The sequence below is a fragment of the Boleophthalmus pectinirostris genome, unplaced genomic scaffold, assembly GCF_026225935.1.
Source record: "Boleophthalmus pectinirostris isolate CB_2022bp ecotype Guang Dong unplaced genomic scaffold, ASM2622593v1 HiC_scaffold_13, whole genome shotgun sequence".
Classification (NCBI taxonomy): domain Eukaryota; kingdom Metazoa; phylum Chordata; class Actinopteri; order Gobiiformes; family Gobiidae; genus Boleophthalmus; species Boleophthalmus pectinirostris.
In genome coordinates, this window is record NW_026571036.1 from 20,378,801 (window position 1) to 20,612,758 (window position 233,958).

The window sequence follows — 233,958 nt, forward strand, 5'->3', positions numbered from 1 at the left end:
GTGACACTTTGAATGTTATAAATGCAAAGAATTTAGATTAAAAGATTTTTAGCATTTCTTTGATGACATGCAGCCTGAACATCTAGCCTCAAACATTTGTTAAGGCTTCTTTTGGGTAACAAGTAGCTAACAGTACAAAATGCATGCTGTTGCAGTTTGTTCTAATAATGTCAAAAGTCAGACTAATATCTGTTCATCCCCGTTGTGATCAAACCCATTTAGAATTCCCCATTTACTCAGCTTTTTACTGGAGCCCATTTAGTCTTTACCTCATAAGTGACACTTCAACAAAGCAGAGTAAAATTAAATTGGACGGATACATTTTTAGTTCAGGGCTGTTGGCGTGTTTCAAATGAGCCTATTTGGGCCAGTGCCTGTGAAAAGCCTTGTTAGCTGTGTTACAATTCCTCATTAATGACACAAGCGCCAGGCAAACTGTAATTAGTTCTCTCGTCCTGGCTCAGCTCAATTGGTTTTTCATGAAGAATGCCAACATGAACAGTGCACGCTTTGAAGGCCAGAATAGCCAACTCCATAGATATTTGATGTAAAACAGATCAGATTGGGGAAGACCACACCACACTGTGAAGCCCGTATGAAAATTTGCACCTACAATGTTCCTTTATTGTAGCTTTATAACTTCTCACTTCTATTCCTGGGATTTTAGATGGTTTACTTTTCCACTTGTTTATTTTTTATAATTTTTAAAATCAAATTTCCCTTTAAGCACCAGTAAAATACCACCCACTCATCTTGTCTTACTTTTTAACAGTGTACTGGCAACATGCAAATATCTATATTTTCTAGGACAGCCAGAGGTTGTTGATTGTAACTAACATTTATACTGAAGTAAATTTGGGGGCAAATTTGTGCCACTCTTCTGAAGACTAGTCCATACATTACAAAGTTGTTTTGTCTGGGCTTCTGTGTTATGTTATTGCTTTGTCTGGAATGTTCCGCAGTATGGCATTATATATATTGGCTTTATTCAATCAAACATGCATTTTTTGCTCAAAATACATTGAAAAACATGCGTTATTAATGGGAGCACAGTCATCTCTCCACAGATCTGACCTGTAACCTGGCTTGATGGTGTCACCTGCTTGCCTCCACAGAAGTAAATAAGTTAAAAGCTACAATTTGCAACATTTATGTTATAATGCTCCTCATCAAAAACACACCTTGACTTTGGTTTTGTTTCATTCGTACATTTTTGAGTAACTCTGCATTATTATTCTGTCTACATCTCCAAAGCTCAGAATGCTCTGTTCCACCTTGTGATGTCATGAAGCAGTAATTTACAAGTTAACAGCTACTTTTTACCTTTTGTTCAATGGGCTATTCCAAGGTTGACATTATCCAGATGATTCTAGTGAAGGTGTGTGGAGTTTAAAAACACAGTGGAGTACTTCCTGTTTTACCACATGACATCACAAGGTGGCACAGAGTGTTTTCTGTGTCAGAGAAGAACTTGAAGGACACAACTCTGGGCATGATTCTGATGAAGAAACAACTTTATAAGATAGACCAGAAATTATTTGCTTATGTTGATTAAAATTTAACTATACCAGGCCTAAAGTTGGATGCACAAGAAAGACTGAATCCCACTAGAACACTGTCTCTCTGTGAAGCGTCCTCTTTTCCTCTTAATAAGAAATAATGTTGGCAATGTGTCAGGCAAAGACACACAATTAGACTTCTCAGCTAGCTCCCCTGCCATATTCCCAAGGGTCTACTTTGAGCAGTCACCTGTGGAAATCCGTTATAAAAATAGGCTTTAAACTAACATAGACTATTTAAGTAACAGGTGAGCAATTACAAATCAGCCCATAGCCCATAGGGAGAACACGGACTTTAATGTAAGCTTAGTATTGAAAGAGCATGACTTTACAAACCCCCTTTTAAATTGCAGTTCACATATACAAATGAGAATGTGAATAGCTGGGGCACTTGAAACCAAATCAATTTAATGAAGCTGCAGATGTTGCATTTGTCCTACAAAATGTACAATTTCCAATTCTACAAAGACACTGCCAGCAGACATCTCTATTATTTATACATTTAATCAGCACCGTATTCAGCTGTCTGTATGCTCTGGGTGTTAACTCAAAAGGCTCATAATAAAGAGATTAACAGAGATTTTGTAAGCTGTAATCACACTTCAGAACAGCCATACAAAAGCAGGACTTGATGTTTATTGACACACTGTCAAGAGTAAACGGGCCCCACGCTGGATTTGTTTCGTAAAAGGCTTGGGTCTATATAAAGTAGTGATTTTCGAGAGCGCTAAAGACTTCATGAAATCCAAGGGCAAAAGTTTTGTCATTCATCTAACAGCTGTTCCTTCACTAGAGCTTGAAGGTGCACTGCGTAACTTTTCTTCACTTGGTTGTCTCCATGGCGATGCGATTATCTTGCCTGTTCAACTACATGACATTAAACATTTCTATCTAGCATTCATTTCATTGCCTTTTTTTTGCTCAAAAATACCTTGAAAATCAAGCATCTGTGAGTGGGGTTGCCTCCACCAGACGCTCCACCAGAAAACATAGCCCCACAAACATGCCATGTCACTAACAGGGCTCATATTACACTATTTTCTGATTTATGTTATAATCTTGTTTCCTCATCAAAACATGCCCGGAGCTGTGTTTTCCCTTACTCAAACATGTTTAATGCACAAACCCAGCATATTTAGACTGAGTTCTTCTTTCAGACAGAAAACACTCTGCTCCATCTCCACTGAACACACCTTCACCTACAATAATTTGGATGATTTCAGCCCTGGAATTGCCCATTTCTACTAAACTAAAGGTAAAAGGTAGCTGTTAACTTGAAAACTACTACTACATGAGATCACAAAGTGGAAGAGCATTTTGAGCCTTGGAGACAAGCTAAAAATGCAGGATTACTCAAATATGTGAATGTACGTTTTTGATCTTATAACAGCATTATAACATGGTTTAGAACTCACAAGAGTCAATTTTGTGTAATATAAGTCCTTTAACAACATAATTAAAGGCATGAATGTATTATAAGTTTTAACAGAATTTGCCAGCACTCATTATATTTACTCATAGTCTCAAGTGAAGTTACCCCAGGCAGAAATAAAGGGAAACCAATGATTACTGTCAACCTTTCAAAACAATAGTCACAGTATTTTAAACTAAAACAGAAAATATTTTTGACTGACAAGATTTTCTTTCTTAAAATGAAAGGCTTCCCAGAAGGCTCAGTTCTCTGTAATGCAACAGTCACTTGATTTGTTTTTTCCACCCTAATCAAACAAAGCAGCTCATAATAAATGCTGACAAATCCCCTATGTGTATATTATTGTTATTAACCACACAAATTTGCAACAGTATTTTCATTCCCTTTTACCTTTTATTCAACGTGGGTAAATTAGTCCCTTTTATTCTAATGAAACTCATAATGCCACCACTGTTTCTTAATTAAACCTGCACACGCGTAATGGACTCTGTGTGACCCCCTCTTCCACTGCAATTAAGCCCAAAGACACTCCAATCTTTAATCACTTTATTTATTAAAAAGCAATGTGCAGTCTTTGTTGACAATTTAAATATAAATTAATAATGTTAAATTAACTGGCTGGATTCTGTGTGTTCTCCGGCCTTCCAACATATAATGACATGTTTCTATAGGGCATCTAATTCTCTGCTCTTTCTCATCTCCTATCAAAAAGCACTGTACACTTAGAAGAAATAAAACATCCCACTTACGTACACAACATCGTACGGTATTAGTCGACTAGAAAAAACAGTAAACACGGCCACATGTGGATTAAAAAACGTCTAAATTCAAAGTTACAGATTTTTACAGTAGCTATTTTCTCCTTTAACTCTTGCAGACATTTCCTGTTACGTATAGTCTAGAAAAGGTCACAGAGTTCACATTGAGGGAGCGTTTAGTAACTAGTTTATAGTCACACGCCGCATGAGATTACATAGGTTTCCAAACATCTCATGCAAACACACAAATGCCGCTTGGGGTCGTTGGTAATAATTTTGTAGTTTCGAACATGTTGCTCCAGCGCTGTGACCTGTTGAACTGTTACAAAATAAAGCCACATACAGTGAGTGGAGGAAGGTGGAAGTCTGTCAAATGCTCTTAGTCTGTCCCAAATAGATTTCCTCTCCACAGTAAAGAAGTTTCATAGTTGGCTGAAAAGGAAAAGGCCTTGAATGTTTGGTCCGATGGTCACAACACAAACTCAAGTCACATTTTACATTGGAAGGTTTTTGCTGAGTAAAAATGGACAGGTTAGAAGCCATTGCATTGGGTTTTTAAACATGGAATGCACAATGAAGGGACTTAATACTGGACAGGGTCATTCTGGTGTTGGCACTTCACAGTTAGAATTAGGTAAAAGTGGAAGATGCTCAGTATCACTTATTTATGGTCTATATGTTTAATATTTAGAGACATTTTTACTAAAATATTTTCTGGAAGATCACAATTATCATATAGCATTCAATAGGGATGTAAGGGAACATGATAAAAGTGCAAAAACAATACATTAATTATAAATACTACTTGTATTAAATACACAAAATTAAAAATAAATAATTGGAAGTAAGCCACATATACCCATATGTGTACTGAATAATTCAAAACAGGATATTTTTAAAATCAGAACAAAAATGGCCAACAGATATGCATGTACCATTACACCCCTAAAGTCAACTTTCTCTAACAACATCAATATTCAGGCCACTTTGTGATTGTCGATTTGGGGAAGCTATTTTCTACATGCACCAGTTTCTTTAGGAGTCTAGTTACTTGCATTATGTTAGTAGTGTATAGAGGCTGAATGTGTTTTTGACTTGTGAACCAAACCACAGCCCTACTGAGACTGTGTGACTTTGCCTATACCTGTACTGGAAAAAAACTATGTGTAGTATAAGACAGGGAAAACCCCAAGGCTTTAGGGACACTGCAGCACATAGCCTATGGTCTGTCCTATCCTGGGACACCTCCTATTCCTCTGTTTTCTTTCCACAAGACAGACAGAAATCCTATTGTAAACATTGTTAAGATTCACATTATTAGTAACAATGGAGTCTGCTTTCTGTACATGCATGAGTTTTCACATTCAGAAGATATTGTCCAGTTTGAGGATGCTTCCAGCAATGAAAAATGGTGACATTCCTTGTTTTGTTCTGATCTGTAGGGCTTTGTCAGCGTAAAGTTTTTTTTTTATTGTGTTAGGTCTGAATTCTTTGGTCATGCTTATCTGCACTCAAGATACCAATACTGTACATTTCACAAGCTTTGTTGAGTGATGGCTTGACTGTAACATTTATAGGGTTAAAATCCACGTGTGTCCTCCCAGCTTTGGTCTCCTTCATAATGCAGAAAACAGGTCTGGCTCCAAGTGCAGTGTCCAGGTCTGGGCCACAGGGGGCAGTGTTTCATCAGGATGCAGCCAGACTCCAGTTTACCACACAGCACGCAGAGCAAAAGGAGGAGCAGAAGAAGTCAGCACTGTGGGGGGTTGTACACTTCAGTTTTTGTTCAGTCTCGTGGTAAAAAAGGAGAAGAAGCGGGATGTTAAGCGGTGTTGAGTGAGCGGTCCAGCGGGAGACAGGGGTTACTTTGACCTGCACACACAAAAAGACAAACAGAGGCAAGCTCAAAATCATGTCAGCGTTACTGAGCTCAAGTTAGTCAACAAACACACTCACTCTCTAATCTCCATTTTACTTTAACTTTGCTTTAACTTTCACTAACTTACTAAACTTACTCTTACTACTAGTGCTTCAAGTAATAATGTGGCCCTGTACTGTTGCTACTGCTGGTACTAGAACTACTACTGCTACTACTACTGCTACTGCTACTACTACTACTACTACTACTAGTACTACTACTACTACTAGTTATCCTACTAATGTTTCAAACTCCACCCACCAGTGAATACTTTTGTTGTGTCCTTGGGCAAGACACTTCAACAATTGGCAACCAATGCCACAGACTGGAAACCTTGTTCCTTCCTGTAAGATGCATTTGTACTGTTTTGTATTAGACTTGCCTCTCTACACTTGTAACTTGGCCTGATGGTATCACTTGTTTGTCTCCATGGAGATCAGTAAGTTTAATGTCATACTGTGGAACATTCCAAGAAATGCAATAACATAGACAAACAGCTATCAGACCCTTCACCAGACAGTATTGTATAGTCCACCTTTAACCAGCTTAGCTTCTACATTGTGAATGATGACAACAGTGAGACATTCTTTCTTTCTTTCTTTCTTTCTTTAAACCTCATAATGCCACAGATTAACAAATATATTACTAATGCATTTTGAACAATGTCATCAATGTCTGATGTAAAAACTACAATGGTTCATTTACATGTAAGTTCGTTCTAACTTCTTTTACTCTGTGTGCGGGAGACGTATTGATCTAGTGTCTTTTGTCTCCCTTACAAGCAATTTCCTTTGCTATTTAATAAAGGGTAGCACTGAAGAAAGCCTACTGCGCTCACGAGAACATGGCTTCTTTGATATACCTTCAAAAGTGAGTTAGGTTCCTCTATAGTCAATACCAAAGCTAATATTGTATCACCAACCTCAAATATAAGCCCTAAGGAAGCCCCATGTGTTTGATTTCATATGCCTTGAAACTGAAATAGATTTGCATTAAAATTATCTTTGTAAATAACGAGACATATCATTTGTTTTACTTTTTATCTCATCCGTAAACACTGTATTTGAACGCCTACTAGCTAAAAATCTACTTTTAGCACTCTTAAGTATGTACAGTATGCCTTAAGGACTGAGTGTGATTGCATTTAGTATAATGAGGCCCACCATATCGTAAAGATTCTAAGCAGGAAAAATATTACGACGGACCAATCAATTTCTCTGTTGACACATTGTAAATGCTAGCTGTTTTATTGGGACCAATGGCCTAGCTTTCACCCAGTGTTTAATTACACAGCGTCAATATGTCTTTTCTCAGTGACTGGGCTTATTGGGGAAAATTTCCTACTCATTTTCACCATTTGAAGCCAATCATTAGTCACAATCAAGAACTAAATTATGAGGCTGTGATGGTTGCTTCACGATGCAGAAAAGATAACAGTTTGTCTCCAGAATCTTAAAGGAAAAAGGGATGCAGGGTGTAGAGTTTATAGTTATTCTGCAAAATATTATCTAAACAAAATACCTGAGCATTTTATGTAGTACTTACTTGAGGTTAGCCATCTATTAATAACATACAAGACCCAATTAGTGCATAGATACAACAATGTAAAAATATAACAATGAGTTGCATGATGGGAGATTTCAACTATCTTTCACTAACCTTATAATGTATATTTGAAATAGTCACAAAATAAGGTAAAGCCACTTCCATTTTCATTTACAAGACAAGTATGTGGACTGAATTCATGTTTTAATAAGTTATACAATATTGCCATATAAATTATGCAGCAGGGCTTTAAAAGTGCACTGTGTAACTTTTCTGGAGAAGGGTCTGCTACCGATTTGTCTCCATGGAGATGTTAATGCTTTGCCTGAAACATCCCACAGTATGGCATTAAAATAATCTCTGTGAAGACTAGTAGGTGATGCCAATAGGCTAAGTTACAGGCCAGATCTGCAGAGAGGTGATCCCACTCACAATAACGTTGCTTGATTTTCCAATGCATTTGAGCAGTAAAATACCTTTAATCTAATACATGAAAGATGAACAACTTTAATGCCATACTGTGGAACAATCCAAGCAAAGTAATATCTCCACAGAGACAAGAAAAGTTACATAATGCACATTTAAACATAAAACTGGCATGGCATTTTTGCAGTGTTTCCAAAATCTACTTCTCACTTACATGATATGGCTTGGCTACTGTTCTCAATTATAAAAACCATTAGGCAAAAACATCGGTGAAAGTTTCCCCAAAATAATGGTGTCACTTCTTTTTTAGCGTTGTTTTTCTTTATTTTTTTATTTTTATAGTAGCTACAACTTTCCTTTAAGGTCACTAATAAGTAGAGTTTTATGTTCTAGAGAAACAAGTGCATATTGTTACAAATCCTGCCTGCGGTAATTGTCGTGAAGTTATTTGGTGCGTAGCGTGTGTGTGTGGGTGGAAGTGAGTTTGCCACGGTAACAGAGGCTTTTCCGCTCTCCTCTGGGATGGTGCAGCTGATGCCTTTTATTGGTCCCTGTGGCCTCAGCCAATAAACACCAGCGCATGGGGGAAACAGCTGGGGAACAATGATAGCATATTGATGGTGTTTGGGGGATTTTTTAGCGTGCGGTTTGCTACATAAACTGTCCATCAGATCACATGTCGGGTCGGGTCGGCCATGTTTGTGTGGGCAGAAAGAGTGCGTCTATTATTTCAGTGAGTCTGTGATTTATGATCTATGTGGTGTTTTTCACAGGGGACGCATAAAACTACACAACACCCCTTTATTGGGCTTTGTTTAGGCCCAAGGTTCATCCATCACCGCGTGTTTCTCTCCTTTAGCTCTTAATATTCTGACCTCAGTTTCTCTTATTTACAAACCTTTTGATACAAAGTCAAAGAAGTTGGTGTGTATTGTAAAATGCAATGGGTTGTCAGTTCAGTATCACTTTACATTTACAGAACACCATAAACGTATCAGGGGTAAAAACTAAACGTCGTGACTGCTACTTACTGTATGTCCTAGCTTTATAATATATCCGTCAAATTAAATTGGTATAGTAGTGCTGTAATGCCAATTCCTATAATTAACTTCAAAACAATTTATGATTTTAAATGTAATATAATTTTTTGTTGAACTGAATCACTTACGGTCACCTTTTGACTTTGATGTTATACTCATCTTTTCAAGTTTGAAGATATTAATAGTCAGGAGAAATATTATTTAAATGTATGTGAAACTTTATAAGCTTCTTAAATGTCTTCTATTATCCTGTAGTATCCACTGATAAAAGTTAAAATAAAGCATTCAGACAGAGAGATTTCTGTAACGTCTTGCCAAATGACACAATAACAGTATGCAATGCAGTTAGCAGGGATTTAACCACTACTGTCGCCTCCCAGAATTAGCATTTGCAGGGCAACTGTCAATCCCTTCACATTTATTCCTTTGGAGGAGAATACAGATTTGGAATAGTGCTTATCCTTTATGTGGCCTTGCATTTCCAATTTATTTCCCTTAGAAGATTTGCTTGCTCCATAGAGTATAATGATAATGCAGTTTCTAAGGGACAAAAATGACAAGCAAAAGAATAAATTATATAAAGTCATAATTATACAGGCAGATGGAGAAGTGTCTTGCCAAATGACACAATAACAGTATGCAGTGAGGGGATTAAACTAATACTGTTGCTGTCCAATAAAAGAAGTATTTACTGCCAATCCCATTTCCTTCATATCCACTACTTGAGAACAGACTGGAACATGTATTCCCCTATTAGTATAAAGTACAAGATTAATGGAGGGACAAGCTCACAACAAAAAATACAAGCAAAAGTAATGTCTTGCAAAGTCATTATTATACTTGTTATTACCATGCTGGTGATGGGGAGTGTCTTGCCAAATGACACAATGCTGTTAGCAGAGACTGAGCACTACTGTCTCCCAAATATACAAGGCAATTGCCAATCCATGCACATTCAGTATTTGCCTAGAGATTTAATAGTCTCCCAAGAGTCTAACAACGCATTTTTAAGGTTCAAGTGCAATAAAAATACAAGCAAAGGAATGTCAGGCGCAATTGTACAGAGAGATGGGTAGAAGTGTCTTGCCAAATGACACAATGCCAGTATTCAATGCAGTTAGCACGGACCGAAGCAATACAGCTGCCTCCCACAGCATCTACAGAACAACTGCCAACCCTGCATATTCAATACTTGTGTACAGATTTGGAATAATCTCCCAAGAGAGTCTAATAATAAGGCGGTTTCATGATGATACAAGGAGATGAACAGAAGTGTCTCGCCAAAATACACAACAGCAATGTACAATGCAGTTGTATGTCCTGTCAATCATCATACCATTGTTGCACTGTCTTCCTATGACCTCTTGTGTAAAGCTGTGATTTTATATTTTATTACTTATCTTTCTATTTTATTTTGACTTGTACATATACGTTTATATAATTATGTCTTATTTGACACCTGTCTCCTACTACATTTTTTCGTACTTACTTAGAATTTATTATTACCATTTATATTTTCGATCTTTGTTTTTATAATAAATTGTGATGTCTGAACTACGGTGTCCAAATAATTTCCCTTGTGGATCAATAAAGTTTGTCTAAGTCTAAGTCTAAAGCTAAATCTAAATCTAAGTTAGCAACGATTAAACATAGACTGTATAAAGAAGTGGACAATGGGAGTGTGACGTCACCCATAGCATTCATTTCCAGTCAAATGAAACTCAGCGAGGTTGGTAGCTGTGGGGCGAATTTGGAGTCAGTTCCATATTAGGAATAGGAATTGACTTACGGACAAAATAGCAAAATAAAAACAACAGGATCACATAGAGCCAGTTAATACAAACATTTTAAGGAGGAGCGAGCTTTACGTTACTACAGAGTGCTCATGCTCACTTCCTATTTGGACCGTGGCAGTTAGCGAGTTAGCTATGTCCATCTATATATACAGTCTATGGGACCACTGCGGCCTCCCTACAGGGCAACTGTCTATCCCTGCACATTCAACACAGATTTAGAATAGCCTACTTCTCCTTTATACTGCTCCTAAGAGTCTGATAATAAGCCAAGAGACCACAACAAAAACCCAAGAATAAAGGCTCATGATCACACAGGGAGATAAAGAGAAGTGTCTTGCCAAATGACACAACGCCATTATGCCAAGCAGTTAGCAGGGACTGAAGCGCTACTGCCTCCCGAAGTATCCACATGGGAACTCCAAATTCTTTCACATTCAGTGCTTGTGTAGAGATTTGGAACAGCCGACCTCTCCTTAATACTGCCTCTAAAATTCTAATAATAAGGCAAGAGACCACACCAAAAATCAAGAATAAAGACTCATGATCTTACAGAGATGGGTAGAAGTGTCTTGCCAAATGACACAACGCCAGTGTGTGATGCAGTTATAAGGGACTAAAGCACTAGTACATGGCAACTCCCAATCTTTTCACATTCCTAATAAGAGTCTAATAATAATGCAATTTTTCAAGCAAACTCATGATCATACAGGGAGATGAATAGAAGTGTCTTGCCAAATGACACAACACAATTAGGCCAAACAGTTAGCAGGGACTGAAGCGCTACTGCTTCCCGAAATATCCACAAGGGAACTCCAAATCCTTTCACATTCAGTACTTGTGTAGAGATTTGGAACAGCCGACCTCTCCTTAATGCTGCCTCTAAAATTCTAATAATAAGGCAAGAGACCACACCAAAAATCAAGAATAAAGGCTCATGATCTTACAGAGAGATGGGGAGAAGTGTCTTGCCAAATGACACAACGCCAGTGTGTGACGCAGTTAACAGGGACTGAAGCACTACTGCCCCCCAAAGTATCCACACGGCAACTCCCAGTCCTTTCACATTCAATACTTGTGTAGAGATTTGGAATACTTCTTCTGCTCCTGACGAGAGCTTGTATTGATCAGCTGTCCCGTTCACATCAGTAGCGCGCTCATTATCTGGCCTGGCTGCACTGCTCCTCTCTGGACAGACAGTGAGATTGATGCGGGGGATGCCTAAGCCCGGACTCAAGGCGCATTTTGTGATTTCCCATTGGCTCGTCCCCACTCTAAGAATAGCCCCCGGTGAAATTGAAATCCATGCCCCCAGTCTCGAAATCACTACATGACGAGCAAGGATCTAGCGTGTGCCACTGTAGGATGCAAACCACAAAATCCATTTCGGTTTCAACAACAACCGTCAAGGATAAAGCACTTTTTCAACTTAACTTGTGAAGGATCCTTCTATAATGCTTGAGAAGTCACCACTGATGAGACCTTGAGCAGATAAGTAATGCGTTCCTAACCAGATGCACACACAACACACAGCAGAGCCCATATTACACTATTTTCTGATCTATGTTATAATGTTGTTCCTTCATCACAAACACACCTCGAGCTGTGTTTTGTTTCATTCACACATATTTAACAAACACATCTGCATACTTGGGCTGAATTCTCAAACGTTGTGATATCTTGTGGTAATACAGGAAGTGCTCCACAGTGTTTTTAATTCCATGCCCCTTTTCCAGAATCATTTGGATGATTTAAGACTTGTAATTGCCAATCTCTACTAAACAAAAGGTGAAGGTAGCTGTTAACAACCACTACATGACATCACAAGGTGGAAGAGAGCATTTTGAGCTTTGGAGATATAAACAGACTATAATAAAGGGTAACTCAAACATGTGTGAATGAAACAAAACACAACTCCAGGTGTGTTTTTGATGAGGTAGCAGCATTATAACATGACTTAAATCTCACAGGAGTCAATTTTGCACAATATAGGGCCTTTAAATGTTCTATGGTTGACAATAACATAAGATTAAGAGGAAGTTTCCCTTTGTTTTAAATGTCAGGAGTGTTGATTTTATTCAGTGCAGCGATAACATAGGAGAAAGTATACTGGTGATGGAAGAAATAACAAGAAGTACTATTCAGAACTTAAAAAATGATATTGTTGTATGATTGTAACACTGTGTAATGTTTAACATATGACAAGCTAAGGGGGCATTTCCACTATTCAATAAGTAATAAACAAAAAAGTAAAAAAGTAACATATGGCAAAATGTACCTAGCTTTGCAGTTTAAGTTTTACAAATATATTTCATTTTTTAAATTATGTAATGTAACCCTTTCATATATTGCATTCTTAATAGTTATTTATCTATGGGTTTGATTCCAGCTGCTCTTGAACTTTGAGTTGCGACACTGTAAATTCCCCATTATGGGACAAATTAAAGTACTTATCTTTTCTTCTGACATATTATAATCATAAAATATTCAATTTATATGAAAATGATGTGGGGAAAATGAGAGATAAATTCAATCCATGCACCAAAAGGTCATATCTACTCTTGACCACCATGTGTAATCAGTACTTGTTATATTGTTATAATTATTAGGTAGCAGTTTTGTCTTGGCTTATAGACGGGGTTATGACAGACAGAATCCCTCCCTAAGCAAGGGTCTGTAGAATCTTTGACCCCCATTATAAGTTTTTCTTTCCCCTAATTGCAAATGTCAAATTCTTCTTAAAGTTCAGCTGATTTAATGTTGCACAGAAATGAACAGACCAGTACACACCAGCACTTGCATCAGTCCTGGCGTCACCTAGCACATAACCTGCCCCTCTCCCTTCTATTTCGGACTCAAATCGGGGCTGTACTCCGAAATAACTGTTACAAGGACATTGCACTGTTGCTCTGTACATGTTTTTGCAGCAATAACAACCGTGATATCTGTCAAAAGCTATTTATACATAGCTCCACATGTTGCTGGACAGTGGTTCTCTGCCAAATAAATAGAATATGATATGACACATACTTGTTGGACTATGGAGGTCTATATTGTGGGTATGATGCAGTTCTAAAGAATCTAATTATCTCCCTTCATTATACTGATAGACTTAACTATATACTGTAATTAATTTTTCTGTATTGTATATTCTATTACAATTTTTAAACTGCAAATGAATGAAGAAGGTATATATATCCATCTATGCATTCATCTTTGGAGAGCATGAATAGTTAAGTGCAAGAGAAATATCACATTATATTGGTTTATAGGGCTTTTATAACACTGTTTTCTGATCTGTTATAATGTTTCCTCATCTAAAACATACCTGGAGTGGTATTTTCCCACATGTTTAAAACACAAGCCCTGCATATTTAGTTCTTCTCTCAAATGGAAAAAAGCCCTGGAATTTACAATCTCATCCCAAGGTGGAATGTGGACAGAATAATAAAGGATTACTCAAACATGTGCGAATGAAACAAAACACAACTCCAAGTATGTTCATGAGATAACAACATTCTAACATGCCTAAAAGCTCACAAGAGTCAATATTGCATAATATATCACCTTTAATTATGTACTGTACACTGATACATCTTATACTGTGTCAAATACTAGTATAAGTACATAAGAAAATAAGATTGCTTTTACAATAGGATATAGTAATGCTCATAATTAAGCGGTTTAATTCATTATATTTTCCAGAGTGCATTTTCTCTCTTCTTTCCTCCACTAACCTTATCTTACCCTCACTTCAAAAGCACATCCATTGATCTGAGCCAGTGTTATATGGCATAATTACACTGATGAATACTTACATGTACATGGGCTGTAGCTGCAGATGGGAAGTCTTCTGGGGCCCCTGGTAACCGTACGAATCGAACCCTCCTATAAAATCAACTGCACAAAAACACAAAGACAAAACAACATTCATTAGACTGTGCTGTGATACAATGGCAATTTCTACAACACTGTTCACATGCACACCAAAAATCTGATTTCTGGAGTTATCAGATAATTGAAATGTCATGTAAATGGTTACATCTGATGTGAGTAATCTGATTTCTTTCTGAATCTTGCAGGTTTTGACAAAGAGAAAATTATGCAAAATAGGGCAAACAAATGTGACAAAGACTAAATGAAAGCGCAAATGTTAACAACTGAAATAGTTATTCTAAAATTATTTCTATTTGTCTTCCAAATACATCAGTTACTCTAAAAATCCCTTGATTAACTGGCACTTATCACCAGATGTTTTGATGATCAGATTTCTCTTGAGCATGTAAACACACACCAAAACTCTGATCTAATTATTGGCTTATGAGATCATTCTAGTCATCTGATTTTACTGACCGTGTAGTAAATGCACCCATTGTTAGTACCCAATCTCTATTTCAATCAGTGAAGACATCTCTGCTGGTCTATTTTTAGCAGGGAGACATTTGCAGTGATATATTTAAGCCCCGAGAATACTGTTAACTGCAAAATTATCTAGGAGGCCCCTACACGTTTGCGCGCCGTGAGCTGCCAGCAGGTGGTTTGCCTTCCAGATTTTCAGACAGCCAACGTAGACTTTTGAAGCTGGGAAACCATTTCTTCCCCCTCACTTTGATGTCCTACCGTCTCATAAAAGGGTACTTCCTAGCCTTGATCAGTGGCATACTTTTCCCTATTTATTCAGCCAGATTTTGTAACATCAAGTACAATGTGGGAGCTGTCATCATCGCCGAGATAAAAAGCCAGTATACATTAAGGCGATGCTGGTAAACAAGAAAGAAATAGGCAAGATTGAGGGGGTATTACCATGGCGATGAGTTGTGGTGAAAATATAATTGGGCTCTTATGGATTCCTTAGATCTTAGGCTGGGGTAAAAGAAGGTGATATGGGCAAAAGTATGCAGGCTAATTAAAATATACACCTTAGTAAGCAAAGACTGTCCACTTGAATTACTACTAGGCAAGCTGGCAGTAAAAAGCACTGTATTGTGGGTAATTTGGAGAATTAATGCTGCCAGGCGGTTTGAATTCCTTTTAGTAAGAAGATATGCACACTACTGCAGTTTAGAAGAGACATATAGATCACAACAACAAATACAAGCAAATTATTATATACACTATACAGAAGACATCCATAAAGCAATAGTAAGAAGCATTTTTAATAACTACACTAAAGTAAGAGTTATGATCAGCCTTAGTAACTACAGAATTAATACCTTAACCTCAACTCCTAGTGTCTTAATGAAGTAGTTATAGTTAGTTTTGTGGAGGCTATATGTAAGGTATAGTTATTACGAAATACTTTAATAAGATATTTCATATTTGGTATTACAAAGGACCTCCTATGCAGTGTGCATTAAATTAATTAAGAGAATATGCAAGTCACTGTCAAAGACTTACTGCAGAGTGACAGCCAAAGCCTGCAGCCATATAAGGACATTCACCCATTGGGATTGTAGATAATGAACATTTGGCAAATACATGTACTATGTGTTCTTTCTTCATTGATGTATGTGAGGGAGCAGGCACGGATTAAATTATAAAGTTGATGATTAAACGCAACTAAACAGCAATCTGTATGTCCTCAATATAAACCCAGAGTTCCATTTAAAAACATAATTGCCTTCCATTGGCAGCAATCTAAAGTTATAAATCTTACAATACAAAAATTGTGAGTTCTTGAGTCTATTTCTCCTGCCAATAAGATGCATGTGATGTTCAAACAGTTGGATAGACTTGAAGTAAACTGACTTAATTTGTTACACAGTCTAATGTGCTCTGGAGTTCAGGCCAAAAAACCTTTCAGTGGAGACACTGCAGTAGTTTTTTAATGGTTAGGTCCACTGCAGATATCAAGTTACTACAATACTGTTTTCAAACTTTATTAAAGGCATTGTTAGAGCACTTTACCATAGTACTATGGTAAAGGTAAACTTAACATTTTAGGGCTTGGCATGGTGGCTGAGTGGAGTTTGACTGTTTCTCCCTGTGTTTGGGTGAGTTTTCTCTGGGCACTCTGGTTTCCCACATCAACCCCAAAACATGCACAATAGGTAAAAATCTTCCAGCTAAGGTAGTCTTGACCAAGCCTAATCAAATGCAGTCAACAAATTTCTCGATATGGGACAATAATGGCTCACCTGAATTTGAATTGAATTTATTTGTTTGGAGGATAAGCCCCTTGAGATGTGTCACCATCTCGTTTTCAAGGGGGTCCTCACCTAACCCTGAAAACCTTATGATTGATATCTGTCGCCCCCTTCTGGCAACAGTGATCTAGAATGTGTAATTTCCATTATGACACAAAAGATAGACAACTATTTTAGATGTTTTTAAAGGGCACATATTATGCTATCATCTGATCTAAATTATAATGTTTGTCATCAAAAACATTCCTTATGTTTTGTTTTGTGTCATTCACACATGTTTAATGCACAAATTCTTCTCTCAAACAGAAATCACTCTGTTCCACCTAGTGATGTTATCTGGTAATACAGGAAGTGCTCCACTGTGTTTTTAAACTCCATACACCTTCACTAGAATCATTTGGACGATTTCAGCCCTGGAATTGCCAAGCTTAGATAAAAGATAAGAAGATAAAAGGAGCTGTTAACTTGAAAGGTACAGCTTCAAGACATCACCAGATAGAACAGAGCATTAACTAATAATACAGGATTACTCAAACGTGTGTGAATGAAACAAAACACAACTCAGGTATGTTTTGAGAAGGGAACAGCATTCTAATGTGACGTAAAGCTCACAAGAGTGAATTTTGCATAATATAGGACCTTTAAAGAATTACTCACTTATACACGAATGAAACCAAACACTACTCAGATTATACTGCTGCTAAAGTGCAAACATCATTAGAAGTTGGTTAAAAGCTCAGAAAAGTCATACGGGCATAATGATGGAGCTTTAAACTTTGTGCAGAGTTCTTCGCTGTCACCTCTCAGTAAAGCTCACATATCTCTCCTCCTTTATCCTCTTAATGTATGCGCCTGAAATCTCCATTACAGAACTCACCGGGACAACACAGCCCATCTCTGTCTCTCTGTTTAACCAGCGCTGTGTTTTAGGATCATTCGCTTCATTACAGTTTTTCCCACCAGACAAAACCCAGCCATTGGCCACGCTTGATATACTTCCTCTCTTTGTGCGAATCCTTTTGTTAAGATTGTAGCCCGGTGTGAACGCTAAGAGTTTTCCTGCTGATTCATGCTGCAGTCAAATAGTCTGAGCGCAGCCCCCTCTCGACCCTTTGAACAAGAGAAAATGGAGCCCCCCAAACCGTGCCTCCACTGAGAACAGATGCATTAAAGAAGAGAAACGTGCTGTTCAGGAATGGTCTGGGAGGAATGTTCTTCTCCAGTGGGAAGAACTAATGACAACTCGGAAAATGACAATGGACCAAAATGCACAATCTGGAGGTTTGGGAGCTTGGCTTTGTGTTTTTGAATTACGCTTGGTTCATTAAAATATTCTCATGCATTTCCAATTTCACTATTCATTAGCATATTTAATGTCTAAAATGTAACAAAAATTACACTTTCCATGTTTATATTCTGCCCAATAGGTTTGTGAGATGAAAAAAGCAATTATCATTCAAATTATACCTTTCCAAACTACTGGGCTAGTATTATTATTATTACAGCATTGCTTTACTCTTTGGTCAGTTCAATCTATAAAAGCATGCATGAAAGCACAATAAAAACACCAGGATCATGTAATGCAGGTTGATACAAACACTTTAAGACAAAAATGACAATGCTCATAGCAGCATTGTTTTATTCCAATAATTTCAAATGTTTTTTTACACAAATTTTAAGTTTCCTATCACAGTTAATATGCTAGTAATGTATGGGGGAAAATCGTTTTAATGAGAGGATAGCTGGCCTTCACTTACTGAGGATTGAGCTGACGATGCACTGAAATCTTCCCATGAATATGAAGCTACATGTACACTGCACAACATGGTACAAGTTCAAAAGTGATGTGGATCCAATACTAGCTTAGCCTAAAGCATAAAAACTAATGATGGTTGAAACTTACATAGTATTTCATGTTTACCCTGGCAAGCCTTAAAACCATCCCAATACCAGTAATGGCATATTTCCTAAACTGTAAAAGTATTCCCAAAAACTAAAAATCTGTTTTGTAAAAAAATCAACAGGAGTGATGGTACAAATACTTTGAAAATGTACAGAACACTGAATACCTGCATTAAAATGTATTTTGTAATATATACTGTTACATAGCCCAATTGAGTACTGTATTATGAATACTTAAAATACGTATACAACAAGTTGCATTTAAATAATAGTGCTGCAACATAGGATTAAAAAATTTTTTTTTTTTGTTTCAGTGCATTTCGTCTCACTCAGTGGAGAAACACACATGCACTCACCTAAAACAAGAGCAGTGTTTTCTCACTGATTCTATGCAGTCTGAAGCCTAAATTACATGATCACATACCATAATGTATTGGTTTGATTTTAATAACTGTATCCTGAATACCACCAAATAAAAAAGTAACTAAAATTTAGTATTCAGATTACGTATTCTCGGTACAGGTATTCAATTATTTCCCAACACTGATCAAGAGTAAAACTAACATTTGTTATCAAAATGAACTGACAACAACAATATCCAAATATGTAATCCCAGATCATATTTAGTGTCTATACCACCACAGATATTTCACACTCCTAATACCGTGCCTTTATATTGTGTTGCATCTACCTCCCGCTCAGCTCTGTGTGTGTTTGTTCCCCGATTATGCACCTGTGTATTTGATAGGGACTTGTCTGCAGCCCTGAGACAGACACAGCAGTGAAAATGATGATTAATCTCCCCCTCTCTGCCACTCCACACCGCTCTCCTGCACAAGCACACACACGCACGGAATAATTATCACCGTAATTAGCTTTCTCAGCAACTCACAATCTTCATGGCTCCTCTGTGGGTTCAAGCTCCTTCACCCATACACACCACACACACGTCCTTGTTCAGTCCACAGGAATGCCTTATGGAAGCTTTTCTACAACCATGGCTTAAAGGTCCTACATTACACAAAATTGACTCTTGTGAGCTTTAAGCCGTGTTAGAATGTAGCTACTTCATTAAAAATCTACCTGAAGTTGTGTTTTGCTTCATTCACATAGTTTGTGTAACCCTTTACTATTAGTCTGTCTACATTTCCAAAGCTCTGTTCCATCTTGTAATATCACGAAGCTGTAGTTTTCAAATTAACAGCTACCTAGTTTAAAAACACAATAGAGCACATGTATTACCACATGACATCACAAGGTGTTTTCTGTTTGAGAGAAAAATGCCTAAATATGCAGGATTTGTGCATTAAACGTGTATGAATGAAACAAGACACAACTCTTGGTTTGTTTTTGATGAGGAAACACATTATAGCATATATGGGCCCTTTAAAATGCAATAGTTCCAATAAAAAAGTGGATTAGATTTGTCGCATAAAGATGAGTCTGTGATAGTGAGGAAGAGTTTTTAATGTTCTCAGCGAGATTACAAGGATTCAAATTGTCTTTACTTTTCATCATATTGTAACACTTGAGTTAATTAGGCAGATAATTGGACGCCACGTTGCAATAGCTGCCAAATTGCAAGCCTGCAGGTATGTTTTATCTTAATGGTCACTCAAAAGAATATGTGTCTGTGTCTATAGTACTAATGGATATGCTCATTAACAACATACACACTTTTAACTGTGTTCTGTAGTAATTAACTTAAGCTTATATTGCCAATCATTTATTAGCTATTATCTTTTTTCCTTTAGGCTCCCTTACTTTAGTGGTATAGTCATAGCAAATGATCTGTTTTGTGAGCAGTGACTTTAATGTATTTTTGCAAAGTCTTAACATTGATTGCTGTCATATTAAAGCAAGTACAAATCATGTATGTATTATAATTATAATGTTACACTGTTTGACCAGTGCTTTTCTGTGGAGTGTTAAGACTTGTGGATCAAAACCACTTCTGTGATATCCTCAAAGTTAGATCAGAAATGAAAGAATAAAGACCATTTGTGCTTGTTCACATTCTAATATATGCAATGAAGAGGGCTTTTCAAAGTTTCATGTTAATTATAGGCATGCATACAGCACTGTGTTTTGTTCCTTAAGAAGAAAATAACTGTGAAATTTTAATTATGCGCGCAAAAAAGTAGGCTCAGATTTCTCAAAATGTACCCACTTAAGTTAAATTATACGGTGCTTAAATGGTGAACTAACTACAAATGCTGTATATTAGACTGCATTTACACTGGAATAATCAGCACATCATAACTGGAACAAAACTGGGAATAAAGCAGACTAGACCTAAACTAGACCAGAATTAAACCAGTACTATACCAGGACTTAACCACGATTACAGCAGGACCCAAACTGGTCCAAAATCAAGTGTTGCCACATCCTTGATTTAAATTTTAAATTGTCTTCCAAGAGCACACTGTATAATTTCACATTTAAAGAGCCCATATTACACTATTTTAAAATTTTGTGTGTTGTTCCATTCACACATTCAGACTCCTGCATATTTGGGCTGAGTTCTTGTCTCAAACTGGAAACACTCTGTTCCACCTTATGATATCATGTGCTAATACAGGAAGTTCCCCACTGTGTTTTTAAATACATACATCCATACATCTTCACTGGAATCACTTGGATGATTTCAGCCCTGAAATTGCCCAGCTCTACTGAACAAAAGGTAAAAGGAAGGTGTTAATTTGAAAAGTACCACTACATGACATCGCAAGGTAGAGCTGTAAACAGACAAATGCAGGAAAACAAAAAAATGTGTGAAAGAAGCAAAACACAACTGAATTTAAGCTTTTGAGGAGATAACAACATTATAACATGGCTTAAGCTTACAAGAGTCTATTTCATGTAATATAAGACCTTTAACATTACAATTTTCAATATTATAGTCTCTGTCCCATTCCCAGACAGAAGAACTTGTTGCCTTGGTGGATCATTCCCTGGGTTCAGAATGCATTTATAAGCTATTAATATTAATGTGTGGGGCAGAGAGCATGCTGATTCCTGTGCTGAATAAGACATGCTTGGGTATTGATCGCTGTGATGGTCTAGTCTGCTTTAATGGAATAACTCAAGTCATGACCCCAGGTGCACATCTCAATCATAGTAACACTGACAGACCCGCTGCAATAAGTACAAGGTTATCACATTGATTTCACTCATTTTTATTGGAGTGTTGTTTAGATATATGTCTTATTCAATATTTACTGTCATATACTAGGTGATTTTATAGTGTATTCCATCAGTCTCTGAACATAGCTTGCGAGAACGCCGCTATTCTTACAGTGCACTGTGTCTGGGTTTGTAACACTTTAAACTAACAGCCAATAAGAAAAAAACGCTAAATTACATTAAAGGGCCCATTACATACATACACTATTTTCTGATCTATGCTATAATGTTGTTTTCTAATAAAAAAGATGCCTGGAGTTGTGTTTTGTTTCATTCACACAAGATAAAAGGCAGCTGCTCACTTGAAAACTACAGTTTCATGAATCACAAGGTGGAGCAGAGCAGTTTGAGCTTTGGAGATCTAAACAAACTAACAATAAAGGATTACTTAAACATGTGTTGCTGAAACAAAACACAACTCCAGGTATCTTTCTGATGAGGTAACAGCATTACAACATGACTTAAAGCTCACAAGAGTCAATTTTGCATAATATAGGAATTAATTAAAATTTACTAAATTTTCAATTCAATTCACTGAACATTTTAATAGTATTGAAAGGTAAAGGAAGTTTTCAGTAATCATGTAACTGAAATTTTTTAATAGTAATAATTTTCCACTCTTACATCTTGGCACTTTAAGTTCCTATTTCTTTTGACAAATATATATTTTTAGTTCAAAGCATACATTTGGTGTTTCGTGCCAGATAATTTTATTTGAACAGACAGAATACACCATAAGCGACACATAAAGACTATGTTCAAATACCCTGACACAAGTTTTCAAAATACTTATTAAATCCGGTAAATTACATACAACTACATAACATAAGAAATTTCAATTTGAACCTGCAGTATCTACCTATGACTCAGCGCGTCCTCTAAAAACATGTCCTCCCCCTTTTGTCGGTAATTTCAAAAGATCCAAGTCGGGGAGCTGGAGCTGGAGCTGTCAGTCACGGCCCTGCCTCAAAAATGGCTTCATTCACAGTCACTCCGTCAACATCAGAGAGACGCTAAAAGGACACGAGGAGACGAGGAGAGGAAAGCAGCAGAAAACTCAGGAACAGATTTGATTTAGTTCACACTTTTCATTTCACACGGCTCACAACTCAACACAACCGCCCACAACCACTTTACAAACTCTTCTCCAAATTGACTGCTGGCTCAACCTAATGTCAACAGCTATAGTTCAGCTGTAGCCGCGGGGAACCAGGCGCACATCCAAACTCAAGCTAATTCTGAGGCGTTCTTCCTGATTGTTTTTCATTACAGCTAAATTTAAAATGAGATTAGGAAGAATATTTGAATATGTATGCAGATTAAGATATTTTCACAGTCATTACAGTACTGTTGACATGAATTGTTCACTTCAGAAATGTACCAATGCTGAACTAAAAAATAACTTGAACTTGAAATAACTTGACCAAGGAATAACTTTTTGAGTGAGAACAAATGCTACAGCAAGGCCAAACAAATAAAAGAAAAAAATATTTACGAGGTCACATACCAAACTTGAGTTACAAACTCTTGATGGACTTTTATGAGCTTTTAACAAAAGATGGAGATGCAATACTAGAGTTGCTTCATCATAAGTTATATTTTGAGTCATTAATAGGCTCTATTCACACTTACGTCACAAACCAGACAGGCGTTTGGAAAGATGCAATTACAAATTCTGGCGGGCTCTAGTCGAGGTAGTAAGTCTGACAAAATCTAGGAAAAATGAGAAAATGTCCCAGTTTTCTTCTTCTGCATGTCATTGTAACTTTCTGTTATGTTCGGTTAATTCAGCAAACACACCTCAGTTTTCATCATTTCCCCACTGACACACAACTCCGAGCGCACTGGGTACATGCAATTAGAAGAGATCAGTGCGCTAAATACAAGATTATTCCAAAACAGCACATACATATACAGTCTTCATTTTACTGCTGATCACATTTACTTCAATGGGTTTTATCATAGTCGGTCGTGAGCCCAGTGCCGGAAGTTGTAATCTCATCTTTCCAAATGACTTCCTGGTTTGTGATGTAACATGAATAGAGCCTATATATGTTTGGGTTTGATCCTGTGTTCTTGCTTTTTAGGCGTCAGTGATCAGAACATTTCAGTTTTCATCTCCCCCATATCCCCGCCCACAGCTTAACTTTTTACTTACTGACTATTTTAAACATTTAGATTCTGGGTCATTCAAATACAGCTAAAAATGCCACACATTTATCAAAAATGAAAGAGTACATGAAAATCTGCTGCTGGCTATGGTAAAATGCCACTATGAATCAGTTCCACAGTTTTTGAACAAGATGTCAATGGACCTTAACCTTGAACAGTAAGATGGATTCCCGTGATATTTGTGAGTTCACAAACTCATGAGAATCCATCTTGGCATCCACTGGTGGAACAGTGCCCGACAGGTGGTTGGTGACCTTTGTGCAGAAGTCAAAGACAAAGTGCCCAAAAGAACCAAAACAAATATGGCGAAATCCACAGACATACTTCAGCCTATTTTAGAGTCAACAGACTATTTTGTTTATATAAATTACGTGCAGAAGATAAGCACTTTGTGCATATGTGGACAGGGAAGGCTTTTCTCTCAGCTGGATATAACAAACGTTTGATTTTGTTAGCTTGTTTCGCTGTTGTGACGCTCCGTGATTTCCGGACGCTTTCGCCTGATTGATAATGTGTAGAACTCAATTCAGTGCTATACATATCAGTGTGGCATGAGCCAGGTTAAATGGACATGTTTCTGTTATAATTTTGAGCATTAACCTAATTAACAATGAACTAAATGTGAAATACATACTCATCTGTTTATATTATTATTAAATATGTAATCTTTAACACCTACACAATTGTATGTGAGTATTCAGTGTGACTGATACTTACAGCTGTCTTCTTCCTCTGAGATGAGCTTGACCACATAGCAGGCGTAGATGAAGCCCACCAACTGAAGAGAGAAAGACAAACACATAAATCAACCAATGCCCAGGAACAATACACAGATAGCAACAGCAGTTTGGCGTTAGATGCATCACATTGGAGAAAGAGCCCTAACCAGCACAGAAAGTAGCAGGGGTGTTACAAGTTATACAAGGCAATGTACCTGATTTTTACTGTCTTTATAACACTACTTTATTTTAAACAGTTTGCCCAAGGCCCAAATTATTCCTCACGTACCTTATGCATAATCTTAATAATTCATCATGACTTAATAAGTGCATTTCACAGAGTTTTTGATAGAGTTTGTAATCTGAGTTTTGCTGTCACATCACGATAATGCTAACAAACTGCAAAAAAACTAACATGCAAACAGTGCACTTCCTGATTCTCAGAGGATAAAACGCTAGATATAGGCAGCGCACGGCGGCCTCATTTCTGACTCAAGAGCTGCTTATATAATATACACTAGTATGTACTGCGGGTGAAACAAATTTTGCTCAACAACTACACACAGAAAAAAAAAAAATGCATACAGCTACTTTTAGCATTCTTGCACACTGCACAAATAACAAATCAATGGGAGCACTGACTTTGTTTGGCATCTTCAATGACATGAGCAAGGTTAGGCTGCATTAACTCTGGTTTAGTGCGTAACCCTGAGGCTCGTAACTCAAATAAAAATATGTCACCCCCATGTCCGCCTTATTGTGCAGTGAATAAAGCAAGATAGCGATGACTGAAAATTGAATTCACAGCAGCAAGTATAGCTTTTATATTACAATGTCACGCCAGATAGTTCAGATTTGTCTTTAACATCAGCATTACTTTTTACAGGGTTTTGTAGTATGTGGATAGCAATTCAACTCACATTATTACAGGTCAAAATATGACCAAAAAACTAAACAAAAAAAAAAAAACAAAAAAAAAAAAAAAACTGTTGCAATAATGTAAGATAAGCTTTTCTGGTGGAGGGTCCATCAAGTGACCAAATGAGGTCAAGTTAGAGGTCAGATCTGTGGAGTTAGGGTTAGGGTTAGGTCAGAATGCCTGTTTTTCTAGGTATTTTTAAGATATAAAACCACCTGTAATTAAATAAATGTAAAGTAGATCTATTTAATGTCAAACTGTGAAACATTATCAGCAGAACAATGACATATCCACAGAAACAACAAGGTGACAGACCCCCTAGCAAAAAAGTTATACAGTTCACAAAATGTATTACACATTTCTTGCAAAATCCAAAGATCTAAAAACTTTGGAAAACTAACTACGCTTGAAGTTTATTTGTTGACAACCACTGACCTAAAAGAACACATGTATTTCTATGGGGTTTTCTAGATAAAACAATACATTGATCTTGTGCAGTGTTCAGACAGTGATGTAGCAGTCAGTGTCAGACGTGAACCTTTTCCTCTTATCCCTGCTCCGATTGGCTGCCCGTTTCCAAGGCGACAAAAGGGGGTAGGAAGACACTGTCAACATAAGGTCAGTGTTTTAGTGACCTTATTATCTGGCAGTAATAGAATGACACAAGATAAATATAAATGTTGAAACAAGAGAGAAAAAGTGTGTGGGGAATGGTTTTAGAGGTGCAATAAGGGATTTATCATTAATCCTCAAACACAGAAATCCTTTTTACTATTTCTCCGTATTTCTTCAGCTTCAGAGATAAGTTTTCATTCACTTAAGTCGCCAAGTTTTGTTTTGCCAACTCTTTTGTTTTCTGTCAAGTTTATGCACAAGAACAAAATTGTAAGCTTATAGTTGACATGTTCCTCTGAGTTTTCACATTAACCAGCAGGTCACGGAAGGATGAGAAATATCCTGACAATTAAGTATATTTAATAATTTTGTTTAAAGATGTAATGCACAATCTTTCTTAAGGAGGATCTGCTACTTACTTGTCCCCATAGAGATCTTATTGCTTTGCTTGGAATGTTCCATGGTATGACATTAAACATATCCATCTAGCATCTGCTCATTACTGGTGTTTCTGCTCAAAAATAGAACGATTCCTTCTGTGAATAGAGGCTCTCCGCAGATCTGAATTGTAATGTAGAGTCGTGCTGTTATCGTGCTGTTATCTCCCTTGTGATAGATAGGTTTAATCTATACTGTGGAACATTCTAGACAAAGCAATAACCTTCCCATGGCGACAAGCAGGTGGCAAACCCTTCTCTAGAAATGTTACACAGTGCACTTTTTATATATTTGGATATGTCTGTATTTATTTGTTCACACTATAAGATATATGAACTGAGAACAATAGCACTGCATTAACAATGTAACTGGAACACCAACTGCCAGAAACAAGGCTACTGCTTACAGATATCCTAATACAATGATTATAAATTAAAAAGAATTATACCTGATACAAGTTATTATCAGGGGAGATGGGTTTATTTTAAAACTTTCACATTATCACATTATTATAATTTGAATCACATTATCAGTCAAAATACAGCCGAAGAACTATTGTCTCTTGTGGATCAATAATGTTTGTCTAAGTCTAATGTTACTCACGAGTTTCAGCTTTCTGTTTATGGACATGTATGTTTCATCAAAAAAGAAAGAAAACTAATTTTAATTGAGAATTGCTATGGCAACAATACAAATTTCCCATGTCTCTGAAACTCATATAGTTGACTGTGTGTTGCAACCTTGCCTACAGCATGTATACTTAAAATTACCACCTGGATGCATGTATACATAAACATCCATTTACCGCGGTACAACAGGAAACTTCCATTAACCCGTATTCAACCTATAATGCCACGTGCCACCATAGACTTATAATGAGCACATATACATGCCGTGGACAGCTGCAAATGTGAACCACCGCATTTACCATTCAGTGGATATCTCAAGGTCCTGACCCCATTTAGTCTAAATAATGTGCAGCTCCCTAAGTCCCTTGTTTCCTTCCCTAGCCCTCATCCCTTCCTTACTCCCTGTCCTGCTTCCTCATTCCATCCTCTCCACTCTTTGCATCCTTATCTTCAATTCGTCTCCCTCCCCAGCCCTGTCACTAAATGAGTCGTAAAAATATAGTGTATTTCTCAGTGGAGCAATGATTTTTTTATTTCAAGTTGAGCCAAATGCTAGACAATGCAGCTGGTGTTGTAGGGATAAACGGCAATGGGGAAATCAATTTGGATAACGCACAAGGCTTTATGTAGCAATAATAGTCTCAACAAACTACAGCTAGTAGCGGATGTAGTGTCGCTTTAGAAAAACACTTTTAAATGAAGATTTGTTGCTTGTATGTCATGATTTGGAGCCTGGTACACCTTCTCCATCAATTTTTGAGATGGCAACAAGATGCATAGTTGTAACAATACTTTTCAAGTCATTCTGAATGGTGTTAGATGAAATTGGAAATGTCAACTGTTGTGACCAAAGACACAGGTTTCAGTTAAATTGAATGAAAAAAGATGGCTGGTGCATGGCATTCATTAGTTTTTGTTAGTCTTAACGGTGCACAATTACTGCTAAGGGGTCCACCACCTCCTGTCTTCATGTTAGTGCTTTGGCTAGAATGTTCCACAATATGGCATTAAACTTGTCTATTCAATTACTGATGTTTTTATTGCTGAAAATGGAATAAACAAGCATTGTGGATGCACGTGTCTAGATATCTGACCTGTAACTACTCCTGATGCTTCACCTGCTTATCCCCATGGAGACAGATATAGACGTACTGAGAGACATGGAGGTAAAAACACTTGCACCTCCATGGAGACAAGCAGGTGGCAGTTACACAGTGTACCTTCAAAGGCAGTTATGTAGCCTGCACTCTTGGTATAAAACTTCACTTGCCAGTGCCTCAACCTGCATACTGAGGGCACATAATCGTTTTTCTCATTATATTATAAAACCTCAGAACCTGGTTATAGAAACTGCCAACCATAGACTACAGTATATTTAAATGGACATAGCTACTAGTCACCACATTCCAAATCAGCTACAACTCACTTTCTAATGAAAACTGTTGCCCATCTGTAACTGCAGCTGTCAGGCTAGTCATTTCAGTCTTAAAATGTTTGCATTATTCCAACATTTTGTCTGTACATCAAGGTATGAACTTTAAAGGGACATTTTGGATTTTTGGACATAGGGCCTCATTTCCTAGTGAGCCAGAGTGTTGGAGACGCGTGAAGACAATTTTTAAAACATTCCACCCAGTCCTTGTATTTGCAGAGGTTGCTGGTGTTAGGCTAGTGCATGTCAATGGCCATAGTTAGCCTGCCACTAAAAACAGTCTTATCCACTCCACAAAGCACCTGAAGCAAAATAATTATAACGCCAAACTGTCGATGTGAATATCTGTGATGATAGAATAACTTAAGAAGTAAAACCAACCTTGCATTTGAAGGATTTATGTCTGAGCAGCAGCAGCAATAGAAAGCTTGGCAGCGGTGGACTGATATATGAGAAAATAGTCCCTCAACATGTGACGATTCATGAGATGCAAGGTTAGGTTTTATTTCAGACATTATTCTATCAACACAGACATTTACACTGACAGTCTGGTGTAATAATAGATTTGCTTCGTGTGCTTTGTGGAGTGGGTAAGACTGTTTTTAGTGGCAGGGTAACTATGGCCATTAACATGCACTAGCCTAGAACCAGCAACCTCTGCAAATACAAGGACTAGATGGAATATTTTATAAAGTGTCTCCACACGTCTCCAACACTCTGCCTCACTAGGAAATGAGGTCCTATGTCCAAAATTCCGAACTGTCCCTTTTATAACAGACAAATCATTTGTGTGGGAGGAAGAGGCGTTTCCTTCAACAGCCTCGCTCTGGATTGGCTCTTTAGTTGCTATGATACTTGAGGTTGGAATTCAAAATATGAAATTCAGCTCCAAAATCCCTCCTATAACTGCTAGCCATCGATGAGCTTCATTTTACTTGAGCCGAATGCTATGGATGACGTCACACTCCCTTAATCCACTTCTTTACACAATCTATGCCACCAACCGAAATGACAGCCTCCTGAATGCATAATAATCATATTGAGAACCAAAACATCAAATGGCATCATAGACAACTTGACTATCATGCACAATAAACATTCACTCTAATGAAATATCTGCGACAACAGCAACAACACAGTCAGGGTTTGTAGTGTTTTCAGAGTTTCCTTTGACTTTCACTAAAGGCGGCAGCAGGCACAGCTCTTTGTCTTGTGCGGGCTCATTGCCTCAGAAAACGACTGAGGATGAGTTTTGTACCAACACAGACACGGAGCACAGAGCCCTGTCTCTCCAGATCAGCTTTTCATCAGAGCGGACAATCAATATCCTGTTCACATTGGGATCAGACGTCAGAGTATGTAAACATAATATCCCGTTTACAATAACTCCGATTGTATCTGTTAATGAGAGAGAACTACACTATGCTCTTTCTATTTATGTTTAGATAACAGATATTTCATTCATAGCTTGTAAAATGAATGCTACTGCTCCAGAAGTTAAACCACAACTAAATAAAACGTTAAAGGGCCCATATATATTTTGTGATGTATGTTTCCTCATCAGAAACATACCTGGAGTTAAGTTTTGTTTCATTCACACATGTTTAATAGACAGAGATCATTAGAATCATTTAAATAATAATAATAATCAGTCCTGGAGTTGCCATTAACTTAAAAACTACTGCTTCATGCCATCACAAGGTGGAAGTGAGCATTTTAAGCTTTAGAGATCTAGACAGACTAATAATAAAGGATTACTCATGTGCAAATGAAACAAAACACAACTCCATGTATGTTTTTGATGAGGTAACAACATCAGAGTCAAGAGTCAATTTTGCGTAATATAGGGCGTTTGAACAAGTGGGTTGAAGTAATGACGATGGGTGTGGTGAAGATCAATGAAACAAAACACAGAGGAGCTCTTCAGGCTTACCGCCTGATGACATCAAGAGGAGGTTTAAAGCTCTCAACAACACTGGAACCTAGTTAAGAGTCTGTTTCGTTTTTAAATTCTCTTCTTGGTGAACCGAGTCCACTTGGTTTTGTAAAACTTGCACAGGAGAAAATTGAATAGCAACATAATCAACACTGTCACTGCTACTACCTCTCGAACTTGCTCAGTGCACTTTTGTTAGCTCAAATTCAAGTTTCTGCCATTCCAACCAAAGAACAAGAAAATGTGGATGTATCACAACATATGTAAAACTTGTTATAGCAACAAAATGAGACATAACAGCTAGCTTTTACATTTTAGTCAGTAAAAAATGGACATTCCAAGACTGAAATCATCCAGATGATTCTAGTGAAGGTGTATGGGGTTTAAAAACACATTGGATCTCTTCCTGTATTGCCATGACATCACAAGATGTTTCCTTTGAGTGGCCTAAATATGCAAGGTTTGTGTGAATGAAATGAAACACAATTCCAGGTATGTTTTTGATGAGGAACCAACATTATAACATTGATCAGAAAATACTACCTCTCAAACTTGCTCAGTGCACTTTTGTTAGTCCAAATTCAAGTTTCTGCCATTCCAACTAGAGAAGAAGAACATGGGGACTTATCACAACATATGTAAAACCTACTATAGCAACAAAATGAGGCTTAGTGAATATGAATTATGTCCAATTAAGTAACGTTCTGCATCTCGGCAGCATAGCGAAGTGTAATAGTGTGTAAAATGTCAAAGGTCATCGAGGAATTAACTTGCACAAATGAGCTGCAGGCACTTGGAACTATTTTTAATGACCCCATGAATAATTGAAGATGACATCGCTGAGGAGACAGTTGCAGAGTTTGTGCACTCTAGAGAAATAATGACCAAGTTCCTATCTGCTCCAGTGTTCTTTGTGCGGTCTGCTATTTGCCTGAATCAGATTACCCTGATCCAATGCCGGTGTGGGGAGGAGAGACAAGGCTTCTCTTTTCATTTTGGCACAGGATTAGAGTTACCTAGTTACAGGCGGAGCAGGCAGGACGCTGTATTTGATGAGCGGGAATGGAAATGGTCTGATGCGAGCGAGATGGAGGTCGAAGCAGCGCCATCCTGTGATCGTCCTGACAACCAATAACTGGTACAACACGGACATTTCACCTGGCTGACACAGAGCGCAATGAGACAAGGAGGGATTCGGATGGGGGTTTTGTGTGCTGGGGCAAGTTTGGATGAGCTCAATATATAAAAGTGAAACTATTAAAGGGTCCGTATTGTGCTGTTTTCTGATCTATGTCATAATGTTGTTTCCTCATCACAAACAGACCTGGAGTTAAATACCATGCATATTGAGTTTTTCTCTCAAACAGAAACCACTCTGTTCCATCTTGTGATGTCATGAGGTAATACCGGAAGTGCTCCACTGTGGTTTTAAATTGCCTTGGAATTGCCCATTTCTACTGAACAAAAGGTAAACGGTAGCTGTTAACTGGAAGACTGTCTCTTCATGACATCACAAGGCTGCATCCACACTAGTATGTATCTGAGTTGTTTTCGTTGTGGATGCAGTGTTCATCCACACTAATCCAATGAAAAATGGCTCCACTGATCTGGTGCAGCCAGCTCCCACAAATTCATCTGAGTACAGATCTGATCTGGTACTGTATGGATGCCTGAAAAGGCTGATACACTCACGTAGGAGTTCTAGTTGCCGTCGTTATTGGACCACGTCATTGTGACTTGGGCCTTCCTTATTCACTGGGTTTGCTGGGTCATGTGACGCTATTGTGGAATACAGTTTAAACAAACCATAGACAAATAGCTGTGTCCTTTTTAAGTCCGACAGAAGCTGACCACGTCAGGGCACAAGGAGCGAGCTGTTTTTTGAGTGCTTAGTTTATGCAAATTAGCCATGTGGTTTTGTTTCTGTAAAACGTAAATAAATATGCGCAAAGCTGTGTGGATAAGGAAGGCTTGTGGACACAGAAATGACGTGTCTGGACGCAAATTGTTTCCGATACGGTGATACGGTGACTTCAGTGTTTCAGTGTAACCATAACCTAATAATAAAGGATTACACAAAAACACAGCTCCAGGTATGTTTTAAGGAGTTTACAACATTATAGCATGGCTTAAAGCTCACAGGAATATATACAGTGTAATATAGGATCTTTAGGTAAGTATCTACGATGCAAGCTTTCAACTACATTTAAAAACTGACAATATTTATATAAGTAAAGTAAAAACATGGTCTGCAGATATTATCTTCTATTGCTACTATTGTTACTAATGCTATTATGAACTACAACAACAACTAATTATTTCTATTACAACTACGCGGCATGGGTGATATGAAAATAATTGCTACATAAATTGCCGTCTTAACAAATATCTTACGTTTTATCATGGTTATTGAGCACAGTAGCTTTGTATTGTTTGCATTAGTTTGCTCATCTTAGTTTCAGGACTTTTGAGAGTTCATACTTTGTTTTGTTTGTATTAAATAACAATGAATCCAGGTCTTTTTTGTGCTTAGGAAATGAATAGTATAAATCATTTAAAACAGAAAACTGTGATCAGCCAATATAATATTTTTGTCATATCACCCAGCCAGACTGCATGTGTCTGATTTGATCTAATTATACAACAGTCCATCAGAAATGTGCTAAAATCTGTCTATAAATGTCATGGTTAAGGTTCAAGTATCTCATTCATCACCTCAAACGTGAATGGACTTTAAACAGAACAACCAAATTTCAGCAATTTCACTTTCTACCCATGTTTTCAAGTTTACAGCAAGTTTCTTTCTTCTTACTTTTAATCACTGTTTAGTAGCTTCAGAAATAGTTCTTAATAAAAACAATATTCTGATTTTAGTAATACTTTATTTTAGGGAGCACATCGACATCTAACAAGTTGCTAATTTGTGCACTTGTAAATGGTTAATTTAATGTTAATTAGTCTTTATTCGGCCTTATCAATGTCTTACTCTGTGTAACCTTATTCTGCTGACATGGAGAGGAAGGGAGAGAGAGAGAGAGAGGGAGAGAAAGAGAGAGGAAGGGAGAGAGAGAGGGGTGGGGGTGGAGAGGGGGGATGTTAGAGAGATGGGGACAAAGGAAAGGAGAGAGAGGAAGAGTGAGAGAGAAAGGGAGAGAGACAGAGGAAGGGAGAAATAAAGAGAGAAAGTGAGAGAGAGGGACAGAGAGAGGAGGGGAGAAATCGAGAGAAAGACAGAGAGGGGGAGAGAGAGAGAGGGAGCGAGAGTGAAAGAGTGAGAGAGGGACAGAGAAAGGAAGGGAGAAATAGAGAGAGAAAAAGAAAGAGCGAGAGAGAGGGACAGAGAGAGGAGGGGAGAAAGAGAGAGAGAGAGAAAAAAAGATGAAAGGAGAGATAGAGAGGGAGTGAGAGTGAAAGAGTGAGAGGGACAGAGGGAGGAAGGGAGAAATAAAGAGAGAGACAGAAAAAAGAATGGGAAGAGAGAAGGAGCGAGGGTGAAAGAGTGAGAGAAAGGGACAGAGAGAGGAAGGAAGAAAAAAGAGAGAAAGTGAAACAGTGAGAGAGAGGGAGCAAGAGTGAAAGAGTGGGAGACAGGGAGAGAGAGAGAGAGAGAGAGAGAGGGATGGAGAGAGGAGGAGAGGAATAAAAAGAGAAAGTGAAAGAAAGAGAGAGGGTCCAAGAGAAGAAGGGAGAAATATAGAGAGAGACAGAGAGAGAGAAAGAAGGGAGAGCGAGGGGGAACGAGAGTAAAAGAGTGACAGAGAGCGACAGAGAGGAGAGGAAAATAGAGAAAGAGAGAGAAAGAAGAAGAGAAAGACAGGGGGGGAGTATAGAGAGAACTGAGACTGAGCCCATTATTTCTGTAAAATAAAAAAGTTATCCCAACTTTGTATATGTCCAAAACAGCTTTCGCGATATTATCCATTTTTAGTTTTATCTCCCACCTGTACTTCAGACAATACTTCAGACGACGTGTCACTTTCCCCGCTCCACATGGTTGCACAGAACAATCCCAAATGCCCGAAAACAATCATTTCCACAATATTCTGCAGGTGCCTGTTGCCATGGTAAACACAGCGACTGTTAGTTCTGCATTGGTGAGTCCGGTGACATTATCCAAAGCTATGAACACTGATATGGGCCAAAAGTAAAATGCATTCTGTTTGCTGCCCGTGTTCTGCCTTTGCACATTAGTTCTCGGTGCTATTTCGCTCCAGTGCACGGACAGAACGTTCCCATCAAATGTTTGCTATGATAATGACACAAAAGTGCTCCACCAAGCAACCTGCTGCAGGATTTCAGCTTCGAGGCAAAACACACTCTACCAACTCAGTTTAAGAGTGACTTTCAAAACAGGCTTACAGCTCCCGTGTCCAGTGTTTTAGCAGGACATGTTTTAGCTTCCATTAAAGTCCTATATTACACAAAAATTGATTCTTGTGAGCTTTTAGCCATGTCATAATATTACCTTTGCATAAACATACCTGGAGTTTTGTTTCATTCACATTGCGATTAACCCTTTATTATCAGTCAGTTTACATCTCTAGCTCAAAATGCTTCACTGACATCACAAGGTGGAGTGTTTTCTGTTTAAGAGAAGAACTCAGCCAAAACATGAAGGGTTTGTGTGTTAAACGTGTGTGAATGAAACAAAACATAACTGCGGGTATGTTTGTGATGAGGAAACAACATAAGCGGTAACATAAGTCAGTCAGTCATAAGACAGTATGACAAAATATGAGAGTCAGGAATTTCTATATTTTTTGTTTAAGCTCACTGGACATAAATAAATTCTTAAGGTAGACCTATAGGTAAATACAAAATAAAACACCATCCAAACTGGAACTGGGCTAAAGAACTAGAACAAGATCAAACCAAGTTTACATCAGGATTAAACCAGGATCACCGGGCCAGACGCAGCCATAGATCTCGCAAACTGAACTGATGAGAAAGAATGATGTTTTTTGTTTATAGTGTACTGTTCTGAAGTACTATACATATAACAACAGATCCTACAAGCACAAAGTTGACAGTTCAAATCCTCTACCCCCCTCCATTCTATATATTCATAAAACTAGATGCTAATCTGAAGCAATACTTAAAAAATTACATACAGGACTACTTTAGAATGATCTTGAGCTTTATCAGAACTAGTATAAGACAACACAACACAAAAAACTATAATTCTGTGTTGAAAATTACAGTCTATTGTCTAAGAGTGTGTTTTTTATTATAAATGTGGTCCTACTACTGAAAAATGAAATGAAAATCTTCGCCCATTTTAAGTGACCTTAAACAAATGCATTAAACACATCCTCACACATAAAAGGCTCATAATGCAAAACTTAAAATGCATAAAGTGGCTCATTAATTTCAGCCATTCAAAAACAATGAACACTCCTCTGCCCAGAAACACCTGAACCACTGCGGCATTTCGGAAATAGCTGGGGGAGAAATTAGCGGAATGTCAAACAGCTGGAGTTCAATAAGGAAAAGCGGTTTGTTCTGCATGGCTTCGGCCCATCTCTCCGGGCAGGACGCTGGGGAGAAGACCTTTACTCAGACCAAGGACACACGCCCGCCCACAACTACGCCTTTATAGGTCACACTCCTACCAACCAACGGAGCTCACCCTCTGCCAGGGAGCAAGGAGAGGCCAAATGAAAGAGAGAGGGGGGGGGAGAAAAGGAGGGAGGGAGAGAGAAGTAGAGTACAGAGAGGGAGGCGGAGGGAGAATGAAATAGAGAGGGAGGAAATGTAGATAGACAAAGGGAGAGAGAGCTAATACAGAGAGAAAGAGAGTGAATGAGAGAGACAAGGACGGAAAGGGAATAAATAGAGAGGGAGAGAGAGAGAAGGCAGGAGAGAGGAAGGGAGAAACAGAGAGCGAGAGAGGGGGGAGAGGGGCTATAGAGAGCGAGAGTTGACACTGAGACCATTATTCCCCTAAAGGTTTCGCAATGATAGTCCTATGTCCACACAGTTAAGAGCACTTTCAGTATGGTGAGGTTACTGAATACATGTAATTATGTCTATGCAGATGAGCTCGTGATGGTATCCTAAACAAACTGTTCTAAATCTCTATGCAAATCAAGTGAGATTAATATATTTAGCCAGAGCTTATATTGATAATCTCTATAAGACTACATCAAATATGAGAGCTAATTCATTTTAGAGTCATTGTATGTCCGAGCCTTATGTCATCTCTGTCTTTTTATATTCATGTAAACTTTCCAGACAGTTGATCACTGTATTGAGTCATCTTCTTCTTCTTTTTGTGTGTGTGTGTGTTTTTAATATATATCTAAGCCTGCCCTAATTTTTCTAATTTCTAAAGGTGCACTATCTAACTTTTGTGTTAGAGAGCTTTCTATATTGTTTCTATGGAGATATGACGTTTAACTTTAATTCTATAACATACAAATTAATAATTACAAGTGGTTTAACTGCTGAAAGAAAATACATTGAAAAATACACAATAGTATTGGGATCAGGGTCAACTCTTCACAGATCTGACCTGTAACCTGGACCATGGTGCGCTATCTGCTTGTCTCCATGTAGATAGATATATGCTTAATGTAACTATGGAATATACGAGGCATAGTAGTAACATCTCCATGAATTCAAGCAAGGCATACCCTCCATCAAAATGTTACATACTGCATACTTTACATACTGCAAAGCTGTAAATTCTAAATTCTAAAAAAAGCAAACCACAGAAAGAATAAGATCATTGCAATTCACAGTCAGTGCATTGATCAAAACACAAGTTAATGTTACACTATTAAAATAATTCCTTCAGTGCTCCTTACATATATACAATAATGTGGACAATATTTGGAATATGTAGTACTAATAATACATAGTCTATATTTCACAATGCTTGGTTCAATACATGACAGATGGGACAGCAATTTTGGGGGGTAAATATTTATCATGAGTACTTCAGGGGAATTTTTTTTATTATTCTTTCTGCAATGATAAGATTTTAGCTGCAGAAGGCTACAGCATTATGAAGTATGATACTACTATACAATCTAATGACTTCAGTATTGCCGTCTGCCATTTATTTATTGCAGCTAGTGTTTTTTTTTTTTACAATAATGTACATTTAAAATTCTTTTTGGGGGATAATTCTGCTTTATGGCTTGGTTTCAGTATTATCATTTATCATTGTTTATTATTGTTATCATGACAGGCCTAGCAATGGTAGAAGGTAACAAAGTACAAAAGTAAAATTACAATACAATAAAACTACAATATAAATAAATAGTACAATAAAACTACAATACAAATTTAAGTATCTAAAGGTATCACATATTACAGTGGATACTTTTTACTTTTGCTTCATTACATTTGAGAGCAGGTATTTGTACTTTCTTCTCCACTACATTTTAGATCTGGATTAAAAAGTAAAAAAATCTTTTGGTTATTGTTTGGTAAATTTGGTTTATTTTGTTTTTAGCACATTTAATTGGACTTAACATTCCAACTTTGAGCAAACCAAATACACAAAAACAACTAGAAAAATGAAGAAATCGACTGAATCACTTACAATCTGCTAAATTATCTTTCAAAATCACTACATTTCCTTTAATTGTTCTAAAAATCTCTGCAAAATACTTTTACTTCTTACTCTTAAGGCACATTTTTAAACAGGCACTTTTACTTAAATAGATTTCGTCATGTGATTCTTTTACTTGAGTAACTTTTTATCTTGATTTTACTTGATTCTTTTACTTAAGTAACAACACTGAGTACTTCATCCACCACTGAAGCCTAGTAACAACTGTGACACAAAAACAAGGCAATGGACATGGTTTAAGCTAATGTTCCCTCTATTTAAAAAGGTTGGTCTGTACATTGTTTTGAGTGTTCTGACAGCAGTTAAGTAATACCATTGATTAGCTCCTTCCTCCATTCTATTTATGCTAATCACTTGTATTATTTTCCAGACGGCACCGCAGGCCACCACCAGCAGGACTCTGTATCTCCCAAACTATATCGGGACCTTTTGAAGACGAGATTTGTTGCATGGCAGGACTATTAAGGGGCAGGCTAGAGGAGAGCGTATATGATTGGAGGAGCTTGTATTTCTCACAGTCTGGCAGCAGGGGAAGATGCTAGCCCACACAGAAGCCCCCTCGCTCTCTCTCCCTTTCTCAGCTCCCAAGAGAAACCGTCTGTTGTGCGGCTGCTCAGATCTTTATAATGTTCTCGAGCATCGTGTCACGGAGACGCTTGTGCTGGCTTTTTATCACAATTTCATGCACTTTTCTCTCACTTCGTCTTCCTGTCTCCTGCCTCCATTTTTATGTTATAATAAATCAATCATCTACTTAGTTTACCCCAATCATATTTCATTCCCGCCTATGGTAGCCCAGAAGGGACGTATTGTTGTTTATATACAGACCCAGCTGAGTTCATGAAAAGAGTAGGTTATTATTTGCCAGGCAAGGCAGAACATAAAAGGGAACTAGGTGTTTTTCTCTTTCAGAATCAATTTACAGAATAGAAATCAATAGCATTTTTTAATATTCAAATCTCTCAAGTCATAATAATTTAATATTTTGTGTCAATGTTAATTCTAAACAGGGCATATCAGTAAAGTATGTAAGTGGTATAGAGAGTAGCATTCACCTTAAAGCAAGAAGGCCCCGTGCTGTGTAGGGCCTTATGTGTGGGCGGGTTTCCTCAGGGTGTTCCAGCTGCTACTGACCGATAAACATGGTCATAGGCTAATCCTGCAGATATGTACCGACAAAGCCTAGCTCAAGATCTGGAGATGGTCCCTATAGGTGATGCAATGTAGTCTCCCACTTGCCTGGCTGACCAAAACCATATACACTGACAATACTTTACAAAGTTGTTTTAGTCTACAGATCCAGTCTACTCAATTTTCAATGGGTATGATGAACAGGAGGATTACCGTATTTTTCGGACTATAAATTGCATTTTTTTTTCATGGTTTGGGTGGTCCTACGACTTATATTCGGGTGCGACTTATATATTAAAATTTTCACACTGACAGCAGCGAGAGGGCACTCTAGGCTCGTGTGTCAGTATCTAGTACTCCTATTACTCCTGTACCACTCTCACTACGGACTCTACAGGGCATGTCTCCTGTAGAAATAGCTGTCTAATAGTAAAATAGCTGTCTAATAGTAAAATATTCAGTCGAACAGTAATCAAGCCGCAGAAAGAAAGTTTGGAGTGAGCGAGAAACTTGTTAGGGACTGGCGGAAAGCGAGGATGGAGAGTACAGCTTCAAGGCAACCAGGAGGGTGCGCCATGTAACTTTCCTGGAAGTCACTGGATGAATCGACAAAGCCTGAACTTCAATGACAACTGAAACCATCCTGTCGGGATTCAGAAAGGCCGGAATAATTCTAACTGGAACTGATGCTGAGTCTGACGACAGCTACACAGAAGAGGAAGCAGTGCCCTGTTTACCTTATGGATCTATGGTTTATCTCTGGAAGTCGCGCAGAAGTGACATCGAGGATGAAGAATTCAATGGATTTAGTGATTATGTTGTTTATGCTATAATTATCTGAATAACTGTTAATATGTTACGTTAACATATTAACGCCTATTCAGCCTGTTGTTCTCTATTCTGTTATTATTCCTATAACTTGCCTTTCAAGATGAAATGTTGGTTCCTGGTCTCTGATTTTACATAATATATTTCACCAAAAAGTGCGACTTATAGTCCGGTGCAACTTAGATTTGTTTTTTCTTCTTCATTGCATATTTTTTGGGTGGTGCGACTTATACTCTGGAGTGACTTATAGTTTGGAAAATATGGTAACCAACCAGAGAAACACATTGACTTTTTGTGTTGGAACAAGCATTGTGGTTTTCAAGTAAGAAGAGAAGAAGCATGAATTTCAGCAGAATCACTAAGCAAAACATTAAACTCTCATGAGGTAAAAGAAGTTATATATAATAAGAAGTGAGCATGGGCGTAAAGTGCTTCCTTCGAGGTCAGATTTCAATTGACCACTTTTGAAAAATCTTCAGCCCTCTCTCTGTAACTTCAGCTGTCAGACTTTTTTCCAGGTTTGTTTTAACCCCGCTCTACATGATCTTGGTGTTGGTGGTTATTAGGGGTGTAAACAATAACCGAAATATCATGATATCGTATTGTCAAAGTTCTCACAATATAATATCGTGGACCATCACAATATATTAAATTACAAGTCTCTTTGCTTCAATAAAGAGTTATGGTGCAGCAATAGCTAAAAAAAAGACAGAGGGAACTACATAGACCATGATCTTTTGCTCCATTTCAGTGTAGACTATAAGAAGAAATAACATTTCTAAGCACTTTTAAGTCTTAGTTATTTAGATTAAGTTTTGTCAAGACATTTTAAGAGGAAAAAGTAGCATATTAACAGTTTTATCTGTTTAGCCTCCACAAAAAAAAAATCACAATAAATATCGTATCATGAGATGTATATCGTGAAAATATCGTACCGAGAGATTTGGATTTTATTACATTCCTAATCGTGAGTCTCACCATCATATCGTGAGGTTTCCCATGATATCGCAATAAATATCGTACCGTGAGGTTCATACTGTGACGATGATACTTGGATATTGTTACACCCCTAGTGGTTATTACTTTGTTCATAAATCCATATATGAACATTAATAACAGGCCCATCAGGTGCCTGCTTTCTCCTTAGCAACAGGTTTGATTGACAGTGATTGCGGCACGTTGCTAGGCGGGAAAAGGCAAGTAACCTCAACTTCCTGAAATTCCAAATATGGGATTAAACTGAGATTAGCACCGATTGGCTTCATTTGGTTGCCATTGGACACCATGATATCATGCTCCCTTATAGATACATACTGTATATAGACGATGGTCACTTCATGTTCTTATTCCAGTCTTTTCTGCATTCAAATTGAGGATATAGGAGGGACTGGCTGGTCAGGCACCACTGCTCCTGACAGATTGCTCCAACCACAGTGAAGGATGGGTCAAATGCAGAAGACTAATTTTACCTACAGGGACAATAACGTATACTTTAACCTTAAGCATATCTCGTGAAGGTCTAACTGGACACCTCTTATTACATTCATCATGGTACATACATTACCTGTATAATGCACTCTCCTATAGCTATGAACACTCACCCTTTTCCCCATTGGATTGCTGATTCACACGTTGACTGTGACCTGACCTTGTGTTCCTGGCTACACATATAAATAGTGCTTTCATTACTGCCTTTTCAGAAAAAAAACATACCACTTGTGTTGAGGTTTTATTCAGTTCTACATTGCTGTAAACAGGGTTTTAACCCTTTGAAAACACTTGGAAAATTCAAATGACAAACCTGCTGCAATCCTGTGAAAATATTACAAGATGTAGCGTGACCCCTACAACGCACCTCCACCAAACCAGACACTGACAGAGCTATTTTGACAAGTCCATCTCATATTTGCGAGAAAAACAAATCTTGGCAGCTGACATGTAAGACAGCTTATATATATACAGCCAAATAGAAAATGGGACTATATTCTGAAAAATCCATTACTGTAGCGCCTAACTAGGTAAACCATAAGTATACAACCGCGACCCTGACCACATTGCCTACTTAGTCACCAGGTCTGCTAGTTTAACGGATGTTATTATTAAAGACCCTGACAGCGTTTCCACCAATTATAGAAGAGCAGCCAGCAGCTAGCAGCCTGAGCGCGCCGGGCCGGGCCATAGTCACATTGTGGAGTGTGTGCTCATGAAGCGTGACACTGTTTCCACACACCAATTACAGTCAGACAGTGCTACAGCTGTGCACTGGCTTGGCACTCAGCCACACTATAAGTACCAGTATCGATTGACGGAGAGACACCCGAAAACAGTAAGGAGGGAGAGAGAGGGGGAGGGAGAGGGGAGACGCAAAATACAAAACCCCAAAAGTTACAGTTACAGCGCGGTGAATATTTCTCACAATGGTGTTTCACAGTTTTAAGCGGCAGCAGTGGTGCTAACTGTGTGTTTTGGGAGCTAAAGTTGCAAAACACTTAAAGTGAGGGAAGTAAATAGTACCCTAGCACAAAATTCTGAATATCTGAATTTTTGGTCAAAATAAAGTGATTAAATGTTTACCATCAGTGGACAGTTACAGCCTTGTATCTTAGTCAGGTATTCTTATTATTTTATTCAATTAGTTAATAATGTTGTTAGTTCATAGGAGTTAAAAAAGATTATAAGTTATAGCTCTGATTTTGAATTGGTATAAAACGTACTTAATACACTTTCGCTGACTTTCTCTGACTTGCCTGGTTACAAAAGGAAATCAACTGTAATGCTTTGTCAAAATGGCACTCAGCTGCACAGTAAGTACCAGTAACCACTGACAGAAAGACACCCGAAAAGAGTAAGGAGAGAGAGTGAAAGTGAGGAGATGCAGAACACAAAACCCCAAAAGTTACAGTTGCCTCATGAAATTTTCAGATTTTTAAGCAGCGGGAGCGATGCTAAATGCATGTTTTGGGAACTAAAGTTAGGTTGCCTAAAAAACACTTAAACTGGTGAAGTAAACAGTAGCCAAAAATTCTGAATATTTTGGTTTTGGCAAGTCTAAACTAATTAAAAGTTATATTTCATCAGTAGTTAGTTTTACTTTTGTTGAGGTATTATTATTACTGTAAATCCATCAGTATTATTTTCCTCTCTACGTGTTTCCATAGATCATTGGAGTTAAATAATATGAGTTAAGTGCCATTATATGTCTGACTTTCATGTCACATGGTATTACAGGAAGTGCTCCACTGTGTTTTTAAACTCCATATAACTTTGCTAGAATCATTTGGATAATTCCAGCTCTAGAACTGCCAAGCTAAGCTGAACTAAAGGTAAAAGGTATCTGAAAACTACCACTACATGACATGACAAGGTAGAATAGAACATTTTAATCTTGGAGATGTAAACAGATTTATAATAAAAGATTACTTAAAAATGTGAGAATGAAACAAAACATAACTCTAGGTATGTTTTTGATGTAGTAAGTTTGGAGGAATTAACAACATTAAAACGTGGCTTAAAGCTCGCGATAATGCATTGTGTGTAATATAAGCCCTTCAGTAATGAACTAAACCTAAAGCATTCTAAACTATTAAACTATCATAAACTATTTGTTCATAATGAATGAAGTCTGTCATGCTTTATTAAGGCTACATAACTGTGTGCTGTCAGATCGTGGGTTAACAGTACTCATTATGCTCAATATGCAGCTCTATCGCATGCCCATGTATTCGGGTTACAATAGGAAAAAGCTAATATAGTGTATAAGTGTATAAAGAACCCCTGCTTATGTCTGGAATGTGCGACAAAAATACATAACATATTCTTACTTCAACAACGCACTAGATGTATTACAAGTAGCAACACATTTCTCGACTTCTCTTGCTTGTCCAACTTAGCGCCTTTAAGCGGTACAAATGACTGGAAAATGCTGTTGCTCACTTGATAGTTGTGCTGGCGTAAGGGTTTGTAGTGGAGTCGAAATTCAAAAGTGTTTGTGTTTAGAAGCAAACAACCATGGGATGAAAGTGACAGGCCTCGCTCATTCAGGCTGTGTATATCCTCCTCTGCTGTCTCTTCTGATCCAGCTAATTATCACAGTTTGACAGTGTCGAGAGGAGGAAGCACGCAGAGCCCAGGTCGCAAGACAAGGCAAGAGAGAAAATCGTTTCAGCAGCAATGAAAGGAGACAGGAGAAGCCAGAAGCAGAGTTTTAAAGCAGGCTTTTACAGACAATTCACCTAATGAGGATGTATAGCTTTAAGTAGCAAGAAAGAACTTGGAGGGCTTATGTCTCCTCTATGAGCCAAAAGGTTTGCTCTCTATTTTCTGTGCTATTAAGGAAGGAAAAACTCAAGTAGACATGCAATTTTAACAAGGACCATTACTATATAATGCACTGACATAATTACACTGGCCATGAAGGTTACCAACAACTAGCTAACCAATCGACTCAGTTTGTTAACCATTAGTAAACCGTATAGCTGCTTTATAACGACAAAAATTCTAGTCCCAATTAATTGGCCAATTTAAATCCCAATTATTTCTTATTATGCTACTTCTAAACTTGCAGAGAAAGTATAAACTAAAAGTACTTTGCAGCAACATCATGATGGGAGAGTTCCACATGTATGTGTATTGGCAAGGCAAGGCAAGGCAAGTTTATTTGTATAGCACAATTCGTACACAAAGTAATTCAAAGTGCTTTACAGAATAAGAAATACATTAAAATCATAATAAAAACAAATCAAAACATAAATAATCATGAAGATTAAAATAAAAAAAGAGAGACATAAATTGTAGAGAAGAGTGCGGAATGAAAACCTTTCAGTTATATGCACAGTTAAACAGAAATGTTTTGAGCCTGGATTTAAACAGCGTCACAGAAGAGGCCTGTCTCACATGTTCAGGAAGACTGTTCCAGGTTTTAGCTGCATGAACCTGAAACGCTGACTCCCCTTGTTTAGTCCTGACTCTGGGCACCAGCAGGAGGCCGGTCCCTGAGGTCCTCAGAGTGCGAGATGGTTCATATGACACTAACATGTCACAGATGTACTTTGGTGCTCGGCCATGGAGAGACTTGTACACAAGCAGAGCTGCTTTAAAGTCTATTCTCTGAGGCACAGGAAGCCAGTGCAGAGACCTGAGCACAGGACTTATGTGCTCGTACTTCCTAGTTCGAGTAAGGACCCGAGCTGCAGCGTTCTGGATGTTCTGCAGCTGTCTCACAGCTCGTTTGGAGAGACCAGTGAGCAGACCATTACAGTAGTCTAACCTACTGGAGACAAACGCATGGATAAGTTTCTCCAAGTCTGCTTTTGGAGGAATGTTCATCAGTTACCATAAACACAATGCACACATTAGCACACAAATAAAATAAAATACTAGATTAAAGTCTAACAAGCCTTATGTTGTGGAAAAAATGATATATCTGTTGAAGAAAAAATAATTAATCCATTTGCGAAGGCTGATGAGTTTTGGAATACAGAACAAGGTTTATTTTTGTTGTTGCAGCAGATATGGCCTTTTGTTGTTACAGCAGATAAGGCCTGCACTGGCCACAAACCAACAGTCTCTCATCACCAGCAGTAGGTCCCTACCACATTAGACCACTCTGAGCATCCCAGCTCTGAGTCTCTTCCCCAGAACATCTCCACCAGAGCATCTCCCCTTCCATCTCCCCATAGCATCTAACCTCTGAGTCTCACCCCCAGAAGATTTGAGCTCTGAGTATTCATACAGAAATGCAGAGTGACCTTTGTTTCACAAGCTTTTGCTAATCAACTACATACATTTGAGGGCAGCTAAGACAACACACAGTTTCCTGAGGGTGAGGACAGTTGTGTCTGCTGAGCCTTTACACATGTTGATGGCTGGTCTGGGTCTCAGATAGAAGTCACATTCATTTACTCAAAGACAAACTGAGAGAAATCTTTCGACAATATAAAATTCCATCACACTTAGATAGAGCAGTGCCTACATTTAGCATCACACACCCGCAGGGAATGATGATGACTTCGGCTGGAAAGTACAAATACTATATTAGTAAAGTGTATGTAGGTCGGAAAAGTTTTCAGGGGCCAATCTTTCCAGATAGTTTAGTTAATAGTGTTTTTGATTACAGCATATTTGTAACTGAACTCAAACTGCAACATTATATGAAGAAACAGGAACATTATTTGCAGAAATGGTTTACATGTTGTGCATTTACTCCTGGGCCCTATATCTGTAAAGCTGCAGATTGAGTGAACACCTTGGCTTGCTTGTCCCTTGTATAATATTACAATCAATTGCAAAGTGAGTAAAAATGAATTCCCTAACACTGTCTGTGTATACGGAGTATATCTGGACAATATGCGCACACATCGAAACTGAAAAACTGAAAAACAGAATGCAGCGAGTACGAACAATATATCTGAACAGAACATATCATATTGCAGTCGATAATTGAGAGAGAAGACGAAGGAGGAGGAGAGCCCGAGAACATTTGCTTCCCCCAAAGTGAAAGGAACAGATGGGCCTACAGACAATCAAGATCAAACCCAGTCACAGCTGTCCTCACTGCTAATATTGACTCCCAAAGATATTTTTAGATGAATAACAACTTTCCTCCCAACAAAAGAGAAAGTGTGTTTATCACTAGAACACAGCAGGGATGTTGTCTTATATTTACAATCTGTATGCTGTATAAACACTTTTACAACTACACAGACGCTGCAGCCATTATTCAAAATGTCACCATAAAAGTTTTAAAAGTTGTGAAATGGCTGAAAACTACACACTGTTATATGAATGAAGTATCGCAGTTGTGTTTCATGGTATTTTTTGCAAAGCTGAATAAATTGTACAACTGTTGGTAATACACTTTACAATAACTAATGAAAATAGTTAGGTTTTTCTTAATTAATTTTAAATAAAGTAATATTTCTTTAATCCATTTAAAGGGCCCATATTACACTATTTTCTGGTCTGTGTTATAATGTTGTTTCCTCATCACAATTGTACCTGCAGTTGTGTTTTGTTTCATTTACACATGTTTAACACACAAACCCTGCATATTTAGGGTTAACAGAAAACACTTGTGTTAATACAGGAGGTGCTCCATTGTGTTTTTAAACTCCACACACCTTCACTTAACTCATTTTGATAATTTCAGCCCTGAAATTGCCTAACTTTACTGAACTTAAGGTAAAGGCTTGAGTAGTTAACTTGAAAAGCAGCACTACATGACATCACAAGGTGGAACAGAGCATTTTGAGCTCTAGAAATGGCGACAGACTAATAATAAATGGTTATTTAATTGTTTGTTTAAAATGAGTAATGGTATAAGGCCATATGAAAATTCTGTTAAAGAGAAATCTGCTACATATGTGCAATGTGAGCAGTGTTGGGGCAAAGTGTATTATGTTGTTGGTCTTTTTTATAGCAGGATTTTTATAAATAAGAACCAAACTAGTCCTAAAAACTGTAAGAATTAAACTTTTTTCCTGCAGCTTTTACTTGGGTCTTCAGGATGTCCTTTCACGGTCACCATCAGGGGTCTACAAAAAGGCATTAGTAGTGATCAATTGCGATCTGCCATTTTTTCGGCAGGTTCCATATAAATAATCACCTGATTAATGCTTCCGAATTTCCCTTAATGTAAGAAATATGGCATAGTAATAATACAAAAAGTGAGCTACTAAAATGGTGCAAAATGTAACTTTTTTAGTGGACGGTCTGCCACCTGCTTTTGCCTTGAATGTTCCACAGCCTGGCATCTATATTCCTGGAGAAAAAGATGATTCCACCAGGCCAAGTTATTAAAGCTTTCGTTTAATGCAATAAAGGTCCAATATTATGCAAAATTAACTCTTATGAGCTTGAAGCCATATTTGAATATTGTTACCTCCTAAAAAACTTACATACATATTGTGATTTGTTGTTTTGTTTCATTCACACATGTTTGAGTAATCCTTTATTTTCCTGTCCATCTCAAAAACTTAAAATGTTCTGTTCAACCTTGTGAAATCAAGAAGTGGTTTTCAAGTGAAGGTGTGTGGAGTTTAAAAACACAGAAAATAACTTAATATAGGCCCTTTAAACACGGCAAGCAAAACATCAACATCTCCATTCATCTCCATTCAGCCAAACAGGTGGCAGACCCCCCACCTAAAAAGTTACATAGTGCTCCTTTAATTAAAGTATTCTACTAAAGACTAATATCTACTTACAGCCAGTAGTATCTGCAGCGAGGAATGGGCCACCTCTATGAACTGGAAATCCAGCAGACAGCCTGATATAGAGATGTAACGGTGATCCTCAGGTGCCCAGGAGGGGGGAGGGGTGATGGGTGTCACCTTGCACCCTGGCCCGTTTTCCATCCACCAAGAGCGGTGCATGGACAGGTTAAAGGTCAACACCAAGTCAGAGTCCTGTGGAGACATGCAGAGAAGGATATTAGCCGCTGAATTAGACTTGTGAACAAAAGGTTGGACAAGAATGAGAGCCAGGCCAACAGTCCAAGCAGCTTTTCACCACGTTTTAATTAAATGTGAACCGCATGTCATAACTGAGTCTGGGCGTTGGGCATGGGTGAGGGGGGCGAGGGGGGTGAGGAGGGTGAAGGCTGGAGGGGGAGGTGGGATAGAGCTAAAAATACTTCACAGATTTATAATTTTAATGATTCTGGATAAGTCTGATTAGATTTTAATCATAGCATGGAAGGGTTTGAAGATTGAAGATGTGGGAATGGAGAAGCTGCAAGGATCTGAAGTGAAGTGATTTGTAATGAATATTGTAAATTTAATGTTACGACTCTATCAGCAAAAGCTCTACAATTCTATGGCTGTGCAAAATGTGTGCTCCTCTTTTTAACAGCACCAACACTAAATAAATGCAAAAATATAGCATAACACAAACCAACATAAAACCTAATACATATATACATAATGCCAATGTGGAAGATTTAAATGTACTGTAGATTAAAAATATTTAAAATAATCCATAATCACTTTTAATTTGAATGTATATATGAAAATAAAATGTTTTCGTTAATGCTGTTTTAGCCTTGTTTTGGTCACAGATCACAAAGTATTCACAAAAATGATCACAAATTGCAAGCTGAGAAATATTTTTGAGTAATGAGTATTGGATGGTTCTGGTTCTGGCTGACCTGTTTAATTTGTTTAATGTTTTCTATTTCAGGGTGCTTATTTTGATATTGCAGCTCTGAGAAATTGTAATGTAAGTGTAGCAGAATCAAACACAAAAATATATACGGAATTGAGTTTCTTTGTGCAGTAGAGCAAGCGCGTGGGGCCATGACCACTGCAGGTGCAATGCAGTTGGATTCTGAAGCAAAGTCCTTCTTCGGAGATGTCCAACCACCCCGCCTCCCCCACCCACCCCCCCCTCTCTCTCTCACTCTCTCTCACTCTCTCTCTTTCTCTCTCTCTCTCTATCTCTCCCTCTCTCTGTGATATTCGCCTTGGTGTAAATAATGCACATATTAACGGCTCCACTTAGCAAGGACGCACATAGATCATCTGAGAGACAGCTGGGCTAATGACACGCACACAAACCGCACTGGCACCAAAGCACGCACACACTCACACAAACACACACACTCACGCACCAACTTACTGGGCTGGAAATGCTTCGAGCCAGAGGAAAAATACACTCTAAAATACTTTGGTAAGAGATAGACTCACTTTGTTGATGCTCGTAGTTGTGAAACATGGAATCAAGATATAATTATTAACCATGAAAATATCTCTGTATATTTAGAACTTATTTGCCGTTGAGTTCGGCAGCCCTGCGCAAATCCATACAACCTGTGGCAACAACCTGAATAAGATGAGTAAGCTTCTGTGTCCATGATCAAAACATTTTTATCAATGTGACTCAGAGGTTGAGGTTGGTGCAGATGGACAGCTACAAAACTAACAAAGAAACAAAAAAAACTATAATCTAAAAAACAGACTAAAATAGGCCCAAAATAAGTATCAATAAACCAGGTCTAACTGACAGGAAATTACCAAAGATGATCGCTGGAAGAAAACCAGGACCAAACCAGCACTGGGAACAAACCAGTACTAAAGCAACCAAAGTCTAAACTAGAGCTAAACCAGGTCTGTCTGAGGATTTAAAGTGCCCACATTACACTATTTTCAGATCTATGCTGTAATGCTCATCACAAAAATACCTGGAGTTGTGTTTTGTTTCATTCACACATGTTTAACTCACAAACTCATATTTAGGAGTTCTTCTCTCAAACAAAAAAACACAGTTCCACCTTGTGATGTCATGTGGTAAAACAGAAAGTGCTCCACAGTGTTTTTAAACTTCATACACCTTCACTAGACTCATTTAGATCATTTCAGCCCAGGAATTGCCAGTCTCTGTTAAACTAAAGGTAAAAGCTTTTAACTTGAAAATTACAGCTTCATGACGTCACAAGGTGGAACAGAGCATTTTGAGCTTTAGGGCCTGTTTACACGAGAACACTTATGGATAAAAACAACAAAACATTTTATCGGAAGTGGCTTTAATTTAGACAGTGATAGCATTTTTGAGGCTTAAAAACGCAAAAATCTCAAACCACCCTCCAGAGTGGAAAAGATGAATACACTCCACCGTAGTGTTTCCATGTACATTGTCCAAGACACAACACTCTGGTCAAATTTGCTCACGTCACGTACACATTTACGTCTCATACATCACCACCTGGCGTCACCACCTAGCCGCCTGGCATGCATACCCAATCGAGTTCCACACACTTTTGCGTCACCGTATGTATGCAGATTTCCTCCGGAAAATGCTTGTCTATACACGGAATAAAAAGTGAAGACGCGACGCCACTTTTATGTCTTCTGTTCAGACCGTCATCATATAAACGCAGCCTTAGAGATATAGATAAGGGTTATTCAAACATGCGTGGATGAAACACAACTCCAGGTATTTTTTGAGGATTATAACATGGTTTGAAGCTCAGAAGAATACATTTTGCGTAATATAGGACCTCTAACTAGAAAAAAAAAGTCATACAATAATGGAAAGCATTTTTAGAAACTAAAATTACAATATTTCCTCAAAAAATTTACTAGTTAAAGTAATTCACATTTTAGCCATATATCAATTATTAGGAGAGTTCAGGTTACTGGACTCAGAGACAGTGAACATCCGGCAGAGAGCAAAAATACAGTATAAAATGATTTACAAAAAGAGTGTTGTAGCAATAAAACCTGTGAGTCTGCCCAGAAAATTGAAAGTTACATTTCTTTATATTTTATTTCAGAAAAGGGTAGACACATCAAACCCACCCCGTTTTCAAAAGCACAGACACTAAATAAAAGCGAAAATGTTAGCCAACTGCCAACACGAGTTTTAGCTCCATATTTTTCTTTTGCTTGGACTAGAAATTATGTGTTAAAACACCAAAGCAACACAGTGACAAAAAATGAGACTATTGTGGCAGCAATAAACCTCAAGTCTCCTGCCAGGTGAAATTGACATTTTTGTCAATAGAGTCTGGTGGCTTTGAAGAGCGCTTCAGGGCTCCAATTCCCAGTTGGAGAAGACTGTTTGATGGCAAAGTAAAGCTGTGAAAATATTCTCAGTATAGCCTTTCTCAAATTGATGTTTTGGAGAAATTGTTTTGCTCCCAGCACTATTCACCTCGATGTATAGCGCCTGTATATGAGCTCCTGTGTGAATGATCGGCTCTGATGAGATTCTGTAGTTACTTTCTGGTATATATGACATGTCAGTGGCTTTCAGTATTACAATACAATCTCTTATAAGTAAAGTGTATTGATCCTCTGACTCCACTTATACTGTAAGATACATGCTAGGATTGTCAAAACATTGATTCCCAGGTATTCAGTCTCAATACTGAAAAAAATAATACATGAACAGAACAACTTTGGGCCTTTCTTGTGAACTTTTATAATCCCATGGTAAAAGAAACATCTGTTATTTTGTGCTGAATATTCCATTCAATTATCAGGTATCTCAATTTAAGTATCAAGCCTTTTCCTTGGTATCAAAATCAGGTTTCAAGAGTATTATATGTTATGTATTATACTAATACTAAACTATTTAAAGGAACAGTCCAGAATTTTGGATATAGGGCCTCATTTCCTAGTGAGCCAGAGTGTTAGAGACGTGTGGAGATGCTTTTTTAAAAAAAATCCATTGAGTCCTTGTATTTGCAGAGGTTTGAAGAACACAACAGGCAGCATATCTTTATACAGAGCTTCACCTGGTATCTCCTTAAAAACATTGTCTAAATTCTTCATATTACCATTCATTTTAGCCACACATCTGCTGCTTAAGCGCTTCTACCGTCTCTCTATTTTGGTGTAATGAGTAAATGTCTAATTAGTAGCTTGGTCTGATTAATACCATCTTCCTTTGCTCCTTTTTATGTGTTAAATCTCTTCAAATTTCCGCCCGTCTGTCAGCTCCCTGCCCCAAAAGAAGACACATTTTATTCTCAAACCTTTTCTTCCTCCCAATCTTTTTTTAGTCGGCCATTATTTCTCTATAGCGTCTCTATCTTTCTAATGGGCACTTAAAGACGCACACATAAATACAAAAGTAATTCTTATTGGAAAAGCCATTTCCTTGACTTTATTAAAAAGGTACTTAGCATAAAGGTCAAGCTGATAGTGTGCACTGCCACTTGTGGATCATTGGAACTAAATAGGTTTCGACTTCATTAAATCTATAAAAGAAAGTGGTAGTGGTGGTAGCAGGCAACACAGGGAATATTTAGAGTATTCACTTGATCTTACACTATTCCTGCCACACTCCAGGGTGGGGAGCACAGTAACTGGGTCAGCATGACATATGATGTGGTTTCAAATATGAAAACTTACATCTCTCCAAGACCAATGCAAAAGTCGCTATTCTTACACATTTAAAAGTAGGACATTAAGATTAGTAAAGTATATTATTGTAGCCTACACATAAGCCTATAATACAAACTGGATCAGTGTTCGACCAACATAAAATAGAGTTACAACTTTTAGTGGATAACTTCATTTTCTGTCTTTGTTTTTGAGATGGAATTCAGTCTGCAAGTACAGTGTTTTTCTACGAATAGACTAACAAGGTGTCAATCAATACCAGTGACAGCAGTGGGCTGATTTGAGATCTTCTTGTTCTACAATACTTCATATCAATTTTATTATTTTTTTTAAGAAGTACACATACTTGTTTTGTCGCTTTTTTGCCCCCTTGTGGAAGGAGTTAGTTTGTTTGTGACTTCAGTTATGTAATTTTAAAGATTGTGTAACTTTTCTGGTGGAGGGTCCATCAAATGATTTTCTCTATGGAGATGTTATTGCTTTGTCATGGTATTAAACCTTTCTATCTTTAAAGCAATCAAATCAGACTGAGTTACAGGTTAGATCTGTGGAGAGGCAAGCTCACACACAGCCAGAATGCCTCTTCTTCTATGTATTTTTGAGCTTTAAAACCACCTGTAATGTGTAATGTATAAGGTAGAGCAGTTTAATGTCATACTGTAGGACATATCCATAAAAACACGAAGATGACGGACCCCCAACCAAAAAGTTACACGGTCCACCTTTAAGTAATAGATCTCAATGGGAGGAAAGAGAAATTGGTTAAGAGCGGTGTACCCAAACTGGACAGCCAAAAAGTGACACAGAAACTGTCAGTGCACTGGCTAACTTGTTCAGTCTGATCAAGGCCCTCCCTAAACTGACCGCACAAACTCCTTGTGTTTAAGAGTCAAATTGTGATGGTCATTAAAATTGGCTCGAGGCTATTGCACAGTGCTGTCAAAGTCTGTCCGAGAAGTGGAAATAAAGTTATACTGCTGAAAATAATCTGGAGTATAAAAATATGATAATAAATCTTTGTGGGAAAAATAAGACTCACGCTGAGAGATAGAGGTGTGAATCAGATTTGAGAAAATAGAAAATGCCAGATGTTGTATTGAAATAACATGTGATGAAGTGTTCTGGACAAACCAAGCCAGCATTAACAGAGTGTTAACTAATACAGCAGATATGTGCAGGATGATTTTGGTACAGTTGCTTCGATTCATTTATTCATTTTTTATTATTATAATTTTTTTTTTTTTAAAGATTTCAATGCACATTTTAAATAATAAAGAATCCCATACATTCATCTTTTGAATGAATGGGAGAACGTCCTCAAAATGTTGAATATTGACTGTTAAAGGTGCACTATGTCTGTTTGGTTGGGGGGAAAAACAGGCTGACTGTGAGCGGGGTTGCCTCTTCACAGACGTGACCTGTAACTTGGTCGGGTTGTTTTGTTATGTATAATTTCAAAACTGAAATAATAAAATAAAAAAGCTGAACCTATGATATACATGCAACGTGTATGTATATCATATCGAGTAAATATGTGTAATTCTGTATTTTGAAACAATCTAGGCAAAGCATTAACATCTCCATGGAGACGAGCAGAAAAGTTACACTGTGCACCTTTAATTATGACAAAAACCTTCAGACCTTTTCATAATAAAATAATTTAAATCAGAAAAAAATATGTAAAAAACACAACCCGTTCTCACAGCAGCACCACTACTTGGATTTCTGTTCTGCTAATGCCGGGAACAATGGGCCAACTTTAACATTTTAAAGTGACTTTGAAATCACCAGCCTCATGTGTCAATGTCTCACTATTGATGTTCTCTTTATGAGCTTTGGCTCCACACCATTGTTGTTCTGTCAGGCCTAAAATTGAACGCTCCCCCATGTAAACTTCAAACAATAGACTAATAATGGCTCTGTGCTTTCAGGGTGGCATTTGAAATTTGGTCATTACTTAGAAACTTGTGGCTTTCATGGGGTACTAGAACTTTATTCAGTAGAAGTAGTAGTCTGTTAAGAGAATTATGGATAAAGAAAACATATGTGAAGTATCTCATATGTTTCGATCTACAACAAAATTACTTGACAAGAAAAGAATTATTGCAATATCCAACCCCCTATTCATTCATTCAAATACAGCATAGTAGCTGCAGTGTGATATACTGTTATATGACCAAGGTTATCTCACATTTTAGTCTTGTTGTGTAAGACTTTTATGCCATTTCATTGCATTTTGTATATTATTCCAGATGCCCTTCTAAAGTCATGATCTCCATTTATCCAAGTTTAGAAATCATATATGAAAACAAAGATGAGAAAACACAACCGGATAGAAATCTCCTTGAATTTAAAAAGCTGTCTCATCTCATACTTTCCCTTGAGACTGTGCAAACATACCTTAATAGGCACTTTATCACTTTGTAATAACTACAACTAAATTGCCTCAGTTATGAATGGACAAGGAAGGACATGGAAATGAGCAAATAAGCTTAGTATCTACTAAATTAACTGATTAGTGTTAGTTGTACTAATTAAGTACTTACTAAGCTTGGATCTTCCTTAAAAACAATTTGCTCATTAAAAATTAAGTCTTCAATGACGCTTTTATTGAAGTTGATTAAAGTGTTACCCTTGGGAGTAGCATGAACCAGTCCAGGGACTATAAGTGGATAACCATGTAGTTAGTCCAGAACTGCTGTGCGTTCTGGACTAACTAGGGACCAAAAAGCATGATCACATTACCCCAATTCTTGTTTCGCTGCACTGGCTTCCTGTTAATTTTAGAATTAATTTTAAGGTTTTATTATTTGTTTTTAAAGTTTTGAACGGACTGGCCCCTTAGTACATCTTGGACCTCATCCAGATTTACACCCCCGCACGCTCTATGCGGTCTGAGGGTCAGTTCCAGCTCGTTGTGCCTAAAACGAGACTTAAAACCAGGGGGACAGGGCCTTCTCTGTGGCCGGCCCCAAGCTCTGGAACGCTCTGCCCATCCACATCTGAACAGCCCCCACAGTGGAGAGTTTTCAGACCTGCTTTTATTCTCTGGCTTTCAAAACCATGTTAGTTGTGTGGTCTTCTGTGTTTTTTATTTATTTATTTACTGTTTTTATCTATTTTATTTTTTTAGTTCTGCTTTTATATATTGATTTTATTATTTTTGGTCATTGATTTTATTATTTTATTTATTGATTCTATTAGTTTCCTCATGGTTGGAACATAATTCTGCAGATTTTTTTTTTGCTATTTAAAGCACTTTGGAAACTGTCTTGTTTATAAAATGTGCTATACAAATAAAGTTAAATTGGAGTTGGATAACCTGGTACAATACATAGTTTCTGTTTTGCTTGTACATTATACACTGCACCTGTATTGACAAAAACATACCATATCCATGCATGGGTTTTACATAAGCAATCTTAACAGTGTCACATTAAACCCGTCATGCCTATTAAAGGTCCTATATTACAAAAAAAATGATTCTTATGAGCTTTAAGCAATGTTAAAATGTTGCTACCTCCTTACACATTACCTTAACATACCTCAAGTTGTATTTAGTTTCATTCATACATGTTTGAGTGATCCTTCTTTATTAGGCTGTCTACATCTCCATAGCTCGAAATCACAAAGCAGTAGTTTTCAAGTTAACAGCTACTTTTTGTTCAGTAGAGATTGGCAATTCCAGCACTCAAATTATTATTATATGCCATGAGGGAGGTTCATGTTAAATTTTGTCTGTATAATGAAATCATTATCCAGGTGTTTTAATTCTCAAGAGATGTGTATATCTTTATTGGGGTCTAACTGTAAATGTATTATTTTTCACTGCTGTGATTGGGTCATTATTCAGCCTCACATTTTACTATGTGTCGTTTTATGTATTTTAGCAGGTTAATGTGTGTGTGTGTGTGTGTGTGTGGGGGGGGGGGGGGGGGTGTTTGGGTGTCTGTGATGTTTGGTTGTGTCGAGTTGGGCAGCTGTGGGGGTTGGGTTAGTGGGTGGGTGGGTGGAAATGTGGGATTGTTTTTAATCTGTGTAAAGCACTTTGTGTTAAATTTTTGTATGAAAAGTGCTTTATAAATAAAGTTTGATTGATTGATTGATTGATTATTCTCGAGGGGGCAGTCCCTTCACTTATATAAGGGGAGTGGAAGGGGCTGTCCTCCTACCCGAGGAAGATCTGAGGGACCGAAACGCCGTACCAATAAAAGAAAAATCAAGAGTGGGACAGTGTGCAGGAGTTTTTCTTTAAAAACAGCACTGAAATTATCCAAATGACTCTAGTGAAGATGTATGGAACACTTCCTGTATGACCACATGACATCGCAAGGTGGAACAGAGCATTTTACTTTTGAGAGAAGAACTCAGCCTGTGCAGGGTTTGTGTGAATGAAACAAAACACTTTTTGATGAGAAAATTACATTATGACATAGATCAGATAATAGCATAATATCGTCCTAGTCTGTACGGTGGTAAACATGTTATTTAACTCCTCACTCACTCTCTCTCTCTCACTCATTCGCTCGCTTTGAATGGCGAAACCACTTCTAACCAGCTGGATCAAGCACCATTGTACACCTCGACATACTTCCTCTCTTTTACTGTAACGCGCACACTCTCTCACACACAAACAAAGTGGCTGATTTGAAGTGCTCTGTGGAGGATCATGCTCTCGTACTCCCAGGTCTGTGTCTCTGGCTGTGGGCTGGTGCCGCTCCACTGAACCACATCTGTTGGCCCGCTGCCTCGAGTGCTGCCTCCACACCGCCATCTTGCCCTCTGCCCCAACCCCGGACAACCCCCCTCCAAGCCCTTCTCCGCAATTTACCAGCGATAGGTTCTGCTTTTGTCTTCCGCTCCCCTGAGAAGGAGCAAAGAGAGGTACGATCAGGACCTCAATATGATGTAGCCTGACAGAATAGAGGGGAAGTAATGGGTTTTTTAAAGCTAACTAGGTTTCAATGGGAAGGTGGGAAGTTGGAGGAGAGTAGATTGAGAATTATGTAGTGAAAAGTTTTAAAATTTCCATATTACACAATTTTCTGATCTATGTTATAATTTGCATATTTAAGCTGAGTTCTTCTCTCAAACAGAAAACACGAAATACAAAAAAAAGTGCTCCACTGTGTATTTGAACTTCATGCAACTTCACTAGAATCATTTGGACAATTTCAGTCCTAGAATTGCCAATCTCTGCTGAACTAAAGGTAAAAAGTCTCTGTTAAAAACTACCGCTTCATGACATCACAAGGTAGAACAGAGCATTTTGAGCTTTGGACATGTAGTCAGACTAATAACACTGGATTACTCAAACATGTGAATGAAACAAAACACAACTCCAAGTATGTTGTTGAGGAGGTAACAACATTTTAACATGGTTTAATGCTCACAAGAGTTAATTCTGTGTAATAAAGTTAAATGTTTTTTTTTTATATAAGTTTCTGTACATCTTTTTGTTTGGTAGATCTATTCTTTGAGGCTACAAATACTTCAGTGTTAGCTTTACAATATTATTATTTTTTTTTTATCACAAGTACAAAATAATAACTGGTTGCATAATTATAACATAACTTTGCATAATAATTGGATTTGCTGCACATATACAATTGTCTAATCCTCTTGGAATTACAGGGTTCTGTGCACATTTTGGGTAGTTATGAGATATTGGGTTTTAAAGTTCTGACCACTCACAGTGCACAATATAAAAGGGACGTGGATTTTTGCTCTTTTAAGTCTAAAATGTATCATACACTAAAAAAAAATCTTGATAAAGCAGATAAACATCATGACCAACACTACAGATAAAGTAGAAGGCATTCAGGAAAAAGAATAGACAAATAATGCAAAACTACAATTTTATAAAATAAAAAAGAAACCCAGTCTTTAAAAAAATGTCATTACAAATTATTGTTTTAGTTTAGCATTTTGTAGTTTCCACTCAACCATTAATGCTTTGGGTGTTTTTAAAATGTGAACTGTGAACTGAATCCTTATTTGAAAATACACAGTAAATGGCGCTATAGTTGCAATCTCAGTACTTTAAAGTTAGATTTTTTTTCTCCCAAAAAAATCTCGAGCTACATCCCATTAGAGTTCTGTAATCAAATTTATTTTACCAGGAAAAGGAGGAAAAATTTCTCTTTTGAAGGAGATTCAACTTCTGGCCTTGGGTGAAATACACACACTGGACACTTTAGCGTGAGAGATGCATACTGAAGGGCAACCAATCACTCCTTCATTCACATCAATTATGTTTGTCCTTGATGAGAAACCGGAATGCCAACCACTGTATTACAACGTCTTAAAATGAGACAGATGTTGCTAAGTAGAGTGGATTTTCTGCTCATAAGATAAACAAGATTATTACAGATATTAATACCTGTAGACTTCTTTCTACTCTTGAAAAGCTTCCAATATGATTTTTTTAGCACTGTATCTTTCTCAGTTTTTGGTTTACCAGGAGTCTGCTATTTCAACTGAGCTTGTCACTTTTTGACATGTTGAAATGGTAAAATGTCCTCAGTAAAAATAAAGCCGTACAGATTGTCAATATCTTTCACCAAAACTAACAGGCAGTTTGCAATGACAGTAGCCTGAAGGGGAAAATTATCAAGACCATAAATAAATCCATCTGAAATTACATTGTTTGACCTAGATTCTATGATTAGCAGCAAATGATTTTCATGCAATACTGGAGAATATTCAGTTTTCACATTTTTGCACCTTTAACAATACAAAAACATCATATTATTGTACATATTAGACTTAGATTGAATAATGCTCTGTAAAGCATCTTTGGGGACAGAAATGTCTGTGAAAGTGCTATATAAATAAAGACATACTTACTTACTTAGATTAAATTATTATACAGTTAACATGAATAGTGTTACAGTCTGTGTCTAGCTGGATTATCCAAATGCATTATAAACACTTTAAAAATAACACAATATACACTGTAGAGTCAAGATTTTTTTTTTTTTCCTGGAGTTGTGTTTTGTTCCATCCACACATGTTTCATGTTCAAACCCTGCATAATTAGGCTCAGTTCTTCTCTCAAACAGAAAACGCTCTGTTCCACCTTCTGATGTCATGTGGTAGTACAAGATGTGCTACACTGTGTTTTTAAACTGCACCGTCACTAGATTTATTTTCATAATTTCAGGCCTGGAACTGCCAATCTCTACTGAACAAAAGGTAAAAAGCAGCTGTTAACTTCTGTAAACTATCGCTTCATGACATCACAAGGTGGAACAGAGCATTTTGAGCTTTGGAGATGTAGACAGATTAATAACACTGACAGTTCCTGAAACGTGTGAATGAAACCCGAACACAGCTCCAGGTAACAACATTTAACCATGGCTTAAAGCTCACAAGAGTCAATTTTGCATAATACGGTAAACTTAGAAATGGAAATAATTAAAATTCAGTCCACACTCCAAAAAAGTAAACCTAAATATAAAGTGTTTTTGAGCCTGTTTCTGTCATACTATTTTTATTTTACGATTCTGGAAGCTTGATTTTTCTAAAGTTGGACACACAAAAGAATCATTTCAGCCTTGAAGTTGCCCATTTCTACTGAACAAACGCTAAAAGGTAGCTGTTAACTTGAAAACTACTGCTTTATGACATCACAAGCAGAGCATTTTGAGCTTTGGAGAACTAGACAGACTAATAATAAAGGATTACTCAAACGTGTGTGAATGAAATAAAACACAGAATGTAATTAGACAATGTGAATGAAACTGAATTAAGGATTTCACTGTAGTTTTGGTCATGATGTTTATATTGTAAATAATCAAACAATCAGGATATTTCTTCTGATAATAACAGTAACATTATAAAATCTATTATGGCTTATCGCTTTTTAAAAATCTATAACTTGAGAGTGTGTTTTCCAGCAGTGGTGGGCTGGATGCATGTGTGTGTGTATATTGTTTGGACAGTACGAGTAAGGAAAAGAGTCCCACATTTTCCCCATGAGTGCTTCAGCATCTGCTCCCCTCTGTCACTCCAAACCCCTACGGACATGCACGCACCAATAATACAACAGAGGCAGCCAGCACACCCACACCTTTTATCCTCTGCACAAATATAATAAGCACTAAGTCATGGGAGTCTAGACTGTGAATCTCACTTAAGGGCAAGTAATCAGACAATATTAGCAATTTCTTCTTAAATCAATTTCCAGGCTAACCTATTTGCTGACATTGTGTGCCGAGCTTAAAAGCACAGAACGAGATTTTGTCTCGAGGTAAATAAATACTGTATATGAATTCTCCTGAATATAGAATAAAATATCAGAAGGTTTTTTTTTTTTTTTTCAGAATAAAACAGAACTTTATTTGTTCAAGATAAAACAGACATTTGGATCAATCTACACCTTAGTGTTTATATTTGCCCAACTAAAGGAAATTAAAGAAACAGTTTTGTACTGCACTTAGCTAAATAACTCGGCTTAAAAATATTAACAATGATTTGACAATTGATATTTTGGGTTAAAAATACAAAAGTAGAAAAAGTTTGTGAAAAAAAAAAATGTTGATAATGATAAATCCATTCTTTATCCAATTAAACCTTGAAGTTAGTTACAGGGGAAAAGAATTATGATTTGACAAGATAAATACATGAAATCAAGATATTTGGGAAAGAAAATGAAAATATTAACAGATTTTTTTGGATGAAATAATGGTTGACCCAATTAAAGTGGCTACCCTGACCTCCTTCTTGTTTAGTGTTTTTGTCTCTTTCAGCCCTGCCCTCTCTTTGCCCCTCCGCCTGTTTTTCCACACCAGTATCATCAGTCACAGAGCATCTCCCTACATTGTTTTGCTGTGATTTCCCTGGGGCGCCAGACAGGGGCCGTAACCCATAATGCCTTGAGCTCTTCACTGTTAACACATTGGACTATAGTGTTAGATTGTGTTTGGGGGCAGAAGATTGGCTAGCTTTAAAATCCTGACCATGACCATTAGTGTTCATGCTACTCTTAACATAACAACATTAGCCGCTGCGGGCTGTAACATCTGTCGACCAATCAGAGGGCTTAGATGGTCTCCCAGGTGAGACGCTTGGTTGCATAAAGGATGATTGTTGCTAATTTTAGATTTCCAGGAAGCAAAGCATGTGCTGAACATTATAAATTAATGCAAATGTACACGGGAAGTGAAATCATTACTGTTAAATCTGACAATGAAGACAAATCACTGGTTGGATTTGTGCCTCTTGAATGTTTTATAGCAGAGAAAAGACAGTAGCTTACATATGACAGCAACAAATTATAAATATTTCAGAAACTGGAGAAGGATTTAAGATAGAAGTTATGAAGTTAAGGCCTATTGTAAAATGGCTCTGATGCCAGTACAAAATGTGAACATATGGAGCCCATAACATGTTTGCTTGCCACAACTTTAAAGGCTGAAATATAATGTGATCTCATTCTGTGTTTATTGTGTGTACATTCTGACTTAAAGATGCCCCGCTTCTCTCCAAAAGGAGGTTATCACTTTGCCTGGAATGTTCCACAGTAAGGCATTAAAATTTGCATTCTTACTGTGAGTAGGATCGCCACTCCACAGATCTGACCAGTTACATAGTTGCCTGGTGACGTCACCGATCCCCATGTAAGAAGTAATGCATTATTGTGGAACATTCTATGCAAAGCATGAAAACAGAGACTAGTTACACAAGAGGAACGAGGAAAGAAAATCAGATTTGCCTGAAAAGAAACAGTCTAATTTATCTAAATAACAGAGAGCTACAGAGAGAGGGTCTTGCTGAAAAAGATTAAATACTATGTGACAAGGCAAATAATACAGTGGAATTGATATTTGAAATAACTGCAGTTGTATTAAATCACAGCTTGTCTTTGTTGTTGAACCTGGATAAAAAGTACGAGAACAAAATCTGCCCACAAGAATAATGCACTTGAAAGCTTCCACAATCAATATTCCCACATTAAAAATGGATCAAACAAATGTGTTTGTTAGAGGCTCGCGAGGACTGGACTTTTATCAGCGGTTTTCTTGTTTTGGTCGGGCCCTGCTTTTACACCCTGACCTCATTTCATCCTCCGGCACTCTTTACACTTAAGAGACAGAAAGCTACTCCGCTCAGATACGGGGAGTCCATTAACTGCACCATATCATTGACTACATGGGCAACGGTATCAGCACAAATGCAAACTTCACTTTATTGGTGTATAAGGTACATTAAATATTTAAACCTGAAGCAGAGCACTAGCCTTGTGCTGAAAAGTGTATTTGTATTTTGTTAATCTCACATTTAAAATGTAATATTCACTAAAAAGATTATGGATTTTAGTGATGCAAAGATTCAAATCAGATAGCATTGATGAATTATTCATACTCAGGATATTATTTTTATTATATGAAAGAGTTATGTTCAACTAAGAGACAAGAAAAAAAAAAAAAATTAAACAACATTAAACATTTATGGCTATACAGTAAAATGGGAAACTTCTCATATTTTCATCAGAATATTTTGTAATAGTCTGTAACCACTCAAGTATATGAAGTATTAAGGTATTGCTGTTAAAATGAATAACTGGTAGATTTAAATGTAAAATATGATACCTTTACCTAATTTATTTTTACATTATCTGTCAGAAATAAAAACTATTGTAATGTGAAAAACAACTATTTCATGCTGAAAATTGTATTTTTTATTTTTTTTGTCATTGTTGCTGCAAGCCTTTTCCTTACCATTGAAAATTAAGTTTTAAAAATAGTACCTCATGTTTATGCGATATTGCTACGGTGTGCCCAAAACGCCATTGCTTCTTATTGTCCCTCTTTGCTAGTTCAATATTGTGACTCAAAATTGGCTCACTGTGTTTTCCTTGATTGAATACAGGTAAAAAAAAATAACCCCACGCGATTTAGAACACTGCCTGATATCTGACGTCAAACCAAAACCATGTCATTAGGTAAATGTAGAAAAATTACTTTCTATAAACCTGTACTTTCGACCCCTTATCCATCTTGGCGTGTTTTTGTGCTCAGTGCGTCATCTGAAAAGTGTGCCTCTTCCTTTCGGCTAACCTGTCATTGTCTGTACCGTTCCAGCAGACACGCTAAATCCAAGATGTCACCAGTATATCCCTTCTCCAATCCCATAACTGTCCCAGAGCCTAATTCCACTCCACAAACAAGAAAATATTGCGGAAGGAAAAGACCGCGGGGGACGGGGGCGCCAGATAAAAATGACGAGCAGAGAAAAGGTGGAGGTTAGAGTGAAAGATTCTGAATACTTACGGCATCTTGGATCGGGAGATTGAACAGTTTGGACAGCTGAAGAAATGATAAGCAGAATGGGGTATGACACATTACGGGATGGAAATGAGCACCTCCAACCAGAAAGGAAGTATTGAAGGAAGCAGGAACCAAAAAAGGCCATAGGAAAGGAAGAAATGTAGCAAGACTTGGCAAGGATCCAAGTTAGAAGCACTGATATATTCCTTTTATATCAAGGTCAACTGTGGGTGACGTTTTTACTGCTGGATTGATCGTAGAATGTGACAAGTTTATACCGCTCTGTTCAAGAGGAGAAGGAAAGTCTATTTGTCCTTTTCTGACTACACTTCAATGACAATTCTTGCAGTCTGATTGTCTTGTAAAACATCTGATGAATGTAGAGGGCATGAGCTCTTCTCTTAATGTTATTTATGGCTGGTGATAGAACTGTGGTGAGTGTTGAAGTGTAATAATTTTGTGAGTTTAATTGCCTTCTTTTGAACTGTGCTTTGTGGAACTTTGAAGGACGACTATAAGCGTAAAGAAAGACAAAGGAAGTTAATTTATGTATGTTTTGATTAGAGAGGCCCCTTTTCAATACTGGTGCCAGATATAGGTGTTAATACTGAACATTTTGAGGGACTGGATATCGGCCCCAAGATACTGGTCCACTCGATATCCCATTTTGGTCTATAAACTGGTGTAATAATGGACAATGTTGGCCCAAAGCATCTCATAATAATACCATTATTAGCTTACCTTATAGAATAAATAACAGTTCCAAAACACATTAGGATCATTATTTACCATATGCTGTGGGTATGTTTAAATATTATTTTCAGTCTCCGCCCTGGTATTGGTTGATATCGGATGTTGGCAGATACTTAAAGCCATAGTATCGGCATCGGAACAGAAAAGGCTGGATCTGTGTATCCCTAGTTTAGATGAGCCATGAGGCAGGATGTGTAGTATTTTTACATCTCCAAATTGGTCTCTGAAATCACAAAATATACATGATTTGCTTTTGATTGACATAAAATAACTAAATGGGAATAAGTGACAACATTTGTCTTTATTTATGGACAAACACTTCATTTTTTTGGAGTATGTTTTGATTTGACAACTGCCCTCTTTTAGTGACAAAGCTTCTTCTTTGCTTAGTATGACCTGCTAGTGTATACAGTCCAAACAGTAACTACTTATACTTTTCTCTCAGTGATTCTAATAGTTAGTTGAAGCTTTAAATTGAACGACATACAATAAGTTATAAGTCGTGAGTATGTGCCCACCAAAAGTCAGGAAGATCATCCGACATACTGAGGGAAAAAGAAATGTTGACCCCCGCAAAAATATTATGTCACCTATTTAAATATTTATCTGAAATTAACATATATATTTTAAAGGTTTAAAGTGTGTAACTTGCTAGAGGCGGCATGTTAACTGCATGATGCTATGGAAATAGAAAGAAACCACAGTTCTAAACATTCTCCATGGCGACAAGATTTATGCCATACTGTGGAAGATTATAGCCAAAGGAACAACATTTCCATGAAATCGAGCAGGAGGAGGCTCTCCTCCAGGCCAAATAACAGTCAGTTTTGTGGAGATGAGAGCCCGCTCACAGTAAGGACGCATATTTTCAGTGCAATATAAACAACCAAAATGAAAAAAACATGCTTTTATTATAGTCTTATTATAGTATTTTTTGCCAGTTACAGCCCGAGCTTTAAATAGACCGTCTAAAAACCCAAATGATTAGCTTTGGACCAACATAAATTAATTAACTGGAAAAAGTAACATGACATCCATAATCGGGTCAACATTTCCTTTTTTGGAGTGTACATAGAAGATTTGAATGCTCCTGCGATGACAGGCCATCCAAACTTAACAGACACATACAGTATAAACCCACACACTTTTGTTGACACACTGTACATAAACAAGAGCTGGATAAGCGTCCCAACAGCAGCCCACCCTCCAAGAGCGTGATTGACGTTTCGCTGTATGCTTTTCCATGGACTACTGACACTTCCCTGTCTAGAGCTGTATTTGTGCATCTGGCCTGTTTGTGTGTGAGTGTGATTTGGGTGCCAGTCTCCCTCTCCACAGGCCCGCTCACCGAAATCTGTCAAGGATGCCACATCACAAATCTTTTCGAACTTTGTAATTTTCTGGCATTCCTGCTATATTAGATAGTGGAGCTGCAGAATGATAGGAAGGAAGATGGGAAGTGTGACAGAGTGATATACAGTGAATTTTGGGGTAAAAACTCAAATTACTGTCACAACAAGGAGGTACACCTTATCTGAATGCTGTACTCTACGGGGAAGTCTAATGGAATCCCAAGATATTTGATAGAGAGGACTTCAAACGCAGAGAGCTGAAGAAGCTAAAAATGTCCATGTATTCGACAGCTGATGTAAGAGCCCATTTGGAAATGCAGTTTGCCATAAGATATTGCAGATCAGTCAACTCCTCTGGACTTCCTAATGGGATATACTGCCTGGTCAAAAAATGTTACCACTTGGAAGCTGTTCAGTGTGTTCTGGTGGAGGAACCGTTACCTGCTTTGTTTTGAATGTTCCACAGTATGGCATTAAAGGTCCTTTATTACTCGGAATTGACTCTTGTGAGCTTTAAGCCATGTTATAATGCTGGTACTTCCTCAAAAATGTACCTTGGGTCGTATGTTGTTTCATTCACACATGTTTGAGCACGTAAACTCAAAATGCTCTCTTCCACCATGTGATGTCATGATACTGTAGTTTTAAAGTTAACAGCAAAATGTTACTGTTAGTTCAGAAGAGACTGGAAAGTTCAAAAAAATTGATTCTAGTGAAGGTGTATGGAGTTTAAAAACACAGTGGAGCAACACCTTCCACAAAATGGAACAGGGTGTTTTCAGTTTGAGAAGAACTCAGCCTAAATATGCAGGGTTTGGATGATAAACATGTGTGGATGGAGCAAAACAAAATTCCAGGTATGTTTTTGACGAGGAAACATTATAACATAGGTCAGAAAACAGCAAAATATGGGCCCTTTAAGTATCTCCATGGAAACAACAGCTGGCTCCACTGCGCCAAGTTACATATCTGATCTGTGTGAAGCCATACAAAGCAATAGGCTCTATTCACACTTACTGGAAGACATTTGGAAACGTGCAGATGATGACTTCCTCTGTAGTTACTGACACTGGGCATGTGATAAAACCATGGATTCAGCTACAGTGGTCTTCACAACCTGCCAAAGCTTTCCATGGGACGTGACACTAATCACATCTTCAATATCACCTACCGGCAGCTGGTTGTAACTTGATCTGTCATAACATAACAAACATAACAAACATAACTGAACGCTACAATCTTTTAAATTTTTTTTTATGGTATGGTCACATTTTTATATAGCACGTTTCCACCTTCAAGGCACTCAAAGTGCTTTACAACAAGGAACCACTCACCCATTCACACACACATTCATACACCAGTGTACACAGACACTGGGGATGAGGTGGGTTAAGGGTCCTTGCCCAAGGACACAATGATAGCATTTATCTGTGGGTGCTGGAATTACACCAGCCAACCTGTGGGTCAGTGGATCTGACCACTCAACCTGTGATGTTTATGTCGGATCAGTGGACAAACGCTATTACCAACTGAGCTACTGTCGCCCGCTGCGCTACTGTTGCCCAGTATTAAGTTAGACAAACTATAATACACAAATTTATAGGCAATTTATAAAAGGAAAAAAGAATACAATGCAATGACATCTAAATGAAGAAAACCAGGCCATTTTCTCAGTTTTCTCAGGTTTTGTTTGAGTTATTATCACCCAAGAGCCCAAAGTCATCAGCCGCATGTTTCCAAGTGTCTTCTGGTTTTGTGATGTAAGCGTGAATAGAGCCCATAACATGGAGACAAGCAGGTGGTGAACCCTTTACTAGTAAAGTTACATAGTGCACCTTTAAACAGGCTTAACAACAGTATGATCCTAGAATGAGGTCAGCTGACTACTCAAATGGCCAGGTTATTCCAGGAATGGATTTTTTTTTCTGATGAAACCAAGATGACGATGCCAGGCTTCATCAAGCTCTAATTGTGAAAGAGTGGTTCAGGGAGCCAGAGAGATCATTTTCACTCATAGACTGCCCACCACCAAATCCAGAACCTAACCTCATTGAGAATATTTGAAGTGTGCTGAAGAAGACATTGCGCACTGGTCCAATTCTCCCTTCATCAAGTTCTTTGTAAAAAGATGTAATCGATACTGCACAGAAATAAATGTAGTGACCACAGACTGTATACTGAAATGAACATAGCCACCTCGTTCCAGAAGTTAAGTGAGCATGTTTGTATTAACTCACTCTACATGATCCTGGTATTTTTATTTTGCTATTTTGTCCATAATTAAATTGCTATTCCTAATATGGAACTTGACTCCAAATTTGCCCCCATAACTGCTAGCCTTGGTGAGCTTCATTTAACACTCCCTAAGTCCACTTCTTTATAGTCTATATTTGTGAAGTGGCGTTGGTTGTTTCATCTTTGCTCAGATATCAAGTTTCATTTGGAATCCTCTGGGATTTCACAAACTAACCAAGAGAAATTTGGGAACTGTGTTAATTATAACAGCGATAAATGCAAAGACTGAATGATGAGTCTTTTTTGATCACAGTAATTGAATTTCGTTTCATTGCCATATTGCTGCATCAAGTTAACAAGTGTTAAACAAGCATGCATTCAGATTTACATTGAAAATTACCAGACAATTCACTCTAAAGTTTGACTGAGTGGAGAATAGAAGTCAAGGACAGACTCATTTCAATATTGTTGAAGCTAAAAAACATCAAATGAATTTAGTGGTGAAATAAGTAAACGCTGCAGCACTTAGAAGCTACACAGAACTCTTCATATAACAGTGAATCATCCGTGAAGACATATCACATTATCATAAATTGGGCATGAGACTGTTAGCCACTGCTGCTTCTCTGGTCACCGTTAGAATAATTGATGGAATCACTTACTCCGCTGAGCCCACAGAGTGACTCACAATGGTCATAACAATGTCCAGTTGCCGTGACATCTCCACAGAAACCAATGCTATAGTTTCACCTCAATCTTACCCACCTGTCCAGTCCTCCTACGAAAATGCCTGTCTTCTCCAACATCACAACCTCCTCTAAAGAGAAGCCGGTTGACATGTCTCCCACCTCCTCAGCTTGTCTCCTTCTACCTTTTTAGCTGCTCAATGTCTCCTGTCTTATCCGCAACAAGTGTCATGGGCCTTTTGGCAAATTTCACAAGTTTTCCGCGCGCTAATCTTTTTGACTTGCTTCTTGGAAAGACACATGGGGAATATTTGCACTTCAAACGCACTACATAACATATTCAGTTAGATGCCTTGTGCACACTTTTGGCTGCGCTCAACAAACAAAAGTCTGTCACCGATGGGGGAATTGAATGAGATTGTTTACCCGATTCAATGTTTCCTCTTTCTGAAACAATCAGTGAGTTTGTATGCACAGCTCAGTCTGACTGTGCCCGGAGCTCCATTAAGGCTCCTAAATAGATTTCTCTCCAGGTCTGAGGTTACGTGCATGAGGAAGAAGAAAAGTTCTACCTAGCCCGATTTACATGAGTGGTGCGTTTATGTGATCAACTTTAATATCATTATACACCATGAAATCTGGTAGAGGAAGTTTAGAAGAATTCAAGATAAGACACCATACTGCTTTTGGCATGAAAAATTTGCTGGATCAGATATTGGCTACTAAATATTGGTGCAGCCAATATTCTGGTAGGACATATCAGTTGATGTGATAAGACTATTTAGTGGTTGGTCGTAGTTGACCAAGAAAGTCTCATAATGGTTGAATTTTAATACTTAATTTGTTGTATAGTTATTTGAGTGATAAAGAACAGCTAAATAAGACAAAACCCGTCAATACCTCGGTTAATATCAGGTATCAGCACAAACAGTACACAAAACTATAGTATCTGAATTGGTATCGTAACTGGAAAAGCTGGATCAGTGCATCTCTAGTCAATATGAAGTAATGTCTTTGGGTTTCCAGATTGTACAGCAAAACAAATTTACAAATGTGCCCTAAATATATGGCAGAAAATTGTATACCAGTTTAATTAGTGATAGTAACACATTATTTAATTAGTATATAGTATATAGTTTTATTGCTATATTATGTTTTAAACTAATTTGATTACAAATTCAAGATCAGGGTATCCCAGGTTTGACTTCCCCAAATTTAAGACTTTTTAAAGACTTTTTTAAGATCTTTTTAAGACCTTTTTAAGATCACTTAAATGAAAATTAAGACCAAAATCGCACCCATTATGTGGGCGACAATCACCAGATCTATTTCTAATAATGACCAAACAACTACGGTACTATATGTAGAATCTAAGAGCCACTGTGAATTAAACCTACACTTCCCCATGATCCATCCAACGTCTTCCTCCACTGTACTCATTCTTTACTCATTGCCGTCGGCTCCAGAAACCAAAGTATTGTTTGCGCAGACTCCAAATTAGACGTTCATTCACGTCACATGATTTCACGTTGTTTTTTTTCCTCCCTGCATTTAACATTGCACAGCAGCCCGGTTGAGTATACAAAAAAAATATAGGCTAATGAAATTTAAGACCTTAGTGAAAAAATAAGACTTGGACACATAATTTAAACTTTTTAAGGCCTTAATTTAGGAACATGAAATTTAAGACCTTTTTAAGACTTTTAAGACTCCGCGGCTATCCTGAAGATGGTCTGAAAGAGAGAACTATCTAAATGAATTCCACTATTTGTTCAGGACAGATACTTGCTTGGATGAACACACAACTTTTTATCTGATCACAGCAATATCATGTTTCATTTGTCCAAACTTGTCTTGATAAGTACGATAACTATTTAGTAAAAGTGCAACTAATGAAAGTTCCAGCCAATAATCTTTTTCTCTATATGCAAACCGTTTTATCTAATGAAAGACTGGCATTTTGTTGTATATATTCAGAAGGGGAGGCAAGGCATCTAATCTCCTCTGCCCATCCCCTCACCTCCCTGACAGCCCAGTTAGCGCTCCACTTCTCCACTGTGAAGACGGGCAAAATCAAGATTAGTCATGTATAAAATAGGACGTGGGCAGCGGAAAATCACATCAAAGCCAAATCTAAGTCAGCAATGCTATGGCCCAAATGATGCGCCTTCTTCATAAACACAGGATCAAGATGAAGAGAAATGCACTCTGTTGCACTCACCTTAGTCAAATGACCCTAAAGTAATGGCCTAAATTGCTACTGAGATGCATAAAACCTACTTTGTGGATTGCGTTATACAATACATCGAAGTAGGCCCTTGACTAGCGCACTTTCTCTGAGCAAATGTATTCAAGAAAGCAGGGAAGGTGATGAGGACCCAGTGCGGATAAGAGTATAGAGCAATGGGACACGGCACTTAGCAAAACAACATGAAATAGACTTGATTATAGGGTGAGCCGAGGAAGAGGAGGGATCAGTTACATGGAGAGGAAGAGCGAGAGGCGGGAGGCGTGGGGATGAAGGGGGAATGGGTAAGAAGGATCAGTGAGAAAAATGTTCAGAAGGAGATTTCCAGTGCTATTCCTGAAGTGCATACAGAATCATTACTCTTTTTCATCACTTGTATATCCGTGAGTTGAACTTAAAAACTTTGATTCAGTATAACTTGAAAGCCTGCGACTAAATGAAAAGCTACTGAAAAATATTACTAAGAATAGAGCTTGGGATTGTGGAGTCACATTAAAGCGAATATCCTGATTGTATAGTAAGAGGATTCAGTGCCTAAAGGTCCTATATTGTGCAAATTTGACTCTTGTGAGCATGTAGCCATGTTAGAATGCTGTTACCTCATCAAAAACATACCTAGAGTTGTTGTTGAACCAATGAGGTTCATTTGGTCTTCTGATAATTTATGTTATTAGGTTCTTTTTTCAGACCAAGAGTTTTGTTTTCATACATGCAGTCGAAACTGTCAGGTATGAAAACAAAACTCTTGGTCTGAAAAAAGAACCTGATAACATAACATACCTAGAGTTGTGTTTTGTTTCATTCACACATTGGAGTAACTTTATTATTAGTCTGTCTACATCCCTAAAGCTTAAAATGCTCTGCTCCACCTTATGATGTCATGAAGCCGTAGTTTTAAAGTTAACGGCTACCTTGAAGAGATTGGCAATTCCAAGGCTGAAATTATCCAATGATTCAAGTGAAGCTGTATGGAGTTTAAAAGCACAGTGAAGCACTCCTTGTACCACATGACATTATAAGGTGGAATAGAGTATTTTCCGTTTGAGAGAAGAACAGACCACAGCCTTAATATGAAGGGTTTGTGAACACAACTTCCAGTATGCTTGTTATGAAGAAACAACATTACAACAGAAATAGGAAAATAGTGTAATATGTGCCCTTTAAATTGTTAACTGCTATGGCAATGGTGCTAATTTATCTTCATTCCAAACCCCATAGATATCTTGTGGGCCAGAGTATTTTGCACCACACCATTCAGTCTGTAATTTAGCCTGTATGCTACGAATGGCCTCACTGTGTCCTCATTAAACCCGCCTTTGTCTGGCCTGAGCAGCCACCTGTGCGTTGTAAATGTAGTCTGCCTCCACCTGTGTCGACTCACTTGTTGTATGCGGCGCTCGGGCCCGGTGTAATAATAGCCCTCAGGTCAGTAAACAAGCCCTAGAAGTGTAGGTGATAGATCTGTATGGGCTACAACAGCTGCTCGAGGTGGGACCATAGCAGGCTCCCCACAGCTAACTCGCTAACTGGCTAACTGGGTCAAGGTCGCTTCACCCTTCAGCTTTGTGTGTCTGGTGGCCATTTTAACGCACGCCGGTTCCTGATTGGTTGACGTGGGTAATTGATCAAGGCGGAGCTAATTAACAGGCCAGATCTGGATCATTATAGGCAGCAGCTGGTGTTGGTTTTGGTCGGGGTAAAAAGTTGAGTGCTCCTTTGCACCAGGAATTACGGTATAATAAAGTTTACAGGGCGCTGTGATAATATATACAGACCGGTGAAAGCAGGCAATCTAATTAACCCCTGAGACACCATTAGGCTGGTTTTTATCATTGCAAAAGGGCAAGAGGGCCTTAAATCTTCAGTGTCATAAAAGCTGAAAGGTTGTGTTCACAGTACTGCAGGGAAAAGGAACACGAATTTATTGTAGGTTTGTTTATCTCTAGATGTCAGGCCATCAGATTTCTTGTTCGGCTCAATTTTTTTCTCCTTCTTTTTCTTTAACGTTGCAAGATATTGTCAGAAATGCCAGCTCCGGCCACAAGGGGTCATCAAAGAAATTATTGCTAGAAGTCCCCTCGTCTGTTAAACTTATTCAGGAAGTTATCGTGAGAACCGCTATTGTCATTCATGTGGTATAATTTGACATGGGGCTTCAGTGCAGCTATCCAAAGTGGGTTAGGCTCCTGTCACCAATCATTATTATCTTTTAAAATGCTTTGAATTTTTGTTTTATAATCTTGTGATATGTCCCTGTGTTTTACTATGACAATATAGTCCCAATTAAACTAATAAACAGCAAACAAATGTGAGTAAAAAATATACAGGATTAGGGGTTGTAGAGAATTTTGCACTGCTGGAACTGGACCTGCTCCCTGAAACAGACTCTTGTGACAACACTGAGAAAAAAGGTTGCGGACCACTAACCTACAACCACCAGTTATTTAAATTGTTGTTTGTTGTTTCTGTGTAAAATATGTTGCAACACTAATTGGAATGAATTTCTGAAATGTTCCTCTAAAGCTGACCCCCTCAGCTTTTAAATCTATCTGCATTTAACTCCATTTAATTAAAGCTAACCTCATCTTTTCATTCAGTGACCATAACACTATAAATTGTAACACAAATTGAAATAATGATTCAGGAATTGTATAAATATGTGCATTTTTAAATTCCTTTTTAGGCTGATCCTTCACCTGTCGACAGCAATGCACAAGCTGTCCTTGCTGCACAAAGCTGATTCCACCAATAAAATGAGATGCACGGTGGTGTGGGCTTCCAAAACAGAAGGTATTCAACAGCTAAACAGTGGGATGGAGCTCAACTAACAAGCTCTCCCATCTGCATATGTGAGTGTGGGAAGTGTGTCCAACCAGGCCATTATGAAGTAAACTAGGATGCAAATACTTCACACTGTACTGGAATGTAAAAGGGACACAAAGTTGTTTTTTGTTGCTGGGTTTGTGTGTTTTAATCCCTTTTAGCATTGTCATGATACTAAAATTCAGACTTGACAATTGCTGATATTGATAATGATTTTGAAACTACAACAAATACTTACGGTAAATCACTCTTTTTCACACAATTGAATGTAAAGTTCAATGTTTCTTTAAATATGCAACTTTTCTGCCACCTGCTTGTCTCCATGGAGATATAATGTCCTGTAGCATGGCATTAAACTTCTACCCCCATGGAAAGATACACATAATTATAATTCATGTTTTACAACCACAGTAAATGGAAAATGTTCACATTTTCATATAGCGCTTTTCCATCTTCAAGGCACTCAAAGCACTTTACATGACGGGACCACTCACCCATTCACACAAACATTCATACACCAGTGTACACAGACACTGGGACGAGGTGGGGGTATGTGTCTTGCCCAATGACACAATAGCAGCATTCATCTGTGGGAGCTGATCAGTGGACAAATGTCCACCAATTGAACTACTGTCACCCGCAACGCTAACACCTTTATGTACAAGCAATGAATACTTTGTACTGTATATTGAACATAGCATTTCATAAAGAACTAGATGTAAAAGTAGTTTGAACTATAACTGAATAATTTACACTTCTATTTTTATTTTCCTTTTTTCTCCAAAGCGCCATGCGACCGTCTGTAATCAGCAATAATCAACATTTCCATCAGCTGATTTGTTCTGTTTATGAAAGCTCTGATTGGCCCTAATTAATTGTCCAAGTTGATTATCCGCATTTGAAATTTATTGCAGCGCCACATCTCTTTCAGTAAATATTTATTGAGTGTAGTTTAATCACTATTAATAATAATATTTCATAGCTTGTCAAATTAAACACTAAATGAGTAGATGATATTAAGATGTGAGGTTTAGCAGAGCCAGTTGTGCATTAAAAGACTCTTGTGAGCTTTAAGCCATGTTATAATGTTGCTACTTCATCAAAAACCTATACCATACCTGGAGTTGTGTTTTGCTTCATTCACACATTTTTTGTGTGAGAAACCTTGCATTATTTGGTTGTCTACATTTCCAAAGCTCAAAATGCTCTGTTCAACTTTAACTTCTTGGGTTCTTTTTAAAGACAATACAGTAAAGTGTATTTACCTTGTTGACATGTTTCGGCTGCTGCTACAAGCCATCTTCACAGCTGTCACCGGTGGTGACGTGTCGTATATCAGTTGTTGTTACTTCCTGTAGGCGTGGTCAGCCTGATGGACCTGGCAGGTCGCTCAGACTGACCATGCCTCCCGTCGCTCGGTGTTCTCTGGAGGAGGGTGTCCCTGATTTCACTGGCCTCCCTAATCTAGCGTTTGAACTTGTTGTTTTCTGATCCAGTGACCCGAGCCCCGTCCCAATCCATAATGTGTTTTTTTTTTTTTACAGTGGTCTGATATGGTGGATTTTAGGTTTTCCTGCCTTGCTTTGTCTTTTTGTGTTCTGATGAGTCTCCCTGATGTTGCCTTTTCACATTCCTTTTAGTGTTCCTTTTTTCAAATGTGGAATGTCTGGCCCATTTCACCTATGTATGACATTGCATAATTTGCTATATACAACACGTCACCACCAACACTGGTGACAGCTCTGAACCTTGTGATGTCATGAAGTGACAGTTCAGTAGAGATAAGTAATTCCAGAGCTGAAAGCATTCAAATGATTCTAGTGAAGGTATATGGTGTTTGAAAACACAGTAGAGCACTTCCTGTATTACCTGTATTACATCAAAAGGTGGAGGTGTTCCATTTGAGAGAAAGGCTCAGCCTTGATATGCAGGATATATGTGTTATAAACATGTGTGAAAAAAAACCCCACACACACACAATTCAGGTATATTTTTGATGAAGAAACAACATTATAACATAGATCAGAAGTGTAATATAGGTCCTTTAAAAAATACATCTTTCCTGAAGTTTTAACGCAAGCAGTGGATGTATGAACCTATCAAAATTTAGTTTTAAGAAAGCTAGTCCTGTTTCCTCAATAACTTTTTTTTTTTCAGTTAGAACTTTTTTATTGCTTTCCAACTTCAATTTATAAAGTGTATCTAGGGCACTCTACTTCAACACTACCAATATGTACCAAAATATCTCTTGTTGCTGCCTGCCTCCTTTTAAAAACACATTTGGCATCATGTTGCCCTTTCTCACTTCATGAACGCTAGGTATTTTTAGGGATATTTTGTTGTATCGTTTATATCTTTTAAGATCAAGTTCCATCCCCACTACAGCTACATTATGTAAACTTATGCCTAAAACCTATCTACATTACTTACGGGGAAACTCATTTATCATATATTAATTACAAGACTACAACTGAAGAAATGACGAAATGCTGTAAATCAGACAGTGAGATATTAATGTCATTATAATTAAATACATCATACTACATACTGCTCTAGATAACTATGTTAATTTCATAATGGCAGTTCAATGCTCTGGTGTGTGTGCTTTCATATATCCTGTATTAAAGAGCTCCATCCAACTAAAGTAACACTGCGTAACTTTCTAGAAGGATCAACTGTATGATTACATGGAAATAGAGAGTTAAAACCACATTTTGTAACATTCTCCTCGTAGATAGAAAAGTTTATTGCCATACTGTTGAAAATAACATTTGCATTGAAACAGGCAAGCCACATTTGTGTCAGGTTTGTGGAGGTATAATATCTATTATATGTGAAATAAAATAAATGAAATTAAATCAAAACTTAATAACATAGTAGCCTTGGGAAGGTTAAAATGCTATAAAATGTAATTGGATGGAGGTACAATCTAAAACTAAATATTCCTTCTATCATTTATTAAATGGAGTTGAAAGAACAAAATAAAATGTAGCTGAAAGAAATGCCAAGTTATGCCAAAAGCGTATTGTCTATGGATATCCACTTAGTCAGTCAATGTCTTTCCAAAGTCTATTTTATTCTTAAAGCTACGAAGAGTACGGAGTGAATGAATATGAGAAGAGACAAAAGGTAAAATGAACCCTACCTTCTTATATGTTATACGAGATAAGTATTTAATCTTTAATTTCATGTGCTCACTTTCTGATGTCCAAATCTCTTCACAATATGTTCACAATACCTACCATACAAGCTTTACTCTGGACTTCTTGGTCAAACCTATATTGTGCAAACTTGCACTTACATGTATAAAATGTACCAGACCGAGATCAGTATTTTCTGATAGCTTAAAATAAAAGCGAATCCGATATGAATCCAGCATTATCATATAAATTGAGGATTTTGGTTGCATTTAAATGGGTCTTGCTGCGCTTACTACATAAAGCCTCTCTAAGTATGAGTGATGTGGCTGTGTTGACTGTGCTGACTGTGCTAGAGGAGTAGATACATGACTGGAGTGTAAAACCAAAATTAAAAAAAAAAAAAACACTGTTGGCCTTACCCGTGACAGATCTCCAACCTCCAGGTAAAAACAGATGATAAAGACGTTCCAGGTCATCCACACCACCAGCCAGGCTGCATACTGCAAACAACAAGAGAGCAGTGAGGAGAGCATATTAAGTACATGCTCATGTGGTCTTCTAATATCAGTATTTGGTAGGGTTTTGGAGACTGGGAAATTAAACTAATGGACCAATCTGTGAGAGAAAAAAAACAAAAAAAACAACAACTAACTACAGCTCTCTTATGAATCCGGTCTTACAGATTTGCTTAAAGGAGTGAATTTGGAGCCAGTTCTATATTAGGAAAAGGAATTTATTTATGAACAAAACTGCGAAATAAAAACACCAGGATCATGTAGAGCGTGTTAATACGAACATTTTAAGACCAAAATGACAAGCTCACAGCAGCAGTTACAGAGAGAGGGGTGACCATTTTTTCTTGGAAAGTCAACTGGAAACAGAGCTGATGGAGCCGGAAGCAGCATACCAAGTTAAAGTTTTCCAGGTCAGGTCTAGAAAGTCTAAGAAGTTTTTTGCAGTGCTTTTGGCCAGTTAGACACTTTAACGCCATACGGTGAAACATTAGAGGCAAAGCTTTAACCCCTATCAACAAAAATACACATTGTATCCATACTTTATTATAAATTATTACATTACATCTGTCAGTATGTATTCTATCATTAATTTACATTACGCAAAAATAATATCTGTTACATTCGCCTACTACTGTTGACTGTTATTTTTGTAGTTCATGTGTTATGCAAAGTTGTTAAGAATTTTAATTGCCATTGTCATCTGAAATATCCCGACCTTCAGATGTGCTAAGCTATAGTTTATAATGAATAATATTAGTCTTAGATAAATACGTGAGGAAAAGGCAAAGCGTCACTTCACTTTTGATGTGTTTAAGATGCAGAGGCACAAAATCAACATCCACAAATCACCTGAATAATAGCAGACGGGTGTATAAACAAACAGGCAGCGGTAGCTTTTCAAAGTGTACTTAAAGACAGCAAAAATAAATAAGGGATTAAGAAGGCTGAATGTTTTAATCTTAACAAAACTTTGCTTGACTTTTACTATGAGGATGTAAACACTGTGCGTGACAGTGCAGGGTCAATGGTTCCAAGTGTGTGGGAGTGGTGTAGAAGAGCCCTATGGGAATCCGGCTTAAGTTTATGAATGGGTGGCCCTTCTAAAAAGCATTGATTTACTCTAAACATTATCATATGTCAAATACACATAACCTCCAGGCTTTACAACACAGAATCTGCAAGGGACTGGTTTAAATGAATAATGTATGAAAACTTGTTTGTGGCGTTTATATATTTACAGTTTTTCTAAGAGCTTGATACACAGATAGTGCAGTGACAGTTTAATGGACACTGGTTTTACTAAACATATTACTGCTACTTTATTAAACATATGTGGCAATTATTTATCAAAGACAGGCCTGCATAATATAAATATCGCAATGACATCAAAATGCTAGTTTGAAATGGAGCAATAAACAAATCATTACAGGAAAATTGATGCAAAATTGACTCTTGTCAGCTTTAAGCCATGTTATAATGACGTTACCTCATCAAAACCAGGCCTGGAGTTGTGTTTTGTTTCATTCACACATGTTTGAGTAACCCTTTATTATTAGTTTTTGTCTAGATCTCCAAAGCTCAAAATCCTCTGTTGCACCTTGTGATGTCATGTAGTAGTGGTTTTCAAGTTAACAGCTACATTTTACCTTTAGTTCAGTAGAGATTGGCAATTCCACAGCTGAAAGCATCCAAATGATTCTAGTGAAGGTGTATGGAGTTTAAAAACACAGTGGAGCACTTCCTGTATCACCGCATGTTTTTTCTGTTTGAGAGAAGAGCGCAGCCTAAATATGCAAAGCTGTGTATTAAACATGTATGAATGAAACAAAACACAACTCTAGTTATGTTTTCAATGAGGAATCAACATTATAACATAGATCAGAAAATAGCGTCTATGCAAATCTTGTTAACCATTAAGTTTAGAGCACTACAGACATGTTCTGAAATTCATAAGATTCTTGGATTAGACAGGCAGTTCATATTTCTGTGTTCTCTCTTATGTTAATGCTCCTGGATGTGTTCAAAATACGCTCCGTAAACTTAAAACCCGATTTAAAAACATAGATTGCAAATATAATCTCAACATTAAAAATCACCAGAATTGTGCAGCCCTCAAAGAATTATTTTGTTTTATGCACAGACTTACACACTTTAAAAATACTACATTAAATGAGATGGGGTAAAATACGCCACATACACTGTTGAGATACTGTTGTGTCTATGGGCATTCTTCATTCATATTATTAGTACCCTGTTGAGTAGTGTTCTGGTGGTGTTAAGTAGCTTGGTACAAATTTCATTAATGGTTTTAATAATCAAATGTCTTTTTTTTCTTTTTTTTTTATCTCAAATTTTTAACATTCAACATGCACTAGATCAAATTTGGGAAATGTTAATGTAGCCTTGGCTTGACTCGCTAAAAGGTACACACAATTCACAGTAGTGTTTTTTTTTTTGTGGTGATTTTAATTTGCCTGTTGAAAATAAATGAGGGGTTCATTACATAAGAGTATGCCCATGTCAGGTTTGTCCACTTAAGGCCCATAGTTGCAAGGAAAGGCTCAGGCATTCACAGCCTCAAACAACAATATGTAGAAAATGATTTACAGTGGGACCAAACATAACAATATTTACACGTTTAAGTAGATTTTTGTCTCTTTAATGTTGAAATATGATCTGATTTCCTTGTTGTCCCTTCAGGGTAGAAATAAAAGATATAAAACGGGTGCACACTGTGAAATTACAATTATGGCAAATCTGATAATGTCAGAATACATTTGGATTCCCTCTCACAAAGCAAATCACTTTTTGTAAAATCTGATGTTTTAAACAGTATGCTGATGAAAAAGAGACAGCCAAGAGACATTTATAAAGATATTTGTGCTTTTGTTGTTCTAACAACTTAAAGGTGCACAATGGAACTTTTCTGCTGGGGGGAATATCACCTTCTAGTCTATATGGAAATGTTATTGTCTCGGTTTGTTTCCAATATTAAACTTTATTAAATTTATATTTAAACTTTATTAAACTTTTATTAAACTACTACACCACCAAGCCAAGTTATGGGTGAGATCTGTGGAGAGGTGATCCCGCTCACAGCAAAAATGTCATTTTATATTCAATTTCCACTTCTTAGATAAATAAACAGATCTGTTAAATGTAATACTCTGGAACTTTCTAAGAAAAGCAATTAACTTCAGACCCTCCATCTGAAAAGTTACACAGTACACCTTTAATATAAGTATGGATGATTATTATCATTCATGGAAGAATCAAATTTGGAAGAAACTGCCTGACACAGTATTTTCCAAAGTTGTACTACTTGTGATGGTACAGACTATACTCCGAATATTGAAGTTATCGTGTACAATAGACACCAGTGTGCAGACCCCTGACTGATGTGAAAAGGAGCACATTTCAGGCATCAAAGGCAATGAAGCCCCCCATTGACAAGTACTACAAGTACAAAAATCACATTACTACCACCTTACCCATACTAATGCAGTATTCACTTCTGGCTGCTTTTAACACATGCTTTACATCGACATGAAGTTGTGTAGCATTACGCTCTAAGATAGGGCACGTTCATTACAGAGAGGAACTGTTATTTGTGCAGGCCAGTTAGTTCCCAATCGCCCAACACAAACCCCAGCCCTTCATAATGGCCTGTCATTATTTCGACAATAATTCTGTCAGGGTTAATTAGCCAAAATCTTGTCTGAAATTCCACAGTCAAGTGCAGAAATGGTGTTCTTTTATCGCTAGATTTATTCTGTTTCCCTGTGCCACTCTCCCATAAAACCATGACCAGTCAAAAGCCAGGCTAATGTAATATGCACACATTCTGTCTTTTCTGCGGCTCAACCTCAGAATTTATTCAGAGCACCCACAATGGCCCAGGCTGCAGCTATCACCGCTCGCAAAAATAAAATAAAACACTTCACCGGGAGATTCTGCTATGAGAAGAGCCAAACAACAAAACAGTATCGGGAAAATATACAGTATGGAGGTTTATTTTGGTCAAATTTTGTATTTTTGTGCATAGGTAGAGGATGTGGCAAAAGCTGATTAAAACACAGATGGCCAGAACTCAACAAAAACAACAAGTAAATCTTCAGTAAATAGTTTAAGAAGTAGGGCTGCATGGTTATGGAAAACATTTTTAAACAGCATAAATAAATAACTTTGCATTTATTCAGTTACAATTGTTTTAATTATAATAACTTCTGACAGTAAAGTAGGGTCTCCTCTTCACAAATCTGAAGATATATTCACTTGTCTCCATAGAGATAAGTTTAATACAACCTTTAACATTTTCAACAAGCAAAAAGCGCTGGAAATGCAACTACAATAAACTTTTTAACTATTCGGTGAAATTATACTTTTGGACAGTGACATTCATTTGATTACTTCATCTTGTTACATTTTGCTTATTACTGTATTAGCTTTACAGTTGCAGAGTGTTTGTAGAGTTTTTGTAGGCAGTTGAAAAGGACACAGATTCGTGTTTTGAACTTGGACTCCTTCAGCTCTGACTCACAGGGAGGTGGTGTGGGTGAAGGTTTTGTTTATGAACTAAGTGTTGAAAAGTGTTAGTAGTGATGATCCAGTATGTGAAGTAACATAAATACTCACAGAAATTTCAAACCTACAAACATCTCTAATTTAGTGAGTCTGTGTATCTGCCAAAAATCTGCCATTATCTGATTTGTGGAGTTATCAGAAATGACATCTAAATAGTTGCATGATGTGAGTTATCTGATTTCTTTCTGATTGTTCACACATGTACAAGTTTTGGAAAGTAAAATGATGCAAAAAAGCAAACTGATGTGACAAAAATGAAAGAGAAAATGTTATGCTATGAAAAGTTATTTTAAAATTTGTTGCACCTTGCCTTCAAAACACAGCAATGAATATATGATTCTGATTAGCTCTTGGGCATGTAAACACAAAATCTGATCAAATTATTGTGTTATCTCATTATTCTAGAAATCTAAAAATGTACCCAGTGATTACAGGAATCTTGCTTTTCTGTTACAATTTCTGGCACAAGTTTTGGTTGTTTATTCTTAAAAAAAGATTTGACAAAATTGTAAGATTTTGAATTTTGAGCAAAACAGACATTCCAATTTTTTCATCTCCAACAGCAGAATCAGACAGGTGATCTTTCTGTGCAAACACAAGTTGTATTTTAAAGGCTTTAGGCATTCATGTGAATATCATAAATAAATGGATTTGTTAATAAATTTTTAAAGTGACCTCAAAGTGAACTGTTGACACTGGGTTTGAACTTCTTCCAGGAGAATCACCGTGGACAAGGTCTCTAAATAAGGTGGAACTGCAATCTGCTTCCAGTCTCTCGCTAATCCAATTTATGAAGGGAATATATTGCCTGAGATCATTTTAGAAAGGCTGAAATTGAAGCTAGGTGCAATTTTCGTTAATGGTTTGAATAATGAAATGTGACTTTTTACTTTTCCTCTAAAAATGTTAACATTTAAAAGCCCTATATTATACAAAATTGACTCTTGTGTGCTTTAATATGTAATATTACAATTTAGGTAAAGCAACAACATCTCCATGGAGACCGTGGATCTATTAAAATAATTGGACAGGCTCACAACAGCTAGCTTGTAGCTGTTGTGAGCTGGCATAGTGATCACTCACTGGTACTACAGCAAAAAATGCACACTCACATGCAGTTGAGCACGGGCTCTCATGCATTTGTGTGGCCCGCTGGAGAAAAGAGCTCTAGGGCGCATGTTAAATGGGCATGGAGTCACCGGATGTACCTAGCCAGACTAGGCTAATCTGGAGACATGCGCCACTGAGCTCAGACCATTGACTTAAATGGGCGGCCATTTTTAGATACCGGGGTTTGAAGGGGACAAGCAGTTATGTAGTGTATAATACACCTTCCATACACCTTCACTGGAATCATTGGGATAATTTCAGCCCTGGAATTGCCAATCTCTACTAAACAAAAGGTAAAAGACAGCTGTTGCTGTAACTTGAAAACTACCGCTTCATGACATCATAAGGTGAAATAAGGTGAGTTTTTGATGAAGAAACAACATTCTAACATGGCTAAAAGCTCAAAAGTATAATATATATTTAAGTATTTAACATGCACCAGATCAAAAGTGGGAGGTGTGAATTGGCTTGAAATGTTTCACAGTGTGGCATTTGTATTAGTCTTGTGTAACTTACCCCAGTGACATATCTAGGCCTGAACTGTATGGTCCCAAAAAGGCCCAGGATGACGACGATGATGTGGAGGAAGTTTGTCAGGATGGGAGCCCACTGATACCCCAGGAAATCGATCACCTGTCGCTCCAACACCGTGACCTATGCAAGAAGATACAGAAAAGATACACAGTTAGTATATGTGCATATGACATTCTCCAAAAGTCATCTACGGACCGAGCTCGGATTTGTCTAATACAGCGGACAGGTGCAGCAACAAAATGTCATGGCGCCCTTTTTACGACCACAGTCTAAAGCCCTCAAGTGCTCTTCAAATCCTCTATTGAGTCATTTGAAGCACTGAGCATGGACTATTGCGTCGCGCTGTTAATTTGTCCCAATCCACACACATTCAATAGACTGCTCCAGCTCTGATGCTACATTCTGAGTGAGAGGTAACTTTACTATTTGTATAAAGACTCATGTTGCAGGCAGTGGATGTGGGGTGTACATTTCATGACGTACAATGCGCTACTGAACAGTGTAGAATTACCATCAATTACAAGACTGAATTACAAAGTAGGACACAACACAACACAAGTCAATCAATTTCTAAATTTGAGCCAAATATAAGAAACTAGGACAGGGCTTGCGATTGTCAGTAGGGGTCATGTTTTGGCTGTTAATGATAGCCCTGAAGGGACCTGCTTCTGTCAGTGAAAAAATGCTTAGAAAATGGATTAGGGAAGATATTGTGATTAAAAAGTAACGCAAAAATATGTTACTGAATGTTACTAGTTATTTTAGTGCATGGTTTTATTACACTGTCTAATATTTAATGAAACTTACAAATGCTGCATTGTAATATTCCAAATTTGAAACAATGAACTAAACATCAAGGTATTCTGAACATAGCTGCTGGATAACAATACCTGAATAGATTTGTCTTTCTACTGTTGCCACCTGTTCTGCAAGCTGAAACAAACATATTTTTCTATATTGCTAAGATTTGTTAGACAATCCTATGTCCCCATAGGCTAACTGCAGCTGGCAACATAAATGCTTGAGAGAAGATTTAATACTGGCAACGTTGAAGATGTAACTACTTAGTACTACCAGGGGTGTAACAATATCCAAGTCTCAGGATACAATATCGTCACGGTATGAACCTCATGGTACGATATTTATTGCGATATCATGGGAAAGCTCACGATATGACGGGAAGGTTCACGATTAGAGATGTAACAAAATCCAAATCTCTCTGTACGATATTTTCACGATATACATCTCACTGTATGATATTTATTGTGATATTTTGTGGAGGCTAAACAGCTAAAACCGTGAATATGCTACTTTTTCTTCTTAAAATGCCTTGACAAGACTTAAAAAGAACTAAGACTTAAAGGTGCTTAGAACTGTTATTTCTTCATGTAATTTGCACTGAAATGGAGCAAAGGATCATGGTCTATGTAGTTCCCTCTGTGTGTTTTTTTAAGCTATTGCTGCACCATAACTCTTAATTTAAGGAAAGCGACTTGTAATTCGATATATTGTGATGGTCCACGATATCATTGTGAGAACTTAGATGATACGATATCACAATATTTCGGTTATTGTTACATCCCTAAGTACTACCACTATCTACAACTACCACCACCTACTACAACTACTACTATTTCCTGCTACTACTACTATTGTGGAGGGTTCGCTGCCTGTTATTCTCCAAGAAGTTATTATAGCTTTGGTTGGAATGTTCCACAGAGGGGCATTAAACTCTTCTATCTTATCTTAACATTTTACTTGAAAAACGTTATATTCTTACTGGGAGTGAGCTTCTCCACAGATATATCTGCAACTTGGCCTGATGGAGTCATCTGCTTGTCTCCATGGTGATAAAAAAGTTTATCGCCATACTGTGGAACATTCGAGGAAAATAACATCTCCATGGAGACACACAGGTGGTGATCTCTCTACCAGCAAAGTTACATATTGCAACTTTTAATTCTCAAAACCCAAGAGATACATTTCCAACTAGTGCTAATTACAATTCCATTACAATATTTAGTAACAGTACAGTACACCACATGTGCCCCAAATATTATGCATTTCCTGAAGGGACTTAATTTATGAAGCAATTCCCGTGGGTTAACACCAGAGTGAATGATTTTCCATTGTCTTTATAGGAGGTTGATTCCTGATTAGAATATAAATAATAGCTGGGGCTTGCTAAATGACAAATGCGCTAACGGGATAGAGGGGTTAAGAGGATGTATTTTGAAATGAGCAGCTTTTATCATAATGAAGCAAAGTGTAATCAGTAATCTATGCGTTGTGTGTGTGTATGTGTGTTGTGTGTGCGTATGTGATGTGTGTGTTGGGTTATTATTATTCAGACAGTGTAGCTTCATGCTGAGATAGTTAATGAAGTCAGCACAGCGTATGATATGGCACTGCTAAATATATTAACACATGCATCAGGGACAGACAGGGAGGAGGCCCGAGACAGAGAGGAGGAAACAAAGGAGCAAATAAATAAACAAATGTCAGACTTTAATACGAGTATAAAGCAAATTCAAAGAGATTATTAGTGATAGGATGAGATATCAATTTTTGTCACACACTACCACCAGCCACAAGAGGTCAGTAATGAAAGTTAACATGCTTTGTTTTTTGGCATTGAGTGTTTTTGTACTTTGACCAATTCATTTTTTGATTGGTGCTCATTAACTTATTGACCTCTTTCAGGAAGTTGCCACAGTTGTAGTATTATTTTGCATAGGGCTGTCAATTTTGACTGCAAATAAGTTCTAAACTAAGACTACAAATCTGTTTTCAAGACACCACCTTTTTTTTTTTTTTTTTACATATATCAACCTACTTCGTATAATATTTAGTGGCAAGACTTGGTTCTTTATTAAATGAATGGGACTCCCACTTAACTTTAAACAAACACCCCAATGAACAAAGGCTGGGAAACACATGGTTCCTTGTGATTTGATATAATACAATATACATGCTCACAATATGATATTATCACAATATGGTGATACACGTAATAATTATTATATTGTACATGATATACTGCTGTTTTTTTAAGAATCAAATACATTTTAGTAACAATATTTTATTGTTAAATCATTACTTGTGCAAAGTCAATATGAAATTTTATTAAATTTTATGAAATTTAATCATCAAAACAAGCAACAAAACTGTAACTGTAAAAATGCCAAAAAATACTCATGGTGATGTATCGATACAGCAGGCTATAATGTATCAACAACAGTATCGTGATATAACAATATTTCAATATTTTAGTAGTCATCAGAAGAAAAAGCGGGCAGAAAAAGCTTTTCATTTGGGCATTGCTAGAAATTCAGGCATAGCGATCTGGAGTTCAGATGAGGTTGGAACAACTGACAATCACATTAATGGGCAAAAAGCTTATTACTGCACAACTGCAAAATAACAGTCCTAAAAATGTCATGTATCAAGCCAATTTAAATGCTGTATCTATAAACATTATGCTGCCACGGTAACACATAATCTGTCCAAAGTGTGCTTAGTGTCAAGTGTTTTATTACCACCTGCTTTTTCCAACAAACTGTTTCACCAGAAATTACAACACGCCCTTATTTATACAATAATGTGCTGTTTGTAATTTTCACACTTTTCCTCAGCACCTTGATATGCTCAGAACACAATGTTCAAAAACAACTTAGAAATTCACACAAAAACAAATCACGAGAACAAAAAAGGTGGACACTCCAAACAAAAGCAACAATAGAAGAAGCTTGGGATTGAATTTGATAAGACTCGGCCCGAAGAGGAGTGCATCCACGTTTTCCACACAATCGGTTTCAAGTGTTTAAACAGCAGCTCTATCACACCAGCCCTTATTTGCTCTTTCCCTCACTCACACACACATACACATACACAGACTCACACACTCACACACACTCACACACATCCACACAGCGAGGCACTTCTGGATGGCTGGCTTTAGAGGGCCCTAATGGGACACCATATGGCAACACCAATGACTTCTGCAGCCAAATAGCAGGTTAGGCAGCACGCAGAGAGGTAGAGAGGAGCAGGGACACAAACTGTAGCCCTTTACAGCTTGCTAATGTCCCTATTAAGCCTTAAATAAGAGATGCAGACATACAGCCCATAAGATATGCTACATAGCCTCATTGATGGTTTGGAGAGCTAACATAAGGGTACTTTTGTGTGGTGCGGTACATAACAGTGGAGATACAAACATTTTTTAAGATGACTGCTACATTTCAAAATCAGAAATATTATACTAATGCATGCATGAGAATGCTATAGGGAAAAGTCATTGGATTTTAAGGCCTTCAAAAAAATCCAATAGTTCACCAGTTTTGTTTCATTGCCCATACGGCTTTGTTTACAAGATACACCTTGCAGACTGGAAATTTACAAGTGCAAGGTATCTCTATACATACTTTAATACTTTAATCACATTTGATCCAAATATATAAATAATTGCACTGGCTATTTGTTTTCTGGATCAACAGTCAAGCAATATTCAGAATTTAAGTTCACTCCACTCACAACTATTTACCAACATGAGTGAACAAAACTTCCACTTCCTCCTCTATTAACAGTGAGTGAGTGGATAGCACACTCACCTCACAGTAAGAAGGTTCCTGGTTCTTTCTGTGTGGGGTTTGCATGTTCTCCTTATGTCTGGGTGGGTTTGCTCCGGGGACTTTGGTTTCCCCCGTCAACCCAAAACATGCACACCTAAGGTAGTCCTGACTCAGCCTGACTCCAGGTCTGGAGATGGGTCCCTGGGTGATGCACTGTGGCACCCACTGCAGGTCACCCAACAGCACTATAGAATGGGTCAAATGAAGAGGACACGTTTGCTCACAGAGACAATAAAGTGTACTATAATCTCTTACCTTGTGTTCTCTGAGTAAGGTAATAGTAAAAACAAGTCGATACCCCCCCGTTGTTCCTATAGCGCAGTGACAAATGTTGGCCAATGTGTAGTACTGTGTGTAGTACTGTGTGTAGTACGTCTCCGTGTGGCGGTGAGTGGGCTGCACTTGACAGCACCTGCTGTTCTTGGTCACTCTGGGCTCAGCTGGCGGCCCCCTGTGTCCCGGGACAGTGTCTCTTTGTCCGAGGCGGTCTTTATGATCAGGACAGGCTTTCATCCATTCACATGCCTGCCCCTTGTGTATCACATTCATTTTATTATGTTAAAAGTGTGTCCTTCCTTTGACAATTATATAGCTGTTCCATTGTGTGCTCTTTACCAACACACACGCGCACACATAGGATTTTAATAGGAGTCAGAGAGGCCTCCTTGCACATTATGGAGACTCCTTAGGGACTGCTCTTTCATCAGCAATAATATAAACAGTCTTCAGTCCAGCTGGGGGCCCCGGCATTACCCCAAACACACACACACACACACAGAGGAGGTGTGCACATTGTAAAAGCATGTATTGATTTCTGTGGTCATTATAGCCACATCCTTAAGGGTCAGTCAGCGCAGGCTCATTCTTCTCACTGGTTTTATTGTTATAACTTGGGTTAATATGGGAGCCACTAAAGAGCAATATTCAAACCAGACCATCTGTTCCCATGCCGCTGTCTTTCTTCTTTTTTATGTGAAATTCCCATTATGTTCCTCAGCTGTGGCCCAACTAACTCTGAACCGCCTGTCAGTACATCACTCTTTGTAATTAAGTCACTGAGTACCCCTGACAAAGGCAAGACAAAGTATGCATAGTGAAGTCGGATTCGAGGAGAAAAATAAAGTTAGGGTGCTGGGTAAAGCTGTTTGGGATCGTTTGAGAATGCGTTATCCTTTCACAGTTGATTACAGAGAAGCAGATGCTCTAACTGACATTATGCAAAATAAATGTGTTTAATTTAAGGGCAGCTCTGTCATCTCCTAAATGTTAGATTGTAGCTATAAGGCTGAAAATAGGCCTGTCACCATAACCAATTTTGAAGAGCGATTCATTGCTGAAGAAAATATAGACAGTAAACGATAATATTGAAAGATCCTATTAAAGTACTAATGATACATAAGTTATTGTTCCCTCCCATCATTTACTGAGGGATAAGCTGATGTAGTAATTATGACAGGCTTAGCTGAAGTCAATTATTTGTATGTCGAGTTTTTTAAAGAGACTTTGAGTCTGGAGTTGGAGCATCAATACATGATTCCATGGAAGGGACAGTATCTAATGAGATATATATGTTTTATGCCATACAGTGGAAGATTATATGCAAAGGAATAACATTTCCATGAAAACGAGCTGGAGAAGACCCCTCCAGGCCAAAGTTGTTTCAGTGCAATTAAAATGAAATGAAATGAAAAATATGCTTTGATATTATAGTCTTTATTTTTTGCACTATGATTTTAATTATCAAATTCTTATGTTTTTATTGCTGCGTATTGTTACTCAATATGAACTTTAAATTGAAATTTCAGAATCATGAAAGAAGCAATAAAATGTTTTCAAATTTTAAAAACAGTGTATGTAGGATTTGTTGCCCTTGCTTCTGCTTTTGAGGTGTATTGCTAAACAAACTCAAGATTTTATATGAATCTTGTAAATGAAAAATACCGCCTAACAACTAACATCAACTAAAACATAATTCATGAATTTCTATTTACATTTTTACCACATTTTGAATTAGCACTATTGCAGCATCTTACAGTGAATTTCCCCTCCTTATTTCCCTTGCATGTCAGATAACAGAGGCTATAGGCGAGGTGTGAAATGGGCCCGGGCCTTTCAGCGGTTCAGGCTCTGGGGAAGGACTGTGAGACAGGCAGAGGTGGAGGGAGCACAGAGCAAGCAGCAGCACCCACGTTCTGAGATGTGGCACTTGTGTGATGGGTACGTTTGATGAAAGCGTCGCCGGAGCAGGTGCAGCTCGGTGCGGGCTAGCCGGGTCCTACGGGATCTACCACGACACGCTTTGATGCTGCAGACAAGAGATGTTCATTTCAAGATATGAGGCGAGAGTCAAGCTCCAAAGATAAGGAGATGCCAACTAGGAAGATATAGTCTAAAATAGGATTGCATGGCTTAAAGAACTCTATAGAAGATGTGGGTCATATATTGGCCATGAGATAATATCAAACTTGTTAAACTGAAGGTATGAAAAACTGGAATAACGGATATAGTGGCTAATCTATATATTACGTAAGGATTTTCAAACACCTGTTGATTAAGGTAAAAAGTACAGATAGTTCCAGGGCATTCTTCCAAACAAGCATAAATGATATTATAACAGTTTTGTACTACATTTTAGGTGCTATATTAAGGATGCTTGACTATTCAAAAGCTGTAGGTCTGTTTTATCATTTTAGATGATTAATACAGGAATACCAAAAAAGTACTGTTCAGGAAGCAGGACAGAAAAACAGGAAAAGTTCAAGTACTCATACTTAAAAAAAAAAAAAAAAAAAAAGAAAGAACCCAGCTTACAACCATCAGGTGTGGGAATTACTGTGTAATGCGATTACACTGCAAATCCAATGCATTTCATTCGTTCAACAGGATGTAGTTGAACGAAACACAGAAACAGTTAAATTGTCTGTAATAATAACAACTCTTTAATCTTTTAGCTCTTCTCAAATCATCATGGATCAAAATGAAGGCAAAGTTCAAAAGATGTAATACTTTAGTTTGAATTTTTAACGGATAGACACATTGTACCAATCTGATAATCATTGTTGGCAGAGATGATGCTGCCAAACCCTAATAGAATAATGTGGCCAGTTGTTGTTGTTTATTGGGTGTGTGTTTTTGTTTGTTATTTGTAGCAAACTTGAATTTTACTCAAAGCTCTTCATGCCTGAGTCCAATATTCATTCATCATTGTCACACTCTGCTCATGGCAAGCTACTTCAACCATAGCTGCCCCGGGGCAATCTGAGCTGGCAGTCACCGTGCCAACAGCTGCTTCAGACACCAAACGTGCACACACACACAGACACACACACATCAGTACAGGGGGACAAGAGGGGAGAAGTGTCACATCCAAGGTCACTCCGACAGCAGGAAGCGAAACAGCAGGTAAACCATTGCGCGAGGTTTGGACAACAACATATTTTCACAAGATCGAGATTTGTTATAATATTGATTTGTGTCAGATTCTATCATAAATGTGTTTATGGTGGAAAGTCCCCATCAGCTCGTCTCTACAGAAATATCATAGCTTTGCCTGGAATGTTCCACAGTATGTCATTAAACATATCTAACTTGCATGTTTAAAGTCATTCTGTGCAACATTTCAGGCAAAGCAATAGTATCTCAAGGGAAACAAGCAGGTGGCAGACTCTCCACAGGAAAAGTTAGATAGTGCACCTTCACATTCGTGTTCACATTCACACTGCATAACAAACTGACTGTAAATCATTTTTCATCAAAACCACATTTGTCAAAACCATCCAGTCCTAATAGAATATGATCCAAATACGTGCAGTGCTTGTTTCAGGTATTTCACTGTGCATTCTTCCTTTTATAATGTTATAACGCTGTTGATTCAATTGCATTTCATGTGTACTTTTCATCTATTTTCTTTGGTGCTGCCCTTTGTAAATCCTTCAAAGCTACCTATATTTTGATGCAACTTCTTCCGATCGTATGCTTATCTCATCTTATGTAACATAAACATTTGCAACCCAAAGTATTCACTCCCCCTGTTCTTTCTTGTGTTTACGTGCTTTCCACTTGAGAAAACAGACCGCTATGGAACAAATATGGATTTATCATTCTCCCATCCTCACCTGGCATAGTTTTGCATGTTCTGGTGCATATGAGCGTGTTGTGGAGAAAACAAGTTGATAAGCACCCGTCTGTCAGTCTGTTAATGCCAGCTCTGAATCCCCCTTGGGACCAAAAATGTTTATTCCACCTACTGTTTTGTGAGCTACTCGCACTCTTGTTAGAACCACTCTCTCCTATGTACTGTTTCGCAGAGTGCCTGAAACTTTGCATCTGTGCATCCATCACTGTCAGTCTACAATACAGTCCAGTCTTTGCATTTTCAGCCAAGCGTTGTGGAAATTTGGAAGGGAAAAATGAATGTAAAACCATATAAAGTGCTGAAAATTATAATGACTTGTTTTGCCTGGGCTAATTGAGGGGTTTCAAAATCAAATTGCGTATTTTGTTCTAAAAGATGGTTTACTTAAGTGTTTGGATATTTTCTGCTGCTAAGTGAAAATCATTCCAGCTAAGATGAATGAATATAATTTAAGTCTTGGAGCTTTCTGTGCCTTTATTGATCAAACAATTAAGTCTATGAAGAGGAAATTTTGAATTCTTGGTTATATAGCACATGTTTTTGTTGATTAAAACCTTGCAATATATGGCTAGAAGTGATTCATGTGGTACAGTAGTGACTTATAACTGGAAGGTTGGAGGTTCAATTCCAGCTCTGGCCAGTACATATTGTCTCTGGGTCATCCACTTGCCTATGTATGGTAAGGTATTGGTTGTAGTTGGAAATGCCACTGCCAGAGATTTGCAGCCATGTCCCCAGGGCAGCTGTTGCTCGGACTGGGAACCACTGAAAGGTACCACTACAGTACCAAATAGAAAAGTGTGGGTTCTGCTTGTGGCAAAAAAGAACTGGAAGAGAAAACTGGAACTAAAAGAAGGTTTGATGCTAAAGGTGTCCTGGGAGAGCACTATAGTAGAACATTACAAGGCAGTGTCAGCTTAAATGAACAATAAATACAACCACTTTTCCCAAACAAATACTATTTCAAGGAATGTATTCATTGTAGTTCTATTTTGTCATTCTAGATCAGGGGTCTCCAACCTTTTTCCTCTGGTGAGCTAGTTTTATAAAAAATGCCAGAGAGCTACTAGTTTTAGTCATCACAAGAAATTTGTCTCAAATAAGATATAGTTACGATTCATTTACAATGGTAAAAGGCATTTAATTAATACAATTTTACTTATTCAGCACAATACGTGTAATTCAGAAATCCCTTGGCGAGTTACTTGGAGCTACTGTTAGCTCCCGATCTTCGGGTTGGACAATGGAGACCCTTGTTCTTGATGATTGATACAGGAATACCAAAAAAGTAGAGCCCGACCGATATATCGGTTGGCCGATATTATCGGCTGATATGGGCAACTTTAGGCATATCGGCTATCGGCCGATATGCTTGCTGATAGGGGCCGATATTTCACGTGGGCATGTTATACCTCGTTATAAAGCTTAGACTCTCTACATTCTGTTCATTTAATCCAATTTACAGACAGATAAATGTCCTAATATGTGGCTCCACATCAGTATTTATCTACGGAGTCATTTGTCTGTGTGTGTCCGTACTGTCCCTGAACACACCACAGAGTTTGTTTACACCTGCAGACACAGATCCAAACACTGAGATGATATTCTTTTTACGGACAATTGGTTTGAGTCTGGATTAAAAGGACATTTATTAGTGCAGATTTGTGATGTGAGGTGGAGCCTGTATGAACGGTGAGTGTTGGAAATATGTCGACTCTGAAGCTAGTTTTTGTCATTTGTTATGGGTTAGCTGCTGTAGCTCCCGCACATAAACAGGCTGTTTTCTATTGGTCTGTTCTAAAGTGACTACTACTGGACCTGCACTGATATGGAAATGAGCTGTGAATAGGTGTGAATTATGACATTTGCGCATATAATTAATTACCGTGGCGCGCACGTATATTTACGGCTAAAGGCTAATAGCGCTACTTTCTTTACTAGTTATGGGTAAGTCGCGAACGAAATGACTCTTAGAACCGGCTCTTTGAAGGGAACGACGGGAGCCTGATCCTTATTGGGAGCCGTGTTTTCTCTTTCTCTCACTTTTTTTCTCTTCACGCCACGTGCAGATTCGTGGTTATGACAGCGGCTAAAAACGAAACTTTGAGAAATTTGCGTGTACGTAGGATTAAAAAAAAAAAAAAAATTTAAAAAAAACGAGCATATTTGACTGTAGTTTAGCATAAAATAAATAAGTCCCGGTTTAGTCCTTTTTCAGTCCTGGTTCAGTCCTGATTCAGTCCTGCTTTAGACGTGCTTTAGTCCTGCTTGCAACAAAACAATCTGAAGAGCCACTTGGGAGCCAAAAGAACCAGCAGCTTTTAGTGAGCCGAGCCAAAAGAGCCGGTTCTCTAAAAAGAACTGGAATACCCATCACTAGTGTCTAGAATGTGATGCAAAAATGCCATTAAGCCAACCTACTGTCTGTAAATATGATGTAAAGAGTCAGAATAACAATAAATGTTGCCTAAATAAACCCAATTTAAAATCCACCAGAGCCAAACCTAAGTTTTTTAAACAATTCAACATTTACAGTGAATTTTTACATCACTAAATATATCGGCGATTATATCGGCTATCGGCAGCTCCAACTGCCATTATATCGGTTTCATATCGGCCACAGCAAAATCCATATCGGTCGGGCTCTACAAAAAAGTACTGTTCAGGATCCAGTACAGAAAAAGTGGAAAAGTTCAAGTATGCATACTTGAAAAAAACTGAAGGGCCACTTTACTTTTTAAAAATTCTGTACTGACTATGAATTTATGACCATATGAATTTTATGAACTGCACTGATTATACAAGTGACTGTAATATATTCATTTATATTTTTATTCTGTTATACTGTATCTGTCTATTTGTTATCTATACACCTTGCATTCTGTACCCAAGACAAATCCCCCCTGGTGAGACTGAAGTTTATCTTATCTCCAGATGTGGTGTATGGAGGTGTCCATGGTTTAAGTTAGCTTATAACCATTTAGTGTGTGAAGTTATTGTATTACTATTATACTTCAAATCCAACACATTTCACTCATTCAACAGAATATAATTGAATAAAACCACAAAGAAACAGTTACATTGTCTGTAATTAATTCTTGTGTAATTATACTGACCATTGAATCTTTTAGCTTCTCTCAAATGATCATGTGAGACAAAATGGATGCAAAGTTGGTGTGAAAGTTGCCAACACAGAGAGCTAATTGAGGCACAGTGGAGAGTTGGCTAACACATAAAACTAAAAGTGGAGTGACGCTGCTAAAGAAGACATAGAGACAAACCACTGTGCTGTGTGAGGGCTCACAGAGGCCTTTGTCTCCACTTGATAATAAGCGATAGAAGCATATCAAAGAATGATTATTGCTCCAGACAGAGGCAGCTGCACTGGGCCACTATTATGAGCCACCACAGAGCCGTAAAAGTCTCTTTTATCCTAAACATGAGAGGAGGAGGGAGAGGAGAGATGAGAGGAGAGAGAAGAAGAGGAGGGAGAGAAGGGAGGGAGAGAGGAGAGGAGAAGTGAGAGAGGAGGGGTAGGAGAGGAGAGATGGGGGGAAAGAAAGGAAGGAGAAACAAGGAGGGAGGAGGAGGAAGAAAAAAGAGGACAGAGGAGGAGGGAGAGAGGAGAAATGAGAGAGAAGGGAGGAGAGAGGAAGGAAAGAAGAGGAGGGAGAGTGGAGGGAGAGAGCAGGAGGGGTAAAAAGAGAGAGAGTGGGAGAAAGATCAGAGAAGAGAAGAGAGAGGAGGAGGACAGGACAGAGAGAGAAAAGAGAGAGGGAGGAGAGAGGAGGAGAGAAGAAAGGCTGAGGGAGAGAAAAGAGAGAGAGGGGAAAGGAGGTTGAAGCATAAAGAGAAGAAAAGGAGGGAGAGAGGAGAGTAAGCTGGAGAACAGAGAGGTAAAAGAGAGGGGAGAGAGAAAAGAAAGAGAGGAGAGAGAGGAAGGAGAGACAAAGATGGAGAGATGATGAAGAGAAAAGAGGAGGTACAGAGAAGAGACAAAAGAGAGAGGAGAGACAAGGAGGAAGAGAAGAGAGAGGAAGGAAAGAGGAGGAAGGAGAGAGCAGGAGGAAGAAAAAGAGAAGGAGTGGGGGAAAGAGCAGAGAAAAGAGAGGAGGAGAACAGGACAGAGGGAGGGAGGAGAGAGGAGGAGAGAAGAAAGGATGATGGAGAGAAATGAGAGAGAGGGGAAAGGAGGTTAGAGAATAAAGAGGAGAAAGGAAGGAGGAGGGAGAGAGGAGAGTAAGAGTAAAAAGAGAGAGGTGGAAGGAGGAGGAGAAAAAGAGGGGGAGCAGAAAGAAAGAAAGAGACAAGAGAGAAAAAAGACAAGGAGGGAGAGAAGAGAGAGTAAGGAGAGAGAGGAGAGAAGACAGGAGAGTGAGAGGACAGAGTGCGCTCCTGGTGAAGATGTGATGAAAAGATGGTGAGGTGATTAAGATCCCACAGTTAGAATGAGCGCTGCAGTAGTTCAGTCCAATGAGAATGTCTCTGAGTCCTATGTTCCTCTGACACTCTGCTCCCCAGTGTCTGACTCTTCATTTCCTGTCTTCTTCTGCCTCTGTTACAGCACCACTCCATCTTACATATTTAATACACACTCATCTACTGGTTCAGAGCTCAAACAACAACTGGTCTCACTCAACACCTCGCCCACAGAGGAGGCACAAGCATACTGGTGAGAGTCTGGTACGGGCACCATGTTGGAACGGTCAAATCATCAAGGTATTTACTGCTAGTTTTCAACACTGCACAGTTCAGAGTACATATGTTTGATTATTGAGATGAAAACGCACCCACTCTCAAAGCAATTAACTTATCCATACACTTATAACCATATTGTGCAAGATTTTGTAAACAGACTGTGTAAAGAAAATCTGTTTGTGTTGATGACAGAAGGTCTACAAAGGCAAAGTAGTTGAAGGACCAATATAGCACTTTTCTATGTTGCAATGGATCAATTACACATATTTTATTGCTCTAAAATACCTTGAAAATTATTTTTACTGTGGAGATGGACAAAGTTTAATGGCGCCCAGTGAAACTTTCAAGGCAACTCTTATAGAACTACAGTTTTGAAATACAACTGTGAACCCAATGGCAAAGATATACAGGGGTTAATTATATAAATCTAATAGTACTGTACTGTTGTATTGCTATAGAGAATATTTCAACCTTGATGGACAAAAATGTTAAGGCTTTATCCATATAACACTATCCCGTAGTCTAACATGACAGCTAGAAGCTTGCATTTTTCATTATTGGCCTGGGAGAGATTTGCTGAAACCTTGAGTTGACTTTTGGCTAAATTGCGGTTCTATTGCTCACTGGTTAAACACAATATCCACTTTCTCATGCATCATCCTCGTAATCCCATCTTGACCCCCTCCCCTCCCCCCTCTCCCTCTGAGTGTCACAGTTGCGTGGCCTGGTCCCATGGCTGTAGTTCTCCTCAGTCTACCGCCTCCTGATTTCCAACGCTTCATTCTCCATGGCCGGCTCCCCCGACGCTTCGGCTCAGAGTTTCGCTCGCTTGTGTGACCTTTAAGAAACTGCTGATCAAATTCTACTGCTCATCCCATTATAGGAGATGCAGGGGGAGGAGGGAAGGGCGGGGTCAGCTGGGGGTAGCTCACCGGGATATTGAAAGGAGAAAAGCACTTGGGGAAAGTGAAGTGATTTAGAAGTGTGAGGAAGAATGTACTTTTAATCAAGTAGTACATTATGTAATTTTGTATCTGTGATTATACTGGTTGTAATCAAGGTAATTGCTGTACTGACATTAGTAGTAGAAGTACAAGTAGCTGGAATGGTAGTAGTTTTGTGATTAGGAACTGTAGTTGTAGCAGGCCCTAGCAGGCAATAATAGCAGTTGCAACAGTAATAAAAGTATTTGCGCTAGATCTAGATCTCAATGAATGGCTAAAATCAATAATATATAAATTAGAATTGTGACATGACCCTGTGATACTCTGCTATTAGGAGATATCGTTAGAACAGGATTTGGTTCTGTTTAATGCCGCTCTGTGGTCTCACACCGACGCACGCCGAATTCACTGAGGCTTGAACTCTCAGAAGACTGTTCGTTTTAATTACCTCTAACGGGAATATAAAGCTAAGTAAGAGTAGTGATAAAATCAAAAGTACTTCTACTTGACTAACAACATAAAAGCTTCCAACACAGCAAGTCTAAGATGGGCCTTTCCACCACCAGCTCCCTGCAGTATTTAAACATAAAGCACATTTTCTTTGGGTTATCATCATAAACTTTATTCTCCTAATAAAAGTGGGAAAGCCATCATGGTTTACTGTTAACTTAATTAAGGCCCGCCTGCCTACGCGCATTCCCGCTGTGTACTGCAAGAGCAATCTTCTATTGATTCACTTTCACGCGACGATCAATTCATCTCCATTGGAAGCTATTAGGGACCATTTGTGGCTACTTAGACCTGGGAGGAAGAAGCTGGAGAGGACTGACGGCCTGAGTGCTGCACAAGATGAAAGGTGAAGCAAAGCAAATGGAGCTGGGATAAAAATGGGAAAAGACAATAATGATCCTAAGGTGAAAATCTCTCTATTAAATATCCAATTTCCTGCCTTCATTGTCATCCCTGCTTTTCCATCACACGTGTGGAAGACCCGTAATGTCTTAGCCTATAGTAGACCCTGCTCCAACCAAGTCCCACTTAAATTAACATTACAAGCTGGCCATTAGACTGGTATACTTAAGACTGTAGCCATAAAACATACAGCACTGCTTTAGTGGCAATAAGCGCTAACCGTGACTCATTTCAGTTGGAGTGTTAGCGCGGCTTGAGTTCACTGAAGTTTCCGTGGAGAGCTGTGTTAAGCTTGAATAGTCTCCTCAGGTGGAGAAAAACAGCAATTTCCTGATCTACAAGCTCTCAGAGACCAAGGGAGATCTCTGATTAATTGCCCAGTCCAATATTTAGTTCCGTCTGCCTTTTTATCCACGGCTCAAATGCAGAAAGTACACCTGGGAGACACGACCACACATCAATATCACATTTGCCAATAATGTTCTCCAACAAGACACGTACTGCTTTATTAAACAGGGAAGACAACCAATCTATTTTTAACAACTTATTTACAGACACTATTGAATTATACTTTGGGTTTGAGGTGCAGTACTATAGAAAATCAAATGAATGTTTGAAGTGCGTGTTTCCCATTAAACTACAGTGGGCTCCCGTAGTCTGGTATTGTCCCCTCATAGTTAAAATAACCTGGACTATATACTGGCACAACAAAATCAGACTTTATTGCTCATTGCATTATCATATACTTATAAAATAGATTTCACCTGTTAAACATGACTTCTTAAAAATCAAATATAGGTAAATTATTTTTGCCACCATAGTTTTAGCAAAATTTCTGAGAAACACTGATGTACTGATGCAGGTACATTTTTATACATTTTTACACATTTTTAATACTGCAACTGAACCCACAGATGCACTGGCCTGCTCCTTCTTTTTAGTTACTTAAACTATTAGTCAATGAAAAACACATAGATAATGACAGCTCAATACCTTAAAACAAACCCAATCCTCAATCAGCCTTTAAGTTGCAAAGAAAACACTGTTACGATTATTATGAGAAGAAATATCATGATTATTCTATTAAGCACCATGACCAAACTCTTGCTGTTCTTGAACTGTGCATTGTAACACTGGGATTTCCCCATTGTGGAAATCTTATCTTCTCCATTTTGATGTTTCACTGCAAATTTCTATTCTTCAGCTGTTGTACTTTGTGTAGAAACACTGGAATTTCACCATTGAGGAACAAATAAAGGTTCTCTTATTTTAAGGTCTAACAGATCACCATTCAACTAGGTCTGTCAGGCTAAACACTGTATCGACTTATCATTCAGTATATGAAAGCTGGAACAATATTTTTGGGTTCAATATTTATCCAGTGCACTTTTTCTTTGTAATACTGGGACTTTAACATTTATTTTCTGGCTTTTCAATAAGATTTAAGCTGTAAAAGGCTGAGTTAATAACTTCTATTACTAATTGTTAAAATAAAGTGTTTCTATTTGCTGTTTATTTACTGCATTTGCTTTTTTAACAATATTGTACATTTAGAATAGTTTGTGTGGTCTAAATCTGCTCTTGGGTTTTTGTGTCAGTGGCATAAATAAGTTGCAATATTATCACACTTCAGATTTTGTTATTGTGATAGTCCTACATTCATCAGCTCTATGAATCAAACCTTCTGACTAATTAAGTTAAGTCCATCACATAATCAACCAAATACATAACTGGCATCTTTCCCACTGCACTGCCGCCTCCATATCTTTGACAAGCAGATTGATGGACACAGGCAGGTATAGAAAATAGTCGTACACAGGTGTTGGATCGCCCGCAGGCTGCTGTTTGGTCCAGACCAGGGTTATGAAAAGTGCTCTCCTCACTGGACCCACTAAACAAAACACACTCCAAGGTTCAAAACAGCCTGTGTTCGATGGTAACACTGTCAAGACCCTTCATACAGACACCACATGAATTTTAAATCTCAATTCAAATTTTATATATGAATATCTGATTTTGCTTGCTAGTGTTTTGAAGCTTTAGAATATAGTGTGCTAGGCTTACTTATTACATATTGATCCAAAGAAAATCACAGGTCACAGCAATACAATAAAACTAATCTCAAAAACACTATTAAAAAGCAAAAAGAATTGTAATCAAATAATGGTGTTCTGAAATTTGTCCTTTTTAGAGGCAAAGTCATAAATCAAACCTCAAACTTGATTTTGATATTAAGGAAAAAGTTCAACTGATACTTTGCACTGGCATCTTGCTGGGGGTGTTCTACATGTAGTTACCATGGAAACACAATGCACACATTAGCAAAAACTGCCAAAAAAAGGATTGAGTCTGAAGACTAAAGAAAAAAAATGTAATTAAACAACACATTTTTAGGAGCCACTACATGTGGTCATGGTCCCGTTTAGGTGTTTGATTTTCAGCATAAGGTGAGAGGGACTAACTGGAAAACTTCAGCACTGAAGAAGAACTGGAGAAGCTGTGAAACGTCTTTGATCAAAAACTTTTGTCCATTTGACAGAACTGAATTTCTCTTTTGCTACCTCACCTGTTGTAGTTTCAACTAAATCAATTGTCTCTGGTCAGATTGTGTTAAAATAAATATCAGAATAAAGATCGTCTTGAAGTTGGACTTGAGTCACAGAGCTTCAGATTGAGTAATACCTCCAGTTAGCATCACACCCCCAGGGAATATTGATGACATCAGCTGCAAAGTATCAATACTCAATATACTCAATATGCATACCACAATGACAATACAAACTATATTGTTGACAAAGAATGTCATTTTAAAAACAAAAACTACAAATTTGTGTAATTTCTTTTTTCAGTAGTTTACTATTTATTGGTATTAGTATGTAATCTTTTCACAATCTTAGTCCCAAAATAGAAGACAATAAAACCTGCATAAAATATATTGGGACATGATAAAACATTACCTCAATGAGATATACCCTGGGTCTGTGCCTCTAAAAAGTGAACTGGAGTGCCTAAGTTAGCCCATTTCTCGAAAACGACAACCTAAAAAACATATATGCCATATACGCATTATTAAACCTTTAAAGCAGCCACAACAGGTCACAAAATGAATAACAAGGAACATCTCACTATACTGCCGCCATTATCAAACCCAAACAATTTAAACCCGCCAAGCTTCTGCCACCTCTCATAAACCTCCATTTAACATCCATGCATATGCTCCATTTGTTTAACTCCTCGGGTGCCTTGCCATCCATAGCTGTCAACAGATGGAACGAGCCAGTTAGTGACAAGTAGTAAGTCCCCTGATGCGCAGTACCATGGATAAAGATGGCATGGTGCTAATGAAACAGTGTGGAGAGGAGCACTTGGAGGTTGTCATTACGGTCACTCATCTCCATACCGGGGCTGGAGATAGGCTAGACTGCTAAGAGCTACTGCCGGCCCACAGGCAAAAACTGTCTAATTTGTAACAATCACCCTTAGCACCTGAACAAATTGGATCTTCAATTTAGATCCAACATATGCCGGCGATGTTTAAAAGAGATGTCTGTGAAAAAGACAGAGGTTACATTATGAGACACTCTTGTCGGGTTAAATTTGCACCAGGCACGTTGTGGTTCTCAAAATGCTGACGGGGGGGATGCGTGGTAATGAAGGCAACACTACAGAAGCCAGCAGAGGTCAAAAGTGTTAACCCTGCAGTGGGTACCCAAAATAATTGGAAGTGAATGGATCCATATAACCCTAAAAAACACAAAAAAATCAGTACATCATTCATTTGTTATTATTCATACAAATTGTATAACAAAATGGAGGGCTCACAGACACAAGGAAAATAGGTAAAAGCTTTTTTTGCTGAGGGTTAGTCATCGGTTTGTCTCCATAGAGATGTTATTGCTTTGCTTATCATTCAACAATATGACAATGAGGGTGCATTTACATTCACATAATCACCACATCAAAACTGGGACTAAACCATGAACTAAATGTGACCAAGAACAGGACTAGAACAAGAGCAAGTCAAGTCTACATTTGAGCTAAAACCAGGGTAAATAAAAAAAAAGAAGAAGAAAAACAAAAGTGTGAACGCACCCTTAACTATGCATGAAGACAAGCACGTGTCACCACCAGGTCAAATTACTTCAACTTCTTGGGTTCTTTTTACAGACAGTGCAGTAGAGGATGTATTTACCTTGTTGACATGTTTGGGCTGCTAGCTGCCAGCCATTTTCAGAACTGTCCTGACTGAAGATGGCTTGCAGCTAGAAGCTGAAACATGTCAACAAGGTAAACACGCCTTCTACTGTATTGTCTTTAAAAAGAACCCAAGAAGTTAATGTAAAAAAAGAAGACAAAATGATTTTTTTTTGGATTAGGTCAAGTTACTGGTTAAAGCTACCCCACTCATAGTAAGAATTAATGTTTTGTGAATTAATGTACATGTAGGCTAGATGATAGATGACAATGCCAAACTGTAGATCATTCAAGGTAAAGCAATAATGTCTTCATGGAGACTAGCAGGTGGCAAACTCCCAGACCACAAAACTTACACAGTGCACTTTTAACAGAAATCTCTACAAAGGCAGACAGCAGAAACTATATAAAGATCCACACTTGTCTGCTGGCTTTCACATAAGAATGCTGTTATTCACTCTCACCTTGTAGGAATGTCAAATACGGAGCTCTTTGGGTCCGCTGTTCACTTAAAGACCAGCGTTAATGTGGAGTTATAGCCCTGCAAATCAAGGCTGAGGATCTTTTAAAAGGTAGGCAACACTTCACTTCACCTATCAAGGCAATGATCCGTGGCGTGTTTGGGCCATTGAGTTAACAGATAATGCCGCCAGCTGTGTTGTTTTACATTGAATGTGGTGTACTAAAAGTGTTGCAACTTCTTTGAAAAATCCTGTTGAGTCAAGTGTTGGTGTTGTGTGTCTGCAGCTGATAAAATACTAGTATTTTCTTACATTTAAACATATATATTTATTTTATTGAAGTACCACTTAAATGAATAAAAGCACATTTTGACCTTAGTGCAAAGTGGGTGATAACAATGTCTGCAGTTGCTTTAAGATTTGTTAAAAAGTTCAGTAAAATAGGAGTATGCGTAGAGCTACAGCTATAGTATTTTGTAGCATTAGATAGAAGCAGCAGTAGTAGTATTAGTAGGAGTAGTATTATTAATGGTAGCAAGCAGCAGCAGCAGCAGTAGTAGTAGTAGTAGTAGTAGTAGTAGTAGTACTAGTAGTAGTAGTAGTAGTAGTAAAAAATAGCGCTAATAACCAGAGGTGGGGACTTACAAGTCGTGACTTGGACTCAAGTCAGACTTGAGTCACTATTTTTAGGACTTGACACTTGACTTGATAAAATGGACTAAGACTTGGGACTCGACTTGGACTTGAAGCTCAATGACTTGGGACTTGACTCGGACTTGACGCCTGTGACTTCAGAAGACTTGATGCTTCTGCTAAAAATATGTTTTAAAAAAATACTTTTCTCTTATAGTTGATAAATACAGTTAATTTTACAGGAACAAACTGGAACATGTCCCTCCCACTTCTGTGTGTTACTTTGGATGGAACTGAAGTACTGTGATACTCAAATGTACTACAGTAATATACAGTACAGTACTGTAATATACAGTACAATACAGTAAAACAGAGGGAACTACATAGAACATCCTTCCATTTCAGTGCAGACTACATGACAATATAACTGTAATTAAGCACTTTTAAATCTGGATTCTTTCTATTCTACCCATAATGATTCACACTAAGATTTTGTTAAGAGACTTTAAAAAAAAAAAATCAATTTCTTAAACCCTTATATAAATACTCATATATAAATATACCATGAGTTTTTAAGTACAGTTTAGTTTAAAAATCATATAACTTGCAAAAATCCAACCTATATTTGGTGCTTTGGTTTAAAGACTTGAAATGACTTGAGGCTCAAAGCAGATGACTCGACTTGGACCTGTCTTCGACTTGGGACTTGACTCGGACTTGAGGTCAAAGACTTGAGACTTAATTGAGACTTGCAAAACAAAGACTTGGTCCCACCTCTGCTAATAACAAAGCTCTAGTTGTATTAGAAATGTACTAGTGGCAGTAGTAATAGACAGATAGATAGATAGATAGATAGATACTTTATTGTTCTCAAAGGAAGTAGTAGTAGTAGTAGGAGTAGGAGGAGGAGGAGTAGACACCTAAGTTGGATGGATTTTTTTAAAGTATTTTCAAATGTTACATTTTTTTCTTCCTCTTACTTTATCAACAGTATTTTTACCTGAGTACTTCACTTAAATTACCTCTTCCAGTCATGAGTACAGGTGATATTTCAGTTTTCAAAATGACCTTCTCAACAGCAGTCTCTCAGCTTCATTATGTCATCAATGTACAGCTGCTGCTATGTAAATTGACTTTAATCTAATATGCTTTTGGTGGCGTTAATGAACACTTTTAAAACTGGAGCATGGGGTGAATTCAGGTTATCAGGCAGTTTTCCTCAGGGCACAACTTGAAACTTACAATTGCAGCCTATCTGTAATATAAGTTAGCCTAAAGCGCTAGCACTTTTCATTTCGCTCCATTTAAACCCATTCAACGCATGAATATGGGCAATTTGGAAATCATATGTCTCTAGTGTCTACAAGTCGTTCCTATTGAATTGTTACACAGCGTTTTGCCTGTCACTCGCTCCCACCATGAGCACTTTGGATCATTGCCTTGTGAATTAACTCGAATGATTAATATTCGTGGGCAACATTTCTGTATGTAAACGTGGCATTTAAATGTCAGAACCATCAGCTAATCAGTTTGGTATTTTGTCCCTTCACTGTCTGGGCCTGTCCACTCCTCACTCACTATATTTAGACCACTGTTTTTTCAGACATTTCTGCATTTTAAAAGTGCATTGTGTAACTTTTCTGGTGGAGGGTCCATCAAATTCTCCATAGAGATGTTATTGCTTTGTCTGGAATTTTTCACTGCATGATATTTAAACTGTCAGAATGTCTGTTTTTCTAGGTATTTCTGAGCTATAAAACAACCTGTAATTTAATAAATGTAAGACATCCCTGTTTAATGTCATACTGTGGAACATTCCAGGCTGAGCGATGACGTATCCATAGAAACAAAGAGGTGACAGACTCCCAACCAAAAAGTTACCTTTAACTTTTCAGAAGAGATATTACTAAAACAGTTTAATAAATACCTCACTTTATGTCTCAGGAAGACACCTCCATGCAGTGTGCTGTAAACGCAGCTATTTGTGAAATAAAATGACATTCAAGGACAGTTATGTTTATAAAAAGTATTTTGTTGGATGTGAAACATAAGGGTAAAACTGTCACGGGCGTTTCAGAAATGTTGATCAATAAGAACTATGTGGAAACAAGTACGTGTCATTGTCCAAGGCTGTTTGTCTGTCTTGGTTTCACATTACTAAAGTCAATGAAGGAACCATGTGAACAGAACACAGGCCATTAAGAATATAGGATTAAACAGGAACCAGGTTAAAATGACCTGCTACTGCTAATCTGATAGATATGTTGGAAAAGTGCATTCATTTTCAAAACAAACCACATAGAGATCTAGAGATGTTACAGACAGATACTGAAGAACAGGGAAATTTAAACAACTGAATTCTGTACCACTTTGGCATAACATGAACTTATCATTGCTAATGTTATGGCGTTCATAATAGTCATGTGAATTGTAAAATGAATAATTTTAAATGCCAAATTATTATTTTTTGTATTTACTACCAGAGCTTAAAAACTATTTGGGTATTTTGTAGAAAAAGACAATTTTTCTGATTGAGTGACCAGCAACAAAGACCAATCTGAATTTCATTATGAATAATAATGGACCTTGCATTTTGTTAAATTGGCTGAGACTGAATAAGGAAATGTGCACAGAACCTTGAGAAAGAGGCACAATTGATGGCATGTCCCCTTCCCAAATATAAAGTGCTATTTATAGACATGGCTCTGAGTAGCATCCACACACACACACACACACACACACACACACACATATACTGTACATACACACATACACACATGCACACATGCACACACACAAACACACTCACAGACACACACCCACACGCACGTTTGATCAGAAACACACTCAAACGCAAAGCTGGAGGACAGTCTCTTGGCGAAACATCAATCACACATGATTAGCTGCTAATTTTGCGTGCGCGAGCTACGATGCTAACGAGTAGGCTGATAATGACCCTGATGTGTCATTATTAATAATTACAGGTTGCAGGAGACGCCGTTTTTTTTCCAGTTATTTACCATGAACAACCGTGAGATTATGAACAACAAACTCCGCACCTGCCCCCCCCCATCCTCTCTTTCTGAAGTGTGATCTGGGTTAGCTTCATCAAACTGTGTAGCAGCAAATTGAATGGCTTTGATGGAAGGGCCTTGTCCATCTGCTTGTCCTCTCTGTGTGCTTTGAGAGCTACCATTCAAAACGTGTCTATCATATTCTGTGTCTGATCTTTCCAGACCAAAAGGAACAGTGAAAAAGGCAAAAGAGGATGTTTGGATGTTGTTCAGTATCTCTTATCTGGGTCATTTTCTTTGATACATGAAATTGAATTTGTGTATATACTCAAAGGAGAAATTTTTGTTCAATAGACATAAGTGTTTCTTTTTTATTTGAGTCACAGTCTTCAAAAAGATAAGAGTTGAGACGTTGACTTTTCTGTGAGTCACTCAAATACTATAGTACCCCTTTTACACAAAGGTACCCTCATCGAAATAAGATGCACTGTGTAACTTTTCTGATGGGGGTATGCCATCTGCTTGTCAACATGTAATTGTTATTGCTTTGCCTGGAATTTTTCACAATATGGAATTAAAATGATCATGCTTTTGTCAGTTAGAGGTATTTTTACTGCTACAAAATACACTGACATTGTACATTCTTACTGTAAGTAGTTACACCTCCACAGATCTGACTTGACCTGAAGGTGCCATCAGCTTGTCTCCATGGAGAATAGATATATTAGCCCAATAACATACTGTTTAACAGAAAGCGACAAATCAATGGCATCTCAATGTAGTATAGTGGCATGTAGAGGACCTTTCGCCTAAAAATTTACACAATGTACCTTTAACGTCAACCTTCATCTGTGTAGTTTAAATATACTTTATGTACTTTTTACATAACTCACATTTTATGCATTTTAAATACTAAATGCTTGACTGACTACACACCAAGTCTGTCTGTATCCTTTGTCTCAGTTCAGCCAAATGACTGCTATTGTGCATGCTATATGTATTGGCAGCTTTCATTCTTGAAAAGGCTCTGCTTTCCACCTGCCTGCTGTGAAAATTAGTACATACGCAGTCTAAAATCAGAAATACATCTTGCTACTAAATTCTGTATTTGAAACAGGGCCCTTCTGGCTGTTGCCTTCAGGGAAAGAAAGCGGATTACCTGATTTGTGAGTTTCTTTGTTGTTTAGTAGCTTCTTTTTAATTTAGGTTTGTGCTAAAAGGGAATGTTCTATTCCTCATTTCTGACTAGAGCAGAGGAACCTAGAGGTACAAGAAATTGAATGTTTTTGGAGTATGCAGCCAGAAACTGTAATATAGGCTCAGTTAAGGTGCACTAAACAATCTGGTCTCCCACCTGCTTGTCTCTTGGGGAGGCTTTATGCTTTGCCTGCAAGTTCCACAGTAAACTTATCTCCATAGAGACAAGCAGGTGATGACACTGATCAGCCCTGTGGAGAGGCGAGCCTGTAAAAATGTATGTTCAATTTATTTTTGAGCAGTAAAAATGAGACATGCAGATGGTGAATTTCCAAACACAAAAGTTTTATCTAGAGCACCTTTAAATGTCATGTAAATACAATTAACCATCTGCATCTCCAGTAAATCAAATGAAATGTACACTTTAGCTATAGTTGAGAGGAGTCATGTTGATATAATCCTAACTGGTACTCAATTAGCCAAACAGAAAGACTGGGGTCATTGCTTTCAGTTGCCAGATTTGTGTTTTGACTCCTCATTTCTGAATTCAAGGTAACTATTGGTATCTCAGGTTCAGTGGTGGAATGTAACAAAGAACATTTTAAAGTGGATACATTTTACTTGTACTTCACTACATCTGAGGGCATGTATCCACTACATTTTTGATTATTGTACAAGACCTGCTGAAAAGGCTGAGCAAACAATAATCTACAAATAAAACCAACAAACACACACAAAAGAGTCCATTGTTTCTGTTGAACAAAATTAAAATGCACATCAAAATTTATCAAAATCTCTACATTTGAAGCTTTGTTAGACCTCAGTTCAGTTACGTTACCAATCCATAACAGTGACTCTTTGTCCGCACTTGTAAATAGTTCATATAGTTTAATGTAAAATGTCTGAAAAATTCAAAAGAAAGCTCTTTGTGTTAGATTAGAAGAGGGGGGTGGGATTAAATAAATTTTCTTATTCCCACTCCTTTTTGTTGTCGTTATTTCTGCTATGATTTCATTAATGCTATATGTTCTATTGTAAAAGAATGTAAATTTCTCACTTGCCCAAAATAAAATATATAAATCAATATCCGCATGAAATACATTTACTTTTTAGTCTTTGAGTACATTTTAATGGATAATTTAATACTTTTCCTTAAGTATATTTTTCATGGTACTTTTACTTTTGGTAACTATTCAGTTTAGTTCTTAAGTATTTTTTTGCTTCTGCATCTGTACTTTTACTTAAGTAACAAAATCAAGCACTTCTTCCACCACTGTCCAGATTCAAGCTGTGACTATAGTAAAGTTTTAATCAGTTGGAGGGCATGCTATGTACTCAACCTTTAAGTTCTTGGTTCACACTGGTATATCAGAGTTTTTCCTCTTAGCCACTATCTCTTCTTCACTAATTCTCCTTAATTCCAATTCCCGTTTTAGCCTCAGACTTTCCTCTCGCTGTGTTTCCATTTGGCCTATCTCTGCTTACTTCACGTCCCTCCCTCTATTACCTGCGCCCTGTGTAGCTCTTCGCACACACACATCGCAGGATCCTCTTCCTCTGCGAGCTTGTAAATGAATTATCAGGCCCGCCAATGGCTTTCCGTTCTCTTATGGTATCTTAATGGCCGATCTATGCGGGCAGTGCTTTTATGAGGAGGGTGGGATTGCGTGTGGGCGCGGGGGTGGGGGTGGGAGGGGGTATCGAATGCCGCATGACAAATAGGAGGTCTGAGGAAGGGCCTAAATTGCACCCAAAGGCGTACACTTGTGCGTTAAGTAAAGTCGTTGGTGCATTTTTGTACACGCACAATATGTTACCATGACACAAATTGTGATAATTTTGAGACTCTGTGTGGATTGAAAATGCATTTTCCAATTAGATAAAAGAGACTCCACATTATTGCAGGAGTAAAGTAAATACTGAAGGTAATGAAAGCAACACATCTTCTCAAGAGTTCAAAGGTGAGAGCTTAAAAGAAAATTTTTACTAAAATAGATAGAAACTAATTATTTAGTTGACCTTGTGGAGAGCATATTCATTTAGAATTTCTGTATATTGTCTATAATGAAAAAATAAAGTTTGATCTATAAGTTTGAAGTTTGAAATATAAAATAATTATTACTACTATTTGTCAGTAAAACAAAATGTTACGATCTTAAATAGTCACATACCAAGTCATACAGGCTTGTCAAAGCCTGATCCTGTCAGATCTCAGAAGCTAAGTAAAGCCTGGTTCGTACTTGGATGGGAGACTGCTGGGAAAATCACGTGCTACACTGGGGCACCAGAGGCAAAACTTTTGTTGTGTCCTTAGGCAAGGCACTTCACCCACATTGCCTAGTAAGAAAGTGGTGTGTGTGTGTGTGTGAGTGATGTAGGTGGTCAGATGGTGCAGATTGGCAGCCTCGCTTGGGTCAGTGTGCCCCAGGGCAGCTGTGGCTACAATAGTAGCTTACCATCACCAGGTGTAGAGTGAATGAATAATGAACTATAAAGCGCTTTGGGTGTCTTGAAAGGTGCTATATAAATGCAATGATTAATTAAATTAATGAATTAATATACAGCACTTTTCCACTTTCAAGGCTCTCAAAGCACTTTGCCTCTGGGAACCACTCACCCATTTACACATTCATACACCAGTATGAGTATGCAGACACTGTGGCAAGTTAAGTGTCTTGCCCAAGAACATCCAAGGACACAAAGACATCTGTCGGACCTGGAATCACACCGCCAACCTGTGGGTCAGTGGTTTTGTCTGCTCAACCAATGATATTTATGTCTAGAGCGGGATTCAAACTGCCAACCTTCAGACCAGTAGGCAAACACTCTACCATCTGAGCTTCTGCCACCTCTTTGCTATTCTCTTTTACATTTCAGATTGTATCCAAACCTTTATAACAATGCATCCTTTATGAGTTGGCTCATTATTTTCCATGAGCGGATAAAGTAGTTTGTTGGTGAGATATGAGAGGAAGTGACACCAGACAAAGCCACAGATGGACACGCAGCGGGTTGACCACATTACAATTGCACACACCAACACTGCACTGCCACACACATGCGCGCACGCACATGCGCACACACACACACACACATACACAAACTGATGAAGCTTTAAAGAAACTCAAGGGAGACTGCAACGAAGCAAATCATTTTATATGTGTACGCGGTTCTCCATCCACGCGCACAAAGGCACAATGGGAGCACCACCGCTGCATAATGGACGTATTAGAAAAAATAAATTATACATGTGGGAGTAAATGGAGTAAATGGAAGACCAAACTTAGCTAATAGAATTGACAAAATGAGGGGAAATGACACCACTGGTCAATTATTTAAGGTGGTAAAAATAGAAAATGAGTCAAACCAAGGACTTTAACTAGTGTTTGGGTCACGCAGCAGCAACTACACAAAAAGAGTATTAGTGTATTAAATATAATGTTAAAGGCACTGTCCCAGATTTTTATTTAAAACCTGAAAACTGAACAAAATTTGCTGTGGTCCAAAGTTTGCTTGACCATAGAGCATTGAAAACCACTTTCAAAACATTAGACGATCCAACCACAACTGCTAATTTGTACTGGATGTCTCTCAAATGTACGAAACATCTCCTTTTGAAAATTCTCATAACATTCAACAACAAAATATATAAATTATTCTACCTGAGATAAGTAATAGTTTGGTGCTTCAACTGTTGATTCAGAGAAAATCTGTGCTTTTCTGAGTTTATGTTTATGCTGTTTGTTTGTTTTTGACACAATCCGCCTGTCAATCACGCCTTCTGAAATCGTCTTTGTAAAATTTTGTCAGAGTGTGTGGTTCTGGCTGGCCATTTACGTCCAAAGTTATTCCTCTTACTTCTTAGCATCCTAATTATTAACCACAATGACTTTATATGCTTTTCACAACTTTCAGAGCAGTGTTTTGCCATCACAGGAAAGCTAAGAATAACTAGCTAATGTTAACATCCTGATTATGGGACAATAAAATGCTTAATAATTAGATGCAGACAGCACACAGAGGACATAAACCTCAAGAGCTTACAATATACTGTACTGTCTGGGGAATAAAATCATCTAGACCCAAATCAACAGCATGTCCCCACAGGGCTTCCATCCTAGTTTGCATGCTCTAATAAGAGAAGTTTAGGGGTGTGAAATTGCAACTGTCAGTTTTACATAGTGTGATAAAAGCTGAATGATAGGCAATACACTTTCATTTATGCAAAGAACAACACTGTCATCATTCTCAGTAGCTACGGCACTGTAATGTTGTCCATCTGAGGTTTGGAAAGTACGGTACATGGGCCACTTTTGGTACATAGTTGTAAAGCTATTTAAGTCATTGTTCTGCTATTGTTTAGTTGATGAAACTAAAATTAAACTTGATTTCGATATTGCATATGACACAAGGATACTAAGACAAGGGTCAGTATTCAAAACCAAACTCAATACTGCAATGATTGTTGAAAAAAATACTTCTTTTTGGCAACTGATTGTAATTTTCAAAACAAAATGATAGTATTTTTCTTAGTACTAATCACGTCGTCTTACACTAATATTGACCATTATACAACTATTTAGGAAAGTGCTGTGCTCAATATCAGATTTATTCCTCAGTATCAATATTTGTTCAAATGAGTATATAGTTTTGATTCTAGTATTAGTAATGCTTTCTTTTTTTTAAGAATAGATTTCTTCAGAACCCCAATATGTAGCTAAATTTCAGGCTTGGTTTTGCCCGATACTTGGAAGCCGGATATTCTTGTGTCTAATTCACACCAATTCCCAATCCTACAATGCCAAATTATACCAAAACTTGAATGTAAAATGCAACAGTTCTGTTTTAAACCATGTCTCCCTAAATGTATGCACATAGAAAGTAGCCATTGTTATTCTTGTCAGACCCACATACGGACGGACCTGACTCTAAAAAGCCACTAAACAGAAGCCGTCAACTTTCTAAATACCCTCCGCTCTGCCTCCTCTCCCAGTGTAATTCAGGAGACAATAGAATTAGTTCAGGTTTACTGTGTCTGGGTTTGGGGCCAAGACTAAATTATCTTTGTGTCTCGGGCTTGAATGGGGGACATGAAAAGAACCTGTGGTGTCCCGGCCAAACTTTGTCACCTTATTTAAATGGGCTTCATTGTGCTCAAAGTGCTCATAGCATCAATGGGAGCCAGACGGTTTACTTCGCTCCTGTTCACTGCAGTTATGAGCCAGAGAATGGGGCTGTATTTCCATAATATTACTCCTAGTGCTGTGGGTGCCATTGGCCGCAGTGGAGCACATCGGGCCTTTGCCTCTGGTACTTGTGTTTACAGTGCAGAAACGCCTACAAGCAGATTGCACTTAAGCCATTTATGAAGCTATAAATCTATGAGAGGCTGTGCAGTGGCTGTGTTACTATGGGACAAAAACACACAAACTAAAGCAGTTTTTTGCAGTCTTCTTTCATTAAGTAGATCTATGAATCATAAGTATATTTGTTATAATGTTGTTACTTCACCAAAAAACATACCCAGAGTTGTGTTTTGTTTCATTCACACATGTTTGAATAATCCTTAATTATTAGTCTGTCTACATCTCCAACGTCCAAAATGCTCAGGTCCACCTTGTGATATCATGAAGCGGTAGTTTTCAAGTTAACAGCTACCATTTACCCTTTGTTCTAAATGTACAAGGTTTGTGTATTAAACATGTGTGAATGAAATAAAACACAGCTCCAGGTATGTTTGAAGATAGCATAATACGAGCCCTTTAAAGAGTACATGGAGCTGGCAAAAGATTAAGGCCAAATTGGGAGCAGATGATTTTTGCCAACAATCCTTTAGAACATGGTTTCCTGCCACTTCAAATCAAAAGCTGATATTGGCAACAACATTAAACAAATTACTTCATATCAAGCAATGAGTAGGTAAGTTTCCACATTAAATGATTTATCTGAGTGAATAAGGATGAATTCAGTAGCTCTTTTGAAGTATTAATTAGATTAGTCACTAAAATAAATGAACATTTTTGATGAAATATGCACGATAATTTGCTCAAAAGGTGAACAAACACACGTAACAGAACACAGTAATAGGTGAAATATTTGGACTGATATTCTCTAGTGGTGGACAAATATAATTGAAAATTATGAACTGACAATGGGCAACATGATGCCTGAGTGATGAGTATTTTTACCTCACAGCAAGAAGGTCTCCTGGGCACCAAGGCTTTATAGTCGAAGTTTGCGTGTATCTCCTTGTGTTTGGGTAGTCTGGTTTGCTCCAGGGATGAACCAATATCAATACTGGTATCGCATATCAGCACCGATACAGGAAATTTTGCTGGATCGGATATCGGTTTTAGCCGATATCTTTTAATCTTATGTAATAAGACTATTTACTGGCTGATGTAGGTCTAAGACAGACATGTCAAACTCAGGCCCAGGGGCCAAATTTGGCCCACAGTATACTTATATTTGGCCCGCAAGATCATATCAAATATGTATTAGAGATGTCCTGCTGGCTACAGATAGGCCATATAGATATTATTTATTTAAAATTTTGTCATTATTTTATATTATGCTTGTTCTGGATTCAATGTTTAAGCAAAACTATTATTAAACATTTATTTTAATAAGAAAAGGTTTAACATTACATATCTTGAAAGAAGAGAAAACATGCAGATGTTGTTGAAATATTTCAATAAATATTTTATTTGGCCCATGACTTAGTCCCAGTTTTAATTTTGGCCCTTTGTGAATTTGAGTTCAACACCCCTGGTCTAAGACATCTCATAACATTTGAACTTACATACAAAGTGCAGTAGTTATTTGCAGGATAAATTACAATTACATAGCACAATTGGATCATACCATTCTAAGTCCCTACACTAGTATCAGTTAATATCGGGTATCATCAGATACTTAAAGCTTAAAGTATTGAAAATTGGATCGGTGCATCCATAGTTTCCTTCATTAGTCCTAAACATGCACAATAGATGAAATTCTTCAGTTAAGGTAGTCCTGACTAAGCCTAGCTCAATATATGATGATAGGTCCTCAGGCGGTCACTGTTTCTAACAAACAACACTGGAGGATGGGTCAAATGCAGAAGAAAAATTGGAGAATATAATAAAAAATAAAAAAAAACTCTTACATTTCCCAATCATTGCAAAAGAACCTACAAGAAAATCATTATATGAACCTTTGCCATATCACCCACCCTGTACTGTCTCTTGGGCTTGACTTGACTCTGGCTTGTATTTATCAAGTAAAATGTATTGTCTTTCTAGTTGCATTGCGTAGATGTATCTAGCTTTCTAAAAATACCATCTGTTTGAAGTATAGCGCTAGCCCCAAGCTAACAGCATCCTCCAAAAAGCCTTATCAATAACCATTTTAAGAGACATTGCGTGCCCGTATGTGCGCACTTAAGCCAGTCTAATAATACCGCTCGTGTGTGTGGCCGCTCTAAATGCTCGGAGTGTAATGTGATTTACCAGTCACTTCAATCCATCAGTTATACATATGAGTCCATCCTTCTACAAAGCCAACAAGCCACTCCTTGAGATATGTGCCGTCTTAAGCCTGAGGAAACAAGAATCCAACTGCTGCAGCTTTGAGTCACTGTAACAAACAAAAGATTTACCAAGCGGTTTTCAGATTCCCATCTCATGCAGAGAGAGGCACACTAAAGTGTAAGTGTATGTGTGCGTGTGTGCGTGTTGTGTGAGTGAGTGGTGGGGTGCATTGGGCTCCCTACAGTACGTGCTTGTTTTTCATTAACCTAATGGCATGACAGGGGAGTCAGCACTTGAGTTTAGTGGCCATTTGGGAAAGAATGTGAAGCTAATGCAGTGAAAAATGTGTAGAAATTACTTAATCATCATTTTTACAATGTCTCTCCAAAGTGTTTACCTCTTTTAGCTTTAGTTTTTTTTCAAGGTAGCTCAGAGCTACTTATCATAGCACTGCAGTTCAGATATACCAGTATACTGTTAAGTATGTACTCCTCATCGCAATTAGGGGCAGTACTAATGGATTTTTTAGCCTGTACACACCCAATATTTGTCTTGCTGTTGAGGCCTATTGCCATTATTTGTCCATGTCAGTATTAATACTTTAAAATGTATATCAAGGTCTCAGTCACCATTCAATCAGAGTAAAAAATCACTTTTCACATTCTGGAGACATAGTTCCTTGTATTTTTATGATGATTGTGCAAACATAAGGCCACCTCTTCAGCTTCATTCCCATTTTCAACACCCATCCTTCATGACAGGTGTTGAAAATTAGCACTTGTGCTATAAACGCTTTTACATCTGGTCTAATCCAATATAACTGCTATGTCCATATTAAATAAATACAAAAAATAACTATTTTTTAAAGGCACATCTGATGAACTGCAAACTAGGGCTGCTTAGAGAATAAACTGATGCTAAATGACAACATTATAGTGTAACATATATTGATATTAGCACCATTTGATGTCCATCTCTAATTACAATGGAAATTCAGACAAACCTTATCTAAATGGGTTATCTAAACATGACAGGCAAGACTTATTATATGCATCCATATAATGCTGAATTTATGATTCCACTGGCAGCAAAACGTCATCCGAATGCATTTTCAATTTATATTCTAGAAGGGTTTGGCAAGAAAACAACAAAGAATTGGCTGGTGACTCCACATCACAATACATCATTATGTTGTGTATATATAGTCACTGGGAAAAGGGGGAAAATGTATACTATAATTACTATATATGGCCTTTTTTTAAAAATAGAGGAATAACAACAAATGCACAGGGCCAGTTTCCCTACAGAGATGGCAAAGTGTACCCTATTTTACCTTAACATAAATGTGATCTTTCATTTAATTAAATATGCAGAGTACTATCCAGACATTTCAGATCCATGGGGCAGAATACTGATAGCCCATGTTTTGCTACAATTCGATTTAAGGCTTTGAATTAGAGCCTGTCATGAAGTTTAAAGCATGATATATTGATACAGAGATATACTGCGATAAACAATAATACTGAAACTACTACATGCCACTGACACAATAACAACAATGCAAGATAATCTTAGTCAACCATTTCTTAAATAGACAGTATCATTAAAATGCCTGAGCTACAATAAATAAATAGCAGAATTAACAAATAAGTACCCATAAAAGTTAGTTATTCAACCCTCTACAGCTCAAATTTTATCATATTACAACAAAAATACACCAAATCCCCCCTCTTTGACCAAGTAAATGTATAGATGATAAACACTGACCCTATTTTTTTTTCCATCTTTCATATATTAAATGATAAGTTGATATAGTAATTAAATGTAATGACATGCCTACTTTGAATGGACAACTATTTATGAAAAAATATTACCAATCTATCGTGTCTAACCGCAACAATATAGCCACACACATAGCAGCGTCTGACATAGATAATTAGGTACAAATTGTCCAGCCCTTGCCCCAGCCCGGCTCTAATCTCCCTCATTGATTTTGTCTTCCATACAGAGGATATGACCTTACAGGTTGCACTGGGCTCCACAGAGGAGATCCAGATGGCTTACACACCTGCGCGCTCGGACCTGGGGAGCTCTACAGCACGCACACACCGGTTAAGTGGCATTGCCCCTTGCCCGCTGTGTCCTCCTCTCCGCTCACACACCATCACACTGCTTTCTATTAGCCAGCAGTGAGTCCTATTATTCAGCACACACCTGGACACCGCTGCAGACCCTAGCAGCTACCTCCTATCATCGCTAGGTAATGCTCTCCAGTCGTATTGATGAGGCACGAATCTCTGCCTGTCATCACCTCCAGTAGGAATTATGCTTCATTTTGCTCCATAATCTTTAATAATGTGTAAATAATCTTTCATAATGTGTAAATAAATTGTCCTAAGGTGCTAATGGCACGAAAGTAGTTAACAGTAATACTTTGACCGCTATGGTAATAAGACACTGAACAAAATAGCCCTGGTGAATGAAAACAACCAAATACGTACACAATACCTGGCCCTTAGTACAAATCATTTTGGGGAATTACATGTTCTATATGGAAAAATTGCATATTACAGATTTTGTGATGGGCACTGGGTTAAGGTAGCCAGGATGGTGCCACCTAGTGCCTCCGCTCAATTTAATTTCTCTCCAGCGACTAGGTCAGGAATAGGAATACACTTGACGGTTTGCAAGAACCTTGGAAGTGTAAGTCCGGGCACCAGCCAATCAGCGTAGAGCCATACATTCTGTGTTGGCAAAGATTCCGGAGATCAAGGATTTCAAGCTGGAACAAAAATAATTTTTGGTGAATTTTATCAAGAAGAAAGATGTTATTGTCCTTCTTCCTGCGGGATTTGGGAAAACCTTAACATACCAGTTAGCCCCGTCAGCGGCACATTACATACGTCACGACCAAATAGCAGCGATAGGTTAAATTTAAAAAAGTACCCGCCTACAGTCGAGTGAACGGATCCTAATGCTGTGACGTCAGATGGTTTCCATGAAGTGAAACCAGGTTTGGGTTAAGGGCCCTTTAACGAATCCACAAACTAGTATAGAAACTAGATACTCATTTGAAGTATCGATACTAAAAACAATCGAAAACCTGAATAGCTTTAGAATGATCTTGAGCTGTATCAGAAGAAGTATAAGATCACATATACCTAGAGGACTGAGGGATTATACAGATATAAGACCACCTGGTAATATAAAAGAAATGGCTATTATTTAATGTTGAAAATGACATTCTACGGTCTAAATAAAGAGAGAATTAAGTCTATTCCTTAATATTGAAATCAAGTATGAAATTTCAGTATAGTGACAACATGGTTAGAAAACCGACACCATCAATCGACGAATTGGCTATAAACAACTGAAGGACTAGAACCTTACTGGTCAGACCTTTTTTAATTAAATATTCATATTCAGTTCAGATGAGTGCCTCTTCCAATTAATAAAGATATACAATGTGTAGGGCAGTTAAAATATGTGATCTGTTGCACTTAACTGACAAAATAATTGATGCGCTATTATGGTGAGCTATTATCAGTAAGACAACACAACAGAGCCTATCTAGTTACTCTCATATGTTCTCTATGGCAATAAATCGCTATCTTTTCAGTAGCTACAGGATGATTTACTTGAGGCACTGTATTTCTCTGATGTGTCTGATGGCACATCTCACAATTCTCACATACTGCTGCTGTGGAGGGGAGCTGCCATTGATTTGCTTCTGGTCTGTGAATCACAATCAGACGTAGCATCAGGTCGCTAGGCTCGCCTGATGTTGTCCTGGCTTAACCTGCTCTTTAGAGAGCAGATTGTATTTAAAGAGATTAAATGTGCACTTTTTTCTTGGGCACCATGCACCACATCAGGCAGGGACCACAGGGCTGTAATTAATAATCAAGTAGACAGTGATTTATTTATTTATTTAATTAACTACTCAAACTATTTCTATTTTGTTTTTTGGTGAAGGCTCCTTGATACAGAATATTATAAATATTATAAATATATTCTAAACTATAAAAAGTATTGTATGTAAAAATCAGAAATCGTTTGATACATTGGTTTGATAATGCTGCTGTTTTTGATATAAAAGGTCTTTTGGCATGTGTTTTAGAGTCTGTATTTTCCAGCTAATGATTATCAAAATAATATTAGGTTAATAGTTCACTAGCTTTACCACAGTGCATTATTTTGTCCATTCTATAATGTTCATAAACCTTAACCAAAAGAAAGACCATATCTCGCAGTTATGCAGTTATAGTATCTATATATCAAATATATACTCAAAAATCACCTTTGGTATTGACAACTTCCTAAAAGTTTTATAATGGTACAACTTAATAAAAAAGCAAATTGTAGTTCTAGGCCTGCCGCTGGACATCGCCCCTCTGCTCGCTGAATCCCCCTAATCCCTCTCCACCTGGTGTAATAACTATGATTGAGATAATAGCCCGTCCAGAAAAGTTGCGCGACCTTACCACCAACTTTCCCCCTTGAGCGAAGTAATGGCAAAACAAGCTGACAGCTCCGGACGGGACCCAGACATCATTCTGCTCGGCCAAGCCCAAAGATCACAACTGAAAATCTCACATTGGCGTAGAAAGAGGTGCGTGTGTAAAACACGTCCGACAGCTCACCTCTACACTTCCCTTTGGCACTCTTCACATGTGCGCCTCTGTCTATCTCATGCTAACAGGTTTTCCCAGGTCAGTCTATAGTCAAAGATATATGTTCACACTATGTCCTCTCCTTCATAACACCTTGTATCTACGTCCCCTCTGTGCTCCAGCTTTATTTAACAGTCCATCCATCCTCGTCTCCTTCTGATGCTTCCTTGAACCTTGTCCGCTTATTTTATTTGTTTTTCATTTCTTTCTGTATCACTCTATATACATGGGTTTCAGATTCCTGTTTTTAGGCAACATTTTGAGGATTATTGACTTTGAAAGATATCATATTGTGTAGTATGGTAACAGTAGTACGGTACACAAATTCTGGGTCTGGAACACATGGATACATCAGGAAATCCTCGATGGTTTTGTTTACTGTGAAAACCCAAATTTATAGCAACAATAATGCACACAATATCTACTTTACAATATTTAAATGTCTTAATCCAATAGTAGGGGAACACAAAGTTTATAGTATTTTTAGGTTTTTCGCAGTTACAAAAGCTAAAGGAATAGGCATGTTATACAACCTGCAAATATATGGTTGGGAATCCAGTAAATAGTCAACAGTTGTTTCTCTGTCATAGTGCAACTTCAGCAGTCATGGTTCAAAATCATGTACAGGAGCTTCAATACTGTATATACGGTGAATTGCCTGACTTCTACTCATGCAGGTAAACGCCATATCCACAATCTTTCTTTTCTCTTCATAGATTAAAGGTGTATTGTGTAACTTTTCTGATTCGTCAAACGCTCTTCTCCATGGAGATGTTATTGTTTTGTCTGGAATGTTTCACAGCAGGCATTAATCCTTTCTATTTTCGTGAATAAATCAGACCTGGTTTTCTGCTTTTGAGCTATAAAACCTCCTGTAATTGAATAAACGTAAGGTAGAGCTGTTTAATGTCATACTATGGAACATTCTAGGCATAACAATGACAGATCCATAGAAACAAGCAGGTGACAAATCCCCAAACAAAACTGTTTCATAGTGCACCTTTAAACATTAAAATGCAACAGGAACATTACATAGAAAAATAGTGTTTGTCCAAAGATATCTCAACAACAGAGTAGGAAGTAGTTCTAAACCCACTTCAAGAGAGAAAATGGGTTGGGCACATAATCAGTAAGTATCGTAACTCCACTTTACCTCGCAATCGTCTGACAGGTGTATCACGGGTAAAAACAGTAAAAATGGACAAATGCTATTCTCTTTGTGTTAAATGGAGGCAGAAGGCTGTCTCTGTAATCAAGCCGTACCATGCGCGCTCACAAACCAGCGCCCTCCTCTTGTTCTCTGTGACACTGCGGAGATGTAATCACGCTGAGTGCTGAGAGCCGCGGAGGTGTGCCACTTCCAAACTACCGCTCCGATCCCACATCAATCATAAAATCCTTTCTGCCGATTGGACAGCTGACAGTGTGGGCATTACGCATCGTCTCCCTTTATTTCAATCAATCATGTACCAGCGACAGTGGGAAGAAAGAATGGCCGACCAATTGCCAAATGATATTGGCTGGCTTTCATTGGACTTAGTGAGTGATTATGTTGGATTCACACTAGAGTTTTAAAAGTTGGAGAGGGTGCTGTGAGAAACTTTGGATGGTAAATGGTGCTGGAAGATGGCCACTGCACACTCATAACCTGTGGATGTCTGTGTGTGAATGTGCACTATAGTAAAGGCTGCAGTGCACGAGTTTGATGAAATAATTCATTGCAATATTTTAAAAAAGTATTGCTGTTGGATTTGCATTTTATCTTTTAAAGTTTAGATTTTGTTCAGAGTGCACACTGTCAAAGAGCCTTAAATGTGAAAATAAATGTGAACTGCTTCTGGCTACTCTCATGCATTCTGTTAATTATTTGAAAAAGGTCTCAACTACAATGTTACTGGGTTTTGTGCATAAAAAGCCCACATAGAGACAAGATATTTTAGTGTGTGGGAAGAATATTACATCGCCAATCATTGCAACCTTTGCACCTTAGCACTTAACCTTTTTACAACCCTTGAAATAGAAAGTTTGATTTAATTGTGAATGATCTCGCAGCTCTACTGTGAAGCACCAGTTACATTATTTTTTATTCTGACAACTGTATACCCCACTGACCAATTACTACATGCACGTGTGGTTTCTCCCATAACTACAACCATGACTGTCTGGATGTGGCAGGTGTCCTTTTAATACAAAGCTGTTCTAATTGTCTTCTAGAAGTGAGAAGCTCTTATATGCATGTAACACTTCTAGACCTTATAGAACTATGTTATATTGGTCATAACATTTTAATCATAATGCTGTCCATTAAGATGCATGTGATTAAATGTGCACTGTGTAACTTTTGTAGATGCTTCTGCATGCTTGAAATGTTTCACAGTATGGCATGAAACATATCTATCTATGTAACATTTATTTAATTACAAAAATACCTTGAAAAAATACATTCTTGCAGTGAGTAGGGTTGCCTCTCCACAGAGCTTACCTGTCTATCCAGGTAGCATCACCTGTATGTATGCATGGAAGTAAATAAGGTCACTGTTGTTACTGTGGAACATCCCAGGGAAAGCAAAAACACCTCTGTGGAGACAAGCAAGGATGCAGACCCTTCATCTGAAAAGCTCTAGTGCTCCTTTTAATGTTGTGGTTACACTAGGGGTGGCACGGTTCACAAATTTCATGGTTCGGTTTTGTATTGTGGTTTAAGGTCGCGGTTTTTGGTTCTGTACGGTTCTTGTTGTCATTTTTTTTCTTTTTAATCTTTAATCTCCAGAAATATACTTCATCATATGCTATGTTAGTTTAATTGTCCACAATTTTGGATACAGCATTAAAAAAGTTATAAAATTATAGTTAGTAATGTAATTGTAAACTGAATTTGACTTGATTTTAAGCACATTATTATTGGATATAGGCAGTTGTTGCAGTGAAAAAAATCTTACCACCTTCCTAACTCTCCTCAGGAGTCGGGATACTTGGTTTACTGAGATTGTGCTCTTGGCTGCAAGGTTAAGGGCCTGGCTCCACTGCATGCGTATTTCGCCCTACGCGAGCGTAAAAACTGCAACTTAGAGACGCGTAACTTTTACAAAGCTTGGAAAGTGACTGAGGGCGGCTCCACTGCACGCGCTAGATGTGCGTATGGAGCAGCACGTCCTGCACGCGTAGATTTCAGAAAATTATTTTTTGACGCACTACGCGACCTTAGGCGCGAATCCCCATCAAAATACACAGAGAGCATGAATCTTTAGTTATATTTGTGCGTTTACCATCAGCACAATGTGCTCCTGGTCCAGAAATACTGTTAATTAGTGCTTTAAAATTTACTTTTGAAATCCTTGCGTTTGCCGTGGTAAGCCTGTACAGAAGGTAATTGCAAGCCTGTTCTGCTGTTAGTAGACACTGTAGACCTGATACAAGTGGCTGAACACGCCCAGTCAAGTTTGATCGGCTTTCCCATTGACAAACACAGAGCCAGTGCTGCACATGTACATGCCGCCTTTGCAGTGACGCGCGGCTGTGCTTTCATGAGGTAACAACACAGGCACATCCTCCATCTCCAGGCGGCCCTCTTCTCTTCTACTTGCCATTTCTATACGTGACATGCAGCACCCACCCTCCACATCTCTTCTTTTGCGGCAAAGCAAAACAGGTCACATACGGGAAGCCAGGAACTGTGGAGACCGTGCGGTACGCACATGTCCCGAACTGTGACAAGCGAACCGAACGTTTTTTTGTTTTTTTTTCATGAACCGTGCCACTCCTAGGTTACACACATTTCATTTCAATCAGTCCCTCCAAGATTTCACAGGCATTTTCATGAATGTTGCAGGCTTAAATGTCTGATATCACTTCTAAGTTGCAAAGAAAGATGCCATTTCTCTCTTTAAACTGGTTTACAGGGTTGTATAAAAGAAAGTAGGCAAGGCTTTTCCTTTTAAATGTAATGTTATAGTTTTAAGTAAAATGTTTCATGTCAATGCATATTTTATGCTTACGACATCAGCTGTCGCTCTGGATCAAGGCTTTTGTGTTTTGTGCAGAATTAGTGCATCGTAATTTTTTTTAACCTTTTCATAACAAGGCTGATTTAGTAGCTCAACAGTGCAGATGGTTTTATTTTGAAAAGGCCACTGGAAAGGCTGAGTTGATATAAGCAGAGTTTTGACATGCGCTGGAGCACATTTTCCAAGGTTTTGGGCTACTGGTAAATAAAGACATGAGTTGGTGACGTTTTGCCTCACACAATGAAACAATGCAGAAAGAAGCAACACTCAGGAAAGATCAGCGGCACACAGCATCTCACGCATCTCTAGAGTCAGACATCTAACAAGCCCCGACATCAGCCCACAGAGACTCAAGGGCAACCAGGAACTCTCCTGTGTGTCCCGATTACAACTCTGCTATCCACATCAACGGTGTCAGCAAGTATGCGGCAGGAGATCCGGAGCAGACTCAGGTAACCCCACCCACTCTCACTTCTCTCTACTGTTTGCATACATAACTCTGTGTGTGGCCCAAAACATGACTACAAATCTGACAAATATAAAGTCTAAACAGAAACAGTCAATAAGTCTGATTAGCTGCCAAAAAATGTGCAACAATCACACAAAGTAGAGTTTTGTTGATTTTGCATTAATAGTCGCGATCATGAAATCCTGGAGGGACTGTTTCATACAGCAAACTCTTCATGGAACCAACCGACTCCAGAACGTCATTGCAGTACAAGCTAAGAATGCAAATACTACCACAAACATTCCTTGTTGTTTCCCTGCAGGTTTCTCCTCTGGCTATAACACAAACCACTATAGTCCACAGTGTTTGTACCAAGGCCCTGGCAGCAGCAGAGGCACGTCTTCATCTGCTAGTAACACAGCAAGCTTCTGTTTTGGTGCGTTGCGTCTACAGTTTGGCTGATCGGGGCTGATAGTGAACCGGGACTGAAAGCTGAGAGCGCATTCATATCTCTCCTTAGCTGCCGTATTCAAAAATACAAGAGATTGCCAGATCTGATTACACTGTGTATGAATGTGTGTGTGTGCGTTGTGAAGAGAATGGCGGGCCTAAGTGTCTATGTGAGGGGAGATAAGAGCAAGCAGAGGGCAGGTGTGGGACGTAATGAGACTAAATCAATTCATACGGAGCAGGGGAAGGAGAAGCGGGCATTAGGGATCATAAAAGAAAAGCTAAAAGGTTCAGATGAAAGTCTAATGGCTAACACTTTGCATACAGTTGTGTAGAAACATTACAAATAAAATATCACTCTATTCCATACTTACATAATACTCTTTTTGAGGCGAACCTTTCAAGACGGATAGTCACCAGGTAGCTTCGTAGAGAAGCACTATCTTGTCTGGTGTGGGGAGGGGGCTGCTTGTCTCCATAGAGATGTTATTGGGTTGTCTGAAATTTTCCATCGTATATAGCATTAAACTTACTTACTTTTTGCAAGATAGATATGATTAATGCCATACTGTGGAACATTTCAGGCAAAACAATACATTTCCATATTGAACTCTTGACCTGAATGGTTTCCTAGTGCACCTTTATTATTCTAGTTCAAACTTACTGCCAAATTTATAAGCTAATAATGCAGTTTTTAGACACTTTACGATTTCTTTTGCAATTAACAAGTTACTCCTGAAGTTACAGCTGCCCTGGGGTAGACTGATAAAACTGAGTCTGTCAGTCCGCACCAAAGACCCATCCAACCACTACTTCTGCGTATCACATTCAGAGGCACGGTGAAGTGCCTTGCCCAAGGACACAACAGCAGTATGCATTAGCTTAGACAGTGAACGCTCGGAGCACTAAGCCTCTGCTGATACTGAACAGCTGTTAACACTTCCAGTTGCAAATAAAGTCACACCAACTTGACTTGTACCTAATATTGTATCCGGTGAGTATAGTTCTTCTCTATAAGGCATTTAAGACGGAGCCAAAACAGTCTTTAGCGCCCTTACAAGATCATCAGTATCCATATTTCAAGATGTGAGCGAGAAACTGCACCCTTGAACATATATGGCTGCCAGTGCGTGGAGAAAACGCTGCTTTAGTTGCCAAATGTGTTCAGTTATATGTGCGAGAACAAACAGCCCAATAATATATTTATAGATCAAAATAATGGCACTTTCTGAACGCCGCGACAGTAGACCTTGGCAGGCGGCTCTGAAATCAGATCACAGATGAGGGGGCTCCTGTCAAAACACATTTATGTGCTTTTATTTGCTTATGACTCATGACAATTGCTGCAAGGCTAACGAAGATTGGGTGTAAAATAAGCGCTGGTGGAGAGAGGATCTGATATGAGAAAAGACTGCAGGCTGCGGTGCACATTGGTCACACTTGTATTGATTGGTTTTGCATGAGAAATTTAAGCTACACTAGCCCAAATTGTCCCTCTCTCTTTTTGCTCTTAATGTTCCAACCAACGTTACAAATAATTAAAGCGCTTCAGGCTCTTTTTTTTTTTATTACAAAATATTAGATAATAAAAAAAAAACATCCCTGGAAAAATGTATGAAAATAATAGCGATATATTAAAATGTACAGACATTTTCCTCTGTATTATCAGCCAAGTGTAGTGTCTAGAGTTGATAAACAAACCAAGCAGTACTAGATCAATGCAACCATGTGTGCCTTTATGCTTTCAAACCTTTATTTATTTAAAATCATTGAGTTTTTCTGTGTTAACAAGGTTAACTTCATCTCAGTGATTAGTAAGGTGTTTACATGCTACTGATCTAATTTAGAGCGATTTTTCTCTAGACTCTAGAGAAACCAATGGCGGGTATGTACAGCTGATTATGAATATTTTAGGCAAATAATGTAATTTTAATGTACTCCAAACTCTACCACAGCCCTTTTTTAACATAGAGAAAAGACAGCAGGTAGGCCAAAATAAAATATCAGCCCCCGTTGGACATTTAAGGCCGACAGCTTACATGTTAAAAGTGCAACTACCTGCTTAATATATCAGTCTGTCTCTAGTCTCATTTATAAAACTTTGCATGCAATTCTTACTCAAACTGTTCATAGGAACAAAACACAAATATCCACAGATGTCCTTAAACCTGCTCACTTCCCTGAGTACTGATGCCTTCTCTCTCATCTCTGGAAGTCCTGACGAGTTTTTGGACCAGACACTTCTCATGTTAAGCTGTCTTTCTGTAGAACTGATGATGTTGTTCCCTCATCAGAAACACACCTGGAGTTGTGTTTTATTTAATTCACATGTTTAATGCACAAACCCTGCATATTTAGACTGAGTTCTTCACTCAAACAGAAAACACTCAGTTCCACCTTCATGTGTTATTACAGGAAGTGCTCCATACACCTTCACAAATTGCCAATCTCTACTACACAAAAGATAAAAAGTAGTTGTTAACTTGAAAACTACTAATAAAGAGTTACTCAAATGTGTGAATGAAAGAAAACACAAGGTATGTTTTTGATGAGTTAACAACATTATAACATAACTTAAACCTCACAAGAGTCAATTTTGTGTAATATAGGACCTTTAACGTGGAAAGTCACATAGTACACACATTTTACAAATGAGACTACTGCATAGGTACAGCCCTCACGAGTTACCCTGTGAATCAGTGACTCTGAATCGCCGATAATAATAATGAATGGGATTGTCTCTAAGTCTTAACGGCCCATTATCCCGAATGCACCCTGCTTGGACTGAGCCCCACTAGACCAGCCCCACTCTGCACCAGGACACTAGCCGCAGATCCTTTAAGTCCAGTTAGCTTATCAGGTTGACTCCCTAGGGCTGGTCCAGCTCCTCACAGAGATGCAGAGTTGCCGGTTTAGCTCTCGTCCTTGTTTGCACCACTCCGAGCTGTGAGAAGGGTAGACCTGAAACAGCACACCACATACCACCAACATGACCCTGTGAAAGTCAATGGAACTTTTGGGAAGGCCAGACACACTACGACAACACAAGCTAAATTATTTATTTACTATAGATAGATATTTGTAACAGATAGGTGAGATTATTTTGGTGTTCTCAATATAGCTAATGTTGGTAATCACATTTTACCATGAAAACTATTACTATTACTGCAATCAATGGCAAAAAATTGTGTAATATTCTAAATGAATTCTGTTCTGAGTAAATTTATGATCGCTCGTATTTCCCCTCAAAACCTGTAGCAGTCACTCATCTAATATAAAGCAGCTTTTAAAACTACAATCACAAAACACAACTAATAAATAAATTATAAGTCTCTGGCTGTACATAAATAATTATTTCAACTAATCATGATTTCGTCTAAATAATTAAGAAATAATTGTAGTTATAATTTGTCTTAATATGTCTTAAAGGTCCTATATTAAGCAAAATTTACTCTGGTGAGCTTCAAGTTAAATTCATCAGAAACATACCTGGAGTCATGTTTTGTTTCATTCACACATGTTTGAGTTGTTTGAACACTTTATTATTAGTCTGCCTACATTTCCGAAGCTCAAAATGCTCTGTTCCACGTTGTGATCTCATGAAGCGGTAGTTTTCAAGTTAACTGCTACCTGCGGTCTTCTAATTTAGAAGAGATTGGCAATTCCAGAGCTGAAAATATCCATCTGATTCAAATGAAGGTGTATGGAGTTTAAAAACACAGTGGAGCACTTCCTTTATAACAGGGATGTGAGATATGATATCACAAGGTAGAACAAAGTGTTTTCCGCTTGAGAGAAAAGCTCAGCCTAAATATGCGGGGTTAGTGTGTTGATCATTTGTGAATGAAACAAAACACAATGGTGGATATGTTTTTGATGAGAAAACAACATTATAACATAGATCAGTAAATAGCGCAGTATGAGGTCTTTAAATAATACAGTCATTTCAGGCAAATCAAATCAGCTTTGAATTAAACTGAATAGATAAAATACAGCTGACAATACCCTAGGGAGAAACCAGACAATTTTCCTGCTTCTGACACATCTAAATCGCACTATTAAAATATATTATTTGGTGCCATGGCAACAAGATATATCTCAAAGCAATGTGGTACATACGTGAGGCTAATATTATGCAGAAGCAACACATAATTTGACATGTTGAAATGTTTTTTTGATATGAAGAATTATTCTGGTCAATCCACGCTTGCTGGTTGGTTTCCCAAAATAAATTATTCAAACGTCAAAATAAATGTGATTTTGAAGAGATAAATTCTAAAAACAATTTGGCTGTTGAGAAGATCTGTCTCTAGTCTGGTCCAACAGTTTTAGATAAACAGATGTGATTGGCCTGGTAAAGCCATAATATTGATCTAATACAACTTAATAGAAATGGCCCATTGACTTTTCATTTAAAATAAGCAACATTTATTCTCGCCTGCCGCTTTACACTATACGTCTTCAAGGCACGTTACTGTATCATGCTACTGGCCCTGTCTCTGTAAGAAGTGGCTATATACGCAACATTTATTAAAGAGCCAATATTATAAAATTTTTGTAATCAATGTTATAATGTTGTTTCCTCATCACAAACAGACCTAGAGTTGTGTTTTGTTTCATTCACACGTTTAACACATGGACAAAGCATATTTAGGTTCAGTTCTTCTCCCAGGCAGAAAACACTGTTCCATCTTGTGATGTCATACAGTAATACAGGAAGTGCTCCTCTGTGTTTTTAAACTCCCTACACCTTCACTAGAATCATCATGGATAATTTCAGCACTGGAATTTGCGATCTTTACTGAACTAAAGGTAAAAGTTAGCTGTTAACTTGAAAACTACAGCTTAATGACATCACAAGGTGGAACAGAGCATTTTGAGCTTTGGAGATGTAGACTAGGGTCGGGTATCATTAAGAAGTTGTCGATGTGATACATACCTCGATACATAGGCCATGATCGATACATATCTCGATACAGGGCACTTTCAATTCAATATGATATATTTCAAATTAATTCGATGCAGTTCAATAAAAAAATAAAGGCTAAATCATGGCTGTGATTCTAAAAGTCTTTGGTAAACCACTTCTTGTGCAAAGTTCATATGAAACACGCACATTTTAATCATCAAAACAGTGAATATGTCAAAAGTGCCTTTCCTTCCTCTAAACAAGCAACAAAACTGAAGTATTGTAACAAAATAATTTTGTAAAATATACCAAAAAATTTAAGCGAACCGTTTTAGCATTATGATTTTAATAAAGTGTTTAATGTGTGTTTGAGCTAAACTTCAAAGTTTAAACACCAAAACTGATTTCTGAAGAAAGTTCTACAACAATAAACGAATCAGTCGTGTGTGAAATATTCCTGTGAGTTGGTGCCAGAGGTCCAAAAGCGTTTGGAAAGCGACCGAGCTCAGCACTTTATAATTCATCTCCAGTGTCACTGCAGGGTCTTTATGGCCTAATTATGACAAGTTCACTGGGATACCCACTACTGCTGCTGCTCTCAGGCCAAACCTACTGAGACTACAGGCTCTGGTTTCAAAGGCTTCTATAAAGTGCTGTCAAACACAAAAACCTCTTTGGCACGGAAATGTTGGACGATTGAAAAGTTCACCTCCTATTTCTGCCAAAGAGATCACATTTGCATGACATTACTTGGTCTGTAAGTGTGTAGGATCATAGGGAGATTTGGGATTTTTTAGTAGAGATACCTGATATAGATATACTGTAGTTGATTTTTTTGGGGGTTTTTTTCTGGAGCATGTACACATTTTTTCTTGAACAAAAATATTAAATTGTTCCAGATCTTGCATGTATGTAAGTATCTTATACAGAGTAATGGCTAGAGATAGACTGATATATTAGGCCAATATTTGCCATTTTTAGCGTATTGGCTATTGGCCATACATTTCCTGCCAAGGCTGATATTTTGTTGGGCCCAACCAACTGCCTAAAAGCTTTGTTTGAACGCTTTCACAAAGGGAACTGCAAAGATGTGACTACTGGACTAAACACTTTGTAGTAAAAGAAGGTTGTGGATGAGCTGTACAAAATTTTTATTTGATAAATTGGGAAAAATGACTTAAATCTACATACCAGCCCAAAAGTATCTGCAGAGGTCAGAGTACATCGGCTCCTCTAGATTATAAACACCCAGTATCAGCATAGGCCATGACAAAATGCACATCAGTCGATTTCTAGTAATTAAGATTAATTAACAAAATATCTAATCAAAATAAAACAAGCTTGCCGTGTTAAAAGGCCAGTAAATTCTAAATTTACAAACCACGTTCAGACTGAAAATTACTTCCTAATGGCAGGCGAAATGTCAAATGTCAAAACACTGTCCAGATCAAATCTTTTCTACCAAGGACCATTTTGGACAACAGGTTTGGATGAGGAATTACACTGATTGATTTGCATTGGTATCTTGGGGAAATGGGGAATGAGGTGATATTCTTGCTATTGATTTAGACAACTTAGACTTAGACAAACTTTATTGATCCACAAGGGAAATTATTGTGGTCAGTTATAAAACTGAATCCCTTCTCGTTTGAAACTTGAACCTCAACAAAGATATTTACAAGTTAGACTGGGTGATATGAAGATAAGCAATATGTAAAAAGACCCAGGCTAATTTGCTAAGATCAGTGAAAAAACACTATGTACAAAAGAAAGACATATTTAATACTAATAAAAAACATGCAAATTCTATAGAACAAGAAGATTTTTGGTGTCAAATGATTTTAATATACACAAAAATACAATAATTTATTTTAACCACCTCAGGATCACAACCCCTTCTTTTTTCTCATATCCTGCAGGTGAGATTCACACAAAAAAAGTCTATTTCAAAACAGTAATTTGGATCATGAAAAATGACAGAGTTAAAGGTGCCAAATCTGTTGCATCGTTATATCCAGCAAAATTATTTCTTTGTGATTGAATCTGAAACATGACACACCATCTGCTGTGTTTTCATCAACTTCATTTGTGACCGAAAAATCATCCTAACTGATGTGTACACAGAAACACCAACAGTCACGGAAACATCTGTAAAAGATAATTTTATAGGTAAAATTACATTGGAAATAAAGAGCATGCGTTGCCTGTGACAACCACCTTTCTGTGTCATCCAGCGCTCATTAATCCATTGGTAGTGGAGAAAGTAATAAGACTTGTTCCTTCATGAATTCTTAATACTTAATTTGCACCAGAACAGAACATGGTGCGTTGGAAAAAGGAAGGCACAAATGGAATAATTCACAGTGAAGCTCTGAGCTGTGAGTTTGCCAGTCCCTACAAGAGCAGAGAAGAGAGCATGGAGCAGGTAGGCTGTAGAGAGGGTTAAAATGATTCTTTTGGCTACAAAGAGAAGCGGGTGCAGAGACTATTGACCCGTGGACGGTAAATATTTAGCTGATAAATCAATAAAGGTCGCCTGGACAACAGGGAGATAGTAACCTCTGCTCCTGTCACTGCTGTTTTACTTTTAGAGCGGACTGTGAGAAGGGCTGCAGGAGAGGGGCCAAACATCCATATAGTGGTACAATATATTTCAAATAAATCGAAATTGCAATTTGAGTTGGACTGCATCATTAGGTAAAAGAATATCCACTGTAAACAACAAAATATCCTGTTATTGAAAAGGAGCAAGCAAACCCTTTATTTTTTAGACCGCTACTAACACTGAAATGCATCTGATTCTTATATTTAGTTCAGATTTCAGTCCTCTATCAAATGGAAATACTCCTGACTGTGTTTGAAATGAGCCGTCCTACTTTTTAATACATAAATTGCATATCTAATATCAATCACAATACATTTATTTCTAAAATCTTGCTCAAGCTAATTCCCTTAATCGATTACTGTGATAATTTAGGTCACAATGTAATCATAAAACTTAAAATTAAGGATGCAAAATTTGCTGAATCATTTCGGTTTCCAAATATCTGTTCAGCCGATATCCTGGTTGGACATATGACTTGATATTTCCTGATCATTATTGGTCCATAGAGTGTCTGCAGTTACCTCAGAGATACAGCTACACAGGACATACAAATAACAGTTATACATAACACGTTTGGATCAGTTTTGTCTTATTTTATTTTCATTAAAAGAAATGCTGGTTTCAGTCTCTGCACTGATATCTGTTTATATCAGGGACTGGCAGATACTTAAAGTCACAGTATCGAAATCGGTATCAGAAATGAATAAGCTGGATCAGTGCATCCCTACTTAAAGCATCTTCACAATTTCAGACAGATTTAGGTATCTGAACCTCATTGTGTTTTTGTATTGTTTTGTCATGGTGTCAATAATTGAAATAATAATTAAATAGTGAATGTGGTATTTATTCTCACACAAAATATGATATTGTGACATCTCTAGTTCCAATTAATATAATTTTAGGTTCGCACAAAGGTGCACAGTTACATGAAAAAAAAAACATTACTCATTACGGTTTTTTTTTAGTTATATTGAACACATTTTAGTGCCAACTCTACTTTCTCAGCTCATTTGCACAATATGATGGAGCCAAAATGGGACTTTTAAATGGGAAAAAACAATAACACTTGTGTTGGCAACCTTTTTACAGTCTGAGTAGTGCAGTATTTGATCAAAATGGACGGAGCTGTTTGCGTAAAAGGAAAAGACTTAAGTTAAACTGCCTTCTAGCCCAGCCTGACCACAGAGCCTTTTAGCCTGCAGCATCAGTCATTTCCAGCTTAATATTTGTGTTTTTTTTCCAGTTCCATTACCCATCTCTTTTATTCAAAATCTTATAAAAGAAATGTTTTTGAAAAGCACAAGTAATTTTCCAGTATTCCTATCTACATAATGAAATGAACAAAGCAGAAACTGAAAGTAACCAATTATAGATCAAAACAGGTCATCTGAGGTTTCTATGGATACAGTGATTTACATGGAAATGACCAAAAAAAACTATTTTATAAATAAGATTCATAATGCTAACAACTAGGCCAGTCATGAAAAAAACTGAATAAAAATGCACCTGTGAACCACAATAACAAGCTGTCAGTGTATTAGGCCAGGCACACTTCTTGTGGCATACAGACTAATGTTGTCACGATACTCAATCTCAAAACTAAGGAATAAACACCTAACAAAAAACACTCTTTATTTAGATAGTAGAATATGATTTTCAACATTAAATCATAGTACTTCTTAAAAAAATCATATCTTATATCTTATGTCTCTGTAATCCCTCAGTGGCCCAGGTATATGTAGTCGTATAAGCATTACAGTTTAATTTCTATCCTGTTGATGTGACTTTTAGTATCAATACTTAGAGGTGTAACAATATCCAAGTCTCACGATACAATATCGTCCCGGTATGAACCTCACGGTACGAAATTTATTACGATATCGTGGGAAAGCTCACGATATGGAGGGGGGGCTCACGATTAGGGATGCAACAATATCCAAATGTCTCTGTATTATATTTTCATGATATACATCTCACAGTACAATATTTATTGCGATATTTAGCTTAAAATGCCTTGACAAGAATGAATCCAAAGAACTAAGACTTAAAACAGCTTAGAACTGTTATTTCTTCATGTAGTCTACACTGAAATGAGGCAAAGGATCATGGTCTATGTAGTTCCCTCTGTCTTTTTTTTTTAGATATTGCTGCACCATAACTCTTAAATTAATCAAAGAAACTTGTAATTCGATATATTGTGATGGTCCACGATATTATTGTGAGACCTTTGGCGAGACCTTAGTATTTGATTTTCGATACATTTGGCAGCCATAATACAGACACCTCTGTAGTTATAGCATTAATTATTACAACATTTTATCCACATTTTTGCTCTTAAGTAATTTCTTAATTGAAAAAATAATGTGGTGTATTTCCAAAGCAAGACCTGGTTTATCTCTAAGTTAGTGGAACAGTCTTGTAATAGACCTGGTTTAGATCTGATAGTGCTCGGAAAGCTTTTTAAAAAAAAAAAAAATTGTGGTACTTAACATTTATGAGTCAATGGATTAGGCTTTGAATGAAACTGTATTTCTGAGGAAAAGACAAAACTGTAGGATTTTAGAAAACGCTACAATGTGTCATTCAGCCTAACCCAACTTGGCACCAATCATTTATCTGCTCTCATAATTTCTATAAAGAGTTTTCAGTGGCTCGAGTCCATCTCCTAGCAACTGTTGACATCATTAGGGGTCCAATGAATGCGTCAATTCACAGACAGTGTCACATCCACTCATAAAGCACGAGATTTACCACAGCTGAAATTATAATGTACCACTAGACCAGTCATGAAAACACATTTTGAAGTGAATATTGCTAAAGTAAATATAGACAATAAACAATAACATTGCAACTAACTTATGCAATACTTACTTACTTACTTACTGACTTAACTCATATACAACAGATTGAAGCACTTTAATATACTTTGCATCTGTAATGGGTCATAGGAGGGATTTATTCATCCTTTTACAGCTTAAATCTTATCATATAGCCAAAACGTAACCAAAAAATTCCCAGTAGTGCAAAGAAAAAGTACCATGATAAATACTGACCCCAAATTTTTTTCCAGCTTTCATGTATTGAAATAGTCAATACGGTAATTATTATGACAGGCTTATGTGCTGTCCCTCAAAAGTTAACTTGCAAAGGAGCTGTATAAAGCTGGTATTTATTTGTTGTGTGACTCTGCTCCAAATTCTGCCTGGCAGAACAAGCCCCCATATTGTGATTTTAATTATTAAAAGATTATATTATGTGGTAATTAGAGATGCATGGCACAACTTTTCTGTTCCACGCTATTAAATATATAGCATTTATTTAATTGTGGGTGATTTTATTGCTCAAAAATACCACAAAAAAGATCAAATTAATGCCATACTGTGGAACATACAATAGGAAAAGTAATAACATCTATGGATAGAAACAGGTGGCAGACCTTCCAGAAAAGTTACAGTTGTAATTGATCGGAACAATAATTGTAATAACATTTACAATTTGATTGTTTTGAAAAAAAAAAAAAAAAGTTCAGGTCATTGGTATGAGATATTGAGATATTGGCATGCTACAATTAGGGATGAACAGATACTATACTGGTATCGGATATCGGCACCAATATTGAAAATTTTGATAGCTATTAGTTCCAATTTTGATTAATATTGGTTCCAAGATATCGATTCAGTTGATATCTCATTTTGGTCTATATACTGATGTAAGACAATTTATTGACCAATGTTAGCCAAAAACACCTAGTATTGTTGGTTTCAAAGCTGTTCTTAAGTTACTTTTAAATATTTTTTAAAAAGTTACAAGACATATTTATGTAATATTTAACCATACGCCATGAGTGCCCTAGTGTTGGCTGATATCGGGTATCAGCAGATACTTAAAACCAAAGTATCGGCATCAGTATTGCAACAGACAAATCCGGATTAGTGCATCCCTAGCTATAATACATATACCATTTTCTGAATATTTTTATAATTTACAAGTTGGGCATGTTGGCATAAAATCCTTGGTCTGGAGTCAAAAGTGATTCCTTCAGATTTCCATTTGCCTGCCTGTGAGTTACCGCCCATCATATTTGGCTGCCATTTCCAGTCATTACACAAACCTCAGCTGTGTTAAACAACTGATTCACCCATTAATCATGTGTCCCACTATTCATCTCACTATCTCTCCGTCATCGACCGCTCCCCTCTCGTTATCCTCCAGCCCTCCCCCTGCTCCTGTCTGCTTTTCCAAATCTCCAATCTTCCTTTCTCATATCGATCCAAACATCTACCCTAAATGTATCTAAACCATATTCTTTCTTCTCTTTCCCCAGCCAGTTAACATGCTCTGCTCCCTCCTCTGTGCCCACACAACAGCAATCCCCACAGGATAGAGAATCAAAGCTCAAAGACATGGTTTTCACAGCTCCCCGAACGCTACAAATGACAGGGGAGAGATGGAGCAGAGCTGGGCAGGCTGTGGCAAGGGAAGAGACGGAAATGTTAGTGATTCAAGTAACAATGATACATGAAAATAAAATAGCAACATACAGTTGAGTGAAAAATAACAAAGAAGACAATACATCAGAATGGAATCACTTTTAAATTGCCTTCATACATTTGGACATTACTAGGGAGCTTGATTAGCCTTAATAAAGCATGAACAACAACCTAAATCGAAATGAACAGATAGTTTAGTATTACACATATTACGCAACATTGGCTCTTGTGAGCTTTTAGCCATGTTAGAATGTTGTTACCGCGTCAAAAACTGGAGTTGTGTTTTGTTTCATTCACACATGAATGAGTAGTCCTGTGTTATTAGGCTGTCTATATCTTGTGTTGTCATGAAGTGGTAGTTTTCAAGTTAACAGCTACATTTTACTTTTAGTTCAGTAGAGACTGGCACTTCCAGAGTTGAAATGATCCAAATGATTCTAGTGACAGTATATGGAGTGAAGAAGAGCTCAGCCTAAATATGCAGTGTTTGTGAGTTAAACATGTATGAATGAAACAAAACACAACTCCAGGTATGTTTTTGATGAGGAAACAACATTATAACATAGATCAGAAAAAAAGTGTACTATGGGCCCTTTAAGAATGACTCAGGGTTAGTAAATAATGAATTACCCAGTTTTTCCCAAGCACTTGAGCAAAATTTGTCATGCCCCAGTACAGATAGTAGCTCTTGAAGTCAAAATAACTGTGGGGTCTCATGCTGTCTGCATCTAATTAGAAAGCATTTTACTGTCCAGTAATCAGGAAGTGCACATTAGCATGCAGGTGTTGTTAACTTTACCTTTATGGGAAAGCACCACACTGGTCTTTAAGAGTCATGAAACACATTTATAAACTAACTGTGGTGAATAATAGGTGCTCAGAATGTAAAAGATAAGTGAGCAAAACACTTACAATTAACTAATTCTGTTGTTTATGGTAAAAAAGTAAAGTAGAGATTAGGGTTAAGAATAGAGTTAGCTATTAAGTAGTTACTAAGCCTGAATCATTCTTATTTAAGTCTTTGGTCTTACTCTCTTGAGGCTATAAAAGCACTGTTATTATACAGTCTTACCCATTACTGTTATCCTGCGCCTAGAAACAGTACAGAACCATTTTCAGGAACACATCGATATCACTTCAGGTTTGTGTCTGGTGTAATGCATATTAGTGGTTTTAAAATGTGTTTCGTACGTACGGGAAGAAGTTACTGGCATGATATCACTGTCTCGCCTCCATCAATTTGAAGAGAATTTCCCAATTTCCAATAATGCTATGGCTACTCAGAAAATACATTATATATATCTCCTAAGCTGAAATGCTCTGTTCTATCTTGTGATGTTATGAAGCTGTAGTTTTCAAGGTAACTGCTACCTTTTAACTTTAGTTCAGTAGAGATTTGTCAAAGTAAAACAAGGACACACTACACGAAAGGAATAAGACACACCAAAATATGCAAAGAAAATGAAAACAAAACATGAACCATGACAAGAATGGCAATTCCGGGACTGAAATTATCAAAATGTTTCTAGTGAAGGTGTATGGAGTTTGAAAACACAATGGAGTACTTCATGTATTACCACATGACAACACAAAGTGGAACAGAGTGTTTCCATTTGAGAGAAGAAATGAGCCTAAATATGCATGGTTTGTGTGCTAATGGAACAAAATGTAACTTCAAGTATGTTTTGATGAGGAAACATTATAACATAGATCAGAAAATAGCACGATATGGTCCATTTAAGTGGGACAAGATATTATTCAAATTGAAACTGTAAGAAATAAGAAATGGTAAGATTAAACACCAGAGTTCTGCTACCATGCTTTTATCGAAGCTTGGGTGGATTCGAAGAGGTCTGAACTAATTGGAATTCCATGAATATGAAAATAACTGTAGACATAAAAGTCAAGAATCTGGAGAAATTACACAAATCACGTTATTATGTTACACAAAAAGGATCAAACTGAAGTGCAAAAAACATAAAATTTGACACCTAAAACTGTAAATGACTAACTAGCGAACTCATTCAACTCTTACTATAGAGCAGCTTGTGAAAAGGATTACACAAAACTCCTAATTACCGCACACATTTAATCTCTCCTCTCATTTTTTATCTCCATTTCTATCTACCTTCCACACCTGATCTCTTATTAGCTAATATCTATTACACCCAATCTAAGCCTCATTACCAAATAGTGCTTCACAAACGCATCCAAAGTCACATCTCGCTCTTATAATGATCTGAAATGACGCTACGGGCAACGCTTACCAGGCCCGTGCAGTTATAATTTGAGCTCCTCTTTGATGTAATAAGATCAAAACCAGTGCGCAGGCGGCGTGATCAGGATCCAAGTGCACAAACAACAATAGCAACACGCGCATAAACAGGAAGTCACTCTCCCAGAACAATGGAGGAGAGCTGCAGCTTCAGGGGTAAATAACAACGAGAGGAGGAGAGAGGACAGAGAAAGCCAGAGTCTGAGAAGTGCGGAGATGTGTCTGTAGTCTATGGAGGAAGCTTCTATGGGACAAATATATGGCTCAGAATTGACCAGCAACATTTAATATTACAATGTTTGTTTTTTTTCCATCAGACAGAATACAACAGTCTGGAGCAAATTCATGACTATTATTGTCAGTCTATAGAAAGCAAGCAACTACTTACTTTGAGCAGGAGAGAGTTTGTGCCTTATTCACAGCAAATAATTCTGTTCAGAATCATTGCAGTAGCTTGTGACTTAAAGGTGCATTGTGTAACTTTTTGGTTGGGGGTCAGTCACCTGCTTGATTCTATGGATATCTCATTGCCTGAAATGTTCCACAGTGTGAGATTAAACAGCTTTACCTTACATTTATTCAATTACAGGTTGTATTACTGCTCAAAAATACCTAGAAAAACAGACATTCTGACTGTGGGTAGGATTGCCTCTCCACAGATCTGACGAGAACAAGACAAGATGAGATTTTGACATTTTTTATAATAAATAAATTGTGCAATCCAGTTCCCAATTTTGGGCTCACCATTCTCGATTTCCTATATTTAATATTTCTGCTGTCATTGGGGACTGCTTTTTACGAATATAGCTTTTTTTTTTTTTTTAAAGTAGCTTGTCAGTGCTTAAATGTATGTTTTTATCCAATCCAAATGTAAAAACAAAGCAATAAGTAACACGTGTTTCTCTAATTTGTTAGTTTTGGTATTCCAGTTTATATTTTTGATGGTAGAACAAGGAGAAAGAGCAATAAAAATTGAATAGCGATCTGATCCCTATGACGATAAGCTATTTTATTGATATCATGTGATTCTGCTCTTTAATGCTGCTTGGCTCCTCATAGCGAGTAACAGGTGGATTTAAACTATCCCAGATGTGTGAACAGAAGATACCTCTTAATGGTATAGATAAAGATTCAGCCCATATTGAACCAGGATCACCACTCGATACACACATCACCTGTCATTTCTCTGTTCTACTTTGAACAGATATTCACCACTACAGACCCCGCAACAGCTGTAGTTTCTTTGATTCCTTTCACTTGTTTAGGTTCTTCTCAAACCTGTTCAACTGTTCAGTTTTTCTAATATCAACTCAAGACAGAATATCCAATGTCATCTACTGTAGATCTATGAACTATGGTGCAGGCCTGGGTGATGATTCAATTTAATTAATGATCATGATTGATTAAAAATGTAATTAACTTCTATTCAGAATTATATGCACTTATTCAATCAAAGCATGGAGCAAAGCCACTTGTCTCATCTACAGTGGCTTCAAGAATGTATCTTTTCGGTTGGGCATCAGTCGCCTTCCTGTTTCTATGGATATGTCATTGCTCTGTTTCAACTGTTCCATAGTATGACATTAAACAGCTCTATTTTACATGTATTCATTTACAGGTAGTTTTATTGCTCTAAAAAAACAGGCATTCTGACTGTGAATGGGATTGCCTCTCCACTGATCTGACCAGTAACTTGGCCTGGTTTGGTCTCGATGATGATAGAAAGGTTTAATGCCACACTGTGAAACATTTCAGACAAACCTCTGTCATCCCCATGGAGAAAAGCATGGACCCTCCACCAGAAAAGTTACACTATGCACCTGTGCCACAAAACATTTGCAGGTTAAAAATTGACATAATACAAGTTCAGTGTAAGTGTCTTCTTGAAAATCAATTATTTTAGTAAGGGGCACCTGACATGTATTTCTAATGAGGAGGAGCAGCCCTGGTACTTACTGAGACTGCAGGATTTGGCCCAAACATTTCACCACATCTGTCAGCAGGACCAAGGTCGTCCTGGGAGAGCTCGATACACATCTCAGACACTGCGCCAAATCTGGCCCAAATCCTCCCACTGACCTTCCCCTCCAACAGCTCCCCCTGCTGGCTCATCCTGCGGGAGGGGAGGCACAAACCAGCAGACATGTTGGAGATGGGGTAAGGACTAAGGAATATGTGGGCATCAGCAATGTTAGAAACAAGTTTAAAAAGTCAAACTATTTTACCAACAACAGGATATTTTACTGACATAATAAGTGAGTGTGCAGCTGCCAAGCTCAAATAAACACTCAAACGTGTGACAAACAAAACACAACACCAGGTATGTTTTTGAGGTAATAAGATTATACCATGGCATAAAGCTCATAAGAGTCAGTTTAAAATAGGACCTTTAATCCACTTAATCCACGCTACTAAACCAAGCCTCTAGTGGCCATTGCAATTTCAAGTACTATGTGACATCAAATATGATTGCCCTGATTACAGCCAGATGTTTGTGATGAAAAACACTTCACACGCTCACTATTACTTATATGTCCAGAGCATTCCCCCTCAAGTCACGCTCCCCTTTAGTCCTCCAGGTATTTCCCAGTTTAGTTTAGCTGTTTAGTCCCTCTTTTAAATGCATCGGATGAAGAAAATTTTCTGATGGAGTTTTCTGCAGATTATTTTTGCTTTGCTTGGATTCTTCCACACTATAGCATCAAAAATGTTTAGTTTTTGCAATTGTTTCATTTTGGGTTAAGGTTTATACTGCCAAAAATACCTTGGAAAAACATCCATTCTTAATGTGCTTGTGCTTGCCTCTATAGATCTGACTTTGGAACTAACTTGGTCCGGTAATGCCATTTTCTCGACCAGTTTGCTCAAGTTTAATATACTGTGGAATGTTCGAGGCAAAGTAATGATATCTCCATGGGGACAAGCAGGGGACTTGCCCGCGATGGAAAAGTTACACTTTGCACCTTTAACTGCATTACAGAGTAAACCCACTGAGCCCATTGACGGCGAAGTTTGTGTTTAGCCACAAGCTGCTGTCGGAAACAGTTGGGAAAAGTAGTGATTATCTTGTAAGGTGCAGATTAGAAGCACTAATCCAAATGCCCTGGAGAATTTAAACAGAAACTTGTAATTTTGCGTAGATAATTCTCTGTAAGAAGTGACTAAGGTGGGCTATTTGGTTAAAGCGTATCACTGAAAAGCCAGATCTGAGACTAGGCTAGCCATCATTATCTTGTCATTCAAAACTAAGTGGGCTGCCCAATGAATCTCCATGAAGACTCTTGTGTTCCATAATAATTATAGAGAGTGGGTAACGCTCACGTATTTCAAAACAAAACCGGACAAAATGGCTGTAGCTCATCTTCTTGAACATATGATAAAAATAGCCCACACATTTTCACAGCAAAGTGTTATAAATAAAACCCCACAGTTGGATCTAACTTATTATGACAGGTAAGTAAATGACGGCTCAGACACTTCTGTCTTGAATGCATAACCATGATACAGGTCTACAGTGTAGTAGGGCTTGTCATGGTAACAAATTTTGAATATGATATATTGATTAAAGACAATAAATGATCAGTTAGATGTATTGATAGCTGCAATAAATAAATGAATAAATAAATGAAATACTTAAAGGGCCACATTATGCTATTTTCATGTGTTATAATGTTTTATCATCAAAAACATACCTGGAGTTGGGTTTTGGTTCATTCACACATGTTTAACACACAAATCCTGCATAGGTAGGCTCAGTTCTTCTCGTGTATTTTCAAACTCCATATACCTTCACTAAAATCATTTGGATAATTTCAGCCCTGGAATTGCCAATCTCTACTGAACTAAAGGTGAAAGGTAGCTGTTAACTTGAAAACTACTGCTTCCTGCCATCACAAGGTGGAACAGAGCATTTTGAGCTTTGGAGATGATGACAGACTAATAGAGTAATTTGAGTAAAGAATTACTCAAAACATGTGTGAATGAAACAAAACACAACTTCAAGTATGTTCTGATGAGGTACCAGCATTATAACATGATTTTAAGCTCACAAGAGTCAATTCTCCGAAATACAGGACCTTTAATGAGTCATTTATTCATCGCTCTACAGCTCAAATCTCATTGTAGGACAGAAAAATATCAAAAAGTTCCCCACTAGTACCAAGAAAAAGTACCCAGATAAATACTGACCCCCAGAATAACTTATTATGTATTGAACAGTAAGTCAATGTAGTAGTAATTATCATGACAGGCCTATATTGTCACAACGACTGTAGCCTACATAAACTAGCAGACATAAAATTCTGCAGTTTGGGAAAATGCTCTGCTTTCGGGTCTTGAAATTATTCATGGCCTGTTCATATTATGTAATAGCAAAATAATGCAGTCAGAGTTGCTTTTTCAGCTTAACTAATTGAATCTTATACGCAGGGAAAATATGTGGGATAAAAATGATGGCTTACCCTAAAAGTTAAATGTTGGGCAAAATTCTTGGTGCGATTAAACTCAAAATGACTTGGTTCTGGCATTTGATCATGACCCTTTAGCAAAATGGTAGAACATTTCTTAGAAACACTGTAAATGAGGATTACTGCGTAAGGCTTAGAATGTCTTGGCATTTAAGGTGATAGAAATCTGTTTATTTGGTAAATACCAGCATTTGTGAAGAAAAGCTTTCGAAATGTAAGGTATCCAAAATTTCTATTTAACATTCTGTCCATAATTTCATGTTTAAGATGCGCCAGGGATCTTCCAAACGACAGCACATCTGGAGGAGCAGTCTTGGATGAAGTGGCCTGGGTTCAAAAGCCAGTCTGGGTCATTTGCCTCTCTCCCATCTGCTGTTTGTCGACAGAGTCTGTGCGAATTACAGGCAAAACTCTCAAATTTGTCTACTCATTTGGCCAAGGAGGGCTATGATTTCACCATGGCAGAATTAGAGCTGCAGGATATCTCAAAATCGAATAAAAATTGAAATTTTAAGGGTTGCAATAAGCAAACATAATTTCATTTGCAAACAGTCAAATAGCCCAATAATGTTTACAGCTAATGTTAACCCTGTAGTTTAGTTCTCTATAGTCAGCCAAGACCACACGCTTTTACAATACTTTATAAAGATATTAGGGTCTGGAACCACATCCTGTCTCATGGTTTATGAGTAAATATGTAAGAAAAAAATAACGGAGGACTGTGAAACAACATGGCTTTTCGCAGAATCAACAAGTGAAGAACTAAACTCTGCTAATCTGAGATAACAGAAATTAGATATTGTAAAATAATTGTACACGAATATTCAGAGGAGATTACTTTTGACCTTATTTGTGCCACAAATTAGCTGTTACATTAGGACGGTTGTTAGTTCCAGACTCATGTGACCTGAAAGTAGGAGGGACTGACTCTCCATGCAGTAGTTCAGACCTCTCTAAACATGTTCTGAAATGCATAATACTGTATTTGTTAAGCAATTCACTTTTTTTTTTCCGAATCTCAAATGTTATTGCCCTAGTTTTGTGTTTCAGTTTGAACAGGATCCTTCTAGTAAATTAACTAATAAGAACTGCAGTGATTAAATATTTCAGATTTTTATAATTTTTTTAGTTGTTCAGCCCTAGTTGAAATTGTATTAAAAATGTAATACAGCAAAATTAAATGCAAGATTCACAAGTTTGACAACATCAAAAACTTTTATGCACCAATAAGCCGTTTTAAATTTAATTCTAATCCTACATTCCAAACTCTTCAAGACATGTCAGCTTCTTCTCCAGTTTAATGTTTATGAGTGACATCTAATAAAACTAATCCACAGGTAAGCTTTAGACATTATGTTTTCAGACGAGCTTGACACCAGCTCTTATTTGAACACCTACGGGAGCCCTGCAGGGACAATCAACAGACAAGGTCAAGTCAAACAGTCCTGCTTCAAGTTTGTAGACAATGTTGTAGGACCTGGCTTCATCAATAATTGACTGGCATTATAAAACTGAAAAAGTGTACTGTCTTAAAATTAAAGAACTACAAAAGTTGGCATTGGTTGTTAAAAATATAGCGACACTGATCAGATCAAGTACAAATAGCATGAAAGCTGTTGAAGAATGTTCTGTTTTTAATAAGGCCATGCACTTGTTTTTAATCACATATTAATCAAATCCTGATCTAATATGATTTGAAAATGTCAATAATATTCTGGGAACTGTTTAATCAAGATCATAAAAGCATGAGTGGAGCTGAGTTAGATTTCGACTATATTACGTAAAATGTTCATGAAATTAAAATTTAAAGCCGTATTTAAAGCCAAATTTTTGTTTTTGTAAGAAGCAATTAAATTACATGGGAAAATCCAAAAAAGTTTGATCAATAAGAGGATTGTGATTTGGTGTACTTAATTTGCCATATCACCAAGCTCTGCAACAAACAAATCTGAAAATTAATTCTTGAACCAACTTGATTTTTTGAAATACACTTGTTAAAGGGTATTTTCTTATCTCTTTATAATGTTTTTTCCTCATCACAAACATACCTGGAGTTGTGTTTTCTTTCAACCCTGCATATTTAGGCTGAGTTCTTCTCTCAATTAAAAAAACATTCTGCTCCACCTTGGTAAAACAAGAAGTGCCCCACTGTGTTTTCAAACTCCATACACCTTCACTAAAATCATTTGGATAATTCCAGCCTTGGAACTGACAATCTCTACTGAACTGAAGGTAAAATGGTAGCTGTTAACTTGAAAACTACCACTACATGACATCACGAGGTAGAACAGAGCATTTTGAAGATTCAGACAGACTAATAATGTGTGTGAATGAAACAAAACATAACTCCAGGCATCTTTTTGAGAATCTAACAGCATTATAACATGACTTAAAGCTCACAAGAGTCAATTTTGTGTAATATTGGACCTTTCATTATTGTGCATATATATTTCTACTACTTAGGTTAAACTAAACCAATAAAAACAGGTCAGATGACTGACAATGTTACCACCAACAGCCATTATGTGCCTCTACTGCACTTAACAAAGCGCCTCTGGTCGTACACTAGTGCACTGAAAGGGTGCCACAGTAGTACAGGCAGTGGATGTGATTTCACAGTATAGGTGTCAGAATCACTGAGACTTTAGAACAAATAATCCGACTGTGTAAGAGTTCAATTTAAAGCCTCCACTGAGCTGTGCAGGAATATAGATTGAGTCAGCTTTTCCTGCCTACAGAAAGAATACGTTTTTTAACCTCCTCGTTCCACTCCTCTCGCACTTCCAGACACTGTTTTTGTGATGACAGCGTATTTTGATTCTGTATCACGGATTTACTCCCTGTATATGAATGTCGGAACGCTTTTACAAGACGAGGCAGGATCTTTGCTGCATGGGGAAAGAGAAGGAGCCGTGTAGTTTTGTTACAATAAAAACAAGCCTTGTGGAAAATTGTGGTTTATGGGAAAGCTTTCCAAAGTAAGGAACCGAGACGGGGTTGGTACAATGAGCAAAGCGTCAATGTAATATACACATGGAAGGCGTCAGGAAAGGTCAGCCTCTATAGAGCATTTTACAGGCCGTGCCATCAGCAACAAAAGCAGTGATAATTCAAATTTACGGCCACAAAGCTAAAGACATTAAATTAGACTCTTTGCAAGGGTTCAGTTCACTTTTATTGTACGGATTGGCTGCGTTGTGTTGAATATGGTGATAAAATTGCTAAGATCCATCAAACCTTGCGTCAACATACCAGCAGAATACCTTTTATAATGCCACCGGAGACATTTAGTTTGTTTAACACTGAGCAGCAGGCTATTCAGGTAAGTATAATGTAGGGGCTATTTGACAAGACAAGACACAAAATTTTGATGTTATAATAAATAAATAGTTCAATTCAGTTCACAAATTTGGCCTTGCTGAGTTTATTTTGCCTTTTTATACATAAATATAAAAATATTCAGTAAACTCAGTCACTCACTAGCTTCTGCTTTCTGCTGTTGTCCCTTATAAATCCTTATAACCACTAAGAGTTCATTGACCGAGCACTACAGCCCTAAATACATCACCAGTCCATAACTCTCTTTTTTGGTTAAATGTAAAGACAAGGACAAGTAAGAAATAAAATTCCTCATGTGTGCACAATCTTATGACAATTTCATCTTGCAAGATCTTGAGGCACAAAATTTGCTCCATATAACGTTCATATCACTAAAGCAAAGTCAAATTCAGTGTTTTCCATAGATTTTGTTAAGACTGTGGAGGAACTCATTATTTTTATTTGAATAATTTAATCTCATTCAATTTGTGTAAGTATAACTGTCACTTGCTGCTTATATTTGCTTTTTAAGCAGTCATTTTTGACCAATGTAGTCTCTTTTTACAAGTTTATGATAATACAAGGAGCAACACAGTCTAATTTTGCTTTGCCAGTATCTAGTCCAGTATATTTTTGACTATGGGGGGTCACCATGGCCTTTTGTATTAAAGGGAAACACTGCAAATTTCTAATTGTTATGTCACTTCTCTATGAAATATGTTGAATTATTTATTTATAAATAAAGTATTAGTATTATGATTCCCCACCTGCATTGTGCCTTTATGTAAGTAATAGATGATAACCCTCACATTTACCTTGATTACAGATAAACAGACTTGTTTTCTACCTATTCACTGACAGCACAGCGGGTCAATTACAATTTCCCAAAAATCATCTTGTTTACGCGCATCCCATTCCCACATTCAGAGAGGCCTTTGCCCTTTTCGAAAATATATTGCATACGGCTTATCTTCTGGTAGCATAATACACACCCCGCTAATGTTATTCGCAATATGGGCTGTTTATGTAAGGGCTGATTGGGTGTATTTACGTCTTTGGTTCATTTTGAGAAAAAGAAGAAGAAACCAGACTGATTTAGTGCGGAAGACAGGTTAACTAGGAAAACAGGTTGCAATTTCTTCCCCTCTTCATAAAATACCGGGGCTTTAAAAGATCAATACGCCGAGGATCATGGGAAGATGTGAGCCTGCCACCTCCTGTAGCTCAGTGACGCACCACGACCGTCAGACTGCCAGATTCAAACAGCTTTCCTCTCACCCTCTGGACATATTCCAACATTTTAAAAAAAACATGTTCCCAACCATTTTCCATTTCACCGCTTGGGTCCGTTCCAAGCCCTAATGTATTGACTGCGCTGTGCAAAATTATGTACTTTATGCTGACACTTTTGGACTTGGCATCCCTGGCGTTCACGAGCAGCCAGCACCACATTTACCAGTATAATAAACCAGGTTTTTTTGCGCTATAGTAAGGACTTGCGTATAGTGATTTGTGCGTGGTCTAGCAGATGTTCCCAGTGTAAAATTGGTTATCTCTGACAGCTTCAAATCAAATTAGACGCAACACAGGAACATCTGGAGGGTGCTTGTAAATAATGTTGGGAGATTTCATTAGTGATTCTATTTAGATGTGAAATTCACAAGCACTTTTCATCAGACTGGGATTTCGGGTGACTCTGGGGATAATGGTTTGCCATGTCAACAAACCAGCAGATACTGCGGCGTTCAGCCCATGTTAAAAGCAGGGGAAAGCTGTTTTGGACATGTATCGGTGTTGGCAATTTTCAGAGTGGGTTTCGTCACTAGTCCCCTTCAGATATTGCATTTCAATCAGTCTAAAAGCAAAATGGTGACATGCGGAATTTCAAAGTTAGAATTTAAACCTATCCGCATATACTTTTACTCATTAAAATGTGTAAAACCATAAAAACACTGAGGTAATAAAAAATAATAATAACTACACACCTTCAAAGTCATTTTCAAGGTTTCTGAAACTTTGAAGAAAAATCTGTTTCTGTTTTTGTCATGAGAATACAATTTCAATACTAAGGAAAAGAATCAATAATTGTTACATATTTGGCACGACAATGAAAATTAAAAAGACTTTTCAACAAAAAATAGCAATGAGTTGTTTCTTGAAGACTCATGCTTTTACTAGTTTCAAATCTATTCTAAAACTATTCAGGAAAGGTAAAATAATGTTTTCTTTATTATTAGTATTAATTTATTTTCAGAAAATCAATATACTGTATGTTTAAATGGGCATCTAGTTTCTTTAATAGCTTTAATGTTTATTAGAACTTGGTTATCTGACTTACTTTAAAGTGGTAGGAGTTGATTGAATCTTTTTAGTGTGACAATAAGCTGATGTATAAATCCAGAGTGGAGTTTGGGAGCTTCAGTAAAAAAGACCAGGTAATAAAACGGTGAAACATTTTCTCTGAGATCAACTGAGTCCAAAACACTTCATTATTAATCACACATTATCACACGCTGGCTCACTGTGGCTCTCCTATTAATAAATATTGAGTAGGACTTGGCTGAGTCTGCGCTTACTGAAAACTCAAAGTAGACTTATTAACATTATGACCAGAGCCTATCTATTTTATAGCTATGACAAAGTGCAGTGTAGAAGGCAGCTGAGCCCACAGCTAAAGTGAAGCTAACTAAAGTGTTCAGTTGACTGTCAATAACACAGTAATTGCGGTGGGAGAGGCTCACAAACCTTACCTGCTGCTGATATTACTTCTGCAGAACTGCTCACAATCCTCTTTGTCTTCACTGACTGTCCATCAGTTTATTTCAGCTATTTTGGGAAAACAGAAATAAACAGACCTGCAATGTGGTCTTTCAAAAAGAGGCATGGAGTGTTCTTCCTGTAACCTTGCCAGCAAGATGAATGCTCATGATATTTGTGAGTTCACAAACTCAAAAGAATCCATGAGGTCAGGCTCCCGCTGGTGCGATCAAGGGTTCAGATCAGTCACAGGGCAACACTGTGGTCTGTGCGGAAGTCAAAGGGTAAGCACCCAAACTAACCGAAGCAAACATGGCAATGCTGACGGTCGAACTTAGACCAATTCTACCAGAAGTACAGACTATTTTGTATTCATAAAAATTTGCAGAGGGAATTACTTTGTGCATTTGTGGACTGGATTTAAAGTTCCTATATTAACCAAAACTGACTCTTCTGAGCTTCAAGTCATGTTATAATGCTGTTACCTCCTCAAAAACATACCCAGAGTTGTGTTTTGTTTTATTCACACATGTTTGAGTAATCCTGTATTATTAGTCTGTCTACATCTCCAAAGCTCAAAATGCTCTATTTCAACTTGTGGTCTTGTAGTGGTAGGTTTCAAGTTAACAACCATGCCTTTTACCTATTGTTCAGTAGAGACTAGCAACTGAAATTATCCAAATAATTCTAGTGAAGGTGTATGGAGTTTAAAAACACACTTCCTGTATTACCACATGACATCACAAGGTGGAACAGAGTGTTTTCTGTTTAAGAGAGGAACTCAGTCTAAATATGTAGGATTTGTGAGTTAAACAAGTGTGACTGAAACAAAACACAACTCCAGGTATGTTTTTGATGAGGAAACAACATTATGAAATAGAACAGAAAATAGCATAATATGGGGTTTTTTTTTTTTAAAGTTTAATTTCTCTGCTTGTTTTTGACAATATCAGCCACCCCAGTTTCAGAGTTGAATTTACTGTGCGAGTAGTAATCCAATTCCATGACTTAATTTATTGTGCCAGTTATAAAGCTATTACAGTTTTGAACCTGCAATAATCCGAGACTGAAATGAACTCCTCTCTATGGCGTAACACTTATGGTACTTTTACAGCAGCTTGGAGCGCACTGTCCGATTCACCTGTGCGACCGCTGCGCCGTGCACTGACCCCAGCATTGATGTCTGCAACTTTAAAAGACTTGGCCTCAATGGGACGAACTTAAGAGGGCCCCGGGCTAAAACCTTATTGCGTGTGCCTATTTCATATTGGTGTCAGCGCCAAAGGCCAAGGTGCGATGATGGCTTTGGAGATGGAAGAGAAAAAAGGATAGAGAGAAAAGAGGTCAGATATAAGTGTGGGCATACATAAAGAGACTCGGAATCCTGCTTTACGACAGAAAATCTATAGGCCATGAAGTGAGATGGTGTGGGGTCCAGTGAATAGAGGAACACAGAGGAACTATTTTTATCAATGTGGCAACTTGTGCTTCTTTGAGTTCAGTGGATTTCAAATAAAAAATAGCATACACTGAAGAGTCAGGTGCTTATGGAGGCGGTAGCACAGTAAGAGCTCTAATAATACGAAATTGAGATGAACTGGACTGGACGCTGACTGAGCAAAAGTATGTTTATTTCTACATGAACAATTTATCTCTATTTAGCAAGCAATTTCCCCCACAGCATTTGGAATAATTGAATGGCCAGGAAATAGGGGTTCTATCGGAAGTAAAGGAAATCTATTTCTGCATAATTGTAGTGGAGATAAGTGTGAAAAATAAAAAGTGTGCTACGCTCTAATGATCTTTGTTTAAATATAAGAAATGGAAAGAAGCTGGAGCGATGCAGCAGTGTCATACGTCACCTTTTAGAAACTTTATTTGTTATTAGTTTACTTTTCTTAAAGGGCCCATATTACTCTATTTCCTGGTCATTATTATAATGTTGATTCTTTATCAAAAACATACCAGACATTTTTCTTTGTTTCATTCACACATTTAACTCACAAACCCTGCATATTTAGGCTGAGTTCTTCTCTCAAACAGAAAACACAGTTCCACCTTGTGATGTCATGTGGCAATACAGGAAGTAACTTTTTTGGTAGAGCCACCTGCCTGTCTCCATGGAGATGAAACTGTTCGCTTTGAAATGCTGCACAGTATGGCATTATATATCCCCATGGAGATAAGATGCTAACAACCAATTTATAAGTCAGATCTGCATGTTTGTTTTTGTTTTTTCCTTCCTTAATGAAAAAAAAAGCAAGATATGTTTAATGTCGTATTGTGGAACATTCCATGGAGACAAGTAGATGGCATGGAAAGGTTACTTGGTGTAGCTTTAGCCAAACTGACAAGCATCACTTGGAGAACACCACTCATAATGGTGAGAGGAGAATTCAAGATTTCTACACAAATCCCAACCCTCCAAAAACTGTTATGAGTTGACTTTGCCTATTCTGCACATGCATATTTTAAAAGACGAAATATCATATGTACGGAAAAATATGGAAAAGTGTAAACTCAAACTCAACATTGTACCCGTGGGTTACACACAGAGCCGAGGCGTAGTGACAACAATGCTCTGTATTCACGTTGGATCTTCCAGGTGGTAAATTATTCATTTTGTCTTTCAGTGGTGGAAATGTCACCATAATGGACTGCCACAGACAGACAAACACTATGTCACATCCCCTATAGCCAACTATACAAAAAACCCTACTGTCCAAAATCTACTCGTCCCCATGTTGTTATTTACAGGGGAAGACTGTATAGATTACCCACAGTCTGTATCATTGTTGACAGCCTCCCCAAAGCATCAGCCCGTAAATCACTATCCTATTGTAATTGTACACTACGCCTGATTGCAAAAGCTATAATTCCCATCACTCCATTCAATTACACACACCGCCAACACAATTAAGGGTCTATCAACACAAACACCCACCAATCACCAGCAACACGCTCCAACGGACCGGCCAATCACGCGAGGGCGGTGGCAGCATTACCGAAACCTATCACGCCATTGGCCGATTTAGTCATCATGTATGTGACAGCAGCTGGTGGGTGGCCTGGACAGATATAGTAACAATGAGAGCATCCCACAGTGAGTCATGAGTAACATATGTGCCCCTGTGTGCATGAGTGTGCACAAGGCTGCCGGTAAACATGATGGCATGTGTTGTTCTAGCCTCTTTACAATTTCAACTTTTTTTGCATTTTATTCATATTAGGGTTGCACAATATATCCAAATCAAATTGAAATCACATTTTGAGTTGGCACAGTTATCAAATCGCGAAGGCTGTAATTACTAAGATAATAGAATGTCCTTTGCAAAGAACAAGAAAAATACAAAATGGATTTTATAAACACATTTTTAGGAGCCTGTGATCAATAGGAGCGTTCACCCTCCTGTTTAGGTGTTTGATTTTCAACAAAAAGGTGAGAGTGACAAACTGAAAAACTGTTGACTTGTTTAACAGTACAAATCAGCTCACCTATTGTGGTTCCAGCTAAATCGGTTCTTTCTGGTCAGACTGTGTTAAAAATAAAACACAGATTAAAGACCAATAAAGCCTCAGACAGAGCAGAGCCTGTAGTTAGCGTCACACCCTCGACGAATGTTGATCAGCTGCAAAGTATCAATATCGCAAATCTAAATCCAATTTTCCAAAACTTGTGTAGCCCTATTCATATTTCATTTTCTCCAGATACTGCTCCAGTATGTATGATCGCTGCAAACTTTAGAAAAATTGGACCAAAAGGCCACTTTGTCTTCTAAAGGTCATCTGCCTTGTTAAGACGAGATAAAATGTGAAACTATGTATAACTAGTATAACCTCGTTTCACAGATGGAAATTGTGCCATGACAGGAAATAATAGTTACAAGACTAAACTGTAATTGCATGTCACAACACTGTACAACTAACTTAGCTTTTTAAAAACATATTTAAAGGTCCTATATAATGCAAAATTGCCTCTTGTGAGCTTTAAAGCCATGTTAAAATCTCCTCATAAACACACCTGGAGTTGTGTTTTGTTTCATTTACACATGTTTGAGAAATCCTTTATTATCAGTCTGTCTGCATCTCCAAATCTCAAAATGTCCTGTTCTACTTGTGATATCATGAAGCAGTAGATTTCAAGTTAACAGCTCCATTTACCTTTTGTTCATTATTCACAGGATTCTAGTGAAGGTGTATAGATTTTAAAAACACAGGGGAGGACATGAATTACAAGGTGGAAATACTGTATGTATTATTTGCGTGTTAAACATGAGTGAATGAAACAAAACTCCAGGTATGTTTTTGATGAGGAAACAACATTATTATTAGGGGTGTGCAAAAATATTGAAATATCGAAATATCGCAACATTTAATGTAATGATACAATATCGATATTGTGAGCTGCTGTATAGATATAGCACCAAGAGTGCTTTTTTTGGTATATTTTACAAAATTATTTTGTTACAATGCTACGCTGATGGGTGTTTCATATTAACTTTACACAAGAAGTGGTTTAACAAAGACGAGTATGACAGCCATCATTTAGCCATTATTTTTTATTGAACCATATTTGAATTGATTTGAAATATATCAAATCAAAACAAAAGTGCACTGTATTGTGATATGTTTCATATCATGGCCTATGTATCGAGGTATGTATCATATCGGCAACTTCTTAATGACACCCAGCCCTAATTATTATAATATAGATGAGAAAATTATGTAATATGGGCCCTTTAACTAGAGAGACTAGATATGTTCAGTTAAAATTGCTAATTAAATTCAGGGCAATTCTTATGCCAACAATGCCACCTCATATTATTATTTTGCACAAAAATATGAGTTTATTATTCGGTTATTGTTTTTTTCCTTTTCATTATTGAGCCACAAAGCAGAAGTGATAAGGAGTAGCCACTCTTCCAGAAACATCCCATTGTCAAATGTTTATATGACAAATTAGTTATTACAACTTTTGGAAAAATATAAAAAATTCCATCATAGAGTATGCCAATGGCATTTTGCCCAACCCAAGCCTGGATAAATTAAATATGTTATTGTGGAGGGGCATCTGGACTGGCATAACAAATTATCTTTAAAGGTCCAATATTACGCTATCTTGACTCTTGTGAGCTTTAAAATCCCGGGTATATTTTTGATGAGGAAACAACATTTTAACATAGATCAGAAGTTAGTGTAATACTGGGCCTTTTAAGTCGACAGATTTGCTAATACAAACGCACAATGGAAAAGTTCAAAACAAAAGAACAAATAAATATGTTGGTAAAGCCTTGCAGACGTCAGCTCTATATTGATTTGTTCAAACGTTTTATCCTCAAACCTGTTTTGAAGGAGACAGTTTGGAACCTCTCGGGTGTCTTTTTCGGCTAACTTTTATCTTCTTTAGTTCAAACTTTTTCAACAGCACTACATGGAGAAAGGCAAAGTGTAAAACTGAAATACTTATAGTTGCAATATTTTGAGGCAGAGTTTTAATAATGGCTTGGGGAGTAGAAGTCTAATGGCACGTGCAGTTCAGTTTGATTACACATCAGAGAGGAAAGGGAAAGATTATTTGTTAAATTTTACGCATATCGGTACTTTTGAAACCTTCACGTTATCTATGATATAACTCTTTGTGACAGGAAGGTCGGCTTGTAACTTTTCTGCTTGATATGTTAATGCTTTGCACCTAATGTTCCTCAGTATGGCATTAAACCTATGTATTTCCATGGGGACAAGTAGGTGTTGAAACCAGGCCAAGTTTAGATATTAAATGTTTTAGAGGTGACCCTGTTCATAGTAAAATAATAATAGCTGAATGAATAATTGAATAATCCTATAATACTATAATTAATATAATATAATAATAATTTTTGTGCATATATTCTTTGTTGAAGAAAATAGAAAAGCACTATGGTTTATTTTAAACGGCCCATATTACACTATTTTCTGATCTATTCTATAATGTTGTTTCCTCTCAAACTGAAAACACTCTGTTTTACCTTGTGAAGTCATAATACAGGAAGTGCTCCACTGTTTTTGACTCCATATACCTTGACTAGCAATTACCTTGAAAATACCACTTCATGATATCTCAAGGTGGAGCAGAGCATTTTGAGTAGACAGACTAATAATAAAGGGTTGCTCAAACATATGTGAATGAAACAAAACACAACTCTGGGTATGTTTAGGAGGAGCTAACAACATTTTAACATGGCTTAAAGAGCACAAGAATCAATTTTGTGTAATATAGGACCTTTAAAATATATTGTGCTGAACAAAAGGACCACTCTGTCAAGTAACAGAGCTACAGCTGGCATTTTTCTCCCTTATAACATAAAGACGTAAATATTTTTGTGAGCACAATTTATTCTCTAAACTGGAATGATGCATCGACCGCTTACCATTTTAATGTTGTATCTACTGTAAATCTTAACTCCGTGCTGACAGAACTCCTCTAGTGTGTCTGATGCTGATCCATGTCTCCACAGTTCAGCTCCAAAGACGTCAAAACTGCAAAACGCGCCATTGCTTTTCCGCTCATCTGTAGTAAGGCGACTTCTCTTACTAATTACCGTACTAATGAAGAAACTGTCATTAGCAATTCAACAAAGACATCCGTTCCAGCACATAAAGCACACTTCGCCCTGCATTGTTTTTACTTGCCCGCGAGGTCAAGTATTAAGTAGATGCAAACATAACCAAAAGCAATTACCCCTCGATGGGGCGAAGTGAAGAGTGGAAATGGGGTTGTCTTTTAATTTGTGGTCAATTAGCTCACTTAAACAAAAGGGGCTGTTTGCAGTGTGGTTGTAGCCGTGGGTAACCGCAGTCCTGACACAAGCTGCTAGATTATTAAAACAAAAAATTCCACTTCTGCGCATGAACAAACATGGATTTTACTGTCAGGATGCTTTTGTTCCAGAGCTAACTAAGCATAGCCGAACTTGGGAGTTTGTAGTGTACGGTTTTGAGGTTGGCGATGCTATCTGCTTGTGGTATTAACAGTGAAATATATGGCAACACAATATATCTCTAGACCTAAGGGAAATGTTCCGACTATAAATTACAAAGCCTATGTATGCTGAGGAAACCTAAAAGAATGTGCTGTATTCTGACCCACTAAAATGAATGTATATGTTAATAGTGTAACCTAACATACTAACCTACATAACAACAGTCTGCATAGTGCAGCTAACATTATGAATACTCCTACTGGTACCATAGATAATAATAAAAATAATGCATGATATGCATCAGGTTTGTATAACGCTTTCCTGGTCACTTAAAGACAATCTGCGCCATCGGCCCCTCTGACCTCCACCATCACACACACACACACCACTTTCATACTAGGTAATGTCGGTGAAGTGCCTTGCCTAAGGACACAAAGACCCATCCCAATACTAACCAGGCCCAGCCTTGTTTAGCTTCTGAGATCTGACAGGATCAGGATGTTACAAGCTGGTATGGCCACGATGTTACTCTAATATCAGTAATTACTTCTAAAACTTCCAACCACAAACATGACATACCATTCAGTTAAGCAAAAATCTCATTGCATTTAATTTAATAATATGATGTATTTACAATTGCCACCGAATTTGCCGTTGATTTTTCGTCACCTGCCAAGTTCAACATCAAACAGTGACAGTCAACACATGTGCAGATACTGTGATTTTCAAATATAATCTGCGTCCTCACTTCGAAACCCACCACAAAGAGTATGTTAGCTTGCAAGGGCAAATGAGAAAAGATAGGATTTGGCAGATGAAAGGCAAACTGGCTGCTCAACAGTATGTATTCCTTCATCGGCCTACCCGACCCCGGCCCCCCATCACAGTCACGAGCGATAATGTGGCCCCCAGAGAAAAAACTTTGGTGACCCCTGCCCTAGACCCTGTGGCACATAACACAGCCGATACCCAATAGCAACAGTTCCAAGTGCAGAAACTGAAAATAACATGTATTTCCATAAAACAAAAATAGAGAAAGACAGAACTGATCCAAATGTGTCATGTAGCTGTTATTTCTATATCTCTCGTGTAAGAACAGAACAGCTTTGTATAAATAAAATTGCAAACATCATGAGGCGTTCTGGGCCAATGATCAGTGAATAGTCTTATTACATCAGTTTATAAGTCTAACCAGGATGTCAGCTTGAACCGAGATTTAGAAGGCGATATCTGATCTGGCAAAATTTTCAGTATTGACGCCGATATCCGATATCAGTAAGAGATTGGTTCATCCCTACAACTATGGATCTTGTGCAACACCACTTTGCAAAATAAAACAGCCACAATATTTTGTATTTCCTAGAGAATAAACTAGTGATTTTGTTGTTGTTGTTGTTGTCTCTGATACCACCCCTAAAAGCACATACACATTAACAAATTTTGAAGCATGATATATTGCTATAGAGATATTATACAGATAAATATTGAGCCCTAAGATATATTGTTACCCCTTTCATATACTGAACGATAAGTCAATGTAGTAATTATAAGGAAAACATACAACTACTTTAAAACAAAATGAATTTCTTGTCAAGGAAACATTTTACAGTCAGACTACTTTTGTTCAACATGCACAAGTTCCTGGACAGACTCATAAGTTTTGGAAGAGTGGAGTTTTGGGAACTTCCCGCGCTGCTTGTAGTACTATCAGCTGGCATCCCTATTACAACGGTTAACAGAGCAAAACATGTTGTTGACTATGGCATAGCATTAGTTCCAGCGCATTAGAGACAATGACTATCACTGTGACAGCATCTCCACTCTCCCTCACCTCCGACAGACACAGCTCTCATTTGTCCCACAATGCAACGCTTCACTGTCTTCTATATGCCAGCCGTCATTCCTCTTTTGATATGAGCGTGTACTACAATAGATCATTCACAGCAAGGCCACAAACAAGGGTCATGTGCGTTAATATGGCATAGAAAATTACATTCTTTTATGCGCTTGATGTGTCAACACAAACAGCTCAATGCTAACAGCTAGCGTAACAACAGGACTTTAGTTACACATACTCACTGTACAGGATCGGCAGAGGAATCCGTGAGACAAGCGTTTCCTATCTCATGTTTAATGCATAAAGGCACGTGAGTGAACAATACGATGTTGTACAGTAGATCACAAAAGATTCCGTACATGACATATGTGCTGAAATGGAAAAACAGGATTTACACCATGGGAGGACAGAGATTTAATACTAAATATATTTCTTGAGCTGATAAAGACATCCTGTTATATTACTGCTGTTAAAGAAAAAAACACTGACTACTGGCTCTGACTTCTTCAGCGATCCAGAGATTTCAGATTTGTTTTATAAAAATGAACAAAATGTTTCCCATCACAGTAATAGAGAGAAGGGTTTAATTAAAATGCTTGAAGAACTCGGGCATGGCAAATTTTACAAAAGCCTTGACTCTTCTAACAACATCAGCTACGTAACTGTTAAATGCTCTATATTTCTTAGCTTTTAGGTTAGGCTATGGTCCCTGTAGACATATGGAAATTAGCCCTATAAATTTGACACATCCTTCAATGTCGCTGAGATCTTGAGCTTGGTTTAAAGGACCCATATTATATTTATTTTTTGATCTATGTTATAATATATGCTCCTCATAACACACCTGGAGATGTGTTTTTTTCATTTGCACATGTTTAACTCACACACCCTGCATATTTAGAGTACTTCTCTCAAACAGAAAATACTCTGTTCCAACTTAGTACGTCATGTGGCAATATAGAAAGTACTTAAATGTGTTTTTAAACTCCATACACCTTCACTAGAATCATAAATGATGAGAAAAAATGTCTCAAACTTCAGTAGCTCTACATCCACTCATACTTGATCGACACAACTAGCCCCGCCCCCCAGAAAGCCTGAAATCTGCTGAAATCCCACAAGACACTGACATGATCCCAGACAGGACAGCGGTACGAGACATGCGCAGTAGCGCGCAAAGTGATATAGACTGATAATTCCTCTCGTAATACTGTCGTTTTACTGCTGTGTTACAGGCAATGTTTGGAAAAAGCATATACCAGTATTTAATAAAAATAAATAAATAAATCTAAAACACAGCTGCGGTTTATACATATGTGCGGTCTATATATGTACTTTTTTTAAATATATATATTCAGGTGCAGTCACTAGTCCGTAAATTACTACAGTACTACATAACATCACATGATGAAGTAACAACATTCTAACATGGTTTACAGCTCACCAGAGTTGTGTAATATAGGACCTTTAAAGTCGGGAGTACCTAGCTGGAGGATTAGCCCTTTGTGAACAATTTCGGCAGATGGGGGGAACTGGATGAAACCCACTCACACAAAGAGAACATGCAAATGCACAGAAATACCCAATTTGGGAATCTGCAGTCAAATTTGAGCCCTTCTTGTGAGGCAGAAATACTAATCTAATATTAACTGCGCCTTATCTGAAAATGGTAAAGAATGCACTAAAACTAATCACTGTTCTAATAGACACCTTGTAGTCAAAGCTGTTTTTTTTCTTATCTCACAATAGAACGTGATCTTTTACATGATACTGATCCAAAACTAATTTTATTCAAAGAGATAATACTACAATTATAATTACTCTCCATCTTATTTTTTTGCACATTTAAACCTAAAACATACACTTTCTTCTAAAACAAAAAACAAGAATGCCTTGATAGCGCACCGTCTTTGCCAGTTAATTACTACACAGCCAATGAAGGCAAATGTCAAATGATGTTTAGTGCACGCTATATTAAACCAACAAAATATTCCGCTGACTTTTATTTTTAATCTTCACGAACCACTTTAAAAGAAGGAATCTCTGTCATTGTTCAAAATGTCAGCACTGTGTAAACAAAGTCAAATCCATAAAGCCCACACTGCCCATTAAGACTATACTCTGGGGACAACATTAGGATCATTCAGTGGATCTGAACAGTGGAATACATTATCTTTAGTACTGAGCTAGAGCAAAAACATGCACACACAAGCAAAGCATACAAAGATGACCATTATACAGCAGGGGCCAATCTATAATTACAGATCATGATACAAATAGGTCCTTAATGTGCGGACACTAATCCAATCACATCCTTGAAGAAGTGACCATGGAGCAGAGATTCTCAATGCTGATTGGCTGTCTGGACAAAGCCTGACTCATGCGGTCAAATGAGGTCACAACGAAATTTCTTTGAAGATACTAGAACAAATGCAACTTTTAAAGACTAGTATAGACCAAATAGAGATCAAATGGCATTTCGTTAAAAACAACGATCTTTTTTTGAATCTGATGAAATGATGGCATATAGGATGAAACTCTTTTGGACAATCTGAGCAAATAAAAAATGTAGAAAGTGAAGTAAATAAAACTAATTGACATTTGAATGACCTTTTAATGTCTATAGTCACACTAATTAGACACTCTATTTGCTCTCACTTTATTTTTAAATTAAGTCTAGTTGTTGTTGTAGTTCCATCAGTGGAAGTTGGAAAGAGAGATAACCATTAAACAGCCTGGTTGACCTTCACTAAAAACTACTCTGAAATATCTACAAATAAATTGGATTATTGAAGCCAGACAGAGAGCTGAGGCAATTTTGCACTGTGACTAAGAAACCAAATACAGTGACTTTCTCTCTCAAATGCAGTAGATAACCCTGTTATTCTGCTTCGAATCTGGGAGCAAATGACCATCACAATTCCATCCTTAAAGTACATTCAGGCAATGTTAAAGTAAAGATGAGAAACAACCCATGACTGGAACAGAATTGACTTTTTGAACTGAAGCCACTGTCCTTACTTTCCCCGTAACTACAATAAACTTGAATGCAATTTGAGGGGAAGAGTAGGGAGTAGAGATAGGGGCCTTTTGAGAAAAAGTCAGTATAAGACCCGATTGTTTTGTGATACTGGTGCTTGAACAGTGAGGGTGTGGTAGTGGACTGAAGAACTATTAGGGATGTAACAATATCAAAATTTCTCTGATACAGTATTTTTTGTGATTTTTTTTTGTGAAGGCTAACACAATTGTGGAACTTTTTTTCTTTTACAATGCCTTGACAAGGCTTTGGTTCTGTCAAAAGAATTACAATTTAAAAGTGATTAATAACTGTCATTTCTTCCAATAGTCTGCATTGAAACATGGTTTATGTAGTTCCCTCTATTTTTTGTTTAGCTATTGCTGCACCTTAAGAATGAATTTAAGAAAAGAGCCTTGAAATTACGTATATTGTGATGGCACACGCTATTGTGAGACTTCTGACGAGACAATAGGGATGTACCAATAACTGAAATATTGTGATATCGTATCGTCAAAGTTCTCACAATAACATCGTCGATCATCACAATATATCGAATTACAAATCTCTTTGCTTAAATTAAGAGTTATGGTGCAGCAATAGCTAAAAAGAGACAGAGGGAACCACATAGACCATGATCTTTTGCTCCATTTCAGTGCAGACTACATGAAGAAATAACACTTCTAAAGACTTTTAAATCTTAGTTCTTTGGATTAATTCTTGTCAAGGCATTTTAAGAGAAAAAAGTAGCATATTAACAGTTTTGTTAGTCTCCACAAAATATTGCAATAAATATACTGTGAGATGTATATTGTGAAAACATCATACCGAGAGATTTGGATATTGTTAAATCCCTAATCGTAAGTCTCCCCACCATATCGTGAGCTTTCCCGCAATATCGCAACAAATATTGTACCATGAGGTCCATACCGTGACGATATCGTATCGTGAGATTTGGATATCGTTACACCCCTACGAGACAATATCACAATATTTCGGTTATTGTTCAATCCCTGCAAACATGCCTTGTGCAACAATTTATCAACTATAAGGGGTATGCAAAAATTACATATACAAAGAAGTACTAATAAACATCATCGTCATCAGTGCAAAGACAGATTGAACACATTGGGATTCACTTCCAAAACTCCAGATAACTCACTCCATGCCTTCTCCTTTCTGCTGTGCTCCGTAATAAAATAAGTTGACAATAAATATTTGATCAACGAAGACACCACCGCATTTTGCCCAAAAGCTGTGCTGCTTTAATCATCATCTGAACAATGACACGGAAAAACAGCATCACACAAACCAAGACAATTCTTTGAACAAACCCAATATCTTTATCATTTATTCATGCAGACACTTCACAGCAACTTTCCATAGCACTAGTCAACCTTACAAATGAGTGAAATGATTAGCAGACATGAGCAGAGCCACCCTGTTGTCTGGCCTGGCACTGGTTTGCATTGACACAGATGGTGATGAAGGGAAGAGGCATACAAAGGCAGACTGGGAGGGGAGTGGCTCCGTGAGTTTTCTGTCAAATCGGCGTCTCGTCTGCCTTCTCGTATCTCCATAAATCACATGATGTACCTGCGCCGTCCCTTCATCCATCTGCCCCAGGTTGTCCTCTGCTCCTTCCATCAATCCTCTGAACCAGTTTCGCGGCTACAGTCTCCAGCCAATAGCTATACATCACTAAAACCACATCAGACCTTGTTTCATGACCTTTTACGCATCTGTTAACTTCTAATACAAGACCTAAAGACAATTCATCTTCTCTTATCCGGAAAACTATCAATCTACTTTTGTTCCAAGTCATGTAACTGAGAATAACAAGATTTTAATCACTCAAGCGCCCATGCTTCAGATCTGATTTACCATGATAACTTCCTTTGATTTTGGCAGCAAAAAAGTGAGCAATTTGACATTTTTGATCATTTTTCCAGCGTGATTGATCTTGCACTTACCAGCTGCATTCCACAGATGAAGGCGAGAGTACACCTGCCACTACAGCACCCCATGGCGTCCGCCTCCTTCTCCCCAGTGGTTCAGGCGCGGTCGAAACTAACTCCCCGATCTCCAGCTGGACCCTTGAATCCCAAAAAAGATAGGCAGGAAAAAAAAACAAAACAAAGAGAGGCACCCCCCAAAGGGATGTCTGGTTGGCTGTCAGCCCAGTGAGGGGGACTTGGAGCACAAATACAGAAGACACAGCACTGCTCCTGTCTAGAGAAAAACTCCTCCAAATTCAAGGGACTGTGACAGGTAAAACGCTTGGTAGGTGGGCACCTGCTTTCCCGCTGGCTAAAAGTCGCAGGTCAATAATGGACTAAGGGGATGATTGTGGTCCAAAATCAGACTTGGTTGGCTTCCCAGGCAATCCAATTTGATCAAGTGGTGTGCATTTTGATTAACTCTGCAACACACAAAAGCATGAACTGCACTCTGAAGCAAAAATGCCACCTCTGTTACGGTACGTGTCTACAAAGCTTTAATTGTCACTTAAGAGGTCTAGGAAGAAGTCCACTTCATGTCTACTTGCATCCTTGACAGCACATTCCGAAACGCATAACTTAAAACGCAGAGGAGTTTGGATGATCACGTTCTCTTGAGCATGCCCACTAACTTAGATGACGTTTTAAATGTTATTCACCAGCTATTTTAAAGAGACAAATTTTTAAATAAAAGCGAAACAAAGAGTGTAAGTGTTGCTTCGTTCTTTCATAAGCTGGCTCCACTCGCCTCCTCTTCTTCCTCTTCTCTCAGGGGAAGTCACAGTGGCATCCTTTTGGGGTACATCCACGACAATATTTCAATGACAAAAAGCGCTGTTTTAAGCTACACTTAAAGTTACATTTCAGTCATTGCATGCTACGTTTCTCCACGTGTAATATCGCGCGTAAAATTGTTTGAACGCTGTTTTGATATGTCAACAGCCTCCGGAGGAAAACTGGCACACTGTTCCCCTCTTAAGTCCTTTTCAGCTCATCCCTCTTAAATTAGCTCCACAACATACGCCCGCCTTCGGTCAGCTTCCCAGCCGCATCCACTACCTTCTTTCCCGGGTAAAACCTCCACCACAGCCGGGGGTAACCACTCGCAGGCTTGGTCCACGCTCCGGGATGGAGGAGACGGGGTCAGGGTGAAAATATAACTCAAAGTAAATGTCCGGAAAAGCGAGATGAGAGGAAAAACAGCGGTGAAGTTGACTGAGTGCTCCCCGTGGTGTGTCTTCAAGGGAGTGGAGAAGGAGAGACGAGGAGAGACAATGGGAACCGGGATGGACCAACGGACCGAGAGAGACAGCCGAGAGGAGCGTCTCCCGCCTGCCAGCTGTCAAGGCAAACGGCACAATGCGCAGCGCCTTTTCCGACTGGTCTTTTCAATATAAAAGTCCTGTGGAAATGTCGCGATTGTGAAGCTTGATCTGAAAGTCACAGCGAGCTGGTGTTGGGAGTTTGTGTATTAATAATAATAATTGTTCCAAAAAGCCACAGGACAAAATTACGCGCAGAGATGGGAAAGCTATTAGGGTCTGATTTGTTATTAAAATTTTTGTAGCTTGTGATTTCACTCTGCAAAATTTCAGATGTTTTTGTTTTTTGTTTTTTTTCAATCCCTGGGTCTCTGTAATAGTCTAGAACATTTTATCATCTGAATTTGCTTGCACCACCCTAAAATAACAATGCTTCAGGAGATAATCAGAGAGGTGGTGGTTTCCTGATGAGCCCTCAGTTGGGGGACAAGTAACAAATGATGTTAATAATTAATAATTGATCATTTAATTAATAATTTATCTGCCATAACGTAGCCATAACAGACATAATTTGTTGCAATGGCGAATCCTCAACAACATGTGAAATGAAATGACTAAAAACAGCGATGTTGATACAATTCACGTTCGTATTTATCTGATTGTGCTGCTCTTATTTTGGAAATACCCCGTTGGCCTCTCCGGGTCCGTGGTCGCTGCGTGCGTGCGCCTTGACGTCGCTGGTGCGGTGCTCGGCAGGGGAGCGGCGAGGCTCTTTTCACTGAGAGCGGCGCACAAACAGCGGCAGAAGGTCGATGTGCGGCAGCTGCTCCAGACCGTGGCCTTTAACCATCGGTAATCATCAGTGTCACTCTCCGCTCTGTTCTGCCTTCTCCTCTCTCACTTTCCATTCACAGCGGGGAGCCTGTCTGACTTGTCAAGATAATCATTATATTCCCATTGATTAATTAAAAGCTGCGGGCTCGCTATTAAGTCAGAGTAATTTGAAAGTGGACAGAGTGCGTTTAAAAAATCATGTAGCGTTTTAAACATTTTTCTCAACTATCCGTCAATTACGCGACAGAATTAAAAAAAAAAAAAAAAAAAAAGTCCCGTCAAACGCTTCAGAGGTGATTGGCCCCTTTTATGAGTGACACTTAATTTAGCTGCACTCTGTTGATTCCACTGTGACTGGGTTGGGCTCAGGCAAATTAGTCCACCACAATGTTTCCGACCAATTAAAACCACTTTAGGGCGACACAATATTAGACAATACACCAAACAAAACCAGGAAAATTAGCTGCTTGATTGAAAATACTTGGATGTCTCGAACCTTCATTGCTTTAAGCCAGATAAAATGCCTATTGTATTCACTAAACAAGTAGGCCTAAAGGTAGAAGTTAAAAGATAAAGTTAATGGGAAATTATAAAAAAAAAAAAAAAAAAATTGTCACTCAAAACAAATGTGGTTCGGCTTTCTGTTTATGCAACACTTTGAGGTCTTTGTTACTTTATTGCCGCCATAGATTGTTTATATGAATGGATATAGCTAGCTGTCATATTCCAAATAGGAAGTGAGCATGGGGGCACTTCTGTCTCCATCAACTCTGGCTCAAACTGACTTTATATTGAAAAATTGTGTTCCCTCTCTCTCTGACTGTTGCTGTCAGGTTTGTCATTTTGGTCTTAAAATGTTTATATTAATCTGCTCTACAGATCCTAGTGTTTTTATTTTACTGTTTTGTTCATAATAAATTCATATTCCTAATAGAACTAGCTTCTTGAGGTTCATTTGACTGAAGCAGAATGCTATGGGGTGACGTCACACTCTTTTAGTCCATTTCTTCTTACAGTTTATTCCGACAGAAATTTAAGTTGGCTCTAATTTCATATTTAGATTTTTCTGGCTGAATAAGCGCACGCTAATATTTCTTTCTACTATAGGCTACAGGATGTTGGGGGTCCATGCTGCCACGCCTATGAAATGGCTAGTACTTTGAAGAGGTGTGCAGGCTATCAGTGCTTTCGCTCTAACCCATAATGGCCCGCTTTCCCTTCTGCATCAATCTCTGTCACCATGGACCCCTCCCACACGCACACAAGAAAACAACACACACCTACACGCACAAAAAGACACACAACACAACAGGAGTTTAATTATGCCACTAATCTTGACTGACAGAAGCAAGTATAATGGTAGACTCCCATGGGCTACATGTCAATGCATCCTCCCATCTCTCCTAGACCTTCTCCTATCGCAATATCATCCTCATATTCCTCTATTTTCTACTGTCCTCTTGGCGGTTTCTCCCCCTCTTCATTGTTTTGCTGTCATCCATCACATGCTTTTTAATAAGAGTTATTGACCAGTGTCCAGAGGGCTCGGACCAAGCAGGCATGGAAATGGTTCTCCTCAGGCAGAGCTCCCCAGTGGACACGAGCAGTCATCAGTGAAAATGATGCTTGGATGATTTGATATATGTCGGTTAAAGCATTGGATCTGCAGTGTGGGGGTCTTTGTTGAGGAAAATGCCTAAAAGAATATTGTGATAAGAATGTGTTTTTGTAAATTTTATTACTTTTGTGAGATTGAATAGCCATTTATGCAAATTTGGCAACATAGCAGGATAAGAGCATTTGCTGGTTCAGTTGGTATCTTTACAAAGAACCAAAATTGATGATTGACACATGGCTGTTGTGACCCAGCTCTGTCACGGTTAGGGGAAGCAACACAAACAAAGATGTTAAATGGTAAAATAAAGAAGTAATTTAATTAGTTTAGTTAATTTATTTAATGAGACAGGGACAGTCCACAATGCACATTAACCTTAATAGGAGAGATGCATTGTACCAGGTTGTAGCGCTGGTGTTCATTTCCACCTGTAGTCCCTGGGCAGGTTGATGTTATAGTTAATAAAATCAAACATACGAAGAGAATGTCTTCATAATGTCTGGAGCATCATAACAATTCTGTATCATCATCCACGCCCAGTTCTCTCAGCTTCTTAAAAACATCATCCTTATCAAAATCATTCAAATCATCATTCAAATATTATTATTATTATTATTATGTATTATTATTCAGTTAAGAGGAATGTAAAAGGTAAATTAAACAAAAGGGATCTAAAATATGTGCACAAATCTATAAACAAAACCTAAACTAAGACAACACAATAACAAGTTTTTTTTGTGTCTCAAAAACTAGTCACGTAGGCCTATTAAAAATGAGTGACAAAGCAGAATTCAAAACCAAACCACTAGTGTCCTAAAATGAAGCTGCGTCTGAAAGCAGTCCACCAATCAAACGTCAGGGTCCCCACAGTAGATTTACATGTGTGGTGAAAACACAGGGCACACACACACACCACAAGAGTAGGGGAACTGAATGTCAGGCTTGTAAGAGTGACAAAAACAGCACACTATGCTCAAATTATAAGTTTGTAGGTAATCTTGAGGTTTCAGTTACTGTAATAACCATCTCTGCCAGGTATAAGTCTGTGAAAAACCAAGGAGAAGTTGTTTGAAAGATCCACTGTAGTGCTGACTGCTCTGACTGACTTTAATACCAAGCTATATAACTCTTTACAACTCAGTATGTTACACAATTGTTGGCTGTGAACAAAGTTTCTGTTTAAAATGTTTTCTGATTATTCATTGGATTTATAAATGAGGTCAGAGTGATTCAAGGATATGATAAAACTAAAATATGTATAAAGTTTAGTTGAAATAAACATCAGATTTTAGACCAAGCTATAATAATTAGCTACACAAAAACTGTGGTAACCTGTCAGGATCAGAGAGCAACCACAGTGCAGTGCCTGGGGCTGGGGAACAGCTTCAGATCTGGAGCTTGGATCTTGCTGAGAAATAGCTGGAGGATTAGCCAACTGTGCATGTATTTGTCTCATAAGGGTAGTCTATACCAGGAAAAACCCACGCATATGTTAAAAAAGAAAAATCTCTTCTGGTAAACACTATTACAAGTATCTTTTTATTATGCTAGTCTGACATACACCGGTTACACCTTGTCCCTTTTTGCTATAGTCTTTAGTTCAGTCCTGAAATTGCTCTGTGCCTTTGCAGGTGAATATAGGGAATTGAACAAAAGTGACATTGATGGATACAAAGATCAAGGCTTGTCCAATAGGCCTGACTGGTACAATAAGTGTAGACCTGAGGGTGACTGTGCCATTGATTGTTTGTCTCTCAGCATAGTCCAGGGCTCCAAATGTGGAAGATATGAGATAGATACAGAAGACAGTTTCCTACAAATCCATTCATACATACATGTTTATTATTACAATTTAAAGAAACACTGGTTGGTTAGAGTTCACCTCAAAAACTACCCACGTTGCCTTTGTCACCCACTCGTACCAACTACAGGCCAATAAACCATATGTTACATGAGAATGTGTGGGCTATAGAAATGAATAAAATCTATACATATTCTTAAAATGTTTGGTTTGTTGACTATAAGACAGCTGCAGTAGCCTACTCAGTGCAGGCCAACGTGATTTCTTGATTGTCACTCTGTTAGAGAACTTGCTCAAGAAGTTCATTGTGGATGTGAAACTCAACCATGTTCATTAATTGTGAAATTAAATTAAAATTATAGTTCTGTCTTTCAGTCAACCCAGTTTGAATTTCTCCTTTTACCATGGATTCTATCTGGACACCCATTTTCAGCCAAACGAGCTTCTGTTTGCCTTAGTGTGGGATATTTTTAACTTTTGGGTTCTTTTTAAAGACAATACAGTAGGAGTAAAAGTAAAAAGGTAGGCCTAAAAGTAGGAGTAAAAGTAAAAAGAACCCAAAAAGTCTAAATTAATGTTTTTGGAACTCGAGTACTTTTAGTTTCCTGGGTTTTCCTGGGATGACAGTGCTCTTCATTTTGTTAAAAATAATTTCAAATTGTATGATTTGCTTCATACCTGCCCTCACCTGGTTACACATATAAGGAACTGACATCTTTCAGTCTAAATACTTATATTTCTATGAGGCCACACATTGTAATTGCAACTATTAAAGATGGAGTGAATGAATAATGCAATGTACAGCACGTTGAGTGTCTTTATAATGGTACTACTGTATATAAATCAAGTGCATTACAAAAACAAACCAAAATTGCCATGTGCATTAAAAATATTCAACCAGAGCAGAAAAAAAACACAGACAAATCAAACATTACTATGCTGTCAGTAATGCAGTAACATCCATGCTCTCTGTTACAGCCTGCATGTTTCCCCGCTTGTACCAATGGACTGCCTCTCTCCGCTCATCCATGGCGTGCTTAAGGATCAATAGGGCCCATTTGAATGTGATTTTGACAGGAGCCAAAGTGACAGACGCACAGCCACAGAGATAGGCCCGGGCTCGGCAGCAGCAGCACCTTCAGATATGGAGATAGTAGGTGAGTATGACTTTATCTGTCTGTAGCAGATGTCAGCGCCGTCTGCCCACTCACACACACACACAGACACATATACACACACACATCCGAGCGCATACACAAAAAACATACGCTATGACAACACAGTGACACACTGCACCTCCCACACCACGGCCTATCTCACCATCATCTAAGAGCGCGCAAGAAAATATAGAGAGTAAATGTGGAATATGGGTCCTATAGTGGCGAAGGCGGTGAAGGAAATGGAGACGGGCAGAGTTTTGATTTAAATTGACGTTACGGCTAAGAAGAAAAGTATAGTCTGCCTAAACCAACAGAAAAGAGAAATAAAACTGAAAATAATAATTATAGCGTTGTTAATATGGACGGTCTGAAATAGTTGAAGAGTTTTTCATCTGATATTTGTCTTGCTGTTGTAGTTAATATCCAATATTTGACATTGATATAATTGTTTCAAAATCTATACAGCAACTTCCACAAACTGTAAAAAGTTCACAAACTAACTTTACAGAATTACATTTAAAGATCCTATATTACGAAATCTTATTATAATGCTGTTATCTCATCAAAAACATACCTGGAGTTGTGTTTTGTAATAGGGGCTCTTTAAGAAAATAATATCATTTGTTGTTGATGTTTAGGAGCTCTTTAATTTCTTCTATTTCCAGGTTTACTCCTAAATTTAATGTTAGATTAGACAATATGGGAATGACCCACTTGCGCTTTTTATCAGGGAATATTTTCTTATCAAACAATAAATTACAAATCCCACATAACAACCAATTTTGAGATTAGAATCAGTTTGTGTAATGTTCAATAACTGTATTATTTAGTAGTAGTATTAGTAGCACCAGCAACATTCTTACAAGTTAACTAAAGTAATCATTCTTGAAGAGATAGTTCTTGAAAATTTGAAACATTTTCACATCTAAAAGTTGTATCCACTGTTTACACCTTGAGATATTGAGATGGGCAAAATTCCGATTTATTTTGACGTCGGGGGCGAGATGGAAGAGAGGCAAAGACAGGCGCCAGATGGCAGAACAAAAAGACAGAGTTAAATTGGGATCAAATAAGTGAAACCTAAAAAAGGATTGATATGAGAGGTAGTTATAAAATGAGTGCAAATTAAACCATGAACAAGGAAAGCCAAATTAACTTAAGTGTCGGCAGAAGTACCTCCGACACGCTGAAATTAAGTTAGCTGGAAATAGAGCAACAGCTTGGAGAAGTGAACCTGATTTGCTGTGCACATCTTGACAGGCTTTTACAGTGAATTCGTATAAATAGAAATGTATTTTGACACGCACAGGAAGTTTGCACACATGGGTGGATGCACTTGTTAGCCTGCAAGAAAGACTCAACGCTGAAATAGTGTCTTTATTTGTCATGCTCAGTCATCAGTAACTTCAAGGAAATGGAATGAAAACTCTATCTGAAGACGTCCGCTGATCACAAAGGTCACCACAGAGAATTAAGACTTGTGAATATGATTGATACGCTTTTTGTCAAGTTTGGCATACAACCACCAGTTATTTTAACAATGATTTGTCCAATTATTAGTATTAGAGAAGAAAATTCACTGTAATGCTGCAAAAAGTTAAAGTTAAAATGACCTAAAATTGAGAACATTGTACTTTATCTGATTTGATTCAACTTGACAAGTAAAATTATCTACCAATGGGATAAGTGTGTTTTTCTTAATTGAAGCAACATTAGACTTTCTTGTTTTAAGTGCAAGAAGCATTTTCATATTTTATACAAAAGGTTGTGTTCCACTGGTAGATAATTTTCTTTGTCAAGTGAAATGATAAAACTTTCTTAATTCAGTTTTAACTTGGCTAGATTTTAGCTTTTGCAGTGAACATATTATCAAAATGCAAGTAGTCCCAATGTGGCTAAATGAACACCATCTAAACAATAACTGAAATATTTGTTATCTATCTATTTTGGATCACACAACTGACAAACTTGTGTACTTAAAGGCAGTGGCAGAATTAGCAATTTGGGGACCCTAGGCGGACATGAGTTTGGGGCCCTCACTATAATGCACCATTTTTCAGATTTTCCCCATTATTCTTGAGACATCCACATGTCTATTTATTTGAATTATGGTGGATTGAAAACTTGTCTTATTAGTTAGGAAGCCTACTAGAGACCCAGAGCTGAAAGTGGTTTAAATTTTTTGCTAGTACAATAAAATTTTTGTTTACATCCATTGCATATGATGATTATTATTTTTCTTATGATTATTGTTTAAAAGTAAACTACTCTCATTTAATGCCATATTGAGAGAAAATCTAGTTGCTTTGAGGCCTGATAGGATGGGGCCCTCTCCAGGTTTGAGGGTCCTAGGCAGTTCTCTAATTTTGCCTAATTGTAGCGCCGCCTCTGCTTAAAGGTGAATTGTGTAACTTTTCTTGTTCAGGGCCGATCAAATGCTTTTCTCCAGAGAGCTGCTATTCCTTTGTCTGGAATGTTTGACAGTATGATATTAAACCTTTCTATCTTCATGGAGACCAAACCAGAGCTGTTTAATGACATAGTCTAGAACATTCCAGGCAGAGCAATGACATATCCATAGAAACAAGCAGGTGACAGTCCCCCAACCCAAAAGTTACATAGTGCATCTTTAACCACCAATGATATTTGCAAATAAACAGTTATGGTATACTGTCTAGGGAAAAGTCTGGTTGGAAAATCCCCAAACCTTCTTAAAAAACAATAATCTCTTAATATCAGAATCATTACATTGAATATTACACCAGGAATTACAAGCATTCACATATATAATATCTTTTATGTGAATTAGGAGCTCCCATTAGTGAGTCATTTAGTGGAATAAACAACTCAAGCAAATCTGGAGAATCGTTTGGCCCATGGCACTGAACTAAAACTTTATATGGCTTAAGTACTAGCATATATTCATTTATATTTTCCATCTTTTCTCATACACACTTTTAGCCTTTTTATGGAATCCTAACGAACTCTCCCATTTAATTTAAATATCTGTACTAACTTGTAATAAACCATATATGCTTAAAGGTGCACTGCATTTCAGTCTGGGGGTCTGCCACCATGGAGATGCTATTGCTTTGACTGTAATGTTCCACAATATGGTATTAAACTTGTATAAGATGCATTTATTAAGTTATTGGGTTTTTTATTGCTCAATTCTTACTGTGAGTGGTGTCGCCTCTTCACAGATCTCACCTGTATATGAGCTTGATGGCATCTCCTGCTCATCTCTATGGAGACTGAAAAATTTAATGCCATACTTTGGAATATTGGAGGTAAAGCAATAACATCCTCATAGAGATAAGTACTTGACAGCCCCTTTACCAGAAAACTTACACAGTGCTCTATTGCAACACAATAACAACAGAAAAGATTTTATCATTCAGTAAACTGTGACTGTATTTTGAGCACTCATTTAAACATGAGCAGAAGAAACAGCTCAAGTGTAACATGAGAGGACTGTACTGGTATTTTCCTTGTGTTCATTTAGCTGTTGAACTTTATCATGGTTGTATCGAGGTGCCAGCGGCACACAGAGGAACAGGTCCAGTTTTAACAAGGCTCAGGATAACATCTCATAATCTGTGATGTGCTCCAGCACTTTTCAAGGTAACACTTTTTATCCAATCACACGCCAGATCTCTTACACACTGAAGACTGACCTTGGCTCTGGTGCTGGAATATGAACACACTTGTGATGAAAAACTACTGTTGATTACATACACTGTACAAGGCACTGACTTATCATGTACTGCTTGGTCTGGCATATTGGACATACTTCATTTCTGAATGTATTCTAATGTTTCTGAGTTTTAGCATTACATACCACAATGCATAACACATTTTGAATCTAGATTTTATTTTGGTTTACACTAAACAAGGGGGAATTAGCTGGATACAGCACCCCATATTCAACTGATTACCTGTTAGAGCCTTTTATTTGAATGAATGAATGAATAAGAGCCCTTATTGTCAATTCTCGCCACATGTACATGTACATGTATATGTTCATACAAAGGAATCGAAACTGGACCTCTCCTCCTGTCCGTACATTACAAACATACAATAAAATACATGGGGATGACTACGTGGACCGGACCAGGAGACAGGTAGCAGATAAGAATAAACACTGCAGCATAATATGAGGATAGGGGGAGGAGAGAAAAAAAAGAGAACTACCCCAGATCATGCTCTGAAATCAGTACATGGTTTGGGAAAGTGCACAACCCAAAAAAAAACAAAACACCTCCGCACATCAGCACACAGTCAAAACACAGTACAAACATTTCACAGGACTAGCAACAGGGTAGGGGAGGGGTATTGGGATATTTGATGGAAGAGGACTATTTACTGACTGGTGTAGTCCTAGAACTTCTCATAAAGTTTGAACTTTAATTTACACAAAGCTGTAGTAATTACTTGTAGAAAAAATAACATAACAACAATATTGTCTAACATTTAAAGCAAAAACATCTCCATGGAGACAAGAGAAAAAGTATCATAGTGGACCTTTTAAGTATGCACATTTTTCATTTATTTTGGGGAATATGGACAAGCAGAAAAGTAGTATGACACAGATGGGATGAGCTTGGTATGGTTAGGTGCAGTAAACCATTATCGTCTATGTGTGTGCACCGTTTGCTTCATGTTAGTCTCATTTGTTATAGTTTGGGTCAACTTCACAAGGACAAAACTTCAGTCTGTGGCATTCTGAAAACACAATAACATTAAGTCTTGGATAATTGTTGTGGATAAAACATAAAAACCTTAGTTGCAAACCTCAAGGCCTTTTTTTGACTGAAGTAATAACTCAAGGTGAATAAAATAATTACAGAGACTACAGAAGTCCAAACCTAATTACTTGAAATTGAACTATTGCACTTTAAGCTGTTACAAATCACTTACTGAGCTCTTCAAACTGGATTGGGCACTTTTACAATCACTGTTAGTTTTATCCAAAGCTGCAGGCCACACACAGCTGTCAGGATCAATGCATGTAGCGCTAACCACAGCTATATGTCTTGAATACAGTGGCTCAATATAAGATTTAGAGCTTTTGTTTTTGTAAAATACTTACAATGCCTTAGCTTAGTAAGTTTGTGCGTAAGTGTGTGTAAGAGCATTGTGTTTAGGAGAGGCACTACAGGTGAACAAGAAAAATCTTTAATTTAGAGGTATGAGTTTATAACCTCTCCTGTAGTTTACTCACATAAATGTCAGAAAAATGTATTAAGTTTTTCATCATGTAATGTTTACATAATTGATTACATACATTATTGATTTTTAGGATATTTAGAGCAGAAATTTGGAAAGAGCCAAGTTTAAATGTGTTGCTTTTTTTTGTTGACATACTTAAAATATACAGAGGGGATTTTGGATAACTTATTTAATATTTGAGCAAATTAGAAAAAGATTGCCTATAAATGTCAAATTTCCCCTAATTTTTTGGAGTTAAAACTTAAATCTGACTTGGAATTAGACATCAAAAAATTCATCTGTACATTTTGTCAAAAACTTGAAATTTTGGTGTATATAGGAGCTACTTTAAGGGGTGATCCTTATGTCCAGAGGGGAGAAAATGCATTTTGAGGACACAGCCTTTGAAGTTACAATGTCCTGTATAAATCTATGGCTGCAAGTTGATTCAATTAAATATTAATACAGATTTTAGTGCAGAGTGTGCAATTTTGTTGTTTCCACATGAAAGCTTGAATTCTAAGAGACCAAAATGACCACAAAACCCCCCCCAAAAAATGCCTATCGTCTCTCTCCTTAACTGTACTGTAAATAAGAACTAGAGACATAAACAATCCCCTCTTCTTTAACACTTCAAACAGGGGCTAATTGACCGTGTCTGAAACTTTTTAAAATCTTATCGGAGACTGCAGGCTTTGACTAATGGTTGTCATTAGTTTTGCAATTAGAGATTGTTCATGCTTTTCTGTGGCACAGTTCTCACAGTGTTTGTAATAGTAATAACATTGATCAACAATAAGGCCAATACTGCAAATAGAAATACAAGGTAATACAAATTACAAGTGAATTCTAACCTGAGGGGGAAGTATCTGATCTGTACTTGCTCATTTAAAAGGCCCATATGTCACTATTTTCTGATGTTATACTGTTGTTTCCTCATCACAGTGTATCCAGAGTTGTGTTTTGTTTCATTCACACATTTTAACACACAAACCCTGCATGTTTAGAGTTTTTTCTCTCAAACAGAACACATTTTTTCCCCCTTGTGATGTCATGTGGTAATACAGGGAATGCCCCACTATGTTTTTAAACTCCATACTCCATTTCTAGAATCATTTGATCATTTCAGACCTGGAATTGAAAATCTCACAGAGCATTTTCAGCTTTGGAGATGTAGACAGACTAATAAACTAGAATTACTCAAACATGTCTGAATAAAACAAAACACATGAGTCAGTTTTGGGTAATAAAAGCCCTTTATACTGTATATCAGAAACATTTTCAGAGTTTCAGTTGTAAGGTCTCAAAATAACATTGTTTTGAAAGCATGTACCCGGTGTTGTTTTGGTCACTGAATTCCATTAAATCTGGTGTCCAGCAAGTGTGGTCATGTCCACCTGTCTTCAACTGTGCTATGTTGCCGCTAAAAATACCAGTGTAAAAACAAAACAAAGAATGCCCTTTTTTTGTCTTGTTTTTTAGTTAGTGTTGTAAACCTGAATTAAATTTTTTCTTCAAGTCATTGTAAGTAGATTTTTTAACCTTTGGGAGTGGCACTGACTCTCTTAGAATCTTACTCCCTGCAGTGGCGGTAGTCATTAACAGAACAGCGTAAGAATAAAACCATCCAACCACCAGGAGAGCACTACTATTATTTTTGTATAGCCATAGAGTTCAATATGGGTCCTATTCCTGGGCAGCCGTGAAATATGATAGCGTAGAAGCAGTCCGTAGGTACAAAGAAAATGATTTATGATGGTGTGTAGAAATAGGGTTTACGTCATGAAACACAGACTAATTCACTTTTATTTGTGATCCTTGTCTTCAGAAGCGTTGCTCTTTTATAATACTGTATTCGTGTGCGGGGCCCTGCTTGTTCAAGTGTATGTATTCAGTCATGGGGAAGGGCCTGCAGGCTTTTCACTGACTGCCATTAGACGCGCAGATTGCAGCAGTAGCTCACGGGGCTCAATACAATTCAATGCGTCATTTTTATCAAGTGCGTAGCTTAAACGCGTAATGTAAATCACAGCGAGCTTTAATCCCCATTATTGGATCTCGCTCTGGGTCAGTTTCTATTCAATATATGCAACTCAGCACTTCTGAGGGTTCATTTCAAACCAAGCATTGATCTCTGCATCTGCAATCAGACCAAAGGTAAGGCTGTGATGATGGCTGCTTTTCTAATTTGTATAAACAGTTGTATTACTTTAACACGCCATAGATCATTGTCAATTTGTTTATGTAAAAGTGGAGTCGCTGATGATTAAAGATCTAGCACTGCTGATATTGGCTTCTTTTGGAATCACTGTGAACTTCTTTCATAAAGTTGTGTTTTTTTCATACCGCTGACCTTCAGCACAAAAATACAACTATGTGAAGACAAAGACACAATACTACCACTAAATGTTAGACATTCTTTGTAAGTTGGCATTGATTAACACTAAGCCAAAGGAAAAGGTTGCTTGAGATCCAGAAAACTCACTTCTCCAATACTTTACAAAGATGTGAGTCTGGTCACCGCTGCAGCTCCCTGTTTTCCGATGGCTGTGATTGACAGGTGGATTAGCCATTTAGGGACATGCATGATCTATCCATATCAAAACAAATACAGCTGCTTACAAGGAAAACATATTACAATGGACTGAAAAACAATGTGGATTTTTGCCAAAAATCTAATCAAATCAAAAATCTAATATCTGTTAGGTGAGAGAAATGTTACTTTCTACAAATTGATGGGTGATCAATGAGCTTCTTTGTTTCACTAAAGTGTGTCACTAAAATAAATAAATCAAATTGCATGACCGTGTACGAGGTTGGCAAGATGCACAACGGAGGGAGGGAGCCAAGTGAGGGGGGAGTTATTTACTGTGGCAATTTAAGTAAAATGTAAAGACATCATGAGCATTGAATTGCAAGGTTGCTAATGAACTTTGCTAAGATTTTTTTTTTTCCTGACTGAGTTTCCACTGTTCGCAATGTATAGTTAAACCCATGCCCTCCAGTTAAACATTTACTCACAGACTAGGACTAATGGAGCTATAGCGTAAATGGAATGGCCTTGGAAGCTTTAACTTCACTCTCATCTACTCATTGCCTCTCCACAGTTTACCTGCTCCTCAGCCTTCATCTCCTCACTCCTATTACACCTTCCCGCCGCTCACTGCACCTCCTTTTTGTCCAAGCAGCACCCAGTCTGTCCAATTTAAACCCCCCCATTACAGATGCCAGCACCACCTCGGCTTCTCATCCTCTCATTGTCTCATTCACTCTTCTCATCATCTCTTCTCGTCGTCCCCTTTACTCTCCTCGGCCTCATCCCCATCACCTCATAAATATCATCCTAAATGGCCACGCCCTTCATCGCTACGTCTTTTGCTGGGAAACTCATTCAGTGAAACTACATAATACTCTCTTTGAGTCTCTCCAGTTTGAATTTTTTGGTGTGCAAATAATTGGTGGGATGATATATTATGAATTATAACCTGTTTACTCCCACACATTCTATACCAAATAAGCTTTTTGAATAGAACATTTTTATACATATTGCTCTGTTAGATGACTAAACACTATTCACATCACACCTCCAGTGTACCTTTGCTGTAGCTTTGAAATATATGAGAATGGAAATCCTAGCAACATTGTCACATTCACCTGACAAAAAATAATAGAATAACCTTAAATTCAGATTATATTTTTGTTAAGACATTCAATTATCCCACATAAAATTACAAAAGTAGTTTTAAATTTTCAACCCTAAGTTGCTGTGCTGCAGAAAGTAATGTAATTTTGGTGACAGAAAGGGAGCTAGTTATTAATATGTTGAAAAATAGCAGCTAGTAACATATGACACATTATAATTTATGTTTTGGTTTCTCATTTCATTTCTTCCATTTCAAAACACAGGCTTCTGCAAAACTTAACAATGTGGCTATTTCTGCAAAACTTGTTTATCTCAATATCAAAAGAACACAACAAATAATGCGCGATGTTGTCCTATATTCCAATACAAAATGAAAATGACACCCGGCTGGAGTTTATTGTGCTAATAACAACACTATCACCAGCTCATATCTCATATCTGCATGGCTTCACAAAATGAATATGTTTAGTAATATATGAGTTTTCCCATTCATAACAACAGTGTATGAACCAGAAATCTTATCTAATTAAGACAAAATTAAACCAGGCCAAAATGTTCCTAAACTTTGTCAAATGGGACGAAGCTATTAGCTGTACTTATTAAGGACTTAACGAAGTAGATTGACAGTGGGCGGATCGAAAGCAAGGAGGACTGTGAATAGAGGACATTGATTGTTTAAAAATACATGAAGTGTCTGGGGCTGGACTCCAGATACGAGCTCCTGTGCGTATGTGTGTTATTTGAGTGGAATATATAGTCAGACAGGCAATACGCAATTTAGTGTACTTATCTGGTATTTTTAGATGTAAAAATAACGGTTGGTTCATGGTGTACTGAAGACTTTGTTGCAGTTGATGTGAGGAGAGAGAGGGCGACAGATGAGAAAGGATGGTGTCTGGACTTTAACTTTGAGAGAAGAGAGGCTTTGGGGAGAGCTGTCTAGTCAGAAGATGTATTTGTTATTATTATTTAACACATGGGCTGTTCTTGCGGAGCCCATTTCTGTGTGAAAACAAAGACTCAGTAGGCTATAGTTAGTTATGAAAAAGTTCAGTCTGTAACTTTTCTGATGAAGGGTCCTCTGGCTTGTTTCCATGGAGATGTTATTGCTTTGCTTACCAGTATAGCAAATTATACTTCACTCAGCTTATTTTTCTTCTAGGAGATAATAAGATTGTGACTCCACTGGGGCAAGTTTTAGGTTAGATCTGTGGAGAAAGGAGCCTGCTTACAGTAGGAATGCATGTTTTTAAAGGTATTTTTAAAGAGTCCATATTACGCTGTTTTCTAATCTGTATTATAATGTTGTTTCCTCACTAAAAGCAAATCACAAACCATGCATATTTGGGTTGAGTTCTTCCCTCAAACATAAAATACTTTGTTCCACTTTGTGATGTCATGTGGTAATAAAAGAAGGGCTCCACTATGTTTTGAAACTCCATACACCTTGACTAAAATCATTTGGATAATTTCAGCAATGGAATTTCTACCTACCACTACATGATATCACAAGCTGGAATAATAAAAGATTACTCAAAGAGCTATGAATAAAACAAAACACAATACAACCCCAGGTATGTTTTTGATGAGATAACAAAATTCTAACATGGCTTAAAGCTCACAAGAGTCAATATAAACAATAAAAACGCCTGGGCTTGAAAAAAATGAAAGATTGTTAAGTTTAATGACACACTGTGGGAGAAATCAGATAAAGCAAAAAGAGCAGGTGGTCACCTCTCCAAAAAAAAAAAAAAAACCTTACTTGGTAAACCTTTACTGCAGGACATGTCATTTATTACCTCAACATAAAATACAATCTGTTGAAACTGAACTACCTGCTGATGCAAATCCACTCACCCAAAAAATATTCTTTACATATCTTTTTATAGTGATCCTCAGACTGACAGGAGTACAGTCTGTGGGCTTATTAAGGTTTGCAGCGCCTGAGGCTTAAGTGGAGATATAGCTTTGGGGCAGTGTTTACTATTTAAATGCATTATTAGCACATTTGCATTCTTTAGGGAATAAATACAAAAAAGCCTTGTACAAAAAGCTGAGAGAGAACGATCCGAACACGATAGTTAACTCTCTGTAATGGGGCTTTAAAGGAGCATTTTATGCACAGGCAGCACAGTAACAAGCTACATGTTAATTAGGAAGCTGCTCCTCAGACTGCAGCGAAAGTGGTGCACAATCTGGGATCATTCAGTTTGTATAGACCATATAAAAGTGTGCATATTAAAAGACTGGATTCATCTTTTCAAACTGAGAGAGTCTTGTAAAGCAGTTAACATCGTGGAGGTTGTCTGGGGTTAGTGAACAACATCTTGTAACTGTTTAGCCTTTAGAACTCTGGGAGAAGTAATTATAGTTTGGGAATAAATATACAGGATTCTCTCTTTTGATAATTTGAGCTGCACGTAGCCTACGGGAGCAACTATGGGCCTGAGGCAGGGTTTAGTCAACCTCCTATAGAGATCAAGGATTAGAGCCACACCTTATTTGATTAATTAATAAATGAATTAATCACTATTCACAGTGTGGAATTAGAGTTTTTTAGTTACCATTTTCAAGGCAGGCTTTGAGTACTTTGTAAAACATAGAGCTACACAAGTCATCATCAAATATTGTTAAGATGATTTTCAAACAAACCTGAAATAAAGTATCCACAAAGTATTCAACATAATGTCCCTAAGTATAACTTTACTTAAAATTATACAATGAATGCTTTTACTTTTACTTTTACTGTATTACCTAAGAGCAGTTCTCTGTCATTTCTACATCAACTATAAAAAGGCACTGACCAAAATCAGCACAATTCTTTGGTAAGATTGTTGCAAATTGGTCTTTATGGTTCTCAAAATCTGTGTGAAATACTTTGACTTTTCTGACTGTCCAGAACCTGCTTGTCTCCATGGAGATGTTTACTTTGCCTGGAATGTTCCACAGTATGACATTAAAGGCCCCATATTACACTATCTGATCTATATTATAAAGTTGTTTCCTCATCACAAACGTAGAAATTGTGTTTTGTTTCATTCACACGTTTAACACACAAATCCGGCACAGTTCTTCTCTCAAACTGAAAACATTGTTCCAACTTGTGATGTCATCTAGTAATACAGGAAGTGCTCCGCTGTGTTTTTTAAACTCCATACACCTTCACTAGAATCATTTGGATAATTTCAGCTCTGAAATTGCCGATCTCTATTGAATTAAAGGTAAAAGGTAACTGTTAACTTGAAAACAACCACTACATGACATCAGAAAGTAGAACAGAGCATTTTGAGCTTTGAAGATGTAGACAGACTAATAATAAAGGATTACTCAAACATGTTTGAATGTAAAAAAACACAACTCCAGATATGTTTTTGAGGAGGTAACAGAATTCTAATATAGCTTTAAGCTCTCAAGAATCCGTTTTGTGTAATATAGGACCTTTAAACTCCTGTAATTTTACTTACGTATTTCAGCCACAAACATTCATCTTTGGGGTCATTGGCTGAGAAAAGCCTCTGATTCTCCCCTCAAGAACAGTAACTGAAACAGTATCCACAAACACACCTCATGCTGATCCACCTTTACTAACACCTACCACTGTGATCATCTTAAAATAGCACTGTTACATTTCCACGTACTGAGTATCCGCGTGTGGCCAATCTGCCTGTTTACATGTGGATGTGTCCTTCATTACCCCAATAGAGAATGACATTAGTCCCTGATCATTAATTGTAATTCTCGACACTGTGACTTTAATTTCTCCATGGCTCTTGCTCTCCGTCGCGTCTCCATCTGTGTGCTGTCCCTGCCAACAGTACACTGGGGTTTGTGTGTACGTACATGCTCCTCTGATCTGCCACAACTCTTCCAGGCCTGTGAACTCGTAACAAGGCACAGCGCGCTTTGGCCGATCAAAACCGAGCGGGATCCCAAGAAGATGAAAACAAAATATTAAAAAACAAAAGCGGATTGGAGTTTTGATGTTGAAACTTGGCTTAAAAAGTGTGCTGTATGACCTAAAGCGGAGAGACCACCTCGTGCTTGTTCTGCTGGCTTTGGACAACCACCTGGACCAAGAGTTAAAATTAGAAATGGGGTATCGGTTAGCAGTAAAATCGATATTAGTCCGATATGGACACATTTTCCGATAGTTTTTCTGCATTACCAGTCTGTTTGTGCCCGTGTGTCAGTCTCAGTTTGTCCTCACAGCATTCAATTTGTATTTTTGAACAGACTAATGAGTAAATATAACTTTATGCGTACACAATCATGCAACAAATTATTTAATTTCACAGATAAGTACATTTTGTTATTATTTTTACAAATGTGAAAAGTACATTTTAAAGGTGCATTGAGTGACTTTTCTGGTAGAGAGCCCATTAAGTGCTTTTCTCTGCGATGTTATTGCTTTGTCTAGAATGTTTCACAGTATGCTATTAAACCTTTTTATCTTCATGGTGACCAAACCAGACCAAGTTACAGGTCAGGTCTGTGGAGACGCAATCCCGCTCACAGTCCGAAAGCTTTTTTTTCTAGGTATTTTTGACATATAAAACCAAATGTAACTGAATAAATGTAAGACAGATCTATTAATGTCAAACTGTGGAACATTCCAGGCAGAGCAATGACACATCCATAGAAACAAATCGGTGACCTTCAACCCAGACTTTACTCCAGTGCAACTAAAGTAGCAGAAATATGTAGTTCATTCTCTGGATTTTAAAAGCTTAATAATGATATTGGCAAATATCTTAAAAGTAATGGACTATGTCTAGTCAAAATAGTAACAGACGAGTTTCAGTTTCTCAGTACTGGCGGATGTAACATATTGGGTGTGATTTTTAACAGTGTGAAAATTTGCTTCTCGAGGTGAAAAGGAAAATCTGTTGGCAATAAACAATATGAGTTTTCCCAATATGAGATTATCTGTACACCATTTTCATGATCTATTTAAAAATGCAGGAGCAGGATTTATTGGCCAACAAAATCTTGCCACCTCCAGAGTATGCATCGTCGCAGTTAAAAATACAATTATGAATAATAAAAAAGCTGTATTTGCTGCATGAAACCAAACAAAACCTAGAAACAAATACTGTTTATATAAAATTTACATCATCTTCTTCTCTTGTCTTTAGCCTCATGGAAAAGTGAAGAGTGAAATAGGGATAAGGATAAGGGAGAGACATTTAGCTAGTTTTCTGTGTCTGGAATCATACAGTCCCATAACACCAGCAGTCTTATTGATTTGGAATGATTTGGTGTCTCAAATAGTACACAAGGCTATCTACAGTTGTGTTATTTCTGACTTTTTTCCCAGCACTGTTGGGCTTGTCTTTGTTTAGAACTGTATTTATTTCTATTTTGGACCATACTTAGGGCTAGTTTAGATCTGGTCTAGTCCTGTTATTGACCTAGATGGGGCTGGTGTCACTTGAAAAACCAGATAAGATATTTTCTTAGTGTGAAAAAGACAACCACTGCCCTAAACTATTGGGCAAGACACTTAACCCACGTTGCTCCCAGTGTCTACATACACTGGTGTGAATAGGCGATTGGTTCCTTGGTGTAAAGTGCTTTGAGTTCCTTGAAAGTGGAAAAGTGCTATAAAAAAATTTACTATTATGAATATTTAAAAAAAAAAAAAAAAAAAGAAAAGATTTGTTAAGGGGACACACAAATTTCCGGTTAAAACTCTACAGCTGTTTATTTATCATATTTATCCTTAATATGTATTTCATCTCCACTGGTTTGTTTGACATAATTATCCCAAAACAGCACCAGATATAGTTCTAAAGCTGCGTTGCCCTCCTCCAGACTGTGTGTCTAAGTGTTATCCCATCAGTGGTATCCTTAGGCTGGTTTACATTTGCATAATGAAGTCAATAACAGCAGCCTCCCCGGAGCGTGCATGGCAACATTATTACTAATTTAATAAGAAGCTTGGGTGTGTGCATGGAGACAGCAAACCAAGATGGATAAGGGGATCAAAAGGTAACCAAAGTGTGATATAAGCAGTGGTGGATGAAGTACTCAGTTTTGTTACTTAAGGAAAAGTCAAAGTATCACATGAAAAAATTTACTTAAATAAAAATGCAAGTGCAAAAATGTACTTGTACAGTAAAGTAAAATATTTTGCTGTGTTAATGAGTGTTACAAATATAGTCATACTGATTAAAAATTAATCAATAGGGTCAATACAAAACTTTTTTTTGTTTAATTTTCTTAAGAATTTTTGCATTTATTTTTGTGTAAGCTTGATATCAAAAGCTCTAGTCACGATTTTACTACAAACATGTACAAATATTCAAAACTTTAATTTAGTAAAAAGTACAACTACCTCCTCTCAAAAGTAGAAGTAAAAGTAAAAAGTACAAATTTTTAATAACTTTACATCTTGTACTTTATTATCTTCCACTACTGATATAAGAACAGACAAGGCAGAAATAGTCTGGCTGTAAACAAGGGATAAAGGTGATTGGAGGACATAAAGTTTACAGATACAACTTTTGTGTGTGTGTGTGTGTGCATGTGGGTGTGTGTTTGTGTAAAATGAAAAGTGAAGAAGTGGTGCGGAAGGTGTGATACCATGGCGACACAAAATGCATGGCTGATGAGAGATGTTCACTTGTGTTTTAATCACAGCTTCCTCAGTGTCCTCTTGTTTGAGGCCTGGAGACATACACAGGCTCACAAATGTAAATGGAGAGCTACGGTTCCAGATATATCTACACTACGCACTGTATGGAAATATTCAAATGTTAAATGCAATGTACAGAGAAAAAGGTTTAATGGGTTTTCTGGTATCAGCTATGCATGGGTCTGAGATAGGAGAGTGGAGATGTGCTATTTAGATAGTGAATGTGCATGTGTCCAAAAAGTAGCCAGAATATACTGCAGTGTAATACCCATAGACCGTTCAAAGAAGTGGACGAAGGGAGTGTGACGTCACATGTGGCTCCAGTTAAATGAAGCTCACTGAGGCTAGCAGTTATGGGGTGTATTAGGAGCTGAGTTCCACATTAGGAATAACAATTGATTTACAGACAAAATACCAAAATAAAAACACCAGGATCGTGTAGAACAGGTTAATACGAACATTTTAAAACCAAAATGAAGAGCCGGATAGCAACATTTATGAAGAGAGGGGTGACTATTTTTCAATACAAAGAGAATTGGAGCTTAGTCAATGCAGCCAGAAGCACCCCCAGAAGCACTCTCTTCCTATTTGGATGTCAATTTATTTATAGAGTTTATGGTAATGTCACAGATCTATTTTATGCAACCTTTGTATCTTTTTTGATGGAGGGTCCACCACCTGCATGCTTGTCTCTATAGATGTTATTGGTTTGCCTTGATTCTTTCACAGTATGGCATATAATCTTAAACTTTTTGCAGCTACTGGTCTTTCTAAAGGTAAAACAATACCTTAAAAAACTTGCATTCTTACAGTCTGCCAGGTCACCTCTACACTGACCTGATCTATGACTAGCCTACTGGAACCACTTCTTGTTTAATACTTTGGAAATTTCCAGAGAAAGAAATCTCCAGCTCCACGAAGACAGGCAGGTGAAAACCATCTACCCGAAAATTTCCTTTAAAATAGTCAGTACACATTTTTCTTTAAAATAGCCACTACAAGTCCAACCATTTCTGCCCCCAAATCTTTTTGTTTCTGTATTGGATTTTTTTCTGAATGTATCTCCCCATTTTTACCCCATACTCCTGTCTAATCTAGCCAGGCTGGCGCCACCTAGTGCCTCTTCTCAATTTCATTTCTCTCCAGTGACTAGGTCAGGAATCGGAATAGACTAGATGGATTGCAAAACCCCTGGAAGTGCGAGTCTAGATACCAGCGAAGAGTCATACATTCTGTGTTGGCAACAGTTCCTGAGATTGAGGATTTAAAGCTGGATCAAAGAGAATGTTAGATGAATTTTATCAAGGGGAAAGATGTTATTGCCCTTTTTCCTACAGGATTTGGGAAAAGCTTAATATACCAGTTAACCCCGTTGGTGGCATATTACATACGTCATGAAACAAATAGCAGTGGTTGGTTAAATGACAAAAAGTATCCGCTTACCATCGAGCGAACAAATCCTAATGCTGCGAGGTCAGACGGTTTCCGCGAAGTGAAACCAGCTGATGAATCAGGCTATGTCTAATCAACATCACCCCCTAAAACACATATTAATAAAGTGAATAGCCATACAGTTAGACTATGGATGAAAATCCTTGTTTTTCCCTTGGACAGATCCCTTACAAAGACATATTGCTTGCTCAGAATAGGGCTTTTAGTTGATTCCAAGCTGATCCTGTGAAGTCTGCGGGTGATAAAGCCCACTGCAGTCAGCGCTGACCCTACGTGCCCCTTTCCTTCTAATGGATATCTTATACAGCCATATACAGCCTAGCAAAAACACTGCCTTTTCTTAAGGTTACACAGGCTAATTACTTAATTGTACCAAAGAGCAACCCACGTACATTTTACTCCACAGTGCACAATAGACACAGCGGAAAATATGTTTCAAAGTTAGAAATAAGAGGAACCTGTTTTTGTTGTTGTGACTGATTTGAAATTTAAATCACCCTAAATGCAGCTACACAGTTTGCGACCATGAAAAATATGGTAATAATTTAGTAAGGTTCGCTGACACTCATTAATAATAAAGGACACACTTACCCAGAGGAGAGCTTTCATGATTTTTAAAGGTGCTTGTTGATCTCTGAATAATATGTCCTAAGATGTTTTTCAAAGAGATAGATCACAATGAAAATAATTGTATGAACACAGCACTGGTTCAGCTACGAAGATGTGTTTCCAACCAGTATCTCATATCCCCTGTCTGTCAGAGTTTAGGTTATCCACTACTTGCCACATTTGCTTCATAAATCCTCCTTGCAAGTATCTTACAACAATAGGGATACTGATGCATGTACAAATCATTGAACAATGTCAGCTTCTTTCAAAACCTTTCAAAACAAACTGGAAATGAATCTCACCCAAGCTGTCAAATAAAGGAAACTTATTTACAAGGTTTGATTACTGAACTGAAAATGATAGGCGGTATGGAAAAACATGTAATTAAAGGATTTATTTCTCAGGTTTTGGGTAGACTTTGGGTAGACACCATAGAGCAGGGGTGTCCAAACTTTTTTCATCAAGGGCCACATATTTAAACACAGACGAAGCAGAGGTCTGATCGAGGGCCACAAACTGATGCTCAGTACAGTGAACAATTCAAATATGTGCATGTTTAACACCAGTAGCATGAATTAACACTGATGGCTCATGCTAAGATCCTTAAAACCACACACTAAATATTAAATATTCGCTTTATCAAGGTAGATTTTCAAAAAAATTGCATTAAGAACTAAACTGTAAGGTAATTTGATGATGTAAGGTAATTTGGGCCAATCCATCTAGAAGCCTGAGGGCCAAGAAAAATTTGTCCGAGGGCTGCAATTGGCCCACGGGCCATAGTTTGGACATGCCTGCCATAGAGAGATTCTACCAGGAGCAGTGAATGACCGCATTGTAGCACCCCAGTAGCCATTTCCAGATATTCAGTTGAGATTATGATCAGGAATGCCAGTCTGAAGGATCTGTATTTTGTGCATGTTTTGGGTTGATGCTGAGAATGGGATCCACTTCCATCCACTTTGACACCTGAAGATAAGATCCTAAGATAAGATTAGACAAACAAAACTCCTTACCATCTTGCTATGAGGCATCATTCAGTTACCGTGTTGCCTGTGATGGAAGTTTATAATGTGGAAAGATTTCTATCAATCTGTTTTTGTGTAAATGAATGTGATTTCTACCTGAGTTCATTAACATGTGTAAAGGCTCAGCAGACACAACAGTCTCCTCTCTCAGGAAACTGTGTGTTGTCTAGCTGTTCTCAAATGTATGTTAAGTTGATAAGCACCAGCGTCTGAAACAAAAGTCACTCTACTTTGTATAATGTATTATGTATGTAACTTGTATTTCTGTGTAAGAAGTCTAAGGGGCAGAGACATTGGGGAAGAGACTCAGAGGAGATGCTCTAGGGGGAGATCCTCTGGGAGATGGAAGAGGGGATGCTCTGGGGGGAGAGGCTGTTGGTCTCTGACCAGGGCAGGCCTAGGCTCTGTCCATATCTGCTGTAACAAGAAGAATAAACTTTTGTCTGTATTCCAAAAACTCACCAGGCTTTGCAAATGAATGAATAACTTTTTTATTCAAGAGCTATACTAACTTCTAAACAGAGTATTCCAATATTAAAGATGAACTACATAACTGTTCCAGTGGATGGTCTTTTACCTGCATGTCTCCATGGAGATGTTCATGATTTGTCCAGAATGTTCTACAGAATAGTCTTAAATGGTAAATGATCATATTTTTATATAGCGCTTAACCTTCAATGCACTCAAATCTCTTCACATCAAGAAACCACTCATCCATTTACACACCAGTGTATGTAGACACTGGGGCAAGGTGGGTTAAGTTTTGCCCAAAGACACAACAACAGCATTCATCTGTGGGAGTTGGAATCGCCAATGTTCGGATCAGTGGACAAACACTCTACCCACTGAGCTGCCTTTGACCATGAGTAAGACATCTTACTGAATTACTATTATAATTCAGTTGTGTCCATATACAGTGATATTACTGCAGTAAAAAAAAAAACAGAACTGAAAAACATCTATGTATACAATGAGTGGGGTCACCTCTGACCAAAACCTTACTTGCTTGTCTTCATGGAGATTTAAGTTTAATTTCATACTGAAACATTCCAGGCAAAACAATAACATCTTCATGGGGACCAGCAGATGACTAGCCTAATTCATCAGCCAGTTTCACTTTGTAGAAACCATCTGACTTCACAGCTTTAGAATTTGTTCACTCAACTTTAGGCAGGTACTTTTTTATTAAACCAATCGCTGCTATTTGGCGCCGCTAATGGGGCTAACTGATATATTAAGCTTTTCCCAAATCCCATAGGAAGAAGGGCAATAACGTCTTTCCCCTTGATAAAATTCACCGGACATTCTCTTCGTTCCGGCTTTAAATCCTTGATCCAACACAGAATATATGGCTCTTTGCTGATTGACTGGTGCCTGAACTTGCACTTCCAGGGTTTTTGCAAACTGTCTAGTGCATCCCCATACCTGACCTAGTTGCTGGAGAGAAATGCAGAAAAGTTCCATAGTGCACCTTTAAAGTAAAATGATGATGTTATACAGTCTAAGAAAATTTGACAGAGGAGTAATGCTTGAGAGACCCTAGCTTTGGTAACATAAAATAAAGTTAGTTTGTGTGGATGAGCAGTTGTTCAGCGGGCCGTGGAGTAGAGTGTCGCCCTGGTCGTAGCCTCAAACAATGAATGCTCCAACAGCCACAGGTGCATGCTGGGAATCTCCATCGGCCAAGGCTCTGTCTCCGGAGTCACCGCTCCTCACAGATGCTCTGAACTAAGGCCAACACCGCGAGCAAACAAGCAAATCTCTCCTTGTACTCGTCCTTCACTTTTTCACTTCCAAATGGGCAGTGCAGCAGTCGATTATGTTTAATATCAAGTGAAAGGAGGCTTATTTCAGATCATTTTTATTTCCCAAGCAACAGCACTGCGTCTTGCCCGATACAGAGAGACACGAGCGTTGTTCTTGTTCATTGCGTTTAGTTTCATCAGAATTACTTTGGATGGCTGATTTCATCACAGCATTTCTCATGGGTGCGAGCTGCGAGCGTACGCCGTGCACTGATCTGACAGAAATAAATGAAATGACAGATAAATAACTAAAAGCCAAACCAACCAAACGAGGCTAAACATAAACATTTATTAGGTGCACAGATGAAGCCATGTAAATACGGTTAAGACGACAGAGGTTGTGTTACTATGAAGGAAGCTCTGTGGGATTGTGCTGCCAGGCATTGCCTGTGACCACCCTCCTCTTCTTGGTGGTGGTAATTTTATGCACAGCCTGATATGTAGCCCCGTGGGTAACAAATAGCAATCATCTATGCATTTTTACACATATACCAAAGCGTGCATTATTGTTTATTTGAACGGACACACCAGTCTCTCGATGTGCTCTCTATTTTTCATTTTATGTGCCTATAATGTTGCAGTTGCAAGAATGTATGCTGTGTTAGGAAATAAATTAATACTGAGAATACATTTTCAGAATACTAATTTTGCGTAACCTTATAGGTGCAGTTACTTTTTCATTTGGGGGTATTCAGATCAAGGGAATACATTATGGTATTTGATCATGTAATTTAAGCTTCAAACTGCACATAAACAGTGAGAAACAGACAACTCTGCTCTTATGGTGTGAGCATGTGTAAATTTCCCATCTCCATTAGTGATAGGAAATGCATTAAAAACAACAAAACAAATATAAAACTGTTTTAAGCAGGCTACTATGTTGTGTTTTTCACTCTATAATTTAAATGCAGCTCGATGTAAAAGTATTCCAGGTATTCAGAATACAGTACTCCAATTGGACCATGTATCAGAATATGTTCCAAAACACATTTTAATTCAAGTATTCAGTATTCTGTAATTAAATATATTTTCAAAGTTTTCTTCCTATCACAGAAAATATGTAGGAAATGATCTGATCAAATGAAAATCTCTTCCAATGTGAAGTATTCAGACTTAACACATTTTCAGGCATAAAAGTTTTGTCTTCCACCCACATTCTTCATTGGGATTTGAGCTGTTCTCATAACTGATCACCTCCAGCACTTTCTTTTGACCTTTGCAGCCAAAACTGGCCTGGCCGAAATGCTAATGCTGCTAACGGCAAGAAATTATTTAACACCTTAGTCCTTAGTGAGAAGTACAGTCATATTTGAAGGAGAAGGTTTTTGTTATTCAATTTTTTGACTCAAGAGAATCCTAAAAATATTGGTATAATATCATCAAATAAATTAAAGGTGCACTTTTTAGGAAAGAAATGCTATTGCTTTGCCTGTAATATTCCACAATATGGTATTAAACTTATATAAGATGCATTTATACAATTATGGGTGCTTTTATTGCTAAAAAATAGCTTTAAAAATGTATGTATTCCTACTGTGAGTGGGGTCGCCTCTTCACAGATCTCACCTGTAAATCGTCCGGTTAGTGAAATAAGTTTAATGCTATACTTTGGAACATTGCACATAAAGCAATAATATCTCCATGGAAACAAGCAACTGGTGGACCCTCTACCAGAAAAGTTACATAATGCACCTTTAAAACTTACCACCTTACTCATAAACTTAAAAGTAATCTATTGTCACATAGTAAAATATTGCAGTATAGATGTGACCTTTGCTGCCTGTTCCCTTTCTCCGAGATAAGGCAGATGATAATAGAATGGACTATCTAATTAGAAGCAAAAGAGCACATGTCCAGGCAGATGTCTGGTGAACTGAAATTCACTGTAACTTTATTTTTGGAGTGGAAGTCTGTGCAGTGAGTATGCTGACTTCACTCTAAAAAGGTGGCTGGAGTAGGGTGAGGTTGCTAACAGCTGAAAACTGTTGTTGTTCCTATTTTGAGAGCCAGATGGACTTTTTACCAGTTGTATGAGATGAAATGCAGAAGTAACATGATCATTTTACATTATGATTCACTAAAAACCTAAAAAACATGTCTTTAAAGGGCCCATACACTATTTTCTAATCTATGTGATAATGTTGTTTCCTCATCACAAACATACAATCATGTCTCATTCACACATGTTTAACATACAGAGCCTTCATATTTAGGCTTCTGAGTTCTTCTCTCAAACTGAAAACACGCTGTCCCAGTTTGGGATGTCATGAGATAATACAGAAAGTGCTCCATTGTGTTTTTAAACTCCATACACCTTCACAAGAATCATTTGGATAATTTCAACCCTGGATTTGCCCTCCTCTACTGAACAAAAAGTACAAATTAGTGTATAACTTTAAAACTACAGCTTCATGACATCACAAGGTGGAACATAGCATTTTGAGCTTTGGGGATGTAGACAGTCTGTTAATAAAGGTTTACTCAAACAAGTGTGAATGATGAAAGTGAAAAAGTGAATGGTGAAGTGTGAAAACAATATGTTTTTGAGGAGGTAACAACATCCTAACATGGCTAAAAGCTCACAAGTGTCAATTTAGCATGATATAGGATCTTTAAAAATAAGTTTTGGAGCATAGCCAATTTTGATTACAGCAGTGGGATGATGCTGTCACGAGTTACATTTAGCAGCAAATAATGGGTTGTGTAATCATAATGCCTCCAAATGTGTTTTAGTGTTAATATATTTATGAAATTTTACACATTTTCAACAATAGAAATATAAAAATACTAATTTAAAAAAAAAAATGCTCACAAAAACAGCACCCTTGTCCATTGTCCATCAGTAACCACGTCAGCCAGAATATACCACACAAAATAAAAATAATTCTTGCCTTCCATGTATGTTTTAGTTTTGTATGAAATAGTAACAGTAACTCTTATGGGGAAATAAGAAGAAAAACTTAGGGTTTGTTTCACCACATTTGAAAAGGCTGATGAAAAGCTGTTGAAAGAACCTTTTTAACACACAAAATAAAAAATACCACAACTCTCTTGAAGGTTACTCTTACAAATCAATTGAAGATGTGTTAGCTCAAGATTACCTTTGCATAAATCACGCCTGACTTTGTATTTCATTTGCATAAGGTCAACTGTACCAATCAAGTAATGATTGGATGTTGAAGTATTTAAACTGGCACTGAGTCTCTGGAGCTTTCCTGGACTTTTGCGTTGGTATGTGTGTAAGTGGTGTGTCTAACTGGCCTACATAAAGCAGACCAGCCCTGCGTTAACACCAGCTGCTGTGTCTACCTCTAATTATAGCCACGGCAGCGGGCTCCCAGGGCACGACTGGGGGTCAGGTTACTCCTTCCTTACAGCTTGCACACAGTTTAAAAGTGGCTCTTTGGAAAGAACTTGTGATCAAACCTTAAAAAACCCACATGGGGGCAAAGTGACAATTCAATTATTTACTTTGTACGTCGGCGACAAGGCTTAGGCAAGACTCATGGGAGAATTTCAAATCTCCAGGTGGTTAGACGGATATTGAAGCTTACACAAATGTAGTGAAGTGGTACAGAGGGCGCAGGGTCTGACAACAGTTAAGCGTAATAGGTTCTCGGAGGGGCAAACACTGGACATGCGTCAAATGCCCTAGACCCTTGCGTACGTCTTTATAGCATGATTAATTCGCCGTGATGCTCGGTGGACACTTAGGTTGCCCTTTTTCTCCTTCTGACTAGACTCACCTCTGTCCCTCTCTCTCAACCTCATCTTAATTTAAGCTTGTCCTTCGTCTTCAGTTTTATCTGAGGGCTCATTGGGGGCAGGGTTAGCTGGATCAGGTCAGCCCCCTTTTGGCCACTGTACCGTATGTTTCTGGCTGTCAGTCTGGCTGCCTTTGGGCTGTAACCTCCAGCAACAAAAGTTAAAGAAGTAGTTGGATTTTTTATTTATTGAATACAAGTTGAAACCCAGGGGAGTAGTCATAAAAATACATGGATTAGTGATCTATTTTTTCTCCTGTGAAGACTATTTTTAGACTCGGTGTGAACTACAGCAAGGCACGGGGAGTTTTTTGTTGCTGGATTTGAGTTTTGCTTCACTCAACATTTTCTTCCTTCAAATCGCTTTGCACATAGAAGTGTCAAAGTTAAACACAGGTTTCTACTGTAACATTGCTTTTTAGCACATAAGGGGTGAAGGTTGTGAAAGTGCGGAGCAAATTCAGAGACCAAGGTACAGTAATATTTCTCATTTTGGATTTTACTTTGAAAAACTCATATTGATTCTGTGAAGTTTTTCATTTTTTGATGTCAAAGTCATTCTGATTTTATGCTTTTGTAATTGTTATGATGATTGACTTTAGAGAAAACAGTGACGCCATGTGGTTTATGTGTTGTGTTGTGTAATATTAACAGAACGACAACTGGAAATGAAAAAGCTATTTTTACTTTTTTATTTGAAATTTACTGCAACCCAAGGCTATGACCAACAAGTGTTTAAAATGCAAACTACATTATCAAAACTCTTTATGTGTTTATTTCTGTTTCTGCATAACCCTAACCCATATATTATCTGAAACTTGTCTAAGCTATAATGATGACGCTGGCACAGTTATGAAGTTATTAAGTTTCAAACTGTATACTAATATAGTATACAGTAACTTTCTTTAATAGGCCTGCCATGTACTTCTGATATCCTATTCACACACTTGGGTAATTTTGTTAGCGAGTCAGCTAACACAATGTTTATGTAATGTGATATGAGCGCCTGTCTTTGGCTTCTAGTGCAATTGTGACTCATCAAATGCTTTCTAGGATTTCAAATAAACATCAAAACCATATTCAAAACCCATCCACATTTCCTATAACCCTAATGTTCCTCTGCAAAATAATATGTTTAGCCTAATTGTCAGAAAAGTGTCATTCCTCGTCTAAAAGCTATGTTTAATGGCTCACTGTAGCGTCACTGCGCTGTGGTCGCCTTTCATTTGCCCTTCGGAGCAGTTAGCGGCCAGCAGCCCACATGCTTCTAATTCTGTTCGTTCCTTGAGCGCAGAGGTGGAGGAGGAGGCAGGCGCAGTTGGTGTCCTTTTGTGCTGTGTGAAGTTCAGCACTTGAATCTAACAACAGGTGGGCCGGTCAGCAGGTTTTCAAAACAGCACACAGACATAAGGTACATATGCAAACTCCATGAGTCAGAGAATGGAGTAACTAATGTTGAATGGAGTTTTGAGAGAGCTCATTCATCAAAAATGTACAGTATGTATTAATAGTGATATCAGTCAGGGGGATTCTGAATATTTGTCTATGGAAGAATGTTCAGCAGTTACCAATGTGTGATATTTTTGTTTGAATGTCTGAAACCCCAAGAAAAAATATTACATTAATCTCAACAACACATTTTCAAGAGCTTCTGATCACATCCATGGGCCTATTTAGGTGTTTGATTTTCAACAAAAAGGTGAGAGTGACTAACTGAAAAACTGCTGGCTCACGCTGGCTGGCTTGTGACATTTGAGAAGGACTTGTTTAACAGCACAAATCAGATATCACCTATTTTAGTTCCAGCTAAATCAGTTCTTTATGGTCAAATTGTGTTGAAACAAAACTCAGATTACAGTCTATCTTGAGTAACAGAGCAGTACCTCCAGTTAGCTTCACCCCCCTTCCTCAGAAAATGTTGATTACATCAGCTGAAAAGTATCAACAAATGAAATCTTATGAGTGGCAAAAACTTTTTTCTTGTGCCCAAAATAACTCTGACTCTAGCACCTATAATAACATTTCTGAAGCTGTGGGTATAACTTTGTTTTATATAGACTTTTGGACCCCAAGACCCACTGCAGTGATCCATAGAGATTTTTGATTGGCATGCCCTTTTCCAGGCTGATTGATCACAGTTCTTTGGTTGTAACGTTCTCATTGGTTGGTTGGTTAGCTCCTAATTACTCAAAATATAAACAATATAACAAATATTCAATATGGTTGTAATTTATTGTCATGTATTTTTATGAAGAGATTATTTGTTTAATTTATGCTCATGTTCACCAGTGATGCCAGCAGTACTAGATGGCACTGGTGTGTCCCTCACTGCATCGACAATGAGATTTGCAAGTCATTGGATTTAATTTTTCAGTCATTATCACACATTGTGCAAACAGTTTCAGAATTTGGCTTGAACTTCCCAGTAGCGGTGAAGAGGATGGTTTTCCCCAAAGTGTGCCCGAGGACATTTGAACTCTGTCATTGTAAAATCGTGACTGTTTTACCTGCTCTGGATCAATACGGCGGCCCAGCTCGCTTGTTGCCAGGCCTTCAGTAGATCAATGGTCAGGTTTAGATCACGCTCTTTCTTTCCCTCCACACACAACAATTCAGTACAATGATACTCACCCCAGCTCCGCCGAATCAATGGTGAGTTGCATGCGCGCCAATACAAACACACAATAGTGCACTGAGTGGGTAGAATTATGTTAAATTGATTTTGTAGTTTGTTATCTGAATGCTACAACAGAAAGGTCAGCCTGAGACCTGCTCCTGAATCAGAACACGTCAATGCTGTTCGTTATATAACTCCAGAGGACCCATAGAAATATCTGCATATCTGACAGCTCTAAATAACTGTTGAAAGTGTGATGGGTGACGCAGCTGCTGTTCACGGCAATGACCAGTGAGCTTATACTGGGAAGATATTCTGGTCCCTTGATACTGACCAATCATATTCAATTATCTGCTCTGATGCTTGCTTTGAATGATGCGGACAAGCTGACAGACTGAGGTGAAATGTGTGCTAGTACTGTATCTGAAACCAAGGTATCAGGACATAAACACATAATACTCTCTGCTAGAAATGTCTTCAGAGTGGAAAAATACCAAAAAGTCTTATATTGCACAAAATTTACTCTTGTGAGCTTCAAGCCTTCCCTTATGTAATGTAATCCTTAAAAACATAGTTGTTTTGTTTCATTGACACATGTTTGAGTAATGTTTTATTATTAGTCCATCTACATCTCCAAAGCTTAAAATGCTCTGTTCCACCTTGTGATGTCACGAAGCTGTTGTTTTCATGTTAACAGCTCCTTTTACCTTTAGTTCAGTAAAGATGGGTAATTCCGGGGCTGAAATCATCCAGATGATTACAGTAAAGATGTATGGAGTTTATAAACACAGTGGAGCACTTCTAGTATTACTACATGACATCACAAGTTGAAACAGAGTGTTTTCTATTTGAGAAGAACTCTATGGTCTAATGTCCAAATATGCAGGATTTCTATGGTAAACGTGTAAATAAAGTATGTTTTTTTTATGAGAAAACAACATTATAACATAAGAAAATAAGTAATATGGCCCCCCTAAATATCTTATTAATGACTTGCCTTTAATGTTACACAATATAATATCAAACAAGTCTGTATCAAGACTAAAAGAAGTCAAGGCAAGAAATTACGGGTCTGATCTGTGGACAAATGAGCCTAATCATAACAAGAATGTTTTAAAGGTGCTTTTGAAGAATAAAATTGCATGTAACTGAATAAATTCAAGGGAAAGTTTACTGGAAAACAATGGCTCATTGGTTGAGTGGTTTGATCTGCAGACCCACAGGTTGGCAGTCCAGCTCCCACAGATGAATACTGCCATTGTGTCCTTGGGCAAGACACTTAACCCATCACCCCTAGAGTCTATGGACACTGGTGTATGATTGAATGTGTGTATGAATGGGTGAGTGGTTCCTTGAGTGCCTTGAAGGTGGATAAGCGCTATATTAAAATTGAAATGATAATATACCATAATACCATACTGTAGAACATTCCAGGCAAACAACATCTCCCAGGAGACAAGCAAGTGGCCAGAAAAGTTAATGCTATTTCATGACATGTCCATGCAAAATCCACGTTCATTTATCAGCATCATCTTGACCGCATTACTCTATAATATATAATTTGTTGATTATAATGTGCCGGTCTAAATCACATCTTGTTAGGAGTGTATTGTAAAGTGGGTTTGAGGCGTATTCCATTGGGCCTCATAAATAACAGGTCTGTCTATCATCATGTTGTGGCTATCACTTTGGAGATGTACACGTGAAAATAAATCTTCTTTTGCACTCTCATCGCGCATAATGAACACAAACAACCCAACACCGGCTATAATGACATTACTGCACCCCTTCACCACAGCCATACAACAATGAGGAATTTCTTTAGAGAAGCCATTTGTCTTCTTGAATGGATTTTTCAAACTTTGATGGAATTTAATCTCCTCATCACCTGGGGTAATCTGGGTTTGCTCGTCTCCTCTCTGTCTTGTTTTTTTTTTTTTTTTTTCACACACAAACCTGAATTATTCACCAAGTGCATAGAGCGTTGTGTGTATTAATCAGAACAGTAGCTTACATGCGTGCAGTCATTTTTCAAGCCATATACGGGCTCAAAGATGTGCCACTTTCATGCTGTTTTGGCAATTATTCTCTGTCAAGTAGAGATTTGAATCACATGCGTCGCATAGTGGGAGGCTCTCTCAATACAATCCAATATAGTGAATTAAATGGACTATTGATAGCATCTTAGCGTGCTGTTTTTGCGTCAGCCTTTGCAATTAAAACACCATACTCCCCCGTAATCACTCTTGATGGTAATGTGTTTAACGGATAGATTTTAATATCTATTTTTTTCACCTCATGGGTTTTTAAAAAGGTGAGATCAGCACATTTGAGGCTGCACAAATCTTGCATGTTCAGCAATAACAGAGCACGAAGGGATCTATATCATTATGTCACTAATCAAAAGGGCACACGCTTGGAAAATGGTTACAGGGCACTGGCACTTAGAATAAAAAGGACATTTAAACACCGCTTTATTAGCTCAGAGTTGAAGTGACTAGGTTGCTATATGTCAGTTTTATGCGTTGTGGTGGTTTTGAACAAGGCAGTTTGTCCTGTGCTGTAATGTGAGAATGCAAAAATCAATATTTTTACACATGGCTTGTGTTGCTTATGTGTTTTTGTTCATTGTTAAGTGTCAACTTTAAACAGAACTGGAGTCGGCAACATGTGTGAAGTGTCTTTCCTAGAGACACAATGACAGCAAATGCACTGAAAGCTTTTACTTCATGTTTGTCGATTGACTCCCACGTTAATTTGTAACAGTCTTTGAAATGTTGTATTTCAGTTTATCCTTCAAGTATTTTGGACATAACTGGAGTTTTCATTTTTAACTTTGATGCTCTGATAAACTTTGTGTATAGTCCTTGAAATCCTTCATTTTTGGGCAGATCCATCTGAAGACACCATAGACCGTCTGGGGGCATATATGTTTTTTAAAGGGCCCATATTACACTATTTTCTGATCTATGTATTAATGTTGTTTCCTCATCAAAACCAAGGTGGAACACAGCATTTAGAGCTTTGGAGATGTAGACAAACAAATAATAAAGGAAACCCAAACATGTTCCCAGGAACCTTGATGCATCTTACGGGGCTCTCTTCACCTTGAGGCCCTATTGCCTTGTTTCGACTTGCACTTAACTTTAATGATCCACAGGGGAAATTATTGAACAAAGTAGCTCAATTTAAAATATTATAACAAAGTGCAAAAAACAGAAAGTATATGATGTAGTATTTCTCAAATTGTACTGTACAATGTTCAGTGAGTTGATGTAGTCCACTTCTAGACCTGGTTTAGCCCTAGACCTGAAATAGTCCTGTTATTTACTTGATTAAATCTGGTGGTACTCGGGAACCCAAATCTTTTCTTTTGTGGTACTTGGTGTGAAAATTGAGAGCGGCTGATAAAATGGCAATAGTCTCTCCCTATGCACCTTTGTTGTTTTTCATCTTTTCTTCGCCCTATTTGAACCTGCCTTTTGACTTCCAGGTTACCGTACCAATGGGCAGCCAGACCAGAGACCCAGACGCCGCCCCCAGAGGCTCTCAGAGGACCTTCATGGAGGACCTGATGATTACCTTTAGCTCCCCCATGGCCTGGCTCCTCATGATCGCTCTCATCATCACATGGTTTGGGGTCGCCATCGTCCTCTTTGACCTTCTCGACTACACCACTCTGGCAGGTAAGGACAGTGAGTTAAATCTTACTTTACTATTTCATTTCACATTTCTACCATTCAGTAATGACATAACTGATTTTTCCATTATATTGTGATTATAACATTGTTGACTCTTCACTTATGCATTATCAATTTTTCACTCTTCACCCCAGACATCTATACATCATTCATATTTAAACACCATTTCACATTCAACATTTATGGCGCATATTTTACAAGTGACAGTACCTTGTGAAGGTCATCGTTTTCAGTATGCGATGCCAGCTACACAGAAGACAGCGCGACTGAAATGGTTCAGTATGGTCCTTGGTGCTTCATTGGTCAGTAATTATGGTCTTCTTATCGCCTGGATCAGTCCCAAAAGTTTCAAACTAATCTCCCTTCAGACTTATTGTAAGACCTGTATTACATTATTTTCTGATCTATGTTATAATGTTGTTTCTTTATCATAAACATACCTAGAGTTTTGTTTTGTTTCATTCACACATGTATAACACAGAAACTCTGCAAATTTCGACTGAATTCTTGTCTCAAACGGAAAACACTGTGTTCTACCTTGTGATGTCATGTGGTAATACAGGAAGGGTTCCACTGTGTTTTTAAACTCCATATACCTTCACTCTAATCATTTGGATGATTTCAGCCCTGTAATTGCCAATCTCTACTGAACTAAAGGTAAAAGGTAGCTGTTAACTTGAAAACTACTACATGACATCACAAGGTGCAACACAGCGTTTTGAGCTTTGGAGCTCTAGACACACTAATAATAAAGGATTACACACAGCGCCAAGTATATTTGAGGAGGTATCTGCATTTTAACATGACTTAAAGCTCACAAGAGTCAAATTTGCATATTATAGGATCTATTATTACATAAGAGCTATTACATAACTACACTTTTTAGAAATATTGTATGTGGCCACCAGCACAACACATTTGGCTGTTATATTCTCATCCTCGTTCTGTATTGATGGATTGTTGCAAGGGAACATTTTGTCTTTAAAGCTGATGTTTAGAATCAAGAAAAATAGAAAAGTTTGAAAAATAAATCTGTCAAAAGCACCAGCTTTTGTTGGATTCTGGTCCAAAACATCCAATTTAATGTCACTCAAATTTCTGTAAAAGTCAATGCTGATAAAACTCTTCAAAATGCATTGTTATTACTTGCACTTTAAATGTGTGGTTACAATCATTTAAAAACTGAATGGTATAAAATCATTTTAATGGAATGCTTTTGCATTATCTAACACAATGTTTTGGGAGAGGGTCCTCAACTTACTTGTTTCTATTGAGAATTGAGTTATGGCTTTCCCTGGAATGTCCCACAATATGGCATTAAACAGATCTTTTTTCAATCAATTGCAAGTTTTTAAATGATAAAAAACAAAACTTAAAAATCACGCATTCTTAGATTAGGTCAGTTTATTTGCCGTTTGTAGTTAAAAAACACATTGAAAAAGATCAAACAATAAACAATCATTGCAGACAACACATGATAATTAAATAAACAAAGATGAAGGAGCTAGTCAGATCTGTGTGAGGGGGTTGCCTTTTCACAGAGCTGACTTGTAAATCAAAATAGTTAAAGGATGTATAGAGGATTTTTCTAAGGGAAGAGAAATGCAGCAACACTCCTTTTTCAAAAAAATCTTCCTCCTCCACAGCTCCCTCAGTAGAAACACGTCCTCCTTACTCTAAAAATCACGCTTGTTTACAACCGGTGCGCGTTCAGAATTACTGTTGAAATGACCTGTCTAGAAATAATTTAACGACCGACATGTCAGTCTTTAGACCCTTCGTCTGCTTCAGTCGCGCCATTGCTGGAAGGAATCTCCAAGAATCACCTCAGTTTGGCTTTGCTCCTTTTCCCCTTCTCTTCTTCTTTCAGCGACATCAAAAATTGACTTTCTTTTGCAGCTAACTGGTCTTGAATCCTCGTACGACATCACAACAAACTTTGTGTGAACTACGAGTAAGCTACAGTTTGAAAAAGCCTCTAAGAACTTCTGCTTAAACCATGTAATCCCAGCGCGCCGGCGAGTCAGTTACACTAGAAACGTAGTGAGTTTGATTGACAACCTAACAGCCAATAGATAATGAGGTAGCCTCGTTATGTAATGGCTGATGTTTATCTGGCCTCACTACGTCCAAAGTTGATAGATTTTCATTCTTTTTTGTGTGTGTGTGTATGTGTGTGTGGGGGGGTCATCATGATTACAAGGCTGCTGCATCTCTATAATGATATTTTAAACTCTCATTGACAATTTGAAACAAAAACAAAAAAATAAATCCTCCAGATAACCTTTTAAGTTTGACACCGTACAGTGGAAAACACCAGCCAAGCAGACTGCAGTTGCTCCACCAGAAAAGTTACGTAATGAATCTTTAAACTGTAGAGGCCCTGCACAGATCATCACTCTGCCTTAGTTAAAAGTCAATCACATTACATCAAATTAGTTCCTGATTTGGATGCAGATACTGAGAGCTGCATGCATTCACCTTGTTACATCTCCTATTTCCATCGTACACAAGATAATATAGGTCCAAACACTTCAGCAGTTAATTAGACAAAACACTTGAAATTTTGTCTCTTTATCCTAATTATATCATTCTCCTAAATGTGGCTCTACCAAAACTTATAGCATATCTATTTCTTCTTACAGCCCAATCTGCTTATCTGCAGCTCACAACTTAATTGGCTGCACTGATCAAATTCCATTTTCTGTGATCAGACTTTAATTACTGCATTGTCATAAGATAAGAGGAATTATTTTTTTCTCAAGATTACAACCGTATATCACTGATTGAAGTGTGTGTAGATCTCCCATCAAACGCCCTTGTTTTTCAATCTTGCAGTGCCAATTATGATTGACAAACTCTCATTTGAATTTTAAGACAAGCCATGCCTTTTTGCTTTCTGCGTAATGTGATCAACGGATTCCCCAATGCTAAACCGCCGCTAATTTATTTCTGTGTAACTAAATTTGTTTTGATTTTACCACAGAAATAAACACTGCTTTTTCAGCGTTGGGAATTGGATTAGCCTGTAAACTGAATCCACTTCAATAAACACCAACAATAAACATACTTTAATCAGATTTATATCAGATTTCAGGCAGTCAAATTGGATTACAGCCAGAAGTGAGTCCTGATCAATATTTTGCGTATGAACTTTGTGATTGGTTCAATTCTGACCCTGTTGTTTTTGTTGACATTTGATGAAAGAGGAATTATTGATTGAATTGACTCAAATGCAACTTGAATGTTACAGCTATTTAGCCTTAGTGTGCATGTGTCAGCCTATTAAACTGACATTTTAAAGGTCCTCTGTTACAAAAAGTGGATTCTTGTGAGCTTTAACCCACATTATAATACTCTTACCACTTCAAAAACATACCTGGAGTTGTGGTTTGTTTCATTCACACATGTTTGAGCAATCATTTATTATTAGTCTGTCTACATCTCCAAAGCTCAAAATACTCTGTTCAACTTTGTGATGTCATGTAGTGGAAGTTTTCAAGTTAACAGCTACGTTTTGCCTTTAGTTCAGTAGAGATTGGCAATTCCAGGGCAGAAACTATCCAAATAATTCTAGCAAAGATGTATGGATAAATCTGTGTGTTAAACGTGAATAAAACAAAACACAACTCCAGATCTGTTTGTGATGAGTAACATTATATCATAGACCAGAAAACTGCAGAATCTGGGCTCTTTAACTGCTCTGAGGGAGTTTTTAAATTAAATTATGAAAGAAATTATTGATGTCTTATACTAAATTTGTGTGTAGCGTAGCAAGATAATTTCAGCATTTAGCCTAAGCACATTTTACTAACCTTACAAACGATGTAGCCTCTGAGGCATACCTAGTTTTATTTCACGCTACCGGGAAGGATAAAATGTTCCAGAGTAAAAGTTAACTTGAAAGATGACCTTGGTCAAAGACACACAGATATTCCTCAAATTCAACATAGTGCCAGAAATTCTGCAGCTTTGACCTGTGTTAAATTGCGAATCTTTGTACTACTAAAACGTTTATAGTCTTAATGTGATTGCACTGACCTCATTGATCATATTGTTAGCCCTTTGTCTCAGTTGCACAATGTTAATTCAAATATTCTAAATTCAGTGGTGGAAGAAGTAAAAGTAAAAGTACAAATACAGGAGCAAAAAAAATAAAAAAAAAAAATTCCTTAAAAGTAAAATTACCATGAAAAGTATTTAAAGGTGCATTGTGCAACTTTTCTGGTGGAAGGTCCATCAAATGCTTTTCTCACATTTTCACATTCATTTTTTCATGGAGACCAAACCAGACCAACAGGTTTAGATCTGCAGAGAGGCAACCTCGCTCACAGAAAGAATGCCTGTTTTTCTAAGTATTTTTGAGCTATAAAACCACCTGTAATTGAATAAATGTAAGGAAGAGCTATTTAAAATCGCACTGTCGAACATTCCAGGCAGAATAATGGCATCTCCACCAAAACAAGCAGGTGAGAGACCCCCAACCAAAAAGTTACATAGTGCACCTTTGAATACTTTAAGTGATTTTTACTTTTATTGAATATTTAGTTTTTGCTCCTATATCTGTACTTTTACTTCTTTCACCACTGAATTTAGAATATTTGAATTAACATTGTGCAACTGAGACAAAGGGCTAACAATATGATCAATGAGGTCAGTGCAATCACATTAAGACTTTAACTGTTTTAGTAGTACAAAGATTCACAATTTAACACAGGTCAAAGCTGCAGAATTTCTTTTTATGACTAAAAAGTAAAAGTATTTGGTGTCAGATTGTTCATCCATGCATCCATCAATCCATTTTCTTCGGCTTATCCGGGGCTGGGTCGCGGGGGCAGCAGTCTAAGCAGGCACTCCCAGACTTCCTTCACCCCAAACACATCCTCCAGCTTGTGTCCAGGAGACATAGTCCCTCCGGCGTGTCCTGGGTCTTCCCCGGGGCCTCCTCCTGGTGGGACATACCCGGAACACCTCATGCCTCAGATTGTGAGATGTAATAATGTTTCAAGTGTAGTGATACTGATAAAGATTTGTGCTGAATTTTGATCAACAGAAACAATAGATTGTTTTTTTCCCTTGCTGTTTTTATTTGTATATTTTAGTTTGCTCAAGATTACGAATGTGTTAAAAATAAACCCTCGGCATTTTCACTAAGTCTCAGCCAATAATAAAAATGACTTTTATTTTTCAGTCCTGTAAATGTAGTGCAGTATAAAGTACAGATACAGGCTCTCAGGTGTAGTAATGTAAAAGTAAAAAGTATCCACTTAAAAATGTACTCAAGTAAAGTATCATCAGTATTCATATCATTTTTACTTAAGTCCAGTACTTTACTACTTTTACTTTGTTACTTTCCACCACTGTCTAAATTTAGACTGGCACTAGCAAACGCCTTAGAGCAAGCTTTGAAATTTAACACTGTGTTTTATCACAATAGTTGGCAGGTTGACGCATTAAAACCAGCCCAGATGGTGTTTTTATCACAAGACTTGCTTTCATTGCAACATGTGCTTAAGTGTCTACAGTGCAAAAATATACAATACTACTTTGCATGACTCAAAGAGGCACCAAGATCAACTCATTTCCTCTCACAATATAATAAGTAAAATTCACTTTGATGGATGAGCTATAATAAAGATGCAATAATCAGATTTATGACACATTTTAGGCAATCAAATCTGCTTAAGTGAGTTGTGTCTCATTCTCCAGATGTGCTGTGGCCGTACAATATAACAATGAATAAGTTTATGCATTATTTAAAGGGACTGTTCCAGATTTTAAAATATGGGAAAAAATGCAGAAAATCAGAACTAGTTCATTTTTAGTTTCAGTTACAGTTTGCAGTGCTCCAAATGTATTCTTCAATTTGCAATCACATCCGTAGCATCCTAATTATTCACTGTAATTACTTATACATGCTTTTTACAATTTTCAAAAAAGCAGATTTTATTTCATGGCACTGCTGACAACAACTAGCATGCTAACAACACAACTTATACATAATGTTTAGCCGGTAGTATCACAGAACTGTCTCAGCAGTCTCATTTTGACCTTAAGACCTACTTTTACAATATTACTGTACTGGGGTAAAACTGATTTACTTTTATAATTGGGTACAGCCCCTTTAAAGGTCCAGCATTAATATAAAATTAACTTTTGTAAGGTTTAAGCCACGGTAGAATGTTGTTACCTCATCAAAAACATACCTGGAGTTGTGTTTTGTTTCATTCACACGTGTTTGAGTAACCCTTTATTATTAGTTTGTCTACATCTCAAGCTCAAAATGCTCTGTTCCACCTTCTGATGTCATCTGGTGACTGTTTCCAAGTTAACAGAAATCCAGGGATGAAATGATCAAAAATGATTCTAATGAAGTTGTGACATTACAAGGTCGAACAGAGAGTCTTTTTGAGAGAAGAACTCAGCCTAAATATACAGGGTTTGTGTGTAAATTGAGGTTAAGGTTAAGATTAAGGTTAGCCTTTATCGTCCCCATAGAGAAATTTATCTGCATTTGACCCTTCAATCCTTCAATGCTGCTAGGGCATCAATCAATCAATCAATCAATCAAACTTTATTTACAGAGCACTTTTCATATAAAAATTGCAAAACAAAGTGCTTTACATCTCCTTGATCTTGTGGTTAGATTTGGTTAAACATGTGTGAATGAAACAAAACACAACTTGAAGCATGTTTCTGATGAGGGAACAACATTATATCATAGATCAGAAAATATAGGCCCACCCCATTTTAAAAGAATGAAGTATTGTTACCTCAGAAGCACTTATAAAATGCACCAGTTTGGACACAAAGATCTGTTATAATGAAGCACTGCAGGAGAAGAGTCTGTGTGACTTTTACACTATTGGCGTTTTCTGCAGCATAGCATTAGTTGATTTTCTATAATGATGACCTTTATCGCAGCCATATACCAACTGTCACCACCACTCTCACATCACCACATCTCTGGTCTATCCTCCTCTATTACTCGGATAGACCATTTTTCTCACTCATCTGCTAACTCCTCTCCTCCCTCCCTCCTCCACCCATCCTTTACTTCTTTTCTTCCATCTCCAACCATCAACCATTCCAAAGAGTATACTTCATACTGTGACGACCCCAAATGTTTATTACCTGGTAAAAAAAAATAATTCTAACATTTTTTTCCTAGCATGATTTCAAAACCGCATGCTGTCTTGTTAATCTCTGTAGTTTAAAGATGCATTGTGTAACTTTTCCGGTGGAGGGGTCGTCAAATGCTTTTCTTCACGGAGATGATTATCATGGGCTTTGTCTGGAATGTTTCACAGTATGGTATTAAACATTTTTTAACTTCATGGAGACCAAACCAGACCAAGTTATTGGTCAGATCCATGGAGAGGCAACCCCGCTCACAGTCAGAATGCTTGTTCTTCCAGGTATTTTTGACATATAAAACCAAAAATAATTGAATAAATGTAAGATAGAGCTGGTTAATGTCATACTGTGGAACATTTCAGGCAGAGCAATGACATATTCATAGAAACAAGCAGGTGACGGACTCCTAACAAAAACGTTTTATAGTGCACCTTTAAAATAGAGTTGGAGCGAAGGTCAGAATTCTGTGGTGGAATTTGCTGTTTAGAATTAGCTGATTTCTGATTTATGGTTAATATATCTCTGTAATTACTGGGCCTATTGACATGAAACAAAAGCGGGCAGAAAGTTCATTGTCTTCTCAATTAGCACAAAATGTCCACAAAAGTTAAATATTTTTTTCACAATGGCTTCAGAAAATGGTGCCACTATTCAACCCCAAAGACTTTAAGAATACCCATTTTACTAAAACACAGTTAAGATCATTATATTAAAGATTTTTGCAAAAACATTCATGCTTGTTTTTCCAATTTGGGGATTTTTAGGTTTACACCTTTATTTTATTGAAATCATGTTTAAAGTATCAGAAAAATGGTGTTGTGTAAATGCTGTCTAACCTTTACATAGAATTTTCCCTAGTGCAATGTCCTCAGATTGCTTCTTGATTGGTGTAAAGCGATCATTTTTTATTTACAATAGTTATAATTCCACCAAATTAAAATCAAAATTAGTAAACTTCAAATAGAGTTGTAAAGCCCCTGCTTATGAAATTATGACATAATAAAATTCTACCACATGAAGCAACCTGTTTTGTGGAGACTGAATTACCTGAAATGAGAAAATGACTAAGCTCGATAATGCAATTAGCATGATCGCAGCGGGTTGATGATGTGGCTGTCAAAAGAACAAACGGCTCACTGTCACTCGGTGGGCGACAACTGTGTTTGAGGATTTGGGAACACAAATACCACCTGCTCCTGCCTAAAATGGTCACTAGTATTAGCTCATTAGCATGTGTGACGTGCTGTGAATCAGGCCTGACTTCTCATAGTATTGTTGTTTCATTGTGTGTCATTTGCTTTTGGTTACGTGATAACGAATATTTGCAATCTTGTCAGTCAAGTCATCCTTGTGATCTGATTCATTGTTCACAAAGTTGACAAAATTAGGAATCATTTGCATGCAGCGAATTGTCTTAAACTTTTAAAGTCCATTTTTTGTTTGTTTTTTTCTTCCATTTTGACTTGTTTGTTGAGAAGGTTATAGAATATTAAGGCAGGGGAGCTGATTTTTGGTCATTTTCAGTTGTATTGTATTGCAAAACTGTAAAATGTGGTGATATAAAGTGGTAAAATAAATATCAAAGGTGCACTGTGCAACTTTTCTGGTGGAGTGTTTGCTACCTACTTGTCTCCATGGAGATGTTATTGCTTTGCTTGGAATGTTCCATGGTGTGATAATAAACATATACTGTACATCATTTATTCATTATGAGTGTTTCTGTTGCTCAAAATACAAAAATTCCTTCTGTGAATAGAGGCAAGGCTCCACAGATCTGAACTGTAATGTAGCATAGTGCTGTAATCTGCTTGTCTCTCTCATCGTAGATTGGATCTATACTGTGGAATATTCTAGACAAAGCAATAACATTTTCAATGAAACAAGTAGGTGGCAGACCATCCACTAGCAATGTTACGCACTGCACCTTTACTTACAGACTTAACCAGTTTTTAAGTTTCCATTTTGGATTTTGCTTAAAGCAAGACTTGGGACAATTTGATATGACCATGTCTCATAACAGACAAATCCATTTTACATGCTGGAGCAGTAATAGCTCTGTAAGAAAATTCAAATTAAATCCTTCCCTTGATGAAAATTCATTATATAACATGGTCTAAAGCCTTAGGTCCTTTGGATGTTACCGCATACATTGTTGGGGGGGATGGGCAATACCACAATTTTTACGATATTTACTACTAGGGATGTAACAATATCCAAATATCACTGTATGATATTTTCACAATATACATCTCACATTTTGATATTTTGTGGGCAGCTAACAAAATTGTGAATATGCTACTTTTTCCTCTTAAAATGCCTTGACAAGATTTAATTCAAAGAACTAAGATTTAAAAGTGCTTAGAACTGTTATTTCTTCATGTAGTTTGCACCAAAATGGAGCAAAGGGTCATGGTCGATCCTTTGTTTTTTTGCTATTATTGCTGCACCATAAGAATGAATTTAAGCAAAGAAACTTGTGATTCGATATATTGTGATGACCTACGATATTATTGAGAGACGTTTGACGATACAATATCACAATATTTTGGTTATTGTTACATCCCTACTTATACAATACAATACTACTACTTTTTGAGACTACTTTTGATGATTGTGCTTTTGGGTATAATCTTTTCTTTTTTTGACAGATATTAGATGCTGGTCTAACCTTATGGGTGAAGGTAGTTCAATCTATAAAAAGGGATCAAAAGGACAAATTGAACACCTGACCTACAGTAAAACTGACACCGAGCAGAATCAATACTCACATCTGTGCTGACTCAGTATCATTATATTATCAATACTTCAGTACTGATATTCCCATCTGTAATTTGAATGACATTTAGCAGCAGGCTGAGTAAAGTCGGAGTAATAGTTAACTTGACTCTGTGTTTGTAGAGCTGATCTTTCTGCAGCTTTGAGGCTTCCACTGTTTAATGAGGGCTGAAGTGGCTCTGGTGTATTTCAAGTGTTTACCCGATGGTTGTATGGGACCACATTCTTCGAGGAGCATCACACAGCAGAAGAAGAAGATACGATATCACCGAAAAGTTTGTGACGTTCAACCTAGTATAAGTTAGAAAAAGCGCCATCATTTTACACAAGCTAAGAGTATTGACATTGAAAGATTGCATATTTTGTTAACAGGATCAACTCTGAAACATTTTAACAGAATCAAAAGCCATATGAAACAAATTTATCTTTTCTATCGCCGTCTGCAGGACACATTACCAGTCAATTTCCTGAGCCGAGGGAACTGAGCTACACATCTCACTAAATCCACGTCAGAAGTCCGTGGAAAGACTTGCGCGATGGAATTATGGGTAATTTTGTGGAGTAAATATTTCCAAGCTGACAATGACAGAAAGCCAGACTGAATTTTTAATCACAAGCTTTCCTCAAACGCTGACATTTCAATAAAGGGCGATATTTGTAAATGAGCAGAAAGAAGCAGCTGTGGACAATAGAAGAATACTGGTGTGGCTTTCTTCTTTGTGCTGGCTGACAATGTGGATACAGATACTATAAATAGAGAAGATAAACAGTGCAATGGAATACTACTTAGTAAAAGACTAGAAAAACAAGGAAGAAAGCGTATTACAAATGTACCAAATTGTGTTCGAAAAATGTCTATTGAACTCTCTGAAATTAATTTAGCAAAGTTAACACTGTGCCCGAACATATTTTCTGTTTTCAAATGGTAACAAATTTGAATGTTTTGGCCTACTTTTTAAATATTCACGCTGAACTTCAAATGCGAATTATAAAAATATAAACCTAATTAGCTGGGTATATTAATGTGCACTGCTTACTGTTTTTTTTTTTTTTTTTATAATATCACAACATTCTATATATAGACTTATAATTAACTGAAATGCAAGTAAAATAGTTTTGTGGTAGTGTTACAAGATTAGTCGTCATGTTTAAGCTTTGTGGATATTTTTTAAAGGGTCCATATTACGCTATTTTATAATCTATGTTATCATTTTGTTGTCTTATATCAAAAACATGGAGTGTGGAGTTGTGTTTTGTTTCAGTCACACATGTTTAACACACAAACCTTGCATATTTAGGCTGTGCTCTTCTATTAGATGGAAAACTCTGTTCCACCTTGTAATGTGGTAATACAGGAAGTGCTCCAATGTGTTTCGAAACTCCATACATCTTCACTAGAATCATTTGGATAATTTCAGCCTTATGCTCATCTCTACTAACAAAAGGTAGCTGTTAACTTAAAAATTACATCTTCATGACTTCACAAGGTGGAACAGAGCATTTTGAGCTTTGGAGACGTGGACAGACTAATGTGTGACTGAACCAAAACGCAACTCCAAGTATATTTTTGAGGAGGTAACAACATTCTAACGTGGCTTAAAGCTCACAAGAGTCAATTTTGCGTAATATAGAGCCTTTAAATCAAAGGCATAAAATACCATGTACTCAATCAGGAAAAGTGCTACTGCCCCCCAGCTGGGAAAATGAATAGCAGATTGAATGGCCTGTAATTGATACACATAATGATTACTTGATTTGCATGTAAATTCTCGCTAAAGCTTAACAATGTAATTTACTCATGTTCAGCGTCCATAATCAGTTTTTTACAAAGAACTAAGAGGATACAGTAGAAATGTAGATGCAAGGAACGAATGAATCTAAACAAAGTGATGAAAAGGAGGAAAAGACCGAGAGAAGACTCGACGGTAGGAAATAGCGCCTGCCTGTTATCATGGCTCTCCAGCTCAGATCCGTCTCTATCCACTTGTTTGCCTTCTGTTCCGCCCAGAGCTTACCCACAATCCCATGGGCTTCTCCGTTTCATCCCAGCTGCGAAATTTGGATTTTTCATCTGTGTCCTTTGTGCTTTGTCATTTTGATGTGTCTGCTATACGCTACACTCTCAAAAAACAACCTCAAAATGTTAAGAGAGCTAGACAGAAGAAGAGCAGAAGACTTAAAACTTAAAAGAGGTTTGAGGGATTGAATTTTATTTTATGGATAAACACAAAATGGATGTGAGGAGCTGACTTAAAGTGCATATGACAGGTTTTCATCTTTTTCTCGTGAAATCTTGGTTTGGTGGAATAGAAAACGTGGTCAATTTTTATAGTTTTACATCAGTTAAGTGGCAGTTTGCATAAAAGGCTGAGAAGAAAATACAGCGAAAAATACAAAAATACCGCAAGAAGCAGCGAGTTTTAAATCTGAATACTTCCATCTATGTCTCAGTACTCAAAACTCTATCTAAAATGCAGGGACAATTTACAAGCGAAAAAGTGAATTCTTCCAGCAGTTAAAATGTTGAACAACAAAATGCTACTAAACAGTGTTTTCGTTGTAGTGGCACTTCTGGTTAAGAGAGAATACCATTCATTTCTACTGAACACTTGGGAAATATTCACCACTAAAATCTGGAATAAAGTAGGTTTATTTGTGTAAAATGTTCTCTGAAGTCTTTAAAATTGCTTTGTGGTCCAGCTAGAACTTGTTTGGAGACCGGTGGCCCCATGCAAAATAGAACAACAATGGTACTTTCTGATGGTCAAATCATAACTACTGTATAAATTAGTGGTTGCAAGATAATAGTTATGGAATTACCTCTAAGTATGTCACATTTGCTACTAACAAAAAATGTCAAATTAAAGTAAACAAGGCAGACTGTTTAGTAAAATCTTCGCGTCAAAGGTGCAGTGTGTAACTTTTCTGATTTAGGGTCCGTCAAATGATTTTCTCCATGGAAAATGTTAATGCTTTGTCTGTTTATCGTCATGGAGACCAAGTTACAGGCCAGATCTGTGGAGAAGCAACCCCGCTTACAATCAGAATGGAGGTTTTTCTAGGTATTTTAGATTTTTTGTTTAATGTCATACTGTGGAACATTCCAGGCAGAGCAAAAGAAACAAGCAGGTGACGGACCCTCCACCAGAAATTTTACACAATGCAAGTTTAGCTACGTGTTTAAGAGAAATGACTACTCTAACCTGTCGTATACACTTTAAAGGGCATGAATCGTAAATCTGTTTCTGGCATTTTGGCTCTGTTGGTGGACCGCCAATCACAGAAATGTCAAAGCATTAATGAGCTGTTTATGACTAGGATGTAGGGTAGCCCTCCCTCGTCTATAGCCTAGAGACGCACGCCAGCACAGCCCAGGGGAGGCCAAATTAGAGCGATCTGGAGAGATGGACAAAACAATGGCTTTAGCATTTGGAGCCCACCGTCCTCACAACACGCCCATCCATGTGCTAATTCACACGCTCCAGAGAGAGAAGAGTCACCTGCAGGAACACAGAGCACAGCGAGATCTGACGCACACACAGCCTTATAGAGACAAATGACAAAGAGTGTACATAAAGAGAAAAGAGGAAGGTTACACAGGTGACTCTAAAAAATACTAAGGATTTTCTGCATTTTGAGATTATTATTCTCGTGGTATTTCTGGTTTTCAATGACAGCTAAAGTGAATTATTTTTATATCTGAATGACAGCCAGACCATAGGTATCAGTGCAAACCTACCTGCATTAACCCAAAACAAGTCCATATCAAGACTAAACCAGGATGAAACCAGGTCCACACCAGAACAAGTATGAATGCAACAGCGATTTGACTTTGCAAAATCTTCTAATCATTACTGTAAACATAGATTGAGATAATTTGGAAAGGAAAAGGAGCACAGTAGTTAAACCCATCCATCCCAGGAAGGTCCTAGGTTTGACTCCCATTTTCGACATGTTCTACTTGTGCCTACGTTTCTGTTGTCTGTAAAAAATATCTCTAATCCCTCCATCTGATCCTCTCAAATTATATTTACAGTATAATGACAAATAAACCTTTCACCAACCAGTAGATCTTAGACTTGATTGATCTGTAAGGTGAAATGTTTGAACCTTAGATACAAAAGAGTAGTCTTGCATAATTAGAATTCCTTTGCTTGACGGTAAGCGGGTACTTTTTCTTATTTAACCAATCGCTGCTATTTGGTCATGACGTATGCAATGCACACTAACAGTGCTAACAGGTATATTAAGCTTTTCCCAGATCTCATAGGAAAAAGGGTAATAATGTCTTTCTCCTTGATAAAATTCACCAAACATTCTTTTTGTTCTGGCTTTAAATCCTTGATCTCTTTAATCGTTGCCAACACTCTTGCTCTTTATGCTGATTGGTTGGTGCCCGGACTCGCACTTCCAGGGTTCTTGCAAACCATCTAGTGTATTCCAATTCTTGACCTAGTCGCTGGAGAGAAATTAAACTGAAGGTAGACACTAGGTGGCTCCAGCTTGGCTAACAAAAGAGGGGGTATTAAGCAAAATCAATAGTTTTTAGCTTTCTATCATGTTATAACTTTATTCTTTTATCAAAAATGTGCCTGAAGAGGCTTTAGATGTGATCCATGTTTGAGTAGATTAACAATCTCTCCTGGACCCTATTCAAACTATGATACCATACGACAATTCTCCATAAATACACAAAAAACATGATACAAAACTGTACAGGACAACTTCACGAACCTGATTCAATGTGCAGTAGTTTCATTAGCAGGATGATTGAGTTGTCATAGTGCACTGAATGGGGAGTGACTTAGTGTGGGGAGCAAAGGGAGGGGAGGCTCAGAAAGAAAGTACTTATAAATATAGCATTTTCAAAATACAAAACAATAAAAGTAACATGGTGATCCAAATATGTTATGTGCTAGCAGTTAATACCCCATAGAAGCAAAATACCTTCTCTTTAATAGAATTCAGCCAAGCTTCCCATGAGTGCAAGAGAACTGGCTGGCTATGTACTCGTCCGTATGACTTGTGTTTGTCACTTTTAATATCAGTAGGCGAGTATGAAGATAGTGAGAGCATGAGTCACAGTGGGTCAAACCAAAATAGCTCTCCTGCTTTTGTCACTTATTACACTCACATTTCAAATTCGGCGGAGACACTGTAGACCTTGTTCCCAATTACTTGTTCCACAAAAGCAAAGGACGCTGGAACCTCAAATAAGAATTTTGATTTTGCTTTGTTTCAGAAGTTGGAAATATTGACTTTCACTTCAGTGTAATGTTATAAATAGCAAATTAAATTAAAAAGTGACAAAAAACCCAAAACAAACTTCTTCTGCATTGATATATATTGATTATGACCCAATCAGCTCATATTCATAATACTGTGGCTGCAGGTTGTAAATGTAATATTATGATGCCAAATTGTATAGGCTATATCTTCAGTACTTGCATCAGGCAAACCATTGTAGTGAATGAACAGCATTAATTATGTTGCCATGGTGACTGCATACATCACAAACTGAAAGAACATCTAATGCAATATAAGTGAGAAAAATAGACCCATTATAATGGACTAGTCTGAAGTACTTACATGTGTTTAGAGTTGTAATTTAAAAGAATTTATTTCTACTTTGCCTGGCCTACATTGTAGAGAGCAGTTCTAGGTTAATGTTAAGGTACACTGAAATATTGATCCTCTGCATTTGCCCCTGTTGGGTTAGGCTTGATCAGGCTTGGTCATTGTGAAAAAAAAAATACAAACACATAGGACAGTATATTCTTTAAGGCTGGTTTAAAAAAGTCAGCACAATCTCTCATCTATTTCAGGATCGCCATTCCACAGATCTGTCTTTTAACCTGGTGGCTTCATTTGCCTCCATGGTAGATAGATAGATATAGATTTTTTTTTTTATACCATACTGTGGAACCTTTCAGGCAGCCCATCAGCAGTGTACCTTTAAATATTTTTTTCACATGTATCTTCATGCTGTCATTTACAGAAACCTTAACTAGCTAATGGAAATCTCCCAGTCTTACCTCTATGTCTGAGTTATTCCAAAAAATATCTGAAAATCTCTCTCTCTCTATATATATATATATATATAAAGAAAAATTTTAGTAAAATATAAGATACCACTAGATTCATTGAGAGACTTTCCGAATATGCCTAAAATTCAGGTGTGGCCGCCAAATATAAACTTGAATAAAGCCAATTTAAGTGTTTTGGGGGTTTAGTCAGGTTATATAATGTGTCTTTGTATGACAGCAATTAGTGCTTTAACGTCATCTCAAAAACATTATTGGTTTTAGTTTTCTTCTCTCTTGTCAGCATTAATTGGAGAGACATCTACAGATTCTTTGATAGGTTGCTTCTCTCTGTAACAGCCACAGTTAGCGGTAAGTGGCCCGTCTATGATTGATCCATCACAGCTTAAAGAACTGATTTCTGCGTTGGTTGGAGGCAAATATGGATTACAAGTGTTACATAATTTTATATTTACTTAAAGGTGGACTGGGCAATGTGGAACGTCTGCTATCTACTTGTCTGCATGGAGATGTAATTGCTTTCCCTCTAACGTTCCATGGTATGACATTAAACATATCCATATAGCATTTATTCTATACAGGTGTTTCTGTTGCTCAAACATACAATAATCCTTTCTGTGAATAGGGGCGACCCTCCACAGATGAGCATTGTAATGTAGTGTAGTGCTGTGACCTGTAGCCTGTGATAGATTTAGGTTTAATCTATACTTTGGCACATTCTAGACAAAGCAACATTTATTTCCATGGAGACAAACAAGTAGAAGACCCTCAGGAACAGGTGATGGACCAGAAATGTTACACAATGCAAATTATTGTTCATATTTTACAACAGTCAAAGTTTTGGGGAGTTTGTTTCTTGGTCTGTTTGTTTGATAGCAAAACATTAAAAAGGGATTATGTTTTACTTTGCATAAAGTTAACAAATGAATCCATTTAAAGTTATCTTCTTAACTCATAAGATTTAATAGCATAGCATACTGGGTCAAAGATCAGTTTTGTGGATGTTTTACAGTAATTACATGTAGAGCCCGACCGATATGGATTTTGCTGTGGCCGATATGAAACCAATATAATGGGAGTTTAAGCTGCCGATAGCCGATATAATCGCCGATATATTTAGTGATGTAAAAATTCACTGTAAATGTTGAATTGTTTAAAAACTTAGGTTTGGCTCTGGTGGATTTTAAATTGGGTTTATTTAGGCAACATTTATTGTTATTCTGACTCTTTACATCATATTTACAGACAGTAGGTTGGCTTAATGGCATTTTTGCATCACATTCTAGACACTAGTGATGGGTATTCCAGTTCTTTTGAGAGAACCGGCTCTTTTGGCTCGGCTCACTAAAAGTTGCTGATTCTTTTGGCTCCCAAGCGGCTCTTCAGATTGTTTTGTTGCAAGCAGGTCTAAAGCACGTCTAAGGCAGGACTGAATCAGGACTGAACCAGGTCTAAACCAGGACTGAAAAAGGTCTAAACCAGGACTTATTTATTTTATGCTAAACTACAGCCAAATATGCTCGTTTTTTTTTTTTTTTTTTTTTTTTTTTTATCCTATGCACACGCAAATTTCTCAAAGTTTCGTTTTTAGCCGCTGCCGCTGTCAAACCACGAATCTGCACGCGGCGTGAAGAGAAAAAAAGTGAGAGAAAGAGAAAACACGGCTCCCAATAAGGATCAGGCTCCCGTCGTTCGCTTCAAAGAGCCGGTTCTAAGAGTCATTTCGTTCGTGACGGACCCATAGCCGATAGCCGATATGCCTCGAGGTGCCCATATCAGCCGATAATATCGGCCAACCGATATATCGGTCGGGCTCTAATTACATGATACGTGATAAAACTGATAATTTTGTCAGTCAACGGTACCTTAGTTGACCAAATATTTTTCAGTCAACTAATTATTTTAGAGTTGTAAAGATTTTTATGGACCAAAGCAGAAGGAAGAAACCATGCAGAGTTATCTGGAGATTTTGGTTAGTAACTTGAGAGTTTAATTCTTGCCTTTTCACAAAATAGTTTTTGTACAGTATCCTAGAGAGCTTTTGCAAGTTTCATGCATGCTATGGTTAACTGAAGTACAGGACATGTCTTTAGTCAACCAAGAATATCTTTAGTCAACTTTACTTCCGCCCTAGAATTAACACAAGTAGAGTCAAAGTCTTTACGTATATATGAAGATCTGTTCCTGAATGGATGCAGCATTTAAAAAAACAACTATGATATAAATTTATTTTGTGAGGAGGAGAGGAGAAATAGCTGGAGATTTTATTGATCATATGTATATTCATTACCTGTCTGTCAAGAAAAAAAGGCTCGAAAGCTCTATGTGTATCTGAAATAAGTGACAAAAACGATATATAAAAGTTTGAGGTCTGTAGATACCCTTTTTGAATATTTTGAAGAACAGTTGATGTTTGATTGCCCAGTGTTTGTGTGTGTACTTTTGTGTGTATTTAGATTGTGAAGAGAGGATTTTTTTTATTTTTTTTTATGTTGTTGGGAAGCTTCTCATACAATTGCCAAACAAGACCAAAGATGAAGCTGATGTTTCTTCGTTCTCATACAATGAATTTTAAACTTTTCCTTTGAGTCAAATTACTGCATGAGATAATTTCCGTGATTGGACAGAAGATTGGCTGAGAGCTTGTGTTTTGTGGCTGTGTTGGATCTGCATGTCCTGTGCATGACCTGTGTGATTATGCCTACAATATGCTGGCTTTGTTACGGTTTTCTTTTGAGTTGCAAATTGACCCCCGAATGCTCGGTGATTACGGGTGATTGCATGATTTTTGTCTTTTTTTGAGAACTTGTGTGCCCCATTCGCCCGCCCCCTCTGATCCCGTGTGGCCCACCCTCACACTACATGCTGTCCCTGTGTTGATATTGTGTTTTATGTGGTGCAGGTCTGCCCCCTCCCTCGTCCATTGGAAAAAGAGGAGTGAAGGCTCGAGGCAAGTGCTCTCTATTCTCATTCAAACAGCTATTAAATATTACGCCTAGTGTTAAAGTTTACTGCTCTCTCAGGATTCATAACTTGAACCCATCTATTTCAGTCAAAGAAGAATGGCTCTTGGTTAAAGCTACACTATGTAACTTTTCTGGTGGATTGTGTCACCTGTTATTCTCTATGAAGACTAGCAGGTGCTTTACTTACTGTTCCACAATAGTTCTAACATGCATTTATTCATTACAAGTGTTTTTATTTCTCTTTTATTGCTGTGGGTGGGTTCACCTCTCTACAGTTCTACCTGTAACTTGGCATAATGAGGGTGACAGTAGCTCGGGTGGTTGAGTATTCATCACTGCTAGACAGGTCAGATCCACTGCCATTTCTGCTCCCACAGATGAATGCTGTCATTGTGTCCTTGGGCAAGATACTTAACCCACGTCACTCCCAGTGTCTGCGTACACTGGAGTATGAATGTGTGTGTGAATGGGTGATGTGAAGGGCTTTAAGTCCCTTGAAGGTGGAAAAACACTTTATAAAAATGTGACCATGATGCACCTTGGGAGTGTCCATAGATTAATTCAGTGTTGTACAGTGAACCATAACATCTCCATGGAGACAAGCAGGACCTTCCACCAGAAAAGTTACATAGGCCAACAATGCGAGCCAACATCCTCCTATTAATTACCTTTTCATTGCTTTCAAAGCATATAACATTATATTAATAAGCTTAAGGTCATAGGCTACCAGGGCCTTGTCTTTAAATTGTGTCTGGTATATGGCAACAAAGCTAATACAACATTTAATTGGTTTGTATCAGCCTTGAAGTCAGCGACCCCACAATCCCTCTGACCTATTCTTTACAGTGATGCCATGGAAGAGAATCTCATACACAACTGTATATACAAATATAAATTGTTCTAGATGTCACTTGGAGCTTGTAATTGAACCCTTACATAAGTCTTTCCTGTTTTAGCTGCTCGTCCATTGAAGGCGGCAGTGGCAGTGGCGAGTGCGGTGACGTCCTGAGGAGAGCTCTGATTGGCTGCAGACTCTGTGGTCATTGGTAGCTGGGCTGGTAGCTCCCGAAGATGAGGAGGAAGGTATTCACCAGCTAACTGACCAGTTCACATGTAAGACAGCATCCCTCACAGCGCTAAACACCAGAACTCACTCATCTATAACACTACTGCTACGATGGCCAAAGCAGTCATTGTAAGAGTTAGAAACACATGACATGTGTTTTTACTCTAAAACTAAGAGACATTGTTCTAAAGTTGTTCAAGCAAATTGGAGATTTTTTTGATGATATTTTTGTTTCTGACGCAATTACACTAAAAATATTTCTTTCAGCTTGCAGAAACATAAATTTAGATTAGTTTAAAGCCCTGACATAGCAGCAAACACTATTACCATCTTCATCACTAAAAAAATGAAATGGTCACCCTATTTAAAGGGCCTACATTACGCAAAATTGACTCTTGTGAGCTGCCCTGTTAGAATGTTGTTATCTCATCAAAAACAGACCTGGAGTTTTGTTTTGCTCCATTCACACATGTTTGAATAACTCTTTATTATTAGTCTATCTACATTTACAAAGCTCAAAATGCTCTGTTCCACCCAGTGTTGGGTGTAAGGAGTTACAAACAAACAAAGTTACAAAGTAAGTCAGAAAGTAACGCTGACAAAGCTACAAAGTAACGCATTAGAAAGTGTCAATGTTAGTAATGCGTTAGAATAATGCAACTACTTTTTCCAGGTAAAAATAGTGTAACGCACTACTACTGAAAATTTGGTAACGAAATGTAGTGCCTTTTTTCAGTTTGGCGCAACGTTACTTTTCTGTGTAGTGTAATACCGTTGGGGAGGACAGTCTGTCCAGGTTGACAGTTGTGCCGGGAGCAAGGGAGACACCTCCCTGCCCGGGTGGAGAGGATGCATTGGGCACTAACAGCCCCAGGAAGAGGCGGGAGGAACTGTAAAGCACACCTCAAGCCTTTCCTGGCCGACCCAAAGCTGGTTGCGGAGCACTGCCTCGGAGGAAGCGGGAGCAGGTCCCTCACGCGGATCCTCCCGCACCGAGCAGCTGTCCTTCGCCTGCTGAATTGATGCATTCTCCAGGGGCAGACTGCGTGGACCCCAACCATTTACCTTTTACTGGTTTCACGTCCTCTTGAATCCTGTCTTCATGGTTCTTTTAAACTTTCCCTTAGGGTACTTGTTGACTATCAACTATCGGTATTTAGCCTTAGATGGAGTTTACCACCAAAAAGTAATGAGTAATGTAAAAAGTTTCTTTCCATAGAGGGTAACTAAGTAAAGTAACAAGTAACGAGCAAACATTACTTTTTAAAATTACTTGTTTTACCTTGTGACATCATGATGTTTTCTAATTAACAGCTACCTTTTACCTTTAGTTCAGTAGAGATTGACAATTCCAGGAAATCATCCAAATGATTCTACTGAAGGTAGAATACAGGAACTGAATATAGGAATATAGGAAGTTTGAGAGGATAACTATGCGAGGTTTGTTGGTTAAACATGTGTGAATGAAACAAAACTCAAGGTATGCTTTTGAAGAGGAAACAACATTACAACATCAGAAAGCAGCATAATATGGACCCTTTAAATATACTATACATTATGATTTTCATGTAAATATTTTATGTTAAATTAAAGTATACATATTTTTAAAAGATAATATTAAATCTAAAGATGTGTGGTGGTTTGTATCAAAAAAAAAAAAAAAAAAAAAATTATATCAAATATTTAAATAGAGCTGTCAACATTTCATTTTTTTTGAATGGCCAAAGCTAACTCCAACAGAACACAGAGTGCTCTAGGCTAACATTAAAGCTAAAGCTAACAATTTACATTAACGCCACTTAACACTTAACACTTAAACATGTCAAATGTATGGAAATGATGCTTTGGTTAGTTTACTCTTCAATCATGCATAATAGTCCACTGACAATTCCCATGCCTCTGCCTTCCCCACACAACTGACACTAATGCGTTTTGACTGTAATGCCTTAATATTAAAAAGTAACCATTTGCATAATTACAGTTAAAAGGGCTATTGTCTTGTCTTATCAATATTCAGACATTTTAGCGCCAATCATAAATTATCTTTATTTTTTCCAAGTCTAGGCGAAGCTGAAAAACTTCTAGATTCAAACCATAGATCTAAGCATAAGTGACTATGTCCTATTTAGCAATACACCCACAGCAATTATTAGAGTAATGATTCAGATAATTAGATAAACATGGATAGATGAAGGTTCAGGGCTGGTACATCTTAGAAATATATTGAAAAACTCACATTCGTTACGCGCTACAGAGCCGCTATTGCAATTTGAATAATATAGCCTTTGCTGCAAAACACTATTGTAAAAGGGAATCCAATAAACAGTGCAATGCTCTTGTTCAGCTTTTCACAGCGAGGAGCTCTGAGAGAGAAGAGAGGGAGGATCGAAGGGGATGAGGAGTAAAGGAGCGAAGGAGAGAAGGAGGAAGAGTGGACAAGGACATAGGAGACAGGAGACAAAAGAAATGATGTACTGTAGTTTATATGACCGCTGTGTTTCTGTGTCTGTTTTGAATAACGAGCCATTTTGAAAGCCTGTAGGACACTGTGAAAACTCTTCTGTTTGTAACTTTTGTTGATTCAAATATGTGAAAATACAATATAAAAATGGACACTGAGTTTTTGTTATTTCTAATGCGCCTGCTTGAACTGTCACTTTAAACTACTAAACCATAAAGGAGTCTAAAAACATCAGCAATACCCTTACTTCTGGGTTCTGGGTTTTACAATGTACTCTGGGAAAAATGGTCTAATTAAAACATAAATTCTTTTCTTAAATTAAAATTTCTTAAAGGTATAATATGTAACTTTTCTGCTGAAGGATCCACCACTTGCTTGTCTTCGTAAAAATGTTATTGCTTTGCCTGGAATTCATCACGGTATGGCGTTACAGTATCTATCTCCATAGAAACAAACGGGTGACACCACCAGTCCGAGTTAAAGGTCAGATTTGCAGCCTGCTGATAGAACCCACATTTTTCAAGGTACAGCACTTGCAGCTGAATAAATGCAATATAGATTTGTGTAATACTGTGGAACATTGATAGCAAAGTAAAACCATTTCCATAGAGACAAGTAAGAACAGACGTCATCCCAAAAGTTACATAATGCAGCTCTAAAGGTAGTGTTTTCATCCAGTACTGAAAAGGCATTAGAAAGCATTGAAGATAATACAGTTTGAGAAATATACAACAGAGTGAACGTAATATAAAAATGTTAAAGGACGTGTGATGCTGTCAAGGCCAATAATATTTTAAAGAGTATTCAGATCTGAGGCTTCACTTTCTTTTAAACAAACTCACATGCTCACTCTGAAGTCATATTTTTCATCTGTCCTTGTAGAATATGTGTTTTTTTTCCTAACGTGACCGCTCACCCTGACATTTTCAGAGTTATAAAGTAATAACAGGTATCTTGTAGAAAAGATGAACATTGATGCCCGGAGGACGCAGACATTACGCAGATAAGAAACGATACCCCACGGCAAGTCTGTCTCATATCAGCCCGCCGTGTGACTCCAGAGGGACCCTGAATGTGGCGCAGACAAGGAGAAAATACCAAATCTGAAAATTCATCATTCTGTTCTGAGATAAAGAGGACCTGCTGTACAGTTAAAGGAAAAACAGCCCTGGATGCATTTGAGAACAGGGAAAATGAACTGAACTGTGCATGTCATGAGATACATATAAGAACTATAATGAGTAAGTTCGAGGAGAAAAATTACATACTTTGAGTAACGCTTTGATCCAACATATGTCAGGCACCAATAAAGTGCAATTTTATGCTAAATTTGATGTGAATCATATGGTTGGAGCTATTATGTCTTGACAGGTGCATACAAAGTTCTCAGGATTATGGTATGGAAGTGTACAAGTGATTTTCACTATAATTTGTGAGTTCACAATCTCATAAGAATCCATTTTGGAGTTCGCCCATTGTACCGTTAATTGGGTGGGCAACCAATCACAGAGCAGCATTGAGGTTTCTGTTGAAGCCAAAAGCCAGGCACCCAAACGAACCAAAACAAATGATGTTGACAGACATACTTCGGCCTGTTTTAGCGTCAATATGGACTGTTTTGTTTGTGAAAAAGGTAAGTGCTTTGTGTATTTGCGGATATGAAAGATTCCTGTGCTTTTCTATCAACTGGATGTAACTAAAGTTTCATTTTTTGGCTTGTTCCGCTGTTGTGAAGCTTTGACCAATCAGATTCAAATAGTCATCATGGCACAGACTGATAATGTGTAGAACTCAATTTAGTTGCCATGTTTTTGAAGATATCTCTATTGGCATTGGCACTTAAAAAAACACAATGAAATAGATGCAACATACATTTAATGCCATACTGCGGAACACTGCAGGCAAAGCAATAAAATCTCTCCATGGAGACAAGCAGGTGGCAAACACTAATACACTAAGAAATGCTACATAATGCAGTTTTAAGTAAAAAAAATAAATAAATCTGAAAAACTATAGATTATAAAGTATGCAAAGAACACCCACGGTTACTCCTCTGTACCAATAACTGAAAATAGTAGGAGGCAGAAGTGTCTTGAACATGGACATATTGTAAAAGAATTCAAACCAGCAACTTATTTTTAGGACTTCATGCTTCCTCTGCTGCAATCATCATTTATTATTATTTTAGACAAACAAAAAGCACATACAGTTTAAACAATTTCAAGTCATACATTTTGTCAAATCACCAGCTAAGATGATGTGTTTGTAAATGTAAACTTACTATGCTACAAGACAGTGCCATTATATGCAAAAATATATTATTATTCATTATTGTCCTTGATTAAAATTCGAAGTGTATACTGTTCTGATGCATTGTGTCACCTGCTATAACAACCTTGCTATGTGTTTTTGAGTTGTCCTTCCAGGCTTCTGTACAAACAGTTCTGCTTTGTTTACCCTACATTTCCCAGCATAACAGATTGTCATTAAAGCCTGGTATAAGACCCTGCTTTACTGGTGTGCATGAAATTATAAAATCAATGGTCTTTAACAAACAATTTACGCATTCATTATTTTCCGCACATGCCCAGAATTCTTTATGTCATTAAGGGTCATATATTTCCAGCATAGGGCGGTATTCTCATCACTCTTATCTCATTACCACTATTACATTATTCAGCAATGCAATTTCCCACGGCACATGAAAGCATCTTCATTGGGGCTCATTGTCTGACGGCGACATTAGTGCAAATATAAATAAGGTTACATTCATGTTTAATTAAAATGGCCTGTCCCGCGATCTGCTTCAGGGGTACGCAGTAATGGAATTAAAATGAAATCATAACTTTATTACAGCGCTAATGGACACACAGGAGCTAACCAGCAGAGGAGCGGAAATCCTTAATAACTTGATACGATATTATGAAATTGAGCTTAAGTGCTGGACGTGGTTAAAGTGAATGTGAATTTTTCCATTAGTGACATAGATGAAGATAGATGGAGTTTCTCAAACCTCGGGACAGGGCCTTCTAATGGTCAGTTCTATATCTTAAAGGTCCTATATTATGCACAATTGACTGTTAGAATGTTGTTTTCTCATCAAAAACATACCCAGAGTTGTGTTTTGTTTCTTTCACACATATTTGAGTATTCTTTTATTATTAGTCTGTTCATCTCCAAAGCTCAAAATGCTCTGTTCCACTTTGTGATGTCATGAAGTGGAAGTTTTCAAGTTAACAGCTAACTTTTACTTTTAGTTTAGTGAAGATTGGCAATTGCAGGACTGAAATCATCCAAATTATTCAAGTGAAGGTGTATGGATTTAAGGAACACAGTGGAGCACTTCCTGAATTACCACATGACATCACAAGGTGCAACAGCGTGTTTTCCGTTTGAGAGAATAATTCAGCCTAAATATGCAGGGTTTGTGTGTTCAAAATGTGTGAACAAAACAAAACACAACTCGAAGTATGTTTGTGATAAGAAAACAACATTATAACATAGATAAGAAAATAGGGTAATATAGACTATTTAATGGTTGCTAAGTGATTTAGTTTTATAACCCCATTGCTGTCGATTGAAGGAAAATGTTAACTTGAATAAACCATCAGGTCAAGTGATTCCATGAAAGAAAAGGAGCAGAATGGAAAAGCATATCATCTATAATAAAAGAAAAAAGTGATCTCTGAATAGATTACACAATGACTGCACAATTTTCATCTCCAGGCCAGTGAAACTTAGACCTTTTTTACTGTAGCTTTGTTAATGTTACAATCTGAGCTGTTTTTGCATTTTAAACATGATATTTAAGGTCATGGCTTGCAATTACAGATGAATGATTAGCACAAAACATTGAATATGAATAATATGTTCTTCTAGCAGAAAAAAAAAAATCTAAAATAAGAGGACAGATTTGCTAAACTAGTATTTTTCATTTCTTTGTGCTTCATTTCCAGTATTCTCAAGGACTTCTGTTTGTATTTACACATTCAATCTCCTCACTTCAAACCACGGTTCAGACAGCCTCCATTGTTGTAGATTTCGTTACCGTTGGAGACGGAAATGGCATTCAAATTCATCAAGAGCCTAATACGATTGAAAAGTGTACTTAATCTTTGAGTAATTGGCAAATAGAAAAAACTGACACACAAACACATACCTGGATCAAGATTCCCAGAAGTGAAAGCCATGAATAATGCATTGTAGTTTTTTTCCTAGCCTGGGGAAGAAGCTTTTACACATAATTTGTTGCTTTAATTTATTTACACAACCTGGCAACCTCGGCCCTGGGGCAAGGAGGACTGCACAGAGGTGAGAGACACACAAGTATACAGGCCGGGAGTGACAGCGAGAAGTCAAAGAGGGACAGAGTGGAGTCTAAAGTGAACAAAAAAATGAACCTCATATGTTTTTATGCAAATACCACACTGTTCTTCTCACATAGTCACAAAGAAAACATTAAATATGCAGCGATAAAGCCACGGACAAGCTGTTTCTTCTTGTGATGCCTGATTCACACTGAACGTAGAACAGAGCTTTTTACTTCGAGGATTGAGTACATGGGTTTGAACAAAATACTTAAAGGTGCACTATGTGACTTTTCTAATGGAGGGTCTGCAATTTTTGTATCTATCTCCAAGGGAAACCAACAGGAGACGTCACTAAGCCAAGTTGCTGGTAAAATTTGTGGTATTTTTGAGCAATAAGAAAGCCCTATGATGCAAGACAGAAGTTTAATGCCATACTGTGGGGCATTTCAGGCAAAGCAAAAACATCTCCATACGACAGGTATCCTCCACCTCAAAATGCAGCTTAAATGCCTCAAAATGTTTGCTGGTTCAGGTACTTGCCAATAGAAAATAATGGGGCAACCGGGTGACTTGAGAAAAATAAGTGAACCAATGAGTCACCGTTATAGTTTGATGGGGCGGTAGGTCTTGCAGCTGATATCAACAACATTCCCTTGGGGTGTGACGCTAACTTTAGGCTCTGCTCTGTCTGAGGCTTTATTAGACTGTAACTGTAACAGGGGTGACAGACTATCATTCCTCTGCCACTTTAAATGGGTGTGGCTTTTCTCTTTGTGTGATTTTTTTTTTCCTGTTTGGTGTGGGCCAATGTCCATGTAATTGGCAGCTGGAAAGGGGTGGTGCTTATTGTTTAAAATCCATGTGAGCCTTCTCTCTCACTCTCTCTCACACTCTGTTCTCTCTCTGTCTAGGTTAGTAGGAAGCTGTTCATCATATTACACTTATAATACTTATTGTAAATGTTAAGGGGATGCTAATGTTTGATTGAATGTTCACTGGATTTCGTTTAGTTTTGTTTTCATTTTTCATTTTAACTGAATGTCTGTCACTTTCTCTCTCACAGCCTTTTGTCTCTCGGTCCAGACGAGGTCCCAGGGGAGTCTTAAGACTTGTCGGCCACTTTGTGGGTGAAACTGGGGCATGCTGGGGCCATGACGCCACACCGGCTCCATGGCTGGAGCCACACTAGCCCGACCAAATGCCCAGACCTCTGGACAAGCTCTTAACATCCTTTTTAACAAACTTTTTAACCAATTCCCTCACCCCTGGACATGCCGACTCCTCATTTATACAGAAAAACTTTTGGATTAAATAAAACCCTTAAAACTAACAATAATTGAAATATCATGATATCATATTGTTAAAGTTCTCACAATAATATCATGGACCATCACAATATATCGAATTACAAGACTCTTTGCTTAAATTAAATAAAGAGTTATGGTACAGCAATAGCTAAAAAAAAGACAGAGAACTACACAGATCATGATTTTTTGCTCCATTTCAGTGTAGACTACTAGCCAGGCTGGCGCCACCGAATGCCTCGACTCAATTTAATTTCTCTCCAGCGACTATGTCAGGAATCAAACTACAATAGATGGTTCATAAAAACCCTGGAAGTGTAAGTTCAGGCACCAGCCAATCAAAGAAGAGCCATATATTCAGTGTTGTCAATGATTCCCGAGATCGAGGATTTAAAGCCGGAATAAAGAGAATGTTTGATGAATTTCACCAAGAGGAAAGACGTTATTGCCCTTCTTCCTAAAGGATTTGGGAAAAGCTTAATATACCAGTTAACCCCGTTAGCAGCACATTACATACATCACGACCAAATAGCAGCGATTGGTTAAATGACAAAAAGTACCCGCCTACCATCGAGCAAAACAAAATCTAAGGCTGCAAGGTCAGACGGTTTGTACGAAGTGAAACGAAGTAAAACTGTCTGATGAATCAGGCTAGTAGACTACATGAAGAAATAACAGTTCTAAGCACTTTTAAGTCTTTGTTCTTTGGGTTAAGTCTTGTCAAGGCATTTTAAGAGGAAAAAGTAACTCCACAAAATATTGCAATATATATCGTACCATGAGATGTATATTATGAAAACATCGTATAGAAAGATTTGGATATTGTTACATCCCTAATCGTGAACCTCCCCACCATATCGTGAGCTTCCCCATGCTATCGCAATAAATATTGTTTGTTTAATAAGGTTATATAATCATTAACCTTAACATTATAAGTACCTTTTACTTCAGCCTAAACCCTTTCGGTCATGATCTATGGGATCTCATGATGTTTTATTTATGACTACTACTACCGTGAAGTTCATACCATAACAATATCATATTGAGAGACTTGGATATCGTTATACCACTACTTAAAACTAAACTCAGCTATCTATAGTTCTCCAGTGATCCACAATACCTGCTGTGCGGAGCAGTTGAGCCTTTAGGGAGTGTTACATAATCTGTGCTTTATTTTAACACAGTCTGACCATAAAGAACTGACTTGGCTGGAACTACAACAGGTGAGCTGATTTGTGCTGTTAAACAAGCCTCTCACACATAAAATGGCAGTCACAAGAGTTTTTCAGCTACTCACACTCACCATTTTTGTTGAAAATCAAACACCTAAGCAGGACCATGAACTCTTATATTAATCACAAGCTCCTGAAAATGTGTTGTTTAAATCCATTTTGTGTGTGTTTTTTTTTTTTTTCCAGTTGTCAGACATTCTTTGAACCTTTTTGAGAGAATGTGCATTGTGTCATCATCGCAGCTCCTAAACATTCCACCATTAGAGATACACGTAGAACACCCCCAGCATGAAGTCACTGCAGTGCATCAATTGACTGTACGGTTACAGGTTTGATCCCCACTCTTAACAGCACCTTTTATATTGTTGTGTCCTTGGGCAAGGCACTGACTCCACATTCCTTGCCTCCAGTAGTGATGCATGATGAACAGTTGAGTGATTTTATGCGTTTTGAATGTCCAATAGAAATCCCACTGTGGATAACTTCTTTTTCAAACCCAGTAATGAGCCACAATCTGAAGTTCGATTTCTGACGCAACACGTTTTAGAGCCCATCTTTTTTTTATTGAGATCTCCCTTTCAGTATAATGTGTATTTGTGTATCCCATTACCAGCCCAGAGCCCGCCGCATGTGTGGATGTTTAATTCAGAGAGTGGAGACAGCAGCCCCTCCAAAGACACACATCTCAGTCGCCTTAAGCCCAGATCACTGTGAGTGCTGTGGCTTTCATGTCCTCGCTATTTGCTCATGTTTACACTTGATGAAAACAGCCTGCATATACTTCTATTGGGTACAAGTACTGCACTCAACTCACAGAATAAAGCACTGGAAGGGGATTATATGTGCAGTACTGTCTAGCACAAAGGTAGTCCATTATTCCAGTCACAGCAGGTGTTTGGGAAGATTTTAAAAGAAGAGAAAATAAAGGTTACGGTTTGTAGCAGTGGCTTTTGGGAATCTTTTATCTTTATTTTGGGATGATTTCTCAAGCTATATAAAGGCTTTGTTCCAGTTTCACGTTAAGGTTGAAGTTTGACATGGGCGGTGTCTATGTGAATTACTTTGTTGTGAGAGGATCATGTTAAAAAGGTCTTCATATAGCTGAAAGTATTCCTAGCATTTGGGCAGAGCTATTAAAGGGCCCATATTGCACTATTTTCAGATCTGTTTTATAATGTTATTTCTTCAGCAAAAACATATCTGGAGTTGTGTTTTGTTTCATTCACAGATGTTTAACACACAAAACTCTGCATTTTTAGACTGCGTTCTTCTCTCTCAAATGGAAAAGACTCTGTTCCACTTTCTGATGTCATGTGGTGATACAGGAAGTGCTCCACTGTGTTTTTATACTCCATACACCTTCACTAGAATCATTTGGATGATTTCAGCCCTGGAATTGCCCATCTCCACTGAACTAAAGATAAAAGGTAGCTGTGAACCTGAAAACTACTACTAAATGACATCACAAGGTGGAATATAGCATTTTGAGCTTTGGAAATGTAGACAGACATAATAGACAGAATAATAAAGGATTACTCAAATATGTGTGAATGAAAAACACATCTCCAGATCTATTTTTGAACATGACTTAATCTCACAAGAGTTATGTTGTGTAATAAAAAAAAAAACTTTAATCAAATTTCAATTGTAATTCTAAAACATGCATTAAAATGATGGATACAAAAACCTTCTCTTACAATACAATATTTCTACGGTTCTGTTGTTGTGCTTGTTTTATAATAGCTCACAATCAGTTATGATTGCAAAAATGCCTTCATGCTGTTTTAGCTAATTGTCATTTGGTAACAAAATCCATCCAAATACTTTCTTATCAACATCTATGATAAATGGCACTGTATTATAATAACTTAGTAAAACAAGTACTAAGATTTAATTCATAACAAAAAAGTGGCTTAAAGGTGCACTGTGCTGCTTGTTTCCATGGAGACATCCTTTGCCTGGAATTCTGTACAATGTGGCATTAGTCAGATCTGTGGCGAGGTGACTACGCTGACAATGAGAATGTTTTAAGGTATTTTTAGCAATAAAAATACCTGTAATTTACTTAACATAAGATAGATATGTTTTCTGGCATACTGTGGCACATTCTAGGCAAAGCAGTAGCATCTCCTTGGAAACAATTAGGCGGCGGACCCTCTATACCACAAAAGTTGCATAGTGCACCTTTAATAATGTTTAGTACCTGCTTAAGGGGTTCTTAATAAACAGTTTGTTCATGTTTTGTTAAGGCTATTAAAAGTGTAGTTATTTTTGTTACCTGATAAACAATTAGATCTGCTTCGCATGTAAAACCAAAAACCACAACATCAGCCTCCGTACTGTCAACTATTCCCAAACAAATCCAATAAGACACTCCTTGCTGAACTTCCTGAAGCTTCCATGGCCAATATTGCACTCACTGTTTGTGGACCTGAACCTGTTTTGCTCTCCTCCTCTGTCACAGCCGCTCTGAAAGGTAATCTTCTTCTCCATGGCTCTGCGGTGATCAAAGACACTATCCCGCAACAACAGCCCACGCAGCGCCCCCTACCAGCGGGCACAAGGCGAGACTCACTGTCACTACACACAAACCACATCTGCCTGCCGATTGATGTCGTGTGTATACTCCCTTTAAGAAGCTTGGATCCCGCTGAGAAGGAGGGGACATAACAATGGGCATATACAACCAGGAAAAAAGCGAGCATATAGAGTTAAGTGATCGTAGCATCGCTCCCACGCAATTACTGAAAGAAAATACTATGTTTTTAGCCCCAGCC

General features: G+C 37.7%; 2 protein-coding genes across 7 annotated transcripts; one reads left to right on the top strand and one right to left on the bottom strand.

Annotated features, from left to right (window-relative positions):
- Positions 1-5,540: 5,540 nt before the first annotated feature.
- On the bottom strand, positions 5,541-164,774 carry nkain2 (sodium/potassium transporting ATPase interacting 2). Of its 3 annotated transcripts, none has more exons than XM_020918805.2 (7): positions 164,721-164,774; positions 84,187-84,324; positions 77,881-77,961; positions 48,311-48,511; positions 24,595-24,655; positions 14,290-14,371; positions 5,541-5,621 (listed from the first exon to the last, which is right to left on the bottom strand). In XM_020918805.2, exons 1-7 carry the CDS (start codon positions 164,772-164,774, stop codon positions 5,612-5,614), a joined length of 627 nt encoding a protein of 208 aa, XP_020774464.2. In that variant the 3' UTR covers positions 5,541-5,611. The 3 variants fall into 3 exon arrangements, with proteins under 3 accessions (XP_020774464.2, XP_055005444.1, XP_055005445.1); XM_055149469.1 differs by lacking the exons at positions 5,541-5,621; positions 164,721-164,774 and adding exons at positions 57,633-57,815; positions 85,111-85,150 and having other exon boundaries at positions 14,286-14,371; positions 84,187-84,326; XM_055149470.1 differs by lacking the exons at positions 5,541-5,621; positions 48,311-48,511 and having other exon boundaries at positions 14,286-14,371.
- Positions 164,775-195,679: 30,905 nt separating this feature from the next.
- Positions 195,680-224,487, top strand: trdn (triadin). Of its 4 annotated transcripts, none has more exons than XM_055149617.1 (6): positions 195,680-196,040; positions 201,679-201,880; positions 208,982-209,023; positions 220,745-220,792; positions 221,765-221,921; positions 224,219-224,487. In XM_055149617.1, exons 2-5 carry the CDS (start codon positions 201,691-201,693, stop codon positions 221,815-221,817), a joined length of 333 nt encoding a protein of 110 aa, XP_055005592.1. In that variant the 5' UTR covers positions 195,680-196,040; positions 201,679-201,690; the 3' UTR covers positions 221,818-221,921; positions 224,219-224,487. The 4 variants fall into 4 exon arrangements, with proteins under 4 accessions (XP_055005592.1, XP_055005593.1, XP_055005594.1 ...); XM_055149618.1 differs by having other exon boundaries at positions 221,765-221,891; XM_055149619.1 differs by having other exon boundaries at positions 201,679-201,871.
- The last annotated feature ends 9,471 nt before the right edge of the window (positions 224,488-233,958 follow it).

Excerpts from the sequence above, each read along its gene's own strand:
- trdn (XM_055149617.1), top strand. The coding sequence starts at position 201,691 with ATGGGCAGCCAGACCAGAGACCCAGACGCCGCCCCCAGAGGCTCTCAG. Across the intron at positions 209,024-220,744 it reads CCCCAAATGTTTATTACCTG|GTCTGCCCCCTCCCTCGTCC; the intron begins GTAAAAAAAAAT and ends TATGTGGTGCAG. Across the intron at positions 220,793-221,764 it reads AAGAGGAGTGAAGGCTCGAG|CTGCTCGTCCATTGAAGGCG; the intron begins GCAAGTGCTCTC and ends TTCCTGTTTTAG.
- nkain2 (XM_055149469.1), bottom strand. The coding sequence starts at position 85,150 with ATGTTTGTTTCAGCTTGCAGAACAGGTGGCAACAGTAGAA. Across the intron at positions 84,327-85,110 it reads AACAGGTGGCAACAGTAGAA|AGGTCACGGTGTTGGAGCGA; the intron begins AGACAAATCTAT and ends ATCTTCTTGCAT. Across the intron at positions 48,512-57,632 it reads CCAGAGACACAGACCTGGGA|GACTCTGACTTGGTGTTGAC; the intron begins GTACGAGAGCAT and ends ATGTCTCCACAG.